The sequence below is a fragment of the Aulostomus chinensis genome, chromosome 11 (genome assembly GCF_037954235.1).
Source record: "Aulostomus chinensis isolate RoL2024-O1b breed Wild chromosome 11, RoL_Achi_v1.0, whole genome shotgun sequence".
In the NCBI taxonomy this organism is placed as follows: Eukaryota; Metazoa; Chordata; class Actinopteri; order Syngnathiformes; family Aulostomidae; genus Aulostomus; species Aulostomus chinensis.
The window spans coordinates 5528680-5787414 of record NC_141330.1 but is presented as its reverse complement, the minus strand read 5'-3'; the positions used below and the strand labels follow the sequence as shown (position 1 = coordinate 5787414).

At 42.5% G+C, this 258735-nt stretch overlaps 18 protein-coding genes across 49 annotated transcripts in view; 11 read left to right on the top strand and 7 right to left on the bottom strand.

Annotated features, from left to right (window-relative positions):
* Positions 1–35451: 35451 nt before the first annotated feature.
* Positions 35452–36477, bottom strand: hamp (hepcidin antimicrobial peptide). The gene is made up of 3 exons (XM_086217103.1): positions 36195–36477; positions 36017–36094; positions 35452–35859 (listed from the first exon to the last, which is right to left on the bottom strand). Exons 1-3 carry the CDS (start codon positions 36279–36281, stop codon positions 35752–35754), a joined length of 273 nt encoding a protein of 90 aa, XP_086073229.1. The 5' UTR covers positions 36282–36477; the 3' UTR covers positions 35452–35751.
* Positions 36478–43692: 7215 nt separating this feature from the next.
* usf2l (upstream transcription factor 2, c-fos interacting-like) lies at positions 43693–59215 on the bottom strand. 5 transcript variants are annotated; one of them, XM_086217964.1, is made up of 11 exons: positions 58861–59215; positions 58328–58365; positions 57848–57954; positions 56010–56075; positions 53240–53393; positions 51657–51744; positions 49922–49960; positions 47595–47653; positions 47251–47345; positions 47036–47164; positions 43693–46309 (listed from the first exon to the last, which is right to left on the bottom strand). In XM_086217964.1, the coding sequence occupies exons 1-11, from the start codon at positions 58893–58895 to the stop codon at positions 46220–46222; spliced, it is 900 nt and encodes a 299-aa protein (XP_086074090.1). In that variant the 5' UTR covers positions 58896–59215; the 3' UTR covers positions 43693–46219. The 5 variants fall into 5 exon arrangements, with proteins under 5 accessions (XP_086074090.1, XP_086074088.1, XP_086074087.1 ...); XM_086217962.1 differs by having other exon boundaries at positions 55956–56075; positions 57848–57945; positions 58861–59214; XM_086217961.1 differs by having other exon boundaries at positions 43694–46309; positions 55956–56075; positions 58861–59210.
* A 2614-nt stretch (positions 59216–61829) lies between these two features.
* etfb (electron transfer flavoprotein subunit beta) lies at positions 61830–69089 on the top strand. 3 transcript variants are annotated; one of them, XM_086217100.1, is made up of 7 exons: positions 61830–61961; positions 64371–64529; positions 65236–65394; positions 65500–65562; positions 66788–66946; positions 67577–67786; positions 68583–69089. In XM_086217100.1, the coding sequence occupies exons 1-6, from the start codon at positions 61908–61910 to the stop codon at positions 67745–67747; spliced, it is 765 nt and encodes a 254-aa protein (XP_086073226.1). In that variant the 5' UTR covers positions 61830–61907; the 3' UTR covers positions 67748–67786; positions 68583–69089. The 3 variants fall into 3 exon arrangements, with proteins under 3 accessions (XP_086073226.1, XP_086073227.1, XP_086073228.1); XM_086217101.1 differs by having other exon boundaries at positions 68580–69089; XM_086217102.1 differs by having other exon boundaries at positions 67577–67790; positions 68580–69089.
* A 248-nt stretch (positions 69090–69337) lies between these two features.
* On the top strand, positions 69338–76247 carry vsig10l (V-set and immunoglobulin domain containing 10 like). 2 transcript variants are annotated; one of them, XM_086217959.1, is made up of 12 exons: positions 69338–70048; positions 70568–70897; positions 71380–71622; positions 71703–71960; positions 72260–72502; positions 72573–72851; positions 73837–73929; positions 74229–74453; positions 74565–74684; positions 75246–75286; positions 75925–76011; positions 76101–76247. In XM_086217959.1, the coding sequence occupies exons 1-12, from the start codon at positions 69883–69885 to the stop codon at positions 76173–76175; spliced, it is 2160 nt and encodes a 719-aa protein (XP_086074085.1). In that variant the 5' UTR covers positions 69338–69882; the 3' UTR covers positions 76176–76247. The 2 variants fall into 2 exon arrangements, with proteins under 2 accessions (XP_086074085.1, XP_086074084.1); XM_086217958.1 differs by having other exon boundaries at positions 71350–71622.
* An 820-nt stretch (positions 76248–77067) lies between these two features.
* On the top strand, positions 77068–80384 carry lim2.5 (lens intrinsic membrane protein 2.5). Its single transcript, XM_086217960.1, has 5 exons — positions 77068–77165; positions 78170–78382; positions 79491–79640; positions 79821–79955; positions 80259–80384. The coding sequence occupies exons 2-5, from the start codon at positions 78205–78207 to the stop codon at positions 80318–80320; spliced, it is 525 nt and encodes a 174-aa protein (XP_086074086.1). The 5' UTR covers positions 77068–77165; positions 78170–78204; the 3' UTR covers positions 80321–80384.
* Positions 80385–82083: 1699 nt separating this feature from the next.
* Positions 82084–88669, top strand: LOC147252988 (sialic acid-binding Ig-like lectin 14). The gene is made up of 8 exons (XM_086217099.1): positions 82084–82392; positions 83284–83685; positions 84327–84632; positions 85409–85672; positions 85803–86075; positions 86936–87038; positions 87127–87292; positions 87368–88669. Exons 1-8 carry the CDS (start codon positions 82251–82253, stop codon positions 87536–87538), a joined length of 1827 nt encoding a protein of 608 aa, XP_086073225.1. The 5' UTR covers positions 82084–82250; the 3' UTR covers positions 87539–88669.
* Positions 88670–88847: 178 nt separating this feature from the next.
* xrcc1 (X-ray repair complementing 1) lies at positions 88848–108232 on the top strand. 2 transcript variants are annotated; one of them, XM_086217956.1, is made up of 17 exons: positions 88848–89287; positions 89394–89486; positions 89894–90001; positions 90085–90243; positions 90929–91006; positions 91339–91462; positions 91687–91793; positions 92551–92713; positions 92814–93057; positions 93842–93958; positions 99810–99891; positions 100011–100107; positions 101691–101736; positions 103581–103717; positions 104006–104096; positions 104867–104942; positions 106551–108232. In XM_086217956.1, the coding sequence occupies exons 1-17, from the start codon at positions 89237–89239 to the stop codon at positions 106656–106658; spliced, it is 1881 nt and encodes a 626-aa protein (XP_086074082.1). In that variant the 5' UTR covers positions 88848–89236; the 3' UTR covers positions 106659–108232. The 2 variants fall into 2 exon arrangements, with proteins under 2 accessions (XP_086074082.1, XP_086074083.1); XM_086217957.1 differs by lacking the exons at positions 101691–101736; positions 103581–103717; positions 104006–104096; positions 104867–104942; positions 106551–108232 and adding an exon at positions 100599–101634.
* Positions 108233–110991: 2759 nt separating this feature from the next.
* On the top strand, positions 110992–132538 carry drd2l (dopamine receptor D2 like). 5 transcript variants are annotated; one of them, XM_086217945.1, is made up of 10 exons: positions 110992–111287; positions 115915–115964; positions 117626–117759; positions 122845–123240; positions 124825–124934; positions 127170–127306; positions 129390–129607; positions 129725–129808; positions 129956–130310; positions 131569–132538. In XM_086217945.1, the coding sequence occupies exons 4-10, from the start codon at positions 122872–122874 to the stop codon at positions 131763–131765; spliced, it is 1470 nt and encodes a 489-aa protein (XP_086074071.1). In that variant the 5' UTR covers positions 110992–111287; positions 115915–115964; positions 117626–117759; positions 122845–122871; the 3' UTR covers positions 131766–132538. The 5 variants fall into 5 exon arrangements, with proteins under 5 accessions (XP_086074071.1, XP_086074072.1, XP_086074073.1 ...); XM_086217948.1 differs by lacking the exon at positions 110992–111287 and adding an exon at positions 114290–114320; XM_086217946.1 differs by lacking the exon at positions 115915–115964.
* Positions 132539–136975: 4437 nt separating this feature from the next.
* On the top strand, positions 136976–143611 carry LOC147252985 (tryptase-2). 7 transcript variants are annotated; one of them, XM_086217953.1, is made up of 10 exons: positions 136976–137251; positions 137367–137473; positions 139849–139944; positions 140386–140520; positions 140754–140919; positions 141237–141415; positions 141804–141899; positions 142625–142767; positions 142894–143049; positions 143438–143611. In XM_086217953.1, the coding sequence occupies exons 2-10, from the start codon at positions 137440–137442 to the stop codon at positions 143501–143503; spliced, it is 1071 nt and encodes a 356-aa protein (XP_086074079.1). In that variant the 5' UTR covers positions 136976–137251; positions 137367–137439; the 3' UTR covers positions 143504–143611. The 7 variants fall into 7 exon arrangements, with proteins under 7 accessions (XP_086074079.1, XP_086074080.1, XP_086074075.1 ...); XM_086217949.1 differs by lacking the exons at positions 136976–137251; positions 137367–137473 and adding exons at positions 138172–138439; positions 139554–139604; XM_086217950.1 differs by lacking the exons at positions 136976–137251; positions 137367–137473 and adding exons at positions 138897–139351; positions 139554–139604.
* Positions 143612–143934: 323 nt separating this feature from the next.
* Positions 143935–149532, top strand: ethe1 (ETHE1 persulfide dioxygenase). The gene is made up of 7 exons (XM_086217098.1): positions 143935–144433; positions 145604–145748; positions 146202–146350; positions 147725–147854; positions 147967–148056; positions 148642–148758; positions 148931–149532. The coding sequence occupies exons 1-7, from the start codon at positions 144224–144226 to the stop codon at positions 148975–148977; spliced, it is 888 nt and encodes a 295-aa protein (XP_086073224.1). The 5' UTR covers positions 143935–144223; the 3' UTR covers positions 148978–149532.
* A 4112-nt stretch (positions 149533–153644) lies between these two features.
* phldb3 (pleckstrin homology-like domain, family B, member 3) lies at positions 153645–180462 on the top strand. Of its 5 annotated transcripts, none has more exons than XM_086217943.1 (15): positions 153645–154095; positions 161843–161985; positions 162208–162318; positions 163287–163424; positions 163852–163980; positions 167374–167556; positions 170276–170386; positions 172566–172667; positions 174572–174659; positions 175124–175289; positions 176950–177031; positions 178029–178178; positions 178404–178611; positions 178809–178894; positions 179755–180462. In XM_086217943.1, the coding sequence occupies exons 2-15, from the start codon at positions 161845–161847 to the stop codon at positions 179887–179889; spliced, it is 1830 nt and encodes a 609-aa protein (XP_086074069.1). In that variant the 5' UTR covers positions 153645–154095; positions 161843–161844; the 3' UTR covers positions 179890–180462. The 5 variants fall into 5 exon arrangements, with proteins under 5 accessions (XP_086074069.1, XP_086074068.1, XP_086074067.1 ...); XM_086217942.1 differs by having other exon boundaries at positions 178401–178611; XM_086217941.1 differs by having other exon boundaries at positions 178011–178178.
* Positions 180463–181679: 1217 nt separating this feature from the next.
* On the top strand, positions 181680–189736 carry LOC147252982 (myelin-associated glycoprotein-like). Its single transcript, XM_086217933.1, has 12 exons — positions 181680–182171; positions 182309–182351; positions 182952–183014; positions 183154–183522; positions 183613–183909; positions 184454–184711; positions 184790–185050; positions 186071–186337; positions 186423–186719; positions 186813–186903; positions 187754–187823; positions 188627–189736. The coding sequence occupies exons 3-12, from the start codon at positions 182969–182971 to the stop codon at positions 189329–189331; spliced, it is 2661 nt and encodes an 886-aa protein (XP_086074059.1). The 5' UTR covers positions 181680–182171; positions 182309–182351; positions 182952–182968; the 3' UTR covers positions 189332–189736.
* Positions 189547–197533, bottom strand: LOC147252981 (B-cell receptor CD22). 2 transcript variants are annotated; one of them, XM_086217934.1, is made up of 14 exons: positions 196582–197533; positions 195792–196055; positions 195048–195305; positions 194678–194959; positions 194286–194573; positions 193760–194029; positions 193085–193354; positions 192804–192885; positions 192660–192720; positions 192425–192564; positions 192205–192262; positions 190884–190966; positions 190729–190786; positions 189547–190596 (listed from the first exon to the last, which is right to left on the bottom strand). In XM_086217934.1, exons 1-14 carry the CDS (start codon positions 196853–196855, stop codon positions 190462–190464), a joined length of 2523 nt encoding a protein of 840 aa, XP_086074060.1. In that variant the 5' UTR covers positions 196856–197533; the 3' UTR covers positions 189547–190461. The 2 variants fall into 2 exon arrangements, with proteins under 2 accessions (XP_086074060.1, XP_086074061.1); XM_086217935.1 differs by lacking the exon at positions 195792–196055.
* A 1054-nt stretch (positions 197534–198587) lies between these two features.
* Positions 198588–204896, bottom strand: irgq2 (immunity-related GTPase family, q2). Its single transcript, XM_086217937.1, has 4 exons — positions 204423–204896; positions 203964–204348; positions 202029–202738; positions 198588–201569 (listed from the first exon to the last, which is right to left on the bottom strand). The coding sequence occupies exon 4, from the start codon at positions 201565–201567 to the stop codon at positions 200437–200439; it is 1131 nt and encodes a 376-aa protein (XP_086074063.1). The 5' UTR covers positions 201568–201569; positions 202029–202738; positions 203964–204348; positions 204423–204896; the 3' UTR covers positions 198588–200436.
* An 84-nt stretch (positions 204897–204980) lies between these two features.
* LOC147252979 (sialic acid-binding Ig-like lectin 5) lies at positions 204981–213499 on the bottom strand. The gene is made up of 10 exons (XM_086217936.1): positions 213224–213499; positions 212933–213094; positions 212262–212401; positions 211753–212145; positions 211319–211642; positions 210044–210325; positions 209663–209947; positions 208857–208962; positions 208694–208763; positions 204981–207068 (listed from the first exon to the last, which is right to left on the bottom strand). Exons 3-10 carry the CDS (start codon positions 212329–212331, stop codon positions 206673–206675), a joined length of 1926 nt encoding a protein of 641 aa, XP_086074062.1. The 5' UTR covers positions 212332–212401; positions 212933–213094; positions 213224–213499; the 3' UTR covers positions 204981–206672.
* A 3094-nt stretch (positions 213500–216593) lies between these two features.
* On the top strand, positions 216594–220709 carry LOC147252978 (sialic acid-binding Ig-like lectin 14). 2 transcript variants are annotated; one of them, XM_086217097.1, is made up of 7 exons: positions 216594–216886; positions 217016–217177; positions 217720–217859; positions 217976–218368; positions 218480–218803; positions 220213–220306; positions 220391–220709. In XM_086217097.1, exons 3-7 carry the CDS (start codon positions 217790–217792, stop codon positions 220524–220526), a joined length of 1017 nt encoding a protein of 338 aa, XP_086073223.1. In that variant the 5' UTR covers positions 216594–216886; positions 217016–217177; positions 217720–217789; the 3' UTR covers positions 220527–220709. The 2 variants fall into 2 exon arrangements, with proteins under 2 accessions (XP_086073223.1, XP_086073222.1); XM_086217096.1 differs by lacking the exons at positions 220213–220306; positions 220391–220709 and adding an exon at positions 219278–220187.
* Positions 220710–222076: 1367 nt separating this feature from the next.
* On the bottom strand, positions 222077–242417 carry mag (myelin associated glycoprotein). Of its 7 annotated transcripts, none has more exons than XM_086217926.1 (13): positions 242358–242417; positions 234856–234956; positions 232669–232776; positions 231802–231863; positions 231292–231660; positions 228815–229111; positions 227966–228223; positions 226662–226922; positions 226177–226485; positions 225181–225280; positions 224492–224588; positions 224158–224211; positions 222077–223858 (listed from the first exon to the last, which is right to left on the bottom strand). In XM_086217926.1, exons 4-13 carry the CDS (start codon positions 231845–231847, stop codon positions 223700–223702), a joined length of 1950 nt encoding a protein of 649 aa, XP_086074052.1. In that variant the 5' UTR covers positions 231848–231863; positions 232669–232776; positions 234856–234956; positions 242358–242417; the 3' UTR covers positions 222077–223699. The 7 variants fall into 7 exon arrangements, with proteins under 7 accessions (XP_086074052.1, XP_086074055.1, XP_086074054.1 ...); XM_086217929.1 differs by having other exon boundaries at positions 234863–234956; positions 242358–242396; XM_086217928.1 differs by lacking the exon at positions 242358–242417 and adding an exon at positions 238553–238696 and having other exon boundaries at positions 232669–232774.
* A 1741-nt stretch (positions 242418–244158) lies between these two features.
* Positions 244159–258735, bottom strand: part of lsr (lipolysis stimulated lipoprotein receptor) — a 16165-nt gene continuing 1588 nt past the window's right edge. Inside the window, exons 2-11 of one of the 2 annotated variants that reach the window (XM_086217921.1) lie at positions 257923–258252; positions 256914–257033; positions 256551–256607; positions 254561–254707; positions 249225–249425; positions 249008–249064; positions 247742–247858; positions 247305–247602; positions 246555–247011; positions 244159–244323 (exon numbers count right to left, since the gene is read on the bottom strand). In XM_086217921.1, coding sequence (XP_086074047.1) covers positions 244288–244323; positions 246555–247011; positions 247305–247602; positions 247742–247858; positions 249008–249064; positions 249225–249425; positions 254561–254707; positions 256551–256607; positions 256914–257033; positions 257923–258252 — 1820 coding nt within the window. In that variant the 3' untranslated portion in view covers positions 244159–244287. The remainder of the gene's footprint in view (positions 244324–246554; positions 247012–247304; positions 247603–247741; positions 247859–249007; positions 249065–249224; positions 249426–254560; positions 254708–256550; positions 256608–256913; positions 257034–257922; positions 258253–258735) is intronic. The other variant, XM_086217922.1, reaches the window with a different exon arrangement.

Here is a 258735-nt window from a genome sequence, read left to right as displayed (position 1 = left end):
CTAATTATCTTGTCAAAAATGGTGCCAGGGGAATCTGTATACACATTTTTAAATCTAATAATACATAGACATTTAGCCCCATTGTATTACTAAGAGGAGAAAATACAGTAATATATTGCAGCAATTATCCTGTAATGTATGTCTACTGCAGTTCCTAACAACCGTCTCCTGACATGTCTCCTCTATCACTTAGAGCCCATCCGATAACTCTTGACATGTATTCGCTGCAGTCGCATCTCTCCCTGTCCCTGCTTTTGGAAGATGGTCTGGGCTGCTAACTGATGCCCTGGAGGGACAGCTTGCACCTGTAACCAAAGACTGTAGCAGGTGTCGGATGCTGAGCCTGCTTAAGGAGCCCAAAAATGTCCATTTCCCCACAGTTAAGACTGACACTGAGAACGGGGCAATATAATTCTAGCTTCAGGCGCCTCTTCTAGGCGGCTGCTTCCAAAAGCTTACAGCTTCAAGATGCACTGCTGGGCTTCCAAGTGGGATGTATTCCTTTGCTGGGCCTCGTTCCCTTGCAGTTAGGTCTGTGTTTGCTCGGAGATGGCCGGTGAATTAATCGTTCTTTAAACTGCAAAATTTCACTTAGTATGTATAAAACAGTTTTTTCAGGCCTCTGGAGCTGAAGATCTGTGGTTGCAGATTCCTTCCCGTTGTTACCCCTCACGTGCCAGAACACTCGAGGCAGAAAGCCTTGTCTTGACTGCAAGGTTCTTTCTCATTTTTTCCCTCTCTATTTGCATCATATCTTAGAAAGAGTTGTTGTGTAGACCTGCTCCGTATAAAACAAATACTTCTGTCATGAGTTGTCTTTTAGTAAATAAGACTGAAAATGCAAATTGAAAATGTGGATATACTACAGTACTAATTTCTGAGCAATTTTAGTAATCTAATTGTCTTCAACGTGATAGAATTAGCCTGACTTCAAGGCAATGCAGTGGATTTATTATCAGAGGCCAGTGGCACAAAAGCATCCCATGCAAAAGCAATTTAATATTGCTATATTGTTAGATTATCTCTGAGAGTAGCATATCACAGTCCAGCGAGATAATTCAAAAGCACAACAGGAGAGCTCTGGGGAAGGTGGAAAGAAAAGCAAGTCATTTTCTGATCAGCTCATCTGGCAGTTGGCAGACTAATTTATCTTAAGCTCAACAAGATTTGACTAAAGCTCAACAATGACAACACAGGAGGCACGTATTAACTCCTGTGCTGAAGATTTCACTGTGATTTCATCTTGATAAGGAATAAAAGTGACCTGCAACGCCATTGTGTGTTCTCACCTCAACGTCACACCCTGTCAGCAGTAGCTGCTCTGTGAATGAGACACTGTGCCCTGCGGGAAAAGAGACGAACAGAAGTTAAATGAACAAAGAAAAAATAGGCAGACAGACATAAGAGGCAGAAACCTCTGTAGTTAGAACAAAATGTCTCCGAACGAGTGATGGAGGTGAATAGAGGTCTTAACAAAACTGCGAGGGAGACAGATCACGCGGCGTCTTTGATGGACCACAGTCCCTGAACTGCCTGAATAACTCATCAGACATTTGCGTCTTTTGATGGATGTGAATTGTGTTAAAAAATTAAGTTTTCAAATCCAGTTTTGTTTTGTAACAGGAAACCAAACCTTCCAAAGACCATCCATAAAATACATGCTCGTGCTCAAATCTACGCGCATGAGAAGAAAACGTGTCAGAGTCACACTGATCTGGCGTTGGCCCCTTATTGCTGAGCCTTGTCTTTTATCGGCAAATACAAAGGGAAGAAAGTAAGCATTGTTGGTTGTGAATCCTTGGACTCCCCTAATTCTACCACTAGATAATAAATTGGAGCTCAAGAGGGGGGCTTACAGGCTGAAACAGAATGTGTGTCAGGTAAGGGCCCGGCTTTGCAGCTTGTCATCAAAAAGAAAAAATAGAAAAAAGAGAAGGACAAATAAAATTGCTTGTATTACTTGAATGATAAAGCCCAGCACCTTTGCTCGAGTGTATGTGCGATTTCTTGATGTTCTGCTCTGCTGAGTGCACTATTTTATTTTTTTTTATCTATTTTTTCTCCTCCTTGCTCTGGTGACAGAATTGGCTTAGTGAATGTTACTTTTTGTAACCTATCAAAGAGCACGTCAGAGATTTACGTATTCATTTAAAACGATGAGTTCCTCTGTTTATTATCAGCCGTGTTACTACAGTATATGTAAAGCACACTGGTTGACCAGAGTTCTGTAAACGTGAGTTACAGGAATCACAAAATAAAACCCTGAGACTTATAATACCGTAAAATATTTGCATATTTCAATTAGATGTCTGTTACATCATCAAATGCGCTGAAGTTGATTATAATCAGAATTCACAAAGCCACATTTGTATAAAGAATGTTCAGCAGGATCCATCAAATGTGTCTGACATACTTGGTATGTTTGGGGTTCACTGTAAGAGTTCTTTCAACAAGAATGTGCACGTAAATGACCTGACCTCTGCCGCATTTCAGATTTTAGTGTTTCTCTTTACAAATCATAAATAGGCTGGCTTCAACCTATCCGTCTGACTTTCCACAACCACACGCCCCGTCGAGGGCACTCAAGTTCTCCAAGTTGACCCTTTGCCTCTGGTTGTCCCGAGATCAAGGCTGAAGCACAGAGGAGATGTTGCTTTGAAGTTGCAGAACTCAAAACTCTGGAAACACAAATTCCATTTTCAAACACATTTTTTATTCTTTGGCTTTAAACTCAGTAGGAGAGCTGCTTTTTGTCTTTTTAACTTGCGTGTGTGTGTGGATATGTATATGTGTGCGTGTGTGTGCACGTGTGTGTGTGTGTTTGTGCGAGAGAGAGAGAGAGAGAGAGAGAGAGAGAGAGAGAGAGAGAGAGAGAGAGACAGTAATGAGACGCAGCAGTCTCATTAACATCTCATCTTCAGAGAGGGAGGGAGAGGGAATTACCTGAACTGCACTGTAATGATTCACTGAAAAGTTGGGCTCCGCTGCTGCTCTTGGTTGTGGTGTTCCTGAGACTTTCTATCAGGGAGCTTGCAGGTTTAAGTCTGACAGACATTTGCGTTCTCTTTTTTGCTGATGTGCGCGTGTCACAAAGCAGCTCAAACGCAGACTTCACAGCTCGCGCGGCCTCACAGAAATCACACTTACGTCTGACGTCTGGCTCAGTCTGCAAGTCCAGAGGATGGACAGTGAATAGTGAGGGATTTGGAGTAAACCCTCACCCTGCAGGGAGGTAGAGGCCAGTGACACCGCAGACACTGTGGAGAGCCTATCAGACCGTAGGAAGGCACAGGAGATGACCCCTTTTACACCACACATGACACTTGGTCCAAACAAACCATGACCAGCATGGATCAGAATCCCTGGTTTATATATCAACTGGGTCCCGCTTGAGTCCCATTCCATCACTGCTAGTTCCTGGTCTAGCCAACAGTATGTGTGATACAGCACCTGAGTGAGGTCCACTGCAGAAACAGCAGAGGTCAGACTCCACTCATAGGAACAGATGTTAGCAGATTAGCAACGTAATGTTGGTAGCCCTGGCGATGAACCTCGGTTCAGAGCAAAACTGCAAAGCTGATTCCAAACCAGTCATGTTTATAACCCATGTCTTGTTATTAAGTGGACTCTTAAAGGGAACTAAGGGGTGGATTAGCCATGTGGGTTGAGTTTTCAAGAGAGGAATAAAAGATAAGGCAGAGTTATAGAATGCAACATGGCAGACACATGGGAGAAGGCTCTTAATCTGACGTTACATAAAACACAAACGTTCCCATCGCCTCATCATGACATCGGCGCAGATCCGGTCAGCATCTCCCAGCCCCATCTGCCATTACTGGCTCCTGTGTGAGTCCCTTCCCTGCAAGACCAGTGGGTCTGTGTAGTTGTGGTTTCAAGCTCAAATTTTTTGGACCCGTGAACACCTGATTTGGACATCTAGCAGACGCGGATCAATATTGATGGAATGAAGTCCTGTGTTTTTGGCCGCTATTTTTAGCTGTGTTTGATCCCGACCAACTCTTGAGAAGAATATTTGCATCTTTCCCAGAATGTTCCACTCTGTGCACCAGCTCGTCACTACACTACCTTTATCTGTCTGGCCTTTGATGACGGGCAGATGGTGTGCAATGAGACTTTTTTTTTTCTTTTTTTTTTTGCTGAAACAGCTGCCGGCAGCAAGTAAACACACAAAGCTTTGAGAGCGGTCAGAGTGAACCTGCAACAGTACAGTTACAGCCAGTGGAACAATGAGCGGAGATGCTTTTGAGCCATGGAGGAGAACTACCGTGTCAAAAAGATAATTCTGTGTGGGTTTGTTACCACGTCACATTACACAGACTCGTACATAAAATATTGATTGTAGCTGCTTTGATGTGTAAGTAATTATATCTCGGCCTGTCAGACAGACAGAGATGCTTCTAAAGGAGAGATGCTTGGTACATGTAATTATGTCAAATTTCCGCCCATGCCATGACTCACATTTACAGCTTAAAAAAATGCGATCTAGAATTTTGGCCTCTTTTTTTAAGAGCATATAAGGTGATTTTAACATCATCGCTTACTTGAAACGCTCCTTTCCTCATATACCTTTCTGAATACTGTAAGCCAACGCAGCAGTGCGTCTCCCTGTTCAGTCTCTGCCAGTTTTCTAACCTCTGCTGTGCCCTCCTCCTTCTCATCTTCCTTTCCCTTTGTACTCTGCCAGGCACGTACACACAAACATACTCTCTAGCATGCACACACTCCCCCGTGTTAACAGATGAAACTGAAGGCAGGGGGTCTGCCATCTCAGACTCACCCGTCTAGCTTGGCATATGCCAACCTTTGCACCACTGCAGCACTCACCTGCTCGAGTCTGGCAGAGGAGTGCTGCTGCTGCGGTTCCACTCTGCCCAGCCAGATTGAACTTCAGCCCCTAACCACTTTGCTCTAAACTCTTTGACTTTCACTCAGCATCTCAGGGATGTCCATTTCAGGGATTGTCTTTCTCTTGAAGTATTTTAGGGGAAGCAGGGAGGACAGTTCCATTGATAGGGCTTGCTAGTGCATCACCAGCCGTCAGGAGATTCTGTCACACCTCAGTGCTTCCTCTCAGGGCTGTATGGCATTAAAGTGCATCGTCAAACTCATGTGCATACAGTCCAGGGCTCTAACATGGACATCCATCGCCAAGGCTTGGCCTAATGTGAGACTATAGCTCTGGAATTTATGCAAGATAAGGAAGAAGGGACTTTCAAAGGGATGCAAAGGAGGTTTACATGCACAGTTGAGGTTGTCAAACAGGAGAAGAACTGATTTATTGATGGAAGTATAAGGATGTAGACAGAATGATTTCAGCTAGACAAACTTGTTTACATGTCAGTCCAGTTCTGTTCAGACTAACACCAAAAACTGACCTTTTCCCAATATTATGGATAGGCAGGGATTGTGTTTGGGGGCCTGTGATGGCTCCAGCCAGAGCCAAACAATAAAAGTTAAGTACATTCCCAGCCACATCACCATATGTTCAGGTTTCATTTGCAGCCACTTCAATACATTCAACGCACACAAGTTTGATTTGGGAATTTGATTGATTCATAATTTGGTATTTCTATCCTGAGGCACTTTTAATTAAAACCACTGTCACAGTACCATGTGATTTAAGTTATTAATCCCTTTGTCTTTTCTTTGGAGTTTCTTACCTGTCACTTACCTGCGGAGCACTTCCTGGTTTGGATAGAAGATTGGACTGAGGGTGGAGCCTGATTTCATGCAACTGTTCTGAGAGCACAGGGGGGATAGGGGTTATTTTGCATTGAGTCTAAGTTCTTGTTTGGAACAGTGCCCCCTGTGTGTATTTATTGGTTCCGTCCTTTAGTATATACGTCCGTCCCTCCTCCCCCCCGGCTTCAACTTGGCAGGTCTGTTTGTTGAGTTTGCATCTAGTTTTGGCTAAGTTTTCAGTAGAGTTATGTTTGGTTGACCTCTTTTAAGGGCACTGTAACTCTATTAGTTTAGTTGTATATACTTGCTTTTGTTAAACTTTACTCCTTTTGGAGAAATAAATCCAATTTTTTTCCAACTGAAAACCTGTGTCCTGGAGTTTTGACTGTTTGGTCCCTGTCAGGGCCAAACCATAGAACTCAACTTAAAGGTCCACTTTTTTTTTTTCACATGTGATAATGAATTCAGATTACATACAAATATTTTATTTCGTATATTCTTTTTTATAAAAATTCACTACTGTTGTGTTCTGAGAGCACACACAAAGAAAAATGCAGCTTTAAACCTTGATAATCAATTGATGACAAGGCTTATGTGTTAGCAAACAATTGTTAAAAATTACAGGTCCAGGAGAAACAGAAGCATGAGCGTTCATTTGGAGTCCTGTGTCTCACCACCTGTTAAATGAAGCCCAATATTCACTGGCGCCTTCTCCCTGGTTCAGTCGGCCAACTCCTGAGAAAAACATCTGGCTCTCTCTGGCTTCCTGGATGCTCGGTCGTGTTCAGCAGCCACTTGGGTACTTTGGCTCTCCACCATTTTGAGCTGGGCAGGAAGCCGACAATCAGCTTGTGTGTGCATGAGAACTAGGAGCGGGGGTAGGTGAGAGCCAGAGTGAATCAACATTATAAACCTGCAAACAAATACAATGGGCTGAAAATGGCCTAAAAACTGTGTGACAGTTGATAGGGAATATGCAACAATTACGCAGAAGTCATTTCATTTCATGTTAAATATCAAAAGTAGATCTCAACAGACCTTTAACTGAGGGGTTCTACAGTTTTCCTAAATTTCACTGTTTGTCGCAACAAGAGCATAACAAAATGTTTTCCTCCACTGATTCCAACATTCCCTGTCTCCATTTTTCAGGCACTGACGAGATAGAAACTGAAGACATGATAGATTCCCAGTGGATTAAAAGCACCATCGAGAACAGCAATTATTACAAATCACTCGATACACCCTGCAGTAAAGCATTTCCCACGTGAGTACGACTTTTACCCTCTTTCTGCTATACATTTCATTTCCCTCATTATGCAGTCTTTCTTATATGCTTTTTGCCGCTTGTTTTCGCACCACAGAGTACATGACTTTCTCTTTATTTCCATTTGTCAGTGACAGACACATTAAAATCCGAGTATCAGTTCCTTGACAATTTACATAATTTTTAAAATAAAAATGAATGGAGCATTGACCTTTTCCAGGGAACATTTCAAAGTCCTAACCTAGCCGATTAGGAAAAAAACAAGAGGGGGAACTCAGTACTCAGGGACAGAGTGTCCCAGACAGGAGCATCACCATCAATGACCACACCAAGATATAAGAGACGATAAAAGAACAAATGAGCCCAGTTGTGAGAGGATAACTTGTTATTAGTCCAAAATGGACCAATACTGAAAACAAAAACTACAATCCAAGCATGTATGAATTATATTGTGTAAAATGCAGTTAAAATTAAGTTTATCTGGGGGGAAAAAAGCCCATATTTAAAATAATGAAAATTTGTAAAAGCCCCAAAATACAAATTTAACCTCTTGAAATAAACGTAACTATAATCTACATGGACAGAGATTCATCCATCCGTTATTCAACTTTTGACCTCCAGGTGCAGGACACCAACGGGTCACCGACAGTCCAGACAGGTTTGAATTACCAGTCAAACTAAAATGTGTGTTTTTGGTCTGTGGGAGAAAACCCAGACGAAACCTAAAGACCTGGATCTTTCAAGTGAGCTGCGGGAAGTAGAGTACAAGACATCTGGGACCAGCAAAAAGCCACAGAGGGGCAGCTGATGTAGTCCATTATTAATGACACATACTTCAGATAGTCCACGGTCACAGTTCCATTTTACTTTGCAACGATTAAACCCATCATCTCCTCTTTTGTCGGAGTTATCCGCATTCAGGCATGTAACATGAAGAAATAAAATACATGTAAAAACCAAATGAAGTCACACTGAGGAGCGAACGAAATACAAATAAGCACAAACTGAAGATGGTTACGACAAAATAGCCTCTAATTGTTCCTGACAAATAACATATCTAAAGAAAAAGAAATATGGTTTCATAATATTACAGAAAAAAATCCCCCACTTTCCCTCACAACTTCTTCAGCTCTAATCAAGCCGTCACTGACAAAAGAAAATGTTAGTATGACCTTCACTGAAAAAGTGTATTTTGTTATTCAAGCACTCAAAAATAGGTGCCTTGAGCTCTCAAAGGGGTTTTTATAATTCTTTAAGACTCCAGAATGCAGAAAAAAAGCCAGCCCCACACTGTATATTTGAAGTGACAGCAAACAACATAAAAACTGTCCAAACGCCCCATTCTGGAGTCACAAAGAAGTAATGCAGCAGTGATAAAATGCCAAGGCACATATTTGTGACTACTTGACAGGCACAAAAAAAAAACAACCTTTTTTGGGTGAAATATTGTGTAAATGTACAGTTCCAGATCTGATGTAATGTAGAGAGTAGCGTTTCTGTTATCAGTTTCTCAATTACAAACCTATTTGAAGTCGAATGGTGCATAAAATCCATTTGCTATTTTTATCGTCCTTGTAAAAAAAAAAAGAATTGCATACATTCCTTTGCATGTTTTCCTAAAAAGAGATCTGGCGAACGTTGGACTTGTTCCTGTCTTCTGTTTGCGTCCCGACCTTTACCTGGTTATGGCCCTCACAAAGTTGGGCAAAGCGTTAGATTATTTCAACGAACCTTTGATCCTCTAGACATCTCCATCCATCCATGCAGCCATACTCTGTACCGCTTATCTGTCAAGGGTCGTGGGGGGGCTGGAGCCCATCCCAGCTGACATTGGCCGAGAGGCAGGGTCCACCCTGGATGGATCGCCAGTCTGTCGCAGGGTCCGGACATCTCCACTTGTTCTTTTTTATTGAAATCCTGATTGTGGTGCTGATTCCTCCAGCCTTTCCACAGCAGTCCTGTTAACAGTTACAGCTTAGTAGCCAGTCCTGCCTTGTCCTTTTACTGTTCTCTGGAAGGGGACCGTTAATCTCCCACCCCAACAGGATTGTAACAGCACACGGTCCATCACTTTGGCTATTGACAATTTCCCAGGGTTCCATTAATTTTGAGGCATTGGTTCCGATTAGCAAGTCCACATTAACTTCAATGAGGGATGTGAATATGTTTCAGACAATGCCGCCGAGCCAGTTATTCATTAGTTATGATACTGTTTGGGATTACTGGCAGTTCCTTTGGAGTGCAAATAACAGGTTGTTTATAAAAGTTCACAGTAATAGAGCAATTTCTATAATGTCTTCACTATACCCCATGGTACGTGTACTTTTGTTTGTCTTCCATTTTTGTTCAAGTCGTTACTCAGCTTTTCAGAGCAGAACATCTCTGTGCTTCCTGGATCCAAAAAGGCATGTTTGAATGATTTTATTTCCCTCGATTGCAGTATTTGCAAGTCATGCATTCGTCAAAATCCATTTCAATTAATCCTGTGCAAAAAGCAACCAAAACACATATCCCTCTGATGTACGACTCTGGTTACAAATCAAGCAGGAAGTTGGATCATCCTTTGAAGAGGCTACATTTGCAGCTGAGGTTGGAGTTTATGTGGTTCCGCGAATGACGGAACGGTGGAAAAACTGTCATTTTAAACTGTGAGTGACTTGTGGCATCATTGATTTTACTCACTTCCTTGTGCATAGTAGCTGGTTTAGCCTCTTTTAATTACATCTGATATTATATTCTCTTAATGTTGCTAAAAGTAGATCTTTTTCCATGTATTTCTGAACCAGATTACCATATCATTTGATCCGTTTTCTGTGTTGTCCACTTGCATAGGGTAAAAGTATGTTTTACAGTCTCCTCCATTGTGTTCTCACCCACTCATATCAAACGCAGTCACCAAAGTTCATCCATCCATCCATTTTCTACTGCTTATCCTGTTAAAAGTTGCAGGGGGTGGAGCCTATCCCGGCAGCCTTCACCCTGGACAGGTCACCAGTCCATCACAGGGCCAACACATGGAGACAGACAACCATTCACACTCACATTCATACCTACGGTCAATTTAGAGTATCAATCAGCCTCGTCCCCTCTTGATGTCTTTGGAATGTGGGAGGAAGCCGGAGTACCAGAGAGAACCCACACAGGAACAGGGAGAACATGGAGACTCCACACAGAAAGATCCCATACTCCAGCCAGGGCTCGAACCCGGAACCTTCTTGCTGTGAGGCAACAGTGCTGACCACTGCACCACCGCGCCGGCCCATCCAGTCATCCAACAGTCATCATTCCTCTTGCATTAAATCATGTTATAAACCACAGCAACAAAGCTATGGAAGCAAAACCTCTGAAGTACTGCATCCTACAATGTTCTGCAGGTGGGATGCTGTCAAATTCTGATGTGGTGTTTACCTGCTGTGATGGACGTGCTACTGTTGACAATCTGGCCACCATGGAAGCCATGTGACTAGTCCAGTGATGGCTGAGACCCGGTGTACTTTGCTGTCAAAGTACTTGGTAATCTACCATCAAGTGCAATGTTCTGTACATATATAGAAAAACCAATAATGCTCCATACTGAGACAGTATTTGAAAAAATGTAACAACTTTTTTACTCCATTTAAAAGGTCACTGAGAGTCTGCATTAGCGATAGAATTGATGTCGTGTGTTGACAGCTCAGTTTCCCATCATACGCTGTTGCATTTTATTTTAGATTATCATCTGCCTCAGAATTTATCCTCCCTAAACACATTCCAACTGCATCGTAGAAGAAGTGCTACTTTGTAGAAACTGACGATGGCAAATACAATGTTACCACATAAATAAATAAAAGTATGTTGCAGATTAGTGCTTGAAGCATTCTCTCTCCCATCAGTGTAGATCCAAACTGCTGGGTGACTCTGCTCTGCTACTATCCCTGGGTTAATGGGCCTTGTCCGTCTCCTCTCTTTTCCTTTAGCTGTCTCTATAGACCCTGCCTGCAATCATCCCTGCTCCCACGGCCCACTCCTCTCCCTGACCCAGTCACAATCATCCCCATGCAGGACACACTCCAGTGGGCCCCCTGGCTCTATTCATTTCATGCCCTTCACTCTGCAGGCCGCGAATCTCTCTCGTTCATTCTTTTGCCACCCTCTGCTTGTGTACACTATCTCGATCCGCCTGATGTACGCTACGCCGTACCTATTTGCTGTACCTGTGATGTCAGCTTCAGTCTGTGGGTGCTTTGTTTTGCTGTTTGGCCTGATCGCACAAAATAAAACATCTTGATGGTCTTGAATGCAAGCTTTAAAAATGTTCTCTAGTGACGGTTAAGAGACAGATGCCACCTGGTGGCCATAGCAATTATTAACACAGGAGGGGATTACATTGGATGACAACACCATACAGTGTGACATCCAGGCTGCTCTTTAGACTGACAGTTCAGCTTCCAGTTGGCCAAATTTAGGAGACTCCTATCAGCCACTTGTCTCTGTGCTGTTGGTCTTTCAGTCACTATGTAAAACTTGTGACCACAGGTTAGTGTTGGAATGTAAACAGGAAGATTCAACTTGTGCATTACAGTTTGTATGGTTACAAACCATTTGTCCAACTTTTGAACGACTCCAAAAGCAGCCTTCTTGAACTCTTTCACTTTACTCAGTAGCTCACTCCCAACCCAGAGGAGCAAATCCTTCAGTTCCTGGCAGAGAACCGTGGCCTCTGTCTTGGACTCTCGCCACCCCAGAAGTTGGTGAAAGTGTGATGACGCCAACAAAACCGCAACATCTACAAAAAAACGGATTCCTGATTCTGAGGCCCCCAAACTAGACACTCTCAAATTATATCAGCTTGGTTACACAATGCAATGCCATGGGGCTGCACAGTGACAGTGAGCGATAGCTGCATTGGTAGAGCTTGTTGCTGCACCATGACTGTGAATGAGAGTCGCATTAGCCTGGGTCATTAGCTGCAGGTGTCTGAAAATGAAAGCTACGTCGGTGAAGCTCACTGGAATAAGTAAAACGTGCGTCCATTAAGCACATCGTTTGATGAGAGACGTGCCCCTAACTACAAGCAGCTTACCTTGAACTCTGAAGCATAATATAAATCTGGGCATATTTGAGTAAACAGAAAAATATCACATCACCCATCCCTACTGAGAGCGTGTTCTGTGGCGCACATAGCACCATTCTTATTCTTCCACAGGTCAACTGCCATGACCCCTCCAGAACCCTGGAATAGAGAACAGTTAACCCCCAGCTGGTCCCCTGAGAAGAATACGTATGTGTAACCTCTGTTGTGTTAGTAGCAAAATCTGTCCTCCTGGCCTGGGAGGTGGACACACTGGCAGCGAGGACAGCCAGCACGTCTCTGTAGCTATCAGCGAGCGAGGTTTACTCACAGCGCAGCACTACCCGCTGGTCTCTGTTCCATCTGCAGATTTCTGTCAGTTTTTGCCATGAATCTACAGAGTTTTATGCATCTGGAGCACCCTTCCAGAACCCATTTTCAAAGATGGGACCCATCATCCCAGTCTTACCAGTCCACGGTGACTTTCCTCAACCTCCATGCATCAATGGAAAAGTTGACACCTCATAAAACATCATTATTTTGCAGCACTGATTTGTAACAAGGGAGCAGAGGAAACATATTGTGAAATGAAGAATTTATACATTTATTTGTGTTTGAGAACTGGTTCATATCTTTTCTTCTCTCCGTTTGCTCGCCCTCCCCTTTATCTCCCCCCTCTCCTGCCCTCTTTGTACAACCCCTTATTCCTTTACCTTTCCTCTTATTTTCCAAATCCCCCACAAAGGGCTTTATTGGTGAAGTGTGCAATTCATTGCTAACACATTCCTCATGGTTGGGGTATTGTACCACATTCCAATATAATATAGAATCTGTCACGCAGAAAAATTACAGGACATAAATATTTATTCTCCTCTCTTCATTGCTGCTGCCTCCATTTTCATACGTTCCTCCACCAGGTCTCCCTCCCTCCATCCTTTGTTATTTTCGCTATAATTTCTTCGACTGCTCTCATTCCAACCTGCGCTGGGTTAGGTCCAAGCCTGAGCCTGTGCTCACCCGTCGAAGAAAGGGCCCTTGTTTATCAAAGAAAAACACTTCTGAAAAATTGATCCGCCGTATCAAAGACCTCTGAATGGAAAAAAAAAAAATCAATTTCTGAGGTGCACGCCAGACCAAACAACCATAAAGCTGATATGATTTTGGCAGTCTCTGTGGGGCCTGATATAGAAACAGCACATTTAAGCAGATTTCAAACTACTGCAGGTAAAGAGATGAAACACAGTGAGAATCTAATCGTCCATTTACTATTTCCAATAATCTCTTCTAGTTCCTCCTGGCCTTTGAGCAACAACGTGCCCCCCCCCCCCCCCCATCTCAATAATCAGAAACATGGTGTTGACAAACAGTGAGACCGTATAGATCTCCCTGATTACATTTTCCCCTACTTGCTTCAAAATTTACCCAGGGACAAATGAAACCACTTCATTGCAGCATGAGCTAAAATTCAATAGTGAGATAATTTGCTCATTAAGCCAGAAACCCACAAACAAAGTCGCCTCAACAATTACAACAGCCCCACCAGCAAATGGCTTTGTGTTGCTGGCATAATTATAAGGCTCTAACTTTATCTTGCTCTCATTGTATTAATGTTAAAATAATTGACTTTTTATGATTTACCTGCTCTTGGATCATATCTGTTACATTTCAACAGTCTCTTGTTTTCCCTCCAACTCTCCATTACTGCGTTTACCAGTGTTGACAGCCAGAGCCGGACAGCCAGAGAAAACATGTAAGTCACGTCCAGAAGCACGCGGAGCGCAGGTTTGGTAATAACAATGCTTCTTCTTTTTTCTAATTCCCAGGAAATTCTGGCCTTCAAATGTGTAAATTCCTGTGTTTGTTTGTGTGAATCAAAACTGTAAACAGCAAAATTTACATTTAGGTTTTAGGTTGAGTTGAAACTATCTAAATTCTTTTCTCAAATAAACGGTATAGTACAATAGAATCTGACTACCTCATTTGAATTCTGGCCAGTCTTCACGCCAGGAGGCCTGAGTTAGTTCCCCATCTTACCTTGAGTAATGCATTACTTCCTAGCCCATATTTGTGAGAAACATTGATCATTTCTATTTCAAATGCCATGACAGTAAATGCCTGGAGGTGCCTCTGCATCATCTTAATCCTAATTTCACTTTAATCTTTTCACATTTCATCTGATGCGATCTGAGTCAGACTGTTAATGCTACCACAGCTGCTGGAGGATTTTTCTCTGCTCTAACGGCATCAGAATATATTCAGTAACACCATCATTTTGAACAATAATAAAGAATTTTTTTTTTTTTTAAATTGCAGCACCAACCTCTAGATTTTTTTTTTTTTTTTTTGTCTAACCTTTTCGCTTTTTTGACTCATTATTATCTATGGTGCCCTTGAGTGGCTCAGAGAGGTGTGATCTGGTTGTTTGTTCTTTTGCTGTTATTGTTTTGTGGGCATAGAGAGAAAAATATATTCAGACCATGAGACATAACTTATTCTCTCAATTTAGTTCTTTCATATTGTTGCCTTTCTCTGTTCTTGGCTGTGGATCAATTAAACTGAGAGAACAAGTTATAGATTAAGGTCTCAGACTAACTTCTTCGAGTGAACAAGTTGTAGCTGTCTTTTTTTTCTCTCTATGGCAATAAAACATCTCTCTATTTCATTTACACTCAGCTATCATAGCACCTGATGAAACTGATTTATTTTGTTTGCCTCTTGACCTCTGGTATTTCATTGATTGATCTACTTGACGAGAAGAAAGTGAAACGGTCGATGCTGCTTCACTTGTTTTACACTTACCAGACTACTGACTTGGTTTTGGGGCCGTGTCAACATCAGGTCAGCTGGATAATTCCTAATCATTCAGAAGCAGTGTGGTGTACTGGGCAGTGACCACACTGATCCAACTGATATGCAAAGTCCAGATCTTTAACTTCAGCATAAATACAAGTAGGACACAATTAGACGCCACAGCTGGTACACTCTCATTGTTCTTATCCCTCAGACGATGAGATGTGACACAAATACAGCCGTTTATCACTGCGAAATAAGTTCTAATTGGCTGTAATAGGTTTTAATTGCTGGATCAATATGAGCTACTGGGAATTCACTCTGATTTGTTGACAGTTCTGGCTCGGCTATGATCCAACATTAGGCTAATAGGTGCATCGGCAGGGGCATTGGTAATGTCATTTTTAGTCACCAAATGAAATCATGTTCATTAACAGGATGCAAAACGTCAACCAGAAAAGAAGTCCAGCCCTCAGTGACCTCATAGAAGACTACAGGTGTTGACAGCTGCTCGAAATGATCGAATTTAAAGGTCACATAACCTCTACTCTTGCACCAGCTCATAAATCTGACAAGTTCAGGTGTCTTGCACATCTGATCCATTGGTTGAATCTGCATACCATCCTGACTGCCTTGAGTGACAAGAAAGTGCTACCTGGTAGAAATAAAACCGGTGAAGAAGAGAGTTGGTTCTCACAGAGCCTGGAGCTCTGAATCAGCACTGGGATGAGCGAGACAGGGCATCAATCACAGTGCTAGTCCGTGTCAGCCTGCTCCTGTTTTTAATGTAGCTCTCTACAGGATCAGTGCAGGTCCGACAAATGAATCAGTGGAGCGATAAAAGCTGAATGACAATAGGTTTTAGGTCATACAGGATATTGCATTTTGAGTGAAAGATTGGCTTATCATGCAAGTTGGTTTGATAAGGAAAAGAATGTAATTTAAGCTGTGTATGCATTCAGACATGCACATGCTTGGTTTGACTATGCAAATGCATTTATGGTGTTTGCACAAGGAATGGTAAGTAATTGCTTTACTCTATATGTGCAGCAGGCTTCCATTTCTTTCTGCCAAATGTACATTCGGGAGCCATCCATGTCAGCAGGATGTGCGAGGACCAGGATGACAAGGTATTTATGATGTCGCTGGATGTATGGGTATGAGTTTGAGCGAGAGTGCTTGTGGATTAAGGTGGTTTTTGCTCTGATGCATCTGTGTTTGCCCAGGCGTTCCTCTTCTATCAGTCCTTGTTACATGACTGCTGCCTGTAGCTGGCACCACCTACAAGCCTGCAGTAATTAAAGTGTTTGATCTCCTTTCCCTCCCCGTTGAGACACATTTCCAGACCAGGAAACACTACGCCATTGCCGCCGTGATCAATGAGTGAAGGAGAAGCGAAAGCCACAAACTGACAGTACGTAGATTGAAGAAGGGGTGCTGGGATGGAGAGGGAGGGTAGCGGGGTGGAGGGGAGAGGCAGAGGATGCTAGTGGAGTGGAATAGGGTAGAGGTGAAGTGAGGAATGATAAAATAAGTTGAGGAATGATTAGCTTCTATGTCGGATTCCACATTTGGAAAAACATCAAAATCTCATGATTTCTTCCCATAAGGACGTCACGTGTCGGTTGGTTCCATCTGTTCACAGGATTACATAAAGAACTGCAGAGCAGGTGGAGGGTGCAGCATTGGACTAGGAAGGTCCTGGTTCTGTTGAGTGAAAACCTGCATTTTATTATGTTGGCCTTGGCGGAGGATCGTGCTCTACTGAGAGTCCTTCCTGTTTGTAGCTGCACTTGTCATTGTACGAGGCTGCACTTTTCATGCCTCTGAGCTGGTAAAATATATTCTCTGGTCGTCTGTCGCTTCCATTTTTCATGAACGTGGTATCTCTGGAATACCCGAGGGAAATTTCTTCAAATTTGGCTCAAATGTCCACTGGGATTCAAGGATGGACTGAAAAGGTTTTCGTGGTCAAAGGTCACTCCCACCTCACATGAACACAATGTCTCATGAACTCCTTGAAGTAATTTCTTCACAAATATCCACTGGGGCTTGAGGCCTGAAAAAATTTTGGAGGTTAAAGGTCAAGGTTATTCTTACAGGCACAGATTATGAAAGTGTACAACCACAATGCAGTATTTCTTTTTTTAGTTGTATCATGACTTTTGTTTCACACACCTCCCTCCATGAACAAGTGAACAAATGGCTCTGCTGTATTGTATATATATTACATATATGAGATTCCTAAAAAGTGATGCTGTCTGTCGTGTCAGAGAAAAGATTTTTCATTTCTTCTATATTGTGTGCAAGCCTAACTAGTAACAACACCGTGACAATTGGGTCAACATCCCAGCTATAAAAGTACTGCAACATTAATATATTTTCAATATTCTAACCTGAGTGTCTGTGGTGAAATTCACAGTGCAAAATGCTTCATGTATAATGTGAACATTCCAATCACTGCAGCTTCACATTAAAAGCACTGAAGTGGCAAAACATCGACTGACTTTTATTATGATTATTCCCGGGAACAGCATTGTGTTTGTCAGTGAGCGCAGAACCATCTTTCATCAGAGATGAACACAATAATAAACGATTTTTTGACAGCAGGTCAGTTAGAAATTCTGCAGGAAGTCATGGAGCAACAGGGAGCTGCCACAGTGAGCCGTTAGATGAAGAGGTGCTGGTGACAGGCTGCAACTTCCCAGTGAGGTAACCAGCTCCTTCCTCTATGTGCTGCTGATTCTGCTCATAGCTGGCGGCTTTGACTGAACAACATGCTTGGTGTGCAAGGGTTCGCCCAGTGGAAGTGGGCTACAGAAGTTTCATAAGCACATCACCCACCAGGCTGCTGACACGGAAAACAAGCACGGGCCCAACGTCTAGCAATCACAGTCTTCTTTGCCAAACCTTCTGGAAGTTCTGTGGTCTCCTCTCATGAAACAGTGAAGGAAGGAGAACGCCCACTTAAACCCCGGGTGTTACTATCACATACTCACGACAACTAGGATTAAAAGCCATTGTATCACTTAGTCCTGGACAGAACTGAACTAGAACTATTGACAAAGGCCAATTATTACCTGACTTGATTCATCAAAAGAACAGTTAGTCACTTACCCCTGAATTCTGGAAATGAAACTCACTGTTACCACCAATAAATACAGATTTCATCAAATCAACCAGGACTCAAATCTCAAGGCCTTTCACTTAAAATCAAAAGCATGGTTAATACATTTAGAAATCTAAAATATCTAAAGCAGTTTCATGTTACCGTTATGAGCAGCAAAGTAGACTTTTCTGAGGTAGACTTACTCAGCCGAGTTCACAAAGAGATGATCTCGTGACATTTATACAGCACACTCATGAGAATCATGTACACACGCCAACACCCAAACACACACACACTTCACAAAAGCAAACACAGACACAACGCACAACAACGACAGCCAAAAGCAGGTATATCGTAGTATAGTCCACATTGCTGCGTACAAAAAAAACAGACTTCTAGCATCATGAGGAAAACAAAGGCAGGAAAACTTCAAAAATCAGTCTTGATGCTGAAACACCACCTTCTGTTTTGTACTACGGTTGGTGGGGAAACTACTATACATTTCTCTTTTATTTCTAAAAGAAGCCCTTTCTCTTTGATTCTGGACAAAAACCTTGTAAGCCAAACATCCCTCCCAAGTTACTCACACTGTGAGTCACGTCTCGTCCTCCTCCCACACCTACCTCGGAATAATAAGCTCTAGCCACAAAGTGGAAAGTCACTTGCTGTCAGATGTTGCAGAAGAGAGAATAACAATAGCAACAAGCAGGTAAGGCAGCAACATTTGATAAAGGTGTTTGCCAAGTCGGAATGTTTATGTAGAATAAATCTGCAGGATGTTTCCTGCAGCATATTTGTTTCCCCCAAAATATCTCCAAGTAATACGTAACCTGTGCAGATTATGTCTGCAGTCATGTTTGGGTTTGGGGAAAGATGCTCATCTTAAAAGTGCTTCTGTTGCATAAACTAATGTTAAAGGCAACATTTGACCAGAACATGAAGAAAATTCATCAGGGCACATAATCCAATATGGCTGCCTCGGGATGTTACCAGCAGCAGCACCTGAAAATGCAATAGACTCAGTTTAAAGCATATTGAAAAACATATTACCATACGTTTATGAGAGAAGATGTATCGCACCAGATTTAGCTCATCTTGATCTGCAGTCCAAGCGGATACAAAAACACAGGTTCGATGCAATTAAGATGGAAGAAATTAGAACATGACCACAAAGCAATAATCACGAGCGCAGCAAAAACATAGTATCTCTGACACACATTTCAGTAAACAATACCAAAATAATAGGAACTGCATTGTTTACATCTAAGAAATTGTCAATGAGGAAATACCCTTGTGTAAAGTCTTTATGGTCTGCTTTGACAATTTAAGCAGCAATTAAACACATATTGCAGACACACTATGAATATCCCACTATGAGTCTTGTAATTCAAAAAAAGCTTGGTAATGATTTCTTTTCTAATAACAGGAAGCTGGCCCTGATTCATTCATGTGGTTGTTGAAGCCATGGTGAGATCAATGCATTTTACTGGCGGTGAGCCAAAACTCCATGTTGGCAGGCTCCATCTTAGTGGCGTGTTGATGGCATTTGATGTATTTCTCACATCTTTTATTCCTGGGCAAACAGAAAATATAGGACTGTGAGAGGGCACGCGCAAACCTGCTCAGAACCAAGTCATGTACCCCGCTTGTAGACTCCCTGACATCTGTCTTCTCTCAGACACACACACACACACACACACACTTTTCTCCCACCTCTGCTTTTGCCCTTGTCCACCTCTCATCCCGTCTCCCCAGCCAGCCAACCAGCCCTCCCAAGTCTACATTACCAATGTTCACAGCTCTGGCTGGCTGACCTTGGAGCAGTGAGGACAGATCAGAGACAGACGGGCCAGGAGAAGAAGCCCCCTATTCATCTTGTGTCAGCGTGCCAGCCTAGCCAAACAAGCTCGGGGAAACAATCTCTAGCAAGGGAGAGCTGCAAGCATCACCGGCTTGAGTGGCACGATCCGTCAAATTACCTGAGCTCTCTGGACTGTGGCCGAGCCCCGTATCGCGGGGCGGCTGCGGGCTCATGGCTGAGCACACAAACACACAGATGTAAGACTCCCCCCATTGTGACATGGGATCACAGTCTTTTCCATTACATTTATTTTTGGCAAAGTGTTGCTCATCTGTTGTTGATTCCTTTATCACATTGACCTTGAGTTACCAATTGTACCTGAATGTCAAAGTCTAGCTGGAATGGAAAAAAGCCTTTTTTTTTTTAAACATTTAGTTCATTCGGTCACCTATTTAGAACCTATGTGTCAAAAAAAAAAAATCCATCTTTTTTTCATTCTGTGAATCTAAATATGAACAACATTAAACAAAAGTGTAAATCCGAGTGTGTCTCCAGTCCACATGTAACAGTTCGATGGGCTGAAATAGGTCATCAATGTGGTGGAAACTTCTCGAGATGATAAAAATCACCATGGAGGGGGGCAGAGGGCTGGGGGATGAGGTGGTCATACTTGCCCGTAGCGTAGGTTTGACACCCAGTTGTCACCAAGGTCCCCATGACGATCCCCTCTGCTAGTCGTGACTGTGTGCCTGTGTCCAGATGGTGCTGTGGACAGCAACCCTGAGCCCAGTGAAAAGAAAAGCAGCTGCGTCGGCCTCTGCTTTCATTTTTGTTGCAGTGATTGAAGATGGCCTCTTTTTTTCTGCTTCAAAAAGTAAACAAGAAGTACAAAGGGTTATGAATGGCGCACATTCTTTCCTTTTCTATTGTTGATGGGTAACCGGCACACAAACAAGGTGACGGTTTAGCCTGCAAGAAACGCTTCTCCAGGCATTCGTCAGAAGAAGAAGAAGAAGAAGAAGAAGAAGACGACGTGATGTTTGTTTGAGTGGGCAAGAGCACAATCAGATCTCATTGTGGACAGGGGAAATGCATACGAATACCGCGTGTAAATCTTTGTGGTGAAGTACTATCTGATTACAGTCCACACACAAAAAGCACATTTTCATTTCTTACAGAAATGGTATGTTAGCATGTCTTTAGGTGTTCACAACCTCACACTTTTTTTCATGCCCCAAAAATACCAGCGTGTCGTCTCACTAGCTTGAAATTGTTCATTTTGATTGACTTTCTATAAACTCTGTGTTTTACTTAAGCCTTCTTGAAATGCTGTTTCAGATGGACTTTAGTTCTTCTCGTCAAACTCAAATCTTATCTTCCCATTGTTTTTTTTTTCATTTTTAGAAAGATAACCCTACACACTCTTTTAGCTTGTCTAAAAGCAGCTAACCCCATCTCCCCGTGCCACTCTTCATTCTCTACCCATCCTCCAGCTTGCATCATCCCAATGATTAGCCTTTTTTTAACCTTCTTTTTTTCCCTCATCCCATTCTGATGCCTCTTTTCCAGTTGCTGTGTTTTTTGCCGCCCACCCCTACCCCCTTTTTTTTCCCCCCTTTTTTTTTTACCCAAGAAAAAAAAACACCCTGACACCTCTTCAGATCCACTGCTGGGCTTTTTTTCCCCTCTTACATGGTAATCAGTTTGCAAATCAGCGCAGTGTCAGTGAGAGTGTTGCCAAGTTGTTTGGATCACTCTGCCTTAATCTGCGAGATGGCGGAATCGTTGCGGACTGCGAAGCACGCTAGTCTGGAGTGGATTTATGTTTTAAGGGAGGCTCGGAAGGCGGAGAAGAAAGAGATAGTTTGAGAAATGAAGTGCTCCATAAAAATACCCCAAGCACCCTGGATGCGACAGAATAAAGAGGCTCAGTCATTATACTGTACTTTATGATACATTGATGAATTCTATTTGAAAAAGAGCTAGTCGGATGGTTAGGAATACATTTTATTGTGCCCTATAGCTGGATGATGATTAAAAAAATGGAGCTTTATGCATTTTAACAGATGCTGAAACCAACATTTGATTAGCTACCGTCGCTGTTCTCAGCATTTTAATGTATGAAAGCAGTTGGTGCTTTTAAAGCTTATTCGTGGGTTCCATCAAACAGTAACAAACAGTCCATTGTAAATTGTCAGAAGCTTCTGTTCTGCCATGACAGTCTGCAGAAAAACAGCAAAAGGTCATAATGGTCTACAAACTAAGGTGTTGAATTTTTCCAGCTCTGGTAGAATAATGGCAGCATAAAACAAGAGAAGGCAGGAAGTGGATTTTATGTAAGATCCCCCCAGGGACCTTATCTTACAACAAACTGTTTCAAGAGGTGAGGGAATGAATGAAGTCTGTGAGCGTGGCAGGGTATTTGGAGGATAAGATAAGATCTGATACCTTTATTGCCACCGTAAGTACAATGAGATGTCATCTGGAGCGAGCCTGCACATGCCTCATTAAGAGTAAAAAGATGTTTAAACACTTACAGTGTTTTCATGAGCAACTGGGAGGTATGAAAGTTCCATTCTCTGAGGTGGGAGAACACACTAAACACCTCACAAACACAAAATATCCCAGCGACCAAAAGAGATGTTTTCTGGAGGACAAGGTTTGACGTCACCAGACACAGCAGCGTTTGTGCTGAAAGAACCTTCTTAATAAGTCTCTACATTAACTTGCCCAAGTGTCAACTCGCTTCAATGTTCTTATAAACTGATGGACAGAATTTTGTTTTGTAAGCAAGATGTTCATCACAGGAAAGAAGAAACACCAGAACAAATGTGAAAGGGAAACATCTGGAAAGTGTACGTGCGCAATACAACGGGAAGATGATCAGGACAACCTGAAATCCACCATCTCTGATCAGAGTAAAAGAGAGAACCACATCATGGACTGGTAAAGGGCCAAGATCATTAGATCGGAAAGATAGAACTATTGGATGGGGGAGGCAGCAGAGATCTGTAAGCAGGCCCAGGGGACAGTAAGCTGGGATGTGGGAGCACACCTGGATGTCTTCCAAAAACAGCAGGGGGCATCATGGTCCCACCACCTGGTAAGTATGATGTCAAAACCAGTAGGAATCGGCTGAGAGGACACACGGCGGCATCATCTGATGAAGTTTGCAGGAGGTTTAGCAGTCAAAACACGTTAATGTACTTTAGGTCCTGTTAGTCTGTTTATTAGAATATTTAAGGGTTTAAATACAACATCAGACAAAATGAACCTTTTTGGTCAGTGGCAGACAGAAATCCACTGAAATGTTAACCTCCTGAGCTTGATTTCAGTTCCTATTTGTGGGAGATGAGGTTGGTTTTTTTTGTCACTTGTGTGTTGCGACAGCAGATCCTCTGAGGCGACCATGTTCTTTGTTTCTTTTCATCGTGTGAACGCTCTTTACTGGGACCTTTCTCCAAAAGGGAGCTCTCCCACTTCCCCTCTGTTTGAATGCACAAGTGCACACTACAAAATTATTAGATAAATGTGACAATGCATACAATATATGTAAAGGATAAAGTGTCTGGTACTAGAATATAGGAGCTGGGCATTGGGAGCACAGGTGTGATGGCGGTGGATTAACAAGGCAGTCTAACGAGAGTGAGGCTTGGCACTATTCCTTCAACTGGGGAAACATCTGGATGTATCTCTGCTCCCTTTTCTAAGAGTCAGTTCCTCTCCATTTAGCTCGTCATGCAGCGGCGAGCACAGACGGAGTGTTTTTCGAGGGGAAGTCACTCTGGAGGACCAAAGGGAGCCCCCACCCCTCCCCGGTTGTGCCGTACGGTAGCCATGTGGCTCATAGAATGCAATTTTCTTTTCTAAGGCTTGGAAAAGCCTGGGTGTGTGAGTGGGCGGGGCATGTGGTTGCAATAGATGACAGGCACGTACTGCATCACCTCGCAGGGACAGATGGATGGATGTTTCAGGGGAATGGGGCCCTGGTTTGTTGATTTATACTCTAGAGTGCTGCAAAAGAGCTGAGTCAGCAGGATGGGGAGATCTTGCTTGTGTGTCTAATAAATAACTCCTCTTCAAGTTGGTGTCTTCGCCCCCAATTTCTTCCCAGAGGAGAGAGGAGGAAGATTTTAGTGGCCTCTGCATCTCCGTCTGGATGTTGTAAGATTGTTTTTTGATGAGAACCTGCCCCTCTGGACTGTGGGTGTCACTGAAGCTTTTCACAAGTTTATTGATCATGTAAATTCTCATGAAAGCTCGGAGTCATGGCACTTAATGCATACAACAAAGCATGGATTAAGCCACAGTAGCCGCTTCGGGGGAACAGAACAGAAAGACCTTCCTTGAAATCCCTCCGAGGTGACATGAAAAACAAATAATGCCGCGTTGTTATCATTAACATGTTGCTTTCCAGAGGTCCTTAGAAAATCCCTCGAAGGCTTTCTCTTATGGAATTAGTTCTGAATTACATAAGAGAGGATGTGCGGAATTGGGAGGCGTATTCACATGAGGACAGCAAAGAAACCAGACAAGGATTTTCTTAATTAGGGAGATTTTCCACTAAAAGTAGCATCAAATGCTCTTTCCTTCACTCCTCCCCATGCTTTAGTCTGAGGCATTTTAGGAGTCTGCACCACATAAAACCTGAGAAAACCATATGAGGCTGGGCACAAGAAAGCACATGAACAAAAAATATATATTCATAGTCTTCTTGGGTTTTTTTTTTTATTGACCAAATTTCAGATTTAAAAATGTTTCTCTTCAGCATCTTTTAAGAGACCTTCATGTTTTGTTTTTGTTTCCTTCACTCAAGACTCTGCTGGCGTTAACTGAATTGAACTAAAATGAAATCACACTTTTTGCCAAGGAAAATAACACAGGTCAGTTAATGTAACGGGAAAGCACACTGAGGATATAAGGAATCGAGCGCCTCAAGAGAAGTCCTTGCCAAAACTGGGGGAGGGGAGACAGAGGATGAAGGCTGGATCAATGAATGGTGCAACCAAAGCTCATTTTTAAGCCAGAGAGGAAGTTATTTGTGCAAGAGCCGTGGCATTGGAGGCGAGGGAAAAGTAGACACGTGCACACATTTGCCTACAGATGTGATGGCATCAGCAGGAAACGTGGCTCTCCTGGGACTCCAAACGGCCTGCTAATATCCGTCCCCGCTGTACTGCCTCATGGGACCTTACAAATCACCAGCCTCGCAGCTCTCAACTCGCTAACCCTCTGTCGAGCATATACACAGAGGCGGCTAATCGGAACCATTTATTATATGAGGGCAGGCTTGTTTCAGGCCACCGGCCATTCATTGTGATGGATGTGAATGAAAGCTGAGCAGGAGACAGAGAAGGAGAGAGACCTGACCAGATTAAGTGAGTCATCTATAGCATTATAGTATTACATGAAAATGCACTGGTGCATGATTTCAGATCAATGTATATTCCATGTATTAGTTTGTTATATATATCCAGAGTAATTCTCTCCATTCGGGACATGCTTTCAGAGTATTACAATATGAGTCTTGGCCATAGATGTGACAAAGAATCACTTTGCTGCTCCTCACCTTATTATCTTTTCTTTTTTTTTATATCACACTGATCTGAATCTGTTACATTTATGCGGCGACACTAAATGACATCCACTTTAGCGTCTCGGTGCACTTTGACTGGAAAGCGATGGAACGTGTGTAAAAGCCTGGATGACAAATCTATGCTGTATGATTTTGCTACACTGTAACATTGACTAGAGGCACACAGGGGAGCCTATACAGCTCCATAGTGGAGTGTGAGCCAGTAAAACAATGACAAGCCCTATCTATCCACCCCAGGGTGGCTCCGCCGAAGTCTGGCGTATTAAAGTGAGCCCTGAGATAAAGCGGATTCTTGCACAGTTCAGCCACGGGGGGAGATGCGCCCACTCTCCTTATGTATTCCAGTCATGCTGCATATTGTTTAATATAATCAACATGGACTCAGGGGTTCTGCACAGCAGTCAAACACATAGCCTTCCCAAGGGGACATAAGTCTGAATACACTGACATGATTTTTGCAGATTTTGGCTGTGTGTAATACTGAACGTGAAGGGACAAACATCTTTACATTCTGGACTGTGCAATGTGTTGAGTACAGTATGCACATGCCGGTGTGTACAGAAGAGAAAAGAGAGACTATTGCCTAGAGGTTCATTCAGTTTTGCCAAACTGTGTCAGAAGCTGGCCAAATGGCTGCGCTTCAGCCCAGATGCATTACTTTACCCACACAAGTTGTCGTTTATCACAAAGGAGGCTGCAGAGGGAGAATATAATAGCTTTGCCATGCACTATATACATTTCCACTATTTGGTTGGAGCTTAAGAAGCCTTGGCAAAAAATGATAGGACTTAACAAACTGTACCAATAGGATGTTACAGTTTTCTAAAACACTGGACTTATTTCCCAGAAGTAAAACTGCAGATGGCTCCTCCCTCCACTTTTTGGCACAAATGCATTCTTGGGATGAGGCAGAACCTGGTCTGTTCTAGTAGGCTGCAATTCTGTGTCGCGCATTTAACAACAAGGGACTGGAGGATTTGATAGCTAATGCGAGTCGTGGAATATGCCTCTGTGGAGCAGAGAGAGGGAGGGTGTGGAACGGAGCGATTCCATCAGGGGCCAAATCCTCCACATGCGGCTTTGAATAAGAATGAAATAGATAAATCTTGGAGGAGCCATCATAGAATGTGTAATATTAGACAAACGGGAGACTTGCTGCACTGTTTTCAGAAATATCACCAGATCTGTGGCTCCTGGCCAATCTTTCACCTGAATTTAGAAGACAGTGAACTTGCGCCTCCCACTACTTCAGCTATTAAGGCGCGTGTGCAGCGTGTGGGTGCTGTGTCAGGCCAGTGGAGGTGATATCAGAGTTGAGAGCCGGGTTACAGGATGGAAGAGATGTGTGAGGTTACTGGAATCTCCAACTCAACTTTCTAAACCTGTCAGCAGGTTAATTCCATGAAATGTCTATGGAGAGTTGAACACTTGATAAAGCCAGTGCCATTATCTCTCAACAGCCAACACAGATTTCTATACAGGCCTAAAGTGTTCTATATTGTCAGCAGCTTCTGTAACAAGAACTGGCACCGAAATAGAAAAAAAAAAAAAAAAAAAAAAAACAAGAGCAACAACACCGATTTTAATTAACCAATCCAACTGAGCTCTTCAATATGTTGACCTGATTGTTTATTTGTTCATCCAACAAACATTCCCTTTTGGCTCATGTAATTGTTGTGGTAGAGTGACTCATTTTGGATCTGTTTCTTCAACTAAGCACCAATAATGAAAGATAGGAGTAAATATGCAGCATGTGTGAGGGAGCATCACTATTCTGCAGCTCTCCTGGGAATGGGTGGGTGGGACGGGAGAGAGGCTCCTATTACTCCCCCCCGTTAATTAAAACTAACGACTCCAGGTGCTGCATGGCACCAGGCAGAGGAACGGCTGGGCGGCGTGTTTGTGTTGGTGGTTTGCCTTCATTACCGCCCCCATCCATTCTCCTTAAGGGTCCACCACAATATTGACTCACATCGCAACACACAATGTGCAATGCAGGAAAAAAGGGGTGATCTAAATGCAAATAGTATGGTGTGATGCATTATACAAGGCGTGAGGAGAAATGGTATGGACAGCGGCAAGAAGATCCTTTCTCTCAGTAGAGGTGGTGGAATCTCAATGAAGGCTGCTGGTCAATAGCAGTATCAGGCCTCTAAATGTTCCCAAAAGCTTGAGAATGGGGGAGGTGGTTTCTTACCAGCTATAAGGAGTCGATTAACATGTTCTTTCCTCAACCCTTTGAGGGAGCTGCTGATCAATAGGAGATGGGAAGAGAGTGAGAGAGCAACTACGTCTATTCTCACACTTGTCTTTTTAAATCACACCAGGTCTCAAGAGCCCCGAGGTCATCCTGACATTCCTTTAACACACGCGGTCACAGCCCAGCACCGCTCTACCCAACAGCCACACAGTTCCATAGTTATGACAAAAGGGTCATCTTTTTGATACTGCTGGCGATATCACAAGTGTAAAATGTAGCTAAATATCAATCTGGGCAATGCATTTAAGTAAAACGTAGTTTTAAGGAGATGATGATCACATCCAGCTGAAAAGTAAAAGGAAGATTAAAAGGTTTAAAATATGATAGGACTGAAACTGTGCTGTGTGACATCAAGAGAGAGCGAGAGATTGTGTGTTTCCTGCAGATTCGGGCATCAAAGTACATCAAAGTACCGACATCAAAGCATTTCACTTGTGTCAAAGATGTTAGTGACCACTGGCCAGTGATGAGTGTAAACAAACCACGAAAAGATATTGCTTTCCATTTTTCCATATTAAAATAGTCTCAATATCAAATGTCGCCTCTGTTATAGTTACATTCCCTCCCTGCCCCCGGTTTCTCTCTGCAAACTTATTTCATTAGCTCGATGAGGTCTCCTCCCCTAATGAGCCAAACCAAATATTTCTATGTAAAACCACATTTTTCCTTGTTCATTACAAGAATACTGCCCTAGAATGATGCCCAAGTTTGCAGTAACTTGTTGTGATCTTTAACATCAACACACTGGAACAGCTGCATATCCGGGCCTCTGGAAGATGAATCAGGCTATTTTAATTACACATTACAGAGCAGAGCGCACTTATTATTCAGGTGGTTGCGTGCAATCCGTATAATTACAAATGAATCTGCTCCCAGACTTATTAACACATTAACCAATTATGATGACTATGGCTGGACAACACACTAGGGGGAGAGATGTGACTCCGTTAAGAGGCTACAATAGAAGAAACATCCCCTGATGACATATTAGATTAGTCAAATGTAGCAATTTTCTCTCCTAAAACTGCAGTCGGACCAAAATCTGCTTGCTGAAATTAGCTTGTGTGGTGTGACAAAGAGCAGCAGCTTGCATGACGAGAGCAAACATTAACTGGCAGATTACATAACTAGAAGGCAAACGACAGCAGGACGTAAAGTTGGAAATAATTATTATTACGACAGGCAAACAGCATTTCTCCTTCCCTTCTTGCGTTTTTTTTTTTTTATCGTGCCGTTGCAAACAAGAGCATAAACAATATATTATGTCCCCCCTTCGATGGCTGAACGCTGGAGAGAGCTTTATGAATTGTTTTACAGTATGGCTTAATTCGAAATTAAAAATAAAAGTGGCAGGTCTTTTTGCCAAAGATGTGATATCCATTTGGAAGAGAAATGATGGATGAGGATTCATCTGTTTTCTAGGTTTAATTTCAAAGACTCACAATGTTCTTCATCTAATTAAACCAGCATTAATTCAATGACTAAAATGGGACTAAAAATAATGGGCATTTGAGTGAAAAGACAAAAAAATAGAACTGCAGAAAAATCAGCTGCCAAAATATTGCATCTGAAGAAAAACATTAAATAAATAAATAATACAGTTCTTGACTGCGATACATCCTCGAGCTTTCTTGAGACTTGTGTAACATGCGCTGTACGTTTCATTATATACGTTGTGTTCAATATACGTGGACTCCAGGATGAGTAGCTGCCTTCTTTGCGGCAGGTAATGAATAAATGAACCAACAAAACCCAAAGACATCCAATTCACTAAAAATAATTCTGTTTTTATTTGATTACGAGGATCTGACTAGAATAAGAAAATGAGGGTGACTAAATGTGATGAAAGAACATTTGACACAGGATTAAAAGAATAGGCCTAAATTTAAAATAAATAAAGTACCTGCAAAAATTGTACGTTCCCGTAGAGCACTGACAGTTGTGTCTTCACAGGGCTTGAATAAATTTGGCTGTGTTTTTAATTTGGTCGAAGGTCCCAAATCGACACACAAGTTAGAAATCCCAGGCAGATTCAGCGTCTCCAGGATGCGTTCTAAAGGCAGCTGATTTTTGGCTGAGCTGAGGTCTGTAATTTTGTGCATGTTTCCTCAGCTCATTCATGATGCTTACTCTGGCAGGTGTGTGTGTGTGTGTGTGTGTATATATGCTGTGCCTTGAGCATGGCTGCGTTGACTTTGCACTGTCAGTTGAAGGGGAGGTTTGTTTTTCTTTTTTATGTCAGTACAGACGGAGTGCAGAGTGGCGGGACTGACTGGAGCCATATTGAGTCAAGTGAGGACGCTGTCCTCGTGGGGACCCAAATGAGGAAAGGGAGGGAGGGATTGAGGAAAAAACAGAATTGAACGCTTTCAATACAGCCATAAATACATAAAATAAGTAAAAAGAAAATGTAATTATTGCATCATGCAGTAACAACATACTCCTGATAGAGGTTTTATCATCTTGCAGGCAAACCATTATACAGAGTAAACATGACAAAGATGTCTGTGTATTGGTACTCTGGGCTACTGTCTAGCTAGGAGTGCTTGGGTGGATGATTGTAGCTGGGGAGTCATTGCCTTACAAAGTTAAGTGGCTCATGAAAAAAAACAAAAAAACAAAACAGAACCAGGCATACACATCATCTGTCTTATTTCTGTCTTTGTGCAGACTCAGTTTTACTCATTAGAAGTGTCAACTTGTTTGTGGAAGAATCCCTTTTTTTGTTGTGGAGGTTTTCCATAGCGAGGGTTTGAGGATAGACAGTGCTGTATGTTTTATATTGTAAAAATCACCTGAGGAGAATTTGAAATATTAGGCCACGTAGGACAAAAGTACCACCTGACTTGTCTTGGGGTATAAAAAAAACCAAACAAACAATGTAGTAGCTGCTCACAGGTGAAAAAACAAAACAAAACATCAAAAAGATATTTTCTGGAAGGAACTATATTGGATTTCAGGGAATTCACTCTGTTTTAAAAGTAACATTTGTGAAATATGCTTATTGTCCATCATTTTCAGAGCCAAACAAATAAATCCCCTTTTCTCCTCTGTGTGCAATGGAGAGCTCCAGACCACCATGGCTAACTGCTAGCTAGCTCACCAGCAATGAATGTTAGCAGCAGAAAGTAGAAAACCATCTCCAAAGTCATCAAGTACACTTTTCTGCCAAATGGTCTATGCCTGTATTAATTTTGAACAAGCGTTGCACTTAACATTCACAATGAAAACCTCATGAAAATGGATTATTTTATCAGATAGATACCCAGAACTACTTCAGCTGCCTCAGCCTCTTATCCCGTCCTGCTCTCTCAACTTCCCAAGCCTGCAGTCCCTCCTCTGACTATGTTCTGGTTCAAACAGATCGAGATTCAGGGTTGAAGTTTGTCCTGAAGTTATCCTCCTCCGCTCTTCTAGTTATCAACAAACAGTTTTGTTGACTGACGTTGCAATAGAGACGTTGAAGTGCTGCACAAAGTTAGCCTCACAGCATAACTGCCGAAGTCATATTTTGGCAAAATTGAGAAGTGTGCCTAACTCTACTCTCCTAAGGCTGCTGAGTCACTGTGTCCTGCTGGCTCAGTTTGGCCAAAATATGACTTCGGACAGGGGCTCTTAACCTTTTTGACTTTACGCCCCAATTTTTATAGCGCAAAGCAGCCCAATATTAACACTGTATAGGTTTAACTGATCTCACTCTCAGTTTTATTTGTATTCAATAATAAAGCAAATCCACTTACTGTTTAACAAGCAAAAACCTTGTCAAATGAAAGGACGTGATAAAAGGGGATCATCACAAAGACTTTTATTAAACATGTGTATGTAAAACTAGGTGGCGCTGGCAGCCCAAATCCACAGCGTTTTGGTTAAGAATCACTGACTTGGGGCAATTATGCTATGAGGATAACGATAAAATCACAGTCAGGTAAGTAGTTACGGCTGTGTATCGAACTCTAAAATACTTTATTGGTACTTTTCATCAGTTTTTATGGTCACTTCTAAGTTGATGCTAAGTTGGTGCTACTTTTTGTTCTATTAAAGCAAAACAAATCATTTTAGAGAAAACTTGATAGCTTTTGACAGCTGTCTCTATGCTATCTACTAGCTTTCATTGCAGCTAAGCTAACTAGCGGTCAGCTGCCTTGTGGAGGCTCTAAAACTCACACACGCAGAGAAGAGGGAAGGTACCTGTCTCCTTGTGTGGCTCTAAGAATGATCGGCAGTAAGCATATTTCAAAAAAATGTAATTTTCCTTGCAGTGACGACCAATGGTGTCTTTTAATACACTGTACCTTCAGCTTGTATGCAATCAATCAATCAGTCTAACACTAAAAGCCATCTCAAGGCACTTTACACAAAGAACAGGCCTAGAACCTTACCCTTTAATTCAAACGTAAGAAACCCAACATTCCCACATGGGCAAGCACGCGTCGACGTCGGCAAGGAAAAAAAAAAAAACTCCCTTTCAACAGAAAGAAACCGCAGGCAGAACCATCGCATTGTTCACTCGTCCTGTCTAGCAGCAGTCCTCAGTTAGTTTCCCCTCTCAGTGGGTCACCTGCTCGGCTTGGTGATCAACCACCTGCCCGCACAGCTGCTTCTCATTTGCCCATTAACTCCAGAGTATATAGTGGAGACTCATTAGTCCCCCTGCTTTTGTCGTATCATTTAGTGCAGTTGTTGTGCGCGTGTGTTCCCTGAGCTGTTTGTGTTTTTGCCACTGTTTTATTCCGTAGCCGGTTGTCACCTATGAGCATGAACTTCCATTAACAACAGAGCCTTAGAGTTGGAGTTGAGTGTTCCCTGCTGCACTGTTCAGAACCAAAAGCTTCATGCATTATCACACCTGCTAAAAAAAACTTTAATTTGAATGCAGCTCAAATAAACTTGCCGGAGGTGAAACCACTAAGCTATCAAGGATGAGGCAGCACATTGTGCTGGTTATGCCTATGCTTATTTTTCAGTGACACATTCATTTTTCTGCCATAAAAAAATATTAGTGGAGTTGTATTTGCCCCCAGCAGCGTTGATTTGCTTTGGTGACTCTTTTATGCCAAGCCTTATATATTAGAGGCTGATATTAAGCGGCCCTTTAGATGAATATGGGTTTGGACTGAGATCTTCCAGACTTCCAGAGTGCCCCTTTTGCCTAAAAGCACACTAAATTAAATCACCCAGTTGCAGCCATTAGATTTATAGAATATTTCTACCTCTGGGTTGCACAAAGTCTTAAAGAGGATATGATTCAGGGTTGGAATTATGAGTGTGTATTGTACAGTGCTAGAGAGAAACTTGCACTTAAATACAAGTATGCTGTTTACCTGATTTATCAGTACAAAGTTTGACTAAATAATAGGGGGGGGTTTTTGTTCTTGTATTTTTCTTCACTAAATTTGATCTTTATGTGAGAACCCATTGTATTTTCAGTGAGAACAATCCGTTCTTCCCATTGATAAAATGTAATGACTGTTTCAGCAGACCAGTTTTTGGTACCATTTCACAGAAAAAAAAAAAAAATCTCACTACAGGAAGGGACATATTGTACGCTAATAATTGTGGCCACTTATCAAAAACAACTATTCAAGTGATGGCTCTCTAAAAAAAGAACTTTGTTTATCAGTTACTCACCATTTGATGTCCTTAAGGGAGTTCAGGACACTTTGTATATTTTTACTGTTGTCAGTCTTCGGTCTGCAGTACTTTCCTGCAGTAAGCATGAGGTTTAGCATTCATAGAATTCTGGATTCATCCAGAACCACGCAGGAGGACAAATTTGTCCAAGAACAAGTTGACATCTAACATTGACAAACTGCCGAACAACTGATAAATCTTGGTACTCTACCACTTTAAGGCTAAAATATAAAGAAAATACTTTAGTATGTGCATGTATCTGCTGTGAGAGTTGTGCAGGCAAAACTAATAAATGGCTGTTTTAAGATTATAATAAGAGTGCATGGTGGTGGTGATGGCATGACAATACAGATAAACATCGTAATTTTAAAAATGATTACCCGTAATTAGTCATTGATTGGAATGAAAATGGGTCATTGTCAAAAGGGATTGATTGTACTTTCTGTTTGTGTTTATCTAAGAAGCGTGCGTGTGTGCGTGTGTGTGTGTGTGTGTGTGTGTTACTATGCTGCCCATGCTGGTCGAAGCTTATCACAAATTAGGAGCTTGTGTATTCTGGCGACATCTTTGATGCTGTTCGCCTGTGCTTCCCAAAGATAATTTGGCATCAGTAGTGGTTTGATTCACCTGTTTAAAGGTCTGATAATATGAAAAATATAAACATATTTATGCCCGCAAAAATATGTAAACATGTGTGAAACAAAAGCGTGACACCATACCTGTTTAAATGTGTTTGATATGTTTATTTAAAAACTGAAGGCAATGGATTATTGCAACATTTTGATTTTTGCTCTGTTTTTCACCCCTGATGGATACCATGGGGAAATTCTCTTTAGCTAATGCAGCGCGAAGATGGTTTGGTAGGGAGTTACACACATTTCATTCTTATAGACAAACAGTCTTTCTGCACACACACAACCATTCAACCCATTTGAATCGTCAGTCAATTCAAATCAACGCCGATAAGAACTCAGCACCTCGTGAATCCTGTCAGTTTTCATTAGGCGGTTTGTTATCTTTTACCGGAGAGTGTTTGTGTCTTTGTGGGATGTTCTCTCCGGTTTTTAATCATCTGTTTGTTTCTGTTTTTGACACACACACACACACACACACACACACACACACACACACACAAAAATGCATACAGAACAAAACACAGGGAGTAATAATCTGTAACAATATTGATTCACTCATGATCACATGTTGAAAACAGGAGGCAACATGCGGCTTATTCATGAGGACAACCTTCAGTATAACCTTGCTGTTAAAGCTGACAGTCCATGAATCACATTTTCAATAGATTATCCAGAGAGGGGATTCAATCTCTGCACTCATTTTTTTTGTCGAAAAAACACTATCGCAATTCTTGAAATCAATCTCATGGTCACATTTCTTGTATCTGGGTTTTAACTTGATTCGGCAGGGTTCGGTCTCACGTTTACTGAGGTGGAATGGTAAGAGCTTTGAGGTAAATGAATTTTTTTTTTTTTTCCACTCACTTTCTAAACATCTGAATAAGCAGAGGGTAAACGGGCCATGTTGATAATCCGTAAACACCAGTACGGAACTGAAACAGTCTTGGAGCACACAAATACTGATACACACACCAACATAACCTTTTCGTTTGCGTCGTATTAATTTTGCTCGCTCCTAAAAGAAATTGTGAATAATAATCAAGTTGATTGCATCACAATGTGCTTTTTATGTAGATCATATGTGAGTGAGTTATGTTTTTCTGAAAGCCCACCTCTCACATCCCGGAAAATAGTTGCCGATGTGCATTCTACACACGCCTTTTAATTAAATGCTGGAAAACACAGATCCTGCATCTTTGCAAAAAAAAAATCTTTACATCATGAAGTTTGGAACCTGGAAAATTGATGCTTCACAAGGTGCGCATTGATGTATTCGGTTATTTTACCTTATTTCTGTTTTATTTGAGGTATTAGGTGAGGTCATCAACAACAACAAAATAATAATTCCATGAAGGGTATGAATTACAACGGTTATGAACTGGAAAAAAAATTCAAGAGGCTTTTTAAAATATGGTGGCATAATGTCGTGCCTAAAAAAAAAAAAAAGAAAATTAACATTTCATGTTATTTTAGAATAGCTAAATCCTACAATATCCTTAAAATGAGTACTTTATTTGCTGATATTGTACTATGGAACACATTAATTGCTGTATAAAAATGGGGTCTTAGACTGCTGAGCGTCTCCTCAGTCACAAAAACAAGTTGCGGTTGCTTTAAACGTAGATTATTTATTCAGCGCCACATATTAACTTGACAGTCTTAATTCAGGTGAAGAACGAGTGGATTATTTTCAGGAGAAAAAAATCTACATCATTGAGCTTACAAAAGACAGTTCTAAAAACAGGTATAAAATAAATATAAAAATGAAGCCTTCAATTTGTTTGTTTGTTTTTCCTCCAGTGTTGGTCAGTGGATTACATAGAAATAAAATGCAAAACAAGAAAATGAGTCTGAGAAGAGGTCATTTCATAAACTGCTATAAATTAATATTGGCTGAGGGCTGCGGGGATCCTCAGAACTTGCAGCAGAAGCCGCAGCCCTTGTAGTTCCTGCAGCAGTTGCAGCAGTAGTGGCACATGGAGAGGTGGCTCTGCCGCTTCTGCCTGTTGTGAATCGGCATCTGCGTAACAAACAAAGAGACATGGGTGAGGTGTTCATCTCCAGCTTCTCATCCCCTCCTTGTGTGGAGAAAAGGTTTTCCACGGGGAAAACACATCCACTTAAATTTTAATTTGCTTGTGGTAATTGGCTTAATTCATTCAGTCAATTGAACATACCATCCACGATTCCATTGACGTCTCTTGATGTGCTGCAACTGGAGTGTCATTGCTCCCTGCCTCCTCCAGCTCTTGCACCTGTTAATGAATTATGCACATTTAGGAGTCATGTCTTAGCATCCTGACAAAACATTTATGGCTAATAAGCAAATGAAGAGAGTTTAAGACCGATTCTTACCCCAGTGAATGGGACTGCAGAGCTCTCCAGGATGCAAATAAAGGCGAGCACGAGTGTCACTGCAACTGCAATGCTAAATGCCTTCATTTTCAGGGGGGTGGGGGTTGGGAGGGGGGGCGTTAAATGCTTTACTAATTAAATCCTTTGAAGATTAGAGCTGATTGGTCCTCTCTTTCATGGGTGTCAGGCCGCTGAAGAGCAGGACAATATCTTCAGTAATTTCTCAGCTCCAGTGATGGATGGTGATTGTCTTCTGATCTGACCCTCGTCAGCTGTTTTCGGAGTCTGCTGGTTGAGGAGGCAGACTGTGCTGGTATTTATACACACTTTTGCCCATGTTGCGTCAACACATTGGGAGGCCCCGCCCCTTCCTGGCAGCAGTTATTGAACTCCACTGGGGAAGTTTTGACCTCCTCATTTCTCTTCATAGTTGTGCAACACAGTGGGGAATTCTCTGATTTATTTTTGATTGCGGGCCCCACTGTGTTTCGGCAATATGAAATCAACTATGAACTTTTAAATTAAATTACTTTCCATTGACAGAACACATAATTCCACACATGAACAAGCCGCTGCCACCAGGCCATCAGTTTTACAATATGAAAGCAATATATATTCCAAATTGACACCGCTGTGCTATACTGAAAAAGATTCATCTCAAATGTGACTTTTCCTGGAGAGAGCGTCAGAGATTCCCACAGCAAACACAGAGCCTGCGTGGGTCAATATATTGTACAGCTGACTGAGCTGCACTTGTTTCAACCCACAGAATCCTTTACTAAGGAGAGGAAGCCACACTGGAATATCCTTTGCTCAGCCTAAAGAATGTAATTACAACCTTTCAAATGGAATAATTAGCCCCTCATTTTCAACACATTCTGTTTTTGCATAATACATAGAAACCTGCAGTTGAACCACATTAAATCCCCGTGAGAGCAGCTGAAGAGTATCCAGGATTAAAAACCGCCTTTTTGAGAGTCAAGGTGTTCCAATATGCAGCAGTTATAGATTAACGGAATGCAATCTGATGAGGTTTAATATGTGCAAACAGGAGAGATTAGCATTTCTCTCGGTGTTTTACTGAAACCCAACACGTCACAGCAGCGTAACACTGCTGTGCCTGAACAAGGAAAGGAGATCAGTATCACGAAAAACTTTCCTTTTTCAAGATGATTTTTTTCATGTTATTACCAGATATTTTCCAGGTGGTTACTCGAGCTGTCAGTCAAATAAAAGGTTTCGTAATCAGTACATCTAAATCGGTATCCTGTGTCAATTTTGTTAGGATACCGACTTTTAAATACTTCAGTTTTTGGAAATGTGTGAATAAATTAATAGATTTTAGAGGGTGAAATGTTCTCTTTCGTCTTTTAATTTTCTAGATGCAGCTACAGCTTACGGATGATGTGGGGTTTTGTTTTTTTTTTTCTTTTCTGTAATTCATTTATTAAAATCAGTCCATTATTTTGCCAACCCTGGTACGATTCTTTCAGATTATTCAAATATACAAACTTAAACATTGTTAAGAGGTAACATTCCTTTAAAAAAAAAAATTCATCCTATTAAATAGAACTTACAACATTATAACATGAGAATGTCTTGTTACGCCATGAATATCATCTGTGGTGCTCAGAAGTAGAACTGAACCGTGTAGATGAGACTTTATTCCTGCACGTTGTTCCCTTCAGCAAACATGAGTTCATATTCATGACCAATGTCACGATGTCAAGCCTTTAATGTTATAACAACAAGACTAAAGTTAAGAAAATGAAAACATCGTATTATGACCTGCAAATATCTCATTGTCACGTGAAAGATATCTTGCCGCAACAACAGACTTGTCACGTGATAAAGTGACGCATCGGCAGCTGCCTCGCGCTAAGAAAAAGTAAAACTCAAAGATTTTCCGCATTAGTTAATAAAGAGGCTTGAACTCATAGATATTTATAACATAAAATGACAGCAAATTTGGTATCATTAGAGCATCATTACAGATTTTCTGCCATAAAATATGTTACCAATTTATTCCTAAATATTGTAAATAGTGTGACAAGATAACAGCGTCGATTTAATGACAATGGGACGCTGATAATAAACCACGTCTGCACAGAAAATCCCCGACTCTAAATTTGTAAAGATTGTTTTCCGCCTTATCGCTTAAAGAGTGATAAACACCTTCAGATTAATTAACCTGTCTGTGTAAGAAACATATTCCAAAACAGCATCAGGCTGTGAATAAATACCAAAATCAATAATGAGGGAAATGAAATAACAAAAAGGGAAAATAAAGGTAGAAACTGATAAGTGTGGGCTGTGGGTCCTGATAAAATCAGAGGCCATTTGAATTCTCATTATACCTTCAAAGTCCTTCCAAATTGCCTCCGCTGACTCAATTAGTGAAACAACATGTCGCAGCACCCCCGCGTCAGTCTGTCTCCCTCTGTGATAACCCCGCCGGCCTGTGTGCTTACTTTGGGTGACCACAACGTCAGTGTCAACAAATCCAAGCATGAATGGCTCCACATGGAATCGATCCGTGGTTGATGATGATGATGGTGTGTCATCGCATCCTCTATCTATGTACTTATATGTTTATGGCTGTGTTTGTGCGCAATGACAAAAAAGGTCCTTTATTTTGAAATAGCACATCGCATCCCCTCATGACGAGCACAAGTCATCTGGTTTCCCTCGCTGCGCCGAACATGACCTGTGAGAAACATCACACGCTCCGCTTCGACAAATATATCATGTCCATGTTCTCTGTGAGTGTGAGGGAATGTGAGCGAGCAAAAAGAGTTCAGAAGCGAGTGTATAGATCTGGGTTTTCCAGGCATGCGTGTTCGGGCCTGCACTCTCTGTGTCTGAACATCCCCTGAAGCTATCAGTAGGAATCTTCTGGCCAAACAAAGCGAGGCACCAGCACGGCGGACAGATTCACCTCTGCAGGCGCCACTCTACCTTTTTTCTCCTGGTTGAGGACATTGGCCCCGTCTGTCCCTGTTTCATCATCACCCTATGGTCCTGGCTATTTCGCACCCCCTTTTCCACCCCCTTACTGCTTGGATGAGATTTATATGGAAATGGAGGAAATGAAACAGCAGTTTACTGTTATTTGGCAACACAGCCAAACCGTTTACTCAGGAATTTACATATTTCCCAGAACTAGGACATCATGAAGTCAATACACACGAGAACACCTTTTAGTCATGGTCTCAGACCGTTTGCTGCTTCCGCCTAACAAGATTCAATGTCACCTTTCAGACTGTAGGGGGTAGTGTGGAGCTCAGGTTAATGGGTGCACTTGAAGTATAATGACTGGAAGTCCCCAAGTTGAGGAGAATGAGAAATTTGTTACAATATCATCAGTGGAACTTCCAAAATATCAGTGGACAGAGAAACTGAAACCAAACCCCAAATATCCTTTAATCAGGAGATTAAAGAATATCGTCTGTATGACAAATAGTGAGAAGCACTCTACAATAAACACACTAAATGAATATAAAGATAACGAGCAAAATATACAGACGAACAAAATATGGAATTTTTGGGTTATTTTGAGAAAAAAACCCAGATGAAAACAGTGGAGGGACATGAAAATACATTTTGCTGATACCTATATTTACTTAACTCAAAAAGACATTCCCTTATTTCACAGTTCACGCTGTTTGCGTTGCTTTGTGCTTTAATATTTACAAGTGATGAAGCCTGAGAGATGCTCTTAGCTGGGTGTTGATGGATGGCGTCACTGAAAATGTAGATAAAAACACGTCACTTCATTATGACTCCACGGTTAGAATTAAAACCAAAACTGTGAATGTCACAAATAGACCATCTACACGGTGGTAATGGAGGCTGTACTACGAGTGAGGGGGACCTCCCCACCACAGCTGATCTGTTTATTAAAAGCAGGACTTTAAGAAAAACCGACCGCGTTCCTGTATATGATGGAGCGTCATGATCCACTGGGTCGTGTTCTCACAATCCCATCGTGAACTCTCCCCTTGTACAAGTGATGGATTACATCGGAAGTGACAGCGATGATTAAAAGGGTACGAGCATTTACAAGGTTCTTGCTATCATCGCACAAGCTGTTTATAGAAGAAGGGACGATGCAGTCGTAAAGCACCTGAACAATGCTGAGAGACAAGTCCTCCCAGGCAGGCGGTCTGGGTGAAGCTCGGTGAGCCCCACGTGGTCCCGGATCCGAGCTTACATCATAGGCGTGAAGCAAACTCGCCTGAAAAACACTGGAAAATGATGTTTTTGAGTGAGTTTGTTTTTCTTATCATGCATTGTTGATTATTTTCATGATAAGGTCAATAAAGTGTCGCATGAATTGAGAAACACGCTCGCGCAGACCGGCTTCGGGTTGCAAAAGGGATTTCTGTGGTGAATCAAAGCTTCCAAGTCCTAGTTTTTCTTTGTTCTATTTTAGCTGCTAAATCTTAATCTAGTTATGGAAGTGAGCTTTGACCATTTTATACACTCATAGGCCCCAGGAAGAGAATTAAATAATCCGGAATTCAGATATGATTGTACATCTTGTGTTCCCGGTTGTGATCAGAAAGTCTTAAGGGACAAACAGAGATCAATGATTTAGGGATATTTCTCTTGACAGGCTCTGATTCTATTCAATTCTTTGTCATATTTTTTTTTCTAAAGTTTTCTTCGTGCGCAGGATAAGGAAGAACCATGAATCATCCACTTGTTCCTCATTTGCTTTTAGAAGATTTACCACCAGATTTTTCCAGTTGAGAAGTTGCTGAATGTATTCAAGCAGTTTGTCACCTCTTTTTTCTTTGCCTCTATCCTGACTGTCCATCAGATTCTTGTCAAGATGAATGCTTGAAAGTAATTTCATCCAGATTTTTGATTTTTTTTTTTTGACATTTACTCAGCCGTAACACGCTGATAATTATGACAAAACTTCACCTAAATGTCAAACTGTAGGAAGATGATGACATTTTACATTCCAAAGGTGAACCTGATATTACATCCCGCAGAAACACTCCTCCGGCCCTATTCAGTGTCAGTTCCTTTACGTTTTAGGAGCAACACAACCCAGATGCAGTAATTCTCGTACATATCTTGAATCTGGCGTTCCAATTTTATTTTTGTCAGAGTCTTAAAGTGCACAAAAATGATCCGAAACTGACATTGTGAGTGTTCATCCTCTATGATAGCATATTAGATGCAAGTTTCACAGCACTCTCTACCCTTCCTTGTTATTTGTGGGTGCCATCCAACCCTCAAGCTTTAAGGTGGAGTCAAACAAGTCTTTCATCATATGCAAACAGGAATCTTCCTGTCTGATCAGTGCTCGAGATCCTGCAGAATGGCTGCTAAAAAAAGAAAATCAAGAAATAAATAAAAAAAAAACCCACTTTAGATCATCCTCTCCTCCATTTCTTGACAGCAGCAGAATGCACACCTTTGTGCTGATACTACGTTCCTAAGTGAGACAGACATTGTGAAGTTATTAATGCAGCCCCCAGAAAGATGGGCGTCATCGTGGTACAACAGGTTTTAGAGGCATTGTATGTGAGATAGAATAAGAATCTGACAGCCATTTTTGACAAATAACAAGGATGTGAGGGAGGGGATGCGAATCGGGGCGAGGCGATGGACAATACCGGCTCCTGACAGGGGTCCTGCCGCTCAAAAGACCAATGACAAGACAAGCCAACGGGTTCAATGACAATCAGACAGCAGCGGTTTGATAGCCATTCCTATACACAAACATTTGAATAGAAAAGAAAAAGAAACCCAGAGGTGAAATAGTTTCCTCTTTGTAACTTGAGGGAACGCCATAGATATCGTGGCCACAACTTAAGGAGGGTGGGCCAGTGAGTTACAAAGGTATGAAATCTGTATGTTGCGGCCACGAGTCACAAAGGCGTGGGCACTACAGCTATCATTTTCAGGACGTGGACATAAGATCCGTATCCAGTTGTGACTTCAAGTTAACGAATATGTGGGCGCAAAGCTGAGAGACGCAAAAAGAGAGACAAACACGGCAAGTTCAAACAAATAGGAACTCTCTCACTTCTGGGGCATCATACTTTTCCTATCCACAGGAAGGGCTTTACTGCAGGGGGAGCTGTCCAGCCCTCCAGGCAAACAGACATTTGTTAACAAGATTTAAGAGAGATCATTTCAGTAATGCATTTTTTAAAAAACATAGATGTTTTCCTTCTCAAATTAATTTGTCATTTGATTATATATATATATATATGTATTATCTCTACTCGAAAAAAAGATGTTCCCCTAAACTCATAACATTACATTTGCTGGAGACGAAGCCCAGACGTCTGTATGCTGTCACAATTTCCTTTCCAAACTGCCTTCATTTAAACTCTGCATGGTTCTCCTCCGAGAGCTTTTACAGGTTGGAGGTGAAAGAGGCAGACAGACTGATAGACAGAAAGTACATTTGTCCCAATCAGGGAAGAACGTGGGATCAGAGATCAGCCACTTCAAACAGAGAGGAGGACACACAGACGCCTGTCTGTCTGTCTGTCTGTCTGTCTGTCTGTCTGCTGGAGAGGCAGCTGGCAAGCTGAGAAACACACGAGGGGGGTCACAAGACAGAACTGAAGCAAATTTAACGCAGTGTCAGCTTGACAAATACTGATAAATAATGAGTCTTTAAGCTGTCAACAGTCTCACTGTTTGGGACGTGTACTGCATCCCAGTCTGCTGTTTAAGAGGATCCAAACCTTAGATGCACCATCTTAAGAAGAGCAGCAGAATGATGCTTAAAAGCCTTTAGACCTGCGGTGTCAAAGCCAATCTCACCAGGGCTTAGATGTGCTTTTTTATCCACCATTGATCTCTCACCCAAGGTGCCCTCCATGAGTTCCAGCTGCTTACTGGTTTCAATTTTACCAGTGTGATGATCAATTGATTTGACGATCCAGAGAGCACACAGAGTGCGTACTTCTCTAAGGACACACGACCTTTTGAATCTGAAATTTTCGTCAAAGAAAGTGCGGATCAGATCCGGCACTCGAGAGGGAGCCCCTGAGCTCGATGTGACATCGGATCATGTGGTGTTGTTACTCATCTATGTTCACACTTAAATTATCTTCTAATACCTCATTAAGGGACCTGGGATCTTACCAATTTGCATTTTGACAACAATTTGCTCACTTCTGGCCCATGGCCCATGATTATGTTTCAGTTTTGGTCTCCCAAGGGAAGAACTTAATGACATCCCCTCCCGGTCGATAAGTTCAAACAACGTCATAAGTCTTTATTAGAATGCAAAATCATAATGTTGAGACGGTAAGGGGGGCCACTTATTCCAGGCTTAGTCTTTGAAAACTCCTGGTGTGAGTCCAGAGAATTCTTTAGGTCAGACAATAATGCCTGAAGTAGTTCTCGAATATACAGCTGAATAAAAAGCAAAAACAAGAAAGTGATATTTTTACCACCTTGGTGGAGGTAATAAAGCATCGATTTCTGAAGACATCCCAGATGTGTGAAGGGACAATGAACCACAACCAAGAACATTAAGGCTATTAGCTAGTGAAAGTTTTATTTTCCACCATTTTACTTAGAAAAGATGTCTTACAATCTAACCTGAGAACAGTGAGGCCGCTACTGAGATAAAAGGAACCTTTTTCTTCCTTTTGCCATTTCAGAAAAAAAAAGAAAAAAGTAAACAAGAAACATGAGGGGGGAATAAAGAATTAGCCATGAATGACCTTTCAATTGTGAACATCCATTTTCCAAGGCATTATTCATGTCTTCACATTCTCTGTTCTCCTCTCAGTGAGGTGTAGGGAGAAAAAAAAAAATCTACAGCAAAACATCTATCAGAGCTCAGAGCCTCGTTTGATAGATCAGACACTTGCACTATGCATATCAGGGTTGGATCTAACAGTCGTAGCAGAACAGCACTTTCAAAGCACAAGCTGTTAACTTACAGAGTCTGAGATATTAAAATGTGATAGTCTGCCTGATTTTGCCAGGGGTCTGACTGTTGGTTTTGCTTTGCTGGATCCTGAGTTGTTGACACAGGGAGAGGCAATCGTGCTCTAATAAGCAGCTTTGAAGCGTGATGTCTTTCTCGCACTTTAACTCTCATCGCCCAGAGCGGAACAAAAATACACCATGTATACTCGTTCACAAAAATCATCAACAATGTTAATATTGGCTTTTGCTGTTTGTACAACCAATTACAGTTTACTTATTGTTCGCCTGAGTGGGTGGAGACATGCGAGATTATTTGCAAGTTTCTCACTTTCCCGTCTTTCATGGAGAACGAGTGCTCAACTAAGAAGTGCAACACAGAATTTCTGTGTACTCCATCTTATCCATAGTGAGCAGAGAGTCTTTGAGGACTGCTCTCCAGGGTGCCTCCCCTCCTTGTGCGTAGAGCTCAATTTGAAGTGTTGCAATACCAAAATAGAGCAAACAGCTTGAAATCAAACGTGGGGATTATTTGTGTACATAAGACACCGGTAAATCACACATGAACAAAAATGATGGCAAAAAAAAACCAACAAAAAAACAACAAAAAAACCAAGTAGTTTGGCAAAAGTTTGAATTTGCACAGCATTCCTCTTCAGTCCACAATCATGAGCACCGGGTTTGTCAATCGTCTTAAAGGAACACACCGACTTTTAGGGAAATTCACTTATTTGTCATCCTCACCAGAGCCACGCAAAAAGCTAGATCCCCTTCTCTCTTCTGTGTGTGCTTTAGGGAACCAAGACCCACAGAAACTAACTGACCAGCAGTTAGCTTAGCGCAATGAATGGAAGTGGATGGGCAGGGTTAGCGTACCTCTTGCCTGCACAGCTTTCAAAACCTGTAGTTTCTCCTTCTGCTACAGTTCAGAAGTTATGATCTTCATCCCCTCTTACAAAGTCGGCCATGATTAGTGGTATGACAGGGGTATGCTAATGCTTCCCTCCCCTGATTATTCATTGTGCTACGCTAACTCAGCAATCAAGTGCCTACACACAGAAGGACCTCCATCTTCTTGCCCGACTCTGGGGAGGGCAGACAATAAGCCTATCTACCCCAAAAGGTTGGGATATTCCTTTAACCCTCCACACTTGTACATTTCACCTTGTAATTGACCGGGTGAACAGTTACAAGTGCTTTTGTTGACTTTTTTCAGTTATTTTCCTGGTTAAGCAAATGCCCAACAATTCAAGTATTTTTCTTTCCAAATCAAACTTAAAGATTGCACACACTTCATAGCAATAATCGTAACAAAAGGACAGCATAAGGTTAATGAGTTATTGATCATTTACTCCTGTAGATAAACTGCTCTCTAACATTCTGTAACATCTGGATTAAAAGACGCGATGCCATATTTCAATAAATCCAGCCACAAAAACAGGCAGCATAGCTCCTCGTTTGTCTTTGGATCCAGGTAAGCTATGTGTGTGTGTGTGTGTCACATTATTTCTGACTCTTGAATCAGAATGTTTTGCACACTTTGATGTTTTTGTCACTTAAAATTCAAAACTGTTTCTCTGGGGTGCACAAGATTCAATGTAACGGCTCTCTCCATCAAGGTTTCTGTGAGCAAGCAGACTAATAAATTAAAGCAGCTAAAAACAACATTAATACAAACTCAAAAGCATGAACTAAATTAATAATCGGAGGGGAAGTAGGCTGACGGAACGGAACAAAATTAAATGACAAACAGTCCATGAGAGAGGCTACATCAATACAAAACAAGGGAGGAGTTCAGCAGAGGTTTTCTTTCATAGCTCGTGCTTGTAAAGCACTCTGACGGCGTTGAGTAGGCATCTTTTCTTGAAGCACATTTCTACTTGGTTGTATTGGGTGGTTATCTCAATAGGATAGGAACAGTCAAGTACTGCCGAAATAGGCCAGTGAAGGGTCCACAACCTGGGAACCCAGAGAAGGATGCATTCACTAAAAACAAAGTGATTCTTCACAAGTCCGTTTTCTTTTCCTCCATAATCGCGCCTTTGTTTCCATGGTGTCGGTTCAGTGTCTGAGTTGCATTGCTGCTCCCTGTTAGTGTCGTCCCTCCGTCACTGCGGCGGGGTCTCTCCGACCATCTCGATGCCGTGCTGCTGCAGCTGTGCTCGCAGCAAGGCGTTCTCATTCTTCAGTTCCTCGATCTTAACGAGAACAAAAGCATCCCATTATCAACAAATGTGACGACTAAGTATAGCCGGGAGTTTACAGGGCAAACTTTTTCATTTGAAGGCTGAGTGCTGACTGTATGAAACAAGCACACCAAGTTGTGCAATCCCTGGGATTGAAGAGCACCGTACGAAGCCCTTTCAAAGGCACCCCCGTCCACAACCAACTGGATTGTCGAATCTTGAGGTATGTCATTTCTGCTACATTTCCCTCGGGTGAATCTCAAATTCACTCCCTCTGAGGGACCGAGGGACGGATATTGAGCTTTGAGTATAAGAATAAGAATATATTGCAGAGTGCCTTGCAGGCCTGGGATTCAATGGAGCAACATGGCAGCCTCAGAGCTGCCAGATTTCACAATACTTTGAGTACATTACGCCGTTAGTTCTCACACAGCTGCTGTACATCTTATTCCCACAGTCTCTCAAAGCACTGATTTCAGGTAACTGAACTCCTTGATCCTCTTTGTCAGGCAGTGATGATCAGCTATACATGCTGAGATCTCTGAGGGTTTGTTTTGGAGAAACAAAGATCCATATGGAGATATGTGGATTTCATGCCTCTGAGACTTCAGTGAGGAGGAGCGCAGTGCATTCTGAACCTTATCTCTTTGATGCCATCGTATTATTCAAGACCTGGAAACTTCACTTCCATAAAAACACCTCAAGTGTTGGCCGGATAGAGCAGAGGTTGATTCATACCTGCTGCCTGCACAACTCATTGTCGACCTGTATCCTCTCCACTTCCTTCAGACTCTCCTGCAGCCGCTGGTTGCTTTGCCTTAGCTCACGGATGTAGTCGCATGCTTTGGACAGGATGCCTCCTTTGCTCTGGAGGGAAAGAGGTGCAGTTGAATTTCGAGCGTATAAAATGAGAAGGTTAACAGCAGTGCAGAGTCAAGTCAAGGACAGCTCACCGCTCCAGTCTTGGTGCTGTCCATACTGCAGTCCGGGATGATTTTGGAGAGGGTCACGATCCAGTTGTTGATTTTATCTCTCCGCCGCCTTTCCACTAATGAATGGAGCAGCAACAGGTCATAAGACATCCTGTATATACTGTGATTGTTTGATGTTGCCATTTCAAGCGTCAGTTCCATATACCGCCCGACTTTGACAGCTCAACAGCAGCCTCTAGTGGCCCATTTACAAACCTGTGTGGCTGTCTATCAAATGTGCTGTGTGATTTTCTTTAGGCTCCACATACACCATTGTGTTGCACTGTCTAACAAATCAAAAGCCGCAATCATAGCTAATTACCCACCTTCATTATGTTGCGCTCTTCTCCTTTCATCTCTTGGCGTTCGAGGTCCATCCAATTTCCTTTAGACAGACAAGAAATAAAACTGTTTTCACACGCGACAATATCTCCCATCTCTAACAACCACACAATCAGACACAAATCCAAACTGAGCCCCCTGAATTCACCTAATCTCATGCCTATTAAAGAGTACTCTTCTCTGTTACCCTTGAAGTCATGCCTTTTGTAGCCACAGCCCTCGCCTCTGCTGATGTGCTATTCAAAGAGGAACCTGAAACTGTGCGGTGCCTTTGGTAGGAATGACAAATGCGTAGCCATATATGCAGTCCTGACACCTCTGATGGCCTAGAGCTTGGATGCTTTGACTAGAATATCAAGATCCATGCAACCTTCTACTTTCCCTGGCTTCCCAGGTGTGGCCCAGAGGGAGCTCACAGTTTTATTATGCTGTAAAATTACAACAGTGCAGAAAACCAGATGCTGTCTATTGGAGTCTGAGCGTACAGCTAATGAGACAACTGTCTCTTGTCTGTGTGTCTTCCCTAAGGTATTCGGTTAATTAAGTCCCTTAGACATGGCAGGGGGACGTATTCAACCATCCACTAAAGCATGAACAGGCCAGTTACAGACTCGCATTGCATATAAATATCATGGGTGGCCTGTATTTCACCCATGTTTCTGACTCACAGACGAAATAAAATAAAAGATCAGCTCCGCAATCATCCAGTTTAAATGCAATATAAAGCTGCTGGCTACAAAAAAATATATCTTTCTTTGTGAAACAAAATTTTAGTGTCAGAGACAAAGCAACAGAATTTAATGTCGCAAATGTTTAGTGGGTCATGTCCGATTACTCGTTTTATGAGGTGAAATATAATTTCATTCTTGTTCACGGTCTGTCCCTCTATAACGCATCTTTATTCTACAGCACTCAATTTGTGACCCATCAACACAACTGCTGACATCTTCGTTTTGAGATAGTCAGCCAAGCCAAACCGCAGTCTCTCTTGTATCTCAACACATCTTAATGGGATTTCAACTCTATAATGGATTCAGCAGTACTCTTTAGGCTGAGTGTAAGAAGTAAATGTGCCCGCTTTGAGGGACATATTTAAACTCACTTATTTCTTTTTTTTTTTCTTTCCATAATTTATAGAAGCACACATTATTCAAGTTAGTTTTGGAGAGAAATCCAGAAAATTAGCTGAGCGCTACCCCCATAGTTAAAGTGATTTATCTGTAAAATTTAAGGCATGGACATAAAGAGGGAGTAGTCCTATACATCACTGCAAGAGATGTGATTTGTCATTTCCACCCTTCAAGATATTCCAGAGCCGAGCAGTGAACAACAGCTCCATTAACATGGGCAGCAATAATCCGACTGGTGTCCTGGTTACACACAGGATAATATTACATCTGAGGTGTTTTGAGGAGTTTTTCTGACTATTACATTTACATTCCTGTTTACAGAGGAGAGCCTGGCCAAGGACCGGAGACACCGGTCCACAAGACATCCCTACATTCGAGTTTCCTCCCTGAAACTGACCTGAACCTACTGTTTCTATCATGTTGCAGCTGTTACATCTCAACTGTGCTCAGAGCAGAGTTTGGAACACTTGCCAGAAGCTGGATCATGCAGTGTAAATGGCGCTTATTTCCACCTTCCTTGGGTTCACGAGGCAGCTTCTTACTCACAGGTTTTTTTTCTCAGTCAGGTTAATATCAGAATTTACCATCCATGTAAAATGGCCCATGAGTCAAATTCATCCATACTGGAAAATTTGCTTTGAGCTAAACAGAGCTGCTGCTTCTCTCAATGAATGTGGAACCTTGGGAGACTAGCAGTGTATAATATTGCCTTGCATTTCAAATATTCCTGTTATACTGACAGAGTATGAACCCTTTATCAGAACATCAATCACCGTCTAAATAACACTTAACTTGCTCAGAACTAGTCTAAATGGAAACACAGACACAAGTAAAACAATACACAAGTTGAATATGTTACTAAAATAAATGTATGAGGCAAACCATTTGTTTCCAGATGGAGTACAATGACCTAATTTCTAAGTCCTAATGGAAAAATATGCTTGCCACAAGCAAAACTAAAAACAATGGATCGGGGTCAGCGCTGAAGAAATGCTACATCTGAGTCTCACACATCAAGAACAAGGAGAATCACCGGGGATTTGTGGGAAGGGAGGAGTGGAGAGAAAGGCAGAGGTTTGTGTGCTGCCTTTTTCTCTCCTTGTGATCTAATTTGATTAGTTCATTTGCTGCTGCAAAAAAAAAAAAAAAGGAATGTGGGAAAATGTGGAAGCCGTCCTCACCAGTTTAAACCTTCATGTTGCAGCACCTCGTTTTCATCTCTGCGAACGGCAGATAGGGTTGGAAGATTTCATTCATTTTACTCACATGATAATGTCACTCAAATTTATCTCATGCTGTTGTCACACATATACATATATACATATATGTATATATAAACAGAAATTCACCAAGAAGGAAATAAATACAAAAACATATTGCAGATAGGCATTCTGAGAGGAGAAAAAAAAACAATTCATCTAATATACAGCAATAGAAACATACAGTGCAACAAAGCTTGGTCTTTAATCTTAAGCGGGAAGCAGCCTGCTGAACGCTGTGACCATTGAGAAACAGAAAAAAATAGCAGAGCTGCTTTTTTATTTATGTCAGGCCTGGATTTCTCCATAACGCTGCCCACAACCGCCAAGTACCTCAGAGATCTTTAGACACACGGATGCAATCTAGTCGTCAAATCCCACATACGAACTAAAGGCCGTATGTTAAAATGCAGATGCAGTTAATAATGCGGTTTCTCTCCTGTAAAACGATAGCATTATGATGAGGGACAAGGGAAATCCCAAGAACCCTTCTTTGGGTCAAAAAACGCTGGATATTGCAGCTCTGGGTTAAAGATTACAATGCAGCCGGTTTCACGAGTTAAAAGTTAAGTGTAGAGTTGGTGGAAAGAGGAGGAATATTCACTGAGCTCAGTGGTAACTTAATTTGGTAATGGGTCATGTGCTCATTTCGGATAACCACACAAGCAAATGACTGTGCTTCAGCTAACAAGAAAATATCTGTGCGATTTGACATTTAAAAAAAAAAAAAAAGAAAAAAAAAAAGCCTCCCTCAGCAATATGGCTATTTGTTAATGTGTTTCTGGCACAAACGTCTACTCTGAATCCAAAATAAAGCATGTCAGAATTCATTTTCAGACAAATGCCCTTCGTGGGCCACAACCAGGATGGTGTCATGCAATTAAAAAGATAAGTCTGTTTGTCTTTGCTCAGCTGAGCCTTGCTGATTAGCTTAATAGCAGCAATCACCAGCATGTGGCTAACAGTTGGAGAGAATGGGAGATGGATCCCTTTTGATGTGCGATTATAATGATGCATGTGGTGAGTTTTGGAGATAAACAGCACAAGAAAATATTGGAAGAGAAAGAGAGAATGAGCAAACCAAGATTTGCTGGGGGGGGGGTGGGGGGAAGACCCTTGAGACAAGCACTGCAAGATGTAGTAGCCAGAAACACAAGTCTGAAGAGGTAGTACTACGGTAACTACGGTAGTACTTCATGTTGTATACATTGAGACCTGTGGTAGCTGAGATTAGGTTACAATTTGTTTTCTAGTTGTACTCTACAATCGTTTAACACCCATCATACGAGACAAAGATCCATCAAAAAAAAGAAGAAAACAGAATCTCAAGATTCTCCACTTTCTGTTTTCTTTCTGCTCATTAACACCGTACATATCGAGAAGTCTGGTTTGAGCTTGTGCAGATGTGTTTGGGAGCGAGTTCAGTAGTTTCTGACTTCCCACCTGCGAATGGTTCGAACACAGAATACTGACAAAGTGATCTGCCTGAATTTAACACAACCGATATTCAACTTCAACGGTGACATTCAGGAGCACGTCTGTCTCAGGTGAAACCGACATGGAGAGTAACAATAGTGATCGACAGGTCAGTCAGTGTTGTGTTTATAACAGACATGGCTTTGACTCAAACTGCACCATCAATAACTTCGATACTTACGCAGGATAGGACTGTGTGCGCGGGGCGATCGTTCGTGGCGTGCCTGCCTGAATGACATCAGGAGGGGTCATCATCACATAAAACTGACCTGTGGGAGGCATGCGGGTCATTAGTCACGAGGTAAGCTTTTCACATAAATCACATATAGCTCACTAGCTCCGCCCCTCTTGTCCATGCACACCCATAAACAGGCTAAACAGTGCCTGACAGCAGGACACATAAACACTTCAATCTAAAAGGACATCAGATCTTAAAACTGGTGAGAATAATCACTTCCTTTAAATAAAAAACAGCTGTTTTAAATAATAATGATGATTACCATGGAAAAAAATCAAAATGATGACATTTCATAATGAGCCACAGAAAGATCTCATCTCTCTCTAGGAAACTGCCGCCCGGTTGGGCTTCATTGCCAGAGCCGCATGCACCATCCCTGACCTCATAGGAGAAGGCAGCTTGAAAAGCACTCTCCATCCAAACCCTGGAGTCTGCTCCCCAGCTGGAGTGTCATGCTGCCTTAAACAGCCCCAGACTAACACAAGTGACAGTCAGGAGCCATGGCCAGCTCTTACTTTGAGCCAACAGAAGCTAATGGCCTCTTTCCTCTTCTGTGGCACCACTTGGAAGTCAGGCACATCAAGAAAAAAAAAATGGCAGGAGAGTGCAGATGTTGCTCTTGTGTCGTACCACATCTTACAATTTGATGATCGGACTCAACATGCTGCAAACTCTTAACACTGACAATACCTCCCATCAGGTATGCAGGCTGGTCTCTGTGTTCATTTGCAAAGATGCTCAAAGTGAGGTCATTTAGGAAAGGGTTGTGTGAGGAAACTCTTCAGTGTAGCTCTATTAAACCTGCAAGCACCCACCTGCACTCACGGGTGGCCCAGCAAAATGGCTGCATATCAGAGTGGTGGAGGGTTTGATAGCCTGCATAGGTTATATCATCTAGCACTATTAGCTCTAACGGCGTAAGCTATATTTGTGTGCTTTATTCTCTGCGGAGTCAGGCTGTACGGTTGCTGTTTATTGAGACAGCTTTTCTGAACATCCACAACTAGAAGAGTCTTTCTATTACAGGGAATAGCTGAAATACAACAGCAGGTCAGATTAGGGTTAGGGTTTCAATTTCAGCAGTAGAACTGGTTCAATCTGTTACAAGCCCCGGCCACCCTCATCGAAAGCAGAAGCTTCAGCCAATGATATACTGACTGCCCTCTTCTGGATCACCACCATAAAACCACAAGGACAGTGAGGACAGCCAGACAACAACATATGGCTGTGAAGAGGAAGAGAAGCAGCGTGGGAGGACATGTGACTTGAAGAAAATGGTAACTATGTCCTTCTGGCCTGTGATAACATGGGATTTGACATGTGTCACGTGGGAGGAGGAAACCCATTGTTCCAAATTTTCTTTAGTCAAATGTTTCAGGCAGATACTGTGTAGAAGCAGGTAATTCTGATATTACACTCTGCTCTCTTATTTTTGCACGAGTACACTTATCTGCATCACAGACAACCACGGCTAAATTAGCCCTGTCGTAAGCTTCAGTTCAAATTAAGTACGAGAGCTGGCTCACCTCCTGCTTGTGTGAATGTGGGGTCCGTGGCGGCCTGCACAGACACAGTGCCGTCACTCACCGCGGTTGCGGGGAAGTAGGCGAAGCGAGTCTCCCCTCCCACTGCCTCTCCTGCTGGGCTTCCTCCATTACTGAAAGGGTTTTGGATCACAGCCTGTGACAGATAAGAGGGAGACAAAGGAGAGCTTGGGCAAGTAGCAATGGAGCAGTCACAGCAGGTAAAAGCACACCTCAGTCTCTGTCAGACTCAATACTGGTATCCCCCAAGACCCCCAAGCAAGGGACTGTGCAGTTTGACAGCCACGATAACGAGGAGAAAGAAGCAGCAGCAATGATCTTGTTAGCAGAGATTACAGCGAGGTCTATAAAGCTATCAGTGTACGACAAACGAAATCATTTGCTGTGTTCTGGTAAGGAATACTGCATGTTTTTATTAAATCCGAGACCATTTGAATTTGGCTGTGACCGCAGCTGAAACATGAGGACTTTCCATTGTCACGGGGCCAACAAAAATAGAATCAGGGAGGATGTAAATTAATTTAAGAGTTGAAAGAAAAACCTACAAACATGACAATAAATGGCAAAAATGAAACTGACATACAGCTCTTATTAAGCCTCTTCAACAGTATACACACACACACACACACACACACATCACGGCAAGTTAGAAGCACTCCTAAATAAAACTTTTCTTATGATGTGAACTGATGAGTCTATAAACTGGTGTGAGTTCACGGATGAAAAACAATACAACAAGCTTTGTGCTACATTACAGAAAAATACAAAACCGCTACAGTCAGCCTTCAAAATATTAGTTGAGTTCCTCCGGGAGTGAGACGCTTCTTCATGACACTGCTAAACGCGGTATGACTGACTGATTCTGAAACAGTCACGCCAATCAGCACACAGTTTGAATATGTTGTTAATTTATTTCAACAAGGTATCAAACCTCGTGTTTAATACCTCTATTCATGCAGCGTTGCAGTTACTCCATGTCCATCACCAATCTTTTCTGTTTCCTCATCATACATGACACCAGCGTACAGACCTGTGTCCTCCAGTGGGAAAATGTCTGAGTCGTGACGGAGACTCCGTGATTTTCACTTGCGGAGGTTTTTTTTTTGTTTTTTTTTCCTGCAACTAAATGACCAATTAAATCTCAGCCCACTCAAAATTTTCTCACGGAGAGTTTCGCGCTGTATGTAAAGCAGGGCTGACAACCTCAACCTCAATTTTCTCACGCAGTGACAAATGTGACCAACTGATGTGATTGCAGCGCTAAGTGCTGGTACCAACGGTGCAGAGACAACACAGAGCAGCAGCACTTCTCCTCCCCACTGAATTGAGAGTTACTTTGAATTTGTGTCTCTGTCGCTCTGAAACTCTCATGATTCCCAAAGAGAGGCGTTTTGGTCACTGCGACGATTCTAATTTCTGAATATAATTGTACATCAATAATGAATCCAATAATGTAACACTTTACATACATTTTATTTTACACCGTACAGGTGATAAAGTGGAGAAACACATATCTAAATATCAGCGTTTCTCAATCGCTCCACCAGGGCCCATAGGTGAGCCATAAGCACCCCGAGAGGGCCGTTAATTGCGTTCAAGTTGAAGTTTGCTTTTTGCAGAGATGTTAATCTAAAAATGTAATGGGAAATATTTGTTGAAATGATACAAAGTTTATGAAAATTTTCAAATGACTAGAACTACAAAAATCCATCTTCAAACATCCTCAATTTGAGACTCTCAACTAGGGAAGCTAACGGCTAACGTTGGGCTGTGACGTGGCGAATAATGCAAAAGCTCCTAAGAAGCACACCCATGAAACTACAAGGATCCTGGTTGTTTTTATCTTGTTACTGCTTTGTAAGGCTGACAAGGAAAGGAAACGACCACATCCAGTTTTAAACCAATATACAACATTACCCAGTACAAGTATGTACGTCATTCTAAGGCCAACTCAACATGATCACGTTTGACTGACAGGAAGCACTTAGAGACGATCTACTGAAACAGAGAAAAACGACAACATTTTCCTGCAGTTCGTCTGTAATTAGGAGCAATATTATCCACAGCCTCTAACCAGTTCCAGTCCAACCTGAGCGCCACATCAAACAAAAACCTTCTGTGTATTTACATTCATGTGAAAACAGCCAGTCTGGAATAATCTCCTTTTCATACTTCTCTAAAACATCACACAGCATCTCTCACGCAGCGCTTTTGACAGCGTTGACTTTAGACTAAGCGTCAATCACACTAGAAAGTACAGGCGGATGTATCAGCGCCTGAGCAGCAGACGTGTTGTGTCTCTGTGTGTCACACAGACCTTTGTCCGTGTCTTTATTGACATTTTAGTTGAGGTATCTTTTTATTTTTCCAGACAGAGTAGACAGTTTCCATGTAGTAACCGTGCAAAACAATACAGTGGGGAAAAAACTGCAGCAACTCCACGTACAAAATGCAAGTCATCTGCTTCTCCACTGTTGATTTCAATCAGCGTCATGGAGTGGGCAGCCTCACCTCGTTCACTTGTTTTAATTATACTTGTTAGCACGATAAATACGAGGATAATTTCATGATTTCTGTTCGAAGTAATTAATAGCTAGAATCTTTGCGCCACAGCTGAGGCATCAGTCACTCTTTAAATCAACAACACAAGCTGCCAAAGGTTCAATATGATCAATGTGCAAGACAGATATTTTCACACCTGAGCTACAGCTTGAGGAGCTCCAGTGAAGGCGGCTGTAGAGACGACACTTACTGCTCCTCCCCCGTCATCTCGTCCCTCGATGTTCTGGTCGGTCACCTGAACTACTCGGTACGTCACCTGGAGGTTGAAGAGAGAGAAAAGAGCAAATGGGAGAAAAGCACCAACAGATTCTCCGTGTCTGCATAAATCCCAACCTTACCTGACTTGTAGATTTGTTGATCATATCTGAAGCTTTAGTCAGCCGAGCCTGAACTAGAAGTACCACATTGATCCAGCGATCCAACCCAATATGATTAGGCTTCAGAATGCGCCTGATTCAATTTTGAAAACAAGTCAAGAAAATGAGCTTGTTTGTTCCAAGAATCCGTATTTGTATCACAGCATCATGTGACTCTCCTCCTGACTGACATGTGACAGCGGCCTCGTGCCAATCCCAGACCGGACCGAAAATCACATGATTGCTCACACTCTCCCTGTTTATGCCAAATGAGCCACATGGCTCACTGATTTAAGTCCATCCAATGCAAATCATCCAAATAAACCAACTCGAATGTCACGCCACTTTTCCAGATTAATTTCTCTGTATCACCATCCCGCCATCCGATACTGACCCCCGCTAGAGTGACTACTACATTAATGACAGGTGGGGAGACACATTTGACACAGTCCATCATGGGACTTGAAAAAGAAAACCACAGCCATACCTTCAGGACGTGACTGAAATATGGGGGGGGGGGGGGAGCATCCACACAAATCATTACCATAACAATAAAAATCTGTTTACAAAGGAAGGCGTGATCATGAGAGGAACTTGTTTTTTTTTCTCCATTTTGAGGCAACAGCACTGACACTTAACAAAACATGACAAAGCCTCAAAGTGTCCTCTAAATAATCAATATACAGGTGGTGTGAAATTGCTGTTTACTCGCACTAACAATATCGCCACACATCACATTGCACGATGAATGAGACCAAATCCTTGCTTCTATATCTTACAATTCGTAATGCAGAGCTCTGTCGGATGCTACGTTAGTCCTCTGCACAAACACCTTGGACATTTATGTATCCTGACATCTTAAGTAATTCTGAATTGAAAGTTTTCTCCTGAACAGATGCTTTCTTGCTTTAAAACTCTATTTTTATTTATTTACCTTTTCTTTACCAGAAAGTCACACCGAGATCAAAAATCTCTTCTACGAGAGCGAGAGATGTGGCAGAGGCAGCAGCCGCGCAAAAATCACAACACATTAAAACAACGTATACATGATTCACAGTGACAAGAGAAGAACAGCTATTCAAGCATTCAGTGGCCTACAGAAAAGCAGCTATGACTCACTCACCATATTCTTTCTGATGCCCTACAACACATAAAAGGATGTGAAAGGGTTTCATTTACCTTTTTCTGTAAATTATTCCATACCAGGGATGCATAGTACGTCATGGTGCCGCACGATTAATAACATCGAAATTATCTCAGCTTGTGCAACCACCACCATTTGATTTTGTACTTTGTTTGCGTGTTACTTGAGAAATCAAGACTCAGAATCAGTCAAATTGTGTGACTTTTTCCTCAATAATCAAACAAGTAGACTCATGATACTATTTGTTTATTATATCGCAATCACAATTATAATGGCAATTTGACTTTTCCCATCAAACGGTGCCACATTGGTATGAACATGTTTTCCTCAGGTCTGTCAAAAATGGGGGATGTAAAAAGAACAGAAAAGAGTGCAGAGGCAAGCTGGAATTTACAAAAATAGCATTGCGAATATACCGAGGATTCATAAGGAATACAACAAGGAGGCGTACCTACACCATTCGAAGTCGATGTTAAAATTGGCAAGGAACAACAACAATCCCATAAAATGTTACTAATCCATCCGTACCTGCCCACCCTCCGTGCGGAACTGGTACTGTATGTTGTGATCACCGAATGCTGCAGCCTGCTGAACACTGGCGATTGTGACAGCCGCCTGCTCCTCTCCTGTTCCGTCTCAAGGGCAAAAAAAGAGAGACAGACAGAGACAGAAATAACGTTACATGAGGAGGAAAAGAGAAGAAAACTGAGACACAGCCAGAGTTCAAAATGTGCTGCTGAGTCGTGGAGGTGAACACGGGAAAAATACAGAGTATCAGCCAGTGTGATTGTTTTGGTCTTTGTTTAGACATTTTCATTTCTTCGTTTGTCTTTCTGGGGGAGTCAGTACAGTAAATATGTAGATTAATTTCGTATTCAGTGGGGGAGTTGGTTCTTGACCTTAACCTACCAGCGAACGCTTGTGCGATTCAATTCAATTTAATTTTCATACATCACTCCAGAGCCTCTACTAGTCAATTCATATTTGATGCATTTTGTTTAACGTTACCGTCAGATGCCTGGACCTCTTCCTCTTGCTTTTCTTGGCTGCAAATCAGAGACAAAAACAGCAGATTGATAAATTTATGTTGCGCACTCGGCTAACGTTCACTAAGATTCTGGGGGGGGGGGGGGCAAGAACAATTGATGATGCAAAACAAACATTATTCTTTATGGAAAGTTGTTCAAACATACAAATCATTCTGCAACTCGCTGGCAACATAAAGTATATGCTCCTGTCCTCGGATTATCTACTTGCAACATAGTTGTAGTTTTGTTTTAATAGCTATTTTACGCTAACTTTGCTAGCATGGTTGTGATGGTTCAAACAGCTGGAAACGCCCACTAGAACACGAATATGCAGCTGGGTGATTTACGAAGTCGTCCACCTCTCTTGCTAACTTATCTACGATCTTTCCCCTGATTTGTTTTGGACACCAAATTTAAACTCAGGCCCATTGTTAGCTTTGTAATCCAGCCGTCCGAATAGCATGCTCTTGCTAGCTTGTCTCGGTTAGCTACTTTTTTCCCCGTCTCGATTACCTTGCGCTATCCAGACTCTGTTCGAGCATATCCATCAGGGTTACAATAAAAAGTGATATTCGGTGCCACAGACGGAGATGGAAGTGCTGATCACGGGAACAAACACTCGGGTCATGTGAGAGAGACAGCCCAGGACACGTGAGGTAGAGCTCGGCGGTTGAGTTAAAATGGAGGCCGCTGGTGCCGCTGGGTGATTAGATCCTCCCGAGCTCTGCTACAACTTCAACACTTGTACCATTTCCTCCTGCGTCCCTTACGCTTTGAAACACAACAAATCAGGTTATTTCATGTCCGTGACAAAAACTATGAAAGCAGACAACTGAAACTATTTCAGAGAGGAGATGATAAAGGTTATATGGAGGCTGTATACTTAAGCGTTTCAAATATTTTGTCCACCCTATGTATATCAATGAGGATAGAAAGAAAATTAGAAACACCTCTCAATTAAATTAAGCCGCCCAAAGTACAGACTCCTTAATCACCATAAAATTAAATAAACACTTCAAGTCTTAATCAAATCAAGTTGGTTGTGTGATGTCAGGCAAGTAAATGAGACATTATTGTGTATTTTTATCACACTCAGGCAGCAGCAGCATCCTCCTTTCAGCTTGAAACTTAACACACATCAAGGAGACTATGGTGAGGAGATGCTGACACCACTGAAAGTCTGACAGTCTTGTGGGTGTTGACAGTGGATTCAAAAGCAAATCACCCAAGTTTAGAATTATAAAGAATTTATCCATGGAGCAAGACAAAACTAAGCCTAGATCAGGGATTGGTGGTTAGACCGCTAAATAGAAAGGTAAACGCTTTTGAAGCCATAAAAAAATGTATGTTCTGTTTGCTAAAAGAGAAGTGTTTTTTTGTTTTTGTTTTTTACAGATGATTTAAATTTCACCATGAAGATGGAAGGGAATCTGAATGGCATCGTCTGGGCTGTGGAGTTGTGCGGTACCAAAAAGCTTGTCTGGACTGCGAGAGACAAACTTGAGTGGACGACAGTGTAGATAGCTGCACATCAGTGTAGCTGAAGAACAAAAACTCCACATACTGAGATTGATGCAAAAAAATAGTCTGTTTAATAAACACACAAGTGCTCACAGTGCAGAAAACTAATGGATGAATTAATATTATCACTGCCATGGATATCGCTCACTGCTGCAGATCACCTAAGGAAACATGAATGCAATTACTTTCTGGAGGCTGAAACATCCACGTGTCGGTGTACCTAACGCTGCACAGTATGTAATGAAAATGGTGTGGCACTTAGAATACAGGGGTACATGTTTAGTTTAGGCTGTATGTTGTAGGATGAAGATAAATGTAACAGCAAGCTTTGGGTTTTCAAGACATAACACATGAACGTCATATATATACATATATATGTACATATACATATATGGCAGCACAAGAGACATAGTGGCCAAGGTCTACCACACCAAATCAGATTCTAGGTGCAGGCTGTGAGTGTAACGCTGCTCCTGAGACAGTCCAACACATAGCAGCGGGGTGTGAGATGAGATGCTAGCCCCCAAAAGTGTACAGGGCGAGGCACAACCAAGTGGCAGGGATGGTGTACAGAAACATGTGTACCCAGTATGGACTAGAAGTACCCAGATCACAATGGAACATACCACCAAAAGTGGTTGAGAACAACAGGGCTAAAGGGCTGTGAGACTTCAGCCTCCAGACTGACAATCAGCTACTGGTGAACCAGCCGTATACAGTAGTGGTGGACAAAAAGCAGAAGATAGATGAGGCAACACCAGCTGATGCCAACATCAGGAAGAAGAAGAAACAAAAGAAGTACCATGGTTGAAAAGAAAAGCTAGAACCGATGTTGAAGGTCAAGGCTGACATGGTACCCATGGTAGTAGGAGCGCTCCAGGTGGTGACCCTCAAACCTGGAGAGTGGCTCCAGCAGATTCCAGGAACAACACCTGAAACCTCAGTCCAGAAGACCACAGTCCTTGGAACAGCTAAAATACAGCAAAGAACCCTCAAGCTCCCAGGCCTCTGGTAGAGGACCCGAGTTAGAGGATGACACAGAACCACCCTACAAGGGTGAGAGGGAGATTTGTTTTTTTTTAATTTGTTCAAACGCTAATCAGTCAATGGTGATCATTTGTAAGTGTCACTATCTCTTCACCCCATGACAATAAATCATATTACAGAGACTAATTATGTCTTCCAACATTTGATGTCTGGAGCCATTCAAACATATTTCTCAAAAATTGTATATTTAGAGAGTATTCATTTTGTTTGACAGGATGTAATGTAAGCTGTTAATTTCTCTTTTTGAGTTATGTACCATTTTAGTCATTATCTAATCTTTTTATGTCATTGTACTTTCTTCTTAATGGTAGACACTAGGAATACTTTGGGGTACTCCCTCGTCAAAAAAAGAAAAAAATAATTGAAGTGAAAATAGTCTTATAATAAGTTATCCAGCGTTTTATTTATTACAGTTTTCACAACCGATATGATACAGGACAGGTTAATGCTCAGACGATATTTTAGGTAAATAATACAATATTTCTGACATAATACAATTGACATTCAAGTGACTTGAGCTTGTTTACGTCATATAATTTGGCTGTGAACTTTGCCCTATATAACCGGAACGCTTTTTTCATTTTGTTCTGGGTACGACACAAATGAGAGTAGCACCACATAAAATAATTCATCACTGTTTTATCGCTCTTCGCCAAATTTTACGTTGTTTGAGGAATGAGACAATCTATTTGGGCAATGAGTAAAATAACCAACGCTCATTTCAATACTAATTTATGATAAATTGCTTTTAAATTGCTAAATGCCTCCACGACGTGACTGTCGGTGAATTTAACAACGACTTCTACAGCGTCTCGGCCAATCACCATTCACAAAGTTTATCTGTGCACTCTCTTATTGGCTAGACCGGAGGGCGGACCCAACCACTTCCTCTTGTGTTACATTAAAATAATCCCGACTCCTCCTCCTTGGGTGAAGGTTCACCGCGGTGACTGGGTTACATTCGCTGTCTACAGTTAACGCGTTTCATCAACATGTCTGGCCGTGTTCTTGTTGGCGTAAAGCGTGTCATTGACTACGCGGTTAAGGTAATGTCCTCCCCTGCTGCTCGTAGCTTCCCGTCGCTTTGAAACCGAATGTCCCGGGTGAACTTATTTGACTTCTGTGTTCTGCTGGCTAACGTATACTTGCTAACTCCAGCTGGCTGTAGTACTGGATGACATATTTGGCAGGTAACTTCATGTAGTCTCTGTACTGGTTATCGAATAGCTTGTGGGACTTTGTATGTGTTATCTGACCTCGACACAGCTGCATGTATGATGCCTTTAACCCCTAACTCTCAGCCCGGAGGCATTTTTCTTATAACCCTATAAAACTGCTCTGCTGTTTCGTAAATATGCAAGTCGGTACTTGCTCTGAGTGGGATTACTGTTTACTGGAGCTGAAGCTGGAGACCGTGATCAATATGAATGCATTCGTGTCATTTGGCAGCGACAGCACACTTGCCTCAGTTGCCCCTGACAGGACCGGGACAGTTTAGACCAGTTAGTTCTGACACATTCTTGGCTCTCATCTGTTTCCTACAGAAAGTCAAGAGAGGTCGATTTTCTCTGACATTGAAATGTTAACTTTTGCTTGTTTTGTTTGCTTCAATTTAAGCAAACATAAGGCAATAATTTAAACAAATTATAATATTGTATCATCCGATATGTATCTACCGGATAGTATGATTAAATTTGACCAAATATTTCTTTTTACAACTAGCTGTAGTTTCCCAGTCTTTAAAATGCATACTTTTTTTCTTTTTTTTTTTTGTAAAAGGGGCACCTCCAAGTGCTACACACAAACTCATTTTTTTAAAAGGATATTTAGATGAGAGAAAAATAAAATGCAGTAAAATCATTTTAAAAAAAAAAGCAATAATGGCACGAAAAGCACATCAAACAAAAACCAGCTCAAAGAATTTTGTGTGGTTAGTTTTCTCAGGTTCTGTGGAACGTTTTTTTCTGCAGGATGAGGCTTTTATTGGCAAACTGCAACCTCACCATTAAGCCTGGCCCCCAGGAATAATTAACATGCAAACATGATAGGACCAGAGGGATTTGTGATGTACTGATTTTGAAAAAACTATGGTAATGTCAATTGTACAGGTGATAGGAAGCCAATGCAGGGATTATAACACTGAGGTGATATACTCTCTCCTCTGGTCCTGGAACCTCTGAGCCATCCAGCCATTAACATCTAAAATAGAGTAGTTGAGGGCATCAAATCGATGAGGCTTGTGTCATCAGGAGACTCAGCAATTCCAGGGCTGGATATCATTGCTGTAAATGTGAAAATTCATGCTATGATTTCTGATGAGGATGCCCTTAGGCAGCATATAAATGCGTAAAAGGGCAGGTCCAAAGTTGAAGCTTGCGTATCAGTCAGTGTTATACCTCTGGAGGAAGTGTAATACTGCAAATGCTCCAATACTGCTCTCTGGCCATGGAGCACAAAGACAATGATGTTTTTTATGTTGTTGTTTGTTTGTTTTTTTAATCCAAGTTGATTCTGGGGTCGTTGACAACCTTTTATGAAGGCCCCATCTGTCGGCCCAAAAATGTGCTGCAATAATACTATTAGAAGGAAGAAATAAACTCTTATAAGTTTGCCTAAAAGCTGAAGATTACACACTGGCCTAAAATATGCTGAGAAACAGTGAGGGACACTTTTACATCACAGTCTTGAGTGACATTGAAAAAAAAATGTTAAGGAATGTTAATAAATGGCTAAGACCTCATCTGATAAACAGTTAAACATATATTTTAAAAGTAGGTGGGGGTGGTATCAAATGGGCCAATGTGGCGGGCAAAGGACTCTGAGTTATGTCACAGAGTGAGGAAGGAGGTCTTAATGTCCCACTCCTAATCCTAGATAATGCTGGACCCGTTGTTGGTTATCTTATCCGTGAAGTGTGCAGCAAGCCCTCAACCTCTTCACATCTGGATGTGGAGTAAAGGTCACCAGAGTTAATGAAACTGCATTAATTGACAATTGGAGGGAAGGGGATTTTAGGATTTATTTATTTGTTTAGTTAGTTAGTTTAATTTTCACGGAGAAGGGAGCTCGTCTAGAATATTTGATTGCCTCATTGTATACGCTAGATGTCTGCAGAAGTTGTGAGTGCGTAATTTAGATTTTTTTTTTCTCAATTTTTAGTTTCGACTGCATGACATGATTTGTACATCCCCCTGACTTCAGCACCATCCAACCCCCCTGAGACAAACACAAGCCTTATCAGACATGACATTGTGCCAGACATCACTAATGCTCCTGTGTTTGAACAAAGCAGCAGTCTATAAAATATTGTAGAGAAATTCAAGAGGACTTTCACCTCAAGACACACTGCTGGTGCGCTGCCTGTGTCACGACCAAATTTGTCTGACAGGGCAGTGTGTTGTTTTCCATCTGGTGCCCCCATGTTGACTCTCTCCTGCTGTCTTCTTTCTCCTCAGATCCGAGTGAAGCCGGATAACAGCGGTGTGGTGACGGATGGTGTTAAGCACTCGATGAACCCCTTCTGTGAGATCGCTGTGGAGGAGGCGGTCAAGCTGAAGGAGAAGAAACTGATTAAAGAGGTTGTTGCTGTCAGCTGTGGACCGCAGCAATCCCAGGTGGGTGTGGTGGCACCAGGCTGTGTACCCCTGCCTCGAACCGATGTCCCGGTGGAGGTGATGTCTGAGTCCATCACTTGGTTCCAGTGATGTCTTTATTGCTAAGTTTTTCATGTTTACATGTCGATAGAAAAAAAATGGATTTACTGTGTTAGTCCAAAAAAGCTGGATAGAATGCATGGAAGCATTTTATTTTTTCATTTTTTTAAAATATTTTCAACACTTGACGAACATACCTAGCGAATGCAGCTGGCGGTTGCAGGTGTAGCCACTGTTGCCTCAGTGTACAAATCTGAAAATACCAATGAAATCTAAATGGGACCAAACTAATCGGAGAACTAGAAACCGCCTGTGATTGGATCACACCAGTCACATGTTGCCACGTTCATACCTATGAGTACTCTGCAGTCATGACTACATCATTAAGTCAGCACTCATTTCCAGAACGCCACTCGGCCTTCATTTTGTTCACTGCCACACGTGTAAATTATTCCGATTTAAAGCAGCGTTACATGGCTTGGCTGAGCAGCAGCGCCCTCTACTGGTACAGACGGTAAAATACAAGATGCTGGCTCACCTTCAGATGTGTTTATGATGTGTTGAGTGGTTGAGATCCTTGTTGAGCCTGTTCATATTAGAAGCGTTTTTGTGGAGCAGCATGATTCCAATTCACCCTAAAAGCAATTCTTTCTCCCGTCTTACTCAGGAGACCATCCGTACGGCCCTCGCCATGGGAGCCGACCGTGGAATCCACGTGGAAATCTCCGGGAAGGATTACGAAAACTTGGGACCTCTGCAGGTGTCAAAGATCATGGCTGCTTTGGCCAAGAAGGAGGATGCTCAGCTTGTAATCCTCGGCAAACAGGTAGAAAGTCACTTTATGTTCTCAATAAAAATCACAGTCTTCTCTATTAGACGGATGAATAATCAGGTCTTGCAATGTCTACTGCCCTCTCTGTCGCTGAAATAGGCCATCGATGATGACTGCAATCAGACCGGCCAGATGACAGCAGCCTTACTGGACTGGCCTCAGGTGAGCTCCACCAAGAGGAGTCAGTTACTCTTAATAGTTGCCGCCACCCTGTCTCCGAAAACAACGATAGCATTATCAATGAGCAGCATCAGCAGAGTATCTTGAATATTGACGCTCAAATCCGAGATTCCGTTTAATGTTTCCTTACTTGATGGTTTGAAAAGAAGCGATTGATGCGATTAAAATATGATTTTGTTACAATATAATTAAAGTAATGGGCAATACGGTCAGCATTAGTAAGTCGTGCTGAGACTCCTCAGACGTGCCATGTACAGAAAAGAGGTAAAGCTGCAGTTAAGTAACAAGCAGACTGAAGATTATGCACAATTCAACCATTAAATGCTGTAATAGTTGAACAGTGTTGGGAGTAATGAATCATGACAGCAGCTCAAGTGTGCAATGCAGCAGCCTAACCAAAACAATAGTGAAATGCTAATAATCTTCATAAAAAACACGGCGTGGGTGAATGTATTAGTTCCTGCACAGTTATTAATCACAGCAGCTGTCTGCATTTTGGAGCTACTCGTGTGTTGAGCTTATTTTGTGGCTTATTGCAGTGTAGTTTCCATGTTTGGCTGTTCTTTACCACACAGCAGTGTCACTACACGGGGATGTCCCTGTCCTTACTAGAGTCAGAGTAGCAGAGATTCTGCTCGGATCAGCAGAGCGGGTCAAAGGTGGCTGGACAGTTGGGGTGAAGTTCCACTGGCTACAGATAGGTGGAGTCCTTTGACAGTTGGTAGCTCACAAATGTCCAGGTTGAGCTGGCAGATTTGAAATGCTAGATGATCAAATTCCACAGTTTTGTGTTTCATCCCTTTTTGACATTTGTTTTCCACATTCCTCCACTTTCCTCTGTAGTTCTCATTCATTCCAAATGTGGCCTGCATTGTTTACAGTTAAATTGCAGTTTCACACTTCAACCAGCAGATGCGGCACATTGATATAATCAGCTTCATCATGACCTCAAGTAACCTCACTCAGTTTGTGTCTCTTTTTATTGGAGGCATAGAAATGATGAGAGAATTAGATTTAGGATAAAAATGGAGCGGGAAGTCGCGCTATGCAGCTAAACGCTGCTCTCACGTCGTCAGTTCTGCACACTTGTGTACATGCAGTCCACTTTGTCATGTGTTTTTTGAATTTCAGACTCTTCCTCAGGCAGCCTTCTTCTACTGTTCCCGTGTCTCAGTATTTTAATGAATGCAGGCTGTTTTTACTGCAGGGCACCTTTGCATCAGAGGTATCGTTGGAGGGAGGCAAAATCAAAGTGGTGAGAGAAATTGATGGTGGCCTGGAGACCATTAAGATCAACACACCAGCGGTGGTGACTGCAGATCTTCGACTCAACACCCCCAGATATGCCACGCTGCCTAATATCATGGTACGTCGCAGGAAACTGGTTTGACGCATCTGAGGTTTTACTCTTAAAGAAGTTGCAAAAATCTTAACAGCACGATAAATGGGAGCTAAAATCGTTGGCCTTTGTGAAGTGAATAGCATTTGGTTTTCCACTGATGGAGTGGGATTGTTCTTCTGAGAGACCTGACAACATCGTGCGAAGTATCACTGCAGTGGTGGACAGATGTGTGTCAACATGTTATAGCACTGCTGTTGTTGCCAGAGGAAAACCATGTACGTACAAGAACCCTCGGGTGCCGAGTGGGTTCAGTGTTATATAAGGTGTAGCTATGCGTTCTCTAAAGGAACAGAACATAAACAACAGTTCATATTCAGACATTTCTGATAGGAGGCCGCATAATGGCTCTCCAGTCTTTGAGGGGCCTTCATAGACCTCCTTTGGGGGACAGTGAGATGCTGAAGTTGTGGCTGGCAACCATCTCAACTAAACCAGTTTGGAACTTTGCTCTCATTTTGATCACAACTGGATGAACTCTGATGATTAACTGTTTTCATTTCATTTGACTGATTTTTATCCTTTTAGACACAAAAGATGTGAAAATGGTGCCCAGGCTGGGGGGGGAAAAATACAACCTGTGTCTTTCCCTTTCAGAAAGCCAAGAAGAAGAAAATTGCCAACATGAAACCTGCAGATCTTGGCGTGGACCTGACTTCACGGTTGGAAATTCTGAAAGTAGATGAGCCTCCACAGAGGCAGTCGGGAATGAAGGTGGAGACGGTGGACGACCTGGTGGGCAAACTGAAAGAGGCCGGGAGGATATAGAGGCTTGGAGGGGCTGAACCAGGAGCGCAGAAGAGAAGTGTTGGTATCCATGCACCTGCTGCGATTGCAGATAAATCATTATCTCAGCTGCAGCTGCACATTGACTCCAGCAGGAGCTTCTTCCTCCTGTAACAGAACCCTGAGAATGCTATAATTGGTGCTTGTCCTTCGCTCTATTCTCCCTGGGAATTTTCAAATAGTTGTAGAAAAAAATTAAATACTTAACGCAATTACTCAACGCACTTTTGAAAATTAGACTTTCCATTTTCACCAGGTAGGAATGAGTTACTACTTCCAGAAGGTCGCAGGAATTTGTCTCAAAGCTTTTAGTAAAAAAAAAAAGATTATTTTGACAGTTAATATTTTATTAACTGAAGCAATAGAAGCAAAACTACCTTTTGGGTTTAATTGCAACTCCCTCTGAAATGTCATTGCAGGGGTTCCCAAGCTTTTTAGCCCCAGAACCCCAAAATAAGAGCCCCCAGTACCCCTGGAGGTGGTTAGAACCGACAGACGGTGCACACACACACACACACACACACACACACTTACTAGCCTATCAAAACAGCTGTATTACTTATTACTTTCCAACTTAAGTAATTTATGCTGTCACCTTTTGTAACAGTTTCTGCTTAAAGAGGCAGTTTTATTTCATATCTGGAAAGCGTTGCCTCAGCCATTGTTCTGTACCCCCCCCCCCCTCCCCCCCACCACCACCACCACCACCACCACGGGAACCCCTGTTCTAACCTGACCATCAGTGGTTCTAAAGAATAACTGGACCTCATTTCCTGATGTGGAGTTTTTACCTGTCTAATCCCTCTGTTCCCAGCAGGGCTCTGAGAGGAGACGAGGAGTACTGACGAACACTGTCCTTCAGCAGACCCAGACGACCCCAGGAGGATCATCTTATTTTTATGTGCATTTTAACTTTGATTGCTAGTTCATCGCGCTGCGTTGACAACATGACACGGGGAACAGAAACCCTGGAGCTTCCGATCATTGATGCTGCTGTTAGTATCTGCCGGTACATGAACGCCACCAGTACGATGCATCTCATCCCGCTTCTTCTCCATCTTGTGAATCGGTCATCACACATGTTCAGAGGTGCAGTTTTTGTAAATGATATTTGTAAATATGGACCCAGACATGTTGAGATGATCACACCCCTCACGAATTTCATACCCGCCAACCTAATTTGTATAGTTTGTGTAACCGGTCTGCAGCACGGTGTCTCTCAGTATGAGCGAGCGGAGGTGAACATAAGTCGGAATTTTACCACAAGCGCCTCGATTCTGTACAGAACATTACTATGAAAATAAAGCAGCCATTTTTTTTTCCATATCTGATTCCACCTGTCACTGTTGCTTTGGCATTTGCATCTGCACGTTAGGGCACACGTCGTGTTTATCCTGGATGAAATGACAGCGTTCCTGCTGCTGACAGGATCTTGCTGACTGTTGCCCCTAAATACAAAAAGTAATGGGTGTGTTGGAGACACTTGATTATCTAGTTGGTAATGTTCTTCTCTAGAACCTTCAGACAGTTCTTCTGGACATGGAGCTTTTTAAATGGGGGGGGGGGGCAACAATCAGGATGTTCTGTGAATGTTTTAGGAAATGTGCACAGAATGTTCCCTTTAGGTTAACTCTAACAGCATTATTTGTTCCCTCGAAGGTTCTTTTAATAGTAAACTTTAGATTCATATAATTCTCTTTAAAACAAGTCACCAAGTGCTTTACATAAACAACAAGCAAACATTGACTGGGTGCTTAAAACAAAATGCATTTCACGTTAAAACACAGGAGTTTAAGATACAGAAAGACATGATCTTAAAAAAACATTCTCAAGGTTCCTTAAAGGTTCTTCACCTTCAGAGAACGTCTCCACCTTCATAGGTTCCTTTTCTCAAGACTGGTCGATTGACCCGTTGATCGGCTGGAAGAGTTCAGGTGCGGGTGTGACGTCATCAAAATAACCGAATTGCACATGCAGGATGATTCACCAAATGAACACACTTTATATTTAAAGAACAGAGTGGGCTTCCCCAAAAGACAGTGTGGGTGTCTTTAGGTGGAGGGGGCGTGGCCTCGCGTGCACCGTCTTTGAGATGGGTGAGCTCTTCGCACCTGCACATGGACGCACCGTCCCTGCAGTCAGACTCCAAGGACATTCCTACGCCTGCCCGCAAGAGCGGCGGCACGCTCCTGCTTTTAAACTTCATGAAAATGAAGCTGCCGGATTGGATTGAGCGGCTAACAGCACATTTTCTGACGCTAGTTCTTAGCTTCACTTTTCCAGGTAAGAAAACTTGCAACTTTTGCTTAATTATCCGTATGTTTGCGACCAGAGAGCAAAAAAAAGATCGTGTTTTTGCCACACTAGAGAAGCAAGATGGTCGTTGATGTGTCGATATTAATATTTTAATGGGGATAAATATACTCCTATCCTTTTGTGAAGATTTCATTTGTGAAAACAGTCATTCTTCTCATGGATAAACTCAATAACAGCAAAAACCCAAACACTAATGAAATCTTTAAAAAGATACAATTTGTAGTTCATGTGTATTTGATTTCTGCATTTACGGTATTTGTTTAAACTTTATTTTCTTAAACATCCATGGCTTTGAAACTCAAATAAAACGAGTACGTTATAAATTCATATGAATTGAATTTATGTAATTTAGAGTTGTCATTCAATTCGTATTTAACTTTTTTTTTTTTTCAATGTGTATTTTCGTGTAACTTTTATGGTTGTGGAACTTGCTCACTAAAATCTTTGTTACGGTGAAGAATGTAGCTTTTTCCCGTTAACTGACAGGTGCCCACGGTCAGTTCGACGTGTCTCGGGTGGGTCCCGCTCAGGTGACGGCTCTGGTCGGCAGCAATGCGACTCTGTCTGTGTCCGTCACTGGTGCCACTGACCCAGCGGTGACCTGGTTCATGGGAGATTTACCTGTCCTCACCTGGACGGTTGGCTCGGACGCTCCTCCGGACATACCTGATGACAACAGGAAGGTTTTGAAGATCGAACCAAACGGATCTCTAACTTTTATCGATGTGCCACTCAACTACACTGGGAGCTACACAGTTGAAATGACCAAGTCCGGCCTGGGTGCAGCCTCCACCCGCTTCTCTCTGAAGGTTTACGGTAGGTACCACATATTGGTAGTATCTCATGGTATAGCATTTTATGGTTGCAGTATTGCATCGCTCTGTACTGACACTGTTATCAATGAGCTGAGCAAAAGTACACGAAGAGCCACCTATTTTGATATCTGATAAATAGCTTCAGGTTGTTGTTTTTTCATGCGAAAATATCAAATTACAAGGATTTAATGCTTTAAAAATGAAGAGTTTTGGGGGTTTTGTGCTGGTGTAGGACAAAGGAGTCGATTTGAGCTTTGGGAAATTTTTATGATCTTTTTTTTTTTTTCTTTAAATTTTCTTGACATTTTATTGGCTGATTGTGAAAATAAACTCTTGATGAATATCATCATTCGCTGCAACCCATCTAATAATGTATTACAGCGGTGATAAAAAATGACAGAGTAGCCATGACCGCTACCATCAGTCGCCCTCTCTCTGCCTTTTTCTCCACAGAAAAAATCCAGGGTGTGATTCTGATTGCAGAGCCCAAGCTTGCGGTAGAGGGAAGTGAGCAGTTCACCCTCCTGTACAGCTTGGCACAAGGACAGGTTGAGCAACAGCGCTGGTTCTTCAACAGCACCCAGATAGAGGCCGACTCTCACTACACGATAGAGGAACGGAGCCTCACGGTGCTGAATCCAAACCAATGGGACACGGGACAGTACAGGGTTTTACTGACCAACCCCTTCAGCAGCGTGACGGCGTACAAGAATGTCACGGTGTTGTGTAAGTTCTTTTTTAACCACATCCATGTCTGATCAATATTCGCCTCGATACATCCTTCCTCTGCTCTTCGTGGTTTGTAGATGGACCTGAGGCGTCCACACTTGAAGCCACCCCAGCTAAGAAGTATTACGAGGCAGGTGATTCCCTCATCTTGTCCTGTCGGGCAGCCGGAGTCCCTCAGCCTACTGTCCAGTGGGTTTTTGGTGGTAAAACCTTTAATGAAGGAGTCCTAAATCTGACCAATGTACAGACCAGTCAAGGAGGTGTTTATACCTGCATGCTACACAATGAGCTGACGGGAGCACAGGACCAGAGGAACATGACTTTATTTATTTACGGTATGTTAACAGGAATGTAACCTTTTTAAAAGCATGTCGGGATTTGGCCTTTTTACTTTGTGCATCTGTATTTAATTTTTTATTATAATTGCTACTATATTGTCACTGGAACCGCTCCTATAGTGTGACTGATGAAGCTAAGACTAAAATAGCCCTTGAAAAGGTGATATTTTTAAACTGAGATTCTCCCACTTGTTCTTGTTTTCTTGTATATGTTGAAGGATATTAATGGGAACAAGACTGAACTGCTGCCTGTTTAATTAACGTTCAACAATGCAAGATCTATTTGTGTTGTTCAGAGAGGCCGACAGGAAACCCGAATTGTTCTGTGCAGTGGGAGGGTAACGTGGACCTGCAGTATCACTGTGAGTGGCCAGGGGGAACCCCCCCAGCCCAGCTTTCTTTCCCCGCTTTAAGCAACACCAGCGGTGGAGAGGAAGACTTCAGCCTGACTGTCGCCGCCTCAGACGAGCTGAACGGGGAAACTATCACTTGCATGGCGATCCATCCACTGGAAAGCAATACCTGCAATATAACTGCAAGTAAGTTTCACATAATCCTTCAAACAATAACGACATAATGGATTCTGAAAGGAATGTGGTGTTCCCACAGAGAGCCCGATGAAGTTCCTTGAAACTGTGAGAACCACCGTTAACTCTGAAGGCAAAATAGTGGTCGGTTTCAGCTGTGTCAGTGAGGCCTCGCCCAAGGCTGTGGTGTCATGGTTCAGAGGCAGCGAGGCAGTCAGCAACGGCACAGTGAGCCAGATCAGCAACGACACAACCCAGCTGAAGATTTCTGATCACAATGTTACCGTCTTCCTCCTTGAAAAATACACCTGCACCTGCCGCAACCCTCTGGGCAGCCGGAGCAGAGAAATTCAGCTACAAGGTAAAGTGTGGCCTGCTCCTCGCTGTCGCTGACACTGCAGCAGCGACAGTCCAGTCAGTTTTGATTTTGCTCAAACTTCCACAACTGAAAAAAAATTTAGAAGTAGACATACGACGCTTTCAAAGCAAAAGAAAGAAAGCTGGGAATTACAAAACTAAGAATCCATTTCCTGGTTAGGTTTATTTCTAGGTTAGTTAGTTTTTATAGGCGCTGGTTTACCTGACTGTCAGCAGGATAACTCCTGAAGTTGTTGATGCATTTTAATGCATTTTGGGTTGAGGAACAATTAAATTATTTTTTTTCTGAATATGACTGATTGAGCTGCCTGGGTAGAGGGATTAACATTCCAAGTGCCCTCCAGTTGTCCTTGTAAGTAATTTTGGAGCTCTGGCACTGGAACACCTAAATGGAATGCAGCCTTTGTCGGTGTTAACAAGTCCAATCAGACAATATGCATTAGCGGTAGGCACTTTTCCTCCTTAGCAGCACCGGATCTTGTGAACAGTAACACTCCTAAATAGTAGCTTTATAATCGATACAGCACTTGATTTAGAAATATTAAATGTTTATTTATAAAGCATCAGCAGACAGCCGTTAAACAAATGATAAATTAGCCATTTTAGAATAATTCATTTCTTCTTTTCTCTTTTATGGGTTTATCCCAGGATCATCATTTTAGTCCAGAATCATATGGAAAGACTTTTTTTAACAGCATTTTTGACATTAAATAAAGGCTTGTGTTTCCTCTCCCGCTGCTGCCATGCAGGCTATAGTGCAGTTGCTATTTGTCAGGATAAGGATTCTGTTGCTTCTAATTTAGACGACTAGCATAACCAGACAGAAAGGAAACAATGGTGCCTCAGTCAGGGAGCTAAGTAATACCTGAGACTGCTCTTTCCCTTCAAACAAAGCGCTTCAGTCTGACTGTACACCCCCCTCTTCCCTCTCTGGATCTCCCCCTCCTTCACTATCCCTGTCTTCGCAGGTCCGTCGATCTCGGATTCCAGTTTGTTCCCTAATCACGATGGAACCATCATCACATTGACCTGGGAAGTCCCGCCGACCTCTATTGTTACAGGTAAAGGGGTAATAATTCACTCATAACATCACCTCAACCTTCTTGTTCTGTTTTACTGATCTCAGCAAAAGTGCTCAGGAAGAATGGCAACACCAGGAACTCAGCGTGGAAGATACGGGTGTAAATATGTGATTGTGCGACCACAAACAGAGCAGTGCAATGTTTTGGGAAAATATGTTTTAAGATCAAAAGTACAATGAAAAGAGAACAAGATTTTTGCCTCTTAAATTAGTCCATAGATATTGCGAGCTCTTGATATTTGGCGAGACATTTAAAATAGCGCGTGTGCTCTGGCTCAGGTTTTGACATCCAAATGAAAGGACCAGACCTCTTGAGTGGAACTCCCAATGGCACCCGATCTAAAGGCAGCTCAAACGGATACCGCACCATCCAGATGAAGCCTGGCGCTGCCCGCAGCACCGATATCTTTGTACTCGATCCCGAATCAACATACCGGTTCCGGATCATCCCCAGAGCTCGTATGACTGAAGGCGAGCCATCGGAGGTCCACAGAATTGGCCCAGGTATAGAACACTATTTATACACGTGTGTGTTTAGAACATCTCTTGCCATTTTAATCACCTTGATGATACTACAGCTGTAAAGTCAGTGATTTGTGTGTGTTCTGGTGACAGGTGAGGGGCTGAGCGGCCCGGCCATTGCTGGCATCGCGGCAGGAATTCCCTGTAGCCTTCTCGTCCTGCTGCTTTTGTGCGGCCTCATCTTCTTCTGCATTTACTGCAACAAGAACAAAAGTATGTGATGTATTAAGACCTGAATCCACACTATTTCTGCTACATCCGGTGTGTTAGAGTGCGGCGGGGATGCCCAGACATGAGCATCGCTGTGGACTCGCTAAAACCAACAGCCTATCGGACCTTTTTAGTTTTACACTGGATCTTCAAACATAGCAGAAAATGTGCTAGGTGGCTAACAGACGATAGGCTTACACACTTTGATCAGTAAGCTAATCTTCACGAATGAACGTAACTCTTGCCATTTTTGAAGTATAACTGCGTTTGTTAGAAGTACAAAGCTAACACCTTGCTGACTACATCGACATCAACCAACTTCACACTTCTGGTTTTTGGGGGGGGTTTTTGGCACATAAATGCCTAAAAAAAAAATCAGTGCCTAAAAAAATCAGCGCCTGCAGTATCATGTGATGTAGAATAACATCTGAAGCTTGTGTTAACTGCTGACCGCGTTTTAAGCTAGAACCTCAAGATGAGCAACCTGGACATTTTTATTTTCTGGTTTTAGGACTCATTTCTACTCCACTCTATTGATTTTGATGTGTTTCATGTGATTTCCAGGTCAACAGGCGAGATATCCAGTGTCCAGAGCAGTTGAAAAGGTTTGAATCACTTTCCAAATTTATAGTTATCGTCTCCATAGCTTTAATACCAACATTTTAGTAAAAAGTTAGTCAACTGGGTCATTTTAATGGCTCTGGCTCCTGATATCTTTGGGCAAGAGGGCATAGTGTTTTCAGATTATTCAACCTAATCTTTAATTTAATATATTAGAAACACTTTGAGGAATGTTATTATTTGGCACAAACATTCACTTGAATTGGAGAATCAGCTTAGAAGATTTTAGAGGTCAAAGGTCATGGTCTTGCCACACAAGGAACAGCCATGACTTGAGAATTTCGCGCCGGATTAACCATGACGAAATGTCACGTAAAATAGCTCAGTATGAGAAGTGAGGATTTTATAACCAAAAAGTCTGTTTCAGTGTGACATCATTTTATGCTTTAAATGTCGTATAACAACCACTTTGAGTATTTTGGTATTTATTTTCATTTACTTAAATCTGCACCACAGACGGTAGCCTACATTATGAGTCTGGACAAACATGAGTGTAAACTGCAACAGGACTGCTGCAGGTTCAGAGCAGGAACTTTATTATCAGCCACATATTTGTTTATTTTTTTTTAGCTTTAACAATGAATTCAACATGCGGTTCATCTTCTTTTCTTCTAAATTACAGACAATAACGATCCAACCGGAAACGACTCCTCATAACCGTCTGGAAGGAGGTGTGAAGTCTCCCCCTGATTACAACCGATTGCATCAGGTAGTCTTTCCAAAAACAAACATCCAAGGGGGAGAAAAGTTTGTTCATTTACCTGAACTGACTTGTCTCTGAATATTTGTTTTCCCCAGGCTCCTTCGGAAAGATCAGTGGCCCTCCCCACGTTTGTCCCTCCTCCACCTGTCAGAGTCGCTACAACTGTATAGATTGCATTTGCTTTAATGTTTATTTACATTTTGTACAGTTTATTTTCAAGTGTTGTATTTGAAACTATGAGATATTCTATATTTGTATCATGCTAGTCATATTTCCGTCGTTGAAATCGGGATCAGTGGCATTTTCGGTAAATTACATGATCTACTGCTTTTCATTTTCTAGTATGTTCATAATAAATAAGATTTTAAAAAAGATACAGATATCAACAAATTCCGTGACATCCACAGTCGGTGGACTGCAAACAAAAGCGTTGCCTGAGTCACAGCCTGCATAAAAGTATGGTGGTGCATGTCGCCTTCTGAACACACACATATTCACACGCCTGGACTGTCAAACTGCTGTCTACAACCCCGGGTTTAGTTTTCACCTTGATGCACTGTGAGGTATTGGGGGAGTGCAGTGCTCCCACAATCTCGTTACATATTCAAGAAGAACATGTTTAACACACTCTTGATGCAGTGTGTCATTTTTTTTTTTCAACAAATGTTTGGTCATGTGTCTGTTGTAAGCGTGTATCTGTCCCTATGACCACACCCCAGCCATACTGAAAGAAAATGTGCATTTCAGCATGTTCCATTGACCACAGCAGTACTGCAAGCCTTTGCACATCCACAGTTCCAGAATGCCTAATAGAACAACAGACAAGGACTATGGTGCACCAGCCTCATATCCCAGACCCTCCCCCAACCCCAAACACCATCACCCCTCCCTACTCCCCTGACCCCCAAAATACACCCATGTAGTTCAATGTGAAAGAGTCACGTGGGCTCTGGCCCATCAGCTCAAGTGCGTTTGTTCTGTGCTGATTGTTTTAAAGGATTTTGCCTCCATCAACAGAAAAGTGGAGGGGATAACTTTTTGGAATCCAGCCTTGGGCTTCCTCTTTGACGTTTCGCTCACTCCTGGCTTGAACTCTCTCTCACTCTTTCCCTGAGGAAAAGCTGATACTTAAGTGGGTCAGTTTATCCTGAGGAATTAAGGTAAGGGATCGTTTGTTAACATCGCTTAGATGGTAGAAATGAGGTGGCGAGGGAAGTAGAAAACAACCACGGTGAGTTGTCACACAGGTGGGCCGAGTGGGCCTCCACTGTGGGATAGTGATCTACTTTAAGGGTTAAATCCACTGCTAAAGTGTCATTTACTAAATTTAAATAAAAGCTTTGAGTGTAATTTCCATAGATAAATTTGCCTTTTCCCTTAAAATGTCTTGTGCTTACTGATATTTAGAAAAGATGCACAACATCTATGGATTTGTTCAAAAGTTTAAATAATGACAATCGTCAATCCATGGCGTTCTGATGTTTTATCAGTGGATGGTGTTTGTGGTGTCTGACGCCACAGAGCTGCGTGACCTGACCCGCTGAAGTGCAGCTTTGGTCACTTCCTATCAATCAATTACTGTGTAACTTTAAAAAGCTGTTCGGCTGCATAGAAAAACCGCGAGATTTTCCTCGAGGAGGTTGACACGATGACTCGGTCCACGCCAGCAGTGTTCATTAATTCGTCTCTGCTTTGTTGTTTTGACCAAATGTGTGGACGAGCAAACGTGCATGCATGGACCGCCCAGTTCAGTTATCCTCCTGCACGTATGGCCAGCTTCTCCCTGAACAACAAACCGCTAATGTTGCTATTTTTAGTGTTAGTGTTTTTAGTGTTGTTTGATAAAAAAGATAATGCTAATTTAGATTTTTTTGAGCACCTCTCAACAAACCCAAGGACACTTGACAAATCAACAAACAGATTTGATGATGAATGGACTAGAGGCCCTGAGGTCTTGGTAGAAGATGGCGTGTTCCCAAAAAAAGGATGTTGCTTTGTCCTCTTGAGTTAATCTCAGCAAAGAATATGAGTGAATTAAATCATGATGTCCACTTACAGGAAATCTGACCGTTACAGAAAAAAAAAAAAACTTTCGGAAAGTGACTAACTTCATGACTTCAAGCTCACTGCCACCACTGACTCATCTTCTTTTCTTTTTGCCTAGTGCATAAAGCCTTAACCGCTGTCATAGTGTCACTCATGATGTACAGCTTCATGGGAGGGGGGCTGTTTTGTGCCATCGTGGGGAACATCCTGTTGGTGGTCTCCACGGCTACAGACTACTGGATGCAGTACCGTCTGTCAGGCAGCTTTGCCCATCAGGGCCTGTGGAGGTACTGCATGTCTGGCAAGTGCTACATGCAGACTGACAGCATCGGTGAGTGAGTCTTCCCAGGGCGCACGAACATTCGCCAGAGCATGGGTGATTGCAATTACTGTTCACACTGAAGCTAAAATGACAGGAATTATTTGGGTGACTTTCATAGGATGAGGAGTCCAGATTGGCTTGCTGGAACATCAGAGTTAGTAGTAGACACTTGGAGCCCTGACTCTGAAAATCGGTCTCACTCAAGTTAGGCTCGATCAGTGAATTAACCTGTGCATTACACTCATAAACTCACCTACACTCTTGCGCAACCTCCAGTTCATCCGTAATTCCACTGTTTGGACATCAACCGGTCAAACGGGTCCTGCTGAATTATGAGTACGATGCGTGTAAATTTATACATTCATAATATTCAACATGCCGACTAAAACACCTCTTGGTTTTGACTCTGTTACTGCCAATCGATATTAAATATCTGAACAAAGAGTTACAGTATCCACTGTATGTCAAAGTAAGTATATTTGGCACTTTTTCTTGAGGGCAGTACATCTAATCACTGAATTCAGTGGCTGGTATTATTGTCCCACGTCATAATTTGCATGTAAAAGCTATCGCTAAAAGCTGTGGCAAAATTTCTGAAACAGTCCTCGTGTTATCAAGTGGAATATATCTATCAAAATCACGCACAGTATGAATAAGTACTTGAGTGACTCCAGTGTGGTGCAAACATTGTAGTTTATAAAATTTTACATACAAGCTTTTACCGTTACAGCTTTATATCCCTCGGCGAGCGCGGCATTCGGGGGACAATGTACTGTTGCTGCTCTATAAAGGGACAAATAGTCTGTTAATGGGTATTTTGGATTGAGAATTGCAGATGACTCATTCATAACTGAGACAGGAGTCTCACAAAATGTCCCATCGATTGAATAATTTGACATGATTTATCAGATATTGTGCTAGTTGCCGTCCGTATATTGATATCGATGAAGAGGCTTTGGAAAAGCGGGGAACTGTGAGAGCAATTTCGCCCGTGCTTTCTCACCATGTACTCATACAGGGAGACAGGTGAAACAGAATCAAATACTAAGGGTTCTAACATCATTTGTTTCTAGCCAGCCATAAAAGAGTCTCTTCCCTTTGTCTCACTCTCCTGCAGCCTACTGGAACGCCACTCGGGCTTTCATGATCCTCTCTGCCATGTCATGCTTTGCTGGCATCATTGCGGGAATCCTGTCCTTCGCCCATTTCTCGGCCTTTGAGAGGTTCAACCGCTCGTTTGCTGCTGGGATCATGTTCTTCGTTTCAAGTGAGTCAAGATGGCAAAAAGCCACACAAAAAAGAAATCTATCGGTTTCGTTTTCTACGTCTCACTCATTTTGTCAAGGGTTTGATAATCAGTCCGTCAGGCTTTTGAATGTGACCTCTAAATGACCTTTACTATTATTCAGATTTATATAAACACGTGTCACTCTCTCCGCCATGTCAGCACTCTTCGTTCTGCTTGCAATGGCCATTTACACCGGCGTGACCGTGAACTTCCTGGGCAAGCGTTTTGGTGACTGGCGCTTCTCTTGGTCTTACATACTTGGCTGGGTGGCACTGCTCATGACCTTCTTTGCAGGTTGGTTCCCGTAGTTCACCGTAGTTACCGCTTGTTACTGATATTACACCATTCAACAGAGAAAAGCGGTTAATATTTCAAAGTTCTGCTGCTGTTCTTTATTGGTTCTTATGATTAAAAAAAAGCGAGCAGTTTAACACTGATTTATTGAAGCACAAGCATCGCACCAACTGAAATCCCCACTCTATGATTATATACAGGTAACACAAGGCAACTTTTTTTTTTTCTAAAATTTAACAGAATGAGTGGTGATGGTGGTGGTGATTAAACCCAGGAGCACTCTACCTATGCTTTGTTTTGCAGGTATATTCTACATGTGTGCCTACAGAATGCACGAGTGCAGAAGAGTGGCTGGCCCACGTTAACAGGAAATAATGTGTCGAGGGTGCAGAGGATATTGATTCCCATTCAGAAGTAGTACTTTAAAAGAATAAAATCTGGAATTGCAAATGCACCAAACGTGTGGTTGTGGTTTTGTCATTAATTGGTCTCAAGGGGTTTGGGTTGAAAGTGGAAGACTAAGTTACAGGAAACCCCCCAACCCCATCCTGAAAATGGTCTTTCCATCCGTGAAACAGTGGAAGCTGATTGGAACGCTACAGGTCGAAGGTGCAAAGCAGCAGGCCTCCATCGTTGGCTCTCACTCTGGAAGAAGTCCAGTGAATGTTGAATGTTGTACACCAACAAATAGACCAGGGAAATAAAACAGAGAAGCACAGAGTTCGGGCCAAGTTGACGGTTTCTGCTTCCAGGACATGTTGGAGCAGCTCCTCAGGATTCACTGAAAGGTGCAGTGAATACAAACTAGAAGAGAGATCCAGGCGAAAATGGATGGAAGATGCTGGGTGATGCTGCAGTGTGCTGCTGAGAGAAGGCCAGCCCTGCAGCGAACCACTCTTAATGCCATCAGCAGCAACGAGATGGTTGTCCAAGGATGGCGCTGAAGCCTAGGAAGTCAGTTCTCACTACATACGCCAACTACAGGACCTCAGCTTTCGTCACTGAGATTGTCAGAACTCTTATGAGCTCAGATCTCAGGAGGCTTCATGACCCTCCAGCTCCTGCTCCCCAAGCCTCCTCCTCCTTCAGTGTCATCACAAACGATGAGAAAGGACAAAATGTCTGATTTAATCTTGATTTTCAGGATAGGGCATGATCCCCCACTAGATGGCAGTGTTTTCACAGATGTAACGTTAAGGGGCTCTCTGCAGGAGTTGGTGTAATTTTGTTTTAGCTCAGAGGGGAAGCAGAAGTGGTGAACAAATGTCACCTAAACAATTAAATCAGTAATGTCATTGTACATTAACTGGTTTCTCTCTGTTATTTTAGGTCATTTCCAAGAGTCAGAAATAGTTTTGTAATATTTTGGGGGGTAAAGGAGCTAATTAGATGGAGGGCATATTCCAGTACCCTTACTCTGACTGTGCTTCAGGGCTTCCAACATCGCCTGGTTTTGAAAAAGCAAGTTGGTGCATCAGGACCTTTCATGAATGAGGCCCCTTAAGTTCTCTCACCTGCAACACCAGAGACATGACGAAGTTTGTGCTCTGATTAAACCCAACTCCAAACAAATCAGCCGATCCATCAGTTTTGTCTTGGCTTCTCTCTCTTTGCCCTTGCAGTCATGAGCGTTGGCAGAAAAGATTTGTCCTCTGTTTTAAGGTGCAGGGAGGTGGAGCGCCACAACTTTGCCATTTAAAAGCCGTTTTGTTTGATCCTGCGGTTCCTCTCTGGGATATTATTTCTAAGTGTGAATTAAAAAAATCGAACTGAAATGCTGACAAATGATACCAACTATTACATCATCATTTGCCTCATGTATTCAGCAAGTTAAACAGATGGCTCTTCGACAAGCTACCCGAAACAGGCAGGTTCTTGAATGAAAATGTTCCTCTTTGATTTCACCATTTTTCAGACGTTTGATGTCTTACTTGTGTTTGAGGGACATTTACTGACAGCGCAGCAGGTCAGCGTCAGTTAATCTGTTTTATTCAACTTCGCTGTGAACTTTAATCCCTGTCACTTTTATCACATTGTTGGCTCGAACAGAGAAAGAAGGACTCGGGGAGCCTTTGAGGAAATGGCTGAGAGCATGAGGGTGACTCACCCACGGTCATGTGTTGCCTCACAGACACTTGCTGAGGTCTTTCTTTCCCTAGCAAACAGTGATTAGTTCCAATGAAACCGGAGTCCCTCTAAAAAGTTCATTTGGTAGAAAATTACAGACCAATTATGACAACATATTATCAGAAGAGGCACTGGGGTACTTCGTTTGCATGGTAACTGAGATATTGGATGGAAAGGGGGCTATTAGAGAGAACTGTGAAACAATCCAACTTCCCCTCTTCTTTCCTCTCTTCATCTGCCTCCGTCTGGCTCAGCAGGGCTGCAGTCATGCACGTGGATGCCGTCTTTCTTGTGTGTCCTCTGATTTTTGGTGAGTAGCAGGTCCTATCCTATGCATATATCTGAACAATGCATTCGCTTAACATTTTGTGGGAATTTCAAGGACATGGATTGTTGACTGGTGTTCATCATGCCTTCCCCAGCACCACTTTTATCAATTACAAAAATTTTGTGTGTGTGTGTGTGAGTATTTTCTGAAACATCATAATCTTGCTAGTTTTGCAACAGATTCACGAATAAGAACGTTGTTTGTCGCTTGAATTACGAGGCACTGATTTATTTCCATGAGGTTTGTGCAAACTTCATTGATTCACTTGAGTACCTTAACTTTTTTTGTGAATTTATTCTTGACCGCACACACATACACACATACACACATACACACATCGTGGACCCAAAAGCAGCTGGCACTCCATTACATCATCTTAATCTCCGTGTTTTTGCAGCAGAATCTTGTCAGTCTCAAATATAAGCTTGACGATCACCAACAGCTGATAGTTTCATTTACTCCAAGAATATTCATGTAATTCTACTGTGTTATGCTTGGCATATTTATGTTGCGGTAATGAGAGTGAGTACAGTACGGTCATATGCAGGATTTACAAGAAAAGCTTCCAAGTTCCCTTTGTCGTAACATCATGAGGATGAATATACAACACAGCTGCTGGAAATGAAGAGCCTCGTGGTCTAGAACATGAAAGCCATCAGAACTTGGGATTAATCATTATTGAATCAGGTGTAGAATCGTAATTTAAATCAAATCAGCACCCAACTATTGTGAGCGTCAAGCAGGAGATAAGCCGATCATCCCAGCTCTCTTTTCTGACTGTACGTGGCGTACATGGCTCCATGACAAACTCTATGTCTCCTATCAGCAACCTTAAGGTCCTCAATCATCATTTTTTGTTCTCCATCACAACAGCAGGCCTGTGGAGGGGGGTCCAGCCTTCACCCCTTGAACCCTCAGTCCCGGCCCGTGTCCCGGCTCTGGTGGGTTCATGTGTGGTGATTCCCTGCTCCTTTACCCCTGCACCTCCTCACCCTCTCAAGGGGAAAAAGGATCGGGTGGAGGTCCGGATGAGGTTCAGAGGTGGAGGGCGCTTCTTCCCTCTCCGCAGCACAGCTTTTAACAGCGAGGACAGAGACCAAGTGAGCAGAGATTTTCAAGGACGAACGTCTCTCGTCGGTCGACTGGTAGACGGAGACTGCTCCGTGAAGATCGAGCGGATAAGCTCGGATGACCTGAGGGTCTTTGAGGTCACTCTAAAGAGAAGTGAAGACTTACTCTGGGGGAAGCCAAGAACATTCAGTCTGGATGTTGTGGGTGAGTGTGTGTGTGCGTGTGTGTGTGTGTGGGGGGGGGGGGGGGGGGGGGAGGGCAAACCAAAGAGGAATTAAAAAGAACCACTACCTTCCCAGCGGGTAACCAACATTTCTAATATGATGGGGTTTTTTTTTTTATTGTTTGTGCAATTATTACAGAAGCCAAGAATGATCATGCTCATGATCGAGCACTGATGATCGTGATCATCACTTTTATGATGCTATAATCTCAAAGTCACAAATTTATTTTCTTCACAAAACAAGATAATAATTAAATCATTATCTCAAGACACAGGATTTGTTATTTCAGGATGGTGACTATAGACTTACTGGTATTAAAGCTGTAGTTACGAGCACCGCCGCTGAAATTAGAGTTGGCAAGTTTCTTCCACACCCCCCCCCCCAACAAAAAAAAAAATGAGAGGAAAATAGAAATTGCAAAATTAAATAAAAGCTAATACAAAAATAATATTTGAGTGTGAGCTCATCCGCTTGAATCCAGGTGTAAACCACGTTGTGTGATGCTCATAGATGAACTAATATCTCTACATCTACCTACGGAAATATGATAAATCTCTGACCTGCCATGAAGCACTCAACAGTCTGAAACCTCAGGATAACAGAGACTTTCCTCCTTGACAGAAACTCCAGAGGCTCCTGTCATCAGCGGCATGTCGTCAGCCACAGAAGGACAGCTGGTCACCCTGAACTGCAGCGTCAGCTATCACTGCCCCTCCAGACCTCCCGCCCTCCAGTGGCGCTGGGAGAGAGGAGTGCAGCAGAGTGAGCCGCAGGAAGTTCAGACTCTCTACCCGCAGGCCCACAAGCCAACGTTACTGGCCCCTCTGTCCTTCACCGTGTCAGACCAGGTGAAACCCAGCCTGAGATGTGAGGTCAGCTACCCAGGAGCCCAAACGGTGGCCGCCTTGAAGGATCTGCATGTTACGTGTAAGATCAATGAATAGAAGATCTGAAAATACTTAATCTTTTCTTTTCATGACTCCATTTTTTTATTTACTTTGCATGACATTAAAGCACAGCAGGTGTAAGCAAACTTCCCTTCCCTTCATCCACTAGGTGGCGCTAGAGAAGGCCCACTTACGCAACATGAGGACAAGGCAGTATCATTTTGACGTTTGTTTAAATGATGTAACCACTCAGTGCTGCTGTGACTAATCTGCCACAATACTACACACCTCCACCAAAATGAGTGCAAACAGATTTCCCAGTTTTGGTGACAAAATGACAAATAAACACATAGTAATTGGAGGATTGATGTCAAGCACGTTCGAAGGCGGCGACACTCAAAGAAGGTTTGAGGGGTGTTTCTTCAGATTGGTGGTCGAAGGTCACTCTGACTTCATACACATGCGTTAGCTCCGTCAAGTCTTTAGGGAATTTCCTCAGATTTGGCACAAATGTGCACGTGGACTCAAGGATTAACGGCAAATATTTTGGTGGTCAAGGGTCAAAATCACTGGGACAGGTATAACAACCATGATGCAGTATTTCAAGTATTGCATGACACAGTCCCGAGGTACTTGAGCAAGCTTACTCACGCCACCCTCTGGCTCTTAAGTGTAACTGGTTTAAGTGGGTTTGACAGCTTGTGCATGTTTCATGGACACACACACTAAGTATGTGCTATCACCAGTGTTTGACATGTTTCTTTGCACTCTCTGGCTCCGTCTCTTACAGTCTCCTGTTTCTTTTCACTGTTCTAGTTCCTCCCAAGGATGTGAAGGTTCAAGTGCAGTCCTTGATCGTGCAGGAGGGGGGCAGCGTTTTCTTGGCCTGCTCCTGTAAAGCTGACCCACCTGCGACCGATTACCGCTGGTCTTACACCCAACACGGCCAGACGGTGCACCTTCGCCAGCGGACACACACAGTCCGGGTCTATAATGTGACCCGGGATATGAGGGTCCACTGCTCAGCTCAGAATCTGATTGGTCGAGGAGAGTCTCGGCCTACACTCTTGAACATTCAGTGTAACCCTTTTTTTTATTATTGTTGTAGGCCTACTGCCAATGAACAGTCATGCTCGTCTTGCATAAAATACATTATGAAGTAAAAAGTTGATGGAAGAATTTAAAGAATTTATTCCTTCATATTCCCCAGACAAGCCCGTCATCCTCCAGCTCTCCTCCTCATGCGCTGTCGAGGACTCGGTGGTGTCTTGTCATTGTTTGGTCAACTCCAACCCCAGACCCGCAGTCACCTGGAGCATTAACGGGACCGTGCCACCTCTGGGTTACAACATGTCTTTGACATCAGCACCTGGCATGCTAACTGCTACGCTCACAGGACATATGGACAAACCTCAGACGGTGATCTGCTTTGCTGTCAACGCATTTGGAAATGATTCTCTGACGCTGTTGCAAGGAGGCGAAGGTGTGTTCAAAGTTCAGTTTGTTCTACAGCAGCTTTGCCTCTTTCTATATTCCCTCTGATGTAAGACTGATGCTGAAACATCTGTGCAACCTGACTGCAGCTTGGAAACACAAGCAGAACACGTGTGAGTGGGGAAATACTGCAGCAAAAACATGCAGAGCCCCAGAGTGGCAATAGAGAGGGCAAGAAAGATTTAGTGGCCTCAAGATGAAAGTCTCTCTATGGATCCAATGAATGGCTGTGGAGGTAATCCAGGAAAAGAAACACACAGAGACTCTATTATCCATTTGATAGAACTGGATGATATAAGCTGTTAGCACAGTGGGATTAACTTGTGGTTATCAGTTACTGAATGCATGGAAGAAAGAATATCTTTTAGGGTGGGGAGAACTGATCATATCTCGTGGCCACAAATTAATCAAATTGTCAGAACAACTTACGTCTTCAAAATGCGGGAGGAAATGATCCTGTTATCTCTTTGCCACAAATTACATTTTGGGAACAGTTCACATCTCATGACCAAAAAAATATTCAAATTGTCAGAAAAAGTTATATACGCAAAATGTGAGAAGTTATCTTGAGGCTATAAATTAAAAATGAATTAAATTGTGGTAACATTTTTCATCCTATGGCCACTTATCAATCAAAGTGTGTACAACTCTCTATGGCCACTGTGAGGCGCTGTAATGATGGTATTTCTTTGTATAAACTCTTTGGACTCTACAATTTCTTTTAAGTTTTGAAAGATTTTTCTTTGTCATGAAATATCTAAATGAAGCATTTATATCAAGCTTTTGTCACAAGTGTTAGACTTGCACATTGAGTGCTGACCCACTGAAGCTCCTGCTGTCCACACACAGAGACAGGTCTTCTGCTGTGGTTGGTGGTCCCAACTGTGGTCGTCTGCGGGGTTCTCTTCCTTCTTATACTCATTTTCTGCTGCTGCCGAAAGAGGGCTGGGAGGTATGCAAAAGCAAATCAACACTTCTGATGCTCTCTTAACGTTGCCATGAAAGTTTACCGAGAGGTTGACTCGTTTCTGTCCTCTCAGACGTGTCCTGACTAGACGTCCAGCCGTCTACCAAGGAGGACTGGGAATTTACCAGGAACGGATGCCACTTTACATCAACTGCACAGAAGTGACCCATATATATGCCAATGGCAGCTACCAGCTCGTATACCAGAACTGCACACCTCTTTTTGTCCGTACTAAGCAGGTATTTCATCTCTGAGCGGAACACATTGAGCATTGAACACATCTCTGATTCATCAACAACATGTCACCCTTTCAGATCCGCCCAATGGGCAGGCGAGGTGGTGAGAGGCGACTGGGGGAGAGAAGAAGGAGAGGAGAGGGTGGAAGTCGAGACAGACGGGGTGATTTAGGAATCAGAGGCACGAGGGAGGTGCAAAGCAGTGCTGTGGCTGACACTGAGACGGCCATCTACCTGGAGATCCTCTAAACCTGTCCAAAATGAGGATTTAGCCATAAATCAATGATGCTGGTGATGAATTAATGGTTCTTCATTCATTCGAGTCTCAATTTTAATCTGTATCTCCATCTGTCACATGCATTTTCATCCTCAGTGTGTTTTTGATTAGTTACACTGATCTCGCCTGAAATGTAATCATTTTCTTTCTCTTAGGACGTTTGCCTGTTCTCTCTGTAAAAGGTTTCAGCCTTTTACATTTGATTCAGTCTAACCAGTCAAGGTGCTCTTGTTGCTAGACTGTACGTCTATAAGACAAGGTGGACACGTGAACAGAGTGTGTGTTCTATGTTTTATGTAAAGAGGGATAGCCATCAAAAGGCCTAGCATGTGAGTGAGCAAAGTATGCGAGATGAGAGAACGCCGCTCGGTGAGGAAGAGAAATATTGTAAAATTAATGACGTCTCCGTTTCATTTATCTTCCCGGGTTGTTTCTGTGATTATCTTTTCATCAGCTTTTCACACTGAACGGCACAAACATTTAACGTACCTAAAACGCCAAGTGCAGGTGTAAGAAAATGATTGATGATAAAACAGAAATAATTATCAAAACAAAAGTAATGTAATCTTCAATTAGAATGTGTAATTATTATAGCAGCAGCTGTCTGAATGGCAATTTTTTTGCAGCTGAATGAAGGTCAAATGTTTTTGTGGTTGGATTCATGCATGAATGGTATAATAAGATACCTTTTTGTCTCTCAATTAATTCAATTAACAAACCTGGAAGACACTAAAAACAGGATACTTAACTGTCTATGAATTTATTATTCTGATTTCTTGTATATATTTGTCTTGCTGTGTACTCTCCATACATCGTTCTAATTTCTGTCATATGGTGTAGTTCTCTTGATGTTTATAAACTTTTTTGTCTTCACTTTCCTTTTTTATTTTTACTTTTTTCCTGTTTGAATCTGTGTCTGGCTTGTTACTTGTGGCTGCGTGAGGCACAATTTACGTTATGAATTGATTTACACCTGAAAAAAACCAAACAACAATGTAGCAAGGCAAATATACAGTTTATCAGGCATTTGCATTCAACCAAGGAATGAGACAAGATATTAGTTGCACCTGCCTTGATACTGACATGTTTATAACATTTATTAAATGTTTATACAACCACTCAAGTCCAAGAATTCACTGGTTATATTCCTAGATAGGGGTAAAATCTTGCAATATCCAATTGTAAACTGTGTGTGGCAGTGTCGTTCTTGCAATGCGCTCATTTAATTGCAGAAGAAAAATAGAGCGGACTCTCATTGGATAGCAATAGCCGGAAGTTGCGTCACAGCATTGCAAACCGGTTTTCGGTGGGAAAATGAGTTCGCTTCCATGTTCATTTATATTAACATTAAAAACATCAACATGCGTTTTCCGATGTCTACTGTAACCGCAAATTACGCGACTGACTGACAAGTGTATCATGGTTTGAAAAGAGAAAGCGTAGCAGCCCTGTAAACGTACAATAATCAAGGAGCTAAAGAAAAGTTCACTCTTCCTATTGTTTGCTAGCATGCTAACACATTAGCAAGAAATTTATTTTGCGTCCAGGAACAAACTACTAGTTTTCTTCCCCGATTTAAGTCTTGCTAGTTTGTTGCGGTGACCTGTAAAAGCAAGTCAAGCTCTTGGACGGCTTGTTTGACTGCACACGGACTGTTTAAAACCAGCGAAATGCCAGAAATCAAACTCCAGCACGTTGTATCATGTAGCACCGAGGACAGTGTAAGTGAATACCTCATCTGCGTTAAACTTGAGCGTCATTAACGGTCAATTTTACATTTCATCTTTTTTTTCCCCCCTACTTACTTTTCACGCAAATGTCACACAGACTCATAAGGCAGAAAACCTGCTGAGCTCCGACACCTACAGAAAGTGGAAAGCAGCGAAAGCAGGCGAGAAGCAAACATCAGTCATACTCCAGGTCTGTAATTTCCCCTGTAGTTGGAGTTGGAAGTGTTATTGGTTCTGTCACAAGATATTGAAACATTTGCCTTATTGATAAGTAATCACCCGTAACATAAATGTGATGGCTAACTGGGTAAAGGCAATTATGTGAACAGTTTGGGAATTTAGAAAGTCACATTATTGACATACAGCCTTGAAAAGCAGCAATAAGAGGATACAATGTTTTGATATTTTACAGTGTTTAATCCGATAGGGTATTCTCCATTGTTTTTGAGATTGTATATCAGTGCTGTTGAAGGGTGTTCATATGTTTTCCTGTGTAAAAGAGGTGACGATAAAGCACTTGCTGTTTTTGTCGCTTGTCTTTAAGCTATTTTGTGTTTACTCTTGTTTAAGCAGTGCTGTCTTCCCTTTTTTTCTCAGTTCGAGAAGGAGGAGCAAGTGCACAGCATCGATATCGGAAATGAAGGGTCCGCTTTCGTTGAAGTGCTGGTTGGAAATTCTTCAGCTGTCAGGGACCAAGACTACGAGGTAGAGTCAAAGTCAAAAACGTATCTCAGTCCCGAATTTTCTTCAGCGTTGGTCTTTAATTCCAGTCTCTTTCTTTGTTTTAGGTGCTGCTGGTTACATCTTCCTTCATGTCCCCTACAGAGAGCCGTAACGGCACGAACATGAACAGGGTGCGTTTTTTTGGGCCCAGTCAGTTGCAGAAGAGTACAGCACAGGAGAAGTGGGACAGGGTGAAACTCGTGTGTAGCCAGCCCTACAGTAAGGTAAGGGCCTGACCTCCAAGAGGCTGTAGTGCCGTGAGCTTTCATTCAAACATTAGTTTTTAAAGTAGAAATGAATCTCAGGATTTACTCTAAAGATGTTTAACTATCTATGGATAGGGCTGGGTAATATGTGAAGATGTTAATCTTGTGGTATTCAGAAGCACTTTTATTCAGTAGCGTCATGACATCTGCTTAGATGTGGAAGTCCCCTAAGCTCGTCGCTGTTCATCATATTGGTTCTGCAGGGTAATGAGACAATCCATCGGAACTGTAATTTTTACCTGATATTTCAAACAATTCAGGTGTAATTTGAGAGAAATCGGTCTTAACATGCACTGTTCAAAAATGCCCACTGTAAGTAACAGCATTCCAACATTCAATATTTATCGATACATGGCCCATCCTGATAAATGTAGCTCTTACTTTGAATAGTGAATAACTGGCAGGTACAATGGATGATTTTAACACTGAGATCATTTACATGAATCACAACACTGATGCATATTCAAGTTTGACGTGTGGTTCGAGGAGCGAGGTTGCATCATTAGAGTAAATATTGGTGTGTTTTTGTACTCCATCCATCCATCCATTTTGTGTACCGCTTATCCGCTAAGGGTCGCGGGGGTGTTTTGTCGTTTCTGTGAAAATGACAAATGAAAGTTGAATTTGTTTGTTTACTTCTTAGAATATCGCATATGGACTGGCCTTCGTCACCTTCCATTCGCCGCCTGATAAAAACGATCCTCCTCCTCCAACATCTCCAGTAAGTAATTCATGTCTCGTTCTGGTTTCGTTTCTTTGACCCACTACTCCTCCACCAATTTATGATGTCATCACATATTCAATCATGGAAACAAACTTTCACTCAACTTTCCTTCACATCGAATACTAAATGTCATCTGGAGCGCAAATGCGTGAGTGTGATCAAGTCGGAAGTAGACGAAAATGTGTTTATTTTGAATCCTGCGCGTGTGATCCATGAATCTATCCTTAAACTAATTTTTAGTTTGTGAAAATTGAAAATCATGACTGAGAACGTTTTTTTTTGTGAAAGACGAAGCCCTTGAGTCAGTCAAAAATTTCCTCTCTCATCAGAAGCTGACCAAGCTGGGACAGTTCAGGGTGAAAGAAGATTCGCCCTCATCTGTCTCCAGCCTCCAACCTGGCAGTCTCTTTTTCAATCGGGAAACTTCTACAAAGTCCAGTGCTTCGCTCAAAGGTAAATCAATTCCTTTCAATTCATGAGCTGCAGTATTAAATAATAAAGGGGTAATCACTTTGATTAATAACAAGCCGCAGAGCAATGATTAGGTCTTATTTAAAGCTACTTAAGTGTGTCAGGAGACATGAAGGGAGAGGTGATTTCAAAGACATTTCTAATTATGAAGACCCTTTGTAGGAATAATCCAGGCTTGTCCTTTCACCCACACATTTTCTCTGTAGTGTCTCCTAAGAACGAGAAGTTGAGTTATGCTGCTGCTGCGCTGCAGTCTGGTGGCAGCTCCCACCCCTCAGGCCAGGTTCCCTCCTCCAACTCTTCCTCACCACAGGTACTAAACATTCCCATCATCTCCATCTCTGTCAATCAGCTCTTCGGTCGATGCACACTAGTTTCCTGCTTGAATTAAGACCAGCAGAGAGAGGTGGCTAGAAGATGTCACACAGGCAGTAAAACTATATGATCTATTGTGAGATTTGGTACCGCGTGACGACATTAGGAAAATGCTTAGTTGCCCTCTGGCAGGGAGTTGGTGTTGCAGATTCATACCATTCTGGTATTTCGTATGCTAATCAGTTATCTGCTGATTAGCTTTGTTTACACTGAAAACGAGGACTTTCCTTGCCCAGAGCCGGTGCTTTTACCTGATGTGCTGATTTCTTCTTCATCAAGACTTCACACGATCATCTTCTCAAGCGTCAAGTTTTGCATTTGTGTTTCGGACCAGTCACCATCCTCTCAAGGAGAAATAAGAGTTCAGACTGGGAGTTCAAGAGGCATTTCCTCTAAATCCTTCTCTACTGCACTGGGAAGTAAGGTGTTAGCATCACCATGGCAACCAGAAACTGGTGACTGACATTTCTGTCGGTGTAACTTCACTCTCAGCTCATTATTATTATCCAAACACATTTGATCATCACGTTGTACGTTGAGTAACAAGCTGAAGCACTGCTGCTTGTGACTCTTACTTATACTGTAGTGTACTCAAATGTAGACATGTTGATAATGTTCATAAAAATTCATATGCATCTAAATATACAGGTGCACTTTGCTATTTTTGTTTGCTTACTTACGTTGTTTCCTCTTAGGCTCCAGCAAAGAGAAAATTTGAGTTCAGCAAAGAGCGTCAGTCTGCCCCCGGCCCTCCTCCCTTGAAGAAAGTAAGCCCTGGTAGCTCTCCTGAGGGCAAACCGCTGACTCCCAAACTCAAGACGAGCCCAGCGAGCACGCCGAGCCCCAGCACCTCAAAAGGTGACACCCCCAAACTCACTCTCAGCTTAGTTTCCGAATCTTGGTTTCATAAAAAGTTCTTAACTGGAAACTTGTCCAACTGAACATTTAATACCCCCAGCTTCACCAGCACAGGCGTCTGCCAACAAGAAGAGGGAAAGTCAATCCAAACCCAAGCCTAAACCCAAACCACAGAAAGCCAAAGCCCAAAGTGCACAGCAAGTCCCGTTCAAGCAGATCATGGAAGGAGTGGTGTTTGTCCTCAGCGGCTTCCAAAATCCCTTCAGAGGGGAGTTGAGGGAAAAAGCTCTGGACATGGGGGCCAAGTATCGGACTGACTGGACATCGGACTCAACACACCTTATGTAAGTGCCCCTCAGAGGGAGGTGAAGCAGGATGGTCTTTAATTGAAATTTGTCACAATTTATGGATGAATTAGTACAGAGTTTGTGGTCAACAAAATAAAGTTGACACTTTAATGCTCCTCTGTCATTGCTCTGTGTTTTATTTGTCGTAAATAATCATCCATAATTTACGACCCGTCACGGTATAATCATGTTGTATTTTACTGTTTATTATCAAGATGAAATATAAAACTACTGTGGTTCCATTTGTAATTTGGCTCATTATAATAGCCTTTTAAATGACACTCTGCTCTCACCCCATTAGAAATGGCTGTGGGCCATATGTGTGTGTGTGTGTGTGTGTGTGTGTGTGTGTGTGTGTGTGTGTGTGTGTGTGTGTATATGTATATATGTATATATATATATATATATATATATATATATATGTATATATATATATATATATATATATATATATATATATATATATATATATATATATATATATATGTATATATATATATATATATATATATATATCCAAATGTAACGAGCAGCGAATGATCAGAATCATTCAAATAATTATCTCCTAATTTGTCCAGAGAGCTCCTTGTTTGAAAGAGCTTACTTGCTTGTGTAACACCACTCTTACAGTACCGGTAATTCAGTTTGATTGCATCTTGAACTCTCATCAGTGCAGGCTGTAGCCCTTGTAAGCTTCCCTTTAGTGATGTAACCGTGTGTGTGTGTGTGTGTGTGTGTGTGTGTGTGCGTGCGTGCCTCTTTTTGGTCCATTAATCTCCAGCTGTGCCTTCGCGAACACCCCCAAGTACAGCCAGGTGAAATCCGCAGGGGGCATCATCGTACGGAAGGAATGGGTGATTGACTGCCATAAGAGGAAACAGCAGATCTCCTACAAAAGGTAAGAGAGGGAGAGAATACAAAACAATATTTACAAAGATGCTATGTTTTTCATGATGATATCAAAGTCCTTTTATGGAACTTGACACTTGCGGAGAAGCCCTGAACCCCACGATTTGGCTGCAGGAGCAGCAGCTTGATTGGGATTTAGTGTCTTGTTAAAGGACACTTTTGCAGGGTTTTAGTGTGGATTATTCGCCCATCATCCTATAAATCCACATTTGATGAACAGTTTCTCTGTAGGCACATCTGCACCCCTACGTAGTGCAATCTGTGCACAGCACTCACAATGATTGAAGCCACCAAAAATACACCGCTCACTGGGGTGATGCCCACTTGCTATAGAGAGCATTGTAACCTTGAGCATCTGCTGCCTGCTGTGATCACAAATTCAACCCAGACGGCCCCAGCAGCCCTCTAATTATACACCTTATTAAAAGCAGAGCTTGTGCAACATCAAGGTTTTCTGTTGTTGCTCCAATGAATCCGTGTCTTCTGAATAATCCAGTAGAGGAAACTCATCTCAAGCAATGGAAAAGTCTAAATTACCTCAAATAATACTGCACTTGTTAAATACTGAAGGAGGCTTTGCTTGTTCAAGGAATCTCTTTATACTCCTCTAATGATGATGTCAAACTTGGAGATGAAGCCGTTCTGGACCATACGGCTGTTATCCATGCTACAGATATGATACTACACTAAAAGTTGGGATTGTACTAAAATAAATCCTCCCTTCAGTCACTGAAATCAGTCTTAAGCTACTTTCAAACATAAAACTGGTCAATTTCAACTGTCTGTTAAGAATAAACCCTGAGGTTTTTCAGACAAAAGTCAAATTAAAGTCTCTGTTGCAGAAATGTTCTGTAATAACTTTCTTTGAACAGGACTATCCTACACGACTCAAATGATATTCAGAAGTGGTCATCAGAGGTTTAGATATTCTTCCTTTCTGACGGAGCCGTGCCAACACCTCCATATACTTGTTTAACATTGTATGTAAAGCCTTTAGTTGGGCTTAAGTGGCAAATGTGTTGATTATTTCAGACTTCCCCATTTTCCTTTGTTTCTTAAAATGTTGTATTAAATGAACAAAATGAGTCAGATTAATAATTGGCTAAATTAACTGTAATGACAGTAATTAAGTTGCAATGAGGCGTAACACTGTGGGACGATGTTATCAGATCCGTAGGGCTGTATTCACACCTGAAGCTCATTTGGTTTGTTCCGATTCAGCAGCTAAAATAATGCAATTGTTGCGTTTGCCCCTTGGGTTTGTTTTTTGGTCACACAGTCCAAAGACAAAAGCCATGCTGCTCCCTCATTGGTCCACGGTGGAGGGGAACACCTCCGGGAGATTACTGCTGTGCCAGCTATCAACTGCTTGTCAGACTAACCTTGGGCAAAATTTCATTGTGCGGTCCCACATCGGTGTCAGCTGAGGCGCCTGTGAATGGTATGACATTTGGGGACGTTAGACGTAGGTTTTTTAATTATTTATTTTGTAAATCCTCATAATATATCAGCACATACAAAGACAGTGCATAATAAATCTTTTTTTTTTTTTGTATTTATTATGGCCATGTATTCCCTAATAAATGAATGCCTGGTGGCTATGAATTTTTTTGCTGCACTTCATGCTGCAGCCCATGAATGTGTTTGCCATTGAAAAGCACCTGGAGTTGAATTGGCTTGTGTGAATTATTCTTCAGTTGGCAGAGTTTGCAAACTGCAAAAGAGCTACACCAGGGTACAAATAGAAGCTGGCCAGGTCAATCCTTTCTTGGCGACCTCAGCCCAGCTGTTTATTACTGCATCCAAGTGTGTGTGTGTGTGTGTGTGTGTGTGTGTGTGTGTGTGTGTGTGTTGTGTTCACAACGGTCTTTGAGGAAACACAGTCCTGGTTTCGGAACAGTTGCTGAGTACAACCTGTGTCATCCTCCTCTCTAGCACTCGCCTTTCTCACTCAATAACCGATTGTCCCAAATATCCGTCATCTCAGGGGGAAGAGGGGGCAGCCGCGGGGGAACTCTGCTCTCCTGTCTCTTGTCGTCAGAATAATCCATTCCCCCGTCCTCCACCACTATTGTGCGGCGCGTGGAGTGTGCAGCTTTGATGATGCATCCTGTATTTAAAAGATGCATCTGCGATGGGTAATTAAAGCAACCACTTACTTTGATGATGACAAGTACCTGAACAACTGCACACACTCGCAAACTGTTGCTCCGTCGCCTGCACAAACATTAGATGCACAGCTCCATTCATGTCCTGTCATTCACACGCACTGTGTACTGTATAGATGACATCACCCAATAAATGCTTTCTCCCATCGTTATTATCCAATCAGTGGGGATCCAGAGACAAGAAAAAGGAGACCAGAACACACTCAAGCTGCTTTACAACCTCCCATCACAATAGAACAGAATAAGTAAACACATTTCTGATCAAAGGTCTCTGTGTCTTGAAGCATACCAAGAGGACTTCTCATGATATCAGCACAATTACACTGCTGCACGTGAACTGTAATCACGCAGCTTAATGTAGTCATCCAGTATTCACTGCAGCCTGAGGCGGACTGAGGCTGCAAATGGATCGGCTTTAATCAGCATAAAACAAGCACCTTTTTCTGTTTAATGAACAATAACTGAGAGTAAGTTGTTGATGCAATATTGTTGATGAGGTAACGTTAAACTTAAACTCCCTCAACTTTTAATAAATTCCTTATAACACCAGCAGATACATTCAGAAAGGCGCACATTCAGAAGCAAAATAAACTCCTGCGGCCTTCTCATGAGTGCAGACGGAGATAAATCAATGACAAACTAGTGGATGATAGAAAAGGATCCTGAATATCATTGAGTGGATGACAGACCATCAAACTAAAGTTGTACCGGATGATATTGGGTGATTATTTAAAAAAAAGAAAAGAGACTCCATTTAAAATAATCACCCAATATCTTATATTTTACCTTTTGTTTGACGGTCTGTATCAGTAATATTACTTTTGGCCCTTGCTGGAGTTTGTGTTTGCTATGACAATCCTGAAGAGATGATCCTCTTTCACTAATGTAATAACAGTAAATGGACTCTACTTATACAGCATCTTTCTACTAATACGACACACAATGTTACCTCACTCCAATGTACGCACGCACTGGTAGGAGGCACCAACCTACACATCGGGAGGAGGCTTAGGTTGAATTATGGCTTCTGTATACCTGGAAATCAACTGAAACCAGGAAGAAAGAATACTTCCGAAAGCCTGAAACAAAACTGTCGATGACATCTTGGGAAGTATAACATGCACAAACAGATGCAGTTCTCTTGCAGCTCTCTTAATGATTATTTGTTGAAAGCTGTTACTTTACCGACACAGTTAACTCAAAGACAAGAGGTTGAACTTGTGTGTGCTCTTTTGGGGTAATGGCATTAATTGCCACAAGCAACATTGTCTGCATTATTCTCCTTAACCAATGTGAGTTTTTTTTTTTTTTTTTCATTTTCCAATTTCCTGGGTAAAGAGGTTTATGAATCAAGTAAAAACATGTCAAATGTTTCCCCACAGGGACAGAGGAAATGATTAAACCTCAACGCTGGTATTTCAGCTCGCTTCCAAACTGATTATGTCCAGGAGAAATGTCACATGGGGTGTGTGTGTGTGTGTGTGTGTGTGTGTGTGTGTGTGTGTGTGTGTGTGTGTGTTTTATCACTACGGTTTTCTTCTCTCTCACTGGAATTTCTGGGAACGTTTTGGTTTATATATCACCGACACCTTATAATCCTTTTCAGAGACCATAACGTAGGCAGTAATGTTCTCTGAACAGTGAGTCTACTAATGACATCTTTTATTGAGCTCTGATGACACTGGATTTTTTTTGGTTATTAGGGAGCATTAAAAATAAAAAAAAAATAATAAAAAAAATCCAATATCCATATATGCATTTTTAATTAGAAGATAAAAATCCTCTACATTCTAAGGCTCTCCTGGAACTGAACAGGACTGAACTTTCAAATTTTATAGATTCTTAATGCTTGGTCTGTTCTTCCTATGTCTCCATGCCAGTGATAACCCTGACATGAGGGGTTGCCTGCCCATCTTCCCTCCCTCTCGTTAATATAATATCTGACTTACACCTTGAATTTTGTCATGTTTGCTGCAAATGTTCACTTGAACTCAAGGATGCCAACCCCAAGCGCATAAAATGCACTCTCTGTATGAGCCTTCAGTCTACTAGAGAAATGCAGTCAGTAGCTTGAAAACAGGAGCTGATAACGGTTAACAACTGAATCTAAAAGGACTGAAGTCACCTTCAGTGTGGCATCATCATGTTCCGCTAAAGCAACTTCTGGCTATTGTGCAGTGCTACTCCAGTTCCACTTTGCCAAAAAATTTGCAGGCGTCATTTACTTGTTCATTAGGAGAACCGACTGATTGGTGTGAGGTTTGACTCTGCGAAGTCCCATCCCTTTACCTGAGGGTTTATTTAGATAGTTGTATTTGTAATGAAATATTACACGTTATAAATAGAAACAATGTCATAATTGCCTCTTGGTGATTTTGAAGGTGAAGGCACAAACGATGAACGTCTGATTGTTTAAGTTAATGGTTAATTTTCAGGTCCAAAGACAAAGATACCTCTTGATGTGTACTCTCTAGTTTACAGAATCAGTTGGTGCGTTGATGGACATGAAACTGTGCAGGGTCCTGTGTGAAGAGTGACCAACGCACGGTGGTAAAGTTAAGGCTAGGCTTTTCACCCGGCCAGTCTAACAGATCAACTAAATTTTGCGTCAGCCTGAACATGTTTGTCCTTGAAGATAGTAATAGTTGGAATTTATCTGATGTCACTTTTACTCGTGTTAAGTAATGTAATTTTACATGGGAGGTACGTTGCGGTTTGAGCAGGAATGCATTGAGATTTGGATTGAATGAAATTGATGAGACATTTTCAGCCAAAATCTCCAAACGCGATCTTCCCTTGACATTTCGTGCCCAGCAGTAATTCAAAGAGCCAACCTATAGGTGTCGGTGTTGCTGGGGTCGTTGAGGATTTCACATGTTTGCTAATAGTTTTGCCTGCACCAAGGACATCATGTGTCCACCCACATCTGTTGGTGTATTCACTTTTTTTTTATTTATCCGCTGGTGTCTCTGCACTGGCAGGATTGCACAAAAACTATAAGGCCACTTTTTTTGTACAGTGTGCCAGGAAAGACCCAGTTATGCTTTGAGGCAGGTCAGCATATATATATATATATAAATAGAGAGAGAGAGAGAGAGAGAGAGAGAGAGAGGGTCAAGCTTTATTATTATTTTATTTTGTTCTTTCACTTCAGTTTTGGCTGAGATCTGAAAGGGTCCAGAATCAGACATCACCTTTCCAGGAAATTTTACCTGATCCCTTGTACAGGTCTGAGCTCCCCAAGTGCCCTGCTAGTTTGGTAAATTATGTTGCTCATTGAGTGAAACACTGAATGGCCCAACGTGTCACACACAAACAACACAAACAGTTGTTGTTTCCTCTGCAATAAAACATTTTGGAAGACCTAAAAATACTCCCACTGCGAGGAGTAGAAAAACTCTCCCCCTGCAGTTAATTGGACCTGTCTCCCAGCATACAAACTTCAAAGTGTTTATTATACAAGCTATGGTAAGAGGACAGTGAATGTCACACAAAAAAAATACTACCTTGACTCTCTGCTACCACGATTGCCTGACAAAGGCCCGCGAGGGTTTGAAACATTACACAAGCAAAGCTTATCTGGGGGCGAGATATATTGTTTGGGCCTTCCTTTCCCACTGGCCTTAAATCATCCTGACACATTTTGTTTACACATTTTTTGTCTTTTTTCAGGTATTTAATGGATGGAGCAGAGTCCAGCTCAGAAAGCGAAATGGAGGAAGATGACCAGAGCGAAGAGGAAATCATCACTAAGGTGAATTTGTTTTTAAAGCGGGGTCATGAAATATAATCAAATTCGTAATGTCTTCACAGTTTGCAGCAGTCAGTTAGCGCTGAATGCCTGACCTGTGCTGCTGATTATTTTTGTTGCAGACTCCACAGAAGCGGGAGAGACAAGTCACACCCAAAAAGACTCCAGTAAAGAAGGAAGAAGACGAGTATGCTGGATCCACCGATGTTGACGAGCCAGGTGTGCTTTGAATTTAATTTAATACAAAGTCTCTTTGTGTGAAAACTGGACTTGAACTTGACCTGAAGTTCAGTTTCAGTAGTTATGACTGTCAGGCACCAAGGAGGGAAACGGAAACCAAAAAGTCTCCAACAGTTGAGAAACCATCAGGTGTTAAGTCATGGGTTTGTGTTCAGCTTTGACCCACACCGCCGATGGAATGGTTGAGGTGTAACCACAGTGAGAAGCAACTGTTGGTTCAAAACAGCAGTGCCGGCTTCTTAAAGAGGTTAGCATAGACGCTACATTGGCATCAAGTTAGAGGCTCAGTTATTTTGACAGAGGAGCGAAGAGCAGCACCAAAGGCCTTTCTCGATTGAACGGATGCTTTGGTTTCTACATCCCGTTGTTGATCTGATCGGTTGAATTTAGGCTGTGGAAAGACGTAGTAGACAGATGATTCATTCAATCACCTGCCAAGTATTTGAAAGAGTCTGCCCTTTTCCCTACAGTGTCTGTGAGGGACTTAACCAGATGCTTTTGTGGAATAAACCATCCGACATGTCAGGTGTCTTCAATGGATCGTTCTGACTTTTTGAAGCCTTGCCCTGTTTGCTACTTTTGCTCCAGTTAGGCAAAGATGAATGAGGTCAGTGGGGTCACGCTCCTGTATGTACAAGCTTACTGAGGCTCGCTGAAATTGACTGTGTGTGCACTGTACAGGAAGCTTTTGTTCAGCTTCCCAGAGCTACTATGAGGAACAGCTTGGATTGTGCTGGTTGGTAAGAGGCTGATAAGGCAACACTTAAAAAGAAAAAAAGAAAAAATCGAAGCTATAATTTTTAATAAGTGAGTAGTAGAACTGTTGGATGTAAATGCTCCAAGTATCTGTGTCGCCAAGAAACAAGATCTGAGTTATAGATCGCCGTGACTCACCGAAGAGATTAATTGCTACTAGCTCAAATAACCCAAGAGGGAGGGAGGGTAGCGCAGAAACTGAAGAGGACCCCTAAGAATTTAGAGGGCACAATGTGAGGAATTGATGAGTTGACACCACGTAAAAAGAACAGTAACGTATTGTAGATGTTTTTGTATGCAAAAGGAAGGATGGAGGCAAAAGCAAAATAGCTGTGAAGAGACTTGTCCATGATTCTCATTTCTATGTTAATATGAGGCCACAAGTAAAGTGCCAGGGTGCTTCAGCGTGGAGACACAACAAAGTAGGACCTCCCAACACTCGCAGGAAGACAGAATTTCAATTAGTGTGTAAGGCAGTGTGGTCATGAAGAGTGATTCCAACTAGTAAAACCCTTAACTGCTTGTATTTTTTAGAAATGCAGATTCCCTTGACGTGTTTTGGTCCTGCTATGCATAAATAGAGTAAAGAGCAACATAAGAAAACAAAGATGCACGGCACAACATTTCTCAGTTTAAGGAGAAACGGAGCGTGGTTCATGCCGATCAGTTCTCAACAGTAGGACCGGAGTGATTTTAGCAAGTAGGAAGTGGCGCCAAGCTTGTGCTCGGAAACTCAGCCACCCTGAAATAAGTCAGACGTCAGAGTACGTGAGTTTTTTTTGACGAATAAAGTCTTCATTTCACAGGAGGCGATGATGACTCTGCAGCAGACACTGAAGACGAGCTGATGAGGTAATTTCATTGCGCGATATTGATGTTTGCTTTGTGTCCATAATGATCATTAACTGAAGTTATTGCCAATAAACAGAGGATACGGTGGGGAATTCTGATAACTCGCCTATTTTGAATGTACACTGTCAGTGCTTTAAGTTATGCCCAGTTTACAGGGCGGCTTCCTGGTTTGGAAGGTGGGGTTGCCATCACATTAGTCTGAATCTGGTCTGCAGCTCAACACAGTATCTTTGTCAGTCTCTGGTTTCTGCTCACAATATGACCCCAGAGAAAGTTCACTGACGGAAAAAAACACTCTTTTATTACTGAATTGCAGAAGCAATTGCAGAGTAGATGTAGTAGATGCAGAGTCTATGTGACTGAGTTAGCACTAAAATATCTGTGTATGAAAAATGCTGAATAGTATCTAGTCTCTCAGGATATTTAATGTCTCATAGAGCGGAGCAGCAGTAAAAGCCCAAACCTGGACTTGCTCTTTTATCTGGCAGCCAAGCATAACCACACAGGCCTGGACGCCTCACCCTGGTGCAGAGCAGCTTGTTCTTGCTGTGTGTGTTCACCCTGACGTCTCAGTCTTTAGGAGCAGGTCAGCAGGATTTAAATGACGCTGGTGACTTAGACATTCTCTATCGATGTCTGTCACCTCACACTCACCTCCTCTTCCCTTGGCAGCTGATTAAACTGGGGCATTATCATTATTGAACAAACCCGCTGAGAGTATGAGGGCATTCATTTTCTGTTTGTGCTCATGGTGAAGAAACAGCAGCACTCACACACACACAAAAAAAGTAAGAATACTAAATGGATAATAGGAGGTAAAATGGGGGATCCTCGTTCTTCAGTGCAAGTGTGAATCCTTGCTGGTGTGTTGGGGAGTTCTTCTCCAGCACCTGTCAGTTATTTCCTGCCCAGGTGGTAGCCTACGCATCCCAGATGAGCAGACGAGCACTGGAGTGAAGTGCTGTGTTCACGCCACCTGATGATGGTGCTCATCAACATCTGGACGCCATCATCTTCGGTCCAGCACATACTTGACAGATGCACGAGGGCTCTGCTTCTTCCCGCCCTGCTGCTGAAGCTGCTGAACAGCCTGTCAACACTGAACCAGAGCGAGACTTGTAGACTGCTCAGGTCGGCTGGCTCGGGATTATTGCTGGATCCTTGGATTACAAGTAAAATGGAAAAGCAGCTTTTAGTCTTTGCGTTGCACAACTTTGCAGCACAATGCCAGAAGACTGATGAAAGCATTTTAAAATCTAAATTTAAAGGCTTTTAACCTTTTTTTTTTTTTTTGAAGGGTTGACTACAATGTCTTCATTCCAGTGGTATACATTCATTATATCAGCTATCAACCAATCAGATTTGGAGATTTTACTGCCCATTTTATACTTGGTTTGCTTTGGTGTTTGTTTTGCATCACCTGTTAATCGTGAAAGCTTTTCAGAATGACTGAAAACAAAGAGTTCACCGATTTAAAGATCATCTATTCATTTATCAACCCATTTTGTCCATTAACTCAAAGTTGATTTGAAATCACATATTTTTAATGCTTGTCGCACCCAAAGTGTGTGTGTGTGTGTGTGTGTGTGTGTGTATGATTCATTTTGAACTAATTTCAAACGTAATAAATTCAATCTTTTTAATTAGTAGTTGGAACCAAGTCACGTTAGATGTGGGCTGTAGAAACATTTGCCTGGTAAATTGAACTCTGCCGCCATTCAGAAAAGCACCAGGACACGACAAAAATAAGTAACAAGGTGTTTCTTCCCTTGAGAGGGAAGGTTAAAGAAATGTGACAAGATATACCAAGTTCCTTCAAGAGACCCTCTTTGTTGTCGTGACAGGGTGGAGACGGAGCGCAGACAAAAGAGACCATCCACAGAGGGAAAGCCTGTGAAAGAGGAGGATCCGTACGGGGGGTCGACGGATGAAAACACGGATGCTGAGGCTGAAGAGGACCATCCCATCCCCGAGCTACCAAGTACGTCTCTCTTTGTTCGTATCGCTGTGTCCTCGCGTCAGTTTCTGCTGTTCCAGTTCGTCTCACAGGAACAGATGTCCTCCCTTCCACGACCAACGTCGCGCACTCTGACAAAAAGTAATTGGATAGTGTTCTTTTCAGCAGTGAACCACACAAAGATCAGTGTTTCGTTGGTCTTCGTGCTTTGCTCCTTTATCAAAGAGGACGTGTAATTACTGCTGTTATATATGGTGTTGCCATCAGCTGTACTCTTCTTCTTTCTCTCTTTCTTTTCCTCATTTCTTCCAGACTTTCTGACTGGAAAGCACTTTTTCCTCTACGGCAAGTTCCCCAACAATGAGAAACGGCTATTGATGCGGTACATTGTCGCCTTTAATGGGTGAGGAAAAGAAACAAACAAAGCAACTCTTCAGTTCTTGAAATAACTCAAAATGTTCACCTGGGGAAAGGAATTGAATAAAAGGGCTCTAGTGTGTAAACGTTCTAAAAATCAGTTTGCCCTTAAAGCCTCCAGAGTTTCAGATAAGGAAGTGTTAAGAAGTCTTTTTTTTATGAAGGCGAAGCTAAAGATTCAAGGTGGGGCCCAGTTGTATGACAAATAAAGCTCCCCACTGGACTGACTTATTTAAATGTGCTGTTTATGTAATGTTTTGATTTGTTCTCAGCTTGTCTCACCGACAGGATTGCAGTAAGTACGTATAAAAGTATACGTTATGTTGTGTTTCCACATGCAAAGCGTGCAGACTTTTGATTTGATGATCAGTTTATCGGGTTAAAGGACTGTTGACGGATGAACTAAACCCTCGTGTGTCCCTCTGAGGACGAGCAACCACAGGCAGCGCTACAACCATCAGAACGGCCATATTGTTTGACAGTGTAGTCAAAGCGAACGGTTCCAAGCGAACTGTAGCGTAACTAAACGCTTTGGTTCTAGTGTAACAAGCTTGTGGTACAGAACTTGTGCTGTTTGCCATTCATTTGATTACCTCGAGATTTCGCATACATTTTTTAACATTTCTATTTGTTTTCAAAAAATAAAGCTCTGCTGCAACATAGGAACATTTTCTATGTCGAGGTCTTGCAAGGCATTGAGTTGGGTTTCATAAAGTGTGCGGCAACCCTGAAAACCTGCTGTTGTCTGTGCTCCAGAGTGATGGAGGACTACATGACGGAGAAGGTGCAGTTCGTGCTGACCAGTGAAGGCTGGCATGACTCTTTCGAAGACGTAAGTGGAAACGTCCCTTTTGGTTTGATGTGGCGAAGTAATGACGTCCAACACGCGTGGACCGTGCTCAATCTAAGTTGTCCCATCAGAGTGAACAGACTCAGGACCTGCTGCCAGCCCCCTAAAGGGGGCGGGGCAAAACTCACATGACAGAGGACATGACCTGTCTTTGCTTCTCAAAGTTTTGACTTTGTATTGATGACTTGAGGCTTGTTGTTTTCTAGATTCAATTAAATTTTTTAATATTGCTGCTATGTACACAAACCTGGGCGCGTAGGTAGAGGAGTCAGACTGGCAGAGGGCCAGAGGCCAACACGAGGAGGACGCTTAACAAAAGGAATCTAATTTGGATAAAAGGATTATGTTGTCAATGACAGCAGCGGGAAGACAACAGCAGTCTGAAGACCGGTACTCAGTGACACGACCACGAGGTCCAACTCCATCTGTCTGTCAGCACAAACGCCTCAAAGGCGGATGTGTGCTTTTAGCTACGTTATCAGCGGGTTGGACGTCAGCCAGAAAGTTCATGTTTCAGCCACGCTAGACTTTATGTTAATAATGCGTTTTATAGGAAAGAAATGGAGTTTATGTAAAAGACAATCAGGGGACTTGGTGATTTGGGGCTTCTCTGAAGACCGGAGGCGCTCACTTCCACCTCTGGCTCACTCACACACACACACACGCACGCACGCGGGTGTGAGCGAGCGGGAGTGTGTTCTTTCAATGAACGGGCATGTGCCCGAAGTACATTTTACAAACTAATTTTAGTGTTCGCCCAGCCATTCATTTTTAGCGTCATTTTTGACAGGAGGGTTAACAACAGACGGAGAGAGTGATTTTCTGTTTTGCTCTTTCGAACCCGCGGGTAGGGTTTGTGACAGTAATGTTTCTAGTTAAATCTCTCTCAATTATAATGAGTGCAAAGCTGAATTGCCATTGAAAAGGCAGAATAGCCCTCTCTGAATGTCACCAGCTGTTGAATCGAATTAGAAAGCTTTCACATGATTTAGCAACTCCAGTGAAAATGGGTTCGAATGAGCTTGTTTTTAAGTCTGCAATTGTGGCTCAGAATTGGTCGTCAGCATCTTATTCCACTATCAATTAGTTGCCGTGTTTACACTCGTGATTGACTGGTAATCGGTGTGGCCAATTACTGGCATTGATATTCATCATTTTTGATTGACATATTTTTGATCTGCTGGTCAAATTCTACTCCCTAGTGCACCAAAATAAAGGGAAAAAAAAACCAAAACAAAACATGGCAACAATTTTGGCAACTTGATCTTTTCGCTCGTTTTTTTCTGAAAACCTGAAGGGAAATAAAGACCCATCAGTGTTCATCCACAAATTCTGTTCAAGGAGAAAATGATCTTGAATTAACGTGTTCATGAATAAAATGTATTAAAAAAATAGATACATTTTCCAGTATATTCAAGTTTGACACTTAATGTACTTTATATATGTGAATATCTATCTATATATAGATGTATATATAGATAGATATATAATGATTGTTCTTGGCCCTAAAAAAACATACCCCTGAATCCCTGCTGTACCCATGAGAACGAACACCAACCCTTTTCTTTGTTTTTTCTACTTCCAACGCAGGCGCTGATGGAGAACAGCAATCTGAACTTTGTCAAACCTGCTTGGATTTACGCCATCAACGAACGACAGAAGATGCTACCCTATCAGCCCTACTCAGTCGTCCCCTGAACGCGTCTTCTTAGGTATCCCCGCTCACCTTTCCTACCCCACAGAAGACACGGTGGGGGTGGGGGGGGGGGGGGGGTGTGGCAGGTTCCCTTTTTACTTTGATCGCCTACTTCACATCCATGAAGCAATAAGCCAATAATAGTTTGTTAAGGTTTTACGTTGACTTTGGGCTCATGAAATGTCTTTAATTCTGCACGTATTTTCACTGCAAACATTTTCCCCTTCGGCTCAAGCTGGGTTTCAGATGGTGTCTTTTTAGGTTAATGGCAAGATAAGGTTTCACTTTCTTTACCTGAAACTTGGCCACAAAGTAACAGTATTATCAATGTGCTGTGTGAAGAAAGTACACACTCTGCGATTCAGGACTTTAGCGCTGCTGCTACCTCAGGCTGTGTCTGGAAAGCTGTTATCACGCTGCTCTGACAGCCACAGGCGCCGATAAGACGAACTGTTGCGAGGCCAACACAAAGTCAGGCGAAAGGTGCCAGTTATTCTGAGCTGCAGCCTCCAAAATTCCCACATCAGGACAGATGAAGTCTAGAATCAAAGAAAATTGGCAGGGGACTTTTGTTTTTCCTTTGTTTTCTTGTAAATGCTGTGTGTGGTAAAGCGATGCTTTTCTGTGTGTTCCTGAGGTTTGATAGAACTGATTTTTATTTTATTCATGTTTGTGTAAGGAATATAAAATCACTGGGCAAATACCAGGACACAAAACCATTTTATCACTTCTTTTTTGGATTTCTGAAATGTCTTCAGCCGCCCGTTAGTCTGACGCTGCTTGTTTAAATCTGGGTGCTCACGGCGGGATTATCGGGCTGATTTGGGGTTCGGGGCCCATTTCAGAGCCGATTTCCTGCCCAAATGATGCTTTAGTCTGAGGGGTTTACAGACCCACTTCTAATTTCCTCCCTCAGCTCTCATCTTGAAAAACCTGCAGTGAAAGGAACAGGTGAAGTCAGATTTATTTGTAAAGCACCAAAACACACAGAAGTGATTAAGCGGTGGTAAAATACCGAGGAGAACCCTGCTGTCGCCAATGAGAGCAAGCTAACCAGGACGTGTTGTGTATGTCAGCTAGAAGTAGCGAGCACCAGCCCCATTTGAGACGTTCTCTAAAACTCGATTTCGCACTGTTTTCCAGCTTGTGCTCCAAAATCAATGAGTTATTCTGTCTTCTCAGCCTGACGCCAGTCAGTTTTTGTTTTGTTTTGTTTTATTTTTTTTTTACTCTTTTTCTATGCAAAACATTGCACTCGCAACCGGTTTACAACAACTCCATGTTTGTTTCATGAAGTCACAGCGGATCACACGAGTTTCAGGCAGAATCCAAATCTCTGGAATCTTGAAAAATGTAGGATGAACGCCAAACGTGTGATCTTGCATCCTGAGGGACTGGTGTGCGCGTCCTTTCAACTAAATGTGATGTGTCTGTTTGCGTCTGTGGTTGGTTGCGGTCTCTTCCATTTCGAAAGTCGGTCAAGATCCTCTGGTGTGTGTCAAGACTCGGTCTCCAATGGCTCCTGTTTTTTCTGATAATTCTTAATATTTTTGTCTAAATAATAAAAAAGAAATGATTTTGAATGAAATGCGTTCACATCATTTTTATTCATCAAGCTGTGCCCGGCTGCTCTCCTCCCCTCCCCTGCCTTCCTCTCTGTGTTTGCAGCTCGAGAGCCTCTCTTCCCTTTCATTCCTTCTCTCGTCTCCAGCCCTCTTTCCCTCTCTAATTTACCTCTCCTCGTGTTGTGCACCCTGGAGCCAGTGGGTCTTCTGCTCTTCAGTCAAGGGGATTAGAAAGACGGAATGTGGAGGAGAGCTGGAGAAGGGAGGGGTGGTTACAGGGGTGAGGAAAGATGAAAAGGTTTGGATTCTCAGTGAGGATGTATTTTCTTAAAGTAGCCAAACATTGGACTGATTTATTGGATCCTTGTAAAGCGAGAAGATTTACAGCTGATACAATGACATATATTTCATTTCAATGCATATTTGTCCTGGAGATGGCAGGGAGGATCGGCTGCTATTAAACTGTCTCACTTGACAGGTTGGCTTTCCTGAAACAGCCTCATTCTTGTCACCTTGATCTATTCCACTCAGATTTATTCTTTGCTCTTAGCATTTTTATTTTGTCTCGTGAATCTCGGCAATTAACTTGCCTTGACACAAACCGTCTCGTGAAGACAGCTGAAGAAAGCTCCGCAGTTTCAATCCTCCTCATTACCTGCACACACTCAAGTGTGACTTCAAGCCATAATATGTTTAATTATCGCAAGCTTGCCATTATTTGCTCTCAGTAGTTTATTGCTTTCCATCTTTCCGTTGTTTGGCTGTGAGCACCTGGGGTGAATGTTTGTGCAAATTGGTATTTTTATATTTGGAATTCATTTACGTAGATGACATTTAGAATGATCTGGTCTTAACTACTTATATTCAGTGTTGTAATACAAGAAACATACCTGAAACTTTGTTGGACCTCTTGATCAGACAAAAGACAGAAACTCGGCTCCGTGTCTGCTCAACACTACCGTCCTGTGTGACTTGAACAAGTCCGAATAAACGCATCCACTAATATTTCCATAACTAAAAGAGGAAATAAACTAGCAAAACTTACTAAATTTAAATAAAATGTGTTTGTATTTGCAGTCTTTGGCTGAAACACACAGAAGTCAAACATTGGCTGCTGGACATGTCGCTTGAGCGCCAGCACTTTTGGCTTGGACTTTTTTAAAACTTTTTTTTTTTTTTTTTTTTTTTTAATCTAAGTGCTTAAATTCATCTACATTCTTGAATTCTACTCACTTCGTGTCAACTTTTTTAAGTGTGAGAAAAATTGGTGGCCCACAAATCTCAAGTCTCACAGAATGCAATCTCTTTAAATCTGTATGAGAAACTCCCGTCTGGGCAAAACGAACAGATTCCACCAAACAGAACATCATGCAGGTTCTGTGGGATGATTAAAAAAAAGGGGGGTGGGGTGGTTTGTTCTCACTGAAGTTCTCACTCAACCTGAAATATTCAGCCGATGAATTGTGCCCTTGGTAGCAGAGAGAACTCCTCCCAAAAGCTTCAGATGCTCCAAGTCCAAACGCAGGGAACCCGAGGGCGCCGGTGCTGTGCCAGGCTCCGCAGGGTCAAACGCCCACCTGGATAACTTGACCCCAGCGGCAGCGTTTAAAACGGCAGATTAGTCAACATATTTTATAAGCTTTTGTCTGAATGTATGTCTTATTGCAGCTGATAGATAGTCGGGTCAGATCGTTGGACGTGGAATCTTTTTCATCTGTGAATCTGACAAGTCCAGCCCCTTCACCCTACTTGGAGTTCATTTGCGTTCCTGTCACGCTCAACTGTTAGCCTCCTGCCAGTCCTTCTATCGTGTAACGTTAATGATGCTAGCTGAGACGTGTTTCCACACAGTGTCTTCAAATAGGGGTTTTTACTGTGTGGACTCGTTCACGTATGATGAGAAAACGGACAGAGAATGACTTTCTTAAATGCATTCCACTATTATATCAAGCAGGACTCATCACATGGCCTGCTCACAGATTCATATTGGCGTTCCTTTGCGGAGGAATATGAATCACTTGTGTGCTCTCAAACTGCTCTTTATATGCAGAGGGACAGAGGAGACGCGGTGCAACCACTTAATGAATAAAAGTAGCTGCAGTGTTTCCCCCTTTTAAAGTGATACTTGAACCAAAAATGTGTATTTTGCCTTTCAAGTACTGACAAAGTGGTGTGTTGAGCTCAGGAAGCCGTTTTTCAGCTCCCGCGTTCCTGATTTAGCGCCACGCTGGGAGCCTTCTAGCTTTTCCTTTGTAGTTTCTTGTTGTCGATGCCTCCACCACGTTTGGAGAAAATTGTCCTTGTAGTTTTTATGTCATCCCACTGGAAAAAGGAAACAAAAAAAACCCCCACTAAAATCATATTTCCACGTACTGTAATTCGCCAAAATACCACTAGGAGTGCTCTACTCCTATTTGGGAAACACGTGAGACAATACACTTTCATTTTGTCGTGACCTTCGAGTGCAAAATATATGCAGCATTTAGTGACCACTTGATAAAATTTGCTATGCTTCAAATCCTGTATCTGGTGGCCTCGAAATAAATGGAGGAGTTGTATCTTGTAGCCACGAATTAGTTACAAACTCTCAACCTATGTTTTTGTTCTCTCCGGCCATTTCTGGTCCACATACAAACACTGTTGTGTCGAGGGCTGAATTTATCAGGTTTCTTGATAGTGCTAATTATTTTATTCCCCCTCTGAGGCTTGACAGATCCCTGATTTATCTCCTAAAATGTTAATCACCATCACTCCGGGTGAAGCCCCCTTCTTCCACCACAACTCTCTCCATCTTCCTCCACTGCTCGTCTGTCAGACTCCCGCTGCACCAGCGGGAAGAGCCGCCGACGCGGGAGCGCAGTGAGGATTGAGTGCGTGTGCGTTTGTGTGCGTGTATGTGTGTGCGTGTGTGAGAGAGAATGGACCATACCGACTGACTCGCTGAGGTCAAGATGGGTGGCTCAGCTATAAATTGTTAACAGGGAAGCTGCCGGCGGACCGCCGAGGATTCGCCTGCTGATCGGAGGGAGCGGACCAGGAGGGACGCAGCTGCGCCTGGAGGAGAGGGTAGGTCCTCGGCAGGCTTTAAACCCGCTGAGAAATTGACTTTTATTGCTAAGTGGGACTTCAATTTGGACAAATCTCCGAGCTGTCATTCTGTCCGAGATTGTTGCTGCGACTTTTTTTTTTTTTTTTTTTTTGGGGCGTTTTACTGAAGATGAGTTGCGCTTCTCTGTGGCCGTGAAGTGCATGAATTGAGGACTTTGAAACGAGAAGTGAGACGTTTGTGTGTCAAAGACCTGTTAGAGGGTCGAGTGACGTTTAATTCTGACGGAATAGCAAACACGGATCGTCAGTAAAAGCTGTTAATCGATGTAAAAACTGGAATTAAAAATCTAAAGCATAAAAAAAATATGAGGATCAAAAATGAATGAACGAATTTAATGAATTAAATTCAACATGAGACGACTGCAGTGCTCCTGCTCTGACTGAAACCAAGAATTTACACGAAGTGAACGATATCCACCTATTTAATCATTTACAAAGTGTCATAAATAATAGGCTATACAGTTTAACACAGTCCATATCAGGAGATGAGAACATGGAGTTGTTCACTGACACTTGAAATACAAATTTCTGTTGAACTCCTAAATCCAAATCTTTGAAGGTTCTGAAGTTCCTCTCTCTGCTTCCGGCTCTTATTTGAATTGATGGATAGATGGATTCATTACTTTCTCATCTGTGATACCATCTGGTGGCCAAAGGGCTGCAGAAATGCCCTCATGTGAGGGTTCTCTCTAGATGCTGAGGCTCTGCTCAGTGGAAGACATCGTGTGGAAAATTGAAATAAGCAATACAAGTGTGTCCCAGATTGAAACAGTCTTTGTTTTTGCTGCATCAGGCTCCTCTGTAAGCGACTTCTTAGAGCTGCATTTTTAAATGAGATGTAAAAGCTGCGCCGGTGCCTTGTGCTCGGTTTGGAAGTCCCATGTTGGACAGATTCCCTCTCGCTTTGGTGAATCGGTCGATGAGACCCTGGCGGTTTTGTGAGTTGTTCCATAAGAAAACAACCAGAGGAAACATTCCTCGTGCAGTGGCTGCATCCTCGCTCCTGCCCTGCGCTCCTCTGAGGCTCATTTCCTCCCTCTCGTCAACTCTTGGACACATTGTGATCGGGAAGAGGAGTTCTGATGAAGCGAGCAAATATTCATATTTTGCCTTGACTTTAACTGAATAAATGGAGTCTATCTCATCCTCACGGAGTTGAGAAGGTGTGGTTTTTCCATCTCTGGCTAACACTGGAGGTAATGAAGGCAGGTCTAGTGTGGTGGGAGGTGCAGTGTCATCGTTTTGGGAGCTGTGCTGAGGGAACATTGCTATCTTGCATTGCTTCACTTAATTGCACGGAGAAAACAAGGGGCGTTCGGTTTTGTTTTTTTTTAAACAAAGATTGCCTGTTGGAGTTTTACTGTGGTATGGATGTCTTTTCACAATAAATGCAAGAAGTCACGGGATGTGTGTCTGTCTTCGAGTCGAGCTGATCCCTGTCAGACTTGGCGTGTGCAGTGTGGGTGCCTTGCGGGAAGGCAATGCTGAGCTAGCAGACTGAGTTGATGGACTGGATCTGGAATGGCTTGGATGCCTCCCGTATGCACAGGTACGGGTCGGCATCACCGGTCCACTCTTTGGAACTTTGAAGAGATCCGAACCATTAATCAAGAGTCATTTTCTCCTCTACCGGTCTTAATTGTTGACCATGACAACCATAACAATACGGTGTTTTGAGTTCGCTACACTGTCTTCCACTAACAGCTGGCGCACCCCATCCCGCAGCACATGGCGTCGGTTCCCAAGCCAAGGTCGGGTACCACACTGACTGAGATTAGAAATCCGAGATTATCGAGGAGGATTTTTTTTATTGCAATGAACGCCAGAGTCCAGCCACTAAAACAGTGGCGCCGCCAGGGCAGAAAGGGACGGAAATCCTGGTAGCAATGTCAGTAGAAAACGAGAGATCCCTGAGATCAACGTGAAAGCTCTGAGATCAAAGTCAGAGATTAGTCAGGGAGGTTTTTGTGACGTTACACAGCCAACGGCCCCTCAAACCACGGCGGCTGCAGTGGTAGTTCAAAAAGGGGACCACGAGGAATCCAGAGCAGGAAGAGTGTTGAGAAGTGTTAGACAACTGTGAATCCTCTCTGCCCTCAACTCAGCAGAGAGCTGATTATACTGCAGCTCCACATCTATATCATTCACTCCCAGTGGCCACCGCTCACTCCTGCCTCGCAGTGAAAGAAATGAAAGATTTATTGCCGGCCAGCTCATAGCCTTGGCGGAGCCGGGGCAAAATATGAAGGCGTCTCTTGTTTTCTTCTTGTGATGTTAGGAGCAGATAAGGCCAAGGATGTAATAGACCTGTCCAAGTGTCTCCAGCAAGGGACAACAGAGGAGGAGCAAGAGGAGATTAGACAAGAGAGGGAGAAGATAAGAGGAGCGGTCGGAGTGACGCAGGCAGGTGGAGGTTGTTGAGGGGACATGAGGAACAGGAATCCTGGGTGTTGCGGGGTCCTTTTATCACGTTTGACGTCTTGTTGCGCGCCCTTACAAACGTGACAAATAAGTGAAAAACATTCTGGGTGCATAAGCAGATAATAAAAGGATAATTGAAAACATAATAAGAAAAACGCCTTTAGGGTACAAGATGTTGTTTGGGCCAACCTTGCATGTTAGAGGAGGAGGTGATGTGAGTGTATGCTCATAAAAACCGTATCCCCGGGCCATCGCGGGGGAACACGTTCAAAGATGGAGTGCTCATTTCGATATTAGATGAAATCAATCCAGAAAACTGCAGCTTAATTACCCAGCACACTAAAGGTCAAGCTTGAATCCTCAGTAAAGCAAGAGATGATTAGCTTGTAAAATAAAATAAAATAAACCATATGATAAGATATAGGGATATCAAAACAACTTCCATTAGACGTGCCCCTGCATTTTCAATCCGCAGACGTGGTCGTAATATTGTCGTCCTTTAGCGCGCAGCTTTGCAGCGGGAAATAATTCAAGTAAGACGGATTTCCAAGAGTGTCCCGATTTCAGTTTGTGAGTTCGCACATACATGTTTAAAAATGCACGCCAGTAAAACAAACGATGGACTAGAAGCGAAGCCTGAGGTGGCAGTGCGGCAGATGAAGTAAAGATTAATTGTGTACTCGGTTCTTTTGTTTAAAGTCTCGGAATAAAAAAGCAATGACTCATTAAAGGGCTTGTAGTCGAGTCACGATGTCAAATCTAATGTGGCACCAAATATTGGTATTTCTTTCTACCTCCAAACGATTCCCTTTCAAGCTAAAATTCGTGTCATTCTTGCTTTCTGTTTGAGGAGAGTATTAGAGCCACCCACGAGGGGGGAAATGGGAGGAGGTAGTTGTTGTTTTTTTCATCCCACGCTTCCAGAAAAAAGTGGCAGTGTCCAGAAAAAAGTGGACATGAGATGTCTCCAATGAATGTCTTGGGCTCTCTTGTGTGGTCGCAGTTTTCAGCACAGTCCCTTCAAAGTCCTCATACTGGTAACTCCAGCGTGTTTTGCGAGCCAAAAGAGAAAGCTTTTCTTTGTTACTTAAGTCCAAAGTATCGTTTCACCCGTTCATCTCACTGCCTGTGCGCCATTTTGTAGAAGCAGTCACATGCGCTGGCTGTTGTCGACTCAAAAGGTCGACTTTATCCCCCGACATTTCGACTTTTTTCTCAAAAGTGCGGGATGAAAAAAAATTCTACCTCCTCTCCTTTTTTCTCTCGTGCGTGGTGGCCCTAATACTCCTCCATAGTTTTAAGATTGATTGATTGAAGAATTTTTTTTAAATTTTGTTTTGTTACATCATTTAAAATGCTACATTTAGGATCTCTGAACGTTGTGCTAGTGAGCAAACGTGCCAAAGGAGCTGCGTCTGAATAGCTGATTATGCCCGGACGTTTTGTAGCTTAACAAATATTTTTGCTGTCCATCGTCAGGAAAACACATTTTCATGTACTTCCTCCTACCGTTTCTGTCATAAAAGTATGAAAGAAGTAAAGGGAGTAAATCCTGAGCGCCAAGAATGTTTGTACCAGTTGTAAAGGTAGTCCATCCACTGAGACGTCGGCGCATCAATAAAACCGCACAATGTTGACCAATGACTGGATCGATTCACCATCCGTTGCCGTGGAAATGGTTGAAGTTGCACAGAGAGGGGAAAGCAAACGCAGACGCAACTCCATAAGCGCTGTTCTCTGTCTAAGCATGTCAATACCGCAATATGATCTGATTTAATTTGACCTTAAGAATGACACCAAATAAAACCTGACTTTTGTAGCCATGACCTCAGGGAACCGGCTGCGTGTGGCGGATCAGACGTGTACTCGCAGCGACGCAGCTTCGCTCTGGCGGTCATGTGCGAAATTGAATTGACTTGTCAGATCAGGGATAGTTTTACCAGGCTTTGAAAGGAAACCGATAAACTGATTTGATGGCCTCCCCCTAAAGAATTATACAAACTACTCACGCTGTCACCACTGCTTGCCTGAATCAAACAGGCTTCTGCTGTTTGATTGCTCCCCCCCCCTTTTTTTCTTTTTTTTTAGAAATACCTAGCAATATTCATCAGCAATAAATTATAAAATAGTGTGCAATGAATTTTGAATTATCTATCTCCCACAGCTGCTGGAGGAAAAGCGGTAGCACAGAGCCGACTGGATGTGTTTGTTTTCGTAAGTAGGTTTGTTACTCAGCCATGAAAACACATTTCTCTCTCTCTCTCTCTCTCTCTCTCTCTCTCTCACACACACACACACACACACACGCCTTTACAACAAACTAGATCATTTCCCCCAAAGCAATATGTAAGACAAAGTATTATTTATTTGAGCATTTTCTCGTCTGTCACTCGTTACAGTTGGATGAGGTTAAGCCAGCTATGATAAAAAGAATGCAGCTTGCAAAAAGATCACAATAATCTAATTGTTACAAGAAAGTTAACAATAGGCAAAATGAGATTGTCTTTCAAACAAGGTCATAGTGGGAGAAAGAAGTAGTCGAATTAGGACATGAAGCGTTCTAATCCCGGCGCCTGGGAGACATGTACACTCTTAACTGCACAATTTATTTTAGTTTTAGTTTTCGCAGCTCTTTTTGCGACTCGCTCAGCACTCACGCGTCTTTCAGGCACTGCTCCAGCTTCCGTGAAGGCTCCAAACTTGCAATAAAACACTGGAAATATAGCACAGAAGCAACCTGACTGAAGGTTTTAGGTCAAAGTCTGGGGGAAACTCCACTGTAGAAGATAAAAATATGCATTTATCCTCATTAATTGGACCCAGCTCTGTCTGTGTACTCTCATGAGACCTTTACTACCTGTCTTTGGAAAAGTTATGCTCAGTGTTTCCATCATGATTAAATGTGATCAGTATGCTTGCACAAACTCCTGCAGTGACAATCCCAAGAAAAAGGTCTGACACTCTTTAATTCCCAGTTAGGTTAGCGTGGTTAAGGTCTGGTTAGCTTTAGCCTGGTTAGGAGAACATAATAAGTACATAAAAACGGCGTCTCACTCCTGGCTCTGGGTTATGTGGGCATGTTGCTCATACGTATAGAGAGGAGAGACTGAGAAAAGCCTGGTTCTGCGGCACGCTAACGGTACCAAGCAGCTCATATAAACACCTTCATTTAAATATTGTCTTTTTTAGAATAAATTCAATAATCGGATTATCTTTGTAAACCTTTTCAGTGACTCGTGGGAGATTATAGATGGGAAATGTGGTTTCCTGCATCAATATAGACTCCAAAGCAGCACAGGAGCAACAACATCACGCTTCTTTTCACCGTCGAGACGACCGTCATTGTGACTCCAGGGGTCACTTGTCATGAAATACGAACATTGGAAGCAGCTGAACAGTCGATAGTGTTGTGTCACAAGAATAAAGATAGAAACTCTGCACCAGAAACAAACCTGTCCACATGATACTTAACTGTAAAATCAGCAATCAGTGACGCTACCCCATTAAAAACAACAACAACAAAAAAAATCAACCAAAAACAGAGCGCAGCCAGCTTGGCAGAGTCACCATGCATGAATAAATCAAACGACGTGGCTCCAGTGACCTCGCTGTAGTCTCGTCAAGGAGAAAGAGTTTGCTATTACTGTTATTTTGTCCTACAACACAATGTAGGTTTGCTGAGGATGTGCTTATGATAGAATGCAGGCTCCAGGGACGATTAATAATTCTGTTATGAGGATAGTTTTACTTTTCCTTATTGGAAATTAAATGCCTTGTTAGCAGTGTGACACAGTAACTGCTAGATCTGGTGGAGCATGGGCCAAGACGTGAGCCGATAAATTCGGTGTCATATCTGATTTTAATAAATTCCTCAGGAAATATGACACGGACGTTGGCAGAAGTCTGCTCTCCTCTCCTCGTCTCCTCTGGTTTTACACCCGATCTTTCACATCCTGGACTGCAGAGGCCCGTGTCGGATTAACACCTGCGTGATGTTGTCCTCCATCAGGTACCTATTTCCTGTCACGTGCCTCAAAATCAAACCACTGTCAGAGACACAGCTTGATCAGAGATGGGTAATAGCATTCCTTGGTGACTCATAATTAGTACTCGAGGCCAGTTGGAGGCCTGGAACATGAGCTGAGGTAGATCCTGTTACATTTTTGGGGGGCTCAGATGTTGCTACTATCATGCAATTCTCTGGAAATATTACACTGACCTCGGATGGAGGTTTGTGCTCTCTGCTTCTCTTGAAACAGTTCCATCTACCAACATATTACTTTCCTCAATGTGTGCTCTGACCGTTATTGTTGGACTGAGATCGTTGCAGTGTTTTGTTTTGTTTTTTACTGCCACATTAAAGTGCCTCTGATAGTTTCAAAGGGAATTATACCCAGCTGTCGCCTCCCAGTTTGCTTTCTGTGCTTTGTTTCTGTTCCAGTGCGTGACTGGTTTTGAGTTCTCTAGCTGGGAACATTAAGATAATTTTGTATAAAGAATTCCTCCGGTGGGCAGATGTTTAATGTTTAGCTTCAGTTGTAGGTCGGCTCAGGGGGAGACACCAGAGCCAACACTCCAGAGCAGTTTGGCGACCTCGTCTTCTCCTCCGATGATTCTCTGACCGCACCTGCCCGCTGCGTTCTGTTGGTAAAAGGCTTCTTCCTCCACTTTGTCTTTGAAGCTTCTTTCTTTTTAACATGTTTGGTTCCTGAGAGCAGGAATGATGTGCTCAGAAGTCCACAAATATGGCAGCAAGTCAAGTTGGGAAAATGCAATTAGAACTTTTTATCTTGCTGGAAAAACTCCTATGTTTGGGCCTGTGTTTGCCGTCAAGGTTGACTTCAGTTACCTTCACGTTTTCTTCTCCAATAATGGATCAGTGGAATAACGGTCGAAAAATTAGCAGCAGCTATTTTGACAGCTCAAATCTTCAAGCGTCCCTGACCACAGCCGTTGTTTTAGATGAGATCAGATCAGATGATTTTTTTTTTCTCTTATATGATAGAAAATGGAATCGTTGGTCAAACAACACAAGCAGTTTATGTATTCACCTTTATTTTGTGAAGGAAATCAATTAAATTGATTATGGGGGGGGGGATCATCAGTTGCACATTGGAGGTTACCTCTCATTGATATCATTCGTGATTAATCTGCAGATGCTCCTCGAGATGAAGGCTTTCTTATAGGAATGGTTCGTATGTTCTGGGTGCTCAGCTCTGCGCTCCATTTCTGAGGTGGAAACACAAACCCTTAAATGATTAAATGATACGTGCGCGTCTGCGGCTGAGCTCTGCCGCTCCGAGTGCTTACTCTTTATTTAATTATTGAAGACAGCCGACGTGAGCCATTAGCTGCCTGTCATTTATAGAATGACACTTCAGTGGGCCGGCGCTTGCTTCAGCAACTGCGATACCCTCCATTTCACAACCCCCCCCAGTTGAGTGACCTCCGCCAAAATACAGTAATGATGTCAGTGCTACTCCACACCAAGTCCTCTACTGAGTCCGTTCATTACCTTGCAGTGTGAAATCAATACAGGAAAATGTCATCTACTGTTGCCAGGTCAACAGGTGGGATCATTTATTGATTTGTGTGACAGGAATCATCTTGGATATGCACTGATTAGTAAATCCAGTCGGGGTCCTGGTTGCTGCTGCGATACTGAATCTGTGATGGAATTTCTTGATAGAGAGATTCGCCCCGGAGCGAGAGAGAAATAAATCAAAATGAACCAATCTGCGGGAACAAGTGATATCTCACGGTCCAGAGGAGTCAAAATGTGGGAATACTAGAGGTTACATGAGTTAAGGGTTTTCTTTTTGTTTTTTTAAGTGAACTGGGACGTGATGACAGTCGGCCTTTACTAATCCCTGATGACATCATTAACAAACAAAAAAACGCAGGAGACGGGGGATTGCTTGGCGTGAATTTGTACTCACAAAACTGTACTGCTCACGCTGACAATGTACAGTTCATAGATGTACAAAGAGCAGACAGTAGTAGTGCAACAAAGCAGTACCAGTTTATATAACAGCACATCATAGTGCCCTCACGTATGAGATGCACACATGATTTAACCACAATCCTCTTATTTCTGTGGGCTCGAATTTGAAAGTCACTTTGATCCTGGCATATTTTAAAAGTGTAGTCTGGCCAAACATGAAAAGTCACTTGTGTTCATGTTTGGGTGAACTATCCCTTTAAGCATCTTTTTAGCATTCTCATCAAGCCTGGTTGTCGGAGTGTGTCAGGACATGTGCTGGTCATAGCGGGGAAGAAGAGTCGGAATATTGTAGCATTCAGGGTTTAAGGATTGCAAGAAACCAATTAGGGGTAGCTTGAACACAGGGGAACTTTAATAACGTCACGCCCATGCTCCACACTTCTGGAGGTCACCAATTCAGCAGGGAACATAACTCACGGCGCTCCAGCCAATCACGGCAGGGCATGTAGATCCCGCACTTCAATTTCATCACGTTTCCTGCAGAAAGAAACACCTTCAGCCTTTTAACCTTGTTAACATGCGAATGGGGTCTTTTTCATGAAGTACAAGACACACCACGCATGAAAGAAGCCATCAGCGTTCCGCTAAGGCTGCTTGATTGTGTCTGGAATAATAATCATGACAATATTTAGGTCATGGTTGTTGTGCATGATTTCTCATTGACTTGCTTGCTGGCTTGTTGCTGTTTCATGTCAGAGGTTCCAAACAGCCGAATTGACTTGACCGAAGGCTCGCGCGCTCTCTCTCTCTCTCTCTCTCTCTCTGTCTGTCTGTCTGTCTGTCTGTCTCTCTTGTCTTGGCTGGGGCTCTGAGCTGAACATGCCGTTGCCTGGCTGGAGGCCAAAGCAATTTAAGACACAAGACAAGAGTATCTTTGTGACACAGCATGCTGGCAATGGTTGTTTTGTCTCTCCTACATGAGATTATACTTCATTATTACAGATGCATGGGCCCAAAATGCTGTTGTCATGCAATTCTCACGCGTGTCAGAAGTGTTGGAGATGAGAACTGCAGATGGAAATAAAATCAAATTCTTACTGGGATGAATCCGCAGGTCCAGATCTGGAAAGGACAGGTTCCACCTGTCACGCATGTTAGGCAGGAATCTCAGCAACTGGTGGAAGTTATATTGGGGCCATCAACACCTGGGCTTATTGGTCCAAATCTTTGTTGATTCAGGCTCACTTTTCTTATTGAAAAACTTCTCCATTGGCTTTTTCACATACAAAATAGTTACAAAAGCATACGAATAAAATTATTAAGGTCTCATTCTTTGCTCACTTCTCCTCCTTCGTGCAAACCCCTTAAATTCATTAGTTAGTCATTAATCTTGTCCCCCTAATTCAGTTAAGAATGAGAAAACTCAACATTCTGCATTCAGACTGCGTAGAAAACACACAGATTGCACAAACTAAACTAATACAAACAAACGGACAAACTTTCCGTCAAACTCCATCGTCAGTGGATGCACAAACAGGTCATTTTGTCAGGAGTACAGGAATAAACACTTCAGCAAGGCCAAGGTTTGGTTCCTATTGTGGTTTTTGAGTTGCAAGGTTGTTGGTTTCGTACATTAAGGAGAAAAAGAACAGCCCCAACAACTGACAGCAAAACACAGAGACACTCTCAAAGGAATAAACAAACTTTGCTGCTGTCATCCCTTTATAAGGAATGTTAGCTGGTATCCTCTGTTTGAACTTGCTTGTATCTCAGCTTCAGAATTCGAATGTAAGGTTGAAGCTGGCCTGAAGCCAGGGCCTTGACCTGGGTCGGGGGGTGAACCTGTGGTGTCTCTCATAATTGGAAACTGGTAGTCAGAACGCTTCCTGATAGTAAAGCTGACGAGCACGGAGCCAGCGTTGTCTCTATGCGTAGCTGTGTTTAGGTTATGTGAAGGTCCCATTTGTGCGGAACGTTCTAGTTTGGTGTTACCGGGTAGTGGTGGACTGTTTATGAAGGTCGGACACAGATGTTCTGGGGGATGTGACTCAACCTCATCTTACAGTGAACCTTGTCCTGTCGTGGAAGCCGTCTCTGAGTCTCCAGCCTGTTTCTTGTGTCTGACGAATTCCTTCATCACACAAAATTCCTCCACACCCCTGGGTGTCTGTGCTGGTACACAGAAGCTAATAGAACTGTTATTTCCTCTTGGAACCGCTAAATTGTGATTCTTGAGTATTTGGTAGTGCTATGAACAATTCAATTTTTTAAGTATCTTAACCCAAGAGCGTTCACCTCTTCTGTTCAATAAACCTTTTACTAAATGTTCCTCTTGAGTTAAGATCCAATAATGTTTGTGTTAATTGGTGGTTTGAGTCACATGACTAACTGTGTAACTTCTGTTCAGTGCTGAAGGAGACTGAATTATTGGCCATTGTGAGATAATCGATGCCTGTGAGAACAAGGCCAATTAAAGAGGCAAATAGTGTCTGCAGGCGGCCTCATCAGTATGGCTGCTGTGCTGCAACGTTAGCTAGCATTCCCTGTCGTGTTCATTTCAACACTGCGTCCTTTAGGCAGACGACGTCAGGCAGCGTTGTGCTGCAGGATGTCGCGTTACCGGGGAGAAAATAATAAGTAGAGTGCATTTGCCTTAGAAAAAAGAAAAAGGAGAATATACATTTTTATTCTCAAATACTTTTCTGTGTTTAGGTGAAAAATATATTTGTGTCTTAATGTTCTTTGGGAGCTAACAACAGATATGCAGCAGTGTAGATGTTACTGCATTGGTTATCTGTTCATATTTATGTTTAAGTTTATGTATTTTTTCGGGACATTAATTACATTTATTTAGTAAACGTACATTTGATTTCAGCAGGGTTGTTTCTCACTTGCCATTACGTTGAAATTGTTGTATTTTATCAAATAGAAAAAGAAAAACAACACCGGCAAAAAAAAAGAAAGATATCAGCACCGGTGTCCTCTGAGTGTCTCTGAGGTGCCGACCAAAGACAAATTACCCGTCCTGGCGTCACATTAAACTTTTATCAGATCCTCTTTTGAAACTGTGGATTGAGTGCACAATGTGGGCCGAGAAGGTCCCCCCCTCTTTTATCCTTTTCTTTGCTCTTTTGTGTTATCACCATCCAGACTGACCATGTCCACTGGAGCGAGATCATGACTTCACTCAACGAATCAGATGAGACCTCCTCTCCCTCCTTCCCTCTCTCAGCCCTTGAACATAATTTCTCCTCCCTCGTCACCCATGAGTCCTCATACTCTTCCGTATCCTTCCCCACCTCCTCCTCCTTGCTCACTTCCTCCAACTGCACCAGCGCTCCCTCAACATCCTCTCCTCCCTACAACTTCTACGCGGTGCTCCTGGTGCTCCTGATCTTCTGCGTGGTGTTTGGCAACGTACTGGTGTGTGTGGCGGTGTCACGTGAGCGAGCCCTGCAGACCACCACCAACTACCTTGTTGTGTCCCTGGCTGTGTCCGACCTGCTGCTGGCCACGCTGGTCATGCCCTGGGGTGTCTACCTGGAGGTGTGTGTTCATGTGTGTGTGTGTGTGTGTGTGTTTGTTTGTTTGTTTTGTGTGTGTGTGTGTGTGTGTGTGTGTGTGTGTGTGTGTGTGTGTGTGTGTCTGCATTTCCATTTATTCTGTTAGCTTTGCCAAGGAGGTCATGTTTTCAGTTGTCATTGTCAGGAGGGTTGTTGAAGAACCACAGCAGAAGTCGTTCATTTTGTGGCAGATGAGTCGATCAGCAGCACCAATATCTGTGTCAATAAAGTTCTATTCAATATCCGTCTCTAATAGGAAGTCATCCCAACATGAGTTCAAGCCCAAACACATTCAGGGCAACAGTGAGCTGGAATTGATGGGTAATACTGACATTAATAACGAATTAATATAGTGCCCTTCAAAAGACTCAAGGATGCTTTACAAAGTAAGGGCGGCTCGACTGAAGGTGAAAATTGAAGCTACCAGTGGCAGGGAAACAAGTGGCAGGGATATCCAGAGCTGCAGCTTTGCAGATTACTGCAGGTAGACAGTTCCAGAGGGTGGGCGCTGCGACACTGACTGTGACTAAATCTTCTGAGTTTTGTGGAGGGGGTGGAGAGCAGACCAGTGTCAGAGGACCACCGCGTCCTGCAGGGGTGTAGAGGTGGAAGGAGGTGAGTGAGGTACTGAGGTCGAGGGCATGAAGGGATTTGTTGGTGAGACATGCGGTGACACTTTTCAAAACAGCCTCTTCAATATTTGTGAAATGCAATATTTGCCTTGGAAACAAATCTGACCCGAGGAAACACCCAATCACACTCGCAGAGTATCTAAAAAGCTACAGTGTCGACCATATCTGGTTTGCTAACTTTGTTGCAGCACAACTGAAAATGTAGAAGTTTGGACTTTCGGTTTTGAATTTTTTTTTTTTATGACTGAAATAAAATTTTGCCATTTTTTTTCTTCCATCACTCAATTTTTTTTTCAGTTAATTCCAATTTACACTTGAGCTCAAACTAGGATTCTGTTCTTTTGCTGAAAACTATGTTTAATTTTTCTGTTTATTGACAGATGGAATAATTGAAGCTAATTGTTATTACCAATTACACCGATTGTAGTATAATTTGTTTTTCATAAAATTTGTGAGGAGATGATGCATTAATATGTAATGTTAAGCCAAAGTCACGTTTTCTTATGTTAAATTGATGAGGCTGCTCTCACTTTCTGCTGCATTGCAGTGAATGTTTCCACGCATCATTACTGTTAGCTGCTGTGTGATTCCAGATTAGTCTCTGCTCCGTAACCCTAAGATTTTTAATTGGGTTTTCAAAAGATCGACAAATCAATTTATGATCATTTCATTTTGTGAATGATTTCAATCCTCTGTCTAGAAATCACAAATGGCATCGCTCGAGCAGCCAGACGTGATTGTGTCCTCTGAAGAGAAAAATGACTCCAGTATTTAATATCCCACAAAGTGATTCAGCCTGGTTAATATTATCGCTACTTCAATGCTGTTACAACACATTTTATTCATTATTCATCTAATATGTAGAAAAAAGAACTATAGAGGGAAGTTCTCCCTTGAAACACGCACAACTTGACGATGTGTGTCCTCCGTTGAAGGTGGTGGGAGAGTGGCGCTTCAGCCTCATCCACTGTGACATCCTGCTCACCCTGGACGTCATGATGTGCACCGCCAGCATCCTCAACCTGTGCGCCATCAGCATTGACAGGTGCATCCTTTTTTGACTTTGCTGTGTGTATTCCCCCTTAAGAGAGTGATATAATTAGACGTCTTCATTCTGTACGACTGTTCATCTCTCCAACGTTCCATTTGAGAAACAAAAGTTGATGAGAAATACTTTTTATCCTGATGGTAACATTAAAAAATGTTGGCAGCGAATGCTTAATTTAGGTAATTGAATATAATGTAATTTTTTTTTATATACTAGAAATTGAAATATATTAAAAATGATGCAAATGAGGCCAAACAAAGAGTGTACAACTCTCTGTTGTACACTCTTTGTTTGGTCTGCATTTACAAACTGGCACACACACTTGCACATTTGCATGCTTTAGCGGACATTACCTAAGGGCAGGGAGTTAATGAGCACCTCACGATATGCCCCTCACGATAATATATTATTGCAGCATATTGCGATCGATGCCATATGATACAAAACAGCTGAAAATACATTTTGCTGTGTACCACCACGGTTGTCTCTTATTCACCTCACATACATTTCTGAAAATCAAATTCTGAATGATTAGAATGATATTTGCTACTATTTTCGGGCCACTGACTGAATATTAACACTAGGATTTTTATCACAATTTGATTTTATTGTGCATTACAATGAAATATAAATCAATTATAAAGACTTTCCCAAACCATAACAAGGACTTGCCTCGTCCTGCCCTTAACCTTACAAGTCTTCCCCCCAAAATGCATTTCTTCAGATGATTTATTGCATGTGTACACACACACACACACACACACACACACACACACACACACACACACACACACACACACACAAAAGACATTGAAGGTGCATTCATCATCCTGCTGTCATCCAGCAGCAGAACAGCCATCTCTTTGTCTTTCACCAGGTAATATCAGTCCTTCACTCCAACTTTTAAAATGTCCTTTGGAGGCATTAGGTTTTTTTTCATTTTGTCCTCTTGGGACCGACTATATTTGATGATGACCTAATGCCCCTTCCTGGATACCCAGACACCCAGCGGGCAGGAGGTCTGCAGCTGCATCCTAATTCCTCTAATAAACTGACACATTGAGGCTGATAATTTGGTGCAATAAATGAGGACTGAGTCAAATGCTGTAGTTGGAGCAGGGGACTAAATATATTATGCAGGCAGAAAGTTTGCTGCTTTATCCAGCTCATTAAATTTGAAATTAAAGAACAAGGTCCAAGTGTCCCATGCCAGCAGCTTTTTGCAGGTGTCTGCTGCCGCCTCAAGAAGGAGCACTGGAATTTTTTTCATGCACCTAACTTGTCAGAGGACGTATTCTCGCCACTGATGCTCCCTTTTTTCCTTTTTCAGATGTGTTGGTCACCCTGGTAGCTGAACAAATAGGACAGAAGTTATTTATTGCTGTATCTGTTCCTCTCTTATGCAAAACTATAATAATAATAATAATAAAAAGCCCATTGATGGGAGCAGATTGGCCACCATATCCCTGTCTCAGATGACTCGTGTTGACTGATTTGTATCATCCTCTGGTTTTATGTTGAAAAAGCAAATAGTAAGAATAACGAATAGATAATAAAAAGGAAAAGTCCTCTGTCTGTGTTTCACTCAACTGGCATCACACAAAACATCTTTCAGATGAGAAGACCGTTTATATTGTATTTGCTCATTAACTAATTAAATAAATGGTGACTCGCAAACTTTAGAATCAACCTGAAATCAAATGTGAAGGGGAATAACTGTGTGACTGCAGTGAGTGACTGAAGCAGAGCTGAGCAGGAGTTGCAGCAGTGACCTTTTTCTCAGGATTACAGCAGCTGGCTGAAGAAGACTTGTTCCTACAGAGGACGGCTCTAATTGGTTTTGCCGTGACGGGAGTTGTGTGACGTGTCCTTGTGGCTGTGAAAACGATGACAGTGCACAAACATATTCACAGCTGCAAAAGCTGTCTTACAAGCCTTTTTAAAAATGCGTGGTAAATGTTTATCTACTGCTCTTTATCTTGCGGTGTTGCCTCATTCATTCGTTGGCGCTCTGATGTCATACAAGGAGCCTATCTGCAACCCAGGACCAATTAGGGCTCAGTTTTTCTCAAGGACACTTCTGCACTGTCTCTCGGGACCCGGGGGATTGAACCAGTGGCCTTCTGGAAATCAGAAGGCCACTGCCCCAATCATCGGTGTTAAAATGTGTAGCATGTGTTGATGTATTCTGATACATTTGTATCCGTTTTTTACGCATGTGTGTGTGTCCAGATACACAGCAGTGGCCATGCCGATGCTCTACAACACCAGATACAGCTCCAGGAGGAGGGTGGCGGTGATGATTGCTGTGGTGTGGTTCCTCTCGTTTGCCATCTCTTGCCCTTTACTGTTTGGACTCAACAACACTGGTAACAGTACCATCAGACCCTCTCCTACTGCAAGTTAACTTGTGCTGCAGTGCAGTTCAGCCGTGCCGCCTTCCCATCCAGAGAGGTTACAAGTTGTCGTAACCCCTTCTGAAAGGACGCTGGCTGCCATTGACAGACAGCAAGTTAACACATGAGCATGTTTAGCTTGTTTCTGCCAACTATTCTGCATCTCTCTTGGTGCATCTTCTAGTCCTGCAAAGTGAAGTGAAGGGAAATGAATTCCAAAATGTCTAAACCATGAAAATCCTGTATTCCCTATCTAAATCAATGCCTTCCCAGCGTGCCAGCATGTTTTTTCTTGGCAGTTGCACTTTGGAAAACAATGACAATTCCTCTCGAGTGCTGGAAACCTGTAACAAGAATGAATCATCACAAATAGAAGAGATGGCCCGAAGCAGGCTTCGTTTCACAAAAATGACAATAGTGCTCATGGCACCGTCTTTAAAATGGCAATTCTAAGTCAGGGTGGAAATGGCAGCAATATGATGAAACGTCTTGTTATGTAACATGGGCTTCAAGCTGTGCAAAAAAAAAGTATATTTTGCTTTTCAAGTACTCACACATTTTGGAAGTGTCACTTGAAATTGACTGGGACTGTCGCTGTTTTCTGTGCAAGCAGCACATCTGTTACAAAAGTTAAATACTACATAGTTATAAATACATCAACATAACACAGGTTTATTAAATACGTGACAAATGTTTTACATTTTTTTCCTTTTATAATAATTGAAACATCACCATGACAACTTTATGGGAAAAAAAAAAGACAAAAATATGGGTCAGAAATCCCCTGAAAATATCACTTTCCAGAGTTGAAACCTTCAAACTCCAATGGAAGCCTCAAAATGTAATATAATATTCTACACTGCCTTTAAAAACCCCTCTGGAACTGTACAGGTAGTAAGACCTTTAAGATGTTGGTAGAATGTCCCTTGTCAAATGCATCATCATGGCTGCGGATGATAAATATATTTAAAGAAAAATAAGACAGGTGATTGCCATCCTGCACACCTTACATCAGCTTCTTATTGGGGAGATGTTTGGGTTTTGGCATCGATTTTTTTTTTTCCTCTTCAAAATTCCACAGCAAGAAATTTAAGCTAATCAGCTGAAGTGTTTGGTTCTTGGTCACACACGACCTATTCTAGGGCAGGTTATGCAAATATTATGATTATGTAATTAGGAAAGGGAAGATTGGGTCCTTCATGACTACTTTAGTTCACATCTGTTGAGGGAATTAAAAATCAGCAGAGTTCTGTCTTCAGTCACCCTCTAAGGTGTCGTTTGGAAGGAAAAAGGAGAGACTGAGCTCACTAAAAGTCAGCCATGCGCACTTGCATCCATCTGCCTTTGAACGTGATTATCAGCCTGTGATGCGAGAGTAGATGCAAGAAACAAACCCCAGCATGTTAGTCAGCACACGAGATGCTCAAATCCGTTAGCACACACAAACAGACCTATCATTTCCATACGCTGCACTCAGTGAAGCAGTCGTCGACGATGTCTACCCGGCGAAACAAGTGGGCACACTTAATCCTCAATTCGTTTGTCACCTCACAAAAACAGCGACAGTTGAAGAAGCTCAGCATCTTACCTCCGACTTAATGAAGGTCACTGTGAGCAGGCATCTGTGCCGCTGAATTTAAAGACAACTAAGTGAGGCTAAGTGGGAAAACAAGACAGACTGTGACAGCTGACAAGCACCAGCCTTCGTTCAGGATCGCAGCAGGATGCTGAATAACAGCAAATCAACCTCTCTCAAGTGAATGTTCAGTCTGCTCGGGAATGAATCAACATCTAGTTGATATGTCAATATTGTAAGTATAATAATATAAAAGTATCTTCCTTAAAGTTTTATTATTACTATCTCAATTTTTTTTATTAACCCAAAATTTAGATTTTTTTTCTGATATTATAGCTTAAATTATAATTTATCATGGGTATATTTTTTAATTTAAGACACATTTTAAAAAATTTTGTCTTCCTGGTAGCAACAGGCCTCGGTTCATTCAAATATATACATACATAAATTGAAAGACATTTTTTTCCTTCTGGCCGCCAGCTAGTCAAGAAGGTACCACGTGCAGCTTTGCAGACCCAGCCTTCGTGGTGTACTCATCGGTGGCCTCCTTCTACGTTCCCTTCATTGTCACCCTGCTGGTGTATGCTCAGATCTGTGTGGTGCTGCGCAAACGAGGCCGGCGCACCGCACCGCCACGCAGGCACGGCCTTCATGTTCAAGGTGGGCCTGAGGCGGGAGAGAGTCAGCGGCACAGGAAGGTAGAGTATTTAATTGTGATTATTTTTTAATTTAATGTCCTAAATGAATGATCATTTTTCTAATAATTCCTCTAGAATTTTTATACGGTCTCTATCTGCTGCCTCCTTCCCTCTCAGAATAAGTGTACGCAACCTGAGGATGTGAAGTTGTGCGCTCTGATCCTGAGACCCACCACTGCCGCCCCCCAGCGCAAGAGAGTGGTGAGTCACTTGACCAGATATACACACCGACGCCAGAGATCTTGCTTGTCCTTGCTTCATCTCTGAAACCACAATTCCTGGCCTTTGCTTCACTCCTGCATCCTCCCTCTCTCCCTCTCTCTCTCTCTCTCTCTCTCTCTCTGTAAGACACTGGTGAAGGAGGCAGTGGTTCACCCCCTCGAGGTGGAGCCAGGTTGCTTCCTGCCTCAGACCGAGCAGAGTTTGGCTCCTCCCCCTGCTCCCCAAACATCCTCCCACTCTGGACGGGCCAGGATCTCCTTGTCCATCTCGGTCGGACCTGCGCCGGTTCTTCCCTCAACCGTGACGCGATCGGCCCTTACACCTCGCCCACCCACACTGGAGGATGGCATGAGGGGCCGCGAAGGCTGGCGAGAGCGCAGCGAAGGCAGGGAGAAATGGGGCATCACCAAGGAGAGAGTGAGAGGGAGGCTGTCGCAGCAGAAGGAGAGGAAGGCAACACAGATGCTGGCGATTGTGCTTGGTGAGCAGCCATATTCATAACGTGCAGATCAGCACACCTGTGACCTGTCTCACCTGACATGGGATCTGATTATCTTCCTCGTCTCAATGTACATAGGTTCAATTATAGAAGAGGTGGTTTAGCAATTTAAATAAAGGCAACAAACAAGAATTAGAAAAATACCCTTTTAAAGCAACACATCCAGAAGAATAGTTCACTCAGAAAATGGAAAAAAGGCCTGACGTGCCAAGTTGTTACCGATGCCAATATTTTTTTGGCTTAACTAAAAAACACAGTGTCAGTGACGTTTGTCAAAACAGTTTAGCAGATCAGGACACTTGGGTTACATTGGACATGCAGGCGTTTTACACTTTTTATTTTTTTAGTCACCATTCGCTTCAATTGTTTGAGATAAAAATGTAACGCCACAAATCCAGGAGTGATTTGTGGACTAAAAGATTTCCCCCAACCATCCATCGGCATGAGGATGAGGAGATAACGCCTGAATTTCCTTTGGGGGGGGGGGGGGTGAACTATCCCTGTACCCCGCATGCTTCCATTGCTCGGTTCGTTTTGTTCTTGCTGTTTGGAACGGTGCATAATCAGGAGCCAGCTTGAATTTTGAAGACATTTTTCCTCCTCTCTGTCTATTACCTGTTAGCTTTCATTAAACTGTGTTGGCAGGTGTCTTCCTGGTGCAGAAAAACATACTTCTTGGTTAGGTGAGAGCAGAAAGTCGAAAACAATCTGTCCTTCATACCACAGAAAAAAGTTGAACACTGAAATTAGATTTTACCTGTTTGAAATATTAGAAAACAGAAGATGAATCTGTTGAATTGGACATTTTTGTAATGTATTGGCAACGCTGTATGAGACAGTGCAAACATCTTTATAATTATCCTCCACTCTGGAACTCAGATGTTTTGATAATCATCAACTAATCATTAGGGTGCAAAAAAAAAAAAAAAAAAAAAAAAGTAAACATCAGAATTCAACAGTCAGAAACATTTGTTTAATCATTATTTTTTGGTTAATTATTTTTGCAAACTTTTAATAAAAAACTCCTGTCTGTCCTCCCATTTGATGCCATTTTACCCTTGTCCTCGAGAGCCCCTGCATTTTTTATATGATAAAGATCAGTCCATAAGCGTGACACTACGTCTTTTCTTTAAATCCCCCAAAAATTTCAACGATGACTTGTCAGCTCATGCCGCGACTGTGCGTGCAGACGTTTATTTCCTGCTCTGCTGAACGCACACATTCTGTCCCCGTTTCCAAGGTGTGTTCATCATCTGCTGGCTGCCTTTCTTCCTGACCCACGTGCTGAAAGCCCACTGCACGAGCTGCTGCATCTCACCTTCCCTGTACAGCGCCGTCACCTGGCTGGGTTACCTCAACAGTGCCGTCAACCCCGTCATCTACACCACATTCAACATCGAGTTCCGCAAAGCCTTCATCAAGATTCTGCACTGCTGAAGAGTTGGAGAGATGAGAAGCGGCTGTCAAGAAAAAAAAAATTAAAACCCAGTGGTGGCAGGTGAGGGAGAGAATCGATGAGAGAGTGAAAGTCAAGAACTTTGATGGGAAGGATTGATTCGCTGGAGGAAGAAAATGAGGCAAGGGATAAAACTTCAGAGTCAAACCAGCTGAGTGACAAGTAGAGGGAAGCTACATGTAACCAGCAGCACAACTGGGTGAAATATTTTAGATGATCAAAAAAAGAGAGTCCAGAATGTGAGGAGAGAAACATGAACAAAGAATACAAGCATGCAAACAAACAGGCTGCTGATAGAATGAAGAAGGAAGCGCGTGCTGGGTTGTGTACATACAGACTCAAAACAGACAACACCAGGACTGAGGATCTGCATCTCAACAGTGACTCCCATCCATCTCTCTCGCTGAGACTCGCCCAGACGGGACTGTTTTCCCAAATCATGCCAACACTTGACTTGTGCTGTATTTAGCTGTTATCCGCTTAATACATCGTTTCTTTATTTGTTCTCCCATCTGTCTCAGAGGACAGCCTTAAGTTAACACCAAGGGTTTGATTCAACAGTGCAGAAGAAAGAGGAAACGATATTAAATGTCTCTTTTTCACACTTTCCAACAGCCCACTGCAGTTTGCTGATTGATGGCATATTCAGACTCATCAGATAGTGGAGGCACCTTTCATCCACATCGATGTGTAGATTTTTCGCTTTGAACTTGTGGAAACTTTGTGATGAATAAATACCCACTTGAATAGTTTAGAGCAGGTATGACAATTATTTGTACAGGCCACGAATAATGACAAAAATAAACATGTCTGACTTTGCTTATTTTGTTTTGAAATCATCATCAAAATGAAAATTTTAAGATTCAAATTGCTTCATTGCAAACAGGATTTTTTGCACCAAAGATGTTCGGTGAAGGTACAGAAGACAAAAAATATCTGCATAAAGTTGCGTGAGATCAGCTGGGTTTTTTTTATACTTCAAACTGACTTGCAGTATTTATTAAAATGGTGATTTAGCTTTCTTTGTGGCTAAGCGCTAGCAAAGAGGATCAATAGACAGGCAAGGGTACGTTTTTCTTCACGAGACATTGCGACTGTTTGCTAGCTTCTGCTTCATATTTACGAGACAGAAATGAGGGACGCATGAATCCACTCGTGCTTAGAGAGTCATTATGTGTGTTCCCAAAATGTCAGAGTGTCCCATCACAGTAGACATTTGGATATGCCAAAGCATTAGCGCAATTAACAACATCAATGAAAGCTAAATGAACGCCATTAAACTTGTCCAAAGGCATTATCCTGGTATAGAACGTCGCCAGTCTGATTTCCTTGGACACTTGAATGGAGCGGAACCATCATTCATGTTATCAGCTCCACACATAGCAGATATTTCCTGTCTAAATGTCTAATAATCCAATCATTTTTATTCATAGAATGTTAACAGGCCAAATGAAGTCCATTGCAGATGTATTCATTGAAGGTGAAGAAAGAGAAGTCATTAGAGGGCGCCGGTTAGATGGGGTAAACTTTGAGCTGCATGGCTGCATGTTCATCCTGACGTTTGCTTTCAACAACATCAGACAAGAACAGCTCCCAAGTGCCAGATGGTTTGACTGTCACAGGACAGACACAACGAGAGGTTCACTGTCTGGGACGGGCGGCTTCCTGACAGTAACGCTGCAGCTCTGTCAGTAAATCCCACTGATGTGCTTCACTGTGCAGGATAAAACAGATGCAATGGGATGCAAATGCTGCGGTGGAGAAGCTGAACTGGAGGTTCGTCTCTTCTCCGCAATCTGATACCTCGGGGACGAGAGGCCGGCAGAGCTGAGTGAGGAGTACAGACTGGTGCCAGTCAACTTGATTGGAGTAAACAAGAACTCTGACACCAGCACAAGCGCAAATAACATATGCACGCTTCATTTATTCACTCATGCGGTCACTGCTCTTAACACCTCGCCCATGTCAAGCATGCAACACTCAGACAGGCTAAGTGCAGGGAATTTTGTGAAGTTGGATTGTAGACGGCGATGAGGTGAAGTAAATAGCAGAGGCGGCGAAGGGAAGAGTTTGGCAGCTATAAAACAGAATATTGACCATGCAAAGGAGGAAAAAAAGATGTTTTCAAAGAAAATTACCAAGGGATGGCAGGCAGAGCATTTGTCCTGTCTAAAATGAATATTTTTGGAGAGCTATGAATGAAACATCTCCACAATATTGCTGGGTTGCTGCTACACAAGAGACTGAGAAATTTCGTTATGATTTCTTTCTTCCAAATTTTTTTTTCTCCCTTTGGCTTGCAGGTAGAAGCATGGCTAAGAAAGCAGAGTGTTCAACGCGTTAAATCCACCAACAAAAACTGGACCAAAAAAATGTTCATCGACCGAGCCCCCTTTTTCAGACTTTGTCAAATAAAATTAACAAAAATCATATCAAATCAAACTGACTTAATGATTAAAGGGGAAGTAGAATGAATGTACTAAATAATGCATTTTCATTAAGAAATTTTGACTTGATCGAAATCAGCTACCCCCCCCCCAAAAAACTAACCGACACATTAAAACTCACAGACACCAGAAAGAAATGAAGGTTCATCACCAAAAGGAGAGTACTATTGTCATGATTTTCTCAGATTGAACTAAATTTTTCTCAGATTAAGACTAAAATGTTCTGAACTGTTGTCTAAAACTAAACAGCGTCAGAATTTATTATATATATATAAAAAAAAACCTAACAAGGACATTTTACCGAGAACTAAGGCTAAATGTAGAAAAATAGCTGCCAAATGTAGCGTTAGAGGAAATTTGATTTGATCGAGCTTTAATTTTGCTTAATTTTTATTCAGTTTTGCGTTTGTTCTTTGTGAGCACCAACCAAAGCTTGAGTTCCTATAGACTGCTGACATTAGTTAAGCCTGAAGTAAATGTATTCATGCTTTGTCTTGATGAATGTATATACTATATATAATAATATCAGTGTTTTGTAATCGCGCTGTTTTTTTTTTATCATATGGACTTGTCATGTTACTCTGTCTCAACAACCTTGGATATGACATTAAACTCACAAGCACAACTGGTGTACCAGCTATTTGTAGTCCTCCACTGATGATATGTCACATCTCTGAAAGACATTGTACTCTTATTGTCCTTTTTTTTTCGTTTTAAATTTGTTCAAAGTGATTATTGTTTCGCCTCACCTGGATTATATTTTCATTGCCTCCTTTTTTGATTCCATAAAAACGACCTAGTTTTGTCTCATTCATCTTAAATTGGTGAAAGAAGAAGACCCTTGGTGCTCTGGTGCTGCGTCACGCCGGCTTCTGTCTGGTTCTGTAAAATGTTCAAATTAGATATTTAAAATCTGCAATTGTTGAATCAAAAAGTGTCTTTTTGTTCATGTAGATTTTGCCATGTATATTTTTCCATTTCACCGCCACCGTGTTTGTTCTTATCTTAAGACAACCTGATATACCGGCTGCTTGTGATGCGTCTCATCTCCTCCGGCGTGTTTGATCTTTGACGCGAACTCCGGTAAACTCAAAGTTCCTGCTGAGTTACACCACCACGGGGCTCCTGTCACCGGGAGCGCCTTGCGCTGTCAGATGCAGTAACGTGATCAGAAAAACCAAATACTCTTGGGAAACCTGGGCAAACACTCCACAGACTCATTCACACAAATGTGGCTTTTCAAATTCATAATAATCATTGCAACCATATCTGGCAGTTGTGGGGAATTCAACTCCTGCGCTCTGTGTGCGTGCCTCCATTATAGCCCGTTGTTGTGAGTGGGAGTGGTGTGGTATGCATTACCCTCTGTTGTTAAATTCTGACCCAAGCTCACAATTATCCCCATGAATATTTCATAGACGCCCGATGACAGGGGTGCACATATCTGTTACTGACCCGGCCGCCTGAGCCTCCTCTGTTTTGACCATAGAAGAAAGATTAGGTTGAAGAGGGAAGAAGAGTAGACTGGAAGTTGAAGGAGGAAGGCGGCAAAGACACAATGAGAGGATTAAGCGGTACCTGAGGACAGTGGCAGAATTGCAAGAGGGGAGGTTATAAACTGCTCAAACCTGTGCTGGCTGAAGGTGATGGATTCACAATAGCAGAGCTGACATCTTTGGATTAAAGATGCACCAGAGCAAGCGAGCGCAGGCTTGTCACTGACAGGGCAACGGAGATGCTTTTTACCCCTGTGAAAGGAGACGGTTTTATCAGTGGAGGAGACACTCGGATAAATATTCCTGTGCATATAAATGAAGCCAACAAATGCATATCTGTGCATCTGACATTAAGGTGAGGACTCTTGAAAAATGTTTTGTGTCAGAAAGAGTAGACTAATGTGATAAGATGTAAAGATGGCAGGCAGACATGGGGGATCTAATATATTAACTAAACAACTGAGGCCTGTTGCCATGCTAAATTGTGTCTGCAGAGGTGAAAACACCTTACAGAATATAGATAGAAATATTTGTTTATGCACTTCTGAATATTTCAGTGTTTTCTTAAAACAAGTTTGTATCAGAATGTATTGAGTTATCTTTTTTTTTCCACTTCTTTTCAGCAAATCAGAATCTCTTGGTTCAAACCTGCCTCCGACCCAGGAGTTGTTTGTTCTGATGTGACACATTCTTAATACGGCCTGGTTAAGTTCAGGCGCAAAAACACTTGGAATGATGAAAAGATCTGGGTTTGGGTTCACGTGAGCCCTGTTTTGACTGACTGAAACTCAAAACAACTGCAAAACTGAATTAAACCACAGCGACAGTCAAAACAACCGTCTCCCCTTGAGCCTGGCTCTCCTGCATTTCCAATCCATCCATCCACCGCTCCCTCCACCTCCATATACGGACTTATTTCTCCTTTTATTGATGGTGCGACTCCCTGCTTTTGGGTGATCACAGTTATGGCCACTAGATGAATGTCGTATTTACTGTTTATAGTTATGACCCATCTGCCCATCTTGGGGGGGGATGTGATGACGACGATCTGACATTTATCCAAAAAAAAAAATGCTTCTTCACTGCTCTTTTTGAGTGAAGCGAGGCAATAAAAGCCACATTAACTCTGACCTACTGTAAATGTCTCTATCTCAAAGGATCTTTATACCAAGCTCATGGTTTATTGTCGTCTTTGTATTTTTCTGCAGGACTTTTTCAGGGTTTTTCTCCTCCCTCCTCAGCCACGTCTAAGATACAGCAGATGTTCTTAAGAGCATCCACAAGTTCTACACTATCCCCCCAGGGAGCAACGACCCCAAATATACAATAAAATGGATTTGCAAGTCCCGACGGGCAGCAACAGAACGTCTGATGAAGAGCTGCCAGTTGCTGCATCAGTCTATCCATCCCTGGAGCACTGGTCATCAACATCTTTTCAAAGTCCAACTGATCATAAAGTATTGAACATATCCTCACTTGTGCCCTCTACAGTCCTCACACTCGTTCCCTACTACACACCGTCAGGTAATGGAGACTTGTACCCAGAGCTTCATTTGTTTTCTGGTGAACTATCAAAGACTTCATCCGGTCCATCAGAGGCCGACAATCAAAAAAGCACCTCTTCGCCCCTTCCTTTTAGCAATAACCCCCAAGACTCTCAGCAGAGGAAGCCATCGGATGAAGGCCCACTAGAGGTGGGATCCATTGGTCTCATGCTACCCAAAGACCTCCCTGACAATGAGCCAGGTATGGAAATTATTCAAGGTGTAGTTGTTAGTCAATTTAGTCACCCTGAGACAAAACTATGATTTGGTGCAGCACCTCAAAGGCCCAAATGTAACTTTAGCCAACAAAACTCAACGTTTGTTGATGACCAGAAGAGCAACTGCTACTAACAGTCATGACTGCCTTTGCAAGGGAGGATGAGGAGGATTACGTCAGGACAAACTGATGTCCTAAACTTGATCTAGGCGATGGCTCTTGTATGCTAACCCTTCCCACCCACTACCGTCGTGCTAAGCTAACGGTCAGCCACACTCTGCTCCCTTATGCACATGCTGAACTGTTGTTCAGCCTCCTTCAGTCTGCGTTGTGCTGTGTGAGATATGGACAGACGCTCCTCGACTTTTACACCGGATGTTTATTGCCTGAATACAGCATGAAAATCCACCGGTCAGACACGTAGTTACAGCAATTTAAGGCACGGCTCTGTAGAAAAGTTAGCCACCGTTGGCTCAGTCCTCTCATACTAGCACTGTGCCAGCGTCACAGCCAGAATTGAACCGAGGAAAGGCCCAACAACCAATGGAAATTCCCGATACAGGTACAAACTGAAAGGTGATTGGGGCAAGCGGAAATAACAACAGACAACAAAACTCCGTTTTACACACACACACACACACACACACACACACACACACACACACACACACACACAAAGGGGAAGAGGGTATTAGCTTGTCTGGCTTGAGGGAGGAGAGCAACAAGGGATATTCTCCAAAAAGCAGCATGTTTCTTTGATTAGAATTCAATTTTTTACATTTTGTTTTAAACATTTTTTAAGTTTCACACCTTGTGGCTTGTACTCATAGCCCTTAGTAAAGAGGTCTTCTTATCCTGGATCTGATAATTTGAGTTGAGGATTTGAGAGCATTTATTTTTTTCTGATGGATCAACAGGACGGTACATCCTGTTCCCAGCCTATACTTTCAAGTAATGAAATATTCGGTCTTTAATCACTATAATAAACAGCAAAAACCTGGTCTACAACTTCATTCAACACCCACTATTTAACAATCTAATTATCTGGCTCGTTAGCTCGTCGAGGTGTCCAGGACATCTCTGCTCCATCATAATGGATGTTTCATACCCAGGCTTCATTTCACAGGCGAGGCATCCTGCCAGGCAAATGAAAGGCACTGCCTTCGTTACACACTCCTTACTTTCTTTCCAGCCTCTCCTTCCTCCCTCCATCACTTCTACAAAATAACATCTATATGTTCCTGACCCTCCTTTTGGTCCAAACTCCTGAATAGCAGTTTTATCAGCTCAGAGTTTCTCTACCACAGTGCTGAGGCTGCTGTTTGCTGCCTCGCTAATAGCGTCATAATGTGGGACAGAGACTGAGTACAATCTCTTTTTATTGCTGTTCCGCCAAGTGCCTTTTCATACAATTGGATATCTTTAAATGGGCTTGGATTCTAATGAGTAATTTCTCACACCACGCTCGATCTGATTGCGTCATATCATATCAAGCAAACAGCAAAGAAAATAAAACTCGGTTACTGTGAACATTTCATCATTCCCCGAGGTTTATTCTGGAACCTAGAGTATTAATTATCCTCTCAACCACATCATCCATCTCTTTAGTGGTGATTTTTACTTCTATCACATCAACCATGAGAAGAGTTTGATAACGAATGGCGTTGGGAGACAAGCTTTTGGCACAGTTGCAGACGGACGGCAGAACATTCTATTTATAAAATGAAGATGGCACCAAATAGTTCGGTCAAGCAAAGTGTCATGTAACATATCGCAATCCGGACTTGAGCTGGTCAAATCTTCACGGTTTTTTAGAGAATATGCTTTGGATTGACTCACCTTTACCCCGTGTCTCAGCTGCAGGTATGAAGTAGAGGACAAACCCAGTCATGTCCAGCTTCTTCGTTTACTGAGTAGTTTTCATCACATATTTCAGTGTGAAATATGTTGCGGTAGCCCACAGTCATAAAGTACCTCCTGTGGAAGGGTATTTTAAGTGGAAGAGCATAAATTTACTCCCGAAGTTTGCAATCCACTCATCGTAACATTTACACCCCAATTTCAGTGTCGGTATTACAGCTGCTGGAAAAGACACGCTGGTGTGCTTTTATAAAAGGTAAGTACTGAGAGGTTCCAGGTAGAAACGCCGCTCGTCGACCTCAGCTGACTGTCCATCAAGCATATCAAGTTTCCTCAAGTTTCAGTGGATTTTATTCGGTGTATTTGTTGCTATGTCAGTGTACGAGACAAAAGATTCATCCTTAAATTGGCCTAAATTCCTTTTTTTTTTTCCAAAAGGCCAACTCATGCTGGCATTTAAAAGCTCTGTATTAATAAATGTCTCCTGTGTTCATGTTTAGATCCAGAGTCTCAAGCCCGTTCATCGCGAGACGTGTTGCTGATCGTGCTCTTCCTCGTCGTCATCATCAAACTGGTCATCACCTCTGCTCTCTTAGGTGACCAACCCGCCTCCATCAGCTGTCTCAGTTAATGTGTAAACACATTTGATGCCATCACTGGTGAATACATTTTATATTCAATGTAATTCATTTGAATACTCATTTTCATTTTATTTGCTTTGGTCCTCAGTTTGACAGAGAAGCTGCTGATAGCGATTTGTGCTCTGTACAAATGGAGTCATTCGCAGAGAATGATTAAATTAGTAGTATAATGTGGACGAACTAGAAATTGAAATAGGAGAAAGTCTAACTTGATTCCAAGTAGTCAGTTAATGTCCTTTATCAAGTTTTTCCTCTGAATGTCATCCCGATCAACATTCACTTGAAGTGAAGGTGGAGATCAAACATTAGGGTTTCTGTCTCGTAGTTGTGGGGCGTTTCAGGCTTCAAGACTGCGTTACCTCATCTCACAGTTTTTTTGGTCTTGTCTTTACTTAGTCAAGTTCCTGTTATTTCCATCTGAGGTAGAAGAATCGTTGCCTCTCTGTGGTGGGATGAGGAACTGCAGTGTCCCAACTGACCTGCCTTTCCTATCCAAGAACCCGGACAACCACACAGTGAACATTACTGGAGGTAAATGATAAATAATACTACAAATACTTTCATAGAATATTATTATTAATGCCAGTCTGCTGGTGTATCTCTGAGAGAAGATGGTAAATGTATGTTCAATAACTGTTACTTTGTCGTCTTACCATACTACTATAAGCGCTCAAACGGCTACTGCACCTCTACTATTCTTTTATTATAGTGTTATTTCTTTTCACTCAGCATACATCCCTTCTTTATCATCTCTCCATATCCAGACTGCCCAGTTCTGGCCAGTGATGGTCGGCGCATCGTTGGCGGGAAGTTAGTGACCTCAGACAAGTGGGGCTGGCAGGCCAGCATGCACTGGAGAGGGAGACATGTTTGTGGAGCTGCAATCATCTCTCCACGCTGGGTCATCACTGCTGCTCACTGCTTTGTTGAGTAAGAAGTGAACATGGAGATGAAACTAAAGCAGATGGTTCATTAGTTAGGAGGGTAAACGGAGTGTAGTAAAGTCAGAGGACTCCGGTTACAGCCAGTCATTGTATCTGCATACCAACAGTTTCCAGTCGAAGGCTGTAATCAAGACAGCAGAGACTGGATCAAGTCTGAGTAACTCCATAGTCTGATCTGGTTAGTAGGTCACTAGCCGGGAGAAGGGGGCATCGGCATCATAGATGTAGACACAGTAGATATAGATGAGGACCTGCTGACTGAGGCAACTTGAGCATCTCGGTCCCACTCCCATGTCTCTGCAGGAATAACATGCTGGAAGTGGCTGACTGGCTGGTGGTGGTAGACACAGTCAACATCGCAGATAGTTCCCTGGGGAAAAGCTACCGAGCCCTGCAGGTCTTCTACCATCCTCGCTATAACAAACACAACAACGACTACGACCTTGGCCTGCTGCGCACAATCACTGACATAGACATGGAAGGTAAACAGAGTTACCCCCCCCCCCCCCCCCCCACCCAACTGTTTTGGCAGTGCGAAGCTAAAATCTACATCACTTTATCCGCTCTATGGACAGGATGAACTTGTAGGGGGGGGGGGGGGGGGCGAAGTCTGAGCCCAAAGACTCTCAATAACCTGATCCCCTTCATTTGTAAGCGATTTTTGAAAACCCAGTATGATCTACAGTATACCTGCCCACCTACCTCACATGACATACTGAACTTAACAAAAAAAACAACAACAAATTGGCAAAAAAAAGCATGTCGAGAACTTCGGATGGGACAAGTTGCGAGTGTTGTGTCATGGTAACGTCACGTCTTGGTTGCACTGCATCCAAATGTTTTCATCTGATTGCTGTGTGCTGCTTGTAGGCAGGGTGCGACCAGTATGTTTACCCAGGCCACATGACTCCTTCCCTCCTGGAGCCTCGTGTTGGATCACAGGCTGGGGATATGTTCAGGAAGGAGGTGTGTGACACCGACTCACACCTCACTGGTTACGATTCTTACACCCAACAACATCTTTAGCGCAAGTCCTTCCTCCATCACAGTTTCTTTTTTGTTCTTGTCAACAATAATAACTCCCTCCTTCAGTGGGATATGGAAGAATCCTACAGGAATCATCTGCTTCTTACCCTCAAGTTAAGGACTTTGCTTTTGCCAACAATTTAATACAGCACACAAAGCAAGTAAAAAATTATATCAGTAAAGGAAACTTTAAAAATCCTAGCTGTATTCCTCTATAATGTGTTTCGAACCAGTTACCTTGACCTTTGACCTAAAAAAAACAATTATTTTTTTTCAGTTCCTCGAATTACAGTGGATGTTTGCAGCAAATTCTGAGAAATTCTTTCAAGGGAGTTCCAGAGATTTCATGGTAACAAGGCAACCAAGACCCTGTATTACAGATACTGGGTCCTTCTATGATGGGAAGAGTGGTAGCTAAGAGGGAGCAAAACCATTAAAATGTTATTTAATATTCATTTCAATAATCAAAACTAAATGACGATGAAACATGAAATCTTCCCTGACATTCTTTGCCACCGTGATGGCATCGTACTCTACATACATGGCTCCGAAAGATGCTGCATTATTTTAGATTTTGAGTTTCAGACAAAATTTGTTGTCTTTTTTTTAATTCACCTTCCCCTGACTCATGTACAGCAATCTTGCCTTTGGCTTTCTATCATCAGGTTTTGTGTCGAATGAACTAAGACAGGCCAAGGTCAGGGTTATAGCTCAGTCGGCCTGCTCCCACCCGAGAGTCTACGGCCTGCATCTCACTCCTCGGATGATTTGCGCTGGCAGCCTGGATGGAGGAGTGGATTCCTGCCAGGTGTACACCCACACACCGCCTGAGAATAAATACTACTTTACAATACACCACCACATCAAATTTGCATCAGTTTCCCAAACTGTCCAAAACATCTCTCCCCTAAATAATTCGGTTGTGTTTTTTCAGGGAGACAGTGGCGGGCCCCTGGTGTGTGAGACAGCCAGTGGCAACTGGAGGCTGGCAGGCGTCGTGAGCTGGGGCGAAGGCTGCGGACGACCCAATAAACCCGGCGTCTACAGCAGACTTACCCAACTGATCCACTGGGTTGAGCAATATATCAAGGTACTGCAAAAAGGGATACTTTGAACAACTAACCGATAATTTTGCTCTCCCAGACAAAACGAATCGATTTCCCAAGTAACTGTTGTGCTTGTCTTATAAACAAAATTATTAAACAAAAGTGAAGAATTTTGTCTTTTAGGTTCATACTACCGAGATGTGAAATAAATTGTAATATATTATGTTAAAGCAAAAGAGATTCACACTTGTTGCAGTTACTTTTCACAGCTACAAGACTAAATGCATATTAGCAACCCTACTGTTTTTGCAGAACTCTAGGCATACTCTTCATTTAAAAATATGTCTCCCTTTTTGAGCGTTTCAAATGCAAATTTACAATTCTACAATTGAAATTTCACGTTGATGTTCCTTTTTTTTTAAATTTCTGCAGCAAGAAAAACCAGAGGAAGAGACGACTACAGCCATTACCGACACCTCTTCATCACCTGACGCCTAATTGACCACAAAGCTGTACATCACATTTATTTTGTGTTGTTGGTTATAAAATAAACCAAAATACTACGATATGAGTCAGGTCAAAATCTAACCTGCTGAATAAAACAACATGGCTGATATAAAGGCCAAAAACTGGCTTATTACTGTCCACATCCAACCTTTAAACCTTGAAACATTTGTGGAGAGGAACATAAATTTTACATCAAAACACAGTAGCAGTACGTTTAACATCTTCCTTTATTTTACACACATTATAGAATTTTCATTTCACATTTTTCTCAAAAAAAATATACAAAAAATATTATTTTATTTTTAACAGAGGCATTGATCTTTGCACTTTCTATTGTTTCAATGTGAGTGGTTAAACTGTTTGCTTTATCTTGGGAGTGATCAGATAAGCCCCAAGTCACGTAGACAGTAAAATGGCACACTGCCGTGGAGGAGGTTGACCTCGAGGACCCACCCACCTGTTACTCAGTAACACAGATAGTGTGTGTGTGTGTGTGCTGTTACCGAGTTCATCTCAGGTTGGAGTGTAACATTGTTTTTTTTTTTTTTTTTAAAGTCCTGAGACAGATTTGCGGGATTTCTTCTTCGCCTCGGACGCGCACTGCCCGGACAGCAGCCTCCTCAGGCGCCTTCATGCGTCGGTTGATCATCAATAACAGACGTTCGTCCCGCCTCTTATAACTGTGCTTTCAGGCTATCTAAGTGGCCGACAATGTGCTCGTTAGTTAATAAAGTGAGGCCGGTTCAACGGGGTCTGCCTCTCACGCTTCGTCTCAGAGCAAACGCCGGGGGCTCGAGCAGCACAGCAGGGCGGGACAGACGCGCCTGTCCCGGCTTAAGTAGTAACGTCGCCCCGCTACTAGCTTCGACCCGGTTCTACTGCTCCAGGATGGCGCAGACGGAGGGGCTTCTGTTCAGACAGGTAACTCCCGCTCTTACTGCCCATTTAACGGTACTCAGTGTCACTGACGGCACCAGAGTCAGGAGAAGTATTTTGTAAATATTTATCAGGAAGTTAGCTAGGCAGCATTAGCCGTTATCTTTATGAACGTGTAGGATCCACACAGACCAGCTTACACCGGTCAAAATGAAAGATAAACACATGACGGGGTTCGCTCGGGTTCCCCCGTGTTTGCTACGATGTTGTAAAACGGATAAATGAGCAAATATCACCGTGGAGAGGGAGGTAACCTCGCTATGAGAAGCCAGTGACAGGTCGGACTTGCACCGGTTCTCTCACAGGGGAAGGTTTGAACTTATGCATTTCTACTGTGACTGTCAAATTTCCCGTTTTGATGCATTAAAATCAACCGTGTCGTCCAGGACAGGCTTCCTTTAGCCTGTCTGTCTCTGTCACAGCTGCCAACACTTGCAACACTGGTACCAGCAGACGTTGCTTACCTGTGTTGCTACTTGCTAAATTGCTTCTTTTTTGTTTTAAATACCAATTGAAACAATGGCTGAAAATTAACAAGTCCTGTGGCCATAAGTCAAAAAGTGGTGTGATGCAATGTTTATTCAGTATAACGTAATTTTTCATTTATTCCACTGTAACTGTATGTTAGTTTTGACATTTCCTGCCATAATTCCTCTTCAGATTCTCCTGCCAAGAGACTGCAGTTTAACTTCAGTTAAACCCAGAGGGGTTTTCTTTTCCCTTTTAGTTAAACCAAAACAAATGGATAAAAACTGCAGGGTAATGGTCAAATATATACATTGAAATGACAACACAATTCAAAGCGTGACATTTTTTTGAGGTTAAAGACCTATAAAAAGATTGAATTTCATCATAAAATAACATGCGTATTCAATCCTGACTTAAAATACCACTAAAAACAAATGTTAAAGGTATAATAATGTAGTTTATAGTGTCCATTGGTGACAGGAGGTTTCTGTCACAGCACCTTCAGTGTAGCAGCTGTCAGGCAAGCTAGTAGAATACACAGTTCAAGTCTGGCAATATTAATCTCCAATCTGTCCGTCTCTCACGTATTCAAACACGTTTTCAGGGAGAGGGACGACGTGCATCATTACCGCCTGTTGCCATGGTGTATTTATTGCTGAGTCACTCCTGTAAATGTTTTTTGTCAAGCTGTTTGAAACTGGGAGCAGCACCTACACCTACCTGCTAGCAGACACAGAGACCAAGGAGGCTGTCCTCATCGATCCAGTTCTAGAGACCATCGACCGGGACCTGAAGCTCATCAATGAACTTGGGCTCAATCTAAAAGTGGCAGGCAGGTTGCACACTAACAGGCTGAGTCACACTCTATAACTTTAAACAATTAGAAAGTGCGGTCAAACTTATTAGCCAGTAGAAAACTCGAATGCGTTTCCATGCCGACACCCCAGCAGCCAGGAGATTATAATGTGGTTAGTTGGTTGGCCCAATTACTGCTACATTCTGCTGAATGGAATTTTGTTGTTCCTTAAAAGTTTGGGCTAACTCTGCTCAGGACACATTAACGATGTAAGAAATGTTCCAATAGCAGCCCTTAAGCTTGTGTTCCTGAGTACTGCAGAATTGATTTTCTGTTGGTAAAGTTAATCAGCACTTACAGGGAAGTAGCAGCATCCCTACTAATCCGCTGGACTACATGACTCTGGTTTATTAGATTAGAAAACTTTTTTAAGTTTTTCTTTAGAGTCATTGTACTTAATTGTCACGATAATCCGTCCTCTCCCGACAGTGAACACCCACTGCCATGCGGACCACATCACAAGCACGGGGCTGATGAAGAAACGGTTGGTAGGACTGAAAAGCGCCATCTCTAAATTCAGTGGTGCTTCTGCAGACATTCTCCTGTCAGAGGGAGACAAGATCACCTTTGGAAAACACGTAAGTTGAGCAGATGTGTAGGTAGTACATCACCCCAAATCATATGTGGTGGTGATGTCTGGGGCTGTACGGTCATGCTTTGCCCTTTGCATCGTTTTACTTCCGGAAGTTTAGATGTTGCACCTGTTTATGTTGCAGTTCTGATACATTTTAGCAACATTGTTCAGCCCTCGCAACTACCACTAATGAAAAAAGCTGCTAAAATGCTAACTTTGCTAGTAAATATTAGGCCTGGCAAGCAGTTGTTGCACTGCAAATAAGTACAGCATAATAGTCAACTAAAAATGTCAATAGGCACCCTTTTTATGACCCCTGCCTTATGTCAAACCACACCCACGTGACTGATAACAAAAGTGATAGTAAGTGATGAGAAAATGATGCTCAACAGAGAATTAATCCACATTTTGGCAGAGGGTTAAACGTGTTTTGGCCTGGATTTATCGGTGTGTCAAGATGTAAGCAGGGTGTTCTAGAAAGTCTGTTGTTAACCCTAAACGTAGAGTTGAGAGAACCTGCGGGAACTTACTCAGTGTTTTCAGTTCCAGAACAGCCGATCTGACTTCATTCAATTGAGTCCAAGTTCAGTCAGGGTTAAGCTCATGCATGCTGAATGTACAAAGACATCATGAATGGAGCTCTGGCAACACGTATCCACAAGACAGAGCACATTTATCCCTACACTCACAGTAGGGAAACGCATCCATAAATCAACACAACGGAGTTTTAATCCTCATTGGGCATTAATTCATCATTAAACAGAGTTAAATGTTATGTAATGGATGATGACTCAGCTGTCGAGGCTACAGCTGACACGGAATGGGGAAAAAAGAAAAAAAAAACGGCAGCTGCACGACAGTGAAAAAACACAAAAGACTAACTGAAGATGTGCACATAGTTGCATGATTTTAATCTCCCAATCGGATCCAGAAATAACTTGTGTGGTGATTTACACTTGAAAAGGCATCACAGTTAAAAATGCGGTAGCTTTAAAATGTTTAGACGTCTACTTGTCTACTCTCAACAGCATTCAGGGACTCAGTGGTGTACTGAGATACTCCTCTATTCTGACTGTCAAACTCTGCTATCCAATACAGTTTGATTTAATGTGGAGTGAAAGAATTAAAAATGGTAAATGACACAGAGTTGAAGTTCTCTCTCTCTCTCTCTCTCTCTCGTTCTTTCTTTCCTAAGTTCAGAGTTAATAAATTCTGTTTTTGCTGAGCCCAGTTTCTGGAGTATAGATCATATAATATAATAGACTTGACTTGTCATGCTGATATTGTTAAAACTGAGTTTCCATTTATTTGACTTTGAATAGCTTCCTATGATATCTTTAACATTCCTTACTGTGACTTTATTCTGATTCCGCTTCAGTATTTGACCGTGAGAGAGACGCCGGGTCACACTGATGGGTGTGTGACACTGGTGACCGCGGACCGGGGCATGGCTTTCACCGGGGATGCCTTGCTCATCAGAGGCTGTGGCAGGACAGACTTCCAGCAGGGTAGACGAAACGGTCTTACCTTTTGATTTAATCGTCTTCTCACATTTGAACACTAGAGGGCAGTATTGCATCTACTTGACTGTATAATTACTGTAAAATCTCTCTGTATCAGGCTGTTCAAAAAGGCTCTACAACTCAGTTCATCAGAAGATCTTTACCCTGCCTGACCAGTGCCTCATCTACCCAGCACACGACTACCTAGGTTGGCTGAAAACACACACACACACACACACACACACACACACACACACACACATCTTATGTCACCACTTGGAGATTCACTGATTTTAAACTGGTCATGAAAAAAGACAGATTTAAAGCATCAGGAGAGCTTTATTCTGTTGCAAATAATTCCATGTCTACAACTGTGAAAGTTGTGAGCGTTGAAAATTATGGTTTGATCGTTGGATTTTCATTCAGCTTATAGTTAAAATATCAAGATCGAATTGCAGGGTTTAAAATCAATCTTTTAAATTGAGCTGGTCCTTTTTTAACTGCACCCAAGATCCGATTCATACGATTGGTTGCTTGGATTTAATTCTAATCTTTTCATTTCAGCTTTTTCTTCAAGTTCAATTTGAAATACTTTGAAAAAAAGTTTGACGCCAATTATACTGTTAGATCAAATGTGTTAGTGTTTCCGTGCCTGCGAGAACCATGTGATCGCTCTGCAATTCCTGTAACTAATATTTGCTTTGATTGATTATCAAGGTTCAACACCTGACGAAGGTGAAGTCTACGCCTGCCAGAGATGATATATTAGTCTGAATCGCTCTCTGTCCATCAGGTCAGACGGTGTCTACGGTGGGTGAAGAGCGCAAGTTTAACCCACGCTTGACCAAGAGCCAGGAGGAGTTTGTGGACATCATGAATAATCTCAATCTACAAAAGCCGTCTAAAATAGGTACTCCAACATCAGACGTAGTCGAACCACCATCAGCGCTCTGTTAACAAACTTGACTCTTAATTCCTGTGCTAAACTGTATTCAAAGCTTTGAAACAGTTTCACGTGCAGATAATTGAAATTTCTTGCTTGTTACCTCCCTGAAAACTTTGTTTTTCTCCTTCTTTTGCAGATATTGCAGTGCCTGCTAATCTTGTTTGTGGACTACATCAAGTTTGAATGTACTTTGAAAGGGAGGGCTTTGATTAGAAAAAAATTCAAATTTATCCAAGCAGGGTTAAACACAACATCTAACCAGTTTATGTTGCGTGTACATTTAAAATGTGTATATATCTGAACAGCAGATAATCTTGTGGAAGGAAGCCACTGACGGCAATGTGATCATGCTTAAAATCAAAATGCAACCACTTCCCTTTGAAAAGACTGCTGAATATCTGTGCCTGTATTTTGATGAAATCGAAATATTAAGCTTCTTTATTAGGATGCAGGTTTATCAGCTTTCACAGTTATGTTTGTCATTAATAGATCTGTATCGGAGTGATTTGGACAACACATGATTATTTGTGTGTGTGTGTTAGTGGGGGTGTCTTCAGGATATGTTGTAATATCTTTGATTTAGCAGATTTCATAGATGTCAATATAAACGTGGCTTTGCACGACAACGGATACTGTCTGGCTGCCATGAATATTGGCAGCTTTAATTAGTCATAAAACTTGTGGAGAGGGAACATTGCAGGGAATGTATGATTAAGGGCTTTTTTGGGGGGGGGGATGTTTTTGAAATAAAAAAAAAACATCAAATTTTCAATTTTAACGTGTTTTTCAGTATGTCTGAAGTATGAAATACAGAAACGTGTTTTGGATGGATGATATCATCTAAATATCTATGATGTTTTGAGCCCTCGCAGCAATGTTGATGTTAAACATGTTCATACCATCCTCTCTGTCTCTGCTGCTGCACTTTAACATTGATTTGAAGAGAAAAATGAAAAAAAAAAGAAGAAGAAGAAAAAAAGGTCATTCACACTTCAGTTTAGTATTCATGAATGCTGAACTTGGACAATTGAGTTCCTCCACATGGCCTTTCCAGTGACTCTGGACTCCTCTTGGCAGGCCTCACGCTCGCAGACAGCGCTCAGACCACTGCCAGCCATTGGCTTTTTGCATAACAGGAAAATGGAACTCCTCTATTTGCATTCAGATTCACTGACGGCCAAATTTCCATCGCAATAGTTGAAAACATGTCATCGCCATATGTTCTCATCCCCTCAGGAAGTCTTGACAGTGTTGTGTTACCACAAAGAGATCTGATGTGAAGCATCCATGCCAGATATCAACAGAGTGAAGTCTGCTTCTGCACCTCCAGATGTCCTTTACGCTGCGCTCTCAGTCAGCATCACGGCTCACCAGTACTGCCAGTATGACGGGTTTGTTTGGGAGTGCTGGCCTCTGACTCAGCCGCATACCTCTGCTAGAGCGACTCGCGCATGTGATAGTATTCTGGATGACGGTGCAGGACGAATAACGAGCAGTCCCTCTGAACGTCTGCCCCGTGTTCAACACTGAAACGCTCCATTAGCGGCTGATATTTTGAGGATTTTCTGTTTTATTACCCCTTCTTGAACTCACATTAACCTGGAAACCTGGTCCCAGAATGTTGACTGGGTTTAATGAATTTTATGTTTGACAGCAGCGGACTTTAATGTGGATAATAGGGGATGAATGAATCCGTACCAGGCCTGATACTAAACCCATCGACCAGATTATGGTGTTTTCTTCCATCAGCGTCGTGGAACTTTCATTCCTATTCAATGTCACATTCATACTTTTTTTTTTTTTTTTTTTTTTTAATATCGAAGCCAAACTTTCAAGCAAGCTCTCAAATTTGTTCTTAACACAGTGTGGAGCTTTTTTCAAAGCCCTCGATTTAGTGGTACAGACAGGGAGCAACGCCTGGTGGCCATTTGTAACTCTTTGCTCCTGAGACCGTGTACCTCTTAAAGCTGGCGGTCACCCAGGCTGGCAAAGAACTACAAGAGCTACACAAAAGATGCTGTTAGCGAGTACTTACAAATAACCATCAGGCTTTGCTGCCTGTGAGATTAAAAAAAAAAAAAAGTCTTGTAGTGTGTAAGAAAAAAAAAAATGGGTGAGAAACTTTCACGAGTGAGCCCCGATGTGTGTAAAGTTTTGATGTACTTTCGTTGAAAGTGCTTTCAGTTTGGATGGTTTAGTTTAGTGACAACACCTGCTTTTATTCTCAAGTAAGCTGCTGATTGTTCAGTTTGTGATTGAGTACTTTTGTATTTTAGTCATACTCCTTCTGAATGAAGTAAGAGATGCGAATGCTTCGACACCAGTGAGGTGCACTCACGTGATACTGTATATATTTGTGAAGAGGTAAGCGACTTTATGATGCATTACAATATTGACATTAGCGTCTATGAAGAGTAAGAATCGGTATCAGGGCAGAAAATGTTTAACGACATATTGAAACATGAGACTTTCAGCTGCGTTCTTATAGTTATCTGATTTTGTCATTACAGTCTCATAATCTGAACTCCTCCATAGATGCACGGGAGCAAGGCTCGTCTGACAATATAACATAAAGTTGGCCGGCGTTGTCCGTGGGCGCAAGGTAACTCTGTCGTCCCACACAAACACACCATGGAGCAGCTGTCCCTGTCAGCACACCAGACAAACAACATTACAGGACGCCCCTCCGCCTCTCCTAGTCTACTTCTCTCTCGAAACGGGGCGTGTGACCATTGAAGCAGTCTAGCTGAAGATATGTTGCTTCAGTGACACTCCCTTAAAATACTTCTTTTCTCTTAATCCCTTTTTGCCACTGGGAAGTGTAGTTAGCCAGCTGTCCTCTCACTCGGTTTTGCCTCACCCCATCTGCCAGCTCTCTTTCAGTATCTCCCTCTACCTACTTACACTGTGCCACCACGAACCTGCTGCCCATTCTCTCTCACACCGGCCACATGTCACTGGAAAGAATCTATTACACTATCAGCTCATTCAGAGGGAGCTGTAAAGAGGCCAGGGCGGTAAAGCCCTCCGAGGAGAGCAGATTACACCCAGCAGGCCTTAAAGAGAGTACTTAAAATGCCAACAATATATATATATATTTTTTTTAATTCCCGAATGCCTTTAGGTATCGCTGACATCTTGAGGAATTTACAGTGCTGTTGTTCTCACTGCTAACTTTACAGTGTCTAATACTTTATGGTATTTTAATCTCTACTGGGATCAATATAAGACTCCCCTGGGGACTTACAGTGTGGTTGTGGTTGTATTAAAGCGTCGGATCACTTTGTTAGGTCCATTCTCAATCAGTAAAATCGTGGGATTAAAAAATAGTTTGAAGTGCGCTGCTGTGACAGTCAGTGCATTGCTTTGTGTTGTTGTTTTTAATCTCTATCTTCATGATTTCTCTTCAGATTTAAATTTTAAAGGCGTCGCTCTCGTGCATTTTTTGTCGTTTGTTTGTGACAGAAACACAAACTGGAGTGGGAGATGATGCAGTGGTTCAGTTTCCTGCAGTTATTCCCCCTGGATTCTTTTGTGATGTTTGAAAAATGTTTTGATTACAATCCATCCTTTTTCTCGCGGGGGGGGGGGGGGGGGCTGGCGCCTATCCCAGCGGCTTGCGGTACAGCCTGGACAGGTCACAGGGCCAACACATAGAGACAGACAACCATTCACACTCACAGCCACACCTACGGTCAATTTAGAGTATCCATCAGCCTCGTCCCCTCTTGATGTCTTTGGACTGTGGGAGGAAGCTGGAGTACCAGAGAGAACCCACACAGGAACAGGGAGAACATGGAGACTCCACACAGAAAGATCCCGTGCTCGAACCCAGAACCTTCTTGCTGTGAGGCGACGGTGCTGACCACTGCACCACCGTGCCGCCCTGTTCTGATTACCAGTGAAAGTTTGTTTGTTTAATTTGGGTCAAATGTGGTGCAGGATCAGAATTCCTCATTACTTTTAATGTGTGGTTGGTAAGGAGTTATCAAAATAATATTAATAATGCTTTATTTTAGTTAAATTGGTTTGTTTGTGTATATATATTTTTGGGGCAATTAATTACTCTCAATATACAAGTGTTGTGAGGGTCTAAACAGCATGAAGGAGCGATTCTGCCAGAGGAGCACATTGGACCCGACTAAAAAAAAAAGATTTCTGTCTACAGTGATAGTTCACAACAAAGCAACATAAAAATACAACGATTAGTTCATTTTTACATACTCAGTATTTCAGTAGCCAGTAGTGGTGTACCGCTCTAAGGGATCCCACCGGAATGCTAAGCCACACATTTTTTTTTCTGCCTTTCATGTCAGCTCTTTTACAAAAAGCAAAAGCCAAATTTATTTATTTATTTTTATTGTAAAATTCTCCATGTGGAGCACATGGGGGTCCAAGGTCAGTGTCACTGGCCCCCGTTGACCCCCTCTAAACCACCTCTTCTGGCCCCTGTTGACCTCTGTAAACCGCCTCTTCATGTGAAATTTTCAGAGAGGCAGAAGGGGTAGGTGGAATTTTAAAGAGTTTAATTCAGTAATTATGTATTTTTAATGCACTTACCATATCACATTGCTACTCTTAGTATTTATTGATTGTGTGTGTGTGTGTGTGTGTGTGTGCGCGCGCGCGCGCGCAAGTCCTCATAATAAAAAGTAGTTCCATTTAATTTCGCAGTACCAGTTGGCAATATGCCTGCTTGTCCACAATGAGAAAGCCTCGTCAGTTCCCAGAATAGATCCATTCCAGGGTTTGAGCGGTCCTCCCTCTCTCTCTCTCTCTCTCTCTCTCTCTCTCTCTCTCTCTCTCTCTGTAACTTTAGAGCACATGAACCGGCGGTCAAAGTTGTAGGGACTAAATACCCTGAACACAAAACACTTTGTTGGCTGCTCGGTACCCGCCTCCCCCTTCTCTTCCTCCGTCCTCCTCCCTCCTCTCCATGCTGTGGTCTCACCTGTTGACACCGACAAGCAGCTCACACTCTCAGGGAGGGACTTTATCAAACCAGGCGACGATTACCAAATTGAAAAAAACAACAACAACACAACACGAGGGGGGGAAAAAAGAGGAGCCGAGAGTTGTCCGCTTATGGAAAGAACCGGTGGGAAACTCCATGCAGCTGGGACTTTTGTGTCTTAAAAGTGAAAGCGGTGTGAAACTCCGCTGAAGTGACGTTTGGCGTTTTGACGGTAGTTTTTTTTTTTCGTTAGTTTTGTTTTGTTTTGTTTAGCTGACACCGACCGATTTTGCCACCATGTTACTGGACGCAAGAGTTGTCATTTAGGTTGGAAGAGAAGCGTTCAGGTAAGTTGTCTTTTTGAATTCTTTTTGTGTTGTCTGTGTGTGTGTGTGTGTGTGTGTGTGTGTGTGTGTGTGTGTGTGTCTTAAAACCGAATCAGCAGAAAAAGTGATACTGAAGGAGTACTGCCGCGATACACCAACGGTTAACGCTGGGAGCGCGTGCTTTAACGTGTAACCTCTCAGACTTTACAGTCCCCGGGACTCCATAACTCACTTTTCAATAAACCGGGTCACACGCTGAAGAGGAATCTTGATTCTTAACTGATTGTTACTTGGAACCAAAGGGAGATATTATCCTGGGGAATTTAAAAAAACAGAAACCCCTCCGTGGTTCATTGAATCATGAGCAATGTTTGTTTTTGTTTTTTTTCCCCCACGTAAGTCTCAATACAGACCTGCATGATTCACTAGCTGGCTCGCCAGTAAACATATCAGCAGTATTTTTCTCAGTTTAGCTGCTGTTTCTGTCCCATGACAGTATCCACGCTTGACATGAATACGCCTTTTGTTTACCAAGACCTTCCTTTATCCCTCCATCAGCACCTACAGGGTAAACACATTGAAGGTTGAGGGAGGATTGTGAGGAAGGGTTCAATGTGGGTGGGAGGATTCTGCCATTTGTTATTCTTTCTCTCTCTCTCTCTCTCTCTCTCTCTCTCTCTCTCTCTCTCTCACACACACACACACACATGAGCCTTGTTTTGACTGACACTGGACAAATCTGTGTCTGATCCCTTCGTCCTGGCCTGTCATCAGTGGGTCGCTCCTTCTTTGCACAAGACTTAACTCTCAAGTCAAAATGGACACGTTTGAGTGCAGCTGAACTGAGGCCAGGGGCTGATAAACGGTCGCAGGATTTGATTTGGTAAATGTCTGCTGAGATTTTCTCATGATAACCTCATTACCGCCTTGATTATTTATAGGGACGTGTGATATGTATCAGCGGATATTGGTCGTTTCATTCTCAGTATCGGTCAGAATCTCATTATCTGATGTTAAGGAGCAAAGTGGTAAATAAATGATTTATGAGCTTTTCCTCATCGATTTCTAATACAGAAGGAATGTTACTTTTTTAAATTAAAAGTGTTTGCATGTATTTTTCTGTACGTGCAACATGTGAATATTATATAAATGTCTTTTTATTCACGTGATACTGAAATGTTAATATCTGCCTTCTGCCAAAATTGCTCTTAAGCACTGGCATATTGGCACAGTGTGAAGCTTGGCTCCCCTGAAAGGGATAATTCACCCAAAAATGCACATTTAGTCATTGCCAATGAGTGGTTCAGTGCATGGAGGTTTTGATGTAGTCGTTCATGGATGATGCACATATTAATAAAGTAGTCATACTTAATTTCAGCGATGTGTTTAATTGCAACAGAAATGATGAAAAGTCCAAAACCTTGAAGTGCATCTGGTATTCGATACCGTGACCAAGCACTGATGATGTTGCTGGAAAACATTTGTGCATAAACCTGCCATTGTTGTCACAGCAGAACATGACAGCGAAACAGGCAATTTTCTGTTGGAATGTAGAAAAATACAAGACTGAAACAATAGAAAAGGCCCAGACATGCAATGTTCTCTCCAAATAGCCTATTATACACCACTTCAGTGTGCTATTGTCTCTTTTTTCTTTTATATTTTCACGGTGGCACAGAAAAAAGCAAGTTTCCTCATAAATGTAGTGCCACCTACGTGTCAGCCAGGATTTGTCACTTTTTGTCATGGTTGCACAGTGACAGCTGGGTGACAGCCAAATATCCTTCGTCTCACCTGCTCTTCCTGCTCAGGAACATTTAATGTGATGACAGCTTCCTGCCCCTTGGTGCCGAGCCAGCAGAGGCCACATGCAGAGGTCGCTGTCCACAGCATTTAATCAGTCAAATGACATTGTGCTCTTTGGTGTCAAGTCGGACCATAAAGATACAAATCTGAAGCTGCTTGAAAGGAAGCCAAGCTATAAACAACTATAGAGTCAATAGCTCCACCAAAGCCATTGTGAAAAAAAAGGGGGGGGGGCTGTCTTTAAACTGGTCTCCCCCAAAATTTGACAGGTTCTTCCTCTGAAGAAAATCAGTAGTTTAAGTGGTCAGTCTTTAAAGAAAAAAACATACAAAAAACTGCAAAAATGTATTGTAATACGTGTCTGACATCATCATCAAACCCTCAAAATGCAACCTGCTCTACTCCTTTATTAAAAAAATACATAATATATGCAAAAGTATGTTTCATTTCTCAAGTGTAACTGCTTGGAGTGTGACTGTAATTGTTAAGAGTTCATGCACTCCCTCGTGTCTGCTGTATGTCAGTCCACAATTGGCTGCAGACGCTTTTTTTTTTTTTTTTTTTGATGTCACACATTCTGCTCCAAGGCCTGCCTCTTAAAAATCAGATTGAGAACAGAGAAAATTCAGCCCACAAAATTATTGAATGTGATAACAACCATCGAGTGTCAGACTCAGCAGACAGACATACACACACACACACACACACACACAAACACACCGTTTTCCTTAGTCAAGCTCAGACATTCAACTGTGGGAACAAGAACATAGTTTTGACCGGAGGGGAGCTTTAATTTTTGTCTGAAATTAGAGCAAATTCACATGATTCTGTCCCACTGAACAGCAACCCCCTGTGGTTAAAGCTTCAACAAGGAAAACTTTGACATGTCTGCTTGTTTTTGGTTTTCTAATTAAAATGTGGAAAATGACTACTTCCCTGGAATTGTGCACACTAGATGCTGGGGAGGTAATGTCAGTGCTGCAGTTGAATAAAAGGTTTGAATGCCTGCAGATTAGTATTTTTGAAACCACAGCCTGTAATTGTGGCCCCATAAAGGATATGAAACTGGTCCCACCAGTTCACTTGGCTCTGTAGTTGGTTTTAGTCTCCCTTCTCCTCGCAGAAGCGTTTTGTCATCTGGATTTTCAGATCTGGTTAGTTTGATACCACTGCGATCAGTACTTCACTTGTGTACTACAAAGTACAGTGTTAGGTCAGGGTGAATGTACTGTATGTCATGTGCCTGTTTTCACAACTCACTAATGCTCGAGAGGGATTTGAGTCTACAACTTGACGTGACGGATTAGAGTCAAGCGGTTGTGGAGTCCATAGCGAAGGACCCATCTGCGGTCGGTGCAGCTGTCCTGTGGTTAAAAGTAGGAAAAGATTTTATCACTAAGATCGTTTTTTCTCAAATTTTGCCAAAATGAAAAGTCAGCCCACAAAGCTAATGGGTATTTGCTGTTTGCATCAGTGGTGCACAGTGAACGGGGGTCCATGTGAAATAGACGAGTCAGCTCACTTTCCATGAAAGGATAACAAAGTTAAATCTTTCAGCTCCAGTCATTAAAAGGTTAGTACGCTAATTGTATTCTGTTTGTCAGTTAATTATTTGTACTAGACTTGTGTAAACGTCCATTAACACGATTTTTTTTTAAAAACTGCTTCAAATTCATTAATGTGATTGATTGCGTCAGTATCACTTATTTAACCTTCTGGGGGCTTCTCTGCCTCTGTGCATTAATCCATCGTTTGTTGGGCCCACACGCGATATGTGTGACATGTTTTCTCTCTAGTGCTCTTTCATTGAAGGCCCAGTGACAGGCTGTAATCAGCATTTACACCCACACAGGATGCCACCGTCAGTCCTCTTTTGTCCTGTATGTTGCCGGTAGAATATCGCCGCCGTCAGTGTTGACTTTATGTTTTTGTGTACACAATGCTTAGCTACACTTTTCCTTTTGGCTGCTCACCAGTGAGGGGTCCTGAATGGGGCAAGGTCATTTTGGAGTGTGCATTATTGCCGCTACGTGTGGGATATTTTTATCGGGTCTTCACAGACGTTATCGCTTATTTTATGCAAAAGATAGTTTTTGTTCTTTAATGATTTTTTAAAAAAAGCTTTATTTTCAAAACAGTACTGCATGTTATGCTAGTTTAAGTTTGCATGTGTTATGTTTACAAACGCATTGCAAAATTATTGGTAATTTCTGTTCATTTTTCTTAAAAGCCAAACAAGTTGACACATGAAACCATGTTTTTATTATATCGCAGTGGCAAAGCACACTATTGTACACAATAATTGCAGTATGCAGTCTTTCCTCAGATTGTGCAGCACTACAAGATGTGGCTCTGTGTCTTTGACATACGGTTCTTGTCTCCCTTTATCGAATTGGATCAAGATAAACCCTTTGAGCTTTGTTTTTGTTTTGGTTATTAAATTTGATGTAACGGTTTTCCTAGCGGAAAGCTATTCTGCTACCACTTGACTAGACGTAAAAAACCCTGATCGTTGAGCCCTGTGTGTGTTTGGGTTATGGCACGTCAGCTGTTGCTGGTAATTGCTGATGTGTGGAGGATAATTGGTGTTGCAAACTGGTACAAAGTCTTTAAGCCATCTAGTATCAGTTGGAGACTTGAGGGTTTTGTCTTGTGTTCACCTCTGGGAAGTCATTACATAACAAACACACACACACACACACGCTGCTATCTTATTCTCCAGAGGCGCTCCCCTCCCCTGCAATCATGGCTAATGATTTTGGGCAGGAAACCTTGACTTGTTTCGCCCTTTGATCAGTCTCTCAGACTGAGCTTTGCCCTCTTCTCTGTTTCTGCATCTCTGGATATCTTTTGTTCATTCTTGAAGTTCTTTTTGTTGTCTCTCTCACTCATTCTTGCCTTGTCAGACTATTGTGTTTGTCATGCCTGCTTTTACATTTGGCAAACCACTGTGCTAACATTGAAGCGTGGACTTTACTCCTGAGTTCCTGTCTCTCTCAGCTCTGGTGTTGATAGGGTATCTGAGTGGACTTTGGCGAGAGATCAGACAGCAAATCCGTGGACTGACATTTATTTGCAAAATAATGCAGCCCAGTTTGAAGCCGTCTGCCTTAAAGTTGATGTTGTTAACTCAACAGGGGAGTGATATAGACTTCCAGGCTCATTTTTGGACTTGGGACAAATGAGCAACACACCACAAGTGTATGACAGTCCCCTGCTGTACTGCAACAGAGGTGCAGAGTTTCACTCCACATACCTGACTTCTGAACTCTTCTGCTTTCGGTCAACATTTTCCAGATTAAAAGCACATTTTTGCAGAAATCATTGGACTGTCTGTACTAGGAGGCAAGGCAAGTTTGTTGGCAAGGTACCTTTCAAAACCAAAGCAGTTCTAACTGCTTTATATAAAACATAAAAGGCATAAAGAGAAGATGTTTCTGATGGGAGAACAATACTAAAAGACAATATAAATAAAGGGGAAGCACGGTGGTGCCGTGGTCAGCGCTGTCGCCTCACAGCAAGAAGGTTTCGGGTTCGAGTCCCAGCTCGAGCACAGGATCTTTCTGTGTGGAGTCTCCATGTTCTCCCTGTGCCTGTGTGGGTTCTCTCTGGTTCTCCAGCTTCCTCCCACAGTCCAAAGACATGCAATTGGGGACGAGGCTGATTGATTCTTTAAATTGGTGTGGCTGTGAGTGTGACTGGTTGTTTGTCTCTGAATGTTGGACCTGCGATGGACTGGTGACCTGTCCAGGGTGAACCCCGCCTCTCGCCCTTAGCTGCTGGGATAGGCTCCAGCCCCCCCGCGACCCTTAACAGGAATAAGCGGAAGACGATGGCTGGATGGAATATAAATAAATTGCATACAATACGTATATTTAAAAATAGGCTAAATAGATAAATCTGCTATAGTATGTGCATACTGCACCATACAAGAAAATATTTGAGGTTTGTATTTCAGACACATTCTCTTGTGCACACTACACTCCATCTACATGCCAGCTATGTTGTCTAAATAATGTTTTTTTTTTTCCCCTTTTGCTATATATCTCAAAAATGTAACAAAGAAACAGACTAACCCGAACCCGAACCCTGTTTGCTAGGAATGGGTTGGCTGCTACTTTCAGCTGTTTGTTAAAGGTTGATGACTTATTATCAAATATTTTTTTTCCCTCATGGCTTGTTGTCCATCCAAATTGTTACTATTTATGTTTTCCAGGTGGTGATCAGTCAGGAAATGACTAAAATGATAATTATCAATCAGATTTTCTCCACTCATGCGAGTCTGAACAGTACGACACTGACCAGGATTAGTGTGACGTCAGAGGAGCATGACCAGTGTGTCTACACGGTCTATTTGACCACTTTCTTGAACTCAGTTGGATTCTTATCAAACCCAAAAACAAACATGTTCATATGTTTCAGTGTTTCACTGCCTTATTAGAAGGATTTGAATGAATTAGTTAAGCAGTAGACTTTAAATGCCATTCTCCGAACACATCATTCAGTCTGCAACAAGGGGAATATTGTATGATGAGAGGTCTTTTGAGCGTTTTATTAGTCCAAATTTTCACACCTGGATCCAAATGAAGTTTATCGATGACTCACCATATATATCCTATTTGATGGTAGGGATTAGGAGGTAAGAACTCAAATTACAGATGAATGAAAGTACCACTGTATCTGTAAACATTTTGGTTGCACATCCAAAGAATCTGCCCTCTGACATTGTACTCCTACGTCCTGGTTCTCTCTTGTTTCCTCCCCGTCTCTCCAATATGCCCACCATGTCTCTTATAGTTGTTATTTAGAAGCTCTGACTTATATCTAGGTCGTATATTTATCTTGATGCTTCTCCTTTGCCTGCATTCCCAACAGCCTGATAAGGTCTGGATGGAGGGAGAGAGGGAGGGCACAGTGGGCAAGAGAAGATGGTGGGAAATGGTTGGAAAATAGGAATCAAAAGGACTTTCCCACAAATCATTTTTTAATCCGTACATGTGTGTTTCTGCTGCATGTATGTTTTCATGTTAAGAGAAACCACACAGACAAAAGCAAAATCGAGCTTTGGGCTGAAATATTGTCAGACACTTTGATGTAGAACAATGTAAACACTGTTGTGATCTACGCATGGATGAGTGGGCATGGATGGGAACCATAAACAACAGTGCTTCAAAGTGTCCCAGCATAGTTGGGGGTTATTTCATTATTCAATTGTTCTTGTTCCCCTCGTGTCATTTGTTGCAGCTGATACAGTACACAACAGAGCGGAGTATCATTCACAAGGCTTCCCTAAGATACCAGACAAATCCTACCCCCCCCCCCCCCCGCCCGCCATGAGTTCCCTCAATCAAAACCAAAGGGACATTTACCTTTTGACATTTTTATATCAGCTCAGTTGCCTACGCAATTTTATGAGACTTACTCGTATTGCTCAGCAAGATAAAATTCATAGATTAAAACCTCCTTTGCGCCTGCCAAAGCACAATTACACTTATTGGAAACACAGATTTATCATTTTACTAAGATCAAACTACACCATGGACACAACTAGCTTTGCACTTCTTTTCCTCTTGGCGTGATGATATTTGTAGTTTCATTTAGCAACTTGAAAGCAACCGCTGTTTTTAAAACAGATAAACGCTTCAAGATTTTGCTCGTAGAAAAAAAAACCCCGCTAAAACATATTACTGACCTTGTTTCAAACATTTATTGAAAACCCATTTAAAAAATCCATACATTTATAAATGCTAATTTAACCCTTCGCCACCCACGAGGAGGTGCTTTCTCCATCACAGACTGGTTTTTGGACGCAGAGGGAATTACATTGTTTTGAAGTACTGATGCAGTATGACTCAGCTATGAAATCCAAGAACAAATCCTTCATAGGCCTTCAAGCATGCAGCATATCAGTCCCTCTTCTGCTCTGTTCCTCCCCTTCACTGTCTGCTCTCTTGGCCTTTAGAAATGCCCCAAAATAACATGGAGAGTCCCAGGAGCCAGTGGCAACAGGGGCTGCAAACGCCGTGGATCACCAAAGTGGCTAGAAGTCCTGCCTCCTCAGGGGCGGAGTCAGATACGGAGAGTAGCAGCACAGAGAGTGAAAGGGTGAGTGAGTGAGATGAAGCTGTTGATGGTTGTGATGCTTTTTGTTTCACTCGTCAAATGATGTTGCAGCTGCACATGAAACCAGCTTCAGTACTTCCTGTATGTAAGCATAAATGGAAACAGCTGCAGTTAAAGCAGTGAATCATCAGCTTTTCCAGACTAAACACTCCACTGCTTTGAAGATGATCTGCCTTTATCTGCTGTTTTCTGCTTTTGTCTCAGCCCTGCGTTAAAAAGCTGGAGGCAGGCTCCCCGAGGGTCCCGTCATCACCCTCGAAGCTCCAACAGCGAATCGCAGAGATTGACCAACAGAAGGAAGAACTAAAGATTGAGGTGAGGAGGCGCTGGTTGTTTCTTGATCCTGATCTAATGTCACAAAAACATGACATTCAATGAAAAACAGAGGAGTACAACTGGATCCACGAGGATCAACAAACCCTAAAGGATTTAGGGCTGAAACAGTAATTTGGCTGAAATTTGTCAATTGAATATTTGTGTTTTGTCCAAAACAACAGGGTTATTTCTGAGACTTGAATGCGAAGGCTGCGTTCACGCCAAATCAGGTGCTGTGGCGGTTGTGCAGCAATGTGGGCATGTCACGACGTGGCCTGTTTGAGACATATCTTGTAAGCTTCACAGTGGCAGCAATATGCACCAAAAAGCAGTTCACCAACAACCAATAAACAGCAAAGGAGAGGATGAAGATTCACTGTTTGGGTAGTGAGAATACACCATGCAATTGAACGCTGATTTGTGTCCCTCAGGGCAGGTCTGTACAGTTCAGGAAATGTCATCTTCCATTTTGCTTGGGAAACAGCAGACTGCTGTATCACTGCATGGTAAACCATAAAAAAAGGAGTTCTTGTAGCATCATCTGGTCTGATCAGTTACTGATGTGATTGGCTGCTGCAGCATGATGTCAACATCAGCCTCTTCTCTAGGTCAACTTTTCTGGGTAGGCACCTGCAGTAGTGTTGTACCTCCGACCCCCACAGCTCAGCACAGCACCTCCTTTGGTGTGAAATGAGCTTAATTCTTGAAGGTAATAATGTGCAGCCCTAGAATAGATTTTAAAATACATAGGGAAGAATAAACTCTTTCCATTTTTGCACAACTGTTGACACACATTAATGCCAAGGTAGAGCTTAAGAGGAAAGCGGTTTCTTTTTTAAGTCTGCACATCCAAATGTCTGTGTCATTTCCAAGCAACAAATGCACTCACAGTAAAGGAATGCTAATGTCAGACTTGCTCAAGCTCTGGTCACTATGATTCACCTCGCTGGCGTCTCTTGTCCTCTCAGCTGCAGCTGGAGATCGCCTTGCTGCAGGGGGAGCTGCAGACAGAGAAGAACCAGCTGCACAGACATATGCAGAAGCTGCAGGCGTTACAAGCAGAGGCCAAACAAACAGAGAAGTCAAGACCCACCGACCGACAAAAAGTAGGATGCACTCACCTCAGTGTTATGATGAAAGAATACCTAATATCAGACTTTGGTTTGTTGTTTGGTTACAGACATATATTCTTCTGTCTTCTTATTGACATTGGATTAGCATGTAGATCACAATCACAACAAAAATGATAACATCAGGGATTTCAAGTTTGGGCTCAGTAATGGTTCACTAACGCCAACATAAGATCACGTCAAGGATAAGTCACTTTCCAAGCAATGACTGCTGGATGTTAAATGCGCCACCACAGACCTGTTGAAGACGTACGTCTACCGTCATCCTGAGCAAACTCTCAAAACGTGATTGTGAAACTGACCTGTGGTGTCTTTTTCTTCTTCTTCTTCTCTGTTGAAATAGTTTTTCCTTTTCAGATTAGACTCTTGCTTCATTTCTTTTTTGTCATGCCTGTGATTGTAGGAGCGGGAGAGGCTGGAGGAGGAGAGATGCAGGGTGGAGGAGCTGAGGAAGAGGTGTGAGGAGAAGGAGAGACTGATCCCTAGTCAGCCGGAGAGCCAGAGAGAACAGCTAACAGTGCAGCTGCAGCAGGTGAGAGGCAACATTGACGGATATGAAATATCCAAAAACATTTCATGACAACAGGACTGATCTGAATTCTATAGCATGACAACTTTTCTTCTTTTTATCAAGTTCAAGCCAAATCTAAAACCACTGATCACAAGCCCAAGTTGAGCCTCATACCCCTGTCCCGCAGATTTTCCATTTCCCCAATCATGTCTTCCTCTCAGTTAATATTAGCGATCAGATAGTGGTATGCTAATGTGGATGAATTAGTTGTCATGGTAGCCAGCACTTTAAGATACTCATCTAAAGATGAAAAAAAAGTTATAGTGAAGTCACAAGTCATGTGATCGACTAACATGTGGCTTGAGCCTCAAGTCTCAAAGTCAAGTTCCCATCTCTGAGTTGGCTTCACAGAAACTGTGTTACTCAAACCAGCAGTGAGGTGTCTACAGGATTCAAATAAGATCCTGCACATAAATGAGGTATTTCCTGCTTTGGAGAGTTCTGATAATCTCCTTTGCGTGTGTGTGTGTGTGTGCGTGTGCGCGCGCGCACGCGCTTACTATTTATAGAAGTAATGGATCAAATTTTATGGTAGCATTTCAGGTGACACACCAACTAAAACATGATGTGTTGGTTTGAGCCTTTTGACAATGTAGTCGACCACCACATTTGATGCTGTTTTTGGGCTACACACTGTGTGATTGTTCAGTACCTGTTCAACCTGATGTGTCATGTTAGATGCTTTTAAACTTAGGATGTGTATTGTTCCTTATGAACGTGACAGGACAAGATGTGACAAGGTGCAGTTGTTACTAAATGTTCTGTCAGTCATCATTTGTTTGGACAGAGCTTTCAGAAACAGGTTTTTAACATTGAGACAGAGCAAACCACAAATGCATGCAGCAAATGCGACACAAGTCAAGAAAGGAGGTACAACATTTAGCAATGAGGCTGCACAAGTTTCTACTCTCATCTGCACCAGTTTCTCTTGAGATAGACGGTTTCGCAACATCATGAGGTCATGTGTGAAACCGTCTTGTCAGGCTTCAAGTTTTGTGTTTACAGGTGTGATGTAGGTGTGATGACAGTAAGGGTTAAAACAACAACGGGGCCTCTCGAAGAGGTCAGATGCTGCTGTCGCATCAGTTATGTCAGAACTGGACAGTATTTTTTGATCAACTGTGATAGACAGATGATTCACCACCAAAAAGGAAGAAGAAGAACATTAAAGCTGCAAGCAGCGTTGTTAGGGCCTGAGCCCCCGCGCGGCCTACGGCCGCGTCCTTGACACCGGCCCGAATCCAACGGTGTAATCGGCAAATCCCTAGGCCTTGTAGTTTAGGAGATATGAGCCTCAGTGCGCTGCACAGTGTGACTGCAGAGCTGAGAGCCGGCCCTTTAAGAGCCCCTCCCTTCTCTGCTCGCTCTCTGCTGTCTGTGTCAGAGTGGAGAGCAGAGGAGGATTTGGCAGTTTAACTGTGAAACACAGTCATAACTCTGCATATATGGGTCAAAAGTGGAATGTAAAGACATCAGTGCGTAGAGTTTTTTCTCAGGAATTCAATGGTGTGCTTTTTGAATGTGTGAGTGTTTTAATTTAGAAGCGACAAGTGTTTGTTTGAGAGTATGTACATGAGGGCAGAGAAGCTCCAATTCTGGTTTCCATGACTGCAGTAAACAAATCTCTGCCATCTCTGTCAGAGCTGAGAGCAGAGCTGAGAGCAGAGCTGCCAGCTGGCCCATTAAGAACCCCTCCCCCGCTGCACTTTCTTTGATCTGTGCTAGAGTGGAGAGAGTGGAGGATTAAAAGAAATGTAGTGTGTAAAAGCTGAATAACTCGGCCTACGTTGGTCAAAAGTAACACAAAATACCATATTTTTGTAGGGATTTTTGTCAGGAATACAGTGATATGTTTTTAAAAGCTGTGCGATGTATGGTATAGACGTGAGAAGCATTTGTTTGAGAGTATGTACCCTGAGAGGACACGCTCCCCCCATAGACTTCCATTGTAAGCGTGAAACGTGTCTCCCCCACTTTGAGAGCTTATAAAATCCAAACCGAGCGCGTAGTATATTATTCTTACTGAACTTTTAATCAGCACAGTTGGGAGAGTAATGTGTGAAAGTTTGGAAGCCCTGGCATTTACGGTTTAGGAGGAGATAGATTTTGTTCGGGGAGTAAAAAAAGTCCTGATTTTGACAGTTTTGTCCAATTTGTGGACATTCTGTTGGAGATAGGTGAGGGGTCAGAGTGTAAGAATTGTTCGTCTTGATGAGACGAGTCCAACGGTGTTGGTCCCATGTCTGTGGGAGTTTTGTGTGAGGAGTTATAGCGCGCGAAATTAAAAAAAATTATCTTTTTTTTGTGTGGCTCCCTAGGTGGCGCTATAGACTTTAGTGGCGTTTTTGTTTTTGATTAGTGAATGTTGAGACATACCGAACGATTGTGCCAAATTTCAGCGAATTTCATGCATGTTCAGGGGGTCAAATTAGATTATGCGCGTTATGCGCATTATGCGCATATAGCGCGCACTCATTGAGAGCAAGAACAGTATAATACCAGGTTTTGAATGGGTGTGTATGTGAAAACTGGCTCCGGGCCGTCTGGCCCAGTTGCCTCATGGGTGTTGGGGGGGCCTGGGACACTGTTTAGTGTGTGTTTTTAGTGTTTTTAGTGCTGCTAATGTGTTGCTCTGCCGAGCAAACATAATAGGGTCTTCGCCAGAAGTACCTTCTGGCTCAGGCCCTAAAAAAGTCTGCCCCCATTATTGAATCTGTCCTTGTGGCCCTAAATCATACAACAATACAGATGGTACTTGGATATGGGGGAGTGATGTTTTCAATTTGGATCTGGTTTTGGATCAATTCTAAAATTGATTTAGTTGAGGAACAGTCTAAGCTCAAGTATCATCCTACCATATCTTTTGAAAGTCCATTGCTAACAGACAAACCAACACCAGTGATCATGTGACTTTGTTGGTAGAGGTGATTGGAACAAGCCAGGAGCAGAATTCTGTGCAAACTCTTCCGAGCAACAGAAAAAAATCCCAAAAGTCAACAAAAATACGTCACTGAGAAAACACATTATTTACAGAACAGGAGAAATCAGAATAACTAGTGAATTATTGATACCGCCTTTTTTCCTGGGATTTTAAAATGGTATCTAACTTTGAGTCAAACTGAAGTTTTCATTGCCAACTGTGTGTTGTGCAGAAGCTCACGTGACATTAAGAGCAAACTGTGGATAAAGAATTATAAAAATGTCAAGTGTTGCACTTTAGTGTCTGAAGGAACTTCAAGCATAACTTATTTAGTATTAGTTAAAAAAAACTGTGCAAGTGAGGTGTTACCAGTAATACTGCATCTCTCTTAGATGTTATTTCCCAGTGTACTGATAGACCTGTCTTTAATTCAGGAGAAAGAGGCAATGGAGGTGGCAGTCAGGACCTTTGAGGACTGGGAGTTCCGGGTTCTGGAGCGAGAGAGCGGTATTGACGAGGAGGACGAGAGTGCAGAGGACAAGGAGAGGGATGAAGAGAGAAAAAGGGAGCTGGAGAAGGAAATCTCTTCCCAACAGCATGCTTCTAATGCAGCACAGGTAAACAATATGTCATGGAATTCTTGTTTATAGAGAAATTTACAGCTGCTCCCGAGGTGCGACATGAGTTTGCAGCTTATCTGCATGTCACATGCTTTTAGTAAGTGTTTACCTGCACATGCTGATTTGGGATTAACCTTCAGACAAACGTCCTTTGATGCAGACATGTGACATCAGACTAGTGTGGCGCAGGTAGCAAAATGACAAGAAAATCTTGATGGCATTTTTTTTCAGACCAAGTACCGATAGGATCGTGATCAGGAATGCCGAGTGAAGCTGCTGTTTCATGTAGTTGCATGAATTCCAAAACCAGTTTATTTTTCTTTTCCTGGGAGTTTACTGTATTGTCTTTTCTTTGAGAGTTAAAATAAGGAGAGGGCAAACCAGAAAGTGATACTTACAGCCACAAATCAGAGTTCCTCCGACCGTAATCACGGACTTGTTGGCAGTGATCAACACAGCCATAACTCTGGGTTAGATGGAATTTTTTGTGTACAGTACAAATCATAGTTACTGCTTGTTTGGCCTTGAAAGCCAATGAAGTAGAACCTTAGATGACTTGTTTGGATCACAAGCACACTTATCCTTTCCTACAGCCCACAGTTGTCTCACCTTTCATCCTCTCCCCCCATTGAATGGTGACATGAAATCTTTACCTCACACTCACCAGCATCACCCTGACCCTGTCACATGACTTCTGGACAGCCAGCTACATAATTACATCAGAGGCCCCCATAAGAGTAAGGCCAAAGAGAAAGACTGAAGGAAAGCGGCGGAAGAGAGGGACCAGTGGAGACGATGAAAAGATAAACCAAATAACAGGAAATGTTTTAGGAAGTCCTCATAAGCACAGATAAATGATAATTGGAATGGAAATATTCAATATTCAGTATTACTGTGTTATTCATTACAGCCACTCTAGCCCCTCTGCATGAGTACTTAAATATAGTAGAGAAGTCTCTACCTTATTGATCTGAAGTGTTTAAATCATTTTGATGTATCACATGAAACTGTTAGTTGGTAGTTGTTCTCCAACTAAAGAGAAAGGAAATGACACTGAACAACCAAAGATAGCAACAGAATACAAGCATAAATATCCAATATGGAAGGAGGTGTGGATACCTCTGTATAAAGATACAGACAGTATTCAGAATACACACATGATCTTTGCTAGACTCCATTTTTAGACACCTCTGTAAACAACCAAATTGGACCTGGAAAGTCCCAGATCTCGACACCTGTTGAACTACATTTGTCTTTGACTCAAATCTACGTGACTGATGATGTGTTTTGGGATCTTTTCACATATCATGAATTTGTTTATGAATCTTGTTCGATATCTCACATGGTTTTAAGATGCTGCCCTCCTATCCTGACAACCTGTTTTTGGTTTTAAAGTTCATGATAAAGAGATTGTTTGAGTGGAACAAGAAGCATAGAGACAATGTAAGGGGGCCAGGAAACAAACCGGCTGAGTCTTTAGATCAAGATTCTCTCTATAAAGGGTTGAATATCAGGCTGTAAGACATCATTTGAATCTTTAACGTCTAAATTATTTCTAAAACTTCCATGTGATCAACTTGAAGAAACATTTGTGTGTAACTTGTATGTCAGGAACCTTTTTGATAGGAAGAAGACTTGTTCTGATACCAGTGTTAGTAATACCTCTGATACTAGGTACAAATACACAGGATCAGTATCTATGAGTCAATGAATTGATCTGGTACCAACTGATTATTCATCCTTTATTAGCTACTTTCCAGTTAGCTCCATTATCCCTGACTAATATTACACCCTAACCATAACAATAGAAGTAGAAGTTATGCTTTGCTTTCACTGGTAACTCTAGAGCAGTGAAGAACAGTCTGACAGAGATAGCCAATAGTCCTGAGCTGGCATTTAATAGAGCAGTGTGTATCAAGGCTGTGGTTTGTAGTATTTAAAGCTCTGTAGCTTCATTCTCTGCATGTATTTGTTCATAGTTTACCACCTGAGTTAGGTCCTACAACAGTATACAGTAGTAAAATAGTATATACATATTTTTTTACATGCCAGTATTGGATAAGTACTCTGTTTTGTTTGATATGTAAGTACAGGTTTCAGAATCTGTATCAGGAAGAGAAAATTATATTTTGTAATTGTAATAAAAGTATTTTTTGTGAAATTTTGATAAGCAATCTATATTTACATCCTGACATGGAAACTCGTTTCCTGTTCACATGGACAAGATGTACACGGTGAAATTAGACAGGAAATAGATTGTTCCTCAGTCAGCTGGAGTATGTAGGATGAGGAGTGCAGAGGGAGGCATGAAGAGAGGGATTGTTTGACATGGATGCTGGTTGACTCAGCTGTGACCTTGCTGGAAATGACAGCTCATCCCTAAATCCTCGATCTCCCAGCCACATTTGCTGTCTCAGTGTCTGATATGTCCATCATTTCTTGTCTTATACTCTCACCCTGCTGCCATATGTTTCTCTCTGCTAACTCATCTACTTGCAAACTGGATGATTGATTGGCATAATGGGATGTCTGGGTTTGGCATTAAATTACACAACACACTCATGGTTATTTACTCAGTATTACATCACTGCATAATGAGAAGAATAAGTCAACTTTGGCCAGCCCAATGAATCAACCAGAGCACATGACATTTCTTTCCAGGAGAAGAAATCATATGGCGCTCGGCACTGAAAGGAATTCTGTTGTAACTTTTCAGGAGCGAGTCCAACAATTAGAAAAACAACTGAAGGACATGGAGAGGGAAAAGGAGAGGGAGCTGAACGCCTTGAGAAAAGAAAAGAGAGAAATCCTGCATAGAACTCAAACGGTAAGAGGCTTCATGATGCTGGGGATGTTATCAGTATTGCCAAAGTTTGTACTCGTCACTGTTCTGCTACACTACTTCTCCAGTATTATATAACTAGTATGTACTCATTTAACATTTAACATAGCATTTAACTTAGCTAACACATCCTGCTATGTATCAGCCTCTAGTTGCTTCATTTATATTAGCATTCTGGGATGCCTCGGTCGAAATTTATGTTTAACAGCCAAAACATTAAGGACAGATACAGCGGAGTCAATGATGTAAGCAAAGTAGTTCGTACTGTCATGGTGAGTGCTGTTGTTGGAACATCGAAGCGTAGGATCCCTGCTGCTGACTAGTGTTCAGCAGTGTTATTGCAGCTCTACCCAGCCAGACCATTACAGAAGTATAAATACTTGTCTACTGCATGGTTAGACCGAACACACCGCTATAAATGAAGTTTATGGATCATCCCGGCAATGCAGATTAGTCACCAAAGATAAAAACTCCATATAATGTAAGTGCAGAGAAATTTACCTTGCGCCGATGAGCATTGTGGGAACTCATTTGGCAAGAATGTAAGGGACTTTCATTTCGATGTAAATATGATGCAGTCATTTTGAGATTAAAATCACAGCTAATCACAAAAAGTGTGATGCGTAATCTCAGCAGCTCCATTTGATCTGAACTGACTTTTTCGAGAGGTGTGCTGGCAGTAAAGTTTGAATCAAACAACACCTACGTACCTGTAGATAAAGGATTTTTCAGTGAGGGAGAAGGAGTGTGTTTAAGAACTCACTAAACCAAGTCACACACAAAATATTGTTCACAGAAGAATATTTTAATGTGTTTGGAGGACAGTCCTGCATAGATAATAATATACAATCACTGGTCACTAACCCAAGATTTATTTACCATGATTTAGAGTTATTTCCCTTTCATTCTTGTTCTGCTATCTAATGAAAGACCCAGTTTATTAAGTCCTCTACTGAAACAGAAGTCTCTGTTGAGTGAAGAACACTGTCACTTTTGGAGCAGTTTAAAGCATCCTTGTCAGTCATGGTTTATCAGCACTGATTATGAATTCTTGCTGTTCTAAATTATGTGATTTACGTAGTCACTGTTTAAGCCATGTTGTGACTTTATCACACATTCCGTGGTTTGCCTTTGATTAGACTTCGACAGCGAGATGAGATCTGGATGAGGAAAAGACAAATCAGACATGGAATGGAGGGAGGAAGGGAGGGAGATAGCTCAGCTCATGTTGGAGGGAGGGATGGAAGAGATAGAGGGAGGAGTAAGTTGTGTGAGGGAGGGTGCTGCACTTGTGAATGTGTGTGTCCATGTGTGTGTGGATGTGTGAGCCGCAGGAGAGAGGCGAGAGGAGAGTTTCACATCCTTTCAGCGAGGGGTAAGCTAAAAAAAAAGCTCTCCAATTGATCGGCATGGCTGACAGGCGTAAGAATTTTCAGAAAGCTTCATTATGAGAACAGAGTGACAGCTGGAGGGAAGGCAGAAGGGAGTGGCAGGACAGAGGAGGAGAGTCAGACGTGTGTGTGTGTGTGTGTGTGTGTGTGTGTGTGTGTGTGTGTGTGTGTGTGTGTGTGTGTGTGTGTGTGTGTGAGTAAGAGAGAGAGACAACAATTTGACATTATGGTTTACTTGTGGTTTTAACACAAGTTGTGAACATTAATGGCGAGAGCAGGTTGTGTCTAAGAGAAAACTGACTAGTATCGTAATAGGATCCCATTCTAGTAAAAGGAAACAGGAAGCATTTTAAGAGATTTTATTCATGGACGTGTTCTAAGTATAATCAAGAGCACGCAGAGATAAGTAATTTGTGAATAAGCATTTTTAAATCTCAGCTATCTTCACATTCCTAGTGTGTCGAAGAAGTGATAGAGACACGGGTTTAAGCGAGGACTGCATGTGGTGACTGAATTGCTCATGTGTTGGTGAGTCAAGCAGGGAGGGCGGGTCAGAGGGAAAGATAGTGAAGCAATGATAATTTTTTAACTCATTACCGTCCCTCTAGGAAGTGTTGTTTTCATTCTCATCCACATGTGGTATGTCCATGCTTGTCTCGTGTCATATATGTCCGCGTCACCTTCCATGCTGCTCTTGTTCATTCTAACTGTCAGTATCTGTACCTTGCAGCCAGTTTACTGAATTTCAAACGTAATTTTACCTTGATTCACAGGTTCTCAAAGAGAAGAAGCCGCTCACTGATTGGTCAAACATCAACAGCTCAGCCCCCTGTATGATGTCACTTTCTCCTCTGACCGTCCACAAGCCTCCTCAGGTATGTCACCAGGACTATAACAAGTGTGCGCAATTTTCACTTTCACTTAAACAGAACAAACATTTTCTGAATGAATCAGTTGATATTGTTGTCTATTAGTGCTTAAAGGAACAAGTCAACTTTTAGAGGAAGAGGGTTTTCGTCCCTCCTCCAGAAAGGAAGACAGATATTCTTATCTGTGTGTGCAATTGGAAGCTGAGTCCTGCAGCGATCAGCTATTTAGCTTAGTGGAAGGGAAGTGTTAGCATGCCACAGTCAAAAATCAGCAAATACATTCTTCAAAATGGTCTTTGCCTGCAGGATGTGCACAATATTCATTATGAAGTAGAAATTTTAAATTATGAGATTCTGTAATTATAGAATCAGTTGGAACTACTTTTCCTTGACTCTGCACCTCAAAAACATCATTGTAACTTCAGCCAGTGTATGCTGGTGACTGGAACAGCATCATGGCTGCCTGAGTTTTAGGAGAATCACTTTAAAGACTTTGAAAGGAGGGGTGCACTGTGGTGCAGTGGTTAGCACTGTCTCCTCATAGCAAGAAGGTTCCGGGTTCGAGCCCCGGCTCAAGCACAAGTCTGCATGTTCTCCCTGTTCCCGCATGGGTTCTCTCCGGGTACCCCAGCTTCCTCCCACAGACATCAAGAGGTGACGAGGCTGATTGATACTCTAACTTGACCGTAGGTGTGGCTGTGAGTGTGAATGGTTGTCTGTCTATCCCAGCTGCCTCTCTCCAGAAGGCAGCTGGGATAGGCTCCAGCCTCCCCGAGACCCTTAACAGAATAAGCAGTAGAAGATGGATGGATGGATGGACTTTGAAAGGATGTATGCTTACACTTCCTGTCCACTGCCAAAGCTAACCAGCTGTCAGCCTGTCTCTGTAGGTCTCAGCTCTTTATACACAGAGGAGAGAAGGGTATTTATCTTCTTGTCTTCGTACTTCCGAGACAGTATGGCATGCTCCTCTAAATGTAGAGCTCAGCAGTGAGGTTCTGAAAGTGAAAATCGCATTCTTCACCATCGAGGATTTGATTATTAGCAATGACATCCAAAGTGGACTCACCACGAGCAAGGGAATTGTGAAATGAGGGTTTGCTGAGGTCCTGCTGAGGCCTCAAGTTTTTGTGATATCAACATTTTCTCAAGAAAAAAAATTGCTGCATTCATAGTCTCACAAAGAAGTGCTGCACTACCCATAATACCTACAGTAAGTGCAACACTGATGTCTTTGATTGGTGGAGGCTGCTGATACCGTGGAAATATTGTTTACCTCCATGAATGATAGGTTAGCTGTTGAGCAACTGCTACCACAAAAAAGGTTAAATTCAAGGAAAAAACTAAGCTATTGTTTTGTGGGAGTCATTGGAGGAAATGTCATCGTAAATGGATTGCGGGATGAGTAATTCCTTCACTCAGAATAATCATATACACAGTATTGTATCTTGTCATTTTTCAGTTTGTATTTGTTTTTACCAAAATCATCTTTTTATTGTCATGATTGATAAAGTTGTTCGGAAAAAAGAGTCAGCTGAGCTACTGAAAACGTAAGGGACTCTGTCTCCAGTGCTGTAAATGAAAAATCCTTTATTGTTTTAAACTATGCCATAATTTAGCATTCCAAGTGCTCCTGTGCTTCAGGCTCAGTTTTCAGACTTAAGGATTCTCTGAAACAGTCATGTAGGAAATTCACTTTTTACCCAAACTGGAGCCATAAAAAAGTGAGGACATGTTTTGTTCACTGACGTTGACATAAATCATTTGTCAAACTGGTCCCTCAAAAAATTATAAAAATGATTAATTGCTTTTAGCTCTTCTACATTTGAGTTGGAAGTAGTTAAGATCACTCCCACACGACCCGCAACTCCACATCTTATCAGTCTTCTTCTACTTCTTTTTTCCTATAGGAGCCATGCAAAGAATCCGCCAGTTTGCCCAGGAGACGGAGTTTGCATCGCAACAACAAGCTCAATGAGAGGCCACTCTCAGCTCAGGGTGAGCCATTATCTAGCCTCAGTTTTCTATTGTTCTCCCGACTGTTGAAGCTGAGAGCGCCGTGATAGTGGACAATAAACACACACTCTCTATACGCCAGTCTTGGTTTTGTGAGGCTGTTTACTCAGCTCCCTCCCTTTTAGTCAAATCAAAGGTGTGTCTGTAGAAGTGGCAGGTTTGTTATCTTGGTTGAAAGCAGGATTTACCTGTTCAGACCCGACCAGCCGGAAAAAACTCCCGGATACTTCAGACTAAAATCTCAGCAGTAGTTGCTCACATGTATGTCCTTCCCCCCACTTTCACTGCTCCTGCACGCTGTAACTGAAAAGCATTCATGTCATGTGATTCAATGCACAGCCACCCCGTACAGGATTTCTCTCATGCCACATCTCATATAAAACTACTTGCACTTACAGACACATTGTTGTTCTCACATGTCTCTGTTTGTCTTCATCCTCTTTCAGGGTTGGTGAGGATGGCTCCTGATATTCAAACCCTAGAGGCTTTCACTTCCCCCCTACCCTCCCATAGACTCAGCAACGGGCACAGCAGCGGGCACAGACCGGGGATCAGCAACGGTGGTGGGCTCGTCACTCCTTGCAACAGTGCAACAAGCTCTCGTGCTGCCAGGTTAGTTGCTTGACAGTTGATTTATGTTGATAAAGTGAAGGCTGGTAGAGGGTGTATGCATGAAAAACTGAGCTTTTCACGGGAGCCCAAGCAGCAAATCTAAATAGCCTTTAATGCGAGGTTCTAAATGGTCATTTTAATAAGGTCATGAAAACATCCTTTCTTTTCTTAGAAATATTAGAAAGTCAAGACGTTTTGGTTTTTTTTCCGTAGAAAATATCATTCATGCTAGTAGTTAGATAGTAAATCCTTTTTTTCTGGATTAGCCAAGAAAAACTCTGGTTAGCTCAACAAGGCCAAGTAATTCAACTTAAATTTAAAAGCTTGAAAGTTTGAAATTTTGCAGATACCAAAGTCCTAAACAGTGGTAAAAACAAGGGAACGAGAGCTTATAGGGTCAGATATATGGCAAAAACTGCACTTAAAACGTTGCAGCCGGAGGCTTAACTAAATACCAAAACTAAGACCATGGTTCAGGTTACACCGTGGCTTAAATTCCCTGCACTGGATGCATGTAGCTTTCAGAATTGACTTTAAAGCTTTAGTTGAACTTTTAATTACCAGACTCAGACTTTCTTTCATTTTCTGTTCCAGCCAGATTGTCCTCCACCACTTTACTTTGCCTGAATGATCATTAGGGCCTGAGCCTGAAGCAAGGCCTCGGGGCAAAGACCTATTGCCGTGTCTGTTTTTGTGTCTCTGAACACTGAATATTAAAATGGCAGACTAATCGTATTCTTAAATCTCGTTTATTATTTTTTTCTTTCATTTTATTCATTTTTTTGTTGTTTTTGTATTTATTGTGTGTTTTGCGAGGTTAAGCTCGTACATGTTTGTATGAAAGCTGCTACATAAACAATCAAGCTCGGTTGACTAGCTCTCTGTAGGAATTGCTGAGATCTGCGTATGCAGGAAAGGTGAGCTGTCGTACACGTGCTAGTTTATCTAAACCTTTCTAAACCTACCAGTCCTGAAACCAAAAACACAGACTATTCCTGGTCAAAATAATGGTCGGTGTCTTAACAAATGTGAATCACCACATTTTCTTTATAATAAACAAAAAGAGAAGTGTGAAAAGCCACTGTTTAGTGAAATACAGTTATATATTGCTAATTTTCTAGAACCACCTCCTGAATCTAGAGTCTACAGTTTGATCCAGACTACCTCTTAAACTTTATCACGTCCTCGAATGTGTTTTCACAGGATTTAATCAAAACCCATCCAAAAAAAACCCAAAAACAGTTTAGCATGATCAAATTACTTGTTTATTTTTGCAAAAATGGCTCCCGGCAGGAATGATAGTCACACATATTTGGTGTAATAAGGCAGAATTATATTATGCTTGCACCCACCAGGACTGTTGGACTGTCTAGAGAACAAACTAAAAACACGCAAAAGCAGAAGTGCATCTGTGTTTGATTGGAAGTTGCATACATGGTGTGAAGTAAGTTAGATCCATTTTATATTATGGAATCGCCTCAAGGATACAGCAGTTCAAAGCAAACGCACAAACACTATAACAAAATAAAACAGGCTAAAATATATAGCTAGTAAGCAGTAAATGTCTAGATACACTGGTAATTAATACGGGCAGTTAAAATGTCTGTATGGGAAGCTTTGCCAGACTCAGCCAATGAACAGTTTTTGGTAACTGTTGCAGCCCGTGCCTGTTGGATCTTGTGGAGATTGAGAAGAAACTGAGGGAAGCCAAAGCAGAGAGAGAGAGGCTGCTCAGAGAGAGGGTGAGTCACCTGCCGTGGGAAACGCTTGCTGGCACCTCTAATCGCCAACGACACACTGAATTAGACACGCCTGTCTGATCACTGGCACCCACTCAGCTTGCACATGACGCTCCCAGAAAACACCAGATGTGTGAGGATGTTTGTAATACATGTTGGTGGGGTTGAGCTGCCATTTGACTGTTAGTATTAGACAGTTTCAAGCACGACAGAGGAGCATCCAGCGGCTAGTTTCAACTTTCTCTTTTCGTGTGTTCATGTGTTCTACTTTGGAACTCGAGGAACCTTGGAGAATGCACTCTTCTGCCAAACCCACATAACTTCTATAACATTTGTAGTGCCAATATGATGAGCATTAAAATCCTCCTCATACACAAAATAAGAGCACATAAAACGGATCCCCGAGCAGAGCGGCCGCCGTGTGAGCGAATGTCTCTCCTTTCAAGAACGGGGCTGTGAAGAGCGCAGCCCGCTCTTCTTGTTCACCTGAGATCAATGCTCGCTTGTCAGCTTCACATTTGGCCCTTTGGAGGTGGGACAGTGACTGATCTTCACGCCTGTTGTGGGCTGCTTGATTGTGGTTAATATTGAGACCCGATTAGATTAGGGTTTGAACTTGAAAAGCACCATGTTTAGTTGTTCCTCATCTTGACATTTGTGTTTCGGGAAAAGTTCCTGCTTTTATTTCTCTTTCTCTGTCTTCAGAAAATGAGTGCATCATCATGAAAAAAAACCACAATAAACTTTTTGATGCAGGATTTTCTCTGCTGGTGTGATAGTTAATAAAGGAAATAAGTATGTTTAAGGTTTGCATTGCAAATCTAATTTTGGGGCTTGGAACAGATGAGTTGTGGGTGGGAAGATGCAGAATGGATCAAGATAAGGTCCTGGTACGGGCTTCAAAGCCGTTCTCTGTCGGTGGACAAGACCTACTTGTGAAACTGGTCATTGCATATTTTGAAAGATGACTAATCATTTTCAGTGGTGTGTGGTCACTCAGGAAGAACGACGGCGGCTGTTGTTGGAGGAGAAAAGACAGCTAGAGCTCAGCTTTCCCATTACACAGTCCACAGAGCCAGAGACTCCCCACAAGCCAGAACCAGAACCACAGCAGAACCCAAATGCCAGCCCGCCCCCAACACCCCTTGAGGTACCGATGAAGTGAAGGCCATAAAGTGGCATTAATTCTCACTGCATTTTTTTTAAATGTTAAACATTAGTAAAGTTAAGTTGGATGGGATTTTATCATTTGAGACAAGTCAGTAAAAGTGAATTATATTTGTTTTATGTTGTTCTAAAAGTATTAACGTTCTTCTTCAGGGCATAAAAGTGAGTGTTTAAAAGCACAGTTGTGTTTGGCTTGTCTCCTCAGCAGCGCTGCCTGCCACTCTTCCTCTCTCCAAACTTTGACCTGCGGGCCCATGTGGAGTCTCTTGGTCACGGGGTGGCCGGCTGCACTGATCTGCGGCTGACACCCCGACGCTGTGCAGGCTTCTTGACCAAACGAGGGGGGAGGGTCAAGACCTGGAAGAAGAGATGGTTCCTGTTTGACATGGACCACAAACGGCTTGCTTATTACACAGGTTAGACAGTTTAGAAGCACCTTGATGCATGGCCGGGATTGTGTTTATTTGAATAAACCCCTTGTGTCTCACAGTAATGCACCCAATAACACTCAGCCGGTCCTGCTTGTTTAAGATGCATCCATCTTCCATTTCTTTAAGCTGTAAGACGTAGTTTAATCACGTCACGTGTAAGTGTTTCTCTCCCTTCTGTGCAGATTGTGATGAGAGGAAGTTGAAGGGAGTCATCTATTTCCAGGCTATAGAGGAAGTTTACTACGATCACCTACGAACAGCCAATTCTGTGAGTCCTTATATCAATAATGTTCCTGTAAAACAACCTGGGTCTTTGCTGAAGGGAAGCTTTTGAAATCCAAAATTGAAAATAAACCTCTGACTGCACATTGAAACGTACAAATCATGCATTCCCTCTGCTGGCCAGTGGGGTGTGATGTCTGAAGTTTCAAAGATTAGTTATTAATTCAGTTAACAGTTTCCTGAAGAGTTATTGTTCTCAAACAGTTTGAAAGTGTGTGCATGTGTGTGTGTGTGTGTGTGTGTGTGTGTGTGTGTGTGTGTGTGTGTGTGTGTGAAACTACTAAACTGAGCTAGAATTATCTTGTGATCTCATGTGATGGCAAATGAACTGAAGACTGTAGTAACGTTGGACGGAGCTGCACAGGATTTGCTGCTGGCATGTCACATGACTCTACTGTTTTAGGTGTGCCATGCTTAGCCCTGCTATTTCATTTTTTTTCAGGCATTCGATCTGAGGATTATTTACTGTATAACGGTAAAACTACAAAGCAGGACATCTTGGTTTTATCAGATCTGTCTTTTCCTGCAACCTGTGGAATGTCTGCTGCAGTTAATTCTTAAAAATAGTTTTGGATGTCATATTATAAAGAAAAAGAAACAATAAAACTGCTCCGCTTCTCTTGAAATTAAAGAGCATTTACAAAAGATCCATTGTGGCAGAAATCTTGTGGTATCTGCTGGTTATTTAAAGACATTTAACTCCGGTGTGGGTGTGTGGAAAGTACACGTTTACAATGTTTTGGGGTGGAGTTTATACCTAAGTGATGTCTTAAACAAATCAATCACGATACGGAACAACCTTTCAGTCCTGTCATCCATTTTTAACTGTCTTCTCCTTGTCCTCAGTCTCCACGGCCCAGTCTGACATTCTGTTTAAAGACATACGACCGTCTTTTCTTCCTGGTGGCTTCCAATGCAGTATCTATGAGGATCTGGATGGATGTCATTGTCACGGCAACAGATGAACACAGCCGTTATTGACCTCATGAGTGACTTTAAAACCCTCGAGTGAAGCTACTGAGTGTGATCGTGACACTGAGGTGCAGTGGTCTGTGATGCCAAATATTTGAGGAAACTGTTACAGAAGGAGGGAAATGGACCCAGCTGCTACCCACGAGCACCAGTCTGCTCACTGGGCGTCTGTTACTGGTGGGTTTGTCTCTTTGAGCCTGACCTCCCCCTGCTGGTCTCAGTCCAGCATTACAGGACAGGTACACACGCCCAGAACGCACTACAACAGGGTGGACGCACGAACAGCAACTCTTGCACAATACGAAGCAGTCCAATATGACATCACAACAATAAATAGATAAAGATTTCTAAGACGATCAGCGAGGTTTCCTTGATCATTTTGGGTTTAACATCAGATTGCTTCATAGTCCCGGATGTTCACACTAATATGTCCATATCCTGTATCAGTCCTTTCAGTAAAGACAGATTTTGCATTCAATTTTTCATAAATTAAGTTATTATTTGGAAATGTATATGGGTTTGATGTGCAAATAAATGAAGACATACACTGATAAGAATGCACTATTAAATGTTTATTAATAAAAAAAAAAGAGAAAAAAAAAGACTTTGTCTCTTTTTTTTCAACTTGAATTATTTTGGGCAAAAGTTTTTCAGCAACAGTAATAGAAAGCATTGTGAAAAGAAGCATTTATGTATTTATTTATTTATTTTTACGTTGATGTCTGTGGAGCTCATTGCTGTCCGAGTACCCCTCCATCAGTGGGAGTGTACCAGAAATACTCCTGATGGAGGGGTGGAACACTCGCCCCCCTGGGGGGGGGGGGGGGGGGGGGGGCAGATCCAAGAGTCTTCACTTTCACTGCATCGCAAGATTTGGACATGTTTTGAAATTATCCTTAATTTAGTCTCATTTAAATCAAACATTGCGGCTGAGGACTTGATTTGTTAGGTGTCATCTTTTCTTCCTGCCGTGGCGCTGTACTAGTTAAACACTGTGAGTGCGTAGAACTTTGAGCAGTCTGACACACTAAAAGTTCATTTTTTGTTTACACTGAGTGCAGTTCTAGTTCTTCCTTGTTTTGGTTCTTGTGTCCTACAATAATATTCCAATGTTATTTTTGTTCTAGTTTTTCTTCGGTCCCCTGGTCTTGTGTTGGGGGGGGGGGTGTTTCTCCCCCAATTCCTCCTAGTTATTTTAGTTAGTTTTTTTCACTCAGGTGTATTAAGTTAACTAAATACCTGCTACTGCATGTGACATCAGTGTGGAGAAATCACAAGGACACCGTATCACAGCTTTTATTTTTTCGTAGTATGTTACATCATTCCAAGTCGCTTCTTGGATGTTTTCTATGTCACGAGTAAACGTTCAATGTGCCCAGTGCAACCGCCGCTGAGTTTGTGTGACAGCCTAACACGTAGGTGACTAAAAAAAAAAAAAAGTTTGATAAGAAAAAAACCCACACCACATATTTCACTTCGAGGTAAGGTACCCGCATGGCACATTTAAGTTTTTAAATAAGTTCTTCTGCCATTGAAGTTCTCTTTAAATTTAGAACAAATCACGAGGAAGCCTTTAACTTCCAAGTCTTTGTCCCTGAAACCCTCAACTACCACCTCCTGTGTTTGTCTAGCAATGGTTCCTCATTAGCAACACTTAACAGTAAGGTACACATACCTATAGAGTTAAATATTTATATTTAACCTGCAGGGTTACTTATTTTATTATATTTATACATACATACATTATATACATATTTGTATATAAGTTAAGAATTTGGTGTTTGTCTTCTTTATTGGTGGATACAGTTTTTGTTTTTTGTTTTGTTTTTGCAGTTCGGTTTTGTTCCTGCCCCCCTTCTCTTTTTCACTTATATACTTGTATTTCACTTCTTTTGTCTTTTTTTTTTTCAAATTTATTTTTTTGGTCCTTCTCTGAAGTGTTGGGTTGTTCTTTGAAGCTTTGTCATCTTAGCCTACCATATAAACGATGATGCCTGGATAACGTATATAAATAATACGACACTAAATAGTTGTATAGTATAGAAGTATTGTGTTGCTTTTGTGTTGTAGAGACGATGGTTTATCGTATCACGATATACTGAGGGTTCAATATTTTCTCTAATTCTGTTCATGGGATGTGAAACAAGTGAGGAGATGTTGAGAAAGCAAAGCCTTGTTAGCCGAGCGCCACTCCCCACACACAGTCACCCCGTGTGTCACCATGCAGTCTCACGGGGGGCTGCCGTGACTCACTTGTCGGACTCTTACCGCCGAACCTTCAACACTGACTGGTAAAACCTCTATTTGATACTTTCATGATTTGTAGGAAGGAAAAAAAAAAAAACTTTTATTTTTATTTCTCTAAAAAAAAAAAAACCAACAACAACAACAACAACAAATCAGGTGTTTCTTTTTGAAATTCTTCCAGGAAATAAAGACATCCTATGCTGAGCTTCATTGTTGGCTCCAAGGTAAGGATTTGGGTTTTTTTTCGCAAACTTGATCGATATAATGATGTATTTAGTTAATTAATGCACTTTATCTCCACCAAGGAATACATATAATTTACGGTAATGCATCTAATGCAGTTGTAGTAGGGATATAATTTGATCTGTTTTCAAATCATTACAATTTGTGTGTGTGTTTGCTTTAAAAAAAGCAGTTGTACTGCGTTTGTTTGATCATGGATTCAAATCATTGATTTGATCATGGAAAACCTGGAAATGTCACAGAACTTGCAAATGTCTTGCTAATATTCTTATCTCATATCTTTATGAGATCTTTATATCTCATATCTTTGAGTTCTTTATTGATGGAGAAGCATTTCGATGAGTTGCTGCTCGTTTTTCGTACATCTCGGGGTGGGTTTTTATGGTTATTTTTCAAGTCATGGAATCGTTTTAGGTAAAGCTGTGTATGAACTGACCTCTTGAGACCTTGTTGCACTTAACAGTGATGAGAGTTTGAAACATGGGATTACAGTTAATTGTTACGATGGAGTAACAAAATTTCTCTCAGGACAAAATGTACATGTTTTTCTGGCTGATTACGTCTGGATTGTAACTTCGTAGGATCATTAATCTGAAGAATGAAACTTGCAGTTCAGGTCCTCGTCTTATGCTGTCTTCTCCCAGGTAGGCTATGAGTGATTTTTGGATATATCGTTGTGTTAGTGGGGATAAAACCTTTATTCTCACATTTATTACTGCACTGAAAGTATTTTGTGGGGCTTCTTCAATGTTATTTTCATTTATTCATATCTGGCTGCCTCAGGAAACTTATGCCAGGTGTGGACAGTCCACCTGCCCCAGAGTGTGGAGGGACTGAGTGGGTCCTGTGTGATCATCCCCTGCACGTTTAGCTTGCCCTCAGACTGGGAACCTTACCTGGATGATTCATGTCATGCCATATGGAGAAGAGGAAGCTGGCGCCCAACTCCGGTTTTTGACTCCAGCCTGACAGGAGCGAGTGCAAGCGTAAACATCCTGCAAGGAAGCCTGCTGGGGGTCTTACAAGAGAAGAACTGCACCACCATCTTCAACAACCTGCCATCCAACCATTATGACTACTACTACTTTAGACTGAATTGTGACAACGCATTGAAGTTCAACTTCCCAACGAGTGTTACCATAAGAGCTTACGGTAACTGGGACTTCCTGTCGGTCTTGCACATGTGAAACCACATTTTCTTTCGCCCTACAATCACCATGTTCTCATTGTCTCACTCCCCAGATTCCCTACCCAAACCCACCATAACTCCAAATGGACTGGAGGTGGAGGAAGGGACGCCGGTGAGGCTGACCTGCTCGGCTCGAGCTCCCTGCCTCACTCTGCCTCCAGCTCTGACATGGACGCCCACAGTTGGTGACACTGAGGATAAAATGGGAAGTAGTTATATGACCTCTGTTGTGAATTTTACCACCTCTTACCTCCATCACGGACAGAGGATCTCCTGCTCCGCCCTCTACAACCGACAAGCCGGCAACAGTGACCTTGTGTATGAAACAAGTGTTACCCTCCGTGTTGTTTGTGAGTCTTCTTCTCTTGTTTTAATGCCTTGAATAAAACACCTAACAAAACCTAAGAAGCATTTACTTCTAACTTTTACTCTCACGGCTCTAAATCTTTAAAGTTGCATCACAAAGAACAGGCCTCCAATACCAAATTGTCAAAACTTGCTAGTCTTGACCCAGGACTCAAAAGAGTTACCCAAGATCTGACAAACGATCACTGCGTACTTCTTGCCTTGACATGGTGTAATACAAGCTGCTTGGTTCACCAGACACATAGAACAACTTTTGTTCATCCTCGAGGAAATTACAGCAGAGAGAGAGCAAATTGCTTCAAACGATATGTGTCAACCACCTGCCGGCTTCAGCTCACAGCTTTGGTTTTGTTTGCATGGCCTTTGTTGCAGCTCTGTTTCAGTTTTTTTTTTTTGTTTTTTTTCTTTCTAAGAATCTTTAAACAATTTGCTTTGGCTTGTCATAGCGGAACCTGAGAGTGCTTTTTGTTCTTTTTCTTTGTTGATTATTAACAGCTGAATTTTAAAGTTCTGTAAATGTTCTTACAGATGTGCCAAACAACACATCAGTCAGTTTCACTGGTCCTGTGAAGGAGGGCAGCTTGGTGACTCTGGTCTGCAGCGCGAACGCAAATCCACCTGTGGACAGCTACACTTGGTATAACGTGGCTGGAGATCAGGTGATGTCTCTGGGGTTTAAGAGGAAGCTCTCAATCATGGTCTCGGAAGCCAGCAACAAATTTTACTGCACTGTCAGTAACAGATATGGAAGCCAGAACTCATCCGTCACTGTGATTGATGTACTATGTAAGTTAGAAAAATACAGAGAAGCAGTTCTATCCATTAGTAAGCCGAAGTGGAACTGATCACATCTTGTTTTACCAGTTCCTCCCAAGGAAACGATGGCAACCGCTGACCCTCCTGGTCCAATACTGGAGGGCAGCTCTGTTACTTTGCTCTGCAGCAGCCGTGCTAACCCTCCAGTGACCAACTACACCTGGTTCAAAGACCAGGGAGACGATGTGGACCTTGGGCCCATCTTGTATATAGACAACGCCGACCCGGGACATAGTGGTGACTACCACTGTGAAGCCAAAAATGACCTGGGAGAAGAAACATCGGCAGTGATTAAACTGGACATCCAGTGTGAGTTCATGCAACACAATAATGACATTGATTTACAGCTGTATGTTTCTAGTGTGTTCACATGGCTCTGCTGCCGACACCCAAACACGATCGGGGGCCAAGACTCAGGCACAGGCCAGCACTATCTGGGTGGTGGACAGTAGCCTGTTGTCGTGTTGCGTGACATCCTCAAAATCATTTCTATGTTGGTGGTCAAACCCGACTGAAGTTCATTGTCTGGGTACATGTGGCATGGTGATTAATGTGTAGATGTTTTGTTTAGTGTGTGTCATTTTTCCAACAACAAGAAATGAATACATTGATCATAAGATGAATCTGCGGACTATTTTCACACTCAATAAATGAAATCTGAGATGCTCGGCGCAGTTCCCCGGCACAAAGTGCTGTGTCCTTGATTCAAAAAGTTGCGAAGCCTTGGATTTAAGAGTCTGGCATTAGCAGATGTAGGATATTCTTACTTGATAAATTCTCTTTCCAATGAATAATTGATTTGTTTGTTGCAGCTGGGCACAATTCCTTTATCAGCAGCTCCCTTGAATATCTAGCAGAGTCTGTCAGGGACCAGAGGGGGAAAAAGATAGATATATATTTGTTTTCTTTTCATTCTGGGTAGATTTTCTTTAAAAAAAAAAAAATCGGTTAAAATGCACTGTAATTTCTCCATGAATGAATTCAATATTTCAATGCATTTTACTGCCTGGTAGAAGAAGTGTTGGGCAAGTTACTTGAGAAATGCCCTTCTCTGCATTTATCTCAATTACAGTGTTACTTTCTGTGTAGATTAAAACTACCTGTTTAGGGCAGTAATGCATAACAGAAGTAAGATACTTTCCTCAGGAACGAGTACTCTTGACCTTGGACACATCAGTTCAGATGCACAACTCATTGAAGTCATTTGAGTTCAAAAAGGGAAAGATATCAATATTTGAAAGAAGTGAAAATTCCAAATGCACTTCTCACAGTATCCTAACAGGAAGGTAGAATGATGAAATGCGCTAACAAGAGCACTCTTTCTTTCAGATCCCCCTAAAAACACTTGCCTCTCCGTTGATCCTTCTGGTCAGGTGCCAGACGGCAGCACTGTGACTCTAACCTGCACAAGCGTTGCCAATCCAGCGCCAACGAACTTTACATGGTACAGGGTGAATGGGACCGAGAAGGAGACTGTGGCGTCCCAGCAAGTGATGACTTTCAATGTGACCAAACTGTCAGAGGATCAGTATTATTGTGAAGCCCTGAATGTCCACGGGGCCCAGTATTCTGAGCCTACCAAGATTGATGTCATATGTGAGATTTATTCATCTTTTTTATTAATTGTACGCCTTTCTTTATCCTAAGAGCTTTCACCAAGTATGCACATCTTCCCTCTCAGTTGGCCCGGAGATCCTGCCTTCCTCCCACTGTGTCAAGGCTGCGTCCCAGAGACGATGCTCCTGCGACAGCCAGGGAAACCCGCCCCCCTCGCTGGTTTGGGAATTGGCCGGAGAGCCTGTCAATCATTCTTCTGAGCTTCCAATCACAGAGGTTCCTCTTGGAAGCGCGGGCATGAGGAGCATCATCACCCTGCCACGTGCTGATGATGACGCCTCCTCGCTCGTCTGCCTCAGCATCAACTCTCTGGGCTCTGCTATTTTTCAGTTCAACATGACATCCAGTGACACTCAGTCAGGTTAAGGATCTACAAAATGATGCGCTGAAATTTGCTGTTTAAGCAGCTTTTTGGGGTTTTTTTTCATCACTGACCATGATTTGTTATTTTCAGGCCTCCAAGCTGAGTCTCTGCTGATCGGTTCTGCAGTAGGAGCACTTGGGATGGTGCTTTTGTGTGTCCCGCTGCTGTTATTCTTTTGCAGGTGAGAGACATAGCATCAGTCAAAGGAATGAAGCTAATGACACGATGGACAGGATCTTTTGGAAACTGGTTCCTCAATTGTTGAAAGATAAATCTGGACTTTGCTGTGGGAAGTAGAAGAAGGTTCAGGTAACCTGACATCTAAAATGGTTTGTTGCAAAGAACCATCAGTTTCACAGCTTGTAAAAGTGCAGACGCTTTCAAAAATACTTGGCAGGCGATTGACTGAATGGCCTGTCCGTCTATCACAAGCTGACTTTAACCAATCACGCGCTGAGGCAGAAGCTGACAGCAAACACTCGCTATTGCTGTCATCACACCTAAACCACACCGCGATCTCCTCGAAGGATTCTGATTGGGCCGAACCGCTGGTGGCGCAGACACTAACATAGAATCTGACTGTGGTCCTCGTGTGACATCATCATCTTTCAAAACTTTGCCTTGCTGTGAAATAAAGGACTTAAGCAGGTTTCCATCCATCAAAAGGCTTTTGCTTATTGTTACTTTACTCCGCTGAATGATGCCGTCTGCTAAAGCTTTCTGTCTACTCGGGAGATTGAAAAGATTTCCCAACAGTTGTTCCTCTATAATCAGACAAAAAGATCCCGTTTTGGAACTGCGTCGTATGAAACACTGAAATCTCATCCTCATATTATGAGGATCTACATTTCATTGAAGAAGCAGAGGGAAGTAAGATTCGACGTCAATGGGAGAGGAGCAGAAATACATTGTAAAATTTATGAAAATTAATGTCTTAATGCGAAATCCATGGGAGGTGCAGATTTTTTTTAAATGATCATGTCTTTATTCTATTATGCTCCATTTAAAACTGATATATTGTTTTGTTCCAGGAAAAAGAAAGGCCGCTCTCTAACCAACAAGGGACTGCAGAACTCCTCTGACTTTTTAGTTACGAATGAGGTCAGTGTCATGTCTTTGCAATGAAAGTACAGATGCACAGCAACAGGCACCTCCACACTTCCTTCATACGTGACAAAGCTAAATGTCGACATGCGAAACTCTGTTCTCTCCAAACACTCAGAAAATGCCCTCTCATGTCAACGATTCACACACAAAAAAAGAAGAGAAAACAAAAGGACGTTTGGAATTTGTGACTGTGATGACACTTTTTAAACCTCAGACAATGAAGTAGAGAAACTTCTGTTTCTACACGGTCACTTTTCTGTGTCCATGTGCTCCATACACCGTTTTACTAACTGCTGCCCCAGAACAGCCATTGGAGATGATGTAAATATACTGATGAGAGAATTAACAGATTCTACCTGCATCGCGCGGCCATTTTTGAGCCCATTTTAACCAATTTGGTCATGAATGTGAGCAAAAGACCAACAACTTCAGAAGGAATACTAAATATGTCTGCATTCATGTCAGTATTTGCCCACGCCGGTAATGGATGGATGGGTGTCGGTCCAATGAAAAGAACTGGGCCTTAATTTAGATCCAGCTTTGCTCATCACCTGTTTTATGAACAGATATCGTGAAAAAATGTGGTAAGTATATGATTTGTAGGTCTTCAAGAGTTTTTGAAAATGAAGAGACGACATCCACAAAGTTAAAGGCATTTTTTAAAAAATCTGTAAATATTTAACAGCAACGTTAACACGGATCGTCACTGAGCAGACAGAGACTCACGGCCTAACTGAGCCTCACTGTGTAGCTGGGTAGGATTTCTCTTCTTCAACTTTTTTACTGGTTTCTTGTAGATCAACTCTGCACAAAACAATGCAATTCTTGCCGATAAAGTCATTACTGAAAAAGAAGGAGAACCGGAGGAGAACCAACTGCACTACGCCAGCGTGAACTTTTTTAAACTGCGGGCCCAGCCAGGAGGTGACGATGGGGAAGAGGAGATCAGAGGCCTGTCCACCAGGACAGAGGAGTACGCAGAGATCCGTCTACGCTCCAGAGGAAGCACTGGAGGAGAGGAGGACCAGACCGATGCAGATGCTCCTTTCGGAGACGGGAACAACACCGGTGATGTCATAGTCTCTGATGATGTCAAAGTGTCTGATGATGTCGAAGTGTCTGATGATGTCGAAGTCTCTCATGACATCGAAATCACTGATGATGTCAAAATATCTGATGATGTAGAAGTCTGTGATGATGTCAAGGTTTCTGACGATATCATGGTCAGTGACGATGCTGTGGTCAGCGAGGATGTTCTGGTCGGCGATGATGTCGCAGCCAGTGAGGATGTTGTGGTCAGCAATGGTGTTGCGGTCAGTGATGATGTGGTCGGTGATGATGTCGCAGTCAGTGATGATGTCGCAGTCAGCGACGATGTCATGGTCAGTGATGATGTCATGGTCAGTGATGATGTCATGGTCAGCGACGATGTCATGGTCAGTGATGATGTCATGGTCAGCGATGATGTCATTGTCAGTGATGAGGTTGTAGCTGAGCAATAGTTAATTAATACAAATAAAAGCACAAAGAGAGGAAAACTCATGCTGCACACTTGTTTCCTCGCTCCACTGTTGTCACGGTAACGTGCCCATCACTTTTTTGCCTCTTGGCAAAGCAGAAAACATTGAATTATTTAAACCATTTGCAGATGTGCGGCAGAGTGGAGCATTAATCTTGTCACAAACCAGCCATTTTCTGTCCACTTTTTAAACTCACAAACTTTATTTTCTGCTTTCGACAACAGTGGACAAATGCATATTGCTTCAGCCGTTCTACTGAAATACTAACTTTGGTCTCACAGTTTATCAGAATAATTGTACATGGTTTAAAAAAAACGGGTAAAAATATTTATACTCATGAAACTATGAGTTTTTTTGTTAAAAGAAATAAACATGTCAGAGCTTGTATGTAAAAAGAAGAGCCTTTCTTCCTTCGCCAGCATTTGCAATCAAACATGAGAAAAGAAGTTTATTGAACATTGTTATATTTCAATAGCAAGCCTCAAAAAAGCATAGTTTCAGAAAATGTGACACTAATATCGTTGCATCTCAAAATACACTCTTTGTTTAGCGGAACACAGCAACTTTTGTATGTATGCATTCTTGTTTGACAGAGGCAGACAAGAAGATACCATCTGAATGCGAGTTAGCTTAGCAAAATCAATAGTGGTGGATGTGACGTTTTAGCATACCTCCATCAAAAGTCAACAAGTGTTGACGAATGTTCTACACAACCCGAGTTCTACCCATGCAGGCAATGACCATTTTGGAGAAAATTGCCTTTGATGACTTCTTACACTAACACTTCCTATCCGCCACCAGTCTTTGTGCTAAGCTAACCAGTGGTCAGCTGGTCTCTGGAATCTATCCTTTAGTCCTGTTCTGGGGATGATGGTAAATATGGTTATTTTCCAATAAGAAGCAACTCTGCAATTAGGAAATTGAACACAAATCTGTCCATTGACCAATATTTGTACTCTAGGAGCAGGTTTGGATTCATCTAATGAAAGCGAAGCACTGACACGTATCGGGCGGAAACATGAGCTTAACCACGAATCCCTTCGTCACAGAGTGACTCAGATTTGGCATCACTTCTCCCCCTTGTCAAAGCTGCCGGAGCCTCTGCTGGCCCTCTAATGTTCAACCTTAGTCTTGAAGTTCACCTGTGAATAGCTGACCTCAATTTCATCCTCGCTGGTGTCGTCTGTGTCATCGTCCACTGGATTTGAACGCATGTTCTCATAGTGCTCCAGGTCTTCTTTATGACCCTAGACCAATCATAGCAAATGTCAAAAGATTTAACGGTGCGAAAATATATTGGTTCATTTACTGCAATGAACATTTGCATGGGAGTTAAAAAAAAAAGTCACTTAAAATTATTGCTGTAATGTAGTAAACACCTTTGTCGTTGGATTTCGTAGCACAGCATACGTAACACCAGCTCCCGCTCCCACTTGTCTATTCCAAGAAAGACAAACGTATTCATAAAAAAAACGGCCATGTTGTAGTTGTAATATGTCGTTTCTTGATCTGGCTTCAAATTCATAATTCTCACTTATTTCCAAACTGCAAAGAAGCATAATTGACAGAATCCTCCTCAGTGTGTCCACCTCGCTGTCTGTTTCCCTCTGAGATTCCCTGCAGACAGAAGGCCTCAGTGGGTGTCAAGTAGCAGCTGAATCGGTTCATTCATTCATTCATACTTCATAATGGTAACTACAAGCCGTCCGGTGATTCATCGCTTTACAATGCTGATAAATAAATTATTACGGTACAGAGAGACGGTTATTCACAGGACAAACAGAGAGGACGCAGCTACAGCACAGCGGACAATGCAACAGCTTGACGGGCTGAAGACGTATCCGCTGGCCTAAAGTAGGAGAAGACAAACGCTGGTTTGCAAAGAGCTTTTGACAGCAAGTCTGTACCTCTGCTGGTTGTCTGTCAGTCTGTTAGGAGAGTTACGTTAAAAACTGTGAGGCTGATTTTTTTTTACCAAGCTTGGTGGAGGGACGGGGCCGAATCGTTTACCATGACGGACAAAAAGGCACCGTATTTAACTTGGGTTTTGATGAGTTGGCCTCTGCAGGGATGAGTGTCCTCTAGTCTTCTCTGTTTAAAGCATTTGTTGCCCCTGATGTCCTGAAAGGTGATGATTTTTACTTTTTTTTTTTTTTTTGCACGCAATGTTTTTTTTCTTTTTGTATGAGATCCTTGAAACTTTTGCAGTACAGTCAAAAAACAAAACGCTGAGACTGGGACATTGTCATCAACGCTAATTTATTTAAGAATTAAGTTAGGAAATTAAATGGATTGTTTAAAAAAAGGATTTTTACTGAAAGGATTCTATATTCCTAAAACTTCACAAACAGTTTCTTTTTTAGAATTCCATTTGGTACGTTTGTCTTGTGTGTTGCTGATGCGGCTCATATTTACAGAGACACTTTGGTGATTTAGAACTTGATTTCCATACTTCGATGGTTTTGTTTTGATATTCAAACGCAGTGTAGCAGTGGCTGAGCAGCATCTTCTCTTTTTTTGAGATTTATGGGAACCTCCATAAGTCACCGTTTCCGACATTTCCATAAAGCAACTCAATGGCATCTTTCATTACACTGCCTGTGTGTTTCATGTACTGCAAGCTCTCTGTTTCAATTCTGACATTTCCAAGCCTGAGTTTTTGTCTCAGACATTTAGAAAGACTCTCCAGAGCTGGAGGAAATATGTCATGAATATTTTCACAGTCTGAGCGGCAGCCACAACAAGTTCTCATAAAAAAAAAAGAGGTTGAGCGCGCTTGGCACATCAGTTCTTCATCCTCTACGAATTATTTATTTTATTTGTCTCCATAATGTAGGTTGTAAAACTTGACTTACTTGTTTCCCGAGGGGAGGTTTGACAGTGCTGTAAACAACGTTGATGTTCGATGCAGCTCTGATAATAAGAATAAAAATACACTTGGTGACAGACTATAATGAAAGACAGGGCAGACTGTTGTGTCGTTCATTTGTGAAGGATCTTCAATAGCTGCTTTGACTCGGCAGCTCTGTGCTGTCTTGTCCTCGGTGGGGACAGTGTGTGTCGCCGCCGTCTTACGTGCTGTCTGGGCAGGGATCGCATGGTTGGACCTTTGGACGGTGCGGTTGGTCTGACAAGAGGTCACATCTGCTCCTGCAAGTCTCTGCCAAGGCGGGCTCGCTCATCAGATTCCTCTGGCTGGTGCTGTTCCGACTGTCCTGAATGGGTCCACACATTCACAGTCAAATGTCAGTCATTTTTGCCCGGGTGTGTTCAATTAAGACAAGGAACAGTTGCGTAGCCGAGTCCTCACCAAACAGCCACAGCAGGACAGCATGCTCAACGCTCTCTGTTGATCTGGTTTGTTCTGACGCCTGAGAATACAAATGAAAGAGCAGTTACAATACATTTCACAGTTCACTCCTGAAATGTGTGAATGGAAAACATTAAACGGTACCTGAAGATGAAGATAATTATGAGAATAAGGAGCAAAATAAAAAGACAAATAAAGAAGGGCCTGAGGGCATTCATGAAGGCTCCTGTGGTGAGAAGTAATGGCATCAGCATCACATTAAACACAAACTTACAATTCTATCTAAGGAAAATGTTATATTAAACTATATTTCCATCAATAAGCCTCCTACTCATCTTCCTTATAAAAGCAAGAGGCATAAACCTTTGGCTTAGAGGGCATTTTAGGTGTTGAACACATCACCCATGTCCATCAAGGTCACTCACGGTCAAGAAACAGCCTCTCTGGATCCGATTTTTCCAGACCTATTTCATTTTGTGCGATGCAGTAGTAGACTCCCGGTTGGTCTGACAGTGCTGTGAAGTTCTGATAATCAGACACCTTTAAATCCCCTTTGTTTCCTTCTCTCTTCATGTACCACAGATATTGCTTGATGGGGGGATAAGTGGGACTGCGGCAGCTGAGCAGCACAGAGCTCAGCCCATCAGGCAGCTGCTGCTCTGAATATCTGGTGATCTTTACGTGTTTTGGTCCATCTAAGAGACAGATTCAACACAAAGTTATTCACAGAATATCCTGCTGTGGACTGATGAAGGAAGTACAGTATAGAGACCGACTGTCCCTGCCCTTAAAGCCACATGAGTTTCAAAATGTTTGACTTTGGCACCCCCCAGTGGTGGACGGTAAGAATGACCACTCACTGGGTTTACTTGGCACATTCAAAGATGATCCGCAGCTGCAATATCTAGATAAGTCTAACTGCAAAAGCGTGACTTTCATTTGGACTGATATTTTTTATATGAGCTGTATTTCAAAATTTTTAGATGAAATAAAAACTTTATAGCATCACAGGCAGCCCAGTCAGTAAATTAAACACGTCTACAAACCTCAACTCATAGTATTTCCCGTGTTTATTCCTACAAATACTTCAATCTACTCACGCTTGACTTTAACCTCGGCTCGCTCTGATTTCCCAGTTCCGATCTCATTGCTCGCCACGCAGCTGTAAGGTCCGCTGTCGGAGACCTTGACCGACTCAAGAGTGAAGTCTGGAGACCTTTCGAGAACTTCGTCCTTCCCATCAATCATCTTCATCCAGGTCACTGAGGTCACTGGTGGGTGGGCCTCTGCACTGCATCGCAGCCTCAAGAATGAATACTCATTCACAACAAGACCAGGATGAGCTTGCACCGTCACGTATTTGGGAGAATCTGCGTTAACCGAAAGTAAACCAAAAGAAGAGAGTCATTTTAAAATATTAGGATTATCAATGAATTGTGGACAAAAACTGCCCTCATTCATCAAACGGTCTTTAAGGCGGTCTCACGCACAAACTGACTACAGTTCAGAGAAATGCAAAAGACGTCAGGAGAAAGGAGTTAAAAAAGGAGCTTCAGTCTACACACAGCTCCTGCAGCGAGGAGGAGCAACGTCGGTTGTGGGGCCGTGAATGACTGAGCTACTCACATCTCACCACCAGCTTCCTCTGCCTGCTCCTCTGATTCCCCACGGTGTTGCTGGCATCACAGGTGTAAAAGCCTGCGTCGTTTGAGCTCGCATTAAATGTGTAGCTTAGCGTGTTGTTGTGTTTCCATTCTTTGATAACATGCTGTTTTGAGGATGGAAGGCCAGGTGCAGTAGTCCGGGTCAGGGTGAGCGTCGACGGAGGGACACTGTCTGCAGTGCAGCTGATGGTGCTGAGCTGACCTTCGCTGACCTCGGGATCCATGATCAGGTTGAGTTCCATCGGAGGATCTGTGGAGTGGAATCACATGTATGCTTGATTTGAATGAGGATTTATTCCTTTTCCAACAATCAGCTTCAATCTAAGAAGAAAATAAAACAGCGCAGCTACTTACAGAGTACTTGTATGCACGATGGCATGCTGTTTTGTCCTGTAGCGATGCGGTTGGTGGCTGCGCATACGTAACACGCATCATCTGCTCTTTGCACGCTTTGAAAAGTTAGGTATTTTTCACGTTTTCCCAATTTCTGGGAGTTAATCTGTTTATTTCTATTGTAAAGGAACCAGGAGTACTCGTCTGGAGCTGGATAGGCATCAGTATCACACGTTAATACCAGGAATGTACCAAGTAACACCTGAGATGTAGAGATGGAGATGCGGGTTTCCCTTGGCCTGTCTGGAAGTAAGAGTTAAATTTCAGTGCCCATGCCATGATGGTACAGTCTGTCTGATACACATACAATAAAAGAGCTGGTGAAACTTACATTCAACTTCAAGCCTTGTAGTCGCTAGATTTCCAGTACCCACCGAGTTAGTGGCCCTGCATTTGTAAGTGCCAGAGTCCCGAGGCCCGAGCCTCTCAACAACATACTCGGCTGACCGCTGCATCTGAATAGTCCCGTCTTTCCCCCACTCATAGCGCTCAGGGTTAGGGTTGCTTCTGGTCACATGGCATTTTAAAGACAATTTATCACCTTCTCTGAACACGGTTCGGGATGGCGTCAATGTGACCTCTGGGCGATCTGAAACAAATCATTCCTGTTGCTTAAACTGCAAAGATAACGTTCGATTCCATCAGAACGAGAGGAAATTTTACAAAGATGCACGACTAATATCGGCATATCTCTTTTCGAAGTTTTGTTGTTTTTTTTTCCAGTGGTGATAAATCCTTTGACATCATCAGGGGACGCTGAGAAAAGCTGCGCATGTAAACCTTCTTGTTTTAGAGGTGAATTTTTATGTAATTAGAGGTCGTGAAGCGAACGATTTTCAATCGGCTTTGGTAAATTACAAGAAAACTTTTTTTTTTCCTGAATTTGAGTTAAACCGTGACCTCAAGAAAACAAGCTTAGTCGTCACGACAAGATGACTGCATTAAAAAAATGAAGTACAATAATACTGTACCATTTTATTAATAGTTGATAATATAGAACTTCGTCATGAAAAGAAAGTTACTTTAGAAATGTACAGGTGGAATGCGTTTGAAGATAACATAAAAGAGTTCCTACATTTAACGTCAATCATAATGTTGTTTGATCGTTTGGTCCCATGTTTGTTTTTGGCTTCACATGTGTAGGTTCCACTGTGCGCTGACTGAACTGATGGGATGGCCAGCACCGCTCCTGACTCCTGTCGTCGTCCATCTTTAAACCACGTGTATGCGGGGTCGGGATGTCCTCTGGCGGAGCAATTAAGAGTCACACTGTCGCTTTCCACGACTTGAAAACTGCTCGTGCCTTTGGACATTTTTGCTGATGTTTCTTTGGGAGCATCTGAATAATCAAAACAGAAAAAAATTTATTTTGCCGCAGTAAACCCTCAAGTACGAGAACACAATAGGAATGTGGCACTGAGATAAAGTTCACGTTCTCCAAAACCTGCCAGTCTGTCTGTTTCAGAGAGTTTCTAATAACCCTACGTTTGATTTTCGGTTAACCTCTGTAAACAAATTCTCTATTCATGTGCAGAGGTGAATGAGAAAACTCTGGGACAGGGAAGCTTCTGGTTTCTGTTTGAGAGGGTTCAGCTAATTACATTTGAGTGGGCCTTGGTCGCATTCACGTAAAAAGTCCGTGTGGACTGTGAAAGACGAGGAACTCATTTGCCAAGGAGTTCTTGGAGCAGGTATCTGCTGGCCATGCTGGAAACCCCGGAAAACCTGTCATGGTTCCCAGAGGCGAAGTTGTCAGACATAAACGCCGGGTTTCTGAGATAGGATTTTGGTTAACTGAATCCCTGTGGAGAGTTTACTGTTAAAACATGAAAATCTATCAATGAAGTCTCCAACTTTGAACTTACATTCTACGGTCAAACTCACAGTCTGAACCAAATATTTGTCTGTGTTGCCGTCTGTTTGACACGAAAATGTCCTGCGGTTGTCCTGCCAGGTGGTTGCCAAGTTCAATGAGGCATGTTCCTTGAAAAACTCTGAAGCCACTTCGAGTCCTGAACTATGAATTTGAAGTTTTGAGGGGCACGAAGGTGAAGTGGAGCATCTGAGTGTCACTTCCCTCGACTCCTCCACAGCAGGAGGTTCCTCAAAATCAATGGGGCAGGGATTATCTGCAAGCATCACAGTGAGACGGCGTCAGTGGTGTCAGGGTCATGAAATCTTTCGAACACAATAACAATGTAACCCTTGCCCGTCTGATTAGATCAATTCCTCTGAAAAATACCCGTAAGTAACATTTTTCATCAAAATACGTGTATAAAAATGTAACTGAATGAAACATTTCAACAACATTTCTAACAGTCGCAGTCACTTGATACTAGCCCTACTCGTGTGTGTGTGTGTGTGTGTGTGTGTGTGTTCCTTGTACTTGCTACATATTGAAGACTAGAATACGTATTTAACCAACAGAGTGAGGACATTTTTGGAAAGAGGACATTTTAGCCGGTCCCCACATCTTCAAAGGGCCGTTTGAGGGTCGAGACTTGGTTTTAGGGTCGCGGTTAGAATCAGGGTCAGGTTAGGCTTAGGGTCAAGGTCAGGGTCAGGCCGTCAGTTAAGATGGTTAGGTTTAGGGTGACGGGTGAGGGAATGTAGTAACGCTAATGAAAGTCCTCACAGAGATATACTGTAAGTACAAGAATTTGTGTGTGTGTGTGTGTGTGTGTGTGTGTGTGTGTGTGTGTGTGTGTGTGTGTGTGTGTGTGTGTGTGTGTGCGTGAGTAAAACATTTGTACACTAAAGCTTAACACCCTTCCTTTGGGGTTGCCAAGCTGAAAACCACTGCTGCGTACTGCTAATGTGTCCTTCTACATCATACGGTGGAATAATCGCTGTACTTGCCTGTAACTGTAAGAGTGATATATTCTGATATCCACTTTAACTTTTCGACCGCGGTTACCAGTCTTACACGGTACTGTCCACTGTCCTCTTTGGTTAGCTTGCAGATTAAAATACTGCACTGTTCGGTTGGATGATAGCTGTTAAACCTCACCCTGCCCTCAAAGCGTGAGGCAACGGGCATTTTGGAGGTGTTACTGCTGTAGAGGATAGTGCCTTCCCACTGGCTATTTTCCCAAACAGCATCCTTTATCCAAAACCAGTATGGATCTTGCCAGAAATTCCGTATGAGTGTACATTCAATTTCAATGCAGGATCCCTCTTGAGCTGTCAGGGCAGTTTTTGTAATCTGAAAGATGGCGTTTGTGTAGACTGAAGAAACTGCAGGAAAACCACAAGAAAACAGTCAGAGAGGCTTTTTTTTTAAAGTAAATTATGTTATTATGCCTAGAAATTAAACAAAATGTCAACCTGTTGTCAGGGCCAGATATAAAATCGTTGCGGCGATCATCTTTTTTTCCAGTGAAATGTAGGACGACAGCTTCATATCTGCAACAAAGAAAATAAACGCGTGTAAAACTGCGTCAGAGAGCAGCAACGTTCTTCACGGTCAAGCAGTCCTAACCCATTCTAGAACGCAGGGCAAGAACTCTCAAGGTTTATCTGCTTCCTTGTTTTTGTTTTTTCTTTTTGAGGCGTTTTCTTCTTCTTTCAGGGAAGTAACATTAAATCTACTGTCATTTTGTTTTAGGCTTGTGGTTACGACTTTCTCTTTCCTTCGCATTCCATTCCGGCTGCTCAGAAACGGAAAATCCCTCTTCTGATTCTTTTTTATTTTCTTTTTATCTCTACAACCCATCAGAAAAAAAAAAAACAGCCTTGAGAGAAGCAGCTTTCAGTCCCAACATGCTGTTGATTTTGTATTTAATTCCTTTTTACATCTCATTCACATTCTTACACTTAACTGCTTTGAGTTAATGAGGATTCTACTTGTGGCGAGCGGGGGGGGGGGGGGGGGGGTACTAGTGAAAGGCAGATCGCAGTACAGAAAAAAGGAAACAAGCCAGACAACGCCACCCTGGGAGTTTCACCCAGGGAATTTAAATACCATGATAGAGTTAAGGCACTCCGGTTCGTTGACCCTGAAAGCAGGAGACGTGGTTCAGGTTCAAAGAAAAGGTTTTATTTGTTATAATACTTTAAAATTTAGATCACGTTTAAAACTTCATACAAGACACTTGGCAAGGTGAGGGGGAATGGGGAAGCCGCTCAGAGCTGAGGCTACCAGGGTGGACTGGGCCGCGAGGGCAATTTGGGAGCCCAAAAAAAAAGGTCACCCCACACACACGTGGCACTGTCACACAGAAAATACAGTTCATACACACACACACACACACACTCACGCTTGAGGGCTCGCTGTGTGCGCCCCACGGGAGGAGAGCACAGAGTGATCAGCAGAACGACTGACTGTTGCCGCCTGTAAGGGGCTTCGTTGCTGCGGCGGGACCAGTCCGAAACAATACAACCGTGTATTGTTAAAAACAGCGAGTGAAGCAAGTCTGGGCGAACACCAACATATCTGCAGACGGTGTGAACAAGGACACGGAAGTGAGGCGACCAGAAGTGAGACGACCAGAAGTGGGCGTGTCTTGGCCCTCAGTCAGAGAGGCCGTTCGTTGTCTGCCGCCTGACTTATAACGGACTCCTGGCTGTGATTGGCTGCTGATAGCCAGGTAGTTAAGGGAGCACGCAAGGGAAAAACGCAACTCTGGCAGGTGATATGAACCATCCTGTACTACTGCTCTAGTTCCTACAAACAGTTGATGCTATGCATGTGGTCGTCATTTTAAAGCTGCAGTTGCAGCATTTTTGCCTCTGGGTTCAAGTGGAAATACAGAATGAATGAATTAAAAACAAAGAGGTAAAGAGAGGTGTTCGTTATCCGAGGTCTTGAACTTTATTGAACACAGTTGTTTTTTTTTTTAATTTTCTTCCATTCCAAATATCATTTTACATTCCATCTCAATCCTTCTTCAGAAAGGCTGGATGAAAAAGGAGCAAATGAAAATCGTACCTCACGACTTCACTTATACAGTTTAAAGCATGAGGGCGCTGAAAACGCAGCTGAGACTTAGAACACGACACATAAATGTGTATGTTACTGATTTGATCATGTTCCTCCCCAAATTTACGTCCAGTGTTGCGACAACTGAATATCCCACGTTTGACATTTCCATTCACTTACGTATCACAAATGCTACCCCACACCGTAGGAAACCAAGAATGCAGGTCAGTGTTTTTGAGGCATCACTCACATCGAACCATCTCGATGACGGGTCCACCTCTAACGATAACGAAGTTCTTCGTAAGAATTGATAGACAGAGTATTTTGATCAGGAGGACAAGCGTTTTCTTACCATTTCCTTCCTCGCTGTCAGGTTTGCACACGCAAAACGCCTCACGATGAAAGAATAAAGATTTTCAAGAGGAAGTTTCACAGTAAACTAAAAGTCTTGAAGCATTTGCATGCTCAGTCATGCCTGCCGGAGAGAACATTTGAGTAGAGGAGGGCTGTTCTATCGCTTTTCCCTTCCACTTTGCTCTTTTTTTTTCATAGTTGAATGTCCTCTCACTTCCTCTGAGTTTATTAATATTGAGATTTCATGTGTAATGAGTGTGTGCAGAGACGAACCAAAACACCTCATGGCAATCTTTTTTGTGTGTGAAACCCATCAAACAGAGGAAGATGTCAGAGGTTGAACAAATTGTGCATGTCTCACACACCAAATTATAAAAAAAAAATAAATAAAATCACAGAACTTAAACAGGAATAGACAGAAAGACAAAGACGCTTCTCACTCCCTCTACTCAAGAGCAGAGGCCACTATCTTCTCGGCATCAGCTGCCATTTCATCGATGGCCCCATTTAAGGCTTGCAGCATGGCGGCGAAGGAGCGACTGGCATAACGGGCATGCCTGGGCATCGCCATCTCCATCAGCTTTGAGGAAACGGTGGTCAAGTCCTTTTCTGCAGCTGCCAGACGCTTTTTCACTTCTCCTTTGGTGACCTCTACTGACAGCACACAAGTCCGCAGTCCCTTAAGTTTGGTGGGGTCCATGGCTCGCTGTTGGGCTAGTCGCTCCACTGATTCACCATCCAGGCACAGAGATATTTGCGCTTTTGACAGGATCCTTACTGCCACACTTGAGTCCACCATGGAGGCCACAAGAGGAACAGGGATGGCTGAAACACCGCCAGAGAGTGAGGCAGCTGCCCATACCAGTGCTTTGAAAGCCTCCTTCTTCTGGGAGACCAGAGAGGAGGTCAGTGTTGGTAGAGCCAAAAGAAGAGCATGTGCTCGTATCTCTGGAAGGTCAGAACTCATGTCCTCCAACAGGCCAGGGAAGTCAAATTTCTCGAGGGAGGAGGGTCTCACCCGGTAAACTTTAGGCTGCCTCACACCCTGTGATATCAACACTTCCACACTGACTTTCCTTTTGTCCTCCAAGCTTTTTTCTGTGTCTTCTCCCGAAGCGAAGAGAACAAAATACACCGTTTGACGCTGCAGTGAACGAGCCTCCAGGAACACTTCCGCGCTGTTGAGATGAGGTGTCTGCGTGAATGTCATGAAGACAACATTGTGGCGAAGGAATTTTACTCTCTCCATGTATGTGTTGGGTTCAAAAGGAGACGTGTCTGGGACAGGTGGCAGATCCCACAGGCGAAAGTCAGGGTGTTTGGGGCTAGGGTATCCTGCCACTTCCTCAGGGGCAACAGGGGATGGAGCTGGAGCTGCCCCCTCATCCCCAGGTCCGAGACCAAGAAGTGAGTTCATGAAGGTACTTTTTTCCTCCCGACGTTCCCCCACAACAGCCAAGTTAATCCTGCTGATCAGGAGGTCCTCCACTGCATCCTTGACCTCTGATAATTTATTGCTCTCTATCGACTCTTTTAGGATCTCAAGGAGGTTGAGGCTTCTGAGTACGTCAGCCATTTCTGAGGAAGAATCAGAGCATGGTCTTAACAGTCCTTCAAAGAACAGCCAGTTCCGTTTACATGAAAGACGGCTGACAAAGTATCAGTGACACATCTCAGTGTGACCCAGAACAGTTCAGCAGCACCAGAAATGACACAACAGATGCAATTAAACAGGGCATTGTAATCCCGTTAACAGATTAACATTAGCCTCATGCTAGCGTTTAAAATATGGCATCATAAAAGCGTTAGCGAGATGTGAACTCGGAGGAAACTTAAACATCGTTACATTGTCTCTTATTAAAATAAATAAAGCCAGAAGGAAGCATGAGAAATGAAATATAAGAAACAATGTTTTACTGTCATTGTCAACAAGCCTGATTTCCTTGTAATTCACATATTTTAAGTAATTAAATCAATCCCAAGTGTCAAATCAAATTTTGAGAATCTGGTGCTTCCATTCGAAAACGACCCTCTCACCTACGGATTTCCAGGAGGCAGTTTTCTCTTCCCCAACTGTCAAGCACTGACGCCTCAGCAGCTTCCCGAACACTGACGCCGTCAGGTGGATCTATTTAAGGCGTCCATCCATGTAGTGGAACATTCTAATCCTGTAAGCTCAGCCTTAATCCAGAGTCAGCACATACATGCATACTGTCTGAACACACAGCTTTCAAGCTTACAGCTAGGAAGATGTTTCCAGAGGTAACGATGCAAACGTGCTTAGTAAAGCATTTAGTGTCATTTTATGAATTAGCCATCAAGACGCCAATCACTCAGTTTAACTGTTCATCTAGACAAGATCAAATGGACAGAAGTTGTCAGAACGGCCACAAAAATGGACTCTTTACCCCCTCGTGAATTCATCGTTTTAGGTTGAAGTTTCAAAGTTACTGAATTTGTCATTTAAGTACAAAAACAAACAAACAAACATAGTTTGGTTCCCGTTTCTCTACCTCAGCCAAGGGGGTTATGTTTTCATCGCTTTCTTCCTGTCAGGTTACGCCAACGCTGCCTGTCTGAATTTCAAATTGCTAGAAGAACTGAACATGCGCCAAACCTTGAAACATTAGTTGGGGATCTAAATATGTAGAGTGGAATCTTCACTTGGGAGATATTTTGGGCTGGAATGTTCAGAGGTAGAGTGGGTAGGAAGGTGATCTCCGTGCATAGTTATCCTCATGGCTCACCTGAAACAGCACAGGAAATCTCATGACCACAAGTTTCACACAGCTGATTCGGATCAGCGGTACTGCTTCTGTCTGTCCGTAGTCTTCACAAAAAACAGTGGGTAGACAATTCTGTCAATTTATCTTTTGGTCCAAACTGTTTAATCATGATGTGACGGTCCGCCGGTGTGTTGCTGATGGTATAAACACAGCATACTGAGTCACTGATACGGCAGCGGTCATGGTAAAGTCATTTTCATGAAGATAAACAAATGTTATTAGATATTTTCATGAAATATCTAATGAAATTGGGGGGGGGGGGGCACGCTGGTGCAGTGGTCAGCACTGTTGCCTCACAGCAAGAAGGTTCTGGGTTTGAGTCCCGGCTCTGGCACGGGATCTTTCTGTGTGAGTCTCCATGTTCTCCCTGTTCCTGTGTGGGTTTTCTCTGGTACTCCAGCTTCCCCCCACAGTCCAAAGACATCAAGAGGGGACGAGGCTGATGGATACTCTAAATTGACCGTAGGTGTGGCTGTGAGTGTGAATGGTTGTCTGTCTCTATGTGTTGGCCCTGCCATGGACTGGTGACCCGTCCAGGGAGAACCCCACCTCTCGCTGGTGATACATGCAGAATACAGAAGTTCAAGGCAAAAAAGACACATTCAAAACTGTGAAGATAAAGACTAAGAACACAGAAAAACAGTCCACTTTATGGCACATGTATTTTCCTGTTACTGTTTATAAAGACAGTATCAATAAAGAGGAACCGGTTAAATGCAAAGTTGGGAAATGCATGTAGAGGAAACTTGTGACTTCTTTTCTTGTAAGAGGAACCCAGTATGCAAAACAGCTACTTGTGTACAACACTGCTCTCATCCTTTCACTATGTTCACAGTTTAAGACATAAAAGAAGAAGCCTGCGCAGAGCAGCTAAAAGTGGATGGTTGTGTTCTCTCCTCTTGGTCCTATTTACCAACCTCTCGCTCACTCTCTCTCTCTCTCTCTCTCTCTCTCACTCTCTCTCCAAAACAGAACAATTCTGATTCTTTTAGATTTCCGCATCCTCACCAACGTTTCTAAAATCTTTTTGTCGTTATTACGCTCTGCTTCTTCTCCATTATCTCCCCATTACATAAATGTCATTTTATACCTTGCTCATTGTTGTAATTGCCTAGAAGTTATGTAATCATTACACCTTTATTACCACACTACTGCCCTACTCTTACCAGGTTATTAACAGACTTACTGTAAAGTGGTATCCAAACAAGCTGCCTGCAAGTCGTCCCAGGAGCCTGAAATTTGCAGCTTGCGTTTTTCAGCTATGACGTTGTGCAACAACATACTGCTCTGGGCTCTTTTCCACAGTGACACTTACGTTGTGTCCTCCTGATTCGGTCTGGTCATTCTTCCTTTGCTCCTTTTGTAAGAAGAAAGACTAAATGATGCTTTCTCGTCTGAACGTGTCTGCTGCACAAAGCCTTCACACGGTATGAAGAGCAGCGTAGCAGAGGGACATCGTGGAGAGAGCGCTGAAGACGCTCGCATTCTCAGAGGTACACCTGCTATTGCACAAGGAAGACCCACTGTAACATCCTCAGTGTTGCACAGATCCTATACCATCAGACGCCACCCTGCAAATCATAGTTGACAGGATCAGCAGTGAGCGGAAAGAACAAGAAGAGGAAACTTTATGAGCGACACTCACTGGTTGCATTCAGTGTCACTGTCTTGTAGCCTGAGAGGATGATTTCAGTGGTGACATTCATGTCATCAGCCATTAATGACGCAACACTGGACAAAAAGTCTCAAAGTGGCACTTGGACAAATAGAAAGAACTCTCAAAGTTGCTTGGTTATTGTTTTGCCGTTTCTCTTGGTCACGACTTGATGGCGGAACCTGCAACATTATGAGGAATACTGACTTTTTTTTCAGTAGAAAAACCTTTGCTGTTGTGTTTTATTGGGGCGACAGGGTGGTGCAGTGGTTAGCGTTGTTGCCTCACAGCAAGAAGGTTCCGGTTCACAGGATCTGTCTGTGTGGAGTCTCCATGTTCTCCCTGTTCCTGTGTGGGTTCTCTCTGGTACTCCAGCTTCCTCCCACAGTCCAAAGACATCAAGAGGGTACGAGGCTGATTGATACTCTAAATTGACCGTAGGTGTGACTGTGAGTGTGAATGGTTGTCTGTCTATATGTGTTGGCCCTGTGATGGACTGGTGACCTGTCCAGGGTGAACCCCGCCTCTCGCCATAGCTGCTGAAATAGGCAGGAATAAGCGTAAGAAAATGGATGGACGGATGTTCTACTGGAGTAACACTTGCGGTATAAACGCATCACAAACAAATAAAGACAGAACACAAAATTAATTGCATGTCTCAAAAACTGCAGCACATGAAAACCATAAACCATGTGTGTGACGGACTACTGCCACTCTATGAGATGGACACTCTGTGTTACAAAGGCAGAATGGGAAGTAAGTGTGAACTGTTCTCCAGATGGAACCACACTGAGAATTTTAAACAGAGAACCACAAAGTTAATGCATATTTTAGTGTAAACAAATGACCGAACTGTTGTCATAGATGCAGTAGAACGGAACGAGGAGCTACTTTCCAACTACTTCATGACACTATCGAATCCAAGTGGATACGATGCAGAGTCTGACCTGGCGAGGTCATTAATGATGATGAATGATCATCATCACATACCTGAGGATTGTGATATCGTCCGCACTGTGATTTTTAACTGAGTTGAACTTCTTAGAAATTACGATTGCAACAGTATGACTTTGTCATTGATCGTTTGATGGTTTATTGAGCAGAAGCCATAATTGATGTTCTCAGAAAAGGCCAACAAGTGAACATCCATGTGAGCATTTCCTTATAACAGCTTCGCCGCCTTCCTTTGAATAACTTCCTGTTGACAACTGAAGGTCCGAGATTGGGAAGACATCGTAACAGTAATGGTTAGCGCATGCATGTACGTCACTGCTGCAGGTTCTCACGATTCACAACTTAATTGTTCGATGAAAAAGAAAAAAAATGTGTTAAAAATTTTTGTAAATGCTGCACGCATTCAAAAACCTCTGCAAATGTAAATATAAATTCTGTTGAATGTTACAAGAAGAGTTTGAAAATGGTTCAAAGTGCAGAAGACACCAGCGTAATATGGATGTATGTGGCTTCCAGAGCAGAAATACTGAGAGGAGGCTTTATACAGAAGTAGCAGACATTGTGTCCAGCAGCGAAACATGTAAAATGCAAAGTATAAAGAGTGTGTTTGTAAATGTTTTCCTTGTACAATAGTATAGGACATCAGATTAAGCCCTGTTCAGACTACACGACTTTTTTTGTCAACGACACGCCCTGCTGTTCACACCACCCGACGCTCAATCGGGCTGCTGTTCACTCTACAAGATTTGTCGCGGACGGGAGTGTTCAGACTACCCGATTTTCCCCGTCAGTAGGCGTGGCCGAGCAGCGCACACCCCTTTCATTGTAAACATGTACGCGGAGCAGAATGCAGCACTCCAAGTCGTTTGTGCGCTACAATGTAGCAAAAACAAAAAGAGGACCAAGCCTTCCGGATCCTACTGTGTCCACAGATATCGCAAACCCTTTGTAGAAATCATGCCTCTTGTCATTTTTGTTGTTGTTGTTGTTGTTCGCTATGCGCGGCTCCCCCGCTGCCGGAGCTCTTTTTGTCTGGGTTCATGGTCCCTCTTATGTCTGCTTTCATTGGCTGCAGCTGCGTTTACGTCACTGCAACAAGTCCTGGATATCTCGCAGTGCTAATGTCCACTTTCTGTCACCGACATCGCATGAGACCTCCCAGTCCGTTGTCTTCTAGCTGTTCACACCTCATTACTTTTGTCGCAGCAGTCGTTAGTGCCTCACCCCGATTTGGGGGAGGGAAGTCGTCGACATCGATGCCTAAAATCGTGTAGTGTGAACTGGGCTTTAGGTACATGGTTCGCAAATCTCACCCACTGTTTCCTCCAGATTAGAATAGATCGCCATGTCTTCCTCCTTTTCTGGTGCATAAAACATGACATCCTCATCATCCTCCCCTGATGCATCCTCCTCCTGGTTACGCTCCAATATTTCATCAGGCTCTCCACCACCCTCATGTCTTTGTACTTTTTCTTCTTTCTTAATTTCAGCATATTCAGTTTTTGTGCTCTCTTCTCTCTTCGCTGCTTCTCCAGGACTTTTTACCTTCAGCAGGGAAAAGTCAATACTGGCGTATTCCACGTCTTTTGATCCTGACACTCCATTGTTCGCATCCTCAGCTCCATATTTAGAGACATTTTGATGGTGAGTTTGAACATTTTCCACTGTTGCATAAGCATCTCTCTGTAAGGCACGATACAGAAAGGATATGACTCACTCAGCAGCCCAATATCTGTGAAACCTCACATGGGGAGGAGCAGGGCAACTGACAGAAGTCACGCTTGTGTCAACAACAATGGCGGACCACATCCTGTTTCTGTCCCTCAAAGCCTTGTTCCTCGCCTTAAAATCTGACATCGGCATTCATAGAAAACTGTGTTTTAAAAAAATGGGAGTTAAGCAGTTTTGGTTGGTCTCGGTGGTCACGATTGCCCCACCTCAGACCCTTGACCTAAGTAGTTCTTATTTTGAGACCAGTGGATTGTTGGGGCCGGCCTGGGACTAATATTAGACAGAAAATGCGCCAAATTTGCTGCCCGGTAGAGGCAGGAATTTGCTGTCTTGTCTGTGTGAAATGGAGGCGTAATATTCCTCTTTCCAAAAAAGCCGCCACTTGTGTGGGCGTAATCATGTAATGTGACATGCAGCACGAAGTTGCGTGTGAACAGTGACGTACAACATCTACAGAGAATATTTAGCCCCGTGACAGTCTGGCAAACCTCGTAGTGTCCAGGCCCAACCTCCCCCTGCCACTGCTGCTGTCGTGGTCACAAACCCGGTGGTATTTTTTTGTACGTTTTTTAACTTGCTGGTGACGTTTCTTCATCGGGTGATAGCCACGTCAACCAAGCTCCTCCGTGACCCTTTCAAACAAAAAGCCATCCGTCACTGTCCCGGGAGGTGGGTATCCACTGTCCCCTCATCAGTGATGGTTAGCAGCTCCCTGACCTCAGCGGCTCCCCAGGTGCTCATTTTGCTGTTGTGACAATGCGTCGGGTGAATATTTGGCCCCCTGACAGGCTGTAAGTTCCAGAACAGCAATCTGCCACTCTGGCTGCCAGCAGCATCGGTGCTGACATTCTCTGAGGTGTTTGATGCGGTAGAACCGGCGAGCTTTATGTCTGGGAGTTTGCGTCATCATCGACACCTCCACCCACCTCATGTCGAGCCGGCACATTGACGGCTTGGATTCACACAGCAGTAGAGGCGGCAATAAGTGTACCCTCGGAGGATGGGAGGAATATTGCCAAACTGACCCCAATTTGCCGCAAAAAAGATGGGTGAATTAGCGGCTCGGTGGCCAGGGTGAAAGCACCAGAAGATGCTTGCTCACCTGAGAGAAGCAGGAACTCAAAAAGGGAAGCTGACTCAGCGAATTCAGTTTCAAGCAAGAGTGGAAATCAAAATATTGCATCACATGTGTTGAAATCACGTCGGTGTATTGGGGCGGGGGGGGGGGGGGTTGCATCATGAGATTTTTCTCAACCTACCATGCTGACCGCACACTAAAAATACATGGTGGGAAAAAGCAAAATGTGTGTGGCCCTTCATTCACTTTGGAATCTCCATAGTTGATGTATGAGCTGTGTAATGTGGAAAAGTTTAACATAACAAAATCAAAGTCACACTGACGCATCCTCAGACATTATTTAAAAAAGTCAGACTTAGCTTCTAAAAAGCAATTCAAATTTAAAATACGCTAAAAGAATCAAAAACGAATCCATGGAATCAATAAAGATACAGGCACGTGCGTACGTCCTCTGTTTCCAGTGGTATAGCTGAAGTATTAGCTGAATAAATAAAAATACCTGGGAATCCTCTGGTGTTGTCAGCATCTCCAGGGTCTCACTCAGATTCCCAGAAGCTTTCTGCTTTTTCCTGCAGAAACAGCGGCGGGTTTAAATGTGTGTGTGTGTGACGACGAGGCGCAAACAAACCGAGGCGTGAGTGAAGAACGGATAAAAGGCCTACCTGTGGCATTTCTTTGACAGACAACAAATGACTGAAGAGAAAAGCACCCCAATCACAAAGCTAAAGAGGATTTTCAGCCACGAAAACGTTACATTCATGTTTTCATCTGGATTGATGAGAAACAAAAGACAAAGTTAACGTGAATTTTCATGCAACAGATGATGTCCCATTCGACATCTTGGTAACAGGATTCGCAGTGAAAATGGAGCATTAATTTAAAAGATATGTCACCATAAAAGTGTATTTTGCCTTTCTAGTAGCCAAAAATACTGGAGGTGTCTTAATCTCATGAAGGTTTTTGGTTTTTTTCCACCTGTACTTGTGACTCTTGACCACAGAGAAAGCCAGTCACACAATTTTAGCTGGAAGCTTGGGGCCAATGGCGACTGACAGCGAACCATAACAACAACAACAACAACAACAACAACAACAACAAAAAACCCTTCCATCTCCAAACCCTCAAGTGCATCATCAGGTATAATCCACGTCTTCTTCATCCAGCCGTATGCTCAGATTACAAGACAAGGTAGAACATTCTAGATGATACTCTTGAGAATTTGTCAATAGATATTTTTGAGCGGCTTTGGCGTCAGCTGCCACTCGCTATGATCTTCGAGCTAAAGTCGCGTGGCCGGCTCTTTCTGGATTTTGGAGTCCTGAAGAAGTAATGCAGAAGAGGTCAAATGTCTTTGGCAGCAGAAGGCACATATTTCCGAATATTTGAAAGGCAAAACTCACTTTTTGTGTGAAGAGTCACTTTAAGCAGTTGTCAATAGTAGAAGTACATTTTAGAAGTGAACACGTACCTTCTATTTTCTCTGTACTTCTTTGGATTCGAAGGTTTTTTTTTGCTGTCCAGTTCCCGTGGCTGCTGAAACACTCAACAGAGGTGTCACTGTCGTCTTTAACACTTAAACTGATGGTGCTGCTGACTGTGTTGTTTGCCACAGTGGTAATAACACGGTACTCAGTGAGGTTCTCCAACAACGGCCATGTGATGGTGGGTAAAGGGTCCCCCTGGCTGATACATTCACAGGTCAGAGCCACTGCCTGAACCACACATCCGGACCTACGCAGGATCTTTGGAAACCCTGGGGACACACAATCACATCAGAGCAGACCTACACTCGGTTCTTAAAGATGAACATCAGCTTCTAATCTGACAGAACTACAAGAGTCACGCTTACAAGTCACAGTGACGTCAACGGATGCGCTTTGAGTTTTGTTCTGGTGATTTGCTGTACAGATGTAACGCCCAGAGTGTTCTGCTGTCACATTTGGGATGATAAGAGAGCCCATTCCAGCGGCACCGTCCGGGTCGCTGTTGGTTCCATTCTGCAGGGTTGTGTGGGAACCAAGTACAGACCACGTAATGAGAGCTGGAGGAAAACTTTCAGCCGTGCATGTTAGAGTCAGAGTGTCGCCCTCCTTCACGAATGTTTCTCCACTGATTACAGGTTTCCTCCTATCTGTCAGGAAAAGTTCAAACATTAAAAAAAAGAAATAGTAACTTTTTAAAACAAGTTGATTTTGTAGTGACACTTGGAAGCTGAATACACAAGATCCAAATACCACTGAATAGCTGCAACTGCGCACGACTTTCCAAACGAATTACAGGAAATTTCACTGTGCAACAAAACCAAAAAAAGGCAGACAAAATATGGAGGAACATAAAAGTTTCTGTGTGATATGTCAAGCCTGTATGAGCTTGAAGGCCAAAGTCTCCACGCAGCATGAGCACAGCTCAACAAGTTTTAAAAACCTTTGTCTATTCTAATCCTTCTTGTTCTTTTTGTCCACTTAAACTTTCACGCTTATGTCAAAATTAATCTAGAAAAAAATAAGCAGTACTCATGAACTGGTGAGAAAAATGAGAACATCTTGGCTTTTCTACCATTTCATGTTTTTTGGTACAGTAGTACACTAAATTGATGTTAGTAAGATTCTTTTTTTTTTAATCAGATCAAATATTATTTGAATATACTTCAAAATAACAAGTCACAATTAGCCCCGAGCTTAACAAATCTGTATTTTTGTAGTTTTATCCAACACAATCCTCCTCCTCCTCCTCATCATCATCATCATTCTATACAACAAATATAAAATGAGCAGAAGAAAAAATACGGTTTCATTGGTGAAATTATAACTGTTGCAAAATACTGCTATATTTATGATACCTCAGAATTACATTGTAGAGATTTAACACATGTACTAAATGTTTTGATACAGCTTATTAATGTTAAATATCGGGACTAAATGTGTGGCTTTCTTTTGTCCTGACATCATGTAGTCAAAACATTACAATGCATTCAGAGAGACAACGGCACATTGTTCTACCAGCGCTTTTAACTTCCTTTGCATCTATGAGACAACGTTTCCACCAGAAAAGACATGAGAAGACATGCAGTCAGACATTTTACTATGAAGTACATGTGAGAGTAACAACAGTTGGTGCTACTCACAGATCACAGTCAGAGTCACCGTCTCCTCTGTAGTCACGTTGCCTGTGAAGTTGACCACACAAGTGACATTGGTGTGGTGGTGGTGCTCAGAAGAAGCCTTGAAGGTCAAGGTTGAGACGTGTCTTTGGGTGAAATCACTCATTTCCTCTGTCACCAAATCAGTAACGTTCCCCGCCAAGTGGGACTCCCTGTCTCCTGTTGGTTTCCACATCCAGGTGATAGTAGGAGGAGATCCAGAGCAGAGACCAGGAGCCGTGCAGGTCAGTGTGGTCTGCTGCCCCTCAGTCAGAGGAGGAACCCTCACTGTGGGCTTCTGGCTCAGAGCTACGCAAGAACAGACCATGAGAGTGATGATGTCATCTCAAACTCACTGTTGTTGTCTCAGTATTAATACACAGGTACAAAAGCTGAATATTTACGACTCCTTTTCATACCTTTAACTGAGACAGAGGCTCTTGTGGAAAATGTCCATCCATCTCTTTGCCTATTGACCCTGAGTTGATATTCTCCAGAATCTGACTCTGTGAGGTCATTGACCATGATGCTGCAGTTCCTCTGAAGCAGGTCGGACTCCAGCAAAGTCACTCGTCCTTTGAACCCAGCTTGAACTTTCATGTTGTTTTTGTTGGTGTGGAGTATTGTGTCTGAGTCACTACATCTCTGTTTATTTGCTGGACATTTGTACCAAACTAAATGTTGAGGTGTGAAGTAATAAGGAATATTGAAAGAACACGGTACAACAACACATAGTCCAGCTTCAGATGTTATTTCTCCTTCATCAAGAGTGACACAGAATCCTTGGGAACACCATTCCTTCATTAATGGACCTGTTTCATGCAAAGAAGGAGACATCATAGAAAAACATGATACTTTATCAGAAATGGTGAAAAAAGATCATGGTGAAAAAAGTAGATCAGGACAAGACTGTAGTAAAGTTATGTACCTGCATTGCTGTCTCTCACAGAGAAGAGCAGAGAAGCCCAGAGAAGCAGAGGGGTCCTCATCCGATGCATGACTCGGCCTCTCCCTCCCTCCACAGGTCAGCTTTTACACTCCAGTACAGTAAATATGAAGAAAGTTCAGCTGATGAGAATGAAACATAAGAAGCAGCACAACCAGCATCACAGGTCTGTGATCACACTACAAAAGGCTTTCATGAAGAACCTCTGTCCTGGAAAGGGCTAAGTTTGTAGCTCTTGTGTTTTCAGCATGAAAATTTAGAAATTCATAAGGATGGTATTTACTGACATATTCAAGGCTGCAGACCCAAAAGTTCAAAGGTGGTCAGCAGGTGTAACCACAGACCTCTCTTCAGCCTCACTTCAGCCTCTCTTCAGCCTCACTTCAGCCACGTAACAATAAACCCACTGATATTGACGCGAGGAAACTGGAGGTTCAACAAGGTATTGGCACGTTTTATGACTCGTTCCTGCACCGCCCTAAACGCCCTGTTTACAGCGGCCATTTTGACATAACGGGGTCATCACGAGGGTCAAGTGTGACATTAACCACGGCTCCGTTCCAACACGTGTCACGACTGTCTCAGGCTTTTGGTGTAAATGAGCCAGGGATTTTTGAGCAGGGTTCAGATACACTCTGATAATTAAAGCTTACCTTGCAATGACACTCCAAAATGGCTGCAGTGAAAAGAGCCTCGCCCCGCCTTATTCACGAGTGCCTGTTGAGGTTTGGGCCCCTCAACTATTTACTGAAGGAACTGTCACAAAAACTCAGTTCCATCCCTGAGCAGCCTTCCTCCAATTCACCCCACCTTTCCTTTTGTGAAAGGAAAGAATACGGAAAACTATTATTGTGCTGTTAGGGAAGAAATTGCCTTTAGGAAAAGTTAACACACTGGTCTTCATGGCTTGGAAACTCAGTTTAAGATCTTGAAGAGCGTTTTACCTCTGTTTGTCACCAGCTGGCTTCGATGTGGTCTCTGCAGTCCTCAATGGAAATGTTAGTTTTGTTTGTCCATTTCTTCTCTCTTGAGGCAACCGCAAGCTTTAAGGAAGTGTCCCTTTGCGCTACTTCTCTTTTGCTGAGACCAACAGGCTGCTTAATATTCAGTGTCTCAGCACATATCGAGAGATGCTCTTCATATTTGGCAAATATTCACTTTACACACTGAATCATGTATCAGAGAATTTTATTTTTCCTGGTTATCTTTAGGTCCTGACAGTGTTGTATCCATTCATCCGTTTTCTTCCGCTTATTCCTGTTAAGGGTCGCGGGGGGGGGGGGGGGTGGAGCCTATCCCAGCAGCTACGGGCGAGAGGCGGGGTTCACCCTGGACAGGTCACCAGTGTTCAGTCATTTTTACCTATGATGTATTTGGGGTGGAGAGAAGTGTGTGTGTGTGTGTGTGTGTGTGTGTGTGTGTGTGTGTGTGTGTGTGTGTGTGTGTGTGGTTGGGCCTCCAAATAAAATTTCACTTAGGGGCCCAATTTGGTCAGGGGTGGCACTGCTTATTCTTTCTAGACTGGATGGCAAAGACCTCCACCTGTAAACAAATGTGGTTCACCGCAATGAACAGCAGGGGGCGAAATCCATATTGTATATGGATTGATGTGCACCAGAAAAATCTAGATGGAAACCAGGTGGACATGAAAACTGGATTTGGATTTGCCTGAATCTGTGACATCATGTGATGTCATTTCAAAGACCATTGTGGCGAACTCAGCGTGGAGATGGTTTTTTGTTTTGTTTTGTTTTGTTTTTTTTAGATTTTGCATTCAGTACCCAGGATAACACATACAGGAGGACAGAGAGGAAAGAGAGGAGGAGAGAGAAGCCCAGTGCACCATGGGAGATCGCTCAGCAGTCTACGCCTATAGCAGCATATCTAAGGGCCAGCCTAAGCAGCCCAACTATATACTTTATCAAAGAGGAAGGTCTCAAGTCTGCTCTTAAAGGTAGAGAGGGTGCCTGCATCCCGGACCGACACTGGGAGACGGTTCCACAGGAGGGGAGCCTGACAGCTGAAGGCTCTGGCTCCCATTCTACTTTTCGAAACTCGAGGAACCACAAGTAACCCTGCATCCTGGGAGCGAAAGGTTCTAGCTGAGTAATTGGGGACTATGAGCTCTGTCAGGTAGGAGCCTGACTTTTGAGGACTTTTTATGCAAGAAGTAGAATTTTAAATTCTATTCTTAATTTGATAGGGAGCCAATTCAGAGAAGCCAGTTCAGGAGAGACATGATCTTTTCTACCAGTTCTCATCAACACGCAGGCAGCAGCGTTTGGACCAGCTGTAGAGTCTTTAGGGACTTATTGGTGCAGCCTGATAAGAGGGAACTGCAGTAATCCAGCCCGGAAGTGACAAAAGCATGGACTAGTTTTTCATGAGGCAGACATTCAAGGATGCAACATGTCCCCCTGATGGACAGATAGGAAACAGCTTCTCTTCTCCAGTACTTTATAAATGAGGTGCTGTATCATACCAGTGTATGAAAACACTACAAATACGTCATCACAATCTTTTCATTTATTTGATTTCACATCCACAAACTTTCAGTCTTCATCTCTGTGAAACAGACTGCTGAAAATCGTCTGCTAACAGTTGTTTTAAAAAAAAAAATGTTACAATAAAATCTTGTTTCATGAGGTCGATGCAGGTAACTTCACTTCACTTGAATATGATTTAGTTAATGCAATTTTTTTTGTTGCTATTATATTGCTTTTTTAAAAAGGTTAGTAAGCGTAATCTGTTTTTACTCACTAGAAATAAGACAAGGAAATCTGCTGAGAAATGAAGAAATTTATCAGTTAACATTTTAATGCTTCTTCTGATATGCTACATGATGTTAAAATTGGAAATGTGTACAAATGCAAATACTGTTGTTTTTTTTATTAGAATTTGTCAAGTGACACTACTGATACACACCAGCACCAAAGACCACGTACAGCAGGACAAGAGGCTTTATGATGTACATACATTTAGACTTTAAAACAAATAAAAGTCATGAAAAACACATGGAAAATGATTTAGGATGTAGACATGTTGGTTTCTCAAGATAAAGAAATGAAACCCCTTTTTAACTGGTTTCACATACAACACTGGCTGCACGCTGGTGCAGTGGTCAGCACTGTTGCCTCACAGCAAGAAGGTTCCAGGTTCCAGCCCCGGCTCCAGCACGGGGTCTTTCTGTGTGGAGTCTCCATGTTCTCCCTGTTCCTGCGTGGGTTCTCTCTGGTACTCCAGCTTCCTCCCACAGTCCAAAGACATCAAGAGAGGACGAGGCTGATTGATACTCTAAATTGACCGTAGGTGTGACTGTGAGTGTGAATGGTTGTCTGTCTCTATGTGTTGGCCCTGTGATGGACTGGTGACCTGTCCAGGGTGAACCCCGCCTCTCACCCATAGCTGCTGGGATAGGCTCCTACCTGACAGAGCTCATAGTCCCCAATTACTCAGCTAGAACCTTTCGCTCCCAGGATGCAGGGTTACTTGTGGTTCCTCGAGTTTCGAAAAGTAGAATGGGAGCCAGAGCCTTCAGCTGTCAGGCTCCCCTCCTGTGGAACCGTCTCCCAGTGTCGGTCCGGGATGCAGGCACCCTCTCCACCTTTAAGAGCAGACTTGAGACCTTCCTCTTTGATAAAGTATATAGTTGGGCTGCTTAGGCTGGCCCTTAGATATGCTGCTATAGGCGTAGACTGCTGAGCGATCTCCCATGGTGCACTGGGCTTCTCTCTCCTCCTCTCTTTCCTCTCTGTCCTCCTGTATGTGTTATCCCGGGTACTGAATGCAAAATCTAAAAAAAACAAAACAAAACAAAACAAAAAACCATCTCCACGCTGAGTTCGCCACAATGGTCTTTGAAATGACATCACATGATGTCACAGATTCAGGCAAATCCAAATCCAGTTTTCATGTCCACCTGGTTTCCATCTAGATTTTTCTGGTGCACATCAATCCATATACAATATGGATTTCGCCCCCTGCTGTTCATTGCGGTGAACCACATTTGTTTACAGGTGGAGGTCTTTGCCATCCAGTCTAGAAAGAATAAGCAGTGCCACCCCTGACCAAATTGGGCCCCTAAGTGAAATTTTATTTGGAGGCCCAACCACACACACACGCACACACACACACACACACACACACACACACTTCTCTCCACCCCAAATACATCATAGGTAAAAATGACTGAACACTGGTGACCTGTCCAGGGTGAACCCCGCCTCTCGCCCGTAGCTGCTGGGATAGGCTCCAACCCCCCCCCCCCCCCCCCCCCCCCCGCGACCCTTAACAGGAATAAGCGGAAGAAAACGGATGAATGGATACAACACTGTCAGGACCTAAAGATAACCAGGAAAAATAAAATTCTCTGATACATGATTCAGTGTGTAAAGTGAATATTTGCCAAATATGAAGAGCATCTCTCGATATGTGCTGAGACACTGAATATTAAGCAGCCTGTTGGTCTCAGCAAAAGAGAAGTAGCGCAAAGGGACACTTCCTTAAAGCTTGCAGTTGCCTCAAGAGAGAAGAAATGGACAAACAAAACTAACATTTCCATTGAGGACTGCAGAGACCACATCGAAGCCCGCTGGTGACAAACAGAGGTAAAACGCTCTTCAAGATCTTAAACTGAGTTTCCAAGCCATGAAGACCAGTGTGTTAACTTTTCCTAAAGGCAATTTCTTCCCTAACAGCACAATAATAGTTTTCCGTATTCTTTCCTTTCACAAAAGGAAAGGTGGGGTGAATTGGAGGAAGGCTGCTCAGGGATGGAACTGAGTTTTTGTGACAGTTCCTTCAGTAAATAGTTGAGGGGCCCAAACCTCAACAGGCACTCGTGAATAAGGCGGGGCGAGGCTCTTTTCACTGCAGCCATTTTGGAGTGTCATTGCAAGGTAAGCTTTAATTATCAGAGTGTATCTGAACCCTGCTCAAAAATCCCTGGCTCATTTACACCAAAAGCCTGAGACAGTCGTGACACATGTTGGAACGGAGCCGTGGTTAATGTCACACTTGACCCTCGTGATGACCCCGTTATGTCAAAATGGCCGCTGTAAACAGGGCGTTTAGGGCGGTGCAGGAACGAGTCATAAAACGTGCCAATACCTTGTTGAACCTCCAGTTTCCTCGCGTCAATATCAGTGGGTTTATTGTTACGTGGCTGAAGTGAGGCTGAAGAGAGGCTGAAGAGAGGCTGAAGTGAGGCTGAAGAGAGGTCTGTGGTTACACCTGCTGACCACCTTTGAACTTTTGGGTCTGCAGCCTTGAATATGTCAGTAAATACCATCCTTATGAATTTCTAAATTTTCATGCTGAAAACACAAGAGCTACAAACTTAGCCCTTTCCAGGACAGAGGTTCTTCATGAAAGCCTTTTGTAGTGTGATCACAGACCTGTGATGCTGGTTGTGCTGCTTCTTATGTTTCATTCTCATCAGCTGAACTTTCTTCATATTTACTGTACTGGAGTGTAAAAGCTGACCTGTGGAGGGAGGGAGAGGCCGAGTCATGCATCGGATGAGGACCCCTCTGCTTCTCTGGGCTTCTCTGCTCTTCTCTGTGAGAGACAGCAATGCAGGTACATAACTTTACTACAGTCTTGTCCTGATCTACTTTTTTCACCATGATCTTTTTTCACCATTTCTGATAAAGTATCATGTTTTTCTATGATGTCTCCTTCTTTGCATGAAACAGGTCCATTAATGAAGGAATGGTGTTCCCAAGGATTCTGTGTCACTCTTGATGAAGGAGAAATAACATCTGAAGCTGGACTATGTGTTGTTGTACCGTGTTCTTTCAATATTCCTTATTACTTCACACCTCAATTTTTAGTTTGGTACAAATGTCCAGCAAATAAACAGAGATGTAGTGACTCAGACACAATACTCCACACCAACAAAAACAAAATGAAAGTTCAAGCTGGGTTCAAAGGACGAGTGACTTTGCTGGAGTCCGACCTGCTTCAGAGGAACTGCAGCATCATGGTCAATGACCTCACAGAGTCAGATTCTGGAGAATATCAACTCAGGGTCAATAGGCAAAGAGATGGATGGACATTTTCCACAAGAGCCTCTGTCTCAGTTAAAGGTATAAAAAAGGAGTCGTAAATATTCAGCTTTTGTACCTGTGTATTAATACTGAGACAACAACAGTGAGTTTGAGATGACATCATCACTCTCATGGTCTGTTCTTGCGTAGCTCTGAGCCAGAAGCCCACAGTGAGGGTTCCTCCTCTGACTGAGGGGCAGCAGACCACACTGACCTGCACGGCTCCTGGTCTCTGCTCTGGATCTCCTCCTACTATCACCTGGATGTGGAAACCAACAGGAGACAGGGAGTCCCACTTGGCGGGGAACGTTACTGATTTGGTGACAGAGGAAATGAGTGATTTCACCCAAAGACACGTCTCAACCTTGACCTTCAAGGCTTCTTCTGAGCACCACCACCACACCAATGTCACTTGTGTGGTCAACTTCACAGGCAACGTGACTACAGAGGAGACGGTGACTCTGACTGTGATCTGTGAGTAGCACCAACTGTTGTTACTCTCACATGTACTTCATAGTAAAATGTCTGACTGCATGTCTTCTCATGTCTTTTCTGGTGGAAACGTTGTCTCATAGATGCAAAGGAAGTTAAAAGCGCTGGTAGAACAATGTGCCGTTGTCTCTCTGAATGCATTGTAATGTTTTGACTACATGATGTCAGGACAAAAGAAAGCCACACATTTAGTCCCGATATTTAACATTAATAAGCTGTATCAAAACATTTAGTACATGTGTTAAAGCGCTACAATGTAATTCTGAGGTATCATAAATATAGCAGTATTTTGCAACAGTTATAATTTCACCAATGAAGCCAATTACATAACTTTACTACAGTCAGTTAGGACTGCAGTTTATCCATAATAATAGAATTGATACAGAATAATAATAATAATTATAATAATACAACATCCATCCATCCATCCATTTTCTTCCGCTTATCCCTGTTAAGGTTCCCAACAGCCTTCAGGTGAGAGGCAGGGTTCACCCTGGACAGGTCACCAGTCCATCACAGGACCAACACATAGAGACAGACAACCATTCACACTCACAGTCACACCTACGGTCAATTTAGAGTATCAATCAGCCTCGTCCCCTCTTGATGTCTTTGGACTGTGGGAGGAAGCCGGAGTACCAGAGAGAACCCACGCAGGAACAGGGAGAACATGGAGACTCCACACAGAAAGACCCGTGCTTATTATTATTAGTAGTAGTAGTCTTATTACTACTACTAGTAGTAGTAGTAGTAATAGTAGTAGTAGTAGTAGTAGTAGTTGTCCTAGGAGGATTTGCATTAACTGCATGACTTGCAGCAGCCCCCATCACGTCAGCAGGGCCTTCAGGCAGCACCTCTACAACTGCCACAGATGCTACTCACTTCTCAACCAGTTGATCCGCCTCTTCACTTTACAGAAACTGAACGGGTCGAATCTGTGCAGCGAGGGCCTTTTAAGGTTGTATCAGATTTCACTTTCCCTAAGACAGATGGAAGAAGTTTTCATAGTCGTCTGTTCAGTCATTTTTACCTGTGATATATATGGGATGGAGAGAAGTGTGTGTGTGTGTGTGTGTGTGTGTGGGCCTCCAAATAAAATTTCCCTTCGGGGCCCAATTTGGTCAGGGGTGGCACCGCTTATTCTTTCTAGACTGGATGGCAAAGACTTCCACCTGTAAACAAATGCGGTTCCTCACAATAAACAGCAGGGGCGAAATCCATATTGTATATGGATTGATGTGCACCAGAAAAATCTAGATGGAAACCAGGTGGACATGAAAACTGGATTTGCCTGAAACTGTGACATCATATGATGTCATTTCAAAGACCACTGTGGCGAACTCAGCGTGGCGTAGCAGTATAACAGCAGGACAGTTTATTTGTTTTGGTAGTTCCTGTTCCACCGAGTGTGGTGCTTCCTTGGGTCCTCGCTGGAATATCTCTAACTATCAATGTGTTTGCCATGATCTTCATGATGCTCCTTTGGTATGTTCATCTAACATATTCTATCATTTGTGTTTCCCAAATAATTTCATACGCTGAATGATTTACTATGTCATCCCACAAAAGGAACTCCAGAAGGAAGGCGACACCAAATCAAGAGGACAGAACCTACATGTCTCTGAAGAAAAGAGAGTGCTCACCAGATTATGATGTCATTGCTCGCCATCCTGGCTCCTCATCCATCTTTGAGGGGAGCTGTTAAATGTAACATTCACTGTGTGTTAGATTTGAAGAATGTATATGTAGAGTGATAGAAATGCATTGTGTGATTGATGAATTGCATGGATGACCGCTGGACTTAATTTAAGATGTTATGTCGGTTAAACTCACATGATGCAGTGGAACTTTCCCACATGAATAAAACAACAACATTGACTCAAAGTCATGACGTTCTTGTCAAATTTCTTCGAGTCGGTTCAGCACAGCCGCTAGATGACGACTGTTGGTGTTAAATTGCCACAAATAACAAAAATTACAACATTCCTAATAGTTCAGAGGAATCATTGTACTGATTATGACAATACTTTCAAACTTGAGATACAGCATTGTGATTGGATGCCTCTTTGAGGTGTGTTTGTCACAGTGACCTTGACCTTTGAGCACACACAGCTTTTCAGTTCATTCTTGAGTCCCAGTGAACGCCGGTGCCAAATTTGAAAAAATGTGCAGTGTAGAAAAAAAAACAACAACAACCCAATATTAAATACTGTAGAATTTACAGAATTGAAGAGCTGGGTGTATTCTCCCTACTAATGCTGTTTCCTTTCATTAAGACAAATATCCATAGACGCCTTGGGTTCTGCGTCCTCACCTCAATAAAAACCATACTTATTTTATGTCAGAATTTGCAAATGTACATATATAGAGTCAAATCAGTGTCTATATCTGAAACTGAAAATAAAAGACTCTGAAGGTTGAAATTCTGGGTTTGAAATTTTGAAAGGTTTAACAAATATTTAACTTGCTTGAATAAAGTTTTGATAGCTGGGGGGGGGGGGGGAATCAAATCCCTCATTTCCTTCATCACGTCTGCAACACTGTTTACAGTTTCTTGAACACAGTTTCAAAACTGTCACTGTTCTCTTACCGTACTTTTTTGCTCTGGTTTTGGTTTTGACTCAAGCTCTCTTTCAGAGGGACAGAAATCCCCAGGAGGATACAAATCCCTCTGCTGTCTGTTATCGGTATTAAACTTTATGCAGACCCGGCGAGAGCAAAACCTGGGAGGAATCTCCCCCTTGAAGAAACACCCTCAATGTCGTTGTGTTGTTAGTGCAATCATTCCTGCCAGTCTTTCCAAAAATTTGCCTCAATGGGAGCCTCGTGAATGTCACCGCTACAGCGCCGCCATTGTGGTTTTGACTCTTTCCCTCTGAGTGAACTGCGTCATCGCATTCAAGGATGGTAATTGTCTAACTGGGATTCCAACGAGGCCAAATGTTGTGGATGATAGCTGTTCCTTATGCTTTTCAAAGATTTGGAAATTCTGGCCGGGGCCAGGCGACACCCTTGCCTGAGACTAGTGTTCACTGCAGCTAAGCTAACTAGCAGTCAGCTGTCCCGCGGGGAGGTCTGGAACTCCGTAATGCACACAGAGAGGGGAGAAGGGCATCGATCTGTTTGCCTCGCACTAAAAACGATGGACAAAAACAGTATTTCCCAAAAAGATGCCATGATACTGTCACCAAAACTTAAAAGTGAGCGGGTATTTCAACTGTTAATGGAATGAAAGTTCAATAGTAGATTGCTGGGGTATCCCTTTAATGGTTGACAGGAAAGAAATAGATATACACAACAAGTATTATGTTCTGAATTATCCAAAGATCAATAACAAAGTCACTCTTTGCATGTAAACAAATAGCCTCTTGTATACTTTCATGATTTGACTGTAATGCACACTAGTTAAAGGTTGGTACAGTATTACCATTAATAATGATGGGTGATGAAACTGTTCTTAATTTGCCACATTGGCATCATAAATCAATACTTGAATACGTACCTGCTAGCAAAAGGCCGGTGCAGGGTATTTACTGTACATACTGGCATCCCTTTCCTATCAATATACATATTATTAATATGTATTATTATCATAATTATCAAGTTAGACCATTAGTGAGCTTTGAGTTTACATCACTGGTTGATCAAATGTCTTCAAATAGCACAAACAACTGGCTAGTCAGCATAATTTTTGTCGTTCGAACACCTGACAAAACCTTGTGAGAATAAAGCCTCCATTTTACATCGGATGTCAAATGACTTTCCAAAGACCCCGATGATCAGAGTCCTTTGATCTTTCAGCAAGATTTGAATACACGCACACATACACACATACACATTGTCAAAAAGATAGAACACTTTGTAGTATGTTGTGCTTTCAGTCTGTATTTTCCAGATCAATGCGAGAGCTGGGACCCATGCTTTCGGGGAGAAAAGTGGTGGCGTAGAGGTTGAAACAGACCCCCTGCATGGGTCGTGATGCAGAAAACTCCCAAGATACCCCGACAACATTCAACTGTTAACAAGAAAAAAAAAAAAGCTGAAAATTTCAGTGCCTGTGACGTTTTGTACCGCTTTTAACTGCAAAACCACATCTCATCTATTCGTTTTTGTGAGAGTCAAATGAGTCACAGCACACTTTAAAGTGGTGCTTCACCCAATAAGTGCAAGACTCACCGTTTGGTGCATTGAAAACAAAACGAAAAACAAATTACCCTTTTTTTTTCTTGTCTTTTTTTTGTTTGTTTTTTTTGGATGAAGTATCACGTTAAACACAATAATGTGGCACCAAGATACTGAGATGCGTTTCCATCCCTTGTCTCATTCAGGTTATCACCTAGAGGCCTAACCAGAATGAGAGGAATCACTCTCAGACGACAGACACATACTGTATAAAGATAAGAGAACAAAAAGCACGGTTACTCCTTGCCCTGATGCTTCGACTGGCAGCAGACACAGCGACAATTGAACGAGGCAGATGTAGAGCAAACAGTGAGAAGAAAATCAACAATGACGATGAAGAACATGGAGAAAACAAAAACATGGCGGCTGGTTAACAGTGAATGATTCAGAGGTCTTCAACTGAGGCTAACAATTCTTTAATGTCGTCCAGTGGGCTGTTTTTTTTTTCAATCCAAAGAGAACAGTTTTTCCCAAAATGGTGGCCTTGAAGGGGCATCCTGTGGCGAAGGGGCAGCATGACAGGGTAGTACTGGCATTATATATGAAAAATCTGAAGAAATGAGAAATAAAGAGTCGTCATGAGGTGAATTCCAATAGCGGAGGGGAAGTTATGACAGTTTATGGGGCAGAAGATGTGGCGGGCACAGGGTTGCCACGGTGTCTCGCATAGCCAAGGGATCAGGGAAGGATCGCGATTCATTTGGCTTTGATTTCTGTATAGGTGCTGCCATCATCTCCCCTCCCTGAGGCTCCCTCTCTGGGCCGGGCCCCGATAAACTCCAGAGCAGCGTAATTCAGCTCTTGCCTCTCAAGGTCTGCCAAAGAGCTCGCAGGTCGATAGTCCCCGTCTTCTCCCTGCGGAAAGAATGACTGGTGAGTGGCAGGGATCTCTGACAAGGTGCTGGCAACACGTCCGATGGCAGAAGAAAAAAAACCAAACAGATGTTAATGGTTACTGATCAGCATACTGAGAGGGACACTGAGATGTTTCCTGTTAGTTTCTTGGAGCGATAAAGCAGCAATGCAGGAGGCAGTTTCGAAAACAAACAGCAGTGTACAGAACACAGAAGCCAATATGCGAGGAGATGCATCACTGAGACTTGTGTTTTAATGGGGATTTTTTTTTTTTTTTTTTTTTTTTTAAGGAACCTTACCGTAGTCTCCTCTAGAATGGAGTTAAACTTTGAGCCCAACAGCTCAGTCTTAAGCTGTGCAAGAGTTAGGGGAGAGAGAAAAAGACAGAAAACGCAGAGAAGCGATGAAAGCAAGAGAAAACAGTGTTTTGAAAGGTCATGGTTGAAGCAATTAGGTAGTGGGAGAGATTCCTTCAAGGAAAGTACTACTTCCTCATTTTTCAGAAGTTACAGTGAGGTCTCAGAAAAATATGACTAGTGTCATTACTCTCAACTATAACCCCAAATAGTCTGGGGGTGGTCTTCTGACCCATCCTCCATCATTATGAGAATCATTGACATCAGCATGTCTCACCACTTTCTTCCTCAGATTTTGTTTGTCCTTCTTGACTGCGCTGTAGTACAACGCTGGGTTCTCCAGGACCGCGTCCTGCCTAGGGTTGCCATTCTCTCTGGGGATGGAGTCACATAATCAGACTCGGTCTCGACTGCCACTAATGAGGGCAACACGCCAAGCCTGGGCATCCATTTTAAAACAACCAGCTCTCTAAGGTTATGCTGGAGGCCAGATGTGACTGTGAGTGACGTGGTTATTCAATGGGTTTAGTTGCTGTGCTCACACCCACTTCAGGGGTGATTTGCCTGAGAAAGCTTGTAATTGAGGGAGGCCAAATACGCTTTAGGATTCAAATTAAGCACCTTAGTTAAGAGGGCTACCTGGGTTGTATTTAGCATAGCGGGTCAAGGATACAAAAGCAGTGTCAGTGCAGGGAATTGTGCCCGCAACGTGTAAGATTAGTCCAGCTTACTAACCCACTCCTTAGGCAGCCAAGGGAATGTCCGAGGATTTCAACGGGAACTTGTGGCAAAAAGAAATCGCTCTGGAGATATTCTCGTGTCCACATCAACCCCACATTCACTCCTACAGTGTGCATCGTTGTGTTTTAGAATGGATGACGAGGCTTAAGTGTTTCCTTGCTTTGTGAGGAAAACACTACTTCTGCCTAACACTGGCCTCATCATTAGCCTGCCACTGATACTCACTTCTTGTTGTTGCTGCCAATGTATCTCACTGCTGCAATGATGAAGGCAATGACCGCCACTCCTCCAATTGTACCAACTATAACCGCCATCAAGTACTTTTCTGAAAATAAACGCAAGGAAGTATTAGGAGACTCAGACTATGTAAACGATAAATACATATTACAATTTTTACCACAATAAACATTCATAAAATAAACTAAAAATCAATAAAAGAGAGGTGTATCTTCTTTGTTAAGTAATTTGGAATCCCTAAGTCGTTAGAAATGGAAGCTGCTGAAAAAAAATGCATTTTGCAGTATTTGAAAACAATACATTTTACTCTGAAGTATTCATAAATATAGGACGCTCTGAAAGGCAATGAAAAAAAAGAGGTTTGTCTTGTATTTTCAGGTAGATTCCAGCTCGTGCTGATTTGGAGTCCCTATTTCATGTGCAGTCCCGCACCAGCGTTTTTGAGTCCCTAGAGTACGTGACATAGAAGTAACTGAAAAAGGAAAAAAAACACAGATTTTTGCAGTACATGATAAACACTACAGTATTCATCTTGAGGGGGAAAAAAAAAGACAGGGAATCCTACATTTCAATCAAGAAGTTATAGCTGGAGCGGATTTGAAGTCCCTTGGTCACATCATGTGGAAGTTATCACCAAAAAAAAGTAGTGAGCTTTGCAGTACATGCCTAGCAATGAATTTTTCATATTCATATAAAACACAAGAGGCAACAACATTCAATGAAAAGAGCTGTGTCCTATATATCTGCCACTAATATCTGGTACTAGTTGGAGTCCCTAGGTCCCTTCAGATGGAAGCTTTAAAACAAAAAGATGAACTCTTCAGTAAAATATTCATTTAAAATTAAGATAACAGGGAGGTTGATAGATGGAGGTGTGTCTTATTTGTCCGTTCATGCAATGATATCTGATTTTGAGAGGCAAACGGTTAAAAAAAGAGTCAGTTACTAAATGAATTCTTTCAAAGACGGTTTGCTCCCTCTTACTCTCCTGCTGCAGCTCCAGATGTACGCTCTCTCGTCCATACAGGTTGGAGATGCTGCAGTGGACGTTGACAGCAGGACCACCGTTGTTAACCCGCTCGCCTTTCTCCCGCAGCTTGATCATACCCGTGGACGTGTGTCCGTCTGAGTGTGTGTAGAAGTTGTACCGGCCGTCAGTTTCATTAATGGTGATATTCAAGTCGGGCAGGTAGAACTCGATTGTTGGCTCAGGGTTTCCTGTGGCAATGCAGACACACTGGACCCCCTCCCTGACCACCGTGCACTTGGACTCATCCAGAAGGACTGGGGCATCTATCAAAGACATACAGATGTATTTACATATACTGGGTCGCTGCTTTTAGATATATCGAATGTGCTTACTGCGTGTTTTTCAAGAAATTATTTAAGATATTAAGATGATTTTTTTTCATTGATCTGCAGGTCAATATCCCTCTTTGTGTTCACTTTCATAACAGCGAAGCACTCACACTCAACAGTGATGTTTAGGGAGCTGCTAGCTCGGCCGTGCTCGTTCTCAGCCAGGCAGCGGTACTGCCCGTCTCCCTGCGGTGTGATCTCCAAGATCTCCAGCACTGACAGCTCGTCTGCAGTGATGGTTCCCACCAGCTCGCCGTCCTTCAGCCAGGTGAGGGTTGGGGCTGGGCTTCCCTGGGTGCTGCAGTGCAGAGCTAGCGAGCTTCCCTCCAGTACTGTCATAGAGCCGTTCACCAGGGGCTCACGGGGAGGGTCTGCAACAAAATCAATTCTTGCTCAGATTTGGAAAATGTCTTGGAGAGAAAAATGCCCGAACACACCTGGGTCAATAAAACTCACAGGACAGAAGGACAATAAAGAGAGATTAAGAGAGTACAGAGCGACAGCTGTTAATGTTGCAAGACAAGTCTGTGTAAAAGGAAGGAAGTGGTCAACTACTTTCATTTAAATGCTCAAAATTCCGATAAACTGAGCAATTTAGAACAGATTGAGACAGTTGTTAAAAGGTTGCGTTGAGCTTCCTGGCTCCCAAGAATACATCAACGTTGCATTCACCCCTGTAAGCGACTCACTTTTGAGTGTTAACAGGAATAAATCTCAGACGATGTACAAAAGTGGCAAAATGAAGCTTTAAACATGCACACTAAATCCATTTGACCTCTGGATTTGTTGTTGTTGTTGTTGTTTTGTTTTGTTGATCACTAACTGTCCCACAATGTAATGCGCAATGTAGAGCTAATAAATGGAAATCAAATTGCGGTGGTACATCAGAAGGATTTCGGAAGTAAAGCCTCATATTTTTGGATAAAAATCTTCGGCAACTGGTAGGTTGTAAGGTTGCAGTCTGACTGTCTTGTGCCACTCGCTGGTTGAACAAAACAAAACAACGCATTGATTTATGACACTATTAGAATGTTGTATGGATTTGAGACACAGCTTCTCAATCTTGCTTGGTACACCTCTTCATTGTGCTTCTATCGTTTGTCTCCCTGTAGCTCCAAAGCTCTCCCAGATGTTGCGGCATATTGATTCAATCTGAGGAAAGGAATGGTTTGTAAAATGCTGGGTATTGCACAGAAGGACACTCTGCTCCAGAAGTGATTTAAGACATGTCTATGTCAGTTTGAACCTTTTTTCAGGTTTCATTCGTTTTTATGCCACAGTGGAACAGTGTGTCCAATAGCTCCCTCAAAAATCCATCATACAGATGCAGGCTGAGTGTTTTGCATTTTTTGGGGGGAGTAAATACTCAAAACCACCATAAAATACTGGGGACAAGCCGTTGTCACAAACTTACACTTGACAGCCAGATAGAGTGAAGTGTTCATGATGCCGTAGCCGTTGTCCCCAATGCAGGTGTAGATCCCCTCATCTGCAGGCGTCACATCTTCCATGGTGTGAGAGATGTTGGACGCTGTGTCCCACAGCAACTCCTGGTCTCCAAACATCCAGGAGATCCTAGGAGGAGGGTTACTGTCCACCTCACAGTGTAGAGTCACAGAGCTGCCTTCCATCACCTCTGAAGACACGTTCACCCATACTGAGCGTGGCGCATCTGGGAGTAAAAATGAGATGGTGAATTCAGTGTCATAGGACTCGTGTCTCGACTGAATATCAGTTACATATTGCATTAAAAACCAGACCACATGTTGAAATGTCAGTTTTGATCCTTCAGGGCGTGTGCTGAATGGTACTGGGTGGCAGGTAAAGGGGTTATGGTCCTTCATAGGTACAAATATTTGGAACAGTACAGCAGGAAATGAAACCAAGACTCAGTTTGAACTTTGGTACAACCTGCAGTGTTTTAGCATTCTCAACAAAGGAATAAGAATATATTGGATTCTTAGTTCGGCTGTGAGATCTTATCAACCTCAGCTTTGCTGAGTATTGGTCACTTTTATTCTTCAAAGTTCACTCTGCTCTGTGTGCCCTGTGTGGACTTCCTGGACACCTGCATGCTTGCTTTAGCCCATGCTTGCGAAAGACTGAGCTTCTGATACGACAGGAGACCTTTTTTTAGGGGAACTTGAACAAACATATTGCACAAAAAAACCCCAAAGAGGATGTTACGATTGACTCTATGTTGATTTCTGTTGTATTTGCAGTGCCATTATCCCTCAGTACACACAGGTGCTGTTTTACTTACACTTGATGTCTAGAGAGACGAGCCTCTCGTAGACCAGGGTGGTGTTGGGGTAGTACACCCTGCATCCCAGGAGCTGCCCGTTGTGCATGGGTCTGGGTGTAAAAGTGAGGGTGCTGGAGAGAACTGCTGTGTTGCTCTCCTCCACAAAGTCAGAGCTGAACTCAGGGTCAGGCAGATAGTCAGTATACATCCACTGGATCTCTGGGGTCATGTCAGGGCAGTTGTCAGGAGCGTAGCATGTCAGCTCAAGGCTCTCGTCACTGACAATCTCCTCTGGGACGTCAATGGTGGGTTGTTCTAAGGAAAAGGAAGAAAAGCATTTCAACAACAACACACTTTACAGAAATGATGATAATATAAAATAACATAGCATGCAACTAAAATAACATTTTTCAATCCACTTTCATCACAACGAAAGAAAATCCTACGGGTTTTTGTCTTGTAACAGCGGTCCCACCGTTTTGGACTGAGCACATCAGTGGGAACAACACAGAATAGCATCTATAGAACAACAGACAAGATGACCAAGAACAAAGGGAGGAGTCAGAAATGTCATTAAATTCCTTGATGTTACCACACATTCACCCGTTTGTCCAATAAGTTCCTCAGTCCAAAATGGCGGAGAATGGTGCGCACTGATGTTGCAGTGTGTCATGAAAAGCTGTTCCTTAAAACCTGCGTCTTACAAGAAACAGGATAAATGATGAGGCCCAAAAGCAACACCTGGATCGTCTGAGCCACTGAAATCAGGATGGAAGCAAGAAACCGTCTGAGAGGCGAGGAACTCAACACCCGGTCAGAAACGGACGATGACATAATACAGAGCAGTGGGTCCTAACCTTTTCTTTGGCATTTTTTTATGCTTTTTATGCTTTTGCTCTTTTAAGAGATCTCAAATGTGAAGGAATGACAAGAAAGGGGAACGACATGCAGAGTAGGACCCGGGCTGGAATAGATCTCTGGTTCTCTGCACAGCGTTGGCCTACGTGGTCTGCACTTAACCGACGGACCAATAAGATGCCACGTTTCCATCTTTTCCAACTCAGGGCCGGCTTTTAAGTCTTAAAAATGTTCGCAGCCCACCTCTGACAGCTGTCAATCCCCCATCGTCTCCTGTCTCTATTTCATCTTAATTCTCCCTGTTGCCAGCCAGCTGTCCATCCTTAAGTATAAATGTACACAAGTCAAGTGCAATGCGGTCCCGCTGCTAAGGGATCCTGCCGACAACAACAGAATTTCTCATTTCTCTTTTGTTCTCAGGTGTCTAATACTAGGACCCCCCCCCCCCCAAAAAAAAGAATGAAAATAATATTTAAACATTTTAAAACCCCTTTAAATGTAAATGAGTTTTAACATTTAAAATATTATTCTTTGTATTTATATCTTTATATAATTACACCCCCCCCCCCCACACACACACACACACACACACAAATCATACTATTTTGGAACTCATTTAGTGGCTTGCTTGCAATACCGTTCTGGCCCACTAGAGGACTGCAGCCCACAGTTTGGGAATCACTGGTATAGAGGAAGGCCATAAGTGACATACACGTGATTCTACACATATGTTTATTGATCCCATAATAATGTTTGATCATGAAGTGTGTATATCAACAAGTGATCTTTACAACGATCTGCAATCTGTATGTATGTCATGTGGATGCCACAGCCAGAGTAAGGAGCGCAGCTGTCTTGACCAAAGGAGGTGAGAAGCTGGACGAGTCAGATCGCCGCCAGGTCAAACAAGGCTTTTCCGACTCTTTGAAATGGCTCGTTACCTCCTGCAAATGGGACAAGCAATTAGCTGTCAGTGTCCATTCTTTGGAGAGCAACTACAGAGCCGTGCTGCTGTGGTTAAGTCACGGGGTACCACTGCAGATAATGCTGATCTTGAATTAATTCAACAGCGTCAAGAACAGACTGTCTAAGTATCAGTCGATAAGATGGTGGTGGTGGTGGGGCAACAAATGCAGAACTCTGCTGTGAGGGCAGTGCAGCACTGGACATTCCTCAGCATGCACATTAGTGTTATCGATGTTGAGAAAGAGGCCAGATTTTTGTTAGAAATATAAATATATATACAGTATTTATCATGATTCAGAGCATGACAGCTTGAAGTTTGTACACAGTTACAACAATGACTGTCAAAGCAAGAAGGAATATTATGTTAGGTTGGTTTTTTTTGTCAAGTTTAGGCTCATAAAGACACTGATATTGCAGAGATGAAGCTTTTATATTTTTTATATTTCAACCATCCATTTTCTACCTCTTATCCTGTTTAGGGTCCCAGCAGCCTTCGGGGGTGAGGCGGGGCTCACCTTGGACGGGTCGCCAGTTCTTTATACTTCAAAGGGGTTTCATTTATCGGACTGCATGTTTGAAATCTGCCTCGTGTAGTACATGAGTGAGGATGTGGTTTGCGTGAGGATGCGGATTCTAGCGATGATTTACACATCTGTCAGTCAGTGACTCACCCAGAACTTTGAGTTCAGCGTAGTCTGGGTACGTATACATGTTTGCTCCACCGAGGTCAGCACGAAAGTAGTATCTCCCTGAGTGCTCTGCGCTGATGTTGCTGATAAGCAGGGTGCAGTTCCTCTGGTGCAGGTCACCCAGCAGCTTGGTGCGACCCTTGTAGCTCTCGTGCACAACGTCCGTGCGCGATTTGAAGACCACAGGTGGGAAGAGTTGAGGGTAGGGCTGACCGTAGTACCAGATACCGTGAATGCCACGGTATGGCCTGATACCAGACGGATACATGAAGGTGCATGGGATGACAACACAGGAGTTGGTCATGGCTGAGATGTCCCGAGGTACCCAAACGTTCCACTGGGAGCTGGCATCTGAGAGATAAGAGGCCGATGTTGATGAAATCCCAGTAAAAATCTCTCAAAGATCTACGATCACCGTGTGTGAGGCAGTAAATGTGAGGTGCAGTGGAAGACGATCCCGTCAGCAGTGAACAAATCAGTGGAGTTTATTACCATTGATGATCAACAGCAGTGGTAAGAGCAGCTCCAAGCACCACATGGTCCCCACGCCGCACCTCAGGGACAGATGAAATCCTCTTAGTTTGCATCACCAGGTCAGAAAACATCGGACGGGTCTCGTTTACATCAACGGCATCGGTCGCTCAGACCCTTCATTTAACTCTTGGAACAGCAGCTTCTTAGAATCTGAGCTTTACTAGGGATTCTCTTTGAGTTTAAATAACTAAACAGTAACTTCTTAGAGATATCTTCATCTAAAGTGTAAGTAAAAAAAAAAAAAAAGCAAAGAAAAACTGTTGAGTTTGACGATGTTTTTAAAAGGTACTCACTTATCCTAGCGCTTTAGAACCAGGCTGCAAAGAGTAACTGAAGCAAAATGGTGGATCTAACAACCATATGTACTACATAGTTTTCTGTCATTTATTTTTCTGGAAATGCTAAAAAAAAAAAAAAAAAAGTATCAGATATCACGAGGCAAATTACTTTCATTTAAGTTAACTTTTGAATATTAATCCATTTGCATTTTTTTCAGAGATTTTCATCTCTGATGCCAGACTTGATTTCAGAAACATGCTGCACTTTTCACTTACATTACTCTATTTTTTTATGTCTATGTTGTCAATAAAGATACCGCATAAATACAGATTATTGTTAATGAAACAGGAAACATGCCACAGCCGCTTTGTCTCAGGAAACATGCCACAGGGCTCACACTGATGGTGAGTTAGGTTTAGTTACTAAGTGTTTTACACAGTAGTTCTGGTTGCGTTCTGCTTTTCCTATGCTTCAAACACCTCAACATGACATAGATGGAGACACAGACACACACATTTGCTTATAAAAAAAGTGCCTTGGTAATACCTTGAAACACAGACGGGTAGAAACAGACAGAAGCTCTGCGGGAAAGCTTGTCGGCAGCTCCACTAGAGGGTGTTCACTCACACCCAGACGGCTGGACGGCCTTCTCCTCTAGTAAGACAGAAACTGACATCAGCTGCATCAGGGGGTGACGTCATCAGATGACAGCCCGTTCCCACGCACATGGCTGTGTTGCGAACCTGATACTAACGTGTTGCCTCCAACATGTTCAGCCAGGGGGACACGCATGTCATGAATAGAACGTTAGCATGTGATTCTGAACACAGAAAGGTACAACAGCATCAGCCAGAACGTCGTCCCTTCCCCCCCAGTGGAGTCACTCATTTATGGCCGCCATACGTAAGCCCATCTAATGAATGACACTCACTGTTGGCTGAGCTCTGACACCGCGCCAAACTCCAGTCACCACACATCATGACATCAGCGTCAAGTGGATTACTGATACTGTCGCTGCTAAATTTCCACCAGGGCACGCGAATCCTCCGATATCTCAGTGGTGTTAAGTTGTGTTCCAGATTTATTTATTCAAAGCAGCTGTGATGAACTTTTAGCTTCTCTTAGTGTTCCGCAGGATTTGACATCACACTGCCTTGAACACATTCCAGTCAAATAAGTGGGGGGGCGACACATCTCAGCTGCTCGCGATGCTGGTTGATGACAACACTGCTGTCATAGCAACACGTCTACGAATAGAAGATGGAGAGTATTGTGTTTATTGTGTTTACTGATGGTTTCTATACTCTGAGTCTTTTTAATTACTGCCTTATTTTCTGCCATTTTAAAATGTAATTACATTTTTTTTCTGTCGGCACTTGGTTTGGAAAACACAGTTCACAACGTTCACCAGATATTACAGACTGTCTGGCCTCTAGAGGAAAATATCTCTGATGGTCGGTGTCATACCACGAGTATCTTCACCTGCCTGCATGCCTCAACCTGGACATGGACATGTTTTAAAGTAAGTGAAAGAGGTATTTAGTTTGCGGGATGTGTTTTATTTGTGCATGTATGTTATTTGTGCCTCTAAAACATACATAATGAATATGACGATGGTGAGACATACAATGTTGAAGCTCCAACGTTATATGAGACTATGAGCAAGTTACTGTTGCAGTGATTGTAGCTTCCATGTCGTCCATGCTTCTAGAAGCACCTCATTGAAACCAGAGGTATCAGTATTATAATGACTCAGCTACGATCAACTCTAACGTCCTATGCGCTGCTTTTGGTGATACAAATGCAGGCACAGCCAGTACTGATGGTTTTGGAATACCAAACTGAACCCAAGAACGGGAAAACTTAAACATGGACCAACAGTCAGCAGGGAATACAGGATGACTCTCTTCAACTTCTGTTTTATTACTTGTGCCATTTATTTAGCATTTACTGCTCACACTGCAACATTACAGCATCATGTTTAAATGTTGTTGTTGTTTTTTTTCCTCAAACTGGTTTTAACTTCCTGACTTATCTCATGATGCAACTTCGTGATACTATTATCAGCACGAACGTTATACGTGCAGTTGATGTAAATTTAATACAGAAGCAGCGGATTTATGCCTCATGCTGCAGCAGCCGGTGTGTGCAGATGGCTGGCCTCAGAGTGGATTGTGCTTTTGAGTTTCGTGATTAACACATCCCAACATCCCCCGGCGAATTCATGAGCAATATTAGCCTTGTTGTTGTTGATCGAGAGCAGAGAAAAGTGCTCCTGATTCGACATCGCAAAAGGTCAAAGATTTGTCATTTGGCACATCGTTGGCAAAAGACTCCGAAATTCTTAGTTTATTGAGCTTGTTAAAGTTGGCAGATAACTGCCTTCTTCTATGAAACCAGACATCTCAGACTGAAATGGGTCACACTTTGAGATGCCTTACTCCATAATGCCACTCTGTTGCCTGTGACAATCCAAACTCTTCTCCAATGTTGCGTCAAGCTCCACCATCTGCACTGTAACAAAAGGCCAAGAGCTGGGAGAGGGAGTCCAGGCAGAGAGGCTGCGCATCACTAACGGCAGTGGAGAATAGAGCCGAGCAACCAGGCAGGCAGGGCCACTGACACCACCACCACCTCAACAACAACGGCCTCATTGATGGAGCAGACAAACGGCTTGCACAGAGCACGGCGCATACGTGTGCACACTTACATACACTAACACACAACACTTGCCTCATACCAGCCTTAGCGTCAGGATCCGTCCCTCTCAGTCCTGTTGGTTTTTTTGTTCTCCCTGAGTTGGTCCCCTCACTATGATGCCGGGATGTCAGACTCTATGGGAAAAGATGGAAAGGGGAGATAAGACAAGAGGAGATAAGGGGAAGACAGGGAGTCTGTGTGAGCTCTGGTGAACATGTGCCGTGGGCAGTTTTGAATAAGTTCTTCAGGCATTTTTGGAGCTGATCTTTTGCCCACTCAGCATTCCCCTCCTCTGTTCCATCATTTCTCTCATCTGTCCCATGTGTCTCGACATTATGAACTCCACGCCCTGATCATACGTCCGTCTAATGTCAGAGCAAAACACAGACATTAGCTGGGAGGCTTCATGCAACTGATCCCCAAGATATGAAGGTTACAAGTAGTGCAGTGAAGGAATGACTCAGTATCACTTTGCGTAATCAAAGCACCATATGGAGAGTAGGAGGAATATAGAAACGGTGATATGAATAGAGTTATGTAAATTTCATATTTGCTTAAAGCTTCATTTGTTTAAAAGAGTCTACCAGACAGTATTTAAGAATGAGAGCTGCATTTGTCTGCATACTTGAATTTCAGAGGCTTCAGGGCATGATGGTTGATCTTTACACCCATATGGAGATATAATATTTTCCCTGCTGAGGAATGTTTGTAGGCGGGGAACACCAGTGTAGACAGTCAGATGTCCGCCCAGTTTACATATATATGTAACAAAGACAACTTGTCTCTCCAGTAAGGCACTTTTTTTTTTCCCACCCTCATTGTTACATGTAGGTTGAGTCATTGCGTCCAAAAGCTGTTCGGCCACCGGCCAAGTGATGGCATCAAGCGAGCAGTGGACAATCTTGAGGGAATTCCTACGTAAACACACGCACGTCTGGAGTCGGAGCTGAAGAAGAGAATGCTGCACTGATACCCTGGAACTGTGTACAAATGAATGTGCAGCATGCCATACCCCCCCTACACACATGTCAGCATAAGGCATGCCAACACACTACTCAGTGTGGGGTGCACAGTTATGTGACCATCCTCTTCATCCCCTATGTGCTTTGCCTACTCTATTGTCCTGCAGGGGCTGAAGTCATTGTATATGTGCAAGAGCGTTTATAACACTTGCTTCTGTGGCCTTTACTCACAAGCCATCGTCAAAAGCAAAATAAACACAAAAGTCTCTGTCGTAAGGATGTTTTGCATTCTTAATCCCTGCTTTTTTTCATTTGGGGTTTTTGCTTAAACTTCAACAACATATTCCACATCAGCATGTATTCGTCATACCAGGACACCTCTTACAAGCCACTTTACATTACTGGAATTGTTCACGCATACAATCGTCAGCGCCAAGACGAATATTTTTACTGTGGGTATCGTCTGGGCTCCATGTACGAGAGCTTTGATGGTGCTCTTAAAGAGGAGGGGTGAAGAATGAGGACCTTGTATGCAGAACACTGCCCATTGTACAAGAGTAAAACTGGAGGAATTTTTTCCGGAACAGGCTCGCTCACAGCTTGTGCTTTGCTGTTTGCATGTGACGTGCGTTGGTCAACCACAAGCTAAGGCCCCCACTAAAATACTCAGTGGAGCAGATGGTCTTAAAACATGACTGCTCCCCCCTCCCACACACGCCGCGCTGAGCTGCGATGAGCCTGGCGCGACACACACACACACACGCTCACACACACACACACAATATAAACATTGAGTTATGCCAATATCCAGTCACACAGTCTGTCCAAATGCTGCAGAGATCTGGCATAAATAAAAGATTCAACTGGATTTTGAAGTAATCAAGGAAAATAAAACCATACCTTCTTGTTTCTCACAGGTGACGTATAAAATGCATTAGGTCTCTTTTCATTTGTTAACGTGTTCTATGAAGTAGATGGTCCTGGTACCTGTTGTGTTTTTGCTTTGGCATACTTCTTACCATGCATGTTTTTACCATTGCTGCTGTGAAGTTCTCCTAGGAAGTGTGTATTAACACTGTTGGCGAGGACCTCACCATACAATATGCAGTGTGATATGTAATATAATAATAGATAAAATACAGTTGCAATCCAGTATCCTGAAAATAAAGATATCACCATATGTTGCTGCCTCGATTTCCCTGCGCACACTTGAATTTAATATTGCCGTGTTTTAATCCGCTTTCCATTCAGGCACAACCTCCAGAAATGGCACCCAGTTTAAGAGGTCTCTCTTACTGAGAGTTTATCAAAAGTAGATGCTTCACTTGGAAGATCATCAATGTTACATCAGACCAGGAGCCCCAATCGCTTGTTTCTATCTTTTCTACCTGGCAGACTCTGGCAATCCCCGGCCCAGTGGGCAGATGGTGAGCCACAGGCCTCCTCTCTCATTAGAGCGATCTCCCTTCCGCTCTGAACTAAAGGGGGCAACAAACAGAGCACAGACCTGCTCAGCCGCACCGATGAAGAACATGTATCAGCACTCCCTCCAACCCTCCATTTAAATCATCTCAAACTGACACAGCAAGGATACAATAACTCCACCAGCCTGTCCTTCAAACAGATGTGAAAAAAAACTGAAGGCAGAAATAAACATCGTTGAGAAAATTATGCAAAAAGAGCATTAGGAAGAATACCTTAAAGACCCCCCATCCTAAAAACATAGATCAGTCTTGCATAACCTGGAGGAAGTACAGTATTTTTCTCTACAATCATATTCAGAATTCAACATTTGGCCTTTCAGTACAACTTAAAACCATGAATCTTTTAGATTCAGATTCAGATTCAGATTCACTTTATTGACTCCAGACCACAGTTGTGGTGTGGAGTACAAAAATACCACTGAATCTGGAAAATGAGGGTTCCCCTTTTCTATAAAGAGGACGAGTATATTTAGACCTCTTTAAATGAACCAAGAAAACTGTGTTTGGTGACAGATTAACTAAAGAGAACCTAAATATCATTCACATAACTGAATCATACAAAACTGAATCACTAATAAAAGCGGGGGCTCCTCTACCTGGCGTCCGATCTCAGTTTGGATGCGCTTACAGGAACAGCTCAGCGCTAATGACACTGGCAGCCAAAATCTGTGCAGTAATAATTGGCTGGACTTCTAGCAGCGCTTGCTAATGCTGAATGACACACACACACACACACACACACACACACACACGCACGCACACGCACACACATTCTCACATTCCCTCACTTACTCATCACCTTACTCAGTCACATCATCTATGAACAAAAAAGGTAGGTATAGATAGATAGATGGATACATACATACATACATACATACATAGATCAATAGATAGATAGATAGATAGATAGATAGATGATAGATGATAGATAGATAGATACATACATACATACATACATAGATGGATAGATAGATAGATAGATCGATCGATCAATAGATAGATAGATAGATAGATTGATAGATAGATAGATACATACATACATACATACATACATACATACATACATAGATGGATAGATAGATAGATAGATAGATAGATAGATAGATCGATAGATAGATAGGTAGATAGATAGATACATACATACATACATAGATGGATAGATAGATAGATAGATAGGTAGATGGATACATAGATGGATAGATGGATGGATAGACAGATCGATAGATAGGTAGATGGATACATAGATGGATAGATGGATGGATAGACAGATCGATAGATAGGTACCTGTGTAGGTGGTGGCGGCCGACCTCCAGGCTTTCAGCAGTATGAGAAGAACCAGCTGCCTTCCCTCTAACGCTCTCACGCAAGGCGTCACACCAGCCCGTCACCAGCAAGACCTCTCGCCACTCTCTGTACCAAGCCCCAACGGTGGGCAATAAACTGCCCTCCCCACCACTATCCTCACCATCACCACCCCTCCCATATGAAAATCAGTCCTTCAGTGTAGCAGCATTGTTCTGGGTCTTCGCCCTGAGGCTCAACCATTCATAAATACACATGGGGGCCACAAAGGGCCACACTGTTCCCCCTCGCCCCAACAAATATGGGTAAGGCTTTGAGCTCCGAGGCCTCTCTAACCAACACGGCTGGTTGGTTTATGCTGGATGGAACTAAGCATATTTGACCATTTGGAATTGATGGAGTACACATCCACTTTTTGTTATCTTATAAATCAGAGTAACAGAGGGCAAGAGATACCATGAAAGGTTGAAATAAGTACTTTTTATTAGCTGAATGTACCATTGTTTTAAGTTTAGAAACCTGAAAGATCACTGGATGAGGAAATAAAAAACAAACCTCAACAGTGCTTTCGCTCGCTGACTTCTGAGTAATCTTCCCCACAGAGAAGTCAGTAGAACTTAACCGTTAAAAAAAAACCCAATCAACATGCAGCCCAGCTGAAGGGGTGTGAGACCAGCAGACTCCTCCCTGATGTCCTCTGACTGACCCACACGGTGAACCGAGGTCACTGGTGCTACTTTTAAACGCATCAATTCTATTTAGAGGGATCACTGTCATGGCGCCGCCTGTGATCAAACATCGGCTCTTCTAATGGCCACATATTGAACTTAAAAAAAAAAAAAAAGAGCGAGAGAACCTAAAGGTAATTGAATCAACTTCGACTGGTTTCAAACTGTGACATTATTTGACTGGTAATGAGGTTCATAAATAGCCTGTCTTAAAAGATCTGCTTACAACTGTGAGTCAGTGTTGGCGGGCGATTGAACGTCAACTTTACACTGAAGCCAGCCAACTAATCGGCCTGCCAACTCATTCTGCTTACGACCGATTAATACACACAAATCATGAAGCCTAAATGTGGCATCAGAAGGGGAGGGGTGGGTGGATGGGGGGGTGTTCGTGCTATGACCATGTCATGAAACCTCAAGACTTGTTAACACACGCCCCTGCCTCCTCCTGACACAGTAGCTATTGTTTCTCAAGGCCTTCTGGGACAGAACAGCTCAGCTCGAGCCTGACACCGCACAACACTGGGAAGTCGATGCGCACAGATAATTGTCTTTTAATCACAACAATCCCCTTTTCTCTGCCCTCGCTCATTTGTCTCTGTCTCTTGTTCGACGTTTCTCTCTCAGTTGTAAGTCTCGTGGACTTTAGTGCTTTAACTTTGAGTTTGTGAGCCGTGGCTCCTCTGATGTAAACAGGGATGCAGCCAGGAGTTATGGTCCCCAGAATAACCCTCGTCTACCCTTGTAGATACTGAACCTGTTAAAATAACGTCTGTATCTCAAGCACATCTTAATTTACTGGTCACTGACTACACACAACAAACACTGAAAGCGAAACATTAAAAGACAGAGTCAACCAAAGTTTTTAGCCACAGCTGAGAGCGGGAGATATTCATGGTCCCCAAGAGGTTGAATTCTGCCTTTTTATTCAAAGAAGCGATTCCGCGCAGTCTGAAGTCTTTCTGCGCAGTCATCAACCTTCTTCTCTATACCACCACATCAAAGTTTTCAAGGTGAGTCAGGCAACACCTCAATGGGCACTGATCGAATCCATCATGTCAGTAATTCACTTCAGCCGACAAACAAGACAAGAACTGACTACAACAGAGTATCAGGACAGCGCAGAAAATCAATGGTGCCGAGCCGTGCACAAGTCAAGGGGGAGGAAAAGGAAACCCTGGTTACAGCTTCCTTGCACTCCTCCACAACAACCTGACATTTATACAGTTCTCTCCTGCAGGCGTAACTCTGATGAACACTCCAATCAGTTCACAGCGTCAGTAACAGCGCTGCCACAACAAACCTGTAACAGTGAAAATGCTGATTAAACTGATTCTGACTCCACTTTCGTGATCACACAACAGTTCCTCTTGTGCAACCTGAGCTTGGGTGAAGTTCAAATTTGGCTCAGATTTCTTCGTCTTACTCAGCGGACGAACCAGTTTGGTGAGCGCTCATCCAGTGGTCAGTTCTGAATATAAATACAAGCCTTACATTCATGATCTTCGGGTTTGCTTGCATGCTGACATCAATCATTTATCATTCAGATATTTAAATATACAAATATTTTATGGACTGATGAGCCCTTTTTTTTGTAATGTAGATGAAATCCTTCAGAAAAAGCAGTTTTTTAAAAATGCACTGTCAACGTCTAGCAAAATGTGGTTTAACTTTTCAACTCATGTCTCTGTACATTCGGACATAAAAGACAAATCACAACTTGGACATTTGGAACTGAGTGGCGAGGCATCTCTTGCTACTACTGAAGTATTTCAGTCGGTACCATAAAAGTATCCTTGTTTGATACTCTGCCCTAGTTGGAACAGTTCTTGGTGCAGTGCTGAGAGATAAATACACATAGTATAAACTTACAAAACACATGTTTGTATGCTATCATATGGGGGGTGGTGGGGGTGGGGGTGCTGGGATTGTGCTGGACAGAGACGGGTGACAGAACCACACACTCTGAGAATGGATCCATTGTCCCTGTGACCACTTGGCTGGACAGAAGATGGGAATGATGCTTACATTTGTTAAAAAAATAAATACATAAATAAAATAAGAGAAACACACCTAAGGAGTGTCCACCTGAACGCTCTTGTCTTCATTTATTGGTTCATCGACTCGGTTCTTCAGTTCCTCAATTCTCTCGAAATCTTTTGAACATGCCGACACAGATGGAAACCAAACATCTGACCTCAAGTATCGGTTGAATTTGAGGTCACTGACACAATTTAGACCTTTAGATCCAAAGCTCTGACCTGCTGCTGTCCCGTTACCACATGGAATTTGATTCCCAAAAGTGATACTAATCTCTTAGTTGTCCCACTTGACTCGGATGACTAAACAAATGTCGTCCCCCCCCCCCCCCCCACAAAAAGTGGGATAAATTCCCATATTGTGCTCCAAATGTCACTGAGCGGCTTTGATGAGGAATGTTTGATATTTCTGTCACATTTTTCCAGCTTGCTGTCACTGCAGACACTGACATTAGACGGCGATTTCATAAAAATTCAAATTCCACTCTCACTGCTATTCATTCAAGTCTTTTTTCCTGTGCTATTTCCTACAGCGAGTGGAATGGAGACCAGGAAGTTCTGCAAAATATATTGACCGTCTTAACAAAATATTCTGAAGATTCTAAATATTCATTTGCCACCGTGACAAAACCCCTAAAACAAGTAGGGAAAAAAATGCATTTGTTGAGTCGTGAGTCTCTGACTTGAAATGAAATTCCATCAATCAGAAGAGGTGATAAGGACGTAAGTCACAGCATCAAATATAAATGTTCTGTAATAATGAAACATGAATGCAGGGAGTTACTGCACATCCACAACTCATAACTGTGCAGCCGATGTGGCTACCTGCCCTCATGGTCGCTCACTCAAAGCCACTCTGTAGCAAGGAAAGGCTTTTAAGACGAAGAATTTTAATACAGAAGAAGAACCCAGAGGAAATAAAAAAGAAAGAAGTAATCACGTTTTACAAGTGGAGCAGAAAAACAGCAGAATGAGTCCCTCAAAGATGAGGGACAGAATAATAACTGGAAGAGCTCTTACCTTGTCAGCTGATCTGAAGCCAGTAGGGAAGGATATCACAGGCAGCCAGTGAGGAGGCAGTAAGTCCTCTTCTCTCCTCCAGTATTTGCTCCTTCTCTCTCTCTCTCTCTCTCTCTCTCTGCAGACCAAGAGCCTGTGATGAGGGCAGGTCCAACCTATCAAACGGCGTTTTAGAATAAGAGCCACACGATTGCATTTGATAAAAGTCACAATATTCTTCTTTTTTTTTTGATGTTCTGATGACATCTTTTAACAATGACCTCTAATTTTTTTTTTTTTAATATCCCACTGCACGCACAGGCTCAATAACTGCAAAAAAATAAATAAGTCAAGAGGATACACTACCATGATGAGAACAGCCTGAGCACTTAGTCGATGAAAGAGAGCATGGAATTCTATTTCCTAAAAACATGCATGACTCCGCAGTGTAAAACACTTGTAAACATGAAGACACTTTAAAGTTATTCAAGAGATACTCACCACATCCTTTACAGGCTGCCATTTGTACTAGAACGGGACTGATCAACTGGATGAAATCATACGCAGCACATCAAAGTATATCAAAGGTACGTGAAGCAGAGGAGAGAAGTTGAAGTACTGAAATGTGCAACTGTGAAAGTGAGTAGGTACTGTTCGTGTTCATAACACATCCAGAAATCTGTCGTGAAAGTGGCAATCTTCCAACCTGGCAGACGTACTGAAATCATACTACAGAGTATAAAAGCACGTCAGTATCTGAAATTTATTGAAACGTATCATCTAAAATCACATCAGGCTAATGGCTGGCTATACAATTCAGTGGTCAAAGTAAAAACAAATTAAAAAAACGGGGGCGAATTAACATCTTCAGCTTCATTTAGAAGTCTTATTTTAATGTGTCAGATTAATAAAAGCACTTGTTTCACAAAACGCACATTAAGTGCCTCAAACCTGTCACGCTGGATTGTTTTGTATCGTCAACGTTATTTCGTATTAGTTCCATGTTTTGGGGGCTGTGCTGACAGCTGAACACTCGGTAGTAAAAGATTCAAACCTCTTCAGGTTCTCATCGATCAGCACAGAAAGCTGTTTGTCGTCTCAGGCATAAAAACGGAAAAAAAAATAAAATTCCACAACAATGAATGGTAGCTGTCATTTGTGGATCTGAGATCCAGACAATTCCAAAAGCAGTCTGGGATCAGCGCCGTAATGGCACCTCCTAGTGGTACAACCGAGCACAACAAGGAAAATCACCTGGCATGTGAGACCTTTATTGTAAAAGGAGATTTCATTCCATGGCAAACAAAAATGAAATTTCAAAGCATAACACAAGCCAGCTGTACAATAAACTGCAGGTTAAAAGGAAAATTCTGTAAAATAATAATACAAAAATGGAAAAAAACAAACAAAACTAAAGCACTTGTAAAAGAATCTCATTTGTTCCCCAGGTTTCTAAAGACCACGAGCACATAAACACAATTAAAACCAAGACAGATAAACCTGCATCTAAATATATATAGTTTGTCTGAGTGAATATACCTCAATTTTTCACAAGTAAAATCCATAAAACCCTTTGAATCTACAACGACAAAAGCAGTATAAAAGCTGAATTTAAACGAAACATTTGTACTTATGTTTTAAAGCCATTATTAGTCAACTTTAACGTATACAACTAAAATCCTGTACAATCTAAGGCACTTGTGGCAGCCACAAAGTTTTATACATGAAAAAAAGGCATAAAAAGGTTTATTAACTCTCCTTTGTTACAAAAGCATACAGATATTTCAATATCATTTGGTGATAGGATAAATGATGTCATCAAAAAAAAAAAAGAACAAAAAAAAAAGCATCAGCACAGCAAAGAATCAGTTGAATACTTTTTACAGTCGTAAATGTCGGTCGTCTCTGATGGATCCAAGCTGCTTTGTTTGACTCGTTATTTCCGTCACGGTTACACCACCAGGCTCTCCCGACTCACAGCTCCATTCTGGAGGACGAAAATAATCGAGTCAAAGTAAATATGGTCATACGAGTCAGAAAGACACATTCATACAGTGAAGTCTTAAAAAAAAGCAACAACAACTCAACAACAACATGCAACAACACAAGGCTTCTGAGCCATCGGGATGTTGTCATGGATACAGTTGGGTTGTGAGGAAGAGCCCAACTGCCCCGCTTGAGATTTTCGTTTTAAGATCAACATTTCCAAAAGATCTGTTGTGTGTTTCACTTGTTAATGCAGTCCTTGTTTTAACTACTGGAGATGACAATTTCATCAGAGTGGGATACATACATCTCTAACAATCAAAACAAAACAAAAAGACTTCTGCACTTTGCACAATTTGACAATTGGTTGTGGCCTATACATCCAGACGCCGGTGCAACTTCCAGGCTACATTTGTATATATGGCAGTAAATCATTGCACAAGTCAAGACATTAAAATTAGACATTACAATATTCCATTTTTAGATCTCATCAACCAGAACGAATAATGCTCTTATTAATAGGAGAGGCAGACAAACTTTCTAAGAAAGATTTCTGCTGACTACATCTGAGACTTCACCAGATAAAAGCCACGAATGATGATGAAATCCAACAAGGATGTCTCACAGACTGGAGCTGCCAATATTACAAGCATACACAAGTGGACAGGGTCTGGCTGCCCCTCGTCCACTTCATGACAAATGTCCCATAGCGTGGACACTCTCTGCGGCTACTTGTCCACTAGTGTTTTCCGCACTCTGTCCTATCAAATGATTATTTTCCATTGCTTCCTGTTCTGTTTCATACTATGCACTGAGCAGAATAGGTGGGAGGGGGGTTGGGTGTGATGGTTTTTTTTTTTTTAATGTGTATTAAGTGTTGATTTGTTCCCTTTTGTTTTCGCTCTTCTTAAAAGAAAAAGAGAATGTACACTGAAAAAGAAATGTACTGTGCTACAGCTCAAACATTTTCTTTAATAAAAGACATTTGACAAACTCAACACCATACCTGGTTGATGTTCAGTGCCATTTCTGAGAACATCGGAGTGAGAATGTCTTTGTCATCTTTTAACCAGTCTTGTGTTCAGAGGATGACTTCACCACTTCCTCTGGGTTTCACAAAGGAAAAACCCAAAGTAATTCTAAGCAGAGTTGTTCGCACAACTGAGGTTGCTAGGAAATAAAAAGACTTTAAGCACTTCCGATTAAAAGGAGGGGTTAGTTGGCAACCTGAGGTTAGAAACAACTTGAGGGCCGAGAGCTCTACTTTGCCTGAGTGATGAGAAGTAGAGTGATGATTCCACTCAGCACCAAAGCTACTCTACCAAGAAAAGAGTAGTTCTTCAACTTCTTCCCGAAAGCTGCTCTTCCACAGAAGCTGTGTGTAAATGTGAAACTGGAGGAGTTTGTGCTCAGCTCAGCCTCAGGAGGTGCAGCAACTGGGAGGAAATCAGGGTTTGTGGTCATCGTGTATAAGACGCTACATGCCGTCAAACATTGAGTGCCAGAAACTTTGATGGAATCAGGAAATTTGACACGCTTGGGTAAGTTGTTGACCTTAACGCTGATCTGGATCTGGTTTTACTGGAACTATCAGAACCGATGCCTGACTCACGAGTGTCACCGACACAAACATTGTGAAGTCCACGAGGCGTTAGACTGATCACTGACGCACTTCCCAGGAGGGGACTCGCAGGTAAAATCAGCAGTAAAGATGGAATATACTGTAACAGTACTACCTTGAAGACTATTGTGAAGTATTTGGCTTTGGTTCCACAGGATTTTAACATTTCCTTCCATCTTGAATGCTGTTGTACTGCAAATACTGACACTTGTATTTCCACTGGAATTGGGGTCTGTACTTCAAACTTCAAATATATATTTTTTGCAAACTTTAATGGTGCCGTCTTTAAAACAAACAACATTTCATAAAGCTGTCTTTCATCAATGTTATAAATGACCAATACTGAGATGCAGTTTTGATTTCCTTTTCAAAAGAGGCTACGACTTCAAGTTTTTTCACAAACGTTACTCAAAGAGCAGGAATAATTTTCAGCCCAACACGAATCGATCCATGCAGCAGGACAGCAGGTGTGGGATTGACTCAACATAAGCATGACTTCCCAAATGTACTGTTTGAAACACATAGAATCTAAGAATTATTTTATCTCATTGCTGAGGAAATACAATGTCCTTTTACAACACAAAGAATAATTCAGAACAACTTCCACTCACTTTGCGAAGGTTGCTTTTCTTAGAAGATGACACACTTTCATCTTCACTGTATGGTGGCGGCGGAGGTGGCGGATAGTCGTCCCGACGACCAGGGTGCCCGGAGGGTGGGCTCACAGGGAGTGGTGGGGGACCACGTGGCCCCCTTCCTCGGTCCGAGCGGTCACTCTCACTATCCAGCCGATCTCGGCTGCGGGCCCTCTGCTGCTCACCCATCTTCTTCCTCTCCATGGCGTCTCGCAGGAAACTGTCGTCATAGTCATCTCGTTTGGCCCTGGTGCCCCTGTCGTAACGACGATCCCTCCCCAGGTCCATCAAGTCATCACGACTGTGGCTGCGTCTCCCTGGAAGCCCACCGTAGCCATTTCTCCGGCCATTGTCAGGGGAGTAGTCACGGCGCCGGTGGTCGTCGAAGTCACGGTGGCCACTGCGAGCACTGCTGCTCCACCCATCGTCCGAGCTAAAGACACAGAAAACAGCACACCGGGTGAAAACAGAAGCTCTGAAGACACTGAACACAGTTTAACATTTATTAAAACTAACTTTTAGAGAACTAGTGTACCGTATTTAATAAGATATCCCGCACTATCTGTGCAAGCTTGTCAGAGGACCTGGAGTGGCCTTCTGGCTAGAATACCAGATAGTTGGCAACTTCTGCATCACCTTGAAAACACAGGTGCCATAGTATTTTCCACTCAGAAGGCCACAGCAGTGTTATCCCTGTTTTTACATGTATATGACACAATAACTCACCCCCTCCTGCCCCTGGGCTCATCTTGGCGGCGTTGTGGTGGGTAGTCATCCCTGCCATAGCGACGTCCAATGTCATCGAGGTTTTCCATGGAGCGGGCGCGAACACGATCCCCCATGTACCCTCCACCCCGACGTGGGTAGTCTCCTCGACGGTGGACATGCTGAGATACACTGCTGATGGTGCTCATGGCTTCATCCTGGTCATAGACTGTGGCCAATGGTGGCGGCTGAGAACGGCCCCCACGGCCCCGAGGCTCCAAGCCATCATGCAGGGAACTGACCTCACTTGCGTTATCCACTGAGGGAAGAAAAACAAATGATGCAGGCAAAATAAAGGAAACCTTTTAAAGCAAGGTGATTTATTGTATCCACTGTTATCAAGTGCACCGTTTGTATTTAACAGAAACCACAGGAGGAAATAATACTCCTTCACTCACAGCGGTTATAGTTGGCGGGTCTAGATGGATCAAGGTTGGCCAGCTCTCTCTCCATGTAGTAAATAGCACGTGTGGCGTTGCCATCAGGGTCCACTTGGATACGATATCCACTCCGAGCTGGTGAAAACGTGACAGAGATTCACATTTCAGCTTCTCAAGACTCACTGAAACACTTTGAATTAAACCGCTTTCTGAAGGAGAACCTCAAACTGAGTGAAAAAAGGCTTTTCCTGTCACCTGGTATTTGACCAATCTGCCCCAAAGTTAATCAGTCTGTCCTCGGCTCATTCTACTACACACCTCCACCAACTTCGTTGAAAACTGGCAGAGATAGTTTTTGTGTACAGGCATGACCTCCTTGGCAGAGGTAACCGATTTTGAACAGACATATTTGATTTACCTGATTTAGGGTCAAATTAAGATGATGAGATGCTTAGTACATTTAACATCATAGTATAATGTGTCCCTCAAATATTCAGAGTGAGAGATGCACAGCAAAAGAAATGCAGGATGTCAGGAAATGCTTGTTACGAGTTTTGTTGACGAATGTTCTGACGTGGTAAATGTGATCTTATTACAAGTCCTGTTTTATCCTAAAACAAACAAATTAGAATTAAGAGAGTTTTAAACATCCCAAAAACAGAAAAAGATGTTTAATAAATTGACATCAGACTATATCTCTTTAATGAATTGAATGTATAGGCTGCAGAAAGACCTAACGTCTTAACACACTGCTGGACAGAAAAAGTACTTCAACTTTAAACTGTCGAAAGATTCTCCTGATTTGTGGTATGAGGATGATAAGGGAAGGTCCTTAGATAAAATTAGCTTTCAGTTCAGCTTGTTAAAAAAAACTGCTATTAGCAACAGCTATAATTGTTGTTGTTGAACAGTTGTGTGATAAATTTCCCTCATAGTGGTAGATTATACAGGAAACCATTGTTTCATAGTGACTATTGCCCTGGGGTCCTTTTCCCTTTTCTGAAACTCAATTTCTATAAGAAGAGAGGAGCCCTAATCTGACACACCCAAAAATCCCCTCTGCACTTGTGAGTTGCAGTAATTTCCCGCTGGTACATGTTAATGATCAAAAAACCTATTTATATAGATATCACTATGGCAATGTCCTGGAGTACGTTCACGTAGCGGTGCAGCTGTCACACCCCCACCAGAGGAGAGAGACTCGGTGGATGAAACCACGCAGACAAGGTCTGAACATGATTTGAGACATTTCTAAGAATCCAGTATCTGTTTCCATTTACTTACTGTGGTCTCCTCCACCGTTTTGGTCATGTAACAGAGGCACCTGGGAGCCCTGGCCCACTGCAAATAATGAAGCAAATTTATATACGGAATCAACACGATGTAAGGGAACATTTCTTGTTATTGTTTATGATGTCATAATAAAAGCAAGTGGTTTATCATTCTGAAAGCTGCCATGGGACAAAAAAAAAAAAAGAATTCTCAAGTGGTTTGAGCTCACCTGAGCTGGCTCCATCGTAGTCTCGACTGTAACCATTCTGGGGCGGTGGGGGCCCGGCTCCGTTGGGCAGGGGAAGAAGGGGCATGGCAGGCTGGTTCAGAGGGCCACCGTATGCTGGCTGAGCATACATACTGGGAGCATAGAGGGTTGGGGCATAGTTGCTGGGAATACCTTTCTTCACTGCTTTTCCTGCCTCGTACACTGCAAGGTCATGCAGAACACACACACACACACACACACACACACACACACACACACAAACAAATGTGTTAAAATAAATAAAATCACACAAGTCTCGCACAGCAGGGTTACGTACAAATGGTAAATATGGACTCAATTTTATATAGCGCTTTTCTACCTTAGCGGCACTCAAAGCACTCTACAGTGTTGTCTCATTCACCCATTCACACACACACACACACACTTACACACTGATGGTGGAACCTACTCATCAGGAGCAATTATGGGTTCAGTATCTTGCTCAAGGACACTTCAACATGGTCACCGGAGTCAAGGATCGAACCAGCGAACCTTTGGTTGCTAGACGGCCACTCTACCCCTGAGCCATGCCGCCACAATGAGAATAATCAATTTCAGTAATTCTCGTGTGACAGAAATGTCAAAGTCAAATAGATAAAATAGAAATTTTATACACGGACAGGACATATTCGATATATTTGTCCATGTTTTCCAAGTGTTGTACGACCAGCAACCTGATCCACAATTCAATGCAAAATGTTTTGAAAACTGCTAGAAAATAACAAAGGCTAAACGTTTCGAAAAAAAACACCTCCTGTATTTACTTTGGCAAAGAGAAGATATAAATGAAAGCCAGCTGTGTGAGAAAAGGACCAAGGAAAGTGCAAGAGATTTTAAGCATTAAGAATAATCTTCCTCTTACTCATCATCCACCTTTGTTTTCGGCAGCACCACAGCACTGAGACTGTTAAGGTTAAGGTTAATGTTGCTCCACTGACTACAAAATTGGGTGGGTGGGACTTTGCGGAGTTCCCCAAGGTTCCGTCCCCGGGCCTCTTCTTCTCAATATTAAAATATATCCCAGTCACACAGATAGCGGAAAAAAATATTAGTCTTCATAACTATGCAGATGATACATAACTAAATATCAGAGTGTCATCAGGAGACTGTGGCCCTGTACAGGCGCTGAATAAATGTATTGAACAGATAAATGAGTGGATGTGCCAGAATTTTCTACAGCTAAACAAGGATAAAACAGAGACAGTTGTTTTGGCGCTAAGGAGAGGAGGTCAGAAGTCTGCAGAAAGTTCCATCCATTGGAACTTAAAAACTCAGACCAGGCCAAAAATTTTGGTGTAGTCATGGAATTAGGACTCAATTTTGAAAAGCATATAGAGAAAATTACAAAGTCTGCCTACATTGATCTGAAGAACACATCTAGGATAAAAAGAATAATGTCACAGCAGGACTTGGAAAAACTTGTCTTATCTTTAGTAGGCTTGATTATTGCAATGGTATCTTACCATGTCTGACTGACTGACTGACTGACTAACACCTGCAGCTAAATCTTTACACTGGCTCCCTGTCTGTCAGAGGATGGCTTTCACAATACACCTGCTAGTCTATAAAGCTTGAAATGGTTTGGAGCCAAATTTATCAGAGACCTCCTTATAGAGCGGTGGTTGGCAACCCGCGGCTCTAGAGCCGCATGCGGCTCTTTAGTGCTGCCCTAGTGGCTCCCTGGAGCTTTTTCAAAAATGTCTGAAAATGGAAAAAGATGGGGGAGGGAAATATATTTTTTGTTTTAATATGGTTTCTGTAGGAGGACAAACATGACACAAACATTCTTAACGTTTTCCAATGCTGTAAAAATGTGTAGAATAAATATTAAATTTCAACATTTCTGTCAACGAAGATTTGCGTCATAGCCTGCGACACGCGTTTCTATCAGCAGGGCAGGATGCCAGGCAGGCGGCTGTTGTAAACAAACCCGCGGCTGTGTGATGCGCCATGGATCCCAAAGGGAAAAAGAGAAAAATAACTGAGGAGAAACGAGGATTCAATGTTTCTTGGACCGAATCATTTGCAGTCATTGCCAACGCGGAAGGATTGCCTGAATGTTTGCTCTGTAGTGAGAAGTTGTCAAATAACAAAAAGAGTAATGTGGAAAGACATTTCCAGGGAAGGCATGCTACATTTGCAGCCGAGTACCCAGTTGGGAGTGAGAGAAAAAGTGCGATTGCATTACTTCTGGAGAAATTAGAGGAGCGCAAAAATAGCTTTAAGAAGTGGATTGCATCTCCAAACACCACTACTGCTGCAAGTTTTGTTGCAACCCGGGAGATAATAAAGCGTGGAAAACCCTTCACAGATGGTGACTACATGAAGGAGTCATTCATCAACATATCAGAACACCTATTTGCAGACTTCAAAAACAAAACCGAGACAATACAGAAAATTAAAGACATGCCTCTCTCTGCTAAGACAGTGAAGGAAAGGGCCATTAAAATGGCAGGCAACATCACCGATCAGCAAATCAAGGACATTAATTCAGCGCCAGCATACTCAATTGCCTGTGATGTGATCGATATTGAACAGACTGCGCTTTTATGCAGGTATGTGAACTCCGATGGGCCGCAAGAAGAAATGATCCAATTAATACCACTGAAAGGCCAAACACGGGGGGAGGACATATGTGAGGCTGTGCTGAAGTGTTTAAATGACAATGGAATAAACACCAACCACCTGATTTCAGTGGCTACAGATGGGGCACCCAGCATGAGAGGATCAAAAAGGGGGTTTGTGACTTTGCTAAAGAAAGCATTGGATCGAAATCTGCTTGCATTCCACTGCATCTTGCATCAAGAGGCACTGTGTGCACAAACATTCCCATCGGAGTGTATGGCGGTGGTGAACCTTGTCATCGAGATGGTGAACAAGATAATTGCAAAAGCATTGAACCACCGTCAGTTCCGTGCATTGCTTGATGAAGTTGACAGCGAATATTCCGATCTCCTGCTACACAACAAAGTCCGATGGCTGTCCAGGGGTGAGGTTTTGTGTCGCTTTGTGGCTTGTTTAGAACACGTGAAAACATTCCTGAAAAGCAAAGACCTTAACTACCCGCAACTGGAAGATACCGAGTGGCTCGAAAAACTGCACTTTATGGTGGATATGACAAGCCACTTTAACAAGCTGAATGAAAGTCTCCAAGGGCGGGGAAACACTGCACTGCAAATGCTGGAAGCTGTTTTGTCATTCGAGCGCAAGCTGACTGTCTTTGCCAGAGATGTGCAGCGAGGCACGTTCTCCCACTTCCCCTCCCTGAGAGAATTCAAAGAAGCCCATCACGATCACACACTCAACGGTGATTATTTACAAGGTGCGATCGTTGATATGCAAACTGCATTTGGGAGCAGATTTTTGCGAGTTCCGAAAGGAAAAAATGACACCGTCTTTCCCTGTCACACCCCTGGAGATTGACCCGTCCTTGTTGAGCACATTCCCAGGAGTAAATCAAGCTGACCTTGAAATGGAAATGGCTGATATAGCCGAAAAAGATTTATGGGTGTCCAAATTCAAACGTCTGACAGCCGAGCTTGAAGACGTCACTCGCCAGAGAGCCCAGCTTGCCCAAAGCCACAAATGGAGCGAAATGGAAAGCCTCCCAACACCCGAGAAACTTGTCTATGACACATGGAATGCTCTTCCTGACAGTTATAGGAACATGAAGACATATGCATTTGGAGTATTATCCATCTTTGGATCAACATACCTGTGCGAGCAGATATTCTCAAACATGAACTACATCAAATCAAAATATCGCACCCGCCTCACAGATGAGAGCTTGCAGTCCTGCGTCAAGATTAAAGTTACATCTTACATGCCCGATGTTGAGAAGCTGACCAGTGATGTCCGAAAACAGAAGTCACATTAAACGGGTAAGAACACAATCCTGTCATAGGCACATATTTAGTAACAAAGTGGCTGTTTTTATAAAGTGATTTCTGATTTTTGTCAGTATATATTTGGAATGACACTTAGGGATATTATTGTGTTTTGTTGCTCAGGTCCGAGGACAGCTGCGTTGGTTGCGTGTCAAAAGAGAAGAGGATGCTGCTGCGTTTCACCCTTGCACTGACTTGCTTGGCATTTGCACAGAAATCAAACTTAAACTGTATTAATTTGATTTTATATACTTTATCTTTTCAAAAGGCTGCTGTTTTATTTTTATAAATGCAGGCTGCGTTTTATTGCACTGTTTGTTGCCCAGATAAGGGGCACGTTATGCACGTTCCATTTTGATGTTGTTTTTTCGAATCCTCAAAATAAAAATGACATCAAGAATCTGATTTCTTAATTGCATTTCTTTAATTTCATCAAAGCAATGAAACATAATTCATTAATATTTTAATGAAGTTAAACTTGAGGCGGCATCGTACAACAGAGTAGTCACGTGGTGCGTCATTCTCTACAGGATGCACTGCAGGGAAAATAAACATTTAATCATGAAGGCTCATTATGTATTTGTAGCCAACTTAGTAATTTTGACAGTAGGCTAATATCGCTAATATAGATACATACAGCATGTGTTGCCTTCATTATAAGGCTTATTTAAGGCTTTTAATTTTTTGTGGCTCCAGACATATTTGTTTTTTGTTTTTTTGGTCCAATATGGCTCTTTCAACATTTTGGGTTGCTGACCCCTGTTATAGAGTGTGAACCATCCAGAACACTGAGGTCATCTGGGTCAGGCCTGCTCACTGTTCCCAGAGTCAGAACTAAACATGGGGAAGCAGCATTCAGATTCTATGCTCCCTTTATCTGGAACCAACTCCCAGAAAAATGTAGACAAGCCAAAAAAAACTGAGTTCCTTTAAAATCAAGGTTAAAAACCTCACCTATTTAATATTGCTTTTAAGTAGATAATATTAACTCTTTACTGCACTGTAACTTCACGCTTTAACCTCGAGTTTTTTTAATTCATTTTCTTCATTTAATGATTGTTTAAATGTCTTTTTTTAATGAATGAGTTTTGAATTGTGCATTTGTATATTTTTCTTCCTTCTGCTCTCTGTTTTAATGTGTCTGTAAAGCACTTTGAATCACCTTGTTGTTGAATTGTGCTATACAAATAAACTGGCCTTGTCTTGCCTGAGCTGCGTGCCACCAACTGGAAGCTGGTTTGGGGTGAAGAGACACTGTAGCCTCCACTTTCCGTTGTTATCAGTCTGCAACTTTGCATACCCTGGCTGGTCCACCAACTGACCAATGAGTGCCCCAATTTGCAACCACACATACTATGAAGCCATTGAGTGAACAAATGCTGATTTATCGCTTTTACATTTGATACTCACATGCACGTGGACAACAGCAACGGTCAGGGCAGCAGGGGCAGCTGACATAGCAGCAGCAGGTGTGTGGACAACACTGACACCAACAGATGCCGATCAGGAGCAGCAGCAACAGGAAGCCAAGCACGACCAGGACAACCAGGAGCCAGTCTGTGAGGGCCAGCAAAGATGTATCACATAACATTTCAAACAGGTTTCACATGTTCAATCCACAAGAGTTTTTCTTCTTATAAAAGGGGAACATAATCGGAGGCGAAAGAAGATGTATTTTCACCCTACATTCTTTTATTAGAATAAAGAGTATTTTTAGAAATGTCCTCTGAGTTGACAAAGATTCACACCCCTAATCACTAAAGGGGTGCGTTTTGGAATGGAGTAGAGTGATAAATGCCAAAAACAGCAATGGTAAAAATACATTTACCATTACGAACAGGCTTTTTATCAATCTCAAGTGATATGAATGCATATTTGGGAAGCATTCAAACAGTAGCAGAATTCTTCCACTTCCACTCCAACGTGATCCCAATCATTCGCCCTACTGCCTTTTGTTTATGGATGTCAAATTATCTGGTTAACACTTAACACGTTCCTTGTCCGTTATTCATTTTCAGATGTAATTTTGCTATAAACATCACATGTCTATCCGAGGAGTTTCATCAAACCAGTAAAACCAGTTCGTCCTTTTACCCAAGTCTGTAAATAAGTTCAGACAACACATGACACAAGGATAGAAAAACATCCCATCGAGGGGAGACATGAAAACAAAATCGAAGCTGTCCTGGTAGAAACAGACTGAACACATGTACGGCTGTGCTCACAGACACAGATGGAGCGAACCTGGGAAAGACCTGTGCTGCATGATTGATTAATTACAATCACAATGTCGCTGCAACAAAGGCTGCAATTTAGTTTAAATAACTGTGCACGTGACAACTAATTCACTGGGTTCATCGATGATCAGTCGGCCGCCTGCGTGGAGCGGCTGAACTGATGGTGAAAAAGAACACGACCTCTCACACACGGTGACGTTGAACGGAAACACACGAAAACACTGCAAGTCACTGCGTCCCGTCAACTGAGACGGCACCGAGAAATGAACAGTATGAAAAGCCATGTGAGTGAAAGCACACGCGAGTGAAGACAAAGACACAACTGAGAAACAACAACAACAAAGCCAAACGAAACAACAACAAAGAGCAATTCTAGACAGGTTTGCAGGCGTCACACCATACATCAAGACTTAAAAAATGTAAAGAAATCACAGACTCTCGAACAAACAACGTGTTAGCAAAGATGAGCTTCAGAAAATGTTCACAACACTGTACAGTGGGTACAGATATGCTGACATTGAGCTTTACAAGAGGTGTCTTGTGGGAGGCTTTGGCTGCACAGCATGGTTAGCATTTAGCTTTTTTTTTTTTTCCAAATTCTTTTTATATACTAAGATATTCTAAAGCAGCACTGTGACAATTTTAGTTTTTGGATTTTTCCTACCATTTAGCATCCGTATCTTGTGTAAATTTTCAAAAGGCAATACTGTCAGCTATAACAACTGTTAACGATAATCACAATCACACTCTTCTCCTAAATCACGCAGCACCACACCTTTGCTTTGAAACCAGGCAGCTTATCTCTCCTGGCTTCAAGTCAAACACAGGAGCTGAGTCATGTTATAGAGGGAGGCATGGAAGCAGATGTAGAGGAGTTGTGGTTATAGACAGAAGCTTTATCAACACGACGGTTGATAATATCTGCATCACAGGGTGTGAAAGGAAGCTCTGGGTGAGTCATATTCTCTACACTGTGGGGCATGATGGTGGCCAAGTCTACGGCCTGAAATGTTCAAACTCTTTTAAACATTAAAAGCTTTTGAATGCATGAAAACCTGGCAGACGTTAATTAATGCAGATTTTCTACAAAAAAAAATGTTTGCCACTGTACCCTCACCCTTACTACAGCTAAAACACAACTGATCAATGAGAGCTTGTACTACCTTCCATAAACAGTAAGTCAATGCCAGGCAGGAGGTCAGTAGTATTTGACTTTCTCTCTGTGAAAGAAGGATAAAGCCACAGTTACTTTAAATTGCCCTGTGAGTATCTAATGTTACTGCTAAGCCACTCATGGGTGTTTATTTACAACCAAGCAGCAGGAGAGTAAAACTGCCCACACACACCGTTTTATCGGTCACTTGCAAATGCTAGCAGGCCAAGCGTAGCCAAATATTTGTTCTTAATTACCTTAAAGTCTGTGTTATTAAAACGAGCCACCTGTGATTGGCAGGAGCAGAGGATAGAAAGAGGAAGCATAAAAAGGAAACGAAGAGGGGGATCTCACACAGACCGCAGCATCTTACCCAGCACAATTAGCTCTGTGTAGCCTTCACCGTTTCCCGAAAGGTCCTGGGAGGAAGTCACAGTGCACAGATAGACGCCGCTGTCACCCCATGCAGTCTGTGCGATGTTCAGATCAGCATCTGAGAAACAGTAAATGCTTCTTAGTATGACTCAAGGTCTTTTTTTAGCTGTTAACCCCTGACTAATAATTACAACTCTGTTTTATCAAGCATGAGGACAACAAAAAAAACACCCCCAAAAAAGGCGCAGCGCTGTTTTCGTAATAACAAAATCTGCAATTATTTAAATACATAGAAAAAGAAAAAATTATTTGGCAAAACTTGAGACATTTTTGCTATAATTGTGCAGTCGTTTTCAAAATTATGGAAGGGTATTTTTGTAGTTATGTAATTGCCCAGTCTGACATCCCAACTGCAATTCGATCAGTGTCGCACCACTAATATTGATCAAGAAGCAACATTACTGATCAGCATTGCTCGATCGGCAATAAAATGTCCACTCAGAAATACACAGGATTGAATTTGTCTTCATTCAAAGATGGAGTGCTAAGGTTGTTCAATGTTTAGAAGTGTTTTCTTAGCATGTACAAAATATAAATACCGCAGGAAAGTTGCACAGATAATGAGGACACTGGCGTATATACAAAGTATTGGCCAAACTGATTGTAAACCATATCCGCAAAAATTCTAGTATCACAATCACATTCAATGATGTATTTAGTGGTTGGTTGTTTTTTTTTTAATCTACAAATTTAAGTTATGGTGGAGCTGCAAACAACAAAGGCTGTGTAATTCACGATTTAAACCCAAGATGAAACGAATGAAGGTTGTAAATACACCTAACATAGTTAAGTTGTACGATAAAGATGTGAACATTTACCATAAGAGGGATTTGTAATGACACACCATTGAAAATACAACACCGCACATCGAGGAATCTTTGAAGGTAGTTTCTTTTTGTTAGTTTTTGCACGTCTCACTCCTTCTCGTCCTTCACAAATCAACTCACTGTTTGTAATGGTGATCTTGCGCCCCTGGTACTCTTGACTGAGTGTAACTGCATTGCCTTCCTTGGACGCCACTATGCGCACCGTCCTCTGGTTGTCGGCACACTCGATGTTGGGGTCATAGTTGGGGTTGTTCTGAGACAGTAAGTTTTCAGCACTGCTGGGATTCAACGCAGCCTGGATGGGGTCCCGGCAGTACGACTTGTACCGCCATGTGACGACAGGAGGTGTAGTGGCGGTCGTATCATAGTTGCAAATGAGGGTAACAGGCTGGAACAGAATAACAATGTACCTCTTGGTAGGGACGGTGACAGAGACGGCCATGGTGGACTCTGAGGAAGAGAGTTTTGGATGAGTGATAGATGATGATGACGAACAGCAATATTACAACTCAACTACTGAACACACAAGAGGGCAAGAATTAAAAAAAAACCCTTGGACAGCAAGTTGTGGCAAACCCTTGTTCGTCACTGAATGAGTCACAGAACGCCAGCGAGGATCAATACAAGCTGATGAGTCAAAAGTTTATTTATATTTGATGACAGAGAGAATTTTTTTTTTTTAATTTCTTTCGGCCAAAGATTCATTCCACCGGTTGTGCTCACAGCACCTTCACTAATGTGACTGACTTACCTCTTAAGCAGCAACGTTCACCAAATTGCTCGCCTTAGAAGGGGGAGGGGAAGAATGATCAGATCATCTAACGATCTATTTAAAACTAATCAGTCTGTGTTTTAAATAATCTGCCATGCATGCCTGCGATTAGATGTGTCCTAATACTGTCCACTTGCTGTACTTTCATTTTCTCCTATTTC

Coding starts and splice junctions, on each gene's coding strand:
- hamp (XM_086217103.1), bottom strand. CDS start 36,281: ATGAAGGCATTTAGCATTGCAGTTGCAGTGACACTCGTGCTCGCCTTT. Junction 36,095..36,194: donor CTGCAGTCCCATTCACTGGG/GTAAGAATCGGT, acceptor ATTCATTAACAG/GTGCAAGAGCTGGAGGAGGC. Junction 35,860..36,016: donor CGTCAATGGAATCGTGGATG/GTATGTTCAATT, acceptor TTTGTTACGCAG/ATGCCGATTCACAACAGGCA.
- phldb3 (XM_086217938.1), top strand. CDS start 161,845: ATGCCCCAAAATAACATGGAGAGTCCCAGGAGCCAGTGGCAACAGGGG. Junction 167,557..170,275: donor ATGCTTCTAATGCAGCACAG/GTAAACAATATG, acceptor GTAACTTTTCAG/GAGCGAGTCCAACAATTAGA. Junction 170,387..172,565: donor TCCTGCATAGAACTCAAACG/GTAAGAGGCTTC, acceptor CTTGATTCACAG/GTTCTCAAAGAGAAGAAGCC.
- usf2l (XM_086217961.1), bottom strand. CDS start 58,895: ATGGATATGCTCGAACAGAGTCTGGATAGCGCAAG. Junction 57,955..58,327: donor AGAGGTCCAGGCATCTGACG/GTAACGTTAAAC, acceptor TTTGCCCTTGAG/ACGGAACAGGAGAGGAGCAG. Junction 49,961..51,656: donor CGCACACAGTCCTATCCTGC/GTAAGTATCGAA, acceptor TGCCGTTCGCAG/AGATGAAAACGAGGTGCTGC.
- mag (XM_086217926.1), bottom strand. CDS start 231,847: ATGTGGTGCTTGGAGCTGCTCTTACCACTGCTGTTGATCATCAATG. Junction 231,661..231,801: donor ACTGCTGTTGATCATCAATG/GTAATAAACTCC, acceptor CTTATCTCTCAG/ATGCCAGCTCCCAGTGGAAC. Junction 226,923..227,965: donor ACTCTATCTGGCTGTCAAGT/GTAAGTTTGTGA, acceptor ATTTTGTTGCAG/ACCCTCCCCGTGAGCCCCTG.
- LOC147252985 (XM_086217949.1), top strand. CDS start 138,394: ATGGATCAACAGGACGGTACATCCTGTTCCCAGCCTATACTTTCAA. Junction 139,605..139,848: donor CTGGTGTGCTTTTATAAAAG/GTAAGTACTGAG, acceptor GTTCATGTTTAG/ATCCAGAGTCTCAAGCCCGT. Junction 141,416..141,803: donor CACTGACATAGACATGGAAG/GTAAACAGAGTT, acceptor TGCTGCTTGTAG/GCAGGGTGCGACCAGTATGT.
- LOC147252982 (XM_086217933.1), top strand. CDS start 182,969: ATGAAACTTGCAGTTCAGGTCCTCGTCTTATGCTGTCTTCTCCCAG. Junction 183,015..183,153: donor CTTATGCTGTCTTCTCCCAG/GTAGGCTATGAG, acceptor TGGCTGCCTCAG/GAAACTTATGCCAGGTGTGG. Junction 183,910..184,453: donor TGTTACCCTCCGTGTTGTTT/GTGAGTCTTCTT, acceptor ATGTTCTTACAG/ATGTGCCAAACAACACATCA.
- LOC147252988 (XM_086217099.1), top strand. CDS start 82,251: ATGGAAAGGGGGCTATTAGAGAGAACTGTGAAACAATCCAACTTCCCC. Junction 84,633..85,408: donor GAAGGATCTGCATGTTACGT/GTAAGATCAATG, acceptor TCACTGTTCTAG/TTCCTCCCAAGGATGTGAAG. Junction 87,039..87,126: donor TGCCGAAAGAGGGCTGGGAG/GTATGCAAAAGC, acceptor CTGTCCTCTCAG/ACGTGTCCTGACTAGACGTC.
- drd2l (XM_086217946.1), top strand. CDS start 122,872: ATGACTTCACTCAACGAATCAGATGAGACCTCCTCTCCCTCCTTCCCT. Junction 127,307..129,389: donor GTTTGGACTCAACAACACTG/GTAACAGTACCA, acceptor TCTGGCCGCCAG/CTAGTCAAGAAGGTACCACG. Junction 130,311..131,568: donor GATGCTGGCGATTGTGCTTG/GTGAGCAGCCAT, acceptor CCCGTTTCCAAG/GTGTGTTCATCATCTGCTGG.
- vsig10l (XM_086217958.1), top strand. CDS start 69,883: ATGGACGCACCGTCCCTGCAGTCAGACTCCAAGGACATTCCTACGCCT. Junction 74,454..74,564: donor GGTCCACAGAATTGGCCCAG/GTATAGAACACT, acceptor TTCTGGTGACAG/GTGAGGGGCTGAGCGGCCCG. Junction 75,287..75,924: donor TGTCCAGAGCAGTTGAAAAG/GTTTGAATCACT, acceptor TCTAAATTACAG/ACAATAACGATCCAACCGGA.
- xrcc1 (XM_086217956.1), top strand. CDS start 89,237: ATGCCAGAAATCAAACTCCAGCACGTTGTATCATGTAGCACCGAGGAC. Junction 89,487..89,893: donor AAACATCAGTCATACTCCAG/GTCTGTAATTTC, acceptor TTTTTTTCTCAG/TTCGAGAAGGAGGAGCAAGT. Junction 90,002..90,084: donor TCAGGGACCAAGACTACGAG/GTAGAGTCAAAG, acceptor TCTTTGTTTTAG/GTGCTGCTGGTTACATCTTC.
- LOC147252978 (XM_086217096.1), top strand. CDS start 217,790: ATGCATCGGATGAGGACCCCTCTGCTTCTCTGGGCTTCTCTGCTCTTC. Junction 217,860..217,975: donor TGTGAGAGACAGCAATGCAG/GTACATAACTTT, acceptor TGCATGAAACAG/GTCCATTAATGAAGGAATGG. Junction 218,804..219,277: donor GGTGACTCTGACTGTGATCT/GTGAGTAGCACC, acceptor ATCCCTGTTAAG/GTTCCCAACAGCCTTCAGGT.
- irgq2 (XM_086217937.1), bottom strand. CDS start 201,567: ATGGCTGACGTACTCAGAAGCCTCAACCTCCTTGAGATCCTAAAAGAG.
- etfb (XM_086217100.1), top strand. CDS start 61,908: ATGTCTGGCCGTGTTCTTGTTGGCGTAAAGCGTGTCATTGACTACGCG. Junction 61,962..64,370: donor TCATTGACTACGCGGTTAAG/GTAATGTCCTCC, acceptor CTTTCTCCTCAG/ATCCGAGTGAAGCCGGATAA. Junction 66,947..67,576: donor CCACGCTGCCTAATATCATG/GTACGTCGCAGG, acceptor TTTCCCTTTCAG/AAAGCCAAGAAGAAGAAAAT.
- LOC147252979 (XM_086217936.1), bottom strand. CDS start 212,331: ATGCATCGGATGAGGACCCCTCTGCTTCTCTGGGCTTCTCTGCTCTTC. Junction 210,326..211,318: donor GGTGACTCTGACTGTGATCT/GTGAGTAGCACC, acceptor TTTTCCTGACAG/ATAGGAGGAAACCTGTAATC. Junction 208,963..209,662: donor AAGTACAGAGAAAATAGAAG/GTACGTGTTCAC, acceptor TCATCAATCCAG/ATGAAAACATGAATGTAACG.
- ethe1 (XM_086217098.1), top strand. CDS start 144,224: ATGTGCTCGTTAGTTAATAAAGTGAGGCCGGTTCAACGGGGTCTGCCT. Junction 146,351..147,724: donor AGATCACCTTTGGAAAACAC/GTAAGTTGAGCA, acceptor ATTCCGCTTCAG/TATTTGACCGTGAGAGAGAC. Junction 148,759..148,930: donor ACAAAAGCCGTCTAAAATAG/GTACTCCAACAT, acceptor CTTCTTTTGCAG/ATATTGCAGTGCCTGCTAAT.
- LOC147252981 (XM_086217934.1), bottom strand. CDS start 196,855: ATGCTTGCAGATAATCCCTGCCCCATTGATTTTGAGGAACCTCCTGCT. Junction 190,967..192,204: donor AACCTCCCCTCGGGAAACAA/GTAAGTCAAGTT, acceptor TTCTGTCTGCAG/GGAATCTCAGAGGGAAACAG. Junction 190,787..190,883: donor TCTTTGCAGTTTGGAAATAA/GTGAGAATTATG, acceptor TTCTTGGAATAG/ACAAGTGGGAGCGGGAGCTG.
- lim2.5 (XM_086217960.1), top strand. CDS start 78,205: ATGATGTACAGCTTCATGGGAGGGGGGCTGTTTTGTGCCATCGTGGGG. Junction 78,383..79,490: donor CATGCAGACTGACAGCATCG/GTGAGTGAGTCT, acceptor ACTCTCCTGCAG/CCTACTGGAACGCCACTCGG. Junction 79,641..79,820: donor GATCATGTTCTTCGTTTCAA/GTGAGTCAAGAT, acceptor CCGCCATGTCAG/CACTCTTCGTTCTGCTTGCA.